Source organism: Gopherus flavomarginatus, chromosome 3, assembly GCF_025201925.1.
Source record: "Gopherus flavomarginatus isolate rGopFla2 chromosome 3, rGopFla2.mat.asm, whole genome shotgun sequence".
Classification (NCBI taxonomy): domain Eukaryota; kingdom Metazoa; phylum Chordata; order Testudines; family Testudinidae; genus Gopherus; species Gopherus flavomarginatus.
The window spans coordinates 30,138,643-30,427,000 of record NC_066619.1 but is presented as its reverse complement, the minus strand read 5'-3'; the positions used below and the strand labels follow the sequence as shown (position 1 = coordinate 30,427,000).

At 42.1% G+C, this 288,358-nt stretch overlaps 4 protein-coding genes across 6 annotated transcripts; 2 read left to right on the top strand and 2 right to left on the bottom strand.

Annotated features, from left to right (window-relative positions):
• Nucleotides 1-69,883: 69,883 nt before the first annotated feature.
• Nucleotides 69,884-81,686, bottom strand: FBXO4 (F-box protein 4). Its single transcript, XM_050947066.1, has 7 exons — nt 80,700-81,686; nt 78,444-78,679; nt 76,831-77,051; nt 75,541-75,616; nt 74,823-75,001; nt 71,384-71,559; nt 69,884-70,699 (listed from the first exon to the last, which is right to left on the bottom strand). The coding sequence occupies exons 1-7, from the start codon at nt 80,877-80,879 to the stop codon at nt 70,610-70,612; spliced, it is 1,158 nt and encodes a 385-aa protein (XP_050803023.1). The 5' UTR covers nt 80,880-81,686; the 3' UTR covers nt 69,884-70,609.
• Nucleotides 81,687-81,904: 218 nt separating this feature from the next.
• On the bottom strand, nt 81,905-87,527 carry RIMOC1 (RAB7A interacting MON1-CCZ1 complex subunit 1). Of its 3 annotated transcripts, none has more exons than XM_050947113.1 (6): nt 87,503-87,527; nt 86,708-86,814; nt 86,113-86,259; nt 85,487-85,618; nt 84,335-84,446; nt 81,905-82,301 (listed from the first exon to the last, which is right to left on the bottom strand). In XM_050947113.1, the coding sequence occupies exons 1-6, from the start codon at nt 87,510-87,512 to the stop codon at nt 82,015-82,017; spliced, it is 795 nt and encodes a 264-aa protein (XP_050803070.1). In that variant the 5' UTR covers nt 87,513-87,527; the 3' UTR covers nt 81,905-82,014. The 3 variants fall into 3 exon arrangements, with proteins under 3 accessions (XP_050803070.1, XP_050803071.1, XP_050803068.1); XM_050947114.1 differs by having other exon boundaries at nt 87,441-87,505; XM_050947111.1 differs by lacking the exon at nt 87,503-87,527 and adding an exon at nt 87,360-87,447.
• Nucleotides 87,528-90,793: 3,266 nt separating this feature from the next.
• On the top strand, nt 90,794-94,187 carry LOC127048033 (uncharacterized). The gene is made up of 2 exons (XM_050947143.1): nt 90,794-91,515; nt 91,736-94,187. The coding sequence occupies exons 1-2, from the start codon at nt 90,844-90,846 to the stop codon at nt 91,772-91,774; spliced, it is 711 nt and encodes a 236-aa protein (XP_050803100.1). The 5' UTR covers nt 90,794-90,843; the 3' UTR covers nt 91,775-94,187.
• A 29,218-nt stretch (nt 94,188-123,405) lies between these two features.
• On the top strand, nt 123,406-278,306 carry OXCT1 (3-oxoacid CoA-transferase 1). Its single transcript, XM_050947017.1, has 17 exons — nt 123,406-123,638; nt 125,452-125,560; nt 135,345-135,435; nt 161,942-162,077; nt 171,999-172,148; nt 178,093-178,199; nt 185,683-185,743; nt 210,891-210,998; nt 213,848-213,962; nt 214,472-214,566; nt 215,209-215,257; nt 223,143-223,215; nt 223,943-224,018; nt 243,475-243,564; nt 264,832-264,912; nt 267,205-267,306; nt 274,335-278,306. Exons 1-17 carry the CDS (start codon nt 123,531-123,533, stop codon nt 274,374-274,376), a joined length of 1,593 nt encoding a protein of 530 aa, XP_050802974.1. The 5' UTR covers nt 123,406-123,530; the 3' UTR covers nt 274,377-278,306.
• Nucleotides 278,307-288,358: the final 10,052 nt, after the last annotated feature.

The window sequence follows — 288,358 nt, the reverse complement described above, 5'->3', positions numbered from 1 at the left end:
GCATGGAAGATCTCCAGTTCAGTCCTGTGTAGGAAGCCCAGGCTCTCAGATAGGGCAGAGAAGAGAATAGTCCAGCATCCTAATTTTGGCAGATAGTAGGCTAACACAGGCCACCTGGCCTATGGTGGGGAGGCTGCCACCCCAGGGGTGGGGTGGCAGGGGGTAAAGGGACCCAGGCCCACTCAACTCCACCAGGTCGCAGCCCAGGGCCCTGACAGTAATGGAGTGTTCTGCCACTGGGTCAGCAGAGAATCCAGTGGCAAAACACTGACCATGTTTCAGGCAGCAATGCAGCCAGACTGGAGTCAGCTGTCCCTGGGCCACTTCCTCTCCTCCCCTCAGGGTGTACCTGGATCCATGGGTGTCCTCCATTTCCCTAGGGTACATAACCAGTGGCAGTCCCAATGAATCTTTGGTGTCTCGATCAGCTGGTGGCTCCAGTAACTCTGGTCAGTCCTCAGCTCAGTGGGGCTCCCATTTGGTCCCCAGACTCAGGACCGGGCAGAAGGCATCTGTCTCCTCTGGTGACTGCAGCCCAGCTAAACTCCAGGACCTGCCCTTTATATTTCCTATCCCACCCCTTAACTTCTGGTGGGAGGGGTGGGCATGCCCTGGCTCCGCCCACCTGGGCTCAGAGAGTGGTTCCTTCCCCTCTGACTCAGTGGGAGGTCTCTCCCCTTCACTACACTAAGGCTCAGGGCATAACCTGGTTAATTCAAGTACCCACCCTCACCCAGTTCCTAGGGATCAGGGCATAATCTTCTGTGGGTTTGCAGAGCCTTTTACCAGTGAAAGAACCTTATAAAGTAATTTTCTAACCTCTGTTTATTAACAGTTACCAAAAAAGAATGTGCATGCTAGGCATACAATGCTCACCACTTCCAACAAGGCAGATGAACTTTTCCTAGTGGACAGTCAGGATCAGGTTGTCTGGGGACTTAAGAGTTGTGTCCTAGAGTTAGGTTCCAAAGAACTTCCTTCTGGACCCCAGTTTACGTAGTTAAACTTTGAGTGCTGCTTAGCTGTACCTTCACCAATCGTAAATTAAAGCACTACACAACAGTGTTTTTCACCAGTCCTAGCCCATTACAAGACAATTCTTTACCCAATCAGACCCCACCACCGTAGTTGATTTAAATCTTACAAAATTAGTTATGCAACAAACAGAAACAATCAAAGAACCAGAGACCATTCAGTTAAACAACAGAGAAGTAGGGACCATAAAGGTAAAACAATAAAGTAGTATTGATTTCACAATCACAACCGTTGATAAATGATTCCTTGCCAGACAGAATTCAATCAAAAAAAGTTTTCTTTAAACATTTTAAGATCTATTAGGACTGGAGGGCCTTCTTCACAGCCCATATTACATTGTTTTAATGTAATTTAGCTGGAATATGAAGATGTGACTTTCTGCTTCTTAGCTTATGGCTGCAGCTGCTTAGCAAAGAAAAAGGCCTTAGACCTTGCTAGCACACTGACACACAGTGGAAGCAGTGGCCAGGGCCAGGAGCTGCAGCTGGGAGCAGAGGCCATGGTTGGGAGCATGGGGGCTGGAGTCAGGAGCCAGTCCAGGGCTGAGCTATGGTTGGGGCCAGGAGCTGAAGCCTCAGCTGGGGGCTGGAGACAGAGTGGAGCTGAGGGCAGAGCAGTGCTCCCTCCCCAGTCCTCTGGTGGGAGCTGATCTGACTTCTCTGCACTCCCTGAATGTTATTCCGTGTCCTAAGGGGCATGCTCCACAGTTTGGGGATGACTGAATTAGAACATTCATTTGGATGTTATGTGTTAATGAATTACTCATGTGGGCATGTGTTGGCTGCCCTGTTAAGCTAACTAAGAGAGATTGTAGAGACTATTCGATTTGATTTCCAGTTTTTTGGACAGTGCTTCTTCCTGTCATATCAAATTGCTTTGACTGCGCTGAGTGTCCTCAACTTAACCTACATCCAAACCTGTTTTTGTTGTTTCATTTTTGAGTGCATCACACTCAAATCATTGTGTTCCTGCTGTTGCTAACATCATTAATGAAACTGTTTTCCATTGAAACCCATGCTTCCTGTCTCTGCGAGCTTTTTCTTTAGTGACGAGCTCAGGCTTAATGAGGTTTTCTTGTAAGTTAATTCTAATAATAAATGCATGAACTGGGAGCAAGAAAGAAATGATGAGACACTGCAGTTTTTCCTGTGTTCTGGGCCTTCTTTTCAAAACAACATGTTCTCTTTCGAGTTTCCAAAATGTGGGTAGATGAAAGGCTAATATGCTTTGCACTTTAATAGAAGTAAATGCTAAAACAAAGGCAATTTCTCCTAGTTTATAGTTCTGCTGGTCATAATAGAGCCACATCACCGTGTGATTTTCTTTATCAAATTATGTTTAATTGTTAGACATAAGGCAGGGAAACTGGGCTAATACTGGACTCTGCACTTGAGAAGCTGATTTACATGTTCATCTTGAGACTCACAGAGACAATAAAATGAAAGATTCAGTTGCTGTTTTTCTCTCTCTCACCATGCCCACCACAAACAAGCAACTGGCTACAGAAAACAACAGAAGGCTATAACATAAGCTCTGCACACAGTCAAGGTGGGTGAGAAATGCCTTCCTTGGAAAAAAAAATCATTCCCATAAAGAAGGAGACAACCTTAGTGCGAGAGAATGCCATGTGCTGTACCCAGGCAATTTGCTGCATTTATCAAGTGTGTGTATAAAAGAGAGGAAAGAATAAAATACATAACATCTAAGGAGAGAATGTACCTGGAGCACAATGAAACAGTATCAGTGATATGTGATATCAGAAACTCATAACTAGACTTGGAAAAGCGTGAACTTGGACAAAACAATCCCCAAATGAGGGAGTACTTGCCATTCTGATCTTCTGCAACAAGATTGCTGAAGATAATAACAGCATTCTGGGGAACTTCTAGCCTGATTTGCCCACTCTGTAAGCAACAAGATATCATAGAAATGTGTGTCTGGCAGGGACCTCAAGAAATCATCAAGCCCGGCCCCCTGCACTGAGGCAGGATGAAGTAAACCTAGCCAATCCCTGACAGGTATTTGTTAAATCTGTTCTTAAAAACATACATTGATGGGGATTCCACAACCTCCCTTGGAAGCCTATTATAGATCTTAACTGCCCTTACAGTTAAAAAGGTTTTCCTAATCTCTAATTTAAATCTCCCCTGCTACAGATTAAACCCATTACTACTTCTCCTACCCCAGTGAACATGGAGAACAATAGCTCACAGACTCCAGAAACACCCCATGGCCCTATCCCTCTGTTGCCAAATGCACTAGGTGTGGGGCAGGCAGGCTCAGTTCAGCAGGATCCAAGTGTGGAGGGGCTTAGTGTGGGCAGATCCAGGTGTGGGGTGAGATGTTTCTGTGTGGGGCCATCTGGGTGTAGGCAGCTCAGTAAAAGATCTGGATGCATAGGGGCTCGCTGGGGGGTTCTGGGTGCAGGGGCAATGGGACTCTGAAAGGATCCAGGTGACAGTGGTTGGGCTCAGCGGGGGGCGGGGGGAGTTGTCTGAGTGTGAGGAGATGGGGCTTGGCTGGGGGGTCTGGGTGTGAGGGTTTAGGGGGGTCCAGGTACTGGTGAGTAGGGCTTGATGGGGGGTCCAGGTTCAGCTGGTTGGGGCACAGTGGGATGGGGATCTGGGTGTGGGGGGCTTGTCGGAGGAGTCCAGGTGTAGGGGGGTAGCGCTTATCAGGGTGAGGGTTTGATGGGCCTCCTTAATGGGGCAGGCCCAGCTGCTGCCGAGGGGATGCCACATGCCGGGATCCCGCTTCCCCCCCTTTCCCCTATCTCCTATTCTTCTCCATCCCACTCCCCTCACTCCCACATTCCCCTCCCCCTGCCCTAATCCACTCCCTCCCTTCTTTCCTCACTGTCTCTTCCCCTTACTCCCCTTTCCTCATTTCCCCACCCCTGCTTACCCAGTCCCACCATGGGAACTCACTATTCCACAGGAAGGCTCCCAGAACACAGAATGGGAGCACAACTGGCACTAGGAGGCTGCATTCAGCTGCGGAGTCAATGGAGCCCTACATGAGACGCAGCCTTTGAGCTGGCAGCTCTGCGTTTGCAGACATGAGGGGAGAAGGGGACAGTGGCATGTAACCCCACGTGCCCCCTCATGCTGTGTTTCTATTTGGGGGGCAAGCCCCCCCCAAAGAACCTGCACACTGATTCCTCTTATGAATCTACTGTAATTTTACATATCCCCTGCCAACATCTAACCCTCTGTTAAGATCACCTTTTGTTATGCTTACCTGTGGGCTTTTGTCACCTCCCCCTTTGGAACCTAGTTTAAAGCCCTCCTCACTAGCGTGGCAAGTCAGTGCATAAAGATCCTCTTCCCCTTCTTGGTCAGATGGACCCATTTGTTCTCAGAAGACCTTCTTCCTGGCACAGCATCTCATGATTGAGGAAGCCAAAACCCTCCTGTCAATACCATCTGGTCACCCATACAGTCCTCTCCAGGATGCCCGTGCCCCTGCCTGGGCCATTACTTTTAGCCAGGAGAACACAAACTATGCCCCAATTCCTTCATCCTCACTCCAGGAGCCCTGCAGTCACTGCTGAGTTGCTCGGGGTCCTACCTGGCAGTATCATTAATTCCCACAGGGATGAACAGTGTGGGGTGGTGGTCAGAGCGATAGATGAGCCTTAGCAATCTTTCTGGAAAGGAGACAGTGGTTGTTTATGCCCAAACCTGTGAGAAAGTAGGATCACAATAAGATTTTCTTTTAAAGTTAAGAAGATAAAGCACAGGCACAATTATAATAAATAAACAATAAAAATTACAGAAGTAGTAGCCCCTTAAGTGGTGACAGCTTCTAATTTGGGACACGTGGACTAGTTTCTTCTAATTTCAAACCCATTTGAATATGGAGGATAGGCAAATTTGATTAACTTAAACGTTATTGGGTTCAAGTTCCACCATGGAGAAAATGTAAAGAGTAAATAAAATTAATGAAAACATAAATACAATCTAGGGAACCCATTCGCCAAGCTTTTAATGATAGTCCTTCTGTCCCTGAATATTCAGTGCAAGCTTCCCTATTACTAGGAACACCTAGTTTGTTTTGTTTGTAAATGAATCACCCCAGCAAGGAGGAGACTTTAAATGTTTAAAGTGTGTGTGGGCAGGGTAGTCTATTATTATTAAACTACAGAGTCCAAGGGGAACTGAGGAGGAGAACTCACTGAATGAGTCACTGTGACAGATACTGCAACTGCAAGCAACATCTTTGGGGACCATCTTATACTAAGCCTGTGTATCACTGTACCAGGGATTGTATGCAACTCTGGTGGGTGGTTACACAGCTTCTCCAGGAAACACTCACCCTTCATTGTTTTTAAAGTCAATCCCATAGATTGTAAACACCTCCAGAGAGGTAACACCCCCTGGAGAGAATTGCATATCCTAATTCAAAAGGGGCTGTCCAAAGACCAACAGAAAAAGAAAAGGCTTTTAACATAAAAGGGGCCTTGCTTTGGGGGCTCTTTTCTGATCCAACAAATGGAGAGGACCTTCCATCCAAGGGAGCAACTCCAACCCTTGTGGGAAGACTGAAAAGACTTTGGACTACTAGGGTGACTGCTGGTATGTTTAAATTTGTTTGTTGTTTTGATTATGTTCTCTCTGTAATGCTTTTATCTTAAGAATAAAGGTGCTTGCTTAACAAGAGCCATGTGGTAACTTGTAACAGCTAGCAATACACTGTTCATAGCCCTTGGACAGAGAGTAAAGGAGAGGTGCTGGCTTTGAGACAGCCTGGCTTGCTTGGTATATCACAGTATAAGGCAGGGAGCTGTGCAGCCCTAAAACCCAGGAAGAAGAGAGAGGGACAAGGGTCCCTCCCTAGAGGCAGATGAAACCTGAGACTGGAGGAGGCACTCTTAGAAGTAGGGATACAGGAGTAGCTACCCTGAAACTGTGACGATATGGTGGCATAGGTGGGACCTGAACTCTCTTAAGTCATGCCCTGGAGTAGAGACACATTGCCAGTGCTCCTAGAACTATATTTTCTTACTCAAGTATTGGGGCAAAGTGCAAGCCAGAGCAGTCTCCAAGCTGCTGCAGCATGGCTCCCTATGCTGATCTAGTTTTGCTGACCAATGTATGTTGAGATGGGAAGTATCCATAGCTCTGCCCTTCTCCCTTTCGGAGAAGGTCATGCTATGTAGCTCTTGCAGTTGCCGTGTAAAACTGAGTAAATAATCGATTTCTCAGTTTGGTGTCCAGACCAAAATGTTAAAAAAAAAATGTGGTTCATTTCAAGCCAAAACTGATCTGTTTTGGCTTTGTTCATGGAACTGAAGAAATTGACACAATTTTGTTTTAATCCAGCAAAATGTTTTAATGGCATTTTGAAACAACTTTGCAAAGCTAAATGTTGATTCAAATGGAACAATGTGATTCTGAATCAAATTTTTTTTACAAAATTTCATTTCAAATGAAATGGTTCATTTCAGAAAGATGTCAAAATGGAACATTTCGTGAAAAAAAAATCAACCCTTTTGGCCTCACTTATTTGCCAGATTTGACCCGGATTCATAAATATTTTGGTGCCTTAAAAAATTACTATTCAAAAAATGTTGCCTAGCTTTATTGCCGTATTCAGAGAGCACAAGGACTCTGTCCATAACTAACTTCTGCACTGGGCAGCAAGGGGATGCGGAAGGTTTTCTTGGATTGTTTTTTCCCCCCTTGCCCCATTAATCCAGCAGATTATTAGTAATGAAAAAAGTCGAATCTTAAGTGCTCTTTGACAGGTTAGAGTCATGCAGTGTTTAGCTCACTTCTGAAGTCACAGTGTATTTCTCTTACTGAATAAACATAAACAAACCACTTCATGTTTTATTTTTCTGGTTAAGTTAAATGTGTTTACTTGTGTCTGAACTGAATTTAAGCATTGAAGCTAAATAGATTTAAACTCGGGAACATTTTGTTCTTGCTGAATTGCTGCAGGATTGCTGCAGCACACTAAACAACAGGAAATAATGTAAATAAAACAATCATTTGCATAAGTAAGGAAATTCTGTCATACAGTTGGTTTAGTTGGCATGACAGTAGAATTCTTAAGGACTTGCATTATGTTTTCCATCTTTTATCCCCTCTTACAAAAAAATAAGTTTCATCAAAGGAGAGGTGTGGTCACAGCATAGTTGCTGGAGTAATGATAGCGTGGGATAAATGGGAGCTGATTACATGATCTTGTGGAACTCACTTTAACCTTTCTGCCTCAGTTTCCCCATCTGCAAAATGGAGATACTCATTTTACATGGTGGTGTAAAGACTGATTAAATCTATTCTTGTAAATTCCTACTTAAATAATATTACCATCACTTCTTCAAGCAGAAAAGTTATTTATTATGTGTATCGTTGCAATGAGGCCCCACTTGGGGACTGGGTTCCTATTATCGTGCTAGGTCCTACAAACACAAAGGCAATCCCTGTACCAAGGAGTTTGCAATCCCTCATTTAATTCTAGTGAACACTAAGTAGCTGCCTTAATGCTAGGGTGAACAAGCCTACAGAAGTTCTGGTACTCACCGCAAGTTGCAATGAACCCAAACTAGATCCCGAATTCTCTCATGTGCTCTAGGCACCGAGTCCTGGAATACAGGGTGCCTCTGGGCTGGTAACTTGATCCAATGACACATACACCGCAACATAACATCATGATGCTCTGACTGCAATGTAAATTTTATCATATTGTGTCAGAATATTAAGGCATTATTGGGCTTCAAGCCTGAGCTCACAGAAATGTGCATTCACTTTGGCAGGTCAGAACACAACCAGTTTCCCCTGGCTCCACTTAATATGATGTATTTTATTAAACAGTTTCATGGAACCAAACAAGCCTAATGCTGCCCTCTGACACATGACCAATTCTCACTGAGGTGAGTGGAAACTGGGTGCAAATCTGAGTGAAGAATTGGTCCCACAGAGGCAACTTTTCAGGAATCAGTCATAGAATTGTAGGACTTACTCCTGCACTGGGCAGCAAGGGGATGGTGGAAGGGATATAGCCTTCTATAAATTAATTGGCAATAATTCCATAACTCTGTTCTCATTTTTTAACTTATTTTCCAAATCATACATTTTTATTACAAATAAAAAGATGCATTTATAAGATTTTCACCAAGGTTTCGTTAGATGTCACAAATGAAAAATACAATGCCTGTTCTAACTAGCTCTCTGTCTCCTCAGAGTTGTAGGATAAATACAGTAACGGTAATTGTCAACATGACCCTTTCTTTCTGCAAACAAACGATATCACTTTAATAGTTTCAAAAGTCGCAAAAAGTGCCAGATGGTGCACATCATTATACTGTGAAGATGACTCAAGTAATCTCTGTGACTAATGCACAGAACACGAAAAATGCTCTGAAACAACCTCACCGTTGGAACAAAGGCCATGCACTTAGGTCACCTCTCCCTCCACAAATAAATAAATACCATGATCCCAGGCGTAACGGAGACTCCTCCACTTCCCCTTAGTGCTAATTAATCTCCAGGAAGTGAGCTTCCCCTAGATCATTAATACTTATCTTTGCCTTGAGTCTCCATTGTATGCATCAGCTAACTCATTAAATTTTTTAAATGCTGCCCACTGCAGAAGAGAAGAAAACCAAAGTTATTTCTGAAATAACTTATACAGGAGATAAAGCTAATGCTATTTCTTGGATGATTTTGCTTAAAAAAAATGTTGATTGCAGTCTCCACTTCACTTGCTACACTAGATTAATTTCAGAGCATGATGTCTAGTGGTGTTCAAGATACCACATTGCTGCTGTCTTTTATTTGGAACATGCTCTGCTTTAGAGAGGTATTTTATAGCAAAATACTTATTTCAGAAGGGTCAGATTGCATGCACAGGAAGAGAACACAATAGTTAAAATCCAGTACTGTGGTGAACAAGCACAACAAGGCCATTTGCTTTGCTGTGGAAGTTGTTACTGTTTATTCCAGAGCTTAATTTTGATCCCATGTCTCCATAAACTCTTTCCAAACCAACTGTACTTGTTGGCCTGTCATAAACACTTATTTGGCCACTTCATAAAAGTTAATCAGCTGCAGCCATCATAGACATCATTCTAGAGTGTCAACCCTCTTTTTTCTTTATTGGTCTGATGTTCCCCAGAAATTTGAAGTACCCCAATTCCTATAGATTGTGCATAGTTCCTGTTATTCTCATTAGCATTGATGCAGACTGTATCCTGTGATTAAGACACATTAGAAATAGATGTGCCCCTAAAACATTTTTTGTGATTTTAAATTAATCCGTCCCTTCTGATGCAGTGTGGGAATAGAGAGAGACCCAGGAACAGGAATTTGAAAGAGTAAAGAGAATCAAAAGCAAGACACCAGTCCTAAAGTACTACAACCCAGCAGAGCAGCTAGAGCTACAGTATGATGCCCCGGAAAGAGGCCCAGGGGCAACACTGATGCAAACACAGCAGCCCACAGCATTTGCTAGTAGAGTCCTGAGAGACGCAGAAAGGGGATGTGATTGCATCAGCTCACCTTTGGGCATAAGCTGATGTGCAGTCTGAGCACCAGCCATTAGAAAGGCTGGTGAAAAAACCACTGCTGAGGGCATGCAAGTGAGTATATCTCATGTCATGGAGACTTCAGCACTTGATGTGAGGACAAGGTACTGTCCAGGAAAGTCACCACTGGTGGTAGATATAGTGAGCAGGGCACAGAACCATCTGTGTAGTACTCTGGTCGGTAAGAGTCTATCAATGTACTACAATACTTTGGTTCCAGGAAATCCAACACAGCAGTGGAGAGGCAGTAATATGAATCATACTCCACAGCTGGCCAGATTGCAAGGCACAAGTGCCACAGGAGGTTACCCTCTACCACCAGGTGAGGGGGAGGTGTGTGCGCAAGACAGGATTTTGTTTAAAGGAGACTGAGCAGTTATTCCGGCAGATTTAAGAGCTGATATGATGAGACAGATACGTTTCACATGTGAGCATAGAGACAAACTAGGCAGTGTGTTTACTGGTGAGACATGAATGTCCAGTTGAGAAAGGAACAGTGCAAGAGTATAGTGAGAGACAACAGGAAATTTTATCACAAAAATAAAAACAGACTCTGGGAAAAGACTGGAACAATCATGTTTAGTTTCCATGACAGGAACCATGTGGTCACAGTAGGTCACCTCCCAGAAACTGGAGTAGTAGACTGTCTAGAGAACACTTAGGCAAAAAATTGTGGTCAGGAAACTGACGGTACATTTTGCAAGGTATGTCTCACCAGACATTATGCTGAGACAATGGGCTACAGTACTTTGCAGCAGAATTCAAACTATTCAGCATCTAAAAGGAATTTGAGTACACTATGTCTTCCCCTGAGTACCCACAAAGCATCAGGAAGGCAAATTTGTCAGTAAAGACACACTCAAGAAAGTGATGGCAAAGGTAATAGACAGTAGCCCACCACAGGGACTGATGGGCCAGAGAATCAAAACTCTGCTTCCCATGAGTGGTAGTGTGTGGCAACCCAGCAGAGGAATGATGGACAGGACACAGAAGCAGTTAAGAGATTTCCAAGCCAGGCAGGCAGCCTGCTACAACAAATGAACCAAGGACCTGAGGCCACTACACACAGGGGAGCTGGTCTGGATCCTGCCATCAAATAGCCACAGAAATCAGTGGCAAAAGGCAACAGTTTGAGGTGCAATAAGAAACCGGTCATATGAGGTAGCTACAGGACAACGATGGAGATGAAACCAAAGTCAACTGTGGAATAGCGACAGACAGCTGGCAAAATGCACAGACAACCTTAATTCCGCCATTTCCTAATTTCAGTGTGCTTGATTTACAACCTTCATGATGTTCTTTTAACATAGTTTTGTGTGTGTGATTGTTGTAGTGCACACGATGTGCTAGGTGTTGTCAGAGGTGTTGTCAGATGCTACCGGTGTGGTGCTTTGCTGTCTCCTTCTTGGTATCACTCGGCTGTGTGCGTGTGCTCGCCCCGTGTGCTGCCCCAGCTCTGCAGATAGCTGATACAGTAGACCCGACGAGAACCCCCAATGACCACAGACTCTAGTAAGATGCAAAGTCACGTCTGCTAGGTTTATTGCGATCTCGGACACAATGGCAGTTCCCTGTAGGTTTCTTAGCCTAATTCAGGGCATACTACAAGAAAGTGTCTCTTGGCAATGGACCCGGCTCAGTCAGTGGCGGGACTTTCCACTGCCCCCTAGGCCGGACAAAGACACTGCCCCAGGGGTGTATTATACACAGGTACAAACAAGTTACACATCACTCCTGACGTATTGAGGTGCAACCCTTCTACGTAGCAAAGTACAACCCCTCTACCTAGTAAGGTGCCTCCTCTCACCTTGTACATGTTGGTTCGATCAAAACAACTCTATCCATCATTTTACCCTTTTGCCCATCATTGGGATGGGTCAGCCTGTTCCTTGTTATCTGTGTGGAATGTGCAATATGTGAATGTTCTGATATCTGGTGTTCAGTACCTTTTAGGTACGTATCTTCTTGCAGCATCAGCCCTTTCCTTGCCAGCTTCTGTGAGCAGGGCCTGCCTCTGGCTCACAGCTTCACTTTGCTTTATGTTAGCAAAGTCTTGACCATTACTTTAGTTCAGGCCTTAGGCCTCATACCAGGCCTCTGATACCAAGGTTTACATCTTAGGGCCTCCTCTTACTACACTAGGCACTGTTCAAACACAGATGAAGCCCTGGAGAGCATGTGCACTTGAAGATGACTGCCTGACTTCTTCCATACTGCAAGCTCACTGAGTAGTCATCCTATTTTAAAAGTACACTATCTTCATGCCCACTTTATAATAGCAATAACTTCCATCCACTAGAGTTTCCACAGAAGAGAACCATTTTTGGTTTGACTCAAGCTGCAACAAATTGGTTAAATCACAAAAGTCTTATTTGCCAAGTATTGGGACAGTCCCACATTCTACCTTCATTCCCAGACTCCTCCACTTGTCCTGGGCAGCTGGGAATGAAAACAGAGTCATATAGTACTATCACTGCCTCTGGTTTCTTGAGACCTACTATTTGAGCTGCTACTGTGTACGACAGAACCTTCAGTTCCTGAAAGAGAAGGACAGGGTCCCCAAAAAGATGATGGTGCTGCATTATACTGATATGGCTGGTTTAGTTAGGGTTGATCAGTCCATTGCCATCCTTGTGGTGGCACTATAGGGGCTATAAAGAAGGAATGTCTGCATGCATTCAGGGTCTCCTGATTTTAGCAGAGAAAGCTCCCTGCTGGACATGGTTGAAAAAGTGTGCCCTGGTGACAGTGATAACTAGTAGACATCATCAAGAGGTATGGCAGTCTGTGAGGAGATCTTGGTGCCAGGATGATATGTGCCAATGCTGAGTGTGAAAGACTCAGTAATAAGGACATTGCTGTGGGCAATATAGTCTTCTCCAGTGAAGAATCAGCAGGCTCTGTTAATGATTTCATAAATGGTACTGATGTCAATACCTGCTCCGATGCAGACACTGTCACTTCCATTGAAGCCAGCACCAATGGTGATGCCAGGTCATGCTTCTTTAGCACTTTGCTGGGAGTTGTGCCAGTGTTGGGTTGGGTGTGGTTCCCCCCCCCGGAGGGATTATGGTTAGACCTCTCCTTGTTAAAGGACGCGGATTGGTGTCTGGAACCAGGTCTGTCCTTCTGCCCAGAACTTCCCTGCCTTTGGGAAGCTGCGGTACCAGCTCTTGGGGCTGAATCTCTGCTTGACACCAGTCTTGTCAGCATTGATCCTGGGGAGTGCATGCCAGCTGGTAGGGACACAGGCAGAAGAGGACTGTAGCAGGTTAGGTATGTTTCAGAGGCCAGTCCTCTCTTTTCAGGGTTCCAGGTTACCCACGTGGTCTGCTTGAGGAGGTGAAGCTTGAGACAAGAGTCTCTACTTCTATGTCCTTGTGTGGAAAGACTGGTATATGGTACACTGACCCAGGATGTGACTTTCGCTGAGGCAGAATAAACAACAGGTCTGGACACTGGTGAGAGGGATTAAACTCTATCACAAGACTGGCATAGGTTAAAGGCTAAATGCTTTGAGTCAGAGACATTGGAATGGGGAGAGGGTGGGAAGAAGACGACAGGGGGCTATGGCCCTCCCACTTTTGAAAGTGGATAAGCCTGGCCCATCCATTTTTTGCCAAGGGCCCAGGCCCAGCCCCTGCTCCTCCTCTTTCCCCTGAGGACTGTCCCGCCTCCCCCCCAGCCAGGCTGGAAGCTGGAGCCCGGCCCAGGGAAGAGCAACCCTGGGCACCTGGGAAGCTGTGGGGAGCTGTGGACCCTCCGCCTGCTCCGGGTGGGGGCCAATGAACACAGGGACATGGGTGAGGAGGCTGCTCTCACTTCCCCCCCACGCCCTCAGGCAGGTAGAGGATCCATGGCTCCCTGGCCCAGCTCCCAGTTTGGCTTGGACCTCAGAAGGAAGAGCAGGGACATGGGTGGCTCGTGTCCCCCCCCTTTTAGGAAGAATCCATCTCCCCTGCTTTGAGTCCACCATTTGACACAGGAAGAGGCATCAAGCACTAAAGGGGAAAATGAGAAGTTATATTTTCCTTTGGAAAACATTCAAAATTGAAAATGTTTGTGAGATACCAATTAACAAGGATAAAGGAAGATAATTTTAGCTTTAACTTGGTACATCAAAAGTAAATGCTAAGAGGTAGTGGGCATACACCACTAGTTCCAACTCACTGCAAGGGGTGATAACAAGTAAGTGAGGGACAATTTCAGCCACTCTGCCCTTAATGCCCTCAGCTAGAGGACAAAAAGGCATGCAGGGCACAGGGGCAGCCCTAGTGGACACTGATGTTCAAAAAGTTCTGATCTCACATTCATGAGCCACATGAGCACAAAATGCATGAGCCACACTGACCCATACTTGAAGAAAAACTTTTAATTTCTGCTCTAATGTTTAAACAGATCTGCACACACTTCTTTTAGTCTATAAAGACTATCTTGCTAAAAGACGTAAGTAACTCCAATTATTATTCAAAAGCCTTTACCAAAATGTGTCTTGAAATGCACTTCAGGTTATTTTTCTTGATGTTCACAAATGAATCATCATTTAAGATCAGAGAGAGAGAGAGAGGAGGTGTACCAATCAGAAAATGCCAAGTCATTTGTTTATGCTGAGTAAAAAAATCAAAAAACAAAACTACTTAACTTGCTCAAAATATAGGGTGATCTTATGGAGCTCTACAAACCAGAAACATCTGCATAGAGAGACCTCTTTTTCCTGAATTTTTAAAGATTTCAAAGCTTAAAGCAAATCAAGATAAGGCATTATGTAAATATTTTAGCAAAGAGCAAATAAAATGGAAAAAAATCACAACCATAAATTGGAATTCATATTGAGAACCTATCTTAAAGTCCCTTTATTGAATATCGGTTTGTTCAGCTACAAAAAAAAAATCCCATGAGCTCCGATCAATCTTTTACTTGTTTGACATCCCTTTATTACATTTTTTAAAATGACCTACTTGGAACGTGCTCTCATCTTAGAAGTCTTACCTTCTAGTTTCCCAGAAAGAGTATACTTTGGCAAACAAAATGAAACCCTCATGTGCCTTTATACCAGAGTCACTATAAAAATTGGTATGTACATGTGCAATCTGCTATCATATGAAATAAATACTGGATGCTGCACATCTTTGAGCATGAAAGGAGAGAGCCAATTTTCTATAAAGTTCTGTAAGGCTGCACGAATAGCAGTTCACTAGGTGTGTGACGGTCAGAGGTGGGGAGTTTGAGGGGTGGCTCTGTACAGTGGATAACACAAATAAACACTGGGCTTATCCTAACTGAGGACAGCTGAAAATGTTTGTAGCTCACTACAGCATCTGAAAATACCAAATAGGCCACTGTAATCTAAAAGCTACTGTCTAATTTGCATGGTGAACCAGGTGAGATTGCCATGATTGAGCTGAATAAAGAGCTTGGGGCTCCATCCTGCACGGTGCTGAGCCCTCCAGGCCAATCCAGCAAAAAATGCATGCACCTTCTTCATTTTTAAATATGGGAGTAGTCCCACTGAAATCCAGGTGCTCCTGTGCTTAAAGTTAAGCAAGAGCTTAGTTGATTTGCTTAATTGGAGTAGAGGGCTCAGCACCTTGCAGGACAGCCCCTTTTGAAAGTAGGAAGCATATGAAGGAGGAGGAGGAAAGAGAAAAGAGAGCACTTAACCCAAATTTCAAAAAACAGCCTGTGACGAATAGGACCCTCCTTCTGGATGCCACCTGATGTGCTGAGGTTCCACTCCTGGGTTTCCCTTGCACTGGCTCTAAGGGGACAGGGGAACCTGAAATTCAGTAGATGGAGCCTTGAAATATTTAATTCCTTTATATTTCACCATGGCAACAAAACAAAACAAAACAAAACAAAAATCTGACAGAAAAAATAAGCCATGAAACTGCAGTTTTAATAATCTGGGGAAAGAGGACTAAGAAAAACTACAAAGAGATTTAGAAATGGACAGTGAAGAATTTGTTTAATTTCTTTTAATCTAGGACAGCTGATCTCTGAATTTGTCAAAGGCTTTTACAATAGAAAGTAAGTGTCTTTCTCTTCGTCATGTCCGTGGGGAGCTCTTCTCCATTATGCCTCACCTTACTGCAATACACAAAGTGGTCCAGAGCACTAACCTATACATGCTTTTTATTTTCAAAAAGTATCAGAAGAAACTAAGAATTGAAGAGAGGAGAGAGAGAGGCAGACTGATTGATCCTTAAGCAGCACTTAAATGTAAATGTTTTCGGTTTCAAAAATAAGTATCTGAGACTGAGAGGTAAGGAGTTTGAAGCCAGACGCAGCATTCTTTCTTGTGAATTTATTTTATATATGATCTGACTGATGAAAAGATTCTTGTGAGCTGAAGCAGAAGTGGAATGGTACTTTGAGGCATTTCCGCCCCGCTTGGAACCCAGACTGATAAAAGAGAAAAACAAGAGACTTCCCATCTTCAAGATGAGAACAAAACTTGGGGAAACTCAAGACTCCAACCAAAGTGATGGGGGAAAAGAGAGAGAGTCAATAGTTTAAATCTCTCTTGCTTTTTCTGTTTTTAAATCTTCTTTGTGTTGCTTTGGTTGGAATCTTGAGTTATCCAAGATCTGTTCTTACCTTGAAGGTGAGAGTCTCTCTGGTTTCTCTTTTATCCTGCTTGCTGATCCCACATTGTCCTGCAGTGTCTAGACCACAGCCATGCTCCTGTTAGAGAATTTGCTGCCACATCTGTTCTCACCATGCATATGCCCAGGCCAACTTCCATTTAGGTTTAATTTACCTATTCAGTGTTCCACTCACAGGTTGCATGTGTTTTGCAATGAGGCTGCTAACACTTTTATAGGTTGCTCAAGATTCAGCTTACTCATTAGCACTTTCCTACCTATAGTAGGATGTCATTAGCTAGAAGCTCTAAGTCTATGTCCTAACCAAGGAAAGACTTTTTTCCCCCTGTGTACACATACACACACACACACACACACACAAAACTGCCAGACTGGCTCAGATCCAAATTTAATCTAGTCCTGTATCCTACCTCCATCAGTGGCCAGCACCAGATTTGGTACCTCAGACAAGTCTCATCCTGATCTCTGATGGCTGGAGATTGGCGTAAGCCTTAAAGCATGAAGTTTACTATCCGTTCCAATATGTTTGTGTGCAGTTATAACAACTCTAGATATCCATAACAATTTCCAATCCCTTTAAGCATCTTCTTATGTTCTTGGCCTTGGTGGGTTCCTGTGTTCCACAGTTTATACATATGGTGACTGTTCTCAATTTTTTTTTAAAATAAGCCTAAAGGTAACATTGAAAATGATGCCACATACAGAACAGAAAATTCAACTTATATGGGGCTTTTTGGACTAACTCAGTTCAAGAGCAGAGTTTTGCAATATCTGTGACATCCCATAATGCTGCATTCTGGGACATCTGCATTCAATCCAGAAATAGTTAGAGGACTTAGCAGGAACTATTAAGAAATTGTTTACAGTCCTTTAGGCTTGTTAATGGGTTGCATAGGCCACCATAGCCCGATTCACAGCTGCATTCATTGACTTGACTGCATTAATTCTGCTTGAGTGCTTTCGGTTCAGGCTGCCCATACAGAGTGAAACTTTTAACACACCTCTAATAGATTCTCTCTCCATTATGATAGTACTTCCTCTGATCAGAACAATTTAACTTCTCATTTTGCAGAATAAATCAGGATTGCAGTGTTTGTTCTGCTAGAAAAAATGGAGAGAGGAAAAATATATGTACACATTACAACTTTAGGCAAATGTAAACTGCCTTGCAATTTTGTCATTTTTTTGTTGATAACATAACTGTCTTAGGCTGCCATTTGCAATATCACATTAATTACATATTTCCAGTAACCTGCTGTTAGCTTCATTCTTCCTTGACAACGGGGAAAGACATGCTTGGATGATTTCCTCTGAACTAAAATGTCATGTTATTTCACTGAAAAGTCAGATGAATAGGCTCTGGCAGAGAACTTCGTCAGGGAGCTACTCGATAAATTCTGCTGTGGCTCATTCGTACCCAGTAGAAAATGTTTTCTTTTTCATCTTGTGTGTTTCGACTCAGCTCTTATTACTTCATATTCAGCAGCTTCTACAGATTGTGACAAACAAAAATATTCCTTGCTACAAGAGCTCATCTTTAGGCCCATCTGCCCTGCAGAAAAAAGGGGGTCACAACCACGGGATTGGTGCCTGTAACAGCTGTAGAACACTTCAGGCCCATTTCTGCTCTCAGTTAAACTCATGTAAATAGAGAATGACTCTAATGAAATGAAACTGAGTTGTAACAGAGCAGAATCAGGCCCTTCTTTACTCTCACATGGCAAGTGCTTTTGGGGAAGAACTTTACTGGAGCAAGTCTTGGCTGTGCCCAGTCTGATTCCTTGTGGAGCCAACATGAACGACAGCTACAGATAGTTCAACTGCATAGCTGCAGCCAGTCCCACAATGCTTTCCAACCAGTTCTGCACTCTGCCTATTGATAAGTTTCCCTGTAGTTACTAATAGGTGAATATTTTTGCCAGGGACAACGTTCCAAAGAAGCCAGAGGTCTGAGGGGCCACTTAGGGTACACTGGACAGTCCTGTGTACATTCGGGTGGATGTAAGGTTATATCCATTTTCAAAAGGTGAGAGGGAGTAGAGTGGAGGGGCAAAGAAAAACGTGGGTGAAGTGGTTTTCACCTACTTAAAATGTAAGGAAATTCTTACACGTTGACAGTAGTTCCAGAACCAGGTAACCATGGTACCAGGTGTATTCAAGTACCGCACATGCAGAGATGGAGACTCCTGCCTGGCTCATGGCTGTGCAGAGAAACTGTCTCTACTCCACAGAGTCAGTGGGAGGCATGCAGGAAGGTCACAGACAGATCAGATCCAAATAAGGTGACCAGAAGTCCCGATTTTATAGGGACAGTCCCAATATTTGGGGCTTTGTCTTATACAGGCACTTATTACCCCTCACCCCCATCCCAATTCTTCACACTAGCTATCTGGTCACCCTACATCCAAAGGCCTAAACCAGGGGTGGGCAAACTTTTCGGCCCAAGAGCTACATCAGGGTTGTGCAACTGTATGGAGAGCCAGGTAGGGAAGGCGGTGTGTCCCCAAACAGCCTGGCCCCGCCCATCTGCCCCTCCCACTTCCTGCCCACTGACTGTCCCCCTCAGAACCCTCAATTCATCCAACCCCCCCCCGCTCTGTGTCCCCTGACCACCTCCTCCCAGGACCCCTGCCCTCTATCCAACCTCCCTGCTCCCTGTCCCGACTGCCCAGACCCCTATCCACACCCCTGCCCTTTGACAGCACCCCTGGGACTCCCATCCCCTATCCAACCACCCTCTGCTCCTCATCCCCTGACCACCAGCTCCTGGGACCTTCCACCCCTAACTGCCCCCCGGGATCCCACCCCCTTATCCAGCCCACCTGCTCCCTGTCCCCTGACTGCCCTCCCAACCCCTGTCCACATCTTCACCCCCGACAGGCCCCCCAGGACTCCCACTCCCAACCCTTCCTGTTCCCCATCCCCTGACAGCCCCTCCAGAACCTCTGCCCCATACAACCACCCCCTCCTCCCTGACTGCTCCCCAGGACTCCTGCTCCCTTACCCAACCCTCCCCTGCTCCCCACCTCCTTACCAGCAGGAGGAGCTTGCAGCTGTGATACCCGCACAGAGCCAGCTGTGCTCCCCACGCTGCCCAGCGGGAGCGGCAGGCCAGAGCGCGACCCATGCAGCAGCATGGCTGCGGGGGGGAGGGATGACAGCAGGGGGGTGCTGGGGACTAGACTTCCCAGCTGGGAGCTCAGGGGCCAGGCAGGATGGTCCCACAGGCCAGATATGGCCCACGGGCCGTAGTTTGCCCACATCTGGCCCAAACCAAAGCACATTGAGGTCAATGGGACCTGTTCCACTGTCTTCAGTGGGGTTTTAGATCATGCTTTCAGGGAGAGAAACACATACATCCCGCCCCACCCTACCCCACAAAGAATGTTTTTGTCACAAAAAGGTTTTTATCTAAAAATCATATATGTGTCAAGAATATTTAGGCAATACATTTGTTCATTATGCAAATTATGTTATCTAACATAGTTTTCATGAAGTGGTGCATGTATGTAGGGCTTGGCATATAGTAGCCAACAGATGTTGAACTTTGTGAGCCAAATTTTCAAAAGAGAGCATAAGTGCTAGCATAAATTCAATCCCAGGCACAAACATCACATTGCATGTGCAAAATGGGTGAGTATAAATCTGCTGTTTGATGGGTGCACACTTTTGAAATAGCTTTCTACAGCGTTTAGTATTGGAATCCTCCTATGGGGCCTAAACATGTGCATTCCCACAACTGTAACCAAGGAGTATGTGGATTGGTGGCGGAAGTGTCTACTTTATCTTGCAAAGCCTCTACTTCTACTCAAATTTCAAAACAAACTCTCCCCTCACAAAGCAACTATAAATAAACTCTTCCCACTTTTCTAAAGCCAATATTTACAATTTTAAAAAAGTCTAATCCAAAAGGAAAGAACATGTCACATATATGGTTGTGCTAGATCAGAAGCCTTACATCATGAAAACCAGCTATTCAATGAGAAACACATTCTTTATAGTAGAAGATAGCAACAAAACTTACACTTTGTTAGGGATCGTCTAGATAATACTTAGTCCTGCCATGAGTGCAGGGGACTGGACTAGATGGCCTCTCAAGGTCCCTTCCAGTCTTACAATTCTATGATTTTATTCCAACTCTGATTCAGGAATTCACAAAGGATAAATGGATTAGAATGTAACTATTTCTAGGTGTCTGATGGAGGAGGTCAAATTGACAAACAAGGCATCAGTATATTGAAAGGAAATAGGAGACAGAGGAAATAAAGCAAATTAATTATTTCTCCTGCAAGCTGCACGTGTTGAATTGTACTTTTGGAGATGCGGTATTATATCTATGCGTGGGCACATACTCACACTGGCACACTTCTACCCATATTTAAAGAACTGAGATTAATTTCCTCTAAATCCAGTTTTGAGAACCCTTCACTTTTAAAGGGCTCCTCCAGATCAGAGGAGAGGCACATTGGCAGGGTCATGTGCGGAAGCCTTTGTGGAAGCTGCCTCTTTGCTGGCAATTCATGGGGAGAAATGAAGGAATTCAGTTCCCAGTGTTGCCAATCTGGCCCTTTGAAAATTAAAAAAGAAAAGAAAAACACTAAACACACAATAACGTACACAAAACAAAGCCCTAAATGTAGCTGTCCATAGCAGGTACTACAGGCTCTGAAGACATTGATGACACTGCATCAATTTGACATTGAGATATTGAAATTGATGCTGATACAATTTATTCCTAATATTTTTTTCAGTAGCTAGTTATTTAAAAAGCCTTGGGGGAAGCTATTGCTCATCTGGGTGAAGGTGCCCATAGTGTGCATGATGCAGCTAACCTGTACAAAATTTCCAAACATATTAGCTAGCACTTCACTATAACTGAAATTAGAAAGTGTAGGGCTCAGAATGCTTTTGTTTCAACATAGTACCGGAGTACAGAGGGAAAAAAAAAGCCAGAGGTGAATTAACAATAGATTTTTGGATCTAGGTCTAGTGGTTTTTGATTATAAAGACAATGGGGACCATTGTGGTCATCTAATCTGTCCTTCTGTATAACACAGGGCATAGAACTTCCCCGAATTAATTCCTGTCTGAACAGGAGGGAGAGGGAACCAGAATGTAAAACAAGGACCTGTCTGTCCAGAAGGGAATAGAATGGACTTCTTGGATCCTCAGTTGGTGTAAATTTGCATAGATCTATCAATATCAATAAAACTTTCTTGATTTACAGAAACTGAGGATCTGGCTCATTGTGTCTCTCTGGGCTGGGATTCTGGAAGGAAGAGTCTGTCCATGGTGGTCTTATTAGTTGATCCCTGTTAAAAGGGATAAGACTTTTCAAAAATAGTAGGTTTAATTGGATAAAGTCATAGTTTTTTAGCAATGCCAGTCTAGGTACACATGAGGCAGCCCATCAGTTATGGCTTAAATGCCCTATTATCTTTGCAAACTAACAGCCTATATGGGGAATTAAAACAAAAAAATCTTCCTAGCTTCCCTGAAAAAAGGCTTGGTAATTGTATTCATGGAAATTGCTATGCATGATAGCAATAATAAGAGGAACAACATTATGGAGATGGCAGGTATAAATCTATCCACAAGGCAATGATGAGTGCAGAGAGCAAATTACCTTGAAAACAAATTAGTTTGTTCACACAATTATTTTCAATGAATGGTTTGCATCTCCTTTCATTTCAGTAATTGAAAAGCATGTTGCAATTTTGTGGATTATTTTCCCCCACAGAGCAAATTCAAGAAAGCAGAAGCAGACTGATAACCACTCTTCTTCTGCCTTTGATCACTTCCCTTCTATTTGTCACTGTTTCTTCCAACTTTCTCAATATTTAGGAGCAGACATGCTGCTGAAGTTCTGTAGAAAAGATGTGCTGCCACCTGTTTTTCAGTCTGTTTCAACAATGAATGTATTAGGCAACAGCTTAAGACTTTCATTACGTGTGTGTGTGTGTGTGTGTGTGTGTGTGTGTATTTGTACGAGAGAAAACATTTTCAAACTGTTACCGAAATATCGGGTCTGCCTAGCTGAGAGCCAATAACAGCCTGACAGGGATAAGGAAAAATGCTTTATTCTGCAGAAAAAAGGAGAGCCTTGTACCTTGGTACAAAAAAAACTCTACTCAATACAAAAATCAAGAATCTTTTATACACACTCACACACAGGCTTCGGTCGTGCTAGCATTTGATTGGTGGTTAACAAACCCTGCACTTCTGCAATCTGCTCAGCAAAAACCAGCTAAGAACCAGCTTCAACTGCCTCACAACTGATAAGGGGAGACAGTTCAAAAGTTCAGGGTACTGTGTCCATGAGGCTTCTGCTTCTCCCTACTGGCTGCTTGGAAGCTGTTGAGGGGGGCTACCAGTGACTTTTACAGTCCCCCCTTCGGGCCTGACAATCTGGGTTGTCAGATTATCAGGCCCGTTACGTAATTTGCGATCAAGATGGAGAGACAGATACGGGTCTTTAGTATGGGCAGCAGAGTCCCTAGTCACAGCATTACAGAGACATTTTGCACATTGCATTATTACCAAATAATACATAGGAAGAAAAGAGAAAAAATAATCCATTTGACAATTGTATGGAAAAGGCCAGTAAACCATGACCCAAGGTCTGGGAAGAGGTCCTCAAAACTAAAGGTGTGATCAAGGGACACAGCATGGAAAACAACAGCAGCATTCTTAATAGCTTGTAAATCCTTTTCAATTAAACCAGAGTGATTAACATAAAAACAGCATTTTTCCCCGATGCGAGCACAAGCCTCCCCTAATTCAGCATTCATGGCATCTAGCACACGTCTATTTTGCAAAGTCTCTTCTGCTACTTCATCAATCTCTCGTTGCAACTTTTGGAAAGCGTCTATTGATGCATTAGCTGTTTTTTCAAGCTCTGCAGAAATATTTACAACTGCTCTCTTGAGCTTAGCCACCCCCAACCCAGGAATGAGTGCATGGACAAAAGAGTGGAATCCTGTTTGTCTGACAACTAAGGGATTGGGGCACTGACTATAAATCAGTTAGGTATACCAGGTGGTCTAATTTCCCAAATGTCTCTGTGAATAATCCAGTCCCACATGCATCCTCCCCATGGATCCATCAGGATTCAGTATGTGGGAGCCCACACCCCCCTAACTGGTCCAAATGCTTGGAAGGAGCACTGTGAATGTCCACACTTCCACCCAGAAAGCGTCAAAGTATGTGCTACAGATCAGATGGCATTCCTGATGTGTCTGTAAGGGCAGCGGACCAAATCTGGTGCTCAAGATCACTCCGAATGGCCATCAGGAAATCCTGAATTTCTAAACATACTAGATCCCACTGCAATGCCTTCCCAGCCTCAGTGATATTCAATACCATCTTTCCTTGGTGTAGTGCTATATTACATCTGTTATTTAACTATCCTCGATATTTTCAAAAGGCATTAACATTAATAGCCTAGGAGGGGGTGTATTACAGGGTAATGGGGGAGATGGCAGGGGCAACAAGGTGCCTTTGGTACCTGTCATTTAAAATCCAATTAGGGAGAGCAATACATGCTGAAGGGTTTATCCAGAACACAGGGCACAGCCTGTAGAACAAACCCCAAAATCCAATCAATACCACATTCCCAAGCATGGGTTCCACAAATTTCTTCCTGCCAGTGTATAATTCTTTGTTTCTTCAGGATCAATTCTTAATATCCTTTCTAGTCAGGAATTCCTGGACTTTGGCAATTTCAGTGGAGTGAGTGTTCCTTCTTCTCCCCCGAAACAGTCGTGGTTCAGCATCTTATGGGGGAGAGGTTACCAGCAAATCACCCTGTAATGGTTTTGATTCTTCTAGAAAAATCCAGAGGCACAGTAGGTTTGTCAGTGGACAAGGGAGAGGTTACTAGCACTTCACCTTGTCCTTTTTCCCTGCTGTCCAGAAGGTACAGCGGAGCTAGAAGGAGAAATATGCTAATCATCAGTAGGAGAATCCTCTCGACATGGAGGGGTCTTTTTTCAGTGAGAATCATGGGTCCAAGCAGTCAGTCTTTGGCACTTCACAGCGGTGTTGGTAGTCAGCAGGACTTAATAAGGGCCTTTTCAGCATGGAGCCAAAGCAGTCTTTCGTTGGTGGACCTTTACATAGATCCAGTCTCCTGATTCCAAGGAGTGGCAGGACTGCTAAGGTCTTTGGGAGGGGCTTCTTTACTTGTGAGAAAAGAAACCTAATACATTTCATTAGTGCCTGGCAGTGTTTTGCAGATCTCATAGCTGTTTGAGCACATTCAAGCCCCCTCCCCTTTTTTTGGTTGTCAGCCAAGTCTTAGCTGTGAGGAGTGTTCTTGAATGGGGCCAGTCTTATCTTTAGTCTAAGCATGCTAGCTATTTTTTCCAGTTAATTCATTCTGTTCTTTTTTCTTCTTCCCTTCTTGGCTTCTTTTAACCTACAAAGGAAACTTTCACTCTTCACTCATACACCTTTTCCCAACAATGAACACATAAAACATTGCCATTATACAGTATATTAGCCTTATTATTTAATACATGTCACATATACCCTTCCACTAAAATAACTTTTTACAGAGCTTTGGAGCAACAAGCCAGGACAAGCACACACACTTTGAGGAGTTCACTCAATACAACCTCTAGTCCAATAGCTTCCCGCCATCCCCAGCCCTCTGGCTAGAAATCTGAGGTAGCCAGAAGGATCCCATGTACAATATGGGGAGTGGGTTAACTTTTCATGTCCTTGCTTCCAAAGAGTGTTGGTATGCAAATTTTAATAACAATTTTTTTAATTAACAATCTGGTCAATGAAGTTTCTTTTTCTTACTTAAGCAAATGTGTTAGACTTTAGTATATCACATTGTTCTCATTTATCCAAACACTTTGTATTCCAAGTTGAATAAAACAAGTATCTGCATTTAACTCTTCTGTTTGATTTTAAATTAGACTATCCTATGAAAATATTAAACAACAATTTTGGCCACAAGACAAACACCACAAAACAGAACATAGAACACAAAACATAATTCCTATTGTGCCAGTAAATGCATGGTACGTTAAATGCTGTTCAGCTGGCATCAGTTTTCTCTGATTATCTGAAAGACAAAAAAACAGAGGTCTACCCTCCTGGGCAGTCAATCATCGCTTAAAATATACAAATACCCTTGTTGATTTCAGGCAAAACAGAGGAATTACCCCATATTTTCTTGTATTTGTTTCATAGGCAGCCCAGGTTTCAGTGTCTTCTACCTTATCAGTTAGATAATTTGCATTAATACAGATGCTTTCTGGCTTGCTTTTGGATTCAAAGCTATCCACAGCTTAAAGATTCTTACCTTAAAAGGGACATAATTAACTTTACCAGAATTTTGATTGCTTTTTACTTTTAACTCCTGCATTCAAACACTGAAAGAAAACATCACTACTTATAGTGCCCCTTAGAGCCTAATAAAATTTCAGTTACATAGCACTGTATACATTCTTTAGCTAATTCAACTAAATAGTTCATAGCCAAATGATTGCAATCTAATAATTTCTTTGCCTGAATTTATTTACAAACATTTCAAAGACACCAAGAACTTTCCTCTTTGGCATTTTTACAAAGTTCAACTTCTGTTCCCTCCAGCAACTGCAGAGTTAACTTCTCACTTTTCCTTAAATCACTTGCTTGTCTCCCAACAGCCACTTTTATCAACTCAAATCACCATTTCAAGTATTGTCCTGGGTATTTGAAATCCCCATGCTTACACTTACTTACTCCTTCCTTCCACTATACCCTCAAAATATTCCAACCTGTTTTCCAATCTGTCTGTTGCCTGCCCACCTGGGCCCAATCCTGCTTTTCTCGCTGAACGGTCCCTTCCATGGGCACCAACTTGTTCCACTACCAGTTTAGCTAGGAGGGTGGGCTTCTCAACTAGCCCCCACCCCTCCTGGTCTCTTCCCTTAAACATTCCTACTCACAAGACTACCTGAGTCCTCCCTCGTGAGGCTTGCCACCTAGACAAAAACACATGGCCCATTGGCGTTTAACTATTCAATTTCCTCTTGACATTCCTTTCTGAACACTGGGTAAAGGCCATTTACTTAACATATAATCCAAAGGACTATCCTTAGAGGGTTTATCCAGAGACCCACCCATCTGTCTTCTGGCACTCAAAAAGAGAATGACACAGAGAGCAGAGGGAGTTACGGTCTAATCCAAGTTTTTCTACTTCTATACACTGACCGCTACAGGGGACGGGACAGAAGGATCTCAATTCGACCTCAGAGCTTCATCGCAAGCAATGGCTTCCACCTTGAGGAATTACGAACGAGAAGTTCAGTTCCGCCCACACACCTAACGCCCAAATGAACAGAGCAGAAAAACAACAGTAACCAGCTAAACAGAACAGAACCAGAACCAGATAGTGTTTCCTTATCCTATTAGGGCTCACCTTATCGGAGCACGAACTCCAGGGGCTGCGCTGAAGTGAGGAAGGGGGGCTAAACATCCCAGTGGCGCCGCTCCTAGTTCACCGCAGCCGTCCGGAGTCCGATGTCCGAGCTAGGAGAATCCCATCTGGGTCACCAGAAACTGTTACCGAAATATCGTGTCTGCCTAGCTGAGAGCCAATAACAGCCTGACAGGGATAAGGAAAAATGCTTTATTCTGCAGAAAAAAGGAGAGCCTTGTACCTTGGTACAAAAAAACTCTACTCAATACAAAAATCAAGAATCTTTTATACACACTCACACACAGGCTTCGGTTGTGCTAGCATTTGATTGGTGGTTAACAAACCCTGCACTACTGCAATCTGCTCAGCAAAAACCAGCTAAGAACCAGCTTCAACTGCCTCAAAACTGATAAGGGGAGACAGTTCAAAAGTTCAGGGTACTGTGTCTGTGAGGTTTCTGCTTCTCCCTACTGGCTGCTTGTAAGCTGCTAAGGGGGGCTACCAGTGACTTTCACACTACCAACTGGTGGATAGTATATTATTACTGTCCCTTTGGCCTGAGCAGTGAGTCAATACTCAAGGCTTTGCTGGGTTGTTGCCATTAGGTGGAGAAATCAATTTAATGAGTCAGGTATTTCTTTGGTGTAATCCCGTTTGTGTACACAGAATGTACACAAAGTCCCCTTTTCCTGAACACAGTACAAACAATAGGCAGTTTCTTTTTTCAGAAATCCTAGTCTGCCTCTCCAGTGAATACTGTGCCCAAAAAAGCAGGTATTGGTTATGCTCACCAGTGCTTCTCGAGCTCTGTCCTGGCTTTCTGCTCACTTTCCCGTGGCTCTCTGTCTGCTTTCTGCCTCTCAAAAGCCTAGACATACATAGCTACATCCAATTAATCCCTCAGCCCCTGTGTTTTCAATCAATCCCAAGGGAAAACCCTTGGCCCACGTGGCTAAGTTTCTGTTCATGTCAGTGACTGGGATGTGGGTGGTCATGCCTAGTGATTAGAACAGGCATCAGTAGCCAGGAATTGGAACCCAGAGTCACAACCAGAGTCAGAGGCCAGATGGCAGAGCCAAGGGTCAGGGCCATAGACAGAAGTCAAAGACAAGGGTCAGAACTGGGCTACCTGGAGCAGGTCCGGCTCTAGCCATTTCGCCACCCCAAGCACGGCGGCCTGCCGCGGGGGGCGCTCTGCCGCTTGCCAGTCCCATGGCTCTGGTGGACTTCCCGCAGGCGTCCCTGCAGAGGGTCCGCCAGTCCCTGCCGGCAACCAGCACAGCACCACCCGTGGCATGCCGCCCCAAGCACGCGCTTGGCGCGCTGGGGCCTGGAGCCGGCCCTGACCTGGAGTGGGCCAAGGCAGTAGCAAGGCTGGGACCAATCAAGTGCCGAAACTATCTCAGCCAGGGACAAACGCTTTGAGCAGTCCCTGAAATTCTGCTTCTGCTGCTGCTGGGCTTAGGAGCCAGCCTGTTGACTCTTCCAGCCAATCAGGTAGTGTCACCAATTTGGCAACCTACTACAGGCCAGCTGCACTCATTAACCTAGAGACTAGCTCTGCTGCAGGCCCTGCTTCCAGATAGCTCAGACCTTGCCAGGGCAGGGCCATGGCATCTATTGTTTCAACTCTCACTACACAAAGGCACAGTTAACTGCTCTTTCCATTCAGCCTGAATGAAGGGTGCCTTGTACACCCATCAGCTTTACCCAGGTCTGTGACTGATGGCAGCCATGAACACCTTCCAGCATAACATCATTTTATGAAGTTGTGAAGAATGGAAAGCTGGTGTATAACCTCTTTCACTCTTGCATGTTTTTCTGAAATACAATCCAAATGATACCAACATATAAAACATTTCATTTCTTCACTGTTAGGTTCTTATTGAAGAAAGGCCTGAACCAACACACTAGATCTAAAGATACCCGAGCACTGGGAAAATTCAGAACCAGAGCGGAACTTCACAGGTAACCCCTTTCTTTACAATGGGCTGACCTGAAATCTCAGCCCCACAACACTGGATCCCATTCTGAACTCTAAGGTGCTGGTCCCTTCTCTATGTCCTGCAACAATAGCTTAATGGCCATGTTCTGTGCTGTTTACACCACTGGTAACCTCACCAGGTTGCCCCATCAGACTGTACAGCATGGAATTTAGGATAGGATTTGGTGTCAGCCACACCTTTCAAAGGTGGTTGCATGCTGAACATCACATCCAAATTAAGTGGAAAGGAATAAGCAATAATGTAGATCCTCAGACCTAAGCTCATTTTAATAGAATTCTTACCCCACCCACCAATAGATGGCAGAGTTCACTTAGCGACATGTAACAGATTTGCAATCAATCGTACAATACCTGTTAGTCCCGTGAGTAAACATTAATGGTTCTTAAGTCAAGGAGCAGATTCTCTAACCCAGCCAAGCTCTGCTCAGACCAGAGTAGGGAACTGGGTGCTGCTCCATAATCCTCAGCCACCTGGCCCTGGAGCAAGTTAGAGCAGAACAAAAGGATCCTCATCTTACTCCACTGGCATAATATCCTTCAGGGTCATTTGAACAGTAGAGGATCGGGTGTCGCAGAACTCGGCACTCTCCCTGTCCTGAACACCTCCTCAGAATGCCCTGACACACAACCCTCTGCCCTCGTGCTAGAACTGGTAAGGCTCTGGGGGTGGCTGACACAGGAGGTAGCAGAGCTACTGCCTCCAGCTTCACATTGGTGAAGAGTTTCCCCTGCACGGGGGGAATTTGCCATTAGCTATTTCTGGGTTCTTTTTACACATGTAAGGACTAAAGGCCTTAGTGCACCAGAGAATCCAGCACTATAAGCAAAGCGATGGTATTAAATGTCATGTGAGGATAATTCACTTGGCTACTGTAGGAAGAGTTAGCAAAAGAACTTGTGTTATTTGCACACATGCTTAAAGGAATCTATGTTATTCAGATCTTGTTTTTTTCTGTTAGAAAGACAAATTACCAGGGTCCTACAGATTCAGGGACTGCTCTATATCAGGGTTGTGAACAGCAAGCTAAGTTTACATGGTTTTCATTGTTCTAGATGGCATCTACTTATTTTAAGCTTACGTTCCAACAAACAGCAGTACATCAAAGTGCACTACAGAACTTTGTAGATAATGGTGCTGGGTCCACATGACCTGTTAGTGCATGGCAAGCTATTGCACAGTACCGTCACTCCTCAACTTGTCATGCACTAAGTTCTATGTCCATTTCATTCTTATCTTCTTGAATTCACTGTCCCACCAACAACCTATTTTCCACTCCTTCTTCCCTTGCTGGTTACTAAGAAGATCAAGGAATTCTGATCCATTTGCTGTCCCCACCCCCACCGCCTCACCTGCGACCAGACTATATGAGAGAAATTCCTACAAGACAAAAGCTGCAAAAAGCCTCAGATGGCTCAGAAGCCACAGACTATACTGCTCCAACGCTAGGCTAAAGCAGCTTAATGCCTTTGCCTTTCTTTCTTTTCCTGTACAAGTAAGCAGTCTTAAAAGCAGTTTGTGAATAACATCACACAGTACTAACCTGGGGAAAACCACATCAGTCACAGTTCTTAATCATTATTGATGATAACTTGACATCATAGGAGTGTGCACAATATTTTGTTTTAATATAAATGCACAGGATTTCTTTGAGTTAATTTTTTTTTAATTACCCAGGACCAAATCCTTTGCTCTGTTCAATGCATGGATAAACAGGATTTATTCCAGAGTGATCCACATGGGACAGAATTCTCCTGCCCCAGACCTCAGAACACAGTGGGAGGTATTCCCCAACTGTTACTGAATGCTCAGCAGCAGCTTTGCCCACCTAGTGGCAGGGAAAGGTGGAGTTTGGCCAGTGGAGTTGTGCATGTGGTACAAAAAAATTCCCAGCAGACAATGCCCAAGTGTCTCTGGAACTGTATGGCTACAGGTGTGATTAAGAGAGAATTTATTGGAACTGGCATAGCAACCTGAGATAGATTTATGCTGATATAAACAGACTTCTTAGTACTCTTTGTGTGATCAGCAAACAGTCTTATGAAATCTGCTTAATAATTTCAGTCTGCATTGGCTTGTGCCTCCCTTTCAACTGGACAGAAGATAGAACAAGCTATCTTAGATGCATATATGCACCCATTATCGTAGTATCTGAGTGCCTCACAATCTAACACAGCTATCCTCCCAGCACCCTTGTGAGGCAGGGCACTGCTTATATCCTCATTTTACAAATGGGGAACTGAGGCACAGAGAGGCTAAGTGACTTGCCCAAGGTCACACAGCAAATCTGTGGCAGATCGTGGAATTGAATCCAGCCTAATTATTTAGCTCTTCAATGTTAGCATTAAATTATCAACAGAAAGGGGATATCTGGGCACCTTCTGTGATTAATTTGTGTGTTGTGCATGATAAAGATTCCAAATACTCAGAGACAATGTTTTGGTAAAAATTTAAGTGACCCACTATACTTATTCATGGTAGGGAAAGCCACTTTCAGCTCATAATGAAACTTTTCTACTTGCACTGAAGATATAAATTGAGGCAATGTGAACTACATTATAAATGCTCACATTATTCAGAACACTGAACAGATCAGCTGGTCTTCAAATTAAGAATAACCATGCAGCCAATCTTTGTCAGTTCAGATAGGGGGATTGGTTAGCTGTGAATAGTACAGTAGAGGTTTTTTCTGCTGCAGCAGCAGCATCCTAATTTGCTTTACTATCCAATTTTCCGAGCACCTTAATTAAACATCAGAAACCTTATATCATGTCCTGTGATGGGATGGATCACTGAAACCCCCTGGGAGCTGCCACCTGATGTGCCAGGACTACTACAACTCCTGCTTTCCCTGCCAGCTCGGGACCCCAGCACCCTGTCTTGCTGAGCCAGACACACCCATCTGATCCGGGGTGAAAGTAACTTAAATGACTTACCAGTACTCTGGAGTCCTGAGGAGGGGGAGGGGCCTCAACCGGAAGAGGTGGGGCCTTTACATCCCAGGGCTTTTAAATCAGGATTTAAAGGGCCGGGGCTCCGGCTGAAGCTGGGAGCACAGGGCCCTTTAAATCACCTCCAGAGCTATCAGCTGCAGAGGCGGTTGGGAGCTCTGGGGTTTGGGCAGGGGTGAAAGTAATTTACATTTCTTACTTGTATGGTCCAATCGCAAGCAACCCACCTCTCCTACATACATCCTGGATCCCGCCCATTGCATGACATACACATAGAAAATAAAGCTACGACTACTACTACCAGTACTGTCTGTAATAAAACTTTAATATTGGAATAAGCCTGAAAAAGTGAAACTCGCTGTCACATTTTTCTCCATGTCCTCTCTCCTCCTTCAGCCAGGCAGCGGACGGGGCTAGGCTCCGCGCTTCCCCCATGCCCTACTCCAGCATTTTCTCCGTCAGTAATCCCCCGGGCTGAACCGGGAGGGAACAGCTGAGTTTAAACTGTTTTTATGCAGGCAGCAGGAATTCTGGGCAGGCTTCTCCCTTAGCCAGTCCCCCTGCAAACTACAGGGGAGCGGCTGCAGCCTCTGCTGAGTAGGGGAGTGAGAGGAGAACATGGAGCCTAACCATGTCTGCTGTCTGGTTGGAGGAGGAGAGGGAGAGAAACAACAAAAAAACGTGACAGTGAGTTTTCTCTTTCCACGCTTCTATTAGCTCTGAGTTTAAGGTGTTTGTTATGCAGCCAAAAGAGGCGAAAGTAAGCCGGCACTGAATGCTCCACTTTCTTGCCCTTATGCTACTGCACCGTATCGGCCCGTACCAGATTACTTTCACCTCTGCGTCTGCTCCAACAATGATCCAGGGTCTGAATTACTTGTCCCAAAGCTCCAGGCTTCACTGAAAGTATCTAACAAAAGCATTCTTGTCTCTAACATCCAGATGCCCAACTCCCATTGGGGTCTAAACCCAATTAAATCTGTTTTATCCTGTATAAAGCTTATACAGGGTAAACTCATAAATTGTTCGTCCTCTATAACACTGATAGAGAGATATGTACAGCTGTTTGCCTCCCAAGTATTAATACATACCCTGGGTCAATTAATAAGTAAAAAGTGATTTTATTAAATACAGAAGTTGGATTTAAGTGGTTCCAAGCAGTAACAGACAGAACAAAGAAAGTCACCAAGCAAAATAAACTAAAACATGCAAATCGATGTTTAATCAAACTGAATACAGATAAGATCCTCACCAGTTCCAGAATGCTCCCTTTTACAGACTAATCTCCTTTTAGTCTGGGTCCAGCAATCGCTCACACCCCTTGCAGTCACTGCCCTTTGTTCTAGTTTCCTTCATGTATCCTGGGGGGTGGAGATGTTCTCTCTTTAGCCAGCTTGAAGACAAAATGGAGGGGTCTCCCATGGGCTTAAACAGATTTTCTCTTGTGTGTGGAGACTCCCTCCTCACTCCTATGCAAAGTCCAGCTACAAAATGGAGTTTTGGAGTCACATGGGCAAGTCACATGTCCATGCATGACTGAGTTCCTTACCAGCCAAGCCACATTCCTGGGAAAGCCCAGATGTGGACTGGTGTCTCCAAGTTCATTGTTGGCTTAAGTGTTTTCAGATTGGGCACTTACTGAGAATAGTCTTTTCTCAGGAAGCTGACCATCCGCTTCTCTACAGCCTACTTAGAATCAAACAAGTATACAGCCAATATTCATAACTTAAAATACAAAAATGATACATGCATACAAATAGGATTAATAGATTCAGTAGATCATAACCTTTACAGAGATATGTTACATGGCATATGTAATATAAAACACATTCTAATTGTTATATATATATAAATTGATGTGCCTATTTCTATAAAGCTTTATGGGAGGTACCGTCACAATGTCCTCAAGCTTTGTCACCATCCTAGCCAAACAACAGACACAAAGCAAAAGAATGCAGTGCAACTGGCAGAAAAGAGGGTCCATGAAAGAGCGCATTTGCTATATTTGGTTATTCCTGAAACAGGATTGCAATGGAAGATGAAGCATAGAATCAACACTGGACCAAACTGGGGAGGGTAACCGCCTCATCAGGGCCAGCTTGCCTTTAGATGGTGCCAGTCGTTGCAGCACCGGAGGCTTGTCTCTGACTGACAGGGGCTGAGGAGCCATCATGGCAGTAGATCCCTGGCAGCTTCAAAAGTTTCCAGGGCAGAGGGAAACTCCAACTCCTCCACCTGGGACTGCCTTTCAGGAGTGTTGCTGGGCGCTTCACTCGACGGTCCCCTTAACAGGACCAAAGTCAACAGTGTTGACTCCTGCCCTTCTGGTGCTAAGAGCTCCTGTATAGAACATAAAAACAGCTATACTGGGCCAGACCAACGGTCCATATAGCCCAGTATCCTGTCTTCTGACTGTAGCCAATGCCAGGTGCCCAGAGGGAATGAACAGAACAGGTAATCATCCAGTAAGCCAGCCCCTGTTGCCCACTCCCAGCTTCTGGCAAACAGAGGCTAATCCCTGCCCATTGTATCTAATAGCCATTGATGGACCTATTCTCCATGAATGTATCTAGTTCTTTTTTGAACGCTGTTATAGTCTTGGCCTTCACAGTATCTTTTTGCCACCCCAAGCACGGCAGGCAGGCTGCCTCCGGTGGTTTGCCTGCAGAGGGTCCGCTGGTCCCACGGCTTCAGCGAACCTCCTGCAGGCATGCCTGAGGGAGGTCCTCCGAAGCCGCGGGACCAGCAGACCCTCCGCAGGCACGCCTGCAGGAGGTCCACCGAAGCCGCCGGCCCAGCGGACCCTCCGCAGGCACGCCGCCGGAGGCAGCCTGCCTGCCACCCTCGCAGCGCCGGCAGAGCGCCCCCGCGGCTTGCCGCCCCAAGCACGCGCTTGGCGTGCTGGGGCCTGGAGCCGCCCCTGCATCGACAGAAGTTTTTCTGCCAGTTTAGGAACACTGCATCGCTGAATGAAGGGAGCTATGCCAACAGAAGCTCTCTTCTGTTAGAACAGCTGCATCTACACTGGGTATTAGGTTGGCATAGCTGTGTTGGCAAGGGGTGTGGTTTTTCACAGCCCTGACTGGTGTAGTTATGCTGATATGCATTTTAAGTATAGACCAAGCCTACACCAGCCCTTAGTAAAACCACTTGTCTAGTGATTAATGTGTTTTCATTCCAGTCATATCAAAAGACTGCAGGGGAACTGCACACCTAGAAGTTCCCCACAACGTCCAATGTGGGAGAAGGGAGCAACACACCTACACATCCTGACCAACCAACCAGCCATGTCAACTGGAATATTCCCTTGAGACGGAACCTAGGGAGAAGTTGATGAACTTAGCTCTCTCTCTTCTATGTTCTTCTTTTTTCCATCTTTTCTCTGTCTCCTTCCCAACCTTCTTAAATATTCCCTCCTAGTTAATAAATCTAATATATTGATCATCTTATCTGACTGTATGAAAAAGAATTTAAAAAAAAACCCTCTTGCTTTATATTTTGTTAGTTTTATTCAAGAAGAAAGAAAAACCCTTGTGTATCTACTTTGTAGTGAATCCATCTCTACAGGTCTGTGCTTCATACCATTTTACAGCAATAAATAATGCGACAAGAACTAGCACTCCATCCACTGGACAAAATTACTACATTGCTTTGTTATACATTATAGCCTTGTCTATCCTAGCGATATATAAGTGCAATCGCTGCTGGAGCTCTGCTAGTGCTGCCATTAAGGGAAACTTGGCATAGAATTCAGGCATATTTTTAATCCACCAGGAATAAATATGAAATAATAATAATAATTCAGCAGTTTAAATCCCTTTGTCTTTCTGCACTAGAATCTACCTTTAGTAGCTCTGGTGGAGCTGCACCGGTGTAGAAAAATGCTTTAAAACATTAAAAGGATAGGGAACCTCCTTCAGTTTAGTAACTGAGTGGCTTTGTTTTAAGCCATTTACGTTTCCTTTTGAGCACTATACAAATGAATGAAAATTATAGTCATCCCAGCACTGGGTATTCAGCACTGTGGCACTTATCAGATTGCTGGCAGTCCCACTTAAGTGCTGGGCCTGCTTTTGCAGTACATTGTAAAATACAAATGAAGCCTTTACAGCACAAAAGAGTACAATTTCCTCTCATTAGCAACCACTTTGCAGCATAGGTCTGTGCTGCAGTTAGTTTACTGGTTTCTCAAAGCTATTTCTGTGGCTCTCTCAGCTACAAGCTCATCCATTATCAAATTGTTACCCATAGATGTAGCATACCGTTTTCTGCATCATCATCTTATTTTCTGCTTTGGAAAAAAAAACCACCGCAGTAATTATTAGTTAATTTATTCCTTTCTGTATGCAACCAAATGGAAGGGAAATTATTCTGCAAAGCAGAAGATCAATAAAATTGTTTACTTTCACCTGTGAAGGAAAATATAACAAATTCCTACAGCATTTGTTATGGTATAATTAATTTTCAATGAAGAATTAATATTACATTTTAGTTTAATGGTAATTTTTCCAATCAAAAATTAATAGAAATGTAAGTTTTCTTTTGATATGAAAAGAAAAAATGATCAGTAAGTATAAGTTCTATTTTTTGCTAAAGTGGCCTGCAGCGCCTTCTAAATATGAAAAATGGTTTTATGGCATGGTTAAACATAAAACAAATTGCAATAACAGGATATTGCACTTTTTTATATGAGTAAATTCAAAAGAATACAAAGCGCACTCTTGGAAATGTATGGCTATGAGTATTTTTTTAAATTCCTTTAAGGATTAAATTGCAAGGGATTTGATAGCTCCAAGAGTAACACCACACAACATGCCCAAGGCCAACCGCCCTCCCCACTCATCTTCCTCCTGTGTGCATGCTTGCTTGCAGCCTCTACTTTGCTGCTGCTGGCAAACATCCTCCTGGAAGACCTGGGAAGAGCAAACTCATGAGTCCTGCCCAGAGAAGTGCATGCAAACAATTTCATCATGCTAGAGAATGAAACAGAGAGACTGTATATACAAAACAGAGAGATTGCATATACACTTACACACACACGTGTGTTGTCAAATGTACAAAATTAAGTGGAAAATATTTTCCTTTTATCTTTAGTAATCTTAGGGGGTTACTTGAAATATTAAGTACGAAATTTCAGACAGAAGTGTAATTTTCGAGTTGGTGGGCTTTCTTGATGCAAAGCATTTTAACAACATGTAAACTTCTCCTGGGTGGTTTCTCTCTTATTTTGAATACTCAGTCTAGAATTTTGGCTTTCACAGTTACCTTGGATCCCATCTTTTCTTACCTAGCCTTGAATGTTATTACATAGTTCTTCCACTTTGCTAAGAAGGACATCTTCCTTTATCTGTACAATAGTTTTATCTGTGTGCACAGAGAGATTAAAGGCTGGGGTCCTACAGATGGAATGAAGGAAGATGCAGTAAAATTTAAACACAGCCTAGATATACAGGTCAAGAGAGAGGACACAATCAAAGACAAAGGCAAGATTAACATACTTGAGTGGTGGGGAGGTGGATCCACAACAACAGAGAAAAGGGAGAACAGGAAGGGATGATATTTTGGCATGTTAAATTTAAGTTGATGGTGAGACATGCAGACACAGAAACAAAAGCTCAGATGCCTCTACTCTGCCAGAGATACCAGCCTTTCACTTGTTAAACTTTCGGTGCAAAGGTGCTTTTCTTTCTCCCATGCTACCCCTCAACATGTGTAAGGATAAAGCCTTTTCCTGGAGCCATATTGTAAGGTTTGAGGCCTTTTTCTGCAGCCATATTAGGAGAGCAGCAGCCATGAGCTAAAACAGGGTTGCCAAACCTTCCTGACTGACTGGGAGTCTACCGGAATTGGCAGCAATCTCCCGGTGACTATTCAAAGCAAACTGGGAGATTTTAATAGGCCGCTAAAAGTCCAGTCGGCAGTACAGCGGACCTAAGGAAGGCTCCCTACCTAGCCTATCTGGCTCCCAGGTGCAAGGGTGGCCAGGAGCTCGCTGCAAACTGCCCCTGTCCCGAGCGCCAACTCTACACTCCCGTTGGCTGGGAACCGCAGCCAATGGGTGCCTACAGGCAGGGGCAGCATGTGGAGCCACCTGTCCACCTCTGAACCTAGAAGCTGGAGGGACATGCCTGTTGCTTCCGGGAGCTGCCTGAGGTAAGCACCACCCAGCCAGCGCCCTCACCCGTCACCTCCTCCCACACCCCAACCCCCTCTCCTGGCCCTGAGCCCTCTCCCACCCCAAACTTCCTCCCAGAGCCCACACCCCTCCCACAGCCCAACCCCATGCCCCAGCCCTGATCCCCCTGCTGTACTCCAGACCCCTTGGTCCCAGGCCGGAGCCCCCTCCTGAACTCCAAACATCTCATCCCAGCTCCATCCTGGAGCCCGCACCCCCAGCCAGAGCCCTCACCTCCTCCCATACCCCGGCCCTAGCCTGGTGAAAGTGAGTGCAGATGCGGGAGAGCCAGTGATGGAGGGAGGGGGGATGGAGTGAGCAGAGGGTGGGGCCTCAGAGAAGGGGCAGGGAAGGGGGCAGGGCAAGAGTGTCTGGTTTTTTGTGATTAAAAAGTTGGCAACCCTACATAAGAAGCAGACAGCCACATCCTCACATTCCAGCTAAATTACATTAAAACAATGTAATATCAGGCTGTTAAAGAAGGCACTCCAGTCCTACTGGTACCCACCATCACCAGATAAAGAAACAAATCTTAAGATGGTTGAAGAAAACTTTGTTTGATAGCATTCTGTCTGGCAAGAAATCATTTATCAACAGTTGTGATTGTAAAATCTATACTTCTATTGTTTTGCCTTTATGGTCCCTACTTCTCTATTGTTTATCTGTAGGATCTCTGTGTGGTTTTTTGATTGTTTCTGTCTATTGCATAACTAATTTTGCAAGGTGTAAATCAATTAAGGTGGTGGGGTATGATTAGAGTGACCAGATCACAGGGATGAAACATCAGATGCAGGGGGGAGGAAACGGGGCGGGGGGGCGGAGCAAAAAAAAAAAGCAGTTTTGCAGGGGCCGGGGGCATTAGCTGGCCCCACTCGCCAGCTGGGCTGTGCTGCAGCGGCTCCTTCTCGGCCGAGCTGCTGGAGCGTAGCCAAGCAGGAGAGGTGCGGGGCTCCCCAGTAGCAGCGGGGAAGTTAATATGTTCGGGGGACCCTGACCGGCTCCTCGTCCCTGTCCCCGCGCAGCCCCCTCCGCCGCGTGTCTCTGGCGGGTAGCCCACGCCCCCAGGCTGCGCCACTCACCCTGGCTCTGCCTGCTCCGCGCTGCCCCTGGACCCACCGTGCTGCCCCTTGGGCTGCAGGGCTGGAGCAGCCTCCGTGCTGCATTGCAGCGCTCCCAGCCCCAGCCTGCCATCACCTGTGTGTCCAGGCTGCTGCACAGGGGCGTCTCCTCCCCAGGCCTGGCTTGGGATCCAATGGGGCAGTGAGGAGGCGGGGCCATGGGAGAGGATTTGGGGAGGGATCCAATGGGGGAAGAAGAGGGCAGAGTCGGGGCAGGGGAGGCGAGAGCCCCTCCAGGCTCCTTCTGTGCACGAGAGTGGAGGGCAAAATTGTTTGTTTGTCCAGTGTCCTGACCGAACGTTGGTCAGGACGCGGGACAAACAAACAAATATCAGGACAGTCCCAATAAAATCGGGACGTCTGATCACCCTAGGTATAATTGGTTAGAGAATTGTTTACTAATATTTTAGTAAAATGATCGGTTAAGGTATAGCTAAGCAGGACTCAAGTTTCACTATATGAATTGGGTCCAGAAGGAAGTTCTTTGGAACCAGTTCGGACACAGCCCCAACATCAGAGCTGCCAGACCTCAACACCCTGCCAATGACACTGTGCAGAAGCTGGAGTTCCCCAGATGACCTGATCCTGACTGGCCATTAGGAGAAGTTCATCTGCCTTATTGGGAGCAGTGAGCATTGTATGCTTAGTGTGTGCGTTCTGTTTTGGTGATTGTTAATAAATAGACGTTAAGTAGAATATTACTGTGTAAGGCTCTTTCACTGGTAAAAGACCCCGCAAACCCACGGAGTGTAACAGTATGCCCTGAGCCCACAGAAGGGTAAGGGTGGGTGCCACTAGAATGTGTGAGTAACAGAGAATTTTGTGCAGGTAACATATGGGAGGAGCTCCCCATAAACATCTGCAAAGCCAATTTGTTGTCTTACTTCAAATCACTCCTCAAAACTCTCCCACAAAAAATGACAACAGTTAGGCAGCTAGTGTGCTAAGACCATGCCTATCATGTTGACCATCATGGTCTCATTGTTTCTTTTTGCTCCCCAATGTGTCTGTCTGAATCCACCTGCTCTCTTGTCTTATACTTCAATTGTAAACTCTTTGGTGCAGGAATCGTCTTTTGTTCTGGGTTTGTACAGAATGTAGCACAATGGAGTCCTGAGTTCATGACTGGGGCTCCAAGGTACTACCTCAGTTCCAGTAAAATCAATAATAAAAAGGTCAGGCCTGGAGATTTCTGAGTAATCAGCACAGAGATGGTAATTGAAACCATGGGAGCAGATGAGATCACTTAGAGCAAGGATGTAAAGGGAAAGGAGATGGAAAGGGCTAAGGACAAAGTCCCAAGGGACACCCATGGAAAGTGGGATAAGGGAGAAGAACCCACCAAGAGGTGCTGAAGGACTGACCAGAGATACAGAAGTAGAACTAAAAAATAAATGGGGCATGAAAGCCATGGGGAGACAAGATTTCAAGAAGAAGAGTGCAACCAATGGTGTAAAGAGCAGCTGAGAATAAAGGTAGGGGCCCTGAGATTTGGCCATGAAAAGATCATCAGAGACCTTTGCTAGAATGCCTTTTAGTAGAGTGGAGAGGGTGGAAGCCTGATAGGAGGGGATACATCCAGGATTGAGTTGGAAGAAAAGTCGAGGCAATCAGCGCAGACAGTATGTTCAATGAGTCTGGAGATGAAAGGGAGAAGGAAGATGGTGTGGCAGTTGGAAATGAAAATGACTTACGAAAGGATTTTTTAGGAAAGCAGAGACTCTAGCGTGTTTGCATTGTGAGGGGAAAGAGCTTGCTGAGAGTGAGAAGTTAAGGAGAGATTGTGGAGCCAAAGCGGGTCACTAGGAGACATGGAATGTTTTCTCTAAGGAAGGAAGAGTGATTAGAAAAGGAAAGGTGACAAGAAGCCTACATGTCAGTGACAGGAGAGCAAGAGGAGAAAGTGAGGTGGGAGTGGTGGGACAGGTCCTGTTGGATCTCACCTTCAAAACCTTCTGTTTGAAAGGTCACAGTATCCTATAAGGAGACGCAGGAAGACACAAGATTAGAAGCTACATAACTGACTGCTTAATGTATCTAGGACTGAAAAACTGATAAAAACGTAACAATGTCATGTTAGTGACCCACCGGACAACTGGCCATGGACACTTTGTTCAATGAGGGAGGAGAACGCTGCAGCAGAGCGAGACAGGAAATGGCTTTCCTGTTCTATGAATGTTTTCAAGCATTCAGAAATTGTTCCCACTCCACATCAGGATGAAACTGAGAGTTGGAGGCAGGGTGGGGGGTGGGGAAAGGAGACAGACAGAGGCAGACAGACAATCAATAGCCTAGCGGTTAGGGCATTCATGTGAGTTGTAAGAAACCCAGGTTTGAATCCCTGCTCTGCAGAGACTTGAATTTGATTTAAAGCCCCTCAGAGACTCTGGGGTTGAACTTGAGCTGCTAAACTGAGTTAAAAACTGAATTGCCAAGTCTTTATTTCTGTTAATTCCACTTAGCTAATCCTACTTTTAAAAAAAACACATTTAAAAAAATCCATCTGCCTCCTCTTTGTCATTTTGAGCAGACATTCCATCATGGACCACAATGGAAGTTTCATCAAATCTGGTATGTTCCTCTGAACAGTTTCAGTTAGGTGAATCTTCATTTTCCAACAGAAAATTCTTTACCAGCTCTACTGTTCAGCTAGCCAGACTCAGCAAATAAAAGACCTTGCTCAATACACATGGGAGCTGGCAAACACAAAACTAGATAAACTGCAGTGCTCAGTCTCTGGCGGCGAAGTTAGATGGGAATGTATGTCTGCATAACAAACAAGCCTGGTCTATAAAATCAGCCTTCTAAGAAGCCAGTCTGAAAGTACTGCAGGCTACTGAGAAGCCATGTCAGAAATTACACCAGAGAAAAATATCAAACTAAATATTTTATTATTTCCAGAGGACAGTCAATCTTGTAAATAAGCACATTCTAACTAAGGAATTGAGTAGTCTCACTGAGTTTGCTCAGATGTTTAAATTAAGTATGCGAGAGTATGCAGGATCAGGGCTCATATCCAGATACCAAAATATCCAAGAACTCAGCATAGTAAACAAACGGAAATGCTGGCCTATCATATTTAGGGAAGAAATTTTATCTGATGTCTTCGATCTTTTTTAAGCTCTATTATATATAGAGAACTGTTATTGTATTCCATTGCTCAAACAACCTGATAACCCCAAAGTAGAGGTGGCAGTAGGACCTTTCATGTGACTTATATCCGGGAACAAGACAGGATATTTATAGGCATCCAGAAGAGAGCAGAATATTAACTTAGAGAGCTTCCAGTGTTTCTCTCTCACAAAGAAAAAATGAGGGGAATTAAATATAATAAAACAAGCCCTTTAGCAGAGATTATACAATCAGAAAGACTGTAACATGCTAAATTATGGATTACCCATATAAATAAACAATACACATTTTGTGACAAAAGTTCAGGTTTAACAACCTTAAAGAATAATATGGAGGACTTGATCACCCTTAGCGTGGATGATCCTGAAAAAAAAGTCATGGTCCTGCTCTTGTCCTCACTGGAATCCATGGGAATCGTTACATTGACTTCAGTGGGCTTTGGATCAGGCTCTTAGGGCCAGATTTTAAAGGCATTTTAGGGCACCACACTTGCATTGATTTCAATGGGAGTCAAGCACCTAAATACATTTAAAAATCTGGCAGTGACTGGCTGCAGTATGTCAAAGAATAGACAGAGGGGGAAATGAGAAGGCTTCAGGTATCCTTAGCTCATAGTTCACTTACAATATTCAGTGTATTAATGCTTTGGTGGTACAATATTGTTGTACCTTCCAAGGACTTGTGCTCAGATGACTTCATAGAGGTGTCAGGTGGAAGGTATCCATTCTCGGTGGGAGGTTCTGGCTATGGAACAAACTTCCAGAGGAGATTAGACAAAGATGGGACCTGACCATCTCTAGAAAATGCTGTAAATCTTCCTCGTTGAAAAAGTCTTTTCCCCAGGGTGTAACCCCCACGTTGGGGTATGCCATCTTCTGGAATACTGCACTGAGCCTCTAGGGGGCCCTACTGAAAGGAATACAACTAAGATGGCTACTGAGGAAGAGCCCTTTGATACCATGTCCTAGCACACATGGAGTCAAAGGTGGAGACAAAAGGAACTAGAAACCCCTTCTGAGGCCAATAGGGAGCCCTCTGCATGGGGCGATCTGGACAAGGAGTCCACTGGACCACTGACAAAGGCCCCTGCGAGTGGATAGCCTGACTCACAGGCAGAGTTTGCTAGTTTTCAGTATTGAGTCTGGAACGAGAGAGAGAATGCACAGCTCAGGGAGTCCCTGCTAAGCAATCTCTCCCCACAAAGGGAGTTCTTGCACTGTTGTGAGATCTAGCTCCATAGAGTGGGCCATTCCAGCACTGCAGTGACCAGCACTCAGCAGAAAGAGAACTGACCAGACACCAGCTATCAAGAGCCGGCTGAGACTTCCGCAGGATTCCAAACCAGGAAGCCAGCAAACCTGTTAGGAGTCAGGAAAGGACCATGCCTCACCCAGGGATGAACATAAGGGGACTTTTATTTAAGCGGGACAACACCACAGCACTTTTATTTAAGCGGGACATCACAGACTCTGTCTCTGGACACTCATCCTTTACCTATTATCTGTCTCATGAAGGTGCGAGGGAGCAAACTGGGTTTAGGAGGAATTGTGAGTTTTGGAAGGCAGAGTACTGGTTTGTTTACTGTTTGTTAATTATGAGATAACCTTAACCCTTTCCTTCCCCAGTTCCTATTTTCCTGTTCCCAGTAAAGTCCCCCATTCATTATACTGTTATTTTGGGTGTGTCAAGGTTTTTTCCCCCACTTTGAACTTTAAAGTACAAATGTGGGGACCTGCATGATCACTTCTAAGCTTAATTACTAGCTTAGATCTGGTAACACTGCCACCAGCCAGAAATTCAGTGTCTGGCGCACTCCCTGTCCCCCCTAAACTTTCCCCTCCCTGGGTTGCTTGAGAGTCTTCACCAATTCCCTGGTGAACACAGATCCAAACCCCTTGGATCTTAAAACAAGGAGGAATTAACCATCCCCCCTCCTTTCCCCACCAATCTCTGGTGAGTCCAGACCCAATCCCCTTGGATCTTAAAACAAGGAAAAATCAATCAGGTTCTTAAAAAAGAAAGCTTTTAATTAAAGAAAGGAAAGGTAAAAATCATCTCTGTAAAATCAGGATGGAAAATACTTTACAGGATAGTCAGATTCATATACCCCAGAGGAAACCCCCTCTAGCCTTAGATTCAACGTTACAGCAAACAGAGGTAAAAATCCTTCCAGCAAAAAGAAACATTTACAAGTTGAGAAAACAAACATAAGACTAACACGCCTTGCCTGGCTGATTACTTACAAGTTTGAAACATAAGAGACTGATTTAGAAAGATTTGGAGAGCCTGGATGTACGTCTGGTCCCTCTTAGTCCCAAGAGCGAACAACAACAAAAGCACAAACAAAAGACTTCCCTCCACCAAGATTTGAAAGTATCTTGTCCCCCTATTGGTCCTCTGGTCAGGTGTCAGCCAGGTTAACTGAGCTTCTTAACCCTTTACAGGTAAAAGAGACATTAACCCTTAACTATCTGTTTATGACAGGGTGTCATTCCCTTGCAGGCTTTGTTTTATATACTTTTAGTCTCTTGTACTGTGTGTTGTGCTCCTCAAAGGACAGCACCCCTGAGTGCGCAACAGTGAGGAATCACTTTGGGTGGAGGCACCAGATAAGCAGGACCCACCCAACCCTTGTGAAGAGGAGGGGGAGAAGTCACTGCAAATAATGGTGATAGAAAGCACCAGGGAGGGAAAAGAGGAGACTTGAGCCACACCTCAGGAGTGGATACAATAACAAGAAAGACACTCACAAAGAAATGACACCCATCTACATAAGCATCCCTATCCCCGCCAAAAAAAACTTGTTACATAAACAAATCAACATAGCAAATATATTTTCACCTTATGAATATACACATTATTGACACACACACTCCGAACAGAGACTTTTCCCAGAAAAGGGAGAAGAGTCTGAGACACTAACGAGTTCACTACAAACTTTTCTATTGCTATTTATTTTCTATGGATGGCACTCAGATACCACAGTAATGAATGGCAATATAAATCCTTAATATCCACAGACAGGCATTGTGAAGATGTTAACATTGATTTAAGTATATTGCCCAAAGTTTTAAAAGTAAACTGGGTGGTGTGGGGTGTTGGATGCTGAATTCGAGACACGTTAAAAGGGTCCTGATATTCAGAGTGGGTCCTCAGCACCTTCTGAAAGTTTGTTCCTCATGGTATCTCAAACTGGACTCCAAAAAATTGGAGCGTGCAAAATCACTCTTGAAAAAAATAGCTCCAGATACTTATTTTTATTTATTTCTATTTTAAACTCACTTTGAAATTATTGGCAATTTGTAAATTTAAAGAAGCTATTCTACAATATCGGGGCGTGGGGAGAAGATCCACCAAAGGAACCAAATAGTGTAAGCATGTACAGATTTTATATTGTCTTTTTTATAATTGATGAAATATGATTTAAACTGTAAGAGCCTCTGAAGGGGATCACTCACTGCAGGAACTTCCTAGTGGTCAGGGGAGGGTATAGAAAGTTTTCTTCTTACTGGTGCCCCTTGTTAACAGATACTCTGACCCTGAAGTGATCTGCCCCTTCTGTGATTCATGTCTTTGGCCAGGCCATGAGTTGTATCCACCCCTTTTGAGGGACACAGAGAGTCCAACAAAGGATAGCCTCATTGTCAGGCAAGGAGTTCCAGGACAATGTCCATGGTTTGTGACCCTCCAGGTAGTAGGGTCTTCCTAGTCCAGATTCCCCTGTTTCCAGGGTAGGCTTTTCACCTTGAGTAGGGTCCTGTGGGGGAGGCAGAGTTTTTGCAGCCCCAAAAGATGCAGCACTGCTGCTCCCTTGGATTGCTTCCTACCAGTCTCTTTACTCAAAAGGACAAAGCAAAAACATACAAACAAAATAAATCAAAGGTTAATTCGCAGCCCTTGCAGTTGTCCAGAAACCCCTTTCCCTCACCAGGTCAGATAGATTCTCAATAGTCAGGAGCCCCAGGCAGCTGGACTTCCTCCTAGTGCTCCCTCTGAGGTGTAGATCTGTACACCTCCCCTAGCTGCCTGGTGCTGAACTGCTCTGCTCTGTTCTGTTCTCTAAGCTTCTCTTGCAGCCCATTCATGCTTTGCAGGTATGTCGGCCGGGGCCCAAAGCAGCTGTTTAAACCCTTACTTTCCACTGCAGGGTTTGAACACCCCACCACAGTGCTATATAGGCATCTTTGTCTTTCTGGAGGAGTCTGCAGAAATTTCAGGGAACCTTCTTTCCAACTGGGCTGTTGATATTCCCTCACCAGGGATTTTCAACAACAGGAGTAAAGTTGATGGAAGTATTTCATTACATATTTATTTTAATGCAAAATTCAACTCAATTTTAATTATAATTATGGAGTCAGAACAGCATCTCCATGATTAACATCCTATTGTCTTATTTGGAAGCAAGAAGAGAAAGGAAGATAGAAGAAAGAGCATACATGAGCGGGTAATTTTCTTTCTACAGTCTGACTTTCAGATCTCTCTAATCTTGAAAAACACATCAAAGGAATTTTCCTTATTTGGTTTCTCAAAATTTCTGTATTTGTCATTTGCATTTCTTAGCTTTGCTAACAGTTCTGCTTTTTTTAGTTCAATCAACATTCTACTCAACTAAGCATGCTGATTTCAATGTGTTTGGATGCATTCATGTAATTCTTAGTACATATGCATATTAAACTGTGTTTTACATTCAAACCAAAGGCACGGATGTATCTGTTAACTAGCTACAGAACTTAACAAAGAAGTCACTGACCTGAAGCCACTGAATTTCACAAATAGCTTATTCACTGCTAAGCAATTGCTAAGTCTCACAGAAGAGTTCTGAGCAGCTGCTGGACACATATCCAGCTGCTTAGGAACCTGGTATAAGAATATTTCATAAAACCACAAGTTCTCTTTGGCTCAAAAAGAGAAAAGAGAGATTAATGACCAGCAACTTTTATTGTTTGAGAGTTGCCCTCAAGCTTTCACACTTGTGGGAGGTGGCACCCCTGGCCTTGCGCTGTGGAATTGCCTTAAAAAGCCAGTCTGTTGAGTGCATGAGAGAGGTCACACAAGAGTAACATCATCTCCCTACTCCCCTTCTCCCAACTGCCTCAGTTCCTTCACTGCTGATTCAGGGAGCAAACAAAATTTGCCTAAATGACCATCGGCTAGTGTGACATTATACCCCATATTCTTCATGGAAATATGCTTATGATATGGATATGGCATAACAGATATATTTTAAGCAAGATGGCTTTTGAAAGGTATCATTGGAAAGGTTATGATTTACTGAATGTGATTATGCAATTTGTATGCATGTATCATTTCTATATCTGGAGTTAGGGATATTAACTATGTAACAATTACAACTGTGTGTGTATTTGGGAGACACTCACAAGATAACAGGCCATCAGCCTTGATGCCCCATTAAGAAGAAACAATAAGAATTTGAAGCTACTAATCTTTCTCCTTCCTACTAGGTCAGCTGGTTCTGTCACCTGATACTAAACACTATCATGGACTTCCAGTAATTTGCCACTAAAAGGAGGGTGAATTCAAGACTGGGAAACAAAAGATTCCTGCCTTATGTAAATCTTAAGGTTGGGGAGTAAGGCAAACAGGACTCCTCTCTATTGCCTTCCTGCCCAAGAAAAAAGACTGCTGAAAGTATCTGACGAGACAAAGGAACTGAGAGGTGGGAAAGGCAAAGGCTGAGTCCAGACTAAGACAGGAGTCTAGTCTGTAAAGAGAAATAACTGGAACTCTAAGATACAGAAACTCTGCAACTTGCCTAAAACAACATTTAGGGTGAGAAATTATTTCTTGAAACTAGTCTTGAAGATCTTAAGCTTAGTATGCTTGTTTTGCTTTATTTCATAGAATCACAGAGCCACAGAATATCAGGGTTGGATAGGACCTCAGGAGGTCATCTAGTCCAACCCCCTACTCAGAGCAGGACCAATCCCCAACTAAATCATCCCAGCCAGGGCTTTGTCAAGACTGACCTTAAAAACCTCTAAGGAAGGAGATTCCATGATCTCCCTAGGTAACTCATTCCAGTGCTTCACCACCCTCCTAGTGAAAAAGTTTTTCCTAATATCCAACCTAAACCTCCCCCACTGCAACTTGAGACCATTACTCCTTGCTTGGTAATCGGCTTTGTTCTGTTTGCTATCTCTTATAATCACTTAGAATTTGCCTTTTATAAACTTTTTTTTGTTTATTATTAAACCTAGATTTGCAATTTCTAACTGGGGGGGGTGGGGATGGGAAGAAGTAGTGCACATCTTCTTCCACATTGAGGGAGGGGATGAATTTATGAACTTATAGACTCATAGACTCATAGACTCTAGGACTGGAAGGGACCTCGAGAGGTCATCGAGTCCAGTCCCCTGCCCTCATGGCAGGACCAAATACTGTCTAGACCATCCCTGATAGACATTTATCTAACCTACTCTTAAATATCTCCAGAGATGGAGATTCCACAACCTCCCTAGGCAATCTATTCCAGTGTTTAACTACCCTGACAGTTAGGAACTTTTTCCTAATGTCCAACCTAAATCTCCCTTGCTGCAGTTTAAGCCCATTGCTTCTTGTTCTATCATTGGAGGCTAAGGTGAACAAGTTTTCTCCCTCCTCCTGATGACACCCTTTTAGATACCTGAAAACTGCTATCATGTCCCCTCTCAGTCTTCTCTTCTCCAAACTAAACAAACCCAATTCCTTCAGCCTTCCTTCATAGGTCATGTTCTCAAGACCTTTAATCATTCTTGTTGCTCTTCTCTGGACCCTCTCCAATTTCTCCACATCTTTCTTGAAATGTGGTGCCCAGAACTGGACACAATACTCCAGTTGAGGCCTAACCAGCGCAGAGTAAAGCGGAAGAATGACTTCTCGTGTCTTGTTTACAACACACCTGTTAATGCATCCTAGAATCACGTTTGCTTTTTTTGCAACAGTATCACACTGATGACTCATATTAAGCTTGTGGTCCACTATGACCCCTAGATCTCTTTCTGCCATACTCCTTCCTAGACAGTCTCCTCCCATTCTGTATGTGTGAAACTGATTGTTCCTTCCTAAGTGGAGCACTTTGCATTTATCTTTATTGAACTTCATCCTGTTTACCTCAGACCATTTCTCCAACTTGTCCAGATCATTTTGAATTTTGACCCTGTCCTCCAAAGCAGTTGCAATCCCTCCCAGTTTGGTATCATCCGCAAACTTAATAAGCGTACTTTCTATGCCAACATCTAAATCGTTGATGAAGATATTGAACAGAACCGGTCCCAAAACAGAACCCTGCGGAACCCCACTTGTTATACCTTTCCAGCAGGATTGGGAGCCATTAACAACTACTCTCTGAGTACGGTTATCCAGCCAGTTATGCACCCACCTTATAGTAGCCCCATCTAAATTGTACTTTCCTAGCTTATCTATAAGAATATCATGCGAGACTGTATCAAATGCCTTACTGAAGTCTAGATATATCACATCCACCGCTTCTCCCTTATCCACAAGGCTCGTTATCCTATCAAAGAATGTTATCAGATTAGTTTGACATGATTTGTTCTTTACAAATCCATGCTGGCTATTCCCTATCACCTTACCACCTTCCAAGTGTTTGCAGATGATTTCTTTGATTACCTGCTCCATTATCTTCCCTGGCACAGAAGTTAAACTAACTGGTCTGTAGTTTCCTGGGTTGTTTTTATTTCCCTTTTTATAGATGGGCACTATATTTGCCCCCTTCCAGTCTTCTGGAATCTCCCCCGTCTCCCATGATTTCCCAAAGATAATAGCTAGAGGCTCAGATACCTCTTCTATTAACTCCTTCAGTATTCTAGGATGCATTTCATCAGGCCCTGGTGACTTGCAGGCATCTAACTTTTCTAAGTGATTTTTTACTTGCTCTTTGCTTATTTTCTCTTCTAAACCTACCCTCTTCCCGTAAGCATTCACTATACTAGACATTCCTTCAGACTTCTCAGTGAAGACCGAAACAAAGAAGTCATTAAGCATCTCTGCCATTTCCAAGTCTCCCGTTACTGTTACCCCCTCCTCATTGAGCAGTGGGCCTACCCTGTCCTTAGTCTTCCTCTTGCTTCGAATGTATTGATAAAAAGTCTTCTTGTTTCCCTTTATTCCCATAGCTAGTTTGAGTTCATTTTGTGCCTTTGCTTTTCTAATCTTGCCTCTGCATTCCTGTGTTATTTGCCTATATTCATCCTTCGTGATCTGCCCTAGTTTCCATTTTTTATATGACGCCTTTTTATTTTGTAGGTCACGCAAGATCTCAAGGGTAAGCCAAGGTGGTCTTTTGCCACATTTTCTATCTTTCCTAACCATTGGAATAACTTGCTTTTGGGCCCTTAATAGCGTCCCTTTGAAAAACTGCCAACTTTCCTCAGTTGTTTTTCCCCTCAGTCTTAATTCCCATGGGACCTTGCCTATCAGTTCTCTGAGCTTACCAAAATCTGCCTTCCTGAAGTCCATTGTCTCTATTCTGCTGTACTCCCTTCTACCCTTCCTTAGAATTGCAAATTCTATGATTTCATGATCACTTTCACCCAAGCTTCCTTCTACTTTCAAATTCTCAACAAGTTCCTCCCTATTTGTTAAAATCAAGTCTAGAACAGCTTCCCCCCTAGTAGCTTTTTCAACTTTCTGAAATAAAAAGTTGTCTGCAATGCAGTCCAGGAACTTATTGGATAGTCTGTGCCCCGCGGTGTTATTGTCCCAACATATATCTGGATAGTTGAAGTCCCCCATCACCACCAAATCTTGGGCTTTGGATGATTTTGTTAGTTGTTTGAAAAAAGCCTCATCCACCTCTTCCGCCTGATTAGGTGGCCTGTAGTAGACTCCCAGCACGACATCACCTGTGTTTTTTACCCCTTTTAGCCTAACCCAGAGACTCTCCACCCTTCCGTCTCCTATGTCCATCTCCACCTCAGTCCAAGTGTGTACATTTTTAATATATAAGGCAACACCTCCTCCCTTTTTCCCCTGTCTATCCTTCCTGAGCAAACTATACCCATCCACACCAACATTCCAGTCGTGTGTATTATCCCACCAAGTTTCAGTAATGCCAATAATGTCATAGTTGTATTTGTTTATTAGCACTTCCAGTTCTTCCTGCTTATTACCCATACTTCTTGCATTTGTATAAAGGCATCTAAGATACTGGTTTGATTTTGCCTCCCAGCTTTGCCCTTGACCCTCCTTCCTCTCTGCCATTATAGCCCGTGCTCCCTCCTGCTTCCAACCCATCTCCCAGGTCTTGTTCCCCACTTTCCTGTGGGCTTTGCTCACCTGTCCCCGTCGAACCTAGTTTAAAGCCCTCCTTATCAGGTTAGCCAGTCTGTGCGCGAATAAGGCCTTCCCTCTCTTCGAAAGGTGAACGCCATCTGTTCCTAGCAGTCCTTCCTCAAGTAGCATCCCGTGGTCGAGGAAGCCAAAGCCCTCCTGGCGACACCATCTTCGCAGCCAGGCATTCACCTCCACAATGCATCTGTCTCTGCCCAGACCCCTACCTTCAACAGGAAGAATCGAAGAGAATACCACCTGCGCTCCAAACTCCTTAACCCGTACTCCCAGAGCCCTGTAGTCACTCTTGATCTGCTCAGCATCACACCTCGCAGTATCATTTGTGCCCACATGGATGAGTAGCATGGGATAGTAGTCAGAAGGCCGGATAATCCTCGACAAAGCCTCTGTAACGTCTCGGATACGGGCCCCTGGCAGGCAGCATACCTCCCGGGATGAACGGTCAGGGCGACAGATGGGTGTCTCCGTCCCCCTCAGCAGAGAGTCTCCAACCACCACTACCCTACGTTTCTTATCAGTGGTGGCAGCAGACCTCCCAGCCTTAGGGGTACGAGGCTTCACCCCCTTAACTGTTAGTGGTGATTTCTTCTCTCCTGTATCTTTTACCACAACAGGAGGGTTCGCAGCAGTGGTGGAGCACTGCCCGCTGCTAGAAGTAACCAGCTGGCTGTGTCCACCCTGAGCCTCCTCCTCCACTGGTGTGTCAGGTACACCCTGAGGCATCTCCTCTTCCACTGCAGAGTCAGTAGTCCCGTCAACTGGGACAGCACCATCAGCTGTCTCCACATGGATACTGTCCAGGAATTGCTCATGGACATAGATGTTCCTCAGCCAGGCCACCTCCTCCTGTAGCTCTCCCACCTGCTGCCTGAGAGATTCCACCAGTAGGCACCTTTCACATTGGATGCCACCCCCAGCCTGGATATCAGTAAGTGGAAATTGCAAATTACAGTCTTTGCAAGCCCACACCAGAATCTGGGTAAAAGCATCCATGCTTTGGTGCTCTGTCTGGCTACAGGCGCAGGTGGAGGAGACAGAAGCAGTGCTGGCACAGGTGTTACGGGTCCTCCTCACCATTTTAAGCCTCCCTCTGTCAAAGTCTCAAATTCCTGTCTACAGCTCTCTGTCCGCTCCTCTTTGCTGTGAACAGAAAGGTTTTCGATGTGGCTCAGGTTATGGGTTCAAGGGACCAATGGGTCACAGATGAGACCGACAAGGGACCCCCCCTCCCTTCCTACTCCCCTTCCAAACTCCCTTGCAAAACTCCCTGTTAGCAGCTCCTGGTCGCTTGTGCGCAGCTTTATAAAGCCCTGGCCTGAGTGAATGCCCCGCCCACTGGTTAAGGCTCAGCCAATTACCAGAGGCTTCTAGCTTTCAAACCTTCCTAGTAGCTCCACCTCCAACTGCCAGCTACAGCACACGGTCCCCACAGATGCTGTCTGTGCTCCTCCTTCACCTGGAGAACTCCCTTGCAAAACTCCCTGTTAGCAGCTCCTGTTCGCTAAGCTCCCTGGTCGCTTGTGCGCAGCTTTATAAAGCCCTGGCCTGAGTGAATGCCCCGCCCACTGGTTAAGGCTCAGCCAATTACCAGAGGCTTCTAGCTTTCAAACCTTCCTAGTAGCTCCACCTCCAACTGCCAGCTACAGCACACGGTCCCCACAGATGCTGTCTGTGCTCCTCCTTCACCTGGAGAACTCCCTTGCAAAACTCCCTGTTAGCAGCTCCTGTTCGCTAAGCTCCCTGGTCGCTTGTGCGCAGCTTTATAAAGCCCTGGCCTGAGTGAATGCCCCGCCCACTGGTTAAGGCTTATGTTGTGTAGATTCCTCTACAGCGCAAGACAATATTATTTTGTGTGTACTTTTCAGAAGGGAGCTGCACTGGAGTGCTGGTCGATTTCCTATCTGAGTCTTCTAGAGAGCTGTTTGCAGACTGTGTGATTCTACAGCTGGTGCATCCCTACCCATGTGTGTGTGTGCTGCCAGAGGCCAGAGAGCCTAATTCAGCAAAACAGGGAGAGGGAGCCCAGGCTAGTGGAGCAGGCAGGCTCAGTGAAACCCCAGTACATCAGGTGACATCCCAGACGGGGTCTCTAACCCATCACAGTTTGATCTTCCCTCTGCCTAGCTTGTTTCTATTTTCTTGTAGTTATTTTGTGTAGAATAATATAGCACATATAGCATGCCCTTATCCCAGGAGCCTTTGGACCCTCAGTTCATATTAGCCCGCAAACCTTGTAAGGGCTTCAAGATACGTGCTTGCAGGCAGCCCAGCAAGCATACTGGAGACTGACACCACATCTAGTGCCTGTCTGGGTAAGATCTGCTCAGCGGGAAGTTTGTTGTGCTTTCACTCCCCACACTAGAAGGGAGAGAATTTTGAGGCCCCAGTCTCATCCTGGCTTCTTAATACCTACAGGCCCACTGAGGGTACTCAGACCAGCCGTTGGGCCATGATTGTCTGACACAACACAGGATTCAAGATGTATCTTGCTGCTGCAGCTTAAGCGCTGCGTTACATCATATCTCTTCATTCTTATCCTGGAAGCAAATTCCTTACCCAGCACCACTAGCACTGGCTAAATCAAAGTGACACTGAGGACCAAACTGACACTGCCTATTACAGTCTCAATAGCCTGGGTAATAACGCAGGACATGCTTACCTTGGTTCCTGCTCCTCATTAGGCACTATTACCCTAGACACTGACTCCAGACCTATCCTCCAGCACCAACATCTCTGCCTCGTTATCGCAAGTCCGTGCAGATGCCTACCAGAATGAAAGGAAGGAGAACAAGACCCATCAAATGGGCCGAAGCAGTAGAACGATGCCCACAAAGAAGAACATGTCCGATTCACAGAAATCCATTTTCTCTTTGGGTCTTCTATAGCATAGCATCTATTTGCTGTAGTATCTGAGAAACCAACAGTCTAATTGCTTTCTTAAAATACAACTTGCCCAATTATCTAACGGTTCCTTCATCTATAAACTTACTATGTCACTTACATGTAACAATTTATAACTTTGCTAGACACTAAAAATCATGGCGGAATAGACACTGGATTTATGGTTTATTACAATGATCTATAACTCACTAACCACATCTGCCCCAGCTGCCTTTCCTTCCCACTCCCTTCCTTTCTCCTCTATGATTGGAGGGGTGTTAATGGGCCACTACACCTCGAATGATGCCTTGCAATATGTGTTAACTAATTATGTTAAACAATCTGTTCCACCTTGTACTTAGCTGCGACACTCTGAGTACGTTTCCCAGTCATGGAGAAGAGCTCTCTGTAAACTCGAAAGCTTTTCTCTTGCCAAGAGCAGCTGGTCCAGTAAAACTGATTCCCTCACCTACTTTGTCTCGTGTAACAACGGTGACATCCAGTGGCTGGATGGGAAAGTCACAATTCCTTTGACTTGAGATGTGCAATGTTCCAGGCTTCATATTTCAGTCCTAACTCTTTCTGTATCACAGCCACAGGCAGTTCCAATGAAGGGATGTGATGAATTATATAGTCATTCCTATACCAATTTCTTCTTTATCCTGCAGCCTTTTTTATCTTTATTTTCTTTAAATGGAATGTGGTGTTCTTTTTCACTTGCTATTCTTAACTATTTTGTAACCATATCTCACTCCAGAGAGTCTAATTCAGCAGCGGGAGAAGTAATTCCTCTGTATGATTTATGAAGAACTTTGGAATCCTCTGTGCTGAGAGGCTGTATGGGCTCAATCCTCTGGTCTTATTCTAACTTATGGCAATGGGAACCAGTGTGGATAGTTCTCTGACAGCATCCACTCAATGTGCAGCAGCAGTCAAAAAAGTGAACATAATGTTGGAATCATTAACAAAGGGCTAGATAAGAAGACAGAAAATATCATATTGCCTCTGTATAAATCCATGGTATGCTCACATCTTGAATACTGTGTGCAGATGCGGTCGCCCCATCTCATAAAAGATGCATTGGAATTGGAAATGGTTCAGAAAAGGGCAAAAAAAATGATTAGAATGTGGAATGGTTTCTTTCCGAGGAGAGATTAATAAGACTGATACTTTTCAGCTTGGAAAAGAGACAACTAAGAGATATGATAGAGATCTATAAAGTCATGCCTGGTGTGGAGAAAGTAAATAAGGAAGTGTTATTTACTCCTTCTCATAACACATGAATTAGTGGTCACCAAATAAAATTAATAGGCAGTAGGTTTAAAACAAACAAAAAGAAGTATTTTTTCACACAACACACAATCAACTTGTGGAACTCCTTGCCAGAGGATGTTGTGAAGGCCAAGACTATAACGAGGTTCAAAAAAGAACTAGATAAATTCATGGAGTATAGTTCCATCAATGGCTATTAACCAGGATGGGATCCCTAACCTCTGTTTGCCAGAATCTGGGAATGGGTTACAAGGAATGGATCACTTGATGATTACCTGTTCTGTCTTTCCCTCTGGGCACCTGGCATTAGCCACTCTCAGAAGACAGGATACTGGACTTGATTGACCTTTGGTCTGACCCACTATGGCCATTGTTATGTTCTTATTTTCTTTGGCAATTAATGATTTTATTCTTGTATTAGTTTGGTTAATTTAAATTAAATACTTTTTTAAAAAACTGTTAAAAATAAATTTAAAAATATGATGATTGGCAATCTCTTGATTCAAGGATGATCTCTACCATGGATTTACATATGAGTCCTGAGATGACTCAGGAGTCCAAACCTGGAACCACAAATCCGCCCTCACTAGGTACAGACATTTTGTGGAAGGCCAGTGGCCTGCTGGGAGAAAGTTATTTCTTTTTCCTTCCTCCTCTCTCTATTTGCAGCTTCAAGAGCAAGGCGCTTCTCCTTGAAGCAGGCCACTGCCTGATGGAGGATATGGCACTATTGGGGTCAGTTGTTGGCTTGTTCTTCCCAGCTTGTGATGTCCACAACAGTTTTCTTAAGATATGCTTTCAGTGCATCTTTGTATTGTTTCCTCTGACCACCACAGAATCTCTGATCATGGGTGATTTGAGAGTAGAAGACATGTTTTGGGAGATGAGAGTCTGGCATCCTCACACAATGTCCAGCCCAGTGAAATTGGTGCATGAGGATCATTACTTCAATTCTGGTGACATTGCTTCAGTGAGGATGCTGGCGTTAGTGCGGCAATCTTGCCACTTGACGCAAAGGATCTTCTGGAGGCATTGTTGGTGATACCTCTCCAAACTCTTGAGGTGCTGTTGATAGGTCATCCAGGTTTTGCATCCATAGAAGAGTGTAGGAACAACAATTGTCTTATAGACCTGGATCTTGGTGTCCTGCCGTAGGTCACAGTCTGTGAAAATGCACTGGAGCAATTTCCCAAAAGAAACACTTGCATACTGGATCCTGTGCTGGATATCACTGTTGATTTTTGCATTTTGAGAAAGTTGGCTACCAAGGTAGCAAAAGTGCTCAACTGTCTCCAAAGTCTGAGCCTCAATGGTGATTTGTGATGGGTCATGTGCAAGGCCTGAAGCAGGTTGATAGATTACTTTAGTCTTCTCAATATTGAGTGAGAGTCCTAGGCTTTGGTAAGCTTGTGCAAGAAAATCCAGTATGGACTGAAGGTCATTCTCAGAGACTTTCAGTCCATACTGGTCTGGAGGTCCAATCCCCCAAGTTCTCAATGGTGGATCAGGCCGAAGAAGGTCCTCAGATCTCAACAGCTGTGAAAGCAGATGAAGGCTGCAGCAAGTGGAGATCTTCAGTCATCTCGGACTTTCCCTGCCACGGGGCCCCAGACCTCCAATTCGTCATGATCGTGTGGTTGCTGTAGGTGCACCAGCTTCCCGACATTAAAAGAAATCACATGCAGGCTTCTACCATGGGAAATAACATCTTTCCAACCTTCCAAGCTCTGTGGCGATGGACTAGTGGTGACAGGGACAGGATTAGTAAATCTGGCAGTCCCTAGCCATGAATCTGCATGTAGGTGGTGGTAGTTAGGTGGTCATCTGGCACCTGGACAGGGGTGCAATTTGGCACCTACTAACGAGGTCCCTTCCAACCCTAATAATCTATGATTCTATGATTCTAACTGAACAGTCCTCTTTAGGATCTCCTCTGTTCACCTCACTTGGGGAGAGGGCTAGAAAAGGCACCCTAAATCTAGACTGTGTCATACACTCCTGGCTGAATTATCGCTTCCAGTGGGATCACTCTGCCTGTGGTCGAAGCCATAAAAAGACAGTGACTTTTGCTACATGGAATGTTCACACTCTGGCGTATAACAAAGATAATGTACAGCCAGAAAGAAGAACTGCTATTGTTGCCAGGGAACTTATGAGATATAACATCGACATTGCAGCCCTGAGTGAGTCAAGGTGCACAGATGAAGGTCAACTGAGAGAAGAAGGCAGAGGCTAGATCTTTTTCGGGAAAGGAAAATCTGCAGAGGACAGGCTCATTTGTGGTATGAATTTTGCAATTAGGAATAAGTTTGTCAGTCAACTTACAGAATTTCCTGTAGGAATCAATGAAAGCCTTATGACTCTTCATCTTGAGCTCAGCAACAACCAGTCCTGCTGCTGTCCTCAGTGCTGTGGAAGTAGAGATGGAAATGAAGGGAATTTCAATGTAAATTGTGTAGTTTGTGAGCAAGTGTTAGGTTAGCTGTTGTCATGGTATAATTCCCCAGTCTGAACCTTAGAGTCCAAAAGATGGGGTACCAGTATGAATTCCTCTAAGCTTAATTACAAGCTTAGATCTGATAGGCTGCCACCACCCAAAAATATAGTATTTTGGGGCACTCTGGTCCCCCCAAAAACCTTCCCTGGGGGACCTCAAGACCCAAATTCCTTAAGTCTCACAACAAAGGGGAATAAACCATTTCCCCTCCCCCTCCTTTCTTCCTTCCAGATCTTTCCTGCTCTGGGTACACTAGGAGATCACCGTGATTCAAACTCCTTGAATCACAACACAGAGAAATCAGGTTTTTTCTCCTTCCTTTGCTCCCCTTCCCAGGCTTTCCCTCCCTGGGCTATTCTGGAGAGATAGACAAATTCAAGCTCCATGAAACTAAAACACAGAGGAAATTCACCTTTCCTCCCCCACTCCTCCTTCCCTTCTCCCACCAATTCCCTGGTGAGTACAGACTCAGTTCCTTTGAGCCTTAACAAGGGAAAAAAATTAATCAAGTCTTTTAAAAAGAAAAAGCTTTTAATAAAAAAAAAGTAAGAAATCTCTGTTAAATCAAGATGGAATATTACAGGGTCTTTCAGCTTATAAACACTAGATAGAAGTCTCCCCCCAGCACAAATACCAATCAAAATCCATCCAGTAAAATACACATTTGCAAATACAGAAACAATCAAAAGACTATAACCGCCTTTTCTACTTAATACTCACTATTCTGAATATATAAGAGACTGTAGCAGGAAGATTGGCAAGAAACCTGGTTGCATGTCTGGTTCCTTTCAGGACCCAGAGAGAACAAAACAAAACCCAAAAAACACAAACAAAGGCTTCCCTCCACCGAGATTTGAAAGTATCTTGTTTTCTGATTGGTCCTCTGATCAGGTGTTTCAGATCCACTGTTCGTTAACCCTTTACAGGTAAAAGAAACATTAACCCTTAACTATCTGTTTATGACAGCTGCAACCCTATTAATGCGAGATTTTAAGAAGCGAGGATTGTGTGAGGCGAATGGGAAAGATCTGTGTGAGAAGTTGTTGCAGTCTTGAGTTAGATAAGCGTGGAATGTAGACTATAGTTTAAATTGGTGAGAAAAATAAGGTATCAGGATAACCTATGTATAAACAAAATGCAGCTGTTGCCCATTATTGTTTGTAAAAAAGGTATAAATGCTTGCTGTAATTGTTATCTGGAGAGAGACCTGTTTAGCTCTCTCCCTCGTGCAATTGCTAGAGATAATAAAGTATCTGACTTGCTGCACCCAATCTAAGAGTGAGAACTCTGTTTTTCTCCGACAGTGCATATGCCCCAGTGCTTGAGGCTATCGAGGATGTCAAGTAACAATTCTATACAGGTCTTGACAGAGTCTTGACCAACATTTCAAAGGAGGACAAGATCATTCTGCTGGGAGATTTTAACACTAGAGTTGGGCGTGAGTCAGATCTCTGGAATATCACTATTGGAAAAGGAGTAGGAAAGGCTAACTCCAATGGCATCCTCCTCCTAAGCATATGCATAGAACGTGGCCTGGTCATCACGATCACCCTCCTTAGACATAGTTAGAAGTATAAGACCACCTGGAGATACCCTCACTCCAGTCATTGGGACCTTCTTGATTATGTTATTGTTAGAGCTCAAGATAGGAAGGATGTCCTCATTCTGAGGGCCATGCCTGGAACCCATGACTGTTGGACAGACCATCGCCTTGTTAGAGCTATCATGAATTTCCAGATCGCCTTAAGGCATTGCAAGCAGGCAAAATCAGTATGAAATAAATTCAATGTCAAGCCCCTTGAAGATACAGTGACTCAGGAGAAACTTCAGCAGTGTCTCTAAGAGAAGTTTGCTGCTACGCCTACAGCTGATGATAATGAAAATCCCTGAAAGGGATTAAAGACTGCCATTCTCTCAACATATGCTGAGTCAATTGGCTTTGTCACCCTCATCACCAAAATTGGTTTGATGAGAGTGATGCTGAGATTCAGGGCCTGCTTGTCCAGAAAAGGAAAGCTCATTGCATGTGGCAAAATGACATATCACACCAGCAGAAGAAAGAATCATACAAGCCACTGAAATTATGACAACCCACATGAAGGCCTAAACTGACTATAATCTATTAAAATTATTTAACTAAATAAAATATAATATGTCCAAATTAAGATGAGAAGAAATTCTAGAAGGCAATGGAGTGAACCTAGAAGTTATAACATATGAATGCAGTGCTCATTTGATGCCTCGTTTAGCCTGTGATTTAGGACTGTGGGAATAAAGGGGAATGTTGTTGAGGTTGTAGTGTATTTCTGTAACAATTGCTTTGCTTCAGCTTCACGCAATTTGTGAAGAAAATTGTGACAAAATAAATGGAACTATCACAGCAAAAGTAGTCAATATCGGACTAAAGATAAATGTAGAAAGGACATTGAATACACCAAAACCTATTTCTATAGCTGTGTACACTTGCTGATGCTGTTAGAATTTGGAAAGAATTTCAAGAAATGCTCAGAATGAAATGCCCAACAACAAAGCTAGATTGAATGCAGTGAAGAAGTGGATGGATCAGGCTCTTATTCTGTCTCATTTTCTTCTGTCTGCCAATATTCTCCATGCAAACTAATAGGGTAAATGACTGACTACTGAATTGAAAGATGCTGCTGTGACAGGGGCATCTAATTATCATTCATCATTCAGACCAACCATAATAAACTTCAGGTGAACTATTTAAGCAGAACACATTGCCACTGAAGTTTTAAAGAAAATAAAACCATTGAAATGGTGAAAATCACTGGCTAAACAACTGGAATCAGAGTTTGCTGAAGTGCTAAACCAGCGTTTGATAGTTGTACCTTCTTCTGAAGGAGCAGAAATAATACTTTCTTCATTTCAGTTTATTCCATTAGTTCAGTACAATGACTAGCTCATTCAAAGTTGAGAAACTAATTGGAAGTTGAAAAAGCTTGTTTTCCATTTCTAATCTATGAGTAAAAAAAAAAATTGTGTGAGATGATGAGATCTACTACTTCTAAAATCTTGTAGGACACGGTATCCAGAAGCAATCAATTCACTAACTACAGATACTTCCTTTGTTTAATAAAACAGTTGGCTTCAAATGCAAAACACATTTGGATAAACTCCCTCCCTCTCCCTTTTATTTATCCAACACATTTAAGGTAGTTGTCTTTAACTAATAAACCATTTTAAAATACTATTTTTGTGCAATTCCAATTTTCATCCAAATGCAGCTTCACACAAATCACAATTAAACAATTAATAATCTAGTAATTAAGAAATGTGTCATTCCTCATTTTCTAACAATTAAAACAAATAAGAATCTGAATAAATGTATATTGAACTATATAACTGCTTAAATAAATGTGAATAGAGATAATATAGCCTCCCCATTAGCAAAAAAAAGTACCAAATTTAGTGTAATGGCTATATTTAGTAGCAAATCAACTAAGGGCAGAGAAGAGAGGACCCAGAAGACTGGAGAAGGGCAAACATAGTACCTATCTTTAAAAAGGGGAGCAAGGAGGACCTGGGGAATTATAGACCAGTCAGCCTAATTTCAATATCTGGAAAGATACTGGAGCAAATTATTAAAGAATCTGTAAGCACCTAGAGGATAATAGTGTTATAAGGAATAATCAGTGTGGATTTGTTAAGAACCAATCATGCCAAATCATTTTACTACTTTGATAGGATTGCTGACATAATGGATGGAGGGGTGGGGATGGGAGACAATAGATAGATATGATATACCTGGATTCTAGTAAGGCTTTTGACACATTCTTGCATGACATTCCCATAAGCAAACTAGGGAAATATGATCTAGATGAAATTACTATAAGGTGGGTGCACAACTGGTTGAAAGACTATACTCATAGAGTAGTTATTAATGGTTTGCTGTCAAACTGGAAGGGTGTATCTAGTGGGGTCCCAATAGGGTCAGTCCTGGTTCTGGTACTATTTAATGACTTGGATAATGAAGTAGAGATTATGCTTATAAAATGTAAAGATGACACCAGGATGGGAGGGATTACAAGCACTTTGGAGCACAAGTTTAAAATTCAAAATGACCTTGACAAATTGGAGAATTGGTCTGAATTCAGCAAAATTAAATTCGATAAAGACAAGTGCCACCTATTTCATTTAGGAAGGAAAAATCAAACACACAACTACAAAATGGGGAATAACTGTCTAAATGGTAATACTGCTGAAAAGGAGCTGGGGTTACAGTTGAACATAAACTGAATGTGAGTTGTCAATGTGATGCAGCTGCAAAAAAGACTAATAGGATTCTGGGATGTAATAACAGGAGTGTTGTAAGTAAGACCCAGGAGGTAATTGTCCCACTTTACTCGTCACTGGTGAGGCTCCAGCTGGAGTACTGTGTCCCATCCTGGGTGCTACAATTTAGGAAAGATGTGGACAAATTGGAAAGTGTCCAGAGAACAACAAAAACTGATAAAAGGTTCAGAAAACCTGACCTATGAGGAAAAGTAAAAAAAAAAAAAAAAAAAAAAAAAAAAAAAAAAAAAAAAAAAAAAAAATTGGGCATGTTTAGATTTGAGAAAAGAAGACAGAGGCGGGACCTGATGATAGCCTTCCAATATGTTAAGGGCTATTATAAAGACGATGTGGATCAATTGTTCTTTATAGCCACTGAAGGTAGGACAAGCTGTAAAGGACTTAATCTGCAGGAAGAGAGATTTAGACTGGATATTAGGAAAAACTTTCTGAGTATAAGGATAGTTAAGCTCTGGAATAGATTTCCAAGGGAAGTCGTGGAGTCCCCATCATTGGAAGCTTTAAAAAATAAGTGTGACAAACACCTGTCAGGGATGGCCTAGGTTTACTTAGTCTGGCCAGAGCGCAGGCGGCTGGACTTGAAGACTTCTCAAAGTCCCTTCTGGCCCTACATATCTATGAAGCCCATAGTCTATACTACCGGCTGGATCGACGGGCACTGATCGAAGCAGGGGTCGATTTATCATGTCTAGTATAGATGCGATAAATTGACCACCGATTGCTCTAACATCAACTCTGGTACTCCACCTCAATGAGAAGGGCAAGGGGAATCGACGGGAGAGGATCTCCCATCAACACACCGCAGTGAAGACACTGCGGTAAATAGATCTAAATATGTCAACTTCAGCTACATTATTCATGTAGCTGAAGTTGCGTAACTTAGATCGAATCCCCCGCCCCCTCCATAATGTAGATCAGCCCTAAGATTCCATGTTTTAATGGTTGTATCACTCAATGAACCTTTCTTTAGGAAAATAATTAAAGTGCAAATGCAAAATAAGATTAAAATTTATTATATAAATCCAGGTTACCTGCTTGCTGATTTAAATCATTATTAATATCACTTTCATTTAACTCAATCCACACTGATAGGCACTACTCTCGTGTGCAAAAGAAGTAGGAATTGGCCCTATGTGCGCTTACAAAATAAAAATACAAACCTGGCAGCAACAATGTGAACTCTTCCATGCTCTGTCATGTCAGTGGACATAACTCTGACATTGAGGATTACACAATAGTCATGACAGGTCATTTCCTCCTAAGGGCCAGCTCTTGTTCCCACAGAAGTCTGTCAAAACTCCCCATGACTCCCACTTGTCTTGAATTATGGAGTGTTATTGGAGGAGCGTGTTGCCTTGATCGGGATGAGATCTGGCCTGAAGTTAAACCTAAAGATGAAAGACAATTTCCTACTAATATCAGCTGAGTTATCCATTCCTCCTAGGTCCTTGTAACCATATTATAAACTTTCAGGGCCCTCATGCGCAGAGCTTTGAACTGCTACCTTGTCTTCGGACACAGTTGCAAGAACATTACCCAATCACACAGCACTGAGATCTGCTGCCCAAGCTTTCTGGCCCTTCCTTGCCACCTGCCTCGCCCCCTTTGCTTTTTTCTCATCCTTCCTTCCACTTAAAGCGACAGTGTTCATAGTAAAAAAAACAACCATGTAACACTGTTTTACTGCTCTGTAATTAGACAACAAGGTCAGGGCTTTGACCACATCTCTAAGCCCTGCAGTGCTGAGAACATACTCAGTGCTTGATACATAATAGCAACACTACACAATTGAATTCCGAACTAGTGAAAGATGTGAGCATGACATCAGTAAAAGTAAAATGTTTCTTTGCCCATAGAAAAGGCATAATCTGGGCTTCCCTACACCGATCTACTGACATTCCTCATTGCTGATGATGGAGTCCAGGTGGAGGGATCATGGGGTCGTTCATTTTCCATAGCATTTGATTCCTTCACATTCCTGCTGAGACTACCAAGAAGGGGGCCAATTGTGATGGTGGATTTTGTAACATGGACACATCTCCAGCAGGAATTGGACTGATGTCAGCTCATCTCACCAAGGATAAATTGCTATCATATGAATGACTCTGACTCATTCCAGACCCATGCCACATTTATGCCTTCAGCTGTTACGTGTGTCTGACTATCAGTCATCTATACAGAGGGTTTTTTAATCCTTAGTCAGACTATTCATAGGGAAGGGGAAAAGTTATACTTAGATGTCATTTAGGAGTCCCATGTGCAGTTCAGTATTTCTGTGTTCACCACTGGTGAAACTGTATAAAAAGAAGAAAAAAATAGGCTCTTATCTTGAATTCCTCCCTGGCTTCCAGAAACACACACATTTTTTTTTCCAGACAGAAAGACTTCTACTTCTTTGCAAGTTTGCTAATTCTTTATAAAAATAGGAAAATCAAAAGGAGTATGTCAAAAATGTTCATTTAAATTGACTCATCTTATTTCACATTCGTCCCCCTCCCCAAATCCCTCTAAAACTTTCCCACTGTTTGTAGAACATGATGCCATTAGGCTGCTGACCCTCCCTTAAATACTTAAGAAAACCAGGCAGTTATAAACAGCCACCGACTAATCAATGTGCTTAACAAAGAAAATAATAGTTGGGCACATCTATATTGGGAAAATGTTCCACCAAAGAGAACAACACTGGAAGAGCTAGTGTAGCTAGGGCACAGATTTTTTTTACCACCATGCTGTCTAAATCCACGGGCTTAGATGACAGTGATAAAATCACCTGTTCTCTGTCTACAGCACTCTATTACTAACTCTGGCTGAGCTGAATGGGTGCTGAAAGACGTCTACAATAGGAAAATTTGGAAGCAAGACCCTTAGATCTGCTTGCTAAACAAGAAACTGTCATTTGAGGAGAAACACCGCTTTACGTAATGTAACAAAGCAAACTGGTTGTACTTAAATGCCAGGAATTGGTTTCCCAGCTCAAAAAACCACCACACCCCTCACTCTTGAGACTGTTTGTTATTTGCTTGTTCTACTAGAGAAATTCTCAATGCAGGGGTAGAGACTTGGAAGTGAATCCACAAAACATATTTCGGAGAGTAGGGAGATAAGGGGTACAAACTTTGTCTACAGAATCAAGCTTTCTTTAAAAAGAAGCTTGCGGCCATTCTGGTTGTGGTGAAAACCAACCACTTGTAAATAGCTACAGAAATTAGGTTTATTGAATATTTAGCACATAATCAATATTTATGCAGAAGATATGTCAAAATGTCAAAAATAATGATTTTTTTTCAATGTGCAGCTCTGGGTACTGAATAGAAATGCTGACTTTGGCCATGTATGGCACAATAAACTTGCACAATGTTTCACATGGTGGGTGAGGTAATATCTTTTATTGGACCAACGTCTGTTGGTGAGAGAGACAAGCTTTTGAGCTTACAGATCCTGAAGAAGAGCTCTGTGCAAGTTCAAAAGCTTGTCCCTCTCACCAACAGAAGCTTTTACCCATCCTTTCTCTCTAATATCCTGGGACCAACATGGCTACAGCACTGTATATTATATTTCACAGCATTTTAGGGACTAGAACAGTGGAAAATACTTTGGGTAGATTTTGGGTCATGGGTGAAGCTTCAGAACCTCTGGCCCTGGACACTGTCCCACAAGTACTAATGATCATTCATGTATTTATCAGTGACAGCTCCACCTTTAGAACAGCTGGAAATCCTCACCCCATTTGTGCTCAGTGAGCCCACTTCAATAGGGCCAGGATTTCACCCTTGGAGCTCTGTTCTGCCTTAGATAAACTATAAAATGTAATCCAATAAATGTATCTCAATCCCTTTTCCATGCGATAGCTGATAATTTAGCAGCAGAGTGCTTCCACTTTCCAGATGTGGGATTTAATCAGGCCCCTGCTTGTGTAGTACAAACGATAGCTTTAAAACTGCAGAACTCAGTGGAGCAACTGCATTTATTGACCAACCCACAATACACGCCTGGCACTTACTACAGCATTCATAATTAAATGAGCATATGTGAAGCTAAGAAGGAGGTACATTGCTCACTCTAAACCAGTAGTATTTGAAACAAAAGTAAGAAGTACTAGGTGAGGTGACTTTTAGCTCTAATCTTCCTCCATGCTTTTTTCTAACATGGTTTACCATTGTTTTTTGATACATTGTGCATATTGCAGTTGCTCCATGTTCTCTAAACTCACAAAAAGGGTATTCCCCATAGTACCTTCATTACTTTCTTTTCTTTAAAAAAATCACTGAGTAACAAATATCCATATTAAATCACACCTTTGAGAGTAACATGTAGAAACCAAGATCACAGCCAACAGGAAAATGTTAGGAAAGAGAATAGTAAGAAAAAAATCAGTTATTTTGATTTAATGCAGAAAAGCTAACATGTGGCCTAATTAACTAAAATAGTATGACTGGGCCTTGAAATAAATGTTCTTCTGTTCCTTCTCACCAGAAGGAAAGTCTAGTTTTTGAAACATTGTCATTGAGTTTGAGATGTTTGCAAACACCAACAGTCATTGGAGCCCAGGCATATAACCAACTGTTTCTATGTATTAAACACGAGTATGGTAAGTGAGTTGATTATGTAAAGCAGCTGTTACTATTACACATCCCTTAAATAAAAACATAATACAAGACAATATGAAGAACTTTTTTTTTCAAATTCTCTCCCCATTGTTTATGTTACCTTCTGAAAAAATTGAAAGAAAAAAATGCCCTGTATCTATTTTCTCCTTTTTCTAACTGAAACTTGTTACCTTCCCACCCTCTTGAAACTAGCATCATTGCTTTGGTCTATGCCCATATTTCTGCACCAATAAGTTTAACGATTGAACCATGGAACAGGTATTTTTTGTTAACTGTTACTGGACAGCATAGATGTTTATGGTGTCCACACAAATAAGAAAGATCTGCCACCTTTAAAAAAAAATTATTACACATTTTTGAGGAGAGAACAGAGTGCTATTACAATAGTGATCACTGCATAAATGAATCCTCTTTCCAAACATATGAAATGGTAAGAGCTGCAGTGATACCAGAGACAGTTGCATTCTCCCGCTACAGACCAGAGTGGCTATTAGACTATAGTAGCATTTTTTTTATTATTTTACAACCAGCAGTTCACATGAAGCCATATTACAAAGTATCGAGATCCATACGTATTTAAGGTATTTATCCAAAATATTGATTGCATTATACATGGGTTTTATCTCTTCTGTTCTGTAGAGTATCCTACAAGAGAACTATATATATATATACATATATATATAGTTCTCTTGTAAGATACTCTACAGAACACGCACACAATTAATATATACAAGCACTCAATTAAAAAAATAAAAGCTAGAATAGGCATAGCGGAGCTCCCAGGGTTAATCTTAGAACTTTAAATTGTCCTTTATGAGCACTGATCCAACAAAAGTTAGGAGGCCTTGGCTACCTGAGGGAATAGAAATAGGAAATGTTTTTGAATTTCCTTTATTTCTACCTCTGGCCTAAATATCAACCACTGGAAAAAAATTTAAAAAGGAACTTTGCAAATGGAATGTTTTGAAATAGATATTTTGCAGGAATGAGACCAATTCAACCTTCCATTCAGTGATAGTAGGAGTAAGGACCTCTCATAAACATATAGCTAAGGGTTAATGTTCTTTTACCTGGAAAGGAGTAACTTGAAACACCTGACCAGAGGACCAATCAGGAAACAAGACTTTTTCAAATCTGGGTGGAGGGAAGTTTGTGTCTGAGTTCTTTGTCTTTGGTCTTGTGCCTCTCTCTCTCTCTCGGCTATGAGAGGATTTCTGTTTCCTGCCTTTCTAATCTTCTGTTTCCCAGTTGTAAGTACAAAAGATCAGATAGTGATTTATATGTTTTTTTTTATTTACATGTGTGTAGTTGCTGGAGTGTTTTGAATTGTATTCTTTTTGAATAAGGCTGTTTATTCATATTTCTTTTAAGCAATTGACCCTGTATTTGTCACCTTAATACAGAGAGACCATTTTTATGTATTTTTCTTTCTTTTTACATATAGCTTTCTTTTAAGACCTGTTGGAGTTTTTCTTTAGTGGGGAACTCCAGGGAATTGAGTCTGTGCTCACCAGGGAATTGGTGGGAGGAAGAAGTCAGGGGGAAATCTGTGTGTGTTAGATTTACTAGCCTGACTTTGTATTCCCTCTGGGTGAAGAGGGAAGTACTTGTGTTTCCAGGGCTGGAAACCTGGAGGGTGGCGTCCCTCTGTTTAGATTCACGGAGCTTGCTTCTGTGTATCTCTCCAGGAACTCAGGGAGGGAACACCTGGAGGAGGGAAGGGAAATGGTTTATTCCCCTTTGTTGTGAGACTCAAGGAATTTGGGTCTTGGGGTCCCCAGGGAAGGTTTTTTGGGGGACCAGAGTGCCCCAAAACACTCTAATTTTTTGGGTGGTGGCAGCTTTACCAGGTCCAAGCTGGTAACTAAGCTTGGAGGTTTTCATGCTAACCCCCATATTTTGGACGCTAAGGTCCAAATCTGGGAATAGGTTATGACAGGACCACTTGTAAAGTCCCCTGTATTTTGATAGGAGGAATGATGAAGTTATTCTGGAACACTTGCTGTGCATGCTCAGGCACCTAAACATCATTATATTTTGTCTTCACTGGCCTCACTCTGGACAGTTCTGCTTGAGGACCCATGCCTCCCAAATGTTGAGTGCCCTCATCTCTTGCAGAGATCTTAATAGTACAACTAAGTGGCACTAGCTTAATTTTATACTAATTTTATATAGAACTTTCACAACAAATATATCTATGTCAAAGATAGACAAGGTGTCTATGTTACGCCTATGAATACAGAATTATAACACTATAATGAACACTATGGGCTTCCACCACATTAGGTACTTGTATGACCCTCACCACTGTAGTATCCAAGTGCCATGGATGGAGGTAAAGCAGAGACGACTGGCTCCATGAAAACTGCCTGTCTTCCTGCTCTGATCCCATAGTAGCCCCTCTTGCAGCCAGCTCTGGGAGCTACTCACACATACAGGGCTGCAGGCTCAAGTTTCTCTTTACTCCCACAGCCCTTAGTTCCATGAAAACACATCAGGCCCAGCTCCCCAGAACGGCCCTTTGATCTATGTATGGCCCATGCCACCATCCTCAGAGCTGCAAGTACTTTTCTGGTTAGTAGGAAGGTTTTACTGAGATAAGTGAGAGAAAAAAAAATATAGAGTAAAAGAACCAAGAAGATTAAAAAATAAATACCCAGAGAACCAACAAAAGCCAAGGAAAAGTTTGTAGGTATCCATCCAATAATTCATTGGAAAGCAACAAAGAGAGAGCGGGAACTACTAGCTTGAAGTAGGGGAAAGAGCCCATTTAGTTCCCTAGCACACTGCAATATGTAAACTTTAATTCCAATTCTAGGAATATTTTTTCCATTTTATAAAAATATTTCAGCTCCACAGAAAGTGCAAAACATTTATATTTCATATATTTACTAGCTGCCAAAGTATTTGTATGAAGGTTTGCCAGTTGAGAGAGCCTAGTAGATAATGTCAGGATGTTCTAATGAAGAAATAGGACATTTGTTCCCATGGTGACAGATGGATGTGAAATTCAAGATAATATTACTGCAGCAGCAAGCAGACACAGCTAAGCTTTATTAATGTCATGAAGAACACATAGGAAAAACGTCAATCAAATGTTCATTTTTAAAAATTTTGATCTAAGCTTTATGATTCCCCTTTATGTTTACCTCTTTTCCCTAAACAATGGTGCTAGAGAGAATTATTTTTTCCTTTTCGGGAGCTAGTCTGGGATCAGTGTCTGGAACAAATATCAAATATGATGTGCCCCTTTTGGGAGACCTGACACAGTAGGTGATCAGTTATGTGCACATTGTGGTACAAGGCATGTCTCTTCTCTTGTTGGCCATTTAAGGAATACACACTATATAGGAGATGGCTGCCTATGTCATCAGGGATCTCCATGTAGTATGCTTCATAAATCTGGCATGACGTACACCTACGTGAGAGGGTTGTTCTGGCATTAAGCTAATCAGGGATAAATCTTTGCAGAATGTTTTATATTATAGAATATGCTGAGAATGAAAAGCATGATAAAGGCCCCAAATTAAAAAAAAAAAGTCAAACCCCTTTCTTTGTCAAATGTTGATATCCAGTCAAACTTGCTTTCAGTTATAATTCAAGTCTATATTTGGAAGAATGTTGATTATTAAAATATTTGCAATCACAGAGGGCTGCCTTTTAAATCTCTTATCGGTCAGTACAACATCAGGGCGAAATGTTCACTTCATACTCTTTGCAAATGACAAAGTCTATATACTATGACTAAGCAAGTTTGATCATTGCGCATTTTTACATTCAACTTCTCCCAGTATCCACTGAATTCCATTTAACAGTCCACTTAAAGTAGCAGCTACAGTGTCTTGCACCTGTAAAACCAACAGTGGTAGATGTTAATGTGGTATATGGATATACATATTGGGTGTATAGATACTAGATTAACATTCCATATTTGTTCTTAAAAATACAAGTATTGTCAAATATGCCTGTTTTATCACTGGCTTCCGGGTCCCTTAAACAGACCATATTTCTTAGAGTAAATTAGGGGAAAGGAAACAGTATTGTTCAGAGGACGAATAAAGAGAGCCATTAGGAAAACTGTACATTATTGATTTCCTACAGAGTTCTCTCTTAATCCTCCCTCAGCTGTTTTGTGACATCTTGCTTCCTTAACAGTATCAGCTGGAATCACAGGTTATTTGAAATTCCTTTTTATAAAACTCTTGGGGGAACAAAGTTTCAAACTTTAGATTCAACATAGATTATGAATTCTATAATTTATAGTATATTTTCATTCAAATTATGTAGCTTTCTAAATAACAGTGGTATGTTTTAAAAATACACAAAGCTTTCCAACATTATCCTTATGAAGGCAAAGGAAAATATTTTATCTAAAATCTGTATTTAGGCTTTTATGCCTGGCAGTTCTCTTTTAACTACAGTGTGCCAATAACATTTAATTTAAAGTCCACTTCAAACATTACTACTCACTCATGAGACAATATAAAGAGGATGAGTAAAAAGAAAACAAATATTTTAAGAAGTGAAGATACCATCCATGGTTGGCTTAGCAGATTTAATTGCAGTTGATGTGCCATGTGAACACAGGGGATTCTTTTAATGCCAACTTCAGAGGTGCAGGATAAAATCAGTACAGGTCTGTTTGGAGGCCCAAGAGTTGGATCTATCATTGCCAAAATACGAGCAAATTCATCTTGACGGTCATGTTCTAGAAAACAGTTTGAAATATGAGTATTAGACTATATATAAAAACCCCACTACATATAATCAATCTCATCTTTATCACATTTTCTTCTATCTTGGTTCTTAGGAGGATACACATCATTGTAGTTACTGGACTACCTTCCAAGCGACAATAACCAAAGTCACAATAGGCTATTTTCCTAACTTCCACAGAGACAGTTGGGGCAGTGAGTTGCCCCACCTTCCTCTTCCTTCCATCTCTCCCTTCCTGATCTGACTTTTTCCTCCTTTTAAAAGGCAATTATTATGAAGACAATCTAGCATGGCTGAAGGCTGAAGAAACAAAACATAAACAGACCTTCAGTATTAAAAAGATATTCAAGACATGTTTCTTCATTATAGTTCTACATCTTCTGCAAATAAAATTAGATGCTAGAAACAATCCTAAATGTTTAAATACTCCCAACTGAAACACATTTTAAAAATCAACAGGTAATCTGTTTGATTCAACTTCTCATTAATGGACTGGTAAATCAAAACACACACCATTGTTTAAGGGGGGAGGGATAGCTCAGGGGTTTGAGCATTGGCCTACTAAACCCAGGGTTGTGAGTTCAATCCCTGAGGGGGCCATTAAGGGAACTGGGGTAAAAATCTGGGGATTGGTCCTGCTTGGAGCAGGGGGTTGGACTAGATGACCTCCTGAGGTCCCTTCCAACCCTAATAGTCTATGATTCTAAGACTAGGTCAAAGAAGGAGAGTTATACCATCATTATATGAAAATAAGCAAGGAAAGAACTTTAGATAGCAGAACTCTGTTTCAGTGCAGTGCTAGACGTATGATAAACTAATGAGATATTTCAGTGCGTACATTAGGAGACACTGGAGAGTCTTTACCAACCATTTGATAAAGGACAGGCTCCTTAAAGAGAAGAAACAACCCAAATGAACTCTGGGATAAAATGAAGACTATCATACTCAAAGCCATCTAAGCACACATTCTGAAAAGTCAGAGTTGGACCACACCATGGTTAATGGAGAAGATGTTTGAGACAATGAAAAAATGACAGGATGAAAGACTGGATTGGAAACTGAAGAACACTGGAGAGAATACAAGGAACTGAGCACATAGAGTCAAAGGCACACTAGACAAAAGTGAATATATCAGGGCAAAATGTGAGGAATTTGAGAATAATAAAGAGACTAATAATATAAAAAGGTATATTCACAGTGGTCAGATTTCTTTATAAAAAGTTTTCCCCATGACCAAGCATTATAAAAGATCATGATGGCACAGTTCTTACTGAAGGTGATTCCGATTACAGTGCCAACCTGTATGTCTCATCAGAGCCACTTACAATGCAGGATGACAGAAAAGAGAGTATGGAGCCAGAGGCATCAATCCTCTGAGAAGAAATGGTGCATGTTGTTATGAAAATGAAATTTGGAAAAGAAGCAGTGGTAAATAATGTACCAGCAGAATTACTAAAAGTAATTGGTGACCATGGTATTGTTCTCAGGGGGAAAATTGGCAATGATGTATGGGTGACTTGAAATTGGTGGGAAGACTGGACGAAAGGAATCGTTCTGCCTTTACAAAGAAAGGGGATATAACAGAGTGCACTAACTATCAAACCATCTCCCCGATTTCACACACAATTAAAGAATTGCTCTGCGTAATTCAGGATTGCGTGCAGCAATTGACAGAAGCAGAAGTAGCATCACAACAAGCTGGTTTCAGAGAGAGGCGAGGTACATGTGATCAAATTGCAAATATCCGTCATATAATGAAAGATGTAGGGAGTATAATCTCTCATTGATAATACGTTTCGTAGAGTACTCCAAAGCATCTCACTGAAGTCACTGTGAGTCTCCACTGTTCACAACAGACTATGGTGTGAACAGCAGGGGGCAACAGCAAGTGGTTTTCCATTGGGGAGAGTCTGAGACATGAGTGTATTCTGTCCCCAGGTCTTTTCAATGTATATGCAGAATTTATCATGAGACAAGCCCTGGAAAATTTTGATAAGGTGGAAGGAACTGGGACTTCCATTGCTGGACACTTCTTTGGTGAAACCAATCGATGCAATGCAATAAATGTTGGCGTCTGTAAAAACAGTTAGTGAGGAACATGGACTATTCCTTAATGTGGCAAAAAGGAAATTCACGTACGTTGACATGATCAATAACAACAGGATGCAAGCAAACATCATGATCAGCAGTGAAGCTGTAGAGGCAATAGTTGAATTTAATTATCTGGGATCATACATATTCAACCAAGGAGGCTACTCCAAAGAAATCTGAAGACAACTAGGGAAGGCTTCCTCAGCAAGGCCTCCCTTATGAAACTGTGGAAAAAACATGGTATCTCAAAATGTATTACTGTTAGATTGCTGAAAAGCTTAATTTTTTCCATAGCAACTTATAGATATGAATCTTGGAAAACTAATACAGCTGACAAGAAGAAAAAAGAAGAGATGTGGTGCTGGAAAAGACTCTTGCATATCCCCTGGATGGAGAAGACAATGCATGCTTAGGTTAGAAATATTACTGGAGAGAACTGGATTCTGCTCTTGGAAATCAACTGGTGCAAACATACACTTTGGTCACATTTGGCATAGAAATGGAAATATCCTTGAGAAAGTTATCATGGAAGGAATGGTGGTGGGTCACCGTAGTAGACAATGACCAATGAGCAGAAGGACAGATGGTGTGTGGCAGATCACAGGGAAGTCTGCTGCTGTGTGCACAAAGTTAGTGATGGATCACAAAGGCTTCCAAAAAATTCTGCTATGATGTCACTAGTATTCAGACATGAATAAGATGACTTTACTTAGTCTCCTTAAACAAGAAAGCCATTAACAAAACTGAAGCTTTCCATTTGACATTTTTAAATGCCCATCTCATTTGCTCTGATCTTTACCTCAGATTATTAAGAATCCATACCAAAAAATTATTTACACCAAAGGAATAACTGACCACACCCTGCTTTTATACTGTAGCAAAACTGCATACAACCTGCTTAGTAGTGTCCTTGTAAAATTAATTTTCTCAAGTTATATAGCAGATTCAGTAGTCAATCATTAGTAAGAATTGTCCTGAAACCACAATGACTTCATTTGGACCATAATTCTTACTCATATTGATTAGTATCCTTCTCTGCAGTTCTGAAGGTGAATAATAAGATCAGAATTTGGCCTTCAAAGTATATATGTATTCTCATGTACTAGCAGCATCTCAATCATCCACAAAACATGAGTCAACATAGTTAAAATAAACATTCCTTACTTTTATGAGCTTCCGCATTAGCAACATAGATGAATCCATCAACTACTTCGCACACCTTTTTAACTTGAGCAATTACATTGTACTGTACTGCTTGTTGATTCCCCCCTCTGCTGTTTTCTTGGTAAAACATCTTATTGACTGTAACAGTTTGCTCTGTTCTTGCTCTCTTCCTTTCCATGCTGAAAAATACGAAAACACCCTAAATATTTAACAAAATTATCCAGACTAATTTGGAAGGAGAATGGAAAAGGGGAGGGTACTCCACAAAGAGGGGAGAGGGGAATGGCCAAAACATGCAGAACAGTTTCATCCCTGAAACAACTTTTTATAATTTGCATGCATAGTTAACCAGTTTTGCAAGATCCATACTAACATGCACAAATGGGTAGGTTCATGCTTATAAATTTCAAGAATAAAGTTAGACAAACAAAAAGGAAAGGCACTGTTCTTTATGCATTACACACACACACATACTCATGCTGATCAAAGATTCTTTGGGCCAGGTTTAAAAAACTAGGCCTACCTTCTGCCACACAATTTGTGAGTGGCAGCAGCAATTGATGTAATTTACAGGAGATGTCCATCCACCTGATTCCCAGAAACAATCAAGTACTGTGATATCCAAATTACATTAGTGGTTGAGACCAGGAAAAAAAGCTGAAATAACTGAGAACATGCAGCTTTTTTTTTCCTCCTCCCCTCAGAGAACAAGCCTTACCTGGTAGTTGAATACAATGTCAGAATATTGAAAATTCGATGGCTATTAAATTGAAAACTGACTCCTGATCCAATCCCTACAAGAGGAACAAAATGAATTTAGGATATAAAAATATTCAGTTGCTGAAGACAGCTAAAGCCAGAGGCTTAAAAATCCATAGGGATTATAAATTGGACACATTTAATCAAGTGTGTCTCTATATTACAAAAAATATATATTCATTGCATCAGAATGTGACTTTAGACACACACTAAATTGATCACATTGAGATGCTGGTAATTTAATTCAGTATTGCTATAAAAAATTGGATCGCACTCGGAATTATTTCAAGTACCTAAATAAGTTATTTAAAATTTGTACTGCAGAAGCATTTAGACCCCAATCAGGATCAAGCTCTACTGTGCTTCCTGTTCTTAAATCACATATTAAGTTCTATCCAAAATGCCTTACACCTTATTTAAAAGAAGATGCAGCAAGTGTGACATATGACAGCAGGAAAACAGCACTAAAAATGCATATTTGCATATGCCGCCTGTGACCACAACTTCATTATTCCAATTCAGTTATGAATAAATCAATCTCAGTGGCTCCGAATCAAATAATTTTTGAGTTTTTTAACTCTGGTTTAGAGTGAGGGGAAACTGCAGATATTTAGAACTGTATTTTATGTAAAATACTGTTGATTAATCATTTAACAACTTCCTACATTTTCCTAGCTCACTGTTCTTTTTAATAAAGGCATTTTATTACCAATCTCATATATAACTTAGATTTAAGTAGGATATTATAGTAGGAAATGGGGTCCTTCATCCACTTTTCCTTTTTTTGTATAAAGTGTAGGCAATCAAGCAAAAGTAATTTAGAAAAAAGGACATAGTATTAATGTAAGCTAAAGAAAATTGAACTCAAGACTAATCCATGATCAACAGCATGTTTGATTTTAAGTTCTGGTCCAAAACCCCAGGATAAATTCTTGACTGACACACAGACACAGACAAACACCATTAATTTCAATGTGAGTTTTCCCACTGACTTCAATGTAGAAAGATTTTACCCCAAATGTTTATTGTTCTACAAAGGCATTTTATTCCTTTAATCAGCCATAGAGAGGAAAAAAATTCGGTTTTAGTATAAATTCATAGATCCTAAGGCCAAAAGGGGTCTTTGCAATCATCTAGTCTGATCTCCTGTATAATACAGTCTATAAAACTAATATTCATTTTAAAGGGAGGTACAAAAAGCACCTTTTCTCTTGTAGAACATGTTTTTAAAGGAACAACTGACTATTACCATGGATTTGTCTTTGAGGTAAGCCAGCTACAGGCAAAATTTCTGGGCAAGTCATCATTCTTCGCACCAAAGATTCATCCAACTCTTCTAAACCTGGTCCAAAAAGGGCAAAGCGAGGTTCTGCTTGCGTGATCAGTGATTGTACAAGGAAGGTAGTCAGAGCTCCGTATGTGGGACGGCTTGATTTCAAGTGTCTACTCGGAGGACAGCTCTTTTTGTATCTGGGTAAAATAGATATAATTAGAAATTAAACACAAAATACAGAGGAGATATTAATTACTGTCAACCAAATTATATCCCAAATGTATTTTACTTGTGACTTGTAGGTTGCTGATTCATATCAATGAGTGACAGAGTTGTTAACTGATAGTTGTTATGTAGCCTATGTAAATAAATCAGAAGTGAGAATCAGAATTCTCGGTTCAGTGAGAAACGTTTTTGTGGTTAAAGCACTGGATTGGTACTCAGAAGAGCAGGGGGATGCAAGTGCCAGAGGATGGGGAGCACCAGAAGAGAGGGTGGGTGGACAGCTGCAGAGGCGGGGGATAGGGGAATGTACATAGATGTGCAGGGGGAAGAGGGCAGAAGCAAGGAGTTGAACAATAGCAGAGTGGGAGAGAGGCAGGAGCCAGGAGGTGGATAAAAGAAAGGAGAACAAGAACAGGCTAGGAGTATGCCGATATAAGGGTCTGTGCCCTCTTGAACACAGAACCTAGAATTGATCCTGGGAATCCTGAGCATCTACATTCCTGTTGTCAGCAAATTGTGAAAGCACAGCACTGGCAAAGCATGTGTCTCATTCCTCTCTAGTGGCTGATCCACATATTGGAGAACACCAACTATTGCCAATATTGTTCCATGTAACAGATTTTTTCTCCACTTTTTTTAAATTGGGAAGTTGTATCCAAAAAAAAAAAAAAGCTACGTTAAAAGAACATTGAAGTTCCAAAGTCAAGATGCAAAAGTTAGGAAATGCCAAAATTAAGGTTGCCTCGACAACCTTAATTCAGTCCCTTTGTGCATATGCATTATTATGCTTATTACGTGAATTATTTTTTTCCAAAGGACCTCTGGTTTATTTGATGAGTGTTTGACTTTGCAACATTGATATTCTTTTAATGTAGTTGACTGAATGTATAGATAGATTTTTCATGCAATTTATTGTGCCTGAGTCTGTCAGATAAGACTTTAAAAACCAAAATCTCATTTGCTCTATATAGTACTTTTGGTAAGAGTAGGCGTCTGCTTGTCTTCTGGACAAAAATGTTTCCACCTCCTCCCCCACCACGCTTTTTGTGTGGCTGGTTCTCTAACTCCCATTCTGAAGTGACTGCATTTCTGTGGCATTGCATGTGTATCATTTGCAAAATGCTTTGAAATCCTTTGGAATTAAATAGGAATGTACTAATATTGCAAATAGAAAGAACTGAGAGAATTATTACATAATTAGAAACTTCCTTTCAAGGAACCAGAAATGCATTTTATCTGTAAAATCACTTCAAAAGTCAAGTAATATTTTCCTGCAATTAGACCAGCAGAGTTGTGGTTTTAAAATCTGGATTTGGGGTGAGTTATGCTGCTTTATACACATTGGAGAAACGTAAAATACTTACATTGTCATGTAGTCATACAGTGCATTATCATTTAACTCAGAAAATGACTTCTTAAAGATTTCCACATCTGGAAGTGATTTCCAGTCAACAGAAGACCAAGAAGGGAGATCCCGCAAGAGAAAATATCGCCACAACAATGGATCCCGCACAGTTAAACTCCAGTACTGATTTGTGCTTCCCAAATGGCACAGGTCTTGAGGTGAGAGAAATGACATAATGTATAACTGCACATCAATCTGAAAACATTAAAAAAAGCAGTTTTAATGACTGAGGACCTCACTAATGCAAATAGAAGAGCTTAGGAGGGAAAAATAAAAGCAAAAGTAATATTACTTCACATGCAAAAGTATAAACATGAAACAGGTCACTACATTATTAAGTCAAAAAGGGACCATGCTTGACTTCCTGCATAACACAGGCCATAGTTTCGCCACAATTCCTGCATCTAGTCCAACAATTTGTGGCTGAATAAGAGCATAGTTTTTAGAAATATGTTAAATCTGGATTTAGACTCCAAATGATCCATTACCCTCATTGTTAAAAAATGTGCACTTTCTCTTCAGGTTGAATTTTAATGATTTCAGTTTCCAGCCACTGAATCTTGTTATGCCTTCATCTGCTATAATAAGTGTTTCTCAAATTTGGTCACTGTGGCTGCATGAGGCCACCAGAGAGTTTCCCTGTGGCCACAACAGGCTCCTAGGCGGTGACTGGGGGCGGAGGGGGAAGCATAGACCCTTTTCCTCCCTCCCTGTTGCTCCTGGATGTGCCACCCTGCACCATCTCTGGAGACAGGTGGGGAGCAAGCTGAAGGAGCAAGGTGAGTTCTCTATCTGAGGGGGGAAGAGTGGCTTAGTTGGGCTCATGATTTAGCCCTGGGGTGGGGATATAGGGAGCCTGGCTGCACACCATCTGCTGCAGCCATGGGCCTTCAGGTGCAAACACCCAGCTCTAACCACAGAGTTTCATGCCCTGATCCCCAGCTCTGGCCCCTCAGCCCTGGCCTTGTCACAAGTCTTCAGGCTCCAACTCCTGGCTGCGCAGCCGCAGGCTCCGATCCCCGGCTCTTGCCACACAGCACCAACCCCAGGGGCAGCCGCAGGCCTCAGGTGCGGATCCCTGGCAGCACACTCTGATCCCCAGCTGTGGTCGCTGACCCTGGGCACCAACCCTGGGCTCCAGTGGTTGCCAGCCCCGGGTGCAGACTCCCAGCCCTGGGTGCTGGCCCTGGGTTCAGATCCCCGGCCTTGGGCTCCGGCGGTTTGCTGGCTCTGGATGCTGACCCCTAGCCCTGGCCACATAGCAGCAGATGTGGACCCCAAGTGCCAACCCCAGCAGTGGCTGGTGGTCTGAGGGGCCAACTCCGGCCCCACACTCTTACTCCGAGCCCTGGTTGCTGACCCCAGATGCTGCTCCTGGATGTCAACCCTGGGCTCTTGCAGGTGCTGGCCACACGTGCCAATCCCCAGCCTTGATCACAAGGCAGTGGGCACTAACCCCGGACGGTGCTGGCCCTAGATGCTAATGCCAACCCCAGTTGTGTGGCAGTGGGCATGGACCCCAAGTGCTGACCCTGGGTCCCAACCCGTGCCCCCGGTCTCACAGCAGCAGGTGCTGGCTCTGGGTGCTGACCCCCCGATCCTCAGCCCTGGCCGCACAACAGCGGATGCCAGCCCAACCCCAGGTGCCGACCCTCAGCCCCATCCACGCAGTGGTGGGCCCCCCTCCACATCCATAGCCTCTGGCCTCCCCCAGCCCCACATCCATCCTCCCTGCCCCCCTTAATTTGCCAGGACTTGCTGTGAAAAGTGATATTAACAAACATAGAAATATTACTTTTCACAGCATTATATTTATTACTGACTCTGCAAAAGAGCCATACATAAATTACAGTGAGTTGGACATGTATACGTGCATATTTATTTGTTTTTCCTAAAGTTATTAAGTGTTTTAGGAAAACGTGTGAGTACGGCCACTAGCAAGAGTTGGTGGCCACATTGTGAGGCCACCAAAAAATGAGTTGGGAACCCCTGTGAAAAAAAGCCTTTTAGTATCAGCCAGAGCCCCCGGTGGTGATTTCTGAGGGTAAGCCAGAATAACATGATCGTGCCTTTGATTTATGGGAGCACCCAAGTGCTGCCAACAGGCTGGGAACCGGATGGCTGGAGTGGTCCGGAGAGGAGAACACGGGTTGGGCGGGTTAGAGTCGTGGGGAGGCAGATGGCTGGTCCGGGCGGCAGGAACCGGGTCACTCACCGGCAGCGCCTGCAGGGCGCAAACCTCTTCGCAAGCCTCCTGGATGCCACTGCTCGACCGCTCTGTGGCCGCGGCCGCCGCCTGCCCCGGCCCCTGGGCCCGCCTGTCCCGGAGGAGGCGGAGGCTGCTGCGCAGGACGGACTCCAGGCGGCCCCAGTGCCCGGCGTTGCCCGCTGCCATTGCCTCGCCCACCGGCTGCGGCCGAGCGAGCCCCCGGGGCGCTGCTCGCTCTCGGCAGGTGGTGCCAGGCCCTGGAGATCCCGGCCTCCAGCTCGCTGGGTGACTGTCCGGCCTGCAGGGAGCGGGAGTGGAGAGGGGAGCGCTACCGGGTCACCGAAAACCCCCGCCTCGCCCCGGCCGCCTCCCAGCTGCGGTGCCGGGCTGCTTCGCACGGCGCCCCAGGCAGAGGCCACCCGCTGCCAGGGGCCCCACGCGCCCCTGCCGTCCAGGGCAGGAGGAAACTCGGGACCTCCCGCGGTAGCACAGCAGCCAGCCCCGGGCTCAGCCTAGCCGCTGCAGCGTGTCTGATCCCGTCCTTCGCGGCAGCCCACGGAACGATAATTGGAGTCCAGCCGCAGCTCAGCTGCGCGCGTCCTTGGCGCAACGGGGAAAGCTGCTCCGCTGTTAACATGGGCCTGAGACTTGGAGCAGCTGGATAAGGCAGCCCTACAGCAGGAAAGGCTGGAACTGAGCTCAGGGCTTCTTTAGAAACAACCTCAGACCTGCTCCCCAGGACTAGACAGGGCTTTTACCTACGCTCTGTACGAGGAGAGGGACATTTAGATTTTAACCACAGTACCTAAAGCCATAATAGACTCTCACTTTCACTGTTCACCTCTGATGTAATAGTGAGTCACCGCTGTACACATGACAAAAATCCGCACCATAAACAACAGTTTTCTCCACTATCATAGTTATCCATGACTGAAGAGCAGCTGTGTTCTCCTCAGCACTTTATACAACCAGCAGTTCTATGACACACACACACACTCTACTCCACCATTCAGCACCGAGAGAGTGTGTATGCCGCATGCCATGCACCCACCCTCTTACGAATTTAATACTGAGAAGGCAGGCAGTTGGCCTGATTGGAGGCTCACTAGACTGTAAATTGTTTTTAACCAAATAAATAGTAATTCTAAACAGCAGCTTTCAGAATTGTAGGTGTAACATTTCCAATAGCACAAGAAAAACAGTCATATTACTGAGTTTTGAATAGTGTTTTGGCTCAGTTTAATGTTGACCTTTCTACTTGTGTTCTTCATATATTGCAACTTTCTTGTAAAGAATGGATAACAGCAATGGGTTCATTAAGCTAGCTCTGGAATTTCTTGAAGTAGTCCAAGATTAGTTTTGCATTTGCTGTATTCCAGTCTTGTCCTTTCAAGAGTCCCTCACACAGAGCTACATATTTCATTAACATCTTTTCTCCTACATCTCGGAAATCCAGCACTGCACTATGTAAGCTGCAATACAGTTCAGTATTAGATTCAGAATTTATTTCATGGGTTCCAGGCTTTTCTTCTCCACAGTGCTTCAGTCCCCAGTAACACATTTCTCCAATATACATCATGGCCAGAACATGGGTATCACTAAATATACCTGTAAAAACAGTTTAGAATTCAAGATACCAGGTGACATGACACACCTATTTCCCCCCCTCCTTATTCTGTTTAACAAATTAATAATCATTAACTTAGTGCTTTTCAACAGATCAAGAATTTTACAAAAGGCAGTAAATATAATTATCCTCATTTTACGGAAGAATATAAGAAAGCACAGAGAAGTGAAGTAATTTGCGCAAGGTCACCCAGTAGGCCAGTGGCAAAGCCGCAAAAAGACTCCAAGTTTAAGTTCTAATTCATTACTTTGTCCACTCTGTCTTCCAGTAGAAGAGGGGGTTTTAATACTGACTTTGCTATGTACAATTTTCAGACAAATAGTGTTTATTGCAATGGTTTATAAAAATACATAATGTCACTACGGAGGCAAAGGATTTTTAAAAATATAGTAGGTAAACAAACTTTTCTGCACTTCCTCAGCAGCACCGTGTTTAAAAAGCAGCTCCCCAGTAGTATTAGTAGCCTTGGTATTTGGACAGTGCCATACTGTAGATATCCATGGCGTTTTATGAAGAAAAAACATTACTAAAGAAGCGAAGAGACAATTGACTATAAGTCCTATTAACTCTTCTTACTTTATAAAAAGTGAATTGTATACTTATGACAAGGCTAGATTAAAAGCCCCGGTGATTGTCTTAATCCCAACTCCAAAACACTTCCTATTTGAATTTGTTTAATTCATTTAACCAGTGGGTGCTTCAATTTTCATAATTTATATAAATGTACAGTGCCACCTCAAAAGAATTTGTTGAATAGTGACTCTGTATTTTTTAAACATTTGACTAAAATGTTATATACAGATGGTGCTTTTTTGAGTGTGTGTGGGAGGGGTGAAGCTAAACACAGTTTTTTTTAAAAAACAGGAGTACTTGTGGCACCATAGAGGCTAACACATTTATTTGAGCATAAGATTTCGTGGGCTACAGCCCACTTCATCAGATGCATGCAGTGGAAAATATAGTAGGAAGATATATATGAGTGTGTGTGTGTGTGTATGTATTTTTTTATATATTATATATACACATACACATACATACATACACACACACACACACACACACTCACATATATACACACACACACACACAACACATGAAACAACGGGTGTTGCCATACACACACTAACGAGAGTGATCAGTTAAGGTGAACAATTACCAGCAGTACAGAATTTTTTTTTTTTTATAGTGGATATATAACTTCCTACTGTATTTTCCACTGCATGCATCCGATGAAGTGGGTTTTAGCCCACGAAAGCTTATGCTCAAATAAATTTGTTCACCTCTAAGGTGCCACAAGTACTCCTGTTCTTTTTGCGGATACAGACTAACACAGCTCCTACTCTGAAATCACCTTTTTTAAAGTACTTTAAGATCCTCAGATAAAAAGCATTAATAACAATAGTGATATATATAGCCGTAGAACAGGTACAGCATAGGCAGTGACAGTAAAAATGTCGCAACTCTACCTAATGTGACTCAACCCAGTTCTGGAAGTACGATCTCTAGCACTGTGAACACAGTTAATCGACTATGTCCATTTAATCCTAGGCATGACTGCAGAGACTGCCAGCAAGGTACCACTTAGTACCAATTATGGTGAGTTTTGTGCTGCTGACACTTGCCTACTGAGAACTGGACAGATCATAAAACATACTGGCACCAAACTGTCTTCAGATGCTAATAACTTTCGGGCACTGATGATCTGCACCAGAATTTGAACCAATGACCTAGATGTCAAAGGCTTTGTACCCCATAACTAGATCATTCAGCTATCCATTTTCCTGAGATGAATTTATAGTTTAGCTAATTGTCTTATTCTCTCTTCCCTTCCCACCCCACCTCCCCCATCCACAATTCAGAATAGGAAAAGAGGACAATTTGTTGGGTCCACTAGTCTTGCCTGTTTCTATGATCTTTTGTTCTTAAAAGGGGACAAAATTTGAATGTGAGTCATGTTCAAAATATGTGGTAGAGGATCTTATAAAGGACAGGGAACAGGAGAAGAACAATTTACCTTCACTGAGCAGTCTAGCTGTGTCTGTATCCTGAAATGAGACATCATTTAGCCAAGGAGAGTATCTAAACCTTAGCATCTTCAGTAAGTAATGGATTCCATCATTAAGACACTGAATATAAATTACACAGAAAATACAGAAGTGTTAGGACAGCATCCAACAAATTAGATCAACTGCAATGTAATCAATTCTAGTCAGAATTATTTTAAATTAAGTATTTCCCAAAAACTTATGTGAAGGAAAAACAATAAGATGAATATAATTTAAAGGCAAAAGTAATTTTTTAATTTACGGAGAGTCACAAATCCATGAAATTAACTTTTTTCATCTTCCTGTGTTCAGATATGCAACATAAACCATATTAGATTGATATATTCATGATTTTAGGTAAGTACTTTAAAATTGCTATTTTAGGGAGATTAAATTAATTTGAGCTGAAATTTTAAATATAATGTACTAATTGGTAACATAACAGAAGTATTTTCAGGTAACTTTTCAAATGGCTGCTGAACAGATAAAATAATTTATTTAAAACTTTTGAAGTAGACAGTGTCAAAAGGGTAAAATTTTCAAAAGTGCTTAAGTGATTTAGGAGCCTAAATCCTATTTTTAAGTGCAATATATGCATTTGTCCTTAAATCTCAAAAAAAATCAATAGGATTTAGTATCCTAAGGGTCCATCTACATGGAAAAGATATCATTATAAATTAAAGTTTAAATTTCAACAATACAGTTATTACATTTAAGAGCGCCTTTTTTATATTTAAAAAAAAGAAAAAGAAAAACATTTGGAAGTGATTCAAGAAAACTGAAAAAAATATCCACAAGGGGGTTTATATCAGTATAACTATAGCAGCATAACTGGTTAAATTTTCCCATGTAGACAAGTCCTAAGTCACTTAGGTGCTTCTGAAAATTTTACTCCAAGCTTCCAACTGTGATCCAAACTGAGCCAGTCCAATGACAGAAGAGAAAACTGTGAATAGATTTAAACATCTAATATATTTCGTGGCTGTTGTGATTTTGTCAACAACTCCAATCTACCTCAAAGCAAACAGCTTGTCTGAGGATCACAGTTATCCCATGATCACCAGCTTGTTAGAATTACAACAAATTTTAAAATGTCTGCTTGTGAAGAAAAGGGGCTTTACCTTTTTAAACAAGTCAGTGTTTTCTGTTAGCCAGCATCCTCTCTCTTTTACAGTGTGACAATACATGTAGAGTAGAGCTCCTCGTCTCCAGGACAGACATTCTAACAATTCTGCACCAAGAACACCAATTAGCTGAAATAAAATTCAAAAGCTGAACCAAAACTGTTGTTTTAGCCCCAGGAAGTCAAAGAAATACATGAGAACTGCAAAGGGCACAGAGTTTATTGTTTTTAGGTTAGGCAGCCAAAAAGGTCTCTTGAAACTAAGTGAGTTCTGGATTGAACTACAACTAGCAAGAACCACCACTGTGAGAGTCTAGTGAGCTGTTCTAAAAACAGTCTATGGACCATCATTCAAGAATCAGTGCTTATACACAAAAAGAACAGGAGTACTTGTAGCACCTTAGAGACTAGTATCTGTACGAATTTTTTCATGAAGTTGATGGGTTTCCACTCCATAGGGCTAAATGCAGTGTCTTGCATAATAGATAGATAAGAATCAGAACCTTTTTGAAGAGATCTCAGAATATTTTGTGGTTTACCCATCAAAATTAAAAATAAGTGTCATTCTCTATTAAAACCCCCAACCACTTGAAATAAGGTCATTTGCCATAATTCAGTACTCACATCTTGATGCACGTTGCTTTCTTTAACTAGAATCTCTGGATCTGAAAGAATACTGATAAGTTCTTTAACTCTCTGTGAGGAAGAATCTTCTGGAAAATCTTCATCTGCAAGTTGGTTCTCCTCAAAATATGTGATGTCTAAGACTGTCTATAAAGAGGGAAGACACATAAGGCATAAAAACATACAATAAAACAAAACATTGAACAAATTCATTAAACATTATATATAGTAAAATATGAGCTTGTTAATGTTATGATTTTAAAGTTAATTATTTTGTAACAACATTTAATTTAGAAAAACTCACTCCAGAGTTCACAAATCACAAAGTTAAAATTCTTACAATAATTTCAGTCTACATAATAGACACAGGAATCAATGTTGTCCTCATCTAACACTGGTGCAACTCCCATTAATTCTGGCTTGTCTCTGATCCAAAGCATAAGGTGACCTGAATTTTCAGAAAATGCTTGCAACTACCGCAAAATACACTACAGGTATCTAAGAACATTGAGGAATCTTTTCATGCTATGCCACCTTTTCTTTAATTTTAATTATAAATCTGTTTCTTAAAGCATATCTCATTTAAATACCATACCTGTGTATAAAGCTGCAGAAGATTTGAAGGATTTACAGTTTCTTTATCTTCTTTACAAAGATCTTTCAGCTTCTCCAGAGAAATAGCACCCTTTACTAAAAAAGCATCTGTAAGAGGGTGGGGGAAAAAGACCTTAGAAAGACAGAAAAACGTCTGGCAATAACCTACAATCAGCCTCAGTGTCTTTCAGCAGCCTGGCTTGCCTGACTTTATCATTACACGTTTGCATCCATCATGACAATATCTGCAGTGACAGAAACACTGGCTCAGTACAGGGAAAACCTACCCTCTAAAACGTTTAGTTTTAGTTCCCTCAAACAGCTGAGTAGTAAAATCCTGAAACAAGCCAGAGGCGCGCTTTTCTGAGAGTGGACTGCTTTTGTACCAAAGTTTGAACCCCCAATTTTTTACGTTCACAGTCTGATGCTTTACGAAAAGGCTACAGACTAAAATCCTGCTGTTACTGGAAAGAGTCTCTGGCCTAGATGGGCCCGTGCCACAGTGACAGCAGGCGGAGGCTCGGAGGGAACATGAGGAACCCGATACAGCGCTCTCGCTAGGCTGCCCCACGGACGGAGCTGCCGTCTCTGCAGGGCTCGGCTGTACATGGGACCGGAGGCCGAGCGCCGTCACATCAGCTGCCCCCGCTCACCATCGCCGCCCGCTCCTCTCAGCCGTTCCAGCCTCCGCCCCAACCCCGCCAGCCGCTGTCGCAGCGCAACCACCGGCGCACCAGCCATTACAGCTACCGCCACAACCACCTCCACGATCACGTGACTCGACCCGCCTTCTCACCTGACCTCATCGCCGACCCCGCCGCCAAAATCACGTGACACGGGGGACGGCCCAGCGGGGACAACGCATGCGCTGTCATGGGGGTGACGCGACCAGCCAACTAAGCGCTCGGGGGAACAGTCTCTGCGCATGTGCCATAGGGAGCGCGTATGTCACGACGTCACTTTCAGTCCTTTCCCCTTTGCGAGACTCTTTGGTCGCTCTCTGGGCAGGGCGCCGCCCCCTGCGTGAACGGGGTTTAACCCCTTGTTCTCTGCCCTGCCCCTCTTTCTTACCCACGGCAGGACTGGTCGTTCTCCCGCCCCCTCCCCCAGCAGCTGGGGTGGCGTCAGGTCGTTGCTAGGTGCGTCCCGTGTTCCCCCCCAAAAGGGGCTGGCCCTGGGAGGTAGGGTTTAGGCTTGGGCCAGGGCTGGGGCGGGTGTGAGTGGCAGAGCCATACCCAGCTTGGTAGAATTGTCTCGTTTCTCGGGGGTCAAAGGCAAAATGTTTCATAGTAAAACACATGAGTCCAAAGGGGGCAGCTGATGTCTCAGAGGTGGCACAGCAGCTGGGTCACGTTTGGAAAGTTTTTATTCACTAGAGGAGATTGAATGTAAACAAACAAAAATCCTACAGAGAGGAACAGGGATGCTGAGGAGGTGGGTGAATATCTTCCACTGACTCCTATAATCCACACTTAAATGCTGCTCTCCTTCCCACTGTGCAGCTTCAAGGCCTTTGAGGAGCATCTCCACTAGAATCAGTTAATTGTTTATAAATCAGGATGCAGTCCAGACTTGATGTAAAATAGTTCTTGGCATTAAAATAATCGTAAGCAACGTTGACTTAACCTGAAGGCAGAATGACTAAAAGGCAGAATATTTCAGATTTTAAGCTGAGCATTGCCCCAATTCCAACTGCTTCACTGCTGATTCCGAGGGATAAAATTTTAATATTGGGGCCCACTTGATAAAACTGAAAATTAAATAAAAATAAATCTACATGTATACTTGTTTAGGATACATGCTGTTGCTTTTCCATATCTTGGTTCCTATCCAACCTGAATTACTACCTGCAGGTGATGACCCTCAGAAGCTTTGCAGAGGCTGCCCCCAACAACAAGATGCTAGCACACCTTAGATTGTTACCATCATGTTTCATTGGTATAACTGTATTTCTAAAAAAACCCAGCAAGAACGAGGAGTCCTTGTGTCACCTTAGACACTAACAAGTTTATTTGGGCACAAGCTTTCATGGGCTAAAACACACCTCATCAGATGCATAGAGTGAAAAATACAGTAAGCAGTATATATATTACAGCACATAAAAAGATGGGAGTTGCTGTACCAAGGGGGGGGGGGCAGTGCTAAAGAGCCAATTCAGTCAAAGTGGAAGTGGCCTATTCTCAACAGTTGACAAGAAGGGGTGAATATCAACAATGGGGAAATTACTTTTTGTAGTGACCCAGCCACTCCCAGTCTTTATTCAGGCCTAATTTGATGCTGTCCAGTTTGCAAATTAATTCCAGTTCTGCAGTTTCTCATTGAAGTCTGTTTTTGAATTTTTTTTGTTGTGCCTTTAACTATAAGATAAGTATCCTAACATAAATTGATTTAGTATAAGGAGATAAGGGACCATAGCATTCTATCCTTTCCTTCTAAATTGTATTAGCAAGATCAGTTTCCAGATGGAATTGGAGACTTTGGTCCTCTGGAAGGAGAATACCAGCTCTAAAAAGGGAGTCCTAGAAGGTACCCTGAAAATATCAAAACTCACAGTCCCTCATTACAAGGGATGCCCCTTATTTTTTATCTATGTACAAAAAGATTGGGAGTTGCTGAATGCTGCAAAAACATCAAGAAATACCCCCAGCAAATGTGAGTGTTGCTTATTAATTATTATTAAGAATAGTAATATTGGAGGAGGGGTGAGGTGGGGGTGCTAAGAAAACAGTCCCTTATTTTTTAAATACAATGTTGGCAACCCTTGCTGGGGCGGAGGTAGACTGAACTAGAGTAAGAAAATGCAGACCCTATTTCATTTGCTTGTTCAGCTGATTTACAACTCCCTACTCTGAAGCAGCATCTGTATCCTATAGGAGTTACCTAGCCCAGAAGGCAATGGATATCCTCTTACTGAGTTTTCTGTAAACCGTTGCTACTTTAGAATGAAATTTGCAAGAATCAGCTTTTGGAAGCACAGTTTTCCCTTTGGAGTATAGCAAAGCTTCTAGGAAGGTGGGACTGTCACTACACAGAATGTTCAGGGAGAAAATGTCACTTTTTATATCTGAAGTGGATTATCTTTTAAAGAAATTTTTTTTTTTAAATTTGGGGTTTAGAATTTACATGAACAAGATAATGCACAGATTTATATTTTATGTCTAATATGGGATGAACTGAGTGTTCTGTCTTTTTTATTTAAAGTCACGTTTCAAGGAACAATTGAACTAAAACCATCATTTTACCTTGGCATCAGAAAGGTCTACTTTCTAGAGTCTACTAATATGTTTATTTTATCAACCAATCAGTGCTCCATTAGGATATTTTTTTTACAAAGCAGAAATGTGATTTATTCTTATCTTACAATCAGAAAACAGGCACTCCTCTCACAGACACCTGAGAAACCAGACACTCCGCTCCCAGACACCTTTTTCTTTTTTTTTTTACTGTTAATCATGTACAGTATCTGCTTTGCTTACAAATTCTCAAGTAGAGCAAGGATTGGTTTTAAATTCAAAACAAAACAAAAAAGCAAAATCTACAAGAAAACCCCTGTTAAGCCACTTTTGGAGGCCTGGGTACTTTGAAGTAACATTCAATATTTTAGTTGTGTATGTATTGACATTTATCTTTTTTATGTTAAGGAAGAACATTGGTCTGTTTTATAAATAGGTTTTTAAATTATTTCCTCCCCAAAGTAAGGCCTGGTTATTCCATCTATAAACCACATCCAGAATACTAGTGGAGGTCAGCATTTAAGAAACATGTATATTAATACCAGAATTTTCATGACATCATAGCCATACGTGAGACCAGAGAATATTGTCTTTGGAATGAAATATAATAGTTTGTGTCTTGTACCTTTAAGGCACCCCTCCATTATTCTGCTGAGGGAGCTCTTCAGGACCCCTTTCTGAGAATGGGTAGTCAGATTTGGAAAGGGGAGAAGAGAGCACCTGTTTAGGTGGTAAGAGATCTGCTCCCATTTCTGGTTTAGATCTTGGTTGTTTGTGCCCACATTGGTTGATTTTAACCCCAAACTGTGACTGTATTGTCTCAACCTTTCTGTTTACAGCAGAGCAGAGCGGACAGGGAGCTGTAGACGGGAATTTGAGAGAGTTTGACAGAGGGAGGCTTACAATGGTGAGGAGGACCCGCAACACCTGTGCCAGCACTGCTTCTGTCTCCTCCACCTGCGCCTGTAGCCAGACAGAGTACCAAAGCATGGATGCTTTTACCCAGATTCTGGTGTGGGCTTGCAAAGACTGTAATTTGCTATTTCCACTTACTGATATCCAGGCTGGGGGTGGCATCCAATGTGAAAGGTGCCTACTGGTGGAATCTCTCAGGCAGCAGGTGGGAGAGCTACAGGAGAAGGTGGCTAGGCTGAGGAACATCCATATCCATGAGCAATTCCTGGACAGTATCCATGTGGAGACAGCTGATGGTGCTGTCCCAGTTGACAGGACTACCGACACTCCAGTGGAGGAAGAGATGCCTCAGGGTGTATCTGACACACCAGTGGAGGAGGAGGCTCAGGGTGGACACAGCCAGCTGGTTACTTCTAGCAGCAGGCAGTGCTCCACCGCTGCTGCAAACCCTCCTGCTGTGGTAAAAGATAACCATTATGCTCTTCTTGATACAGGAGAGAAGAAATCACCCCCAACAGTTAAGGGGGTGAAGCCTCGTACCCCTAAGGCTGGGAGGTCTGCTGCCACCACTGATAAGAAATGTAGGGTAGTGGTGGTTGGAGACTCTCTGCTGAGGGGGACGGAGACACCCATCTGTCGCCCTGACCGTTCATCCCGGGAGGTATGCTGCCTGCCAGGGGCCCGTATCCGAGATGTTACAGAGGCATTGTCGAGGATTATCCGGCCTTCTGACTACTACCTCATGCTACTCATCCATGTGGGCACAAATGATACTGCGAGGTGTGACACTGAGCAGATCAAGAGTGACTACAGGGCTCTGGGAGTACGGGTTAAGGAGTTTGGAGCGCAGTTGGTATTCTCTTTGATTCTTCTTGTTGAAGGTAGGGGTCCGGGCAGAGACAGATGCATCGTGGAGGTGAATGCCTGGCTGCGAAGATGGTGTCGCCAGGAGGGCTTTGGCTTCCTCGACCACGGGATGCTATTTGAGGAAGGACTGCTAGGAACAGATGGCGTTCGCCTTTCGAAGAGGGGAAAGGCCTTATTTGCGCACAGACTGGCTAACCTAGTAAGGAGGGCTTTAAACTAGGTTCGACGGGGACAGGTGAGCAAAGCCCACAGGTAAGTGGGGAACAAGACCTGGGAGATGGGTTGGAAACAGGAGGGAGCACGGGCTATAATGGCAGAGAGGAAGGAGGGTCAGGGCAAAGCCGGGAGGCAAGATCAAACCAGTATCTTAGATGCCTATATACAAATGCAAGAAGTATGGGTAATAAGCAGGAAGAACTGGAAGTGCTAATAAATAAATACAACTATGACATTATTGGCATTACTGAAACTTGGTGGGATAATACACACGACTGGAATGTTGGTGTGGATGGGTATAGTTTGCTCAGGAAGGATAGACAGGGGAAAAAGGGAGGAGGTGTTGCCTTATATATTAAAAATGTACACACTTGGACTGAGGTGGAGATGGACATAGGAGACGGAAGGGTGGAGAGTCTCTGGGTTAGGCTAAAAGGGGTAAAAAACACGGGTGACGTCGTGCTGGGAGTCTACTACAGGCCACCTAATCAGGCGGAAGAGGTGGATGAGGCTTTTTTTCAAACAACTAACAAAATCATCCAAAGCCCAAGATTTGGTGGTGATGGGGGACTTCAACTATCCAGATATATGTTGGGAAAATAACACCGCGGGGCACAGACTATCCAATAAGTTCCTGGACTGCATTGCAGACAACTTTTTATTTCAGAAAGTTGAAAAAGCTACTAGGGGGGAAGCTGTTCTAGACTTGATTTTAACAAATAGGGAGGAACTTGTTGAGAATTTGAAAGTAGAAGGAAGCTTGGGTGAAAGTGATCATGAAATCATAGAATTTGCAATTCTAAGGAAGGGTAGAAGGGAGTACAGCAGAATAGAGACAATGGATTTCAGGAAGGCGGATTTTGGTAAGCTCAGAGAGCTGATAGGCAAGGTCCCATGGGAATTAAGACTGAGGGGAAAAACAACTGAGGAAAGTTGGCAGTTTTTCAAAGGGACGCTATTAAGGGCCCAAAAGCAAGTTATTCCGATGGTTAGGAAAGATAGAAAATGTGGCAAAAGACCACCTTGGCTTACCCTTGAGATCTTGCGTGACCTACAAAATAAAAAGGTGTCATATAAAAAATGGAAACTAGGTCAGATCACGAAGGATTAATATAGGCAAATAACACAGGAATGCAGAGGCAAGATTAGAAAAGCAAAGGCACAAAATGAACTCAAACTAGCTATGGGAATAAAGGGAAACAAGAAGACTTTTTATCAATACATTAGAAGCAAGAGGAAGACTAAGGACAGGGTAGGCCCACTGCTCAATGAGGAGGGGGAAACAGTAACGGGAGACTTGGAAATGGCAGAGATGCTTAATGACTTCTTTGTTTCGGTCTTCACTGAGAAGTCTGAAGGAATGTCTAGTGTAGTGAATGCTTACGGGAAGAGGGTAGGTTTAGAAGAGAAAATAAGGAAAGAGCAAGTAAAAAATCACTTAGAAAAGTTAGATGCCTGCAAGTCACCAGGGCCTGATGAAATGCATCCTAGAATACTCAAGGAGTTAATAGAAGAGGTATCTGAGCCTCTAGCTATTATCTTTGGGAAATCATGGGAGACGGGGGAGATTCCAGAAGACTGGAAGGGGGCAAATATAGTGCCCATCTATAAAAAGGGAAATAAAAACAACCCAGGAAACTACAGACCAGTTAGTTTAACTTCTGTGCCAGGGAAGATAATGGAGCAGGTAATCAAAGAAATCATCTGCAAACACTTGGAAGGTGGTAAGGTGATAGGGAATAGCCAGCATGGATTTGTAAAGAACAAATCGTGTCAAACTAATCTGATAGCGTTCTTTGATAGGATAACGAGCCTTGTGGATAAGGGAGAAGCGGTGGATGTGATATACCTAGACTTTAGTAAGGCATTTGATACAGTCTCGCATGATATTCTTATAGATAAACTAGGAAAGTACAATTTAGATGGGGCTACTATAAGGTGGGTGCATAACTGGCTGGATAACCGTACTCAGAGAGTAGTTGTTAATGGCTTCCAATCCTGCTGGAAAGGTATAACAAGTGGGGTTCCGCAGGGGTCTGTTTTGGGACCGGTTCTGTTCAATATCTTCATCAACGATTTAGATGTTGGCATAGAAAGTACGCTTATTAAGTTTGCGGACGATACCAAACTGGGAGGGATTGCAACTGCTTTGGAGGACAGGGTCAAAATTCAAAATGATCTGGACAAATTGGAGAAATGGTCTGAGGTAAACAGGATGAAGTTCAATAAAGATAAATGCAAAGTGCTCCACTTAGGAAGGAACAATCACACATACAGAATGGGAAGAGACTGTCTAGGAAGGAGTATGGCAGAAAGAGATCTAGGGGTCATAGTGGACCACAAGCTTAATATGAGTCAACAGTGTGATACTGTTGCAAAAAAAGCAAACATGATTCTGGGATGCATTAACAGGTGTGTTGTAAACAAGACACGAGAAGTCATTCTTCCGCTTTACTCTGCGCTGGTTAGGCCTCAACTGGAGTATTGTGTCCAGTTCTGGGCACCGCATTTCAAGAAAGATGTGGAGAAATTGGAGAGGGTCCAGAGAAGAGCAACAAGAATGATTAAAGGTCTTGAGAACATGACCTATGAAGGAAGGCTGAAGGAATTGGGTTTGTTTAGTTTGGAAAAGAGAAGACTGAGAGGGGACATGATAGCAGTTTTCAGGTATCTAAAAGGGTGTCATCAGGAGGAGGGAGAAAACTTGTTCACCTTAGCCTCCAATGATAGAACAAGAAGCAATGGGCTTAAACTGCAGCAAGGGAGATTTAGGTTGGACATTAGGAAAAAGTTCCTAACTGTCAGGGTAGCTAAACACTGGAATAGATTGCCTAGGGAAGCTGTGGAATCTCCATCTCTGGAGATATTTAAGAGTAGGTTAGATAAATGTCTATTAGGGATGGTCTAGACAGTATTTGGTCCTGCCATGAGGGCAGGGGACTGGACTCGATGACCTCTCGAGGTCCCTTCCAGTCCTAGAGTCTATGAGTCTATGAGTATCTTCCTCACTGATCAGTGAACGCTATCAACTCTTAACAGTGAATGAGATTACATCCAACGTTCCAGTGCTTCATTTGTGCCAGGGTTAAGCCCTGGCACCTCTAGGCTTGGCACTTCTAGACCCAGGGCTGCCCAGAGGGGGGCGCAAGTGGGGCAATTTGCCCCAGGCCCCAGACCCTGCGGGGGCCCCCACGAGAATATAGTATTCTATAGTATTGCAAGTTTTTTTTATGGAAGGGCCCCCCAAAATTGCTTTGCCCGAGGCCCCCAGAATCCTCTAGGCAGCCTTGTCTAGCCTCAGAACCTCTGGGTTTGCTGCATCTGTTTTAAATATAAAAAAAAATTGCTTGAGCACCAGCACCTCTTTCATTAGAAAGTAAGCACGGCATCTAGCCTTTCAGAATGCATATGGTAGTAATAAACATAGTTATTACCCACAGCCAACATTTGTTTTGCCTTGTCTGACAAAGAGAACTGTACCTTTGCTTAGCCTGCAAGCCTGATTTTTGAGCACCTTGTCAGCCTCTCAAACATTCTGGCCTGTTTGTGTTGTGCCTTCTCTGAAAACTTGACACACGCTCACACAGCCATGTGTATTGCGACTTTATATAAACCCTTACTTACTATGTCACAATGAAACCTGGCCTAAATGACCACTCAAGGGACTAACAATGATCAGCTTTGATGGAAAGGGTAGTCTGGTAAAGATGAGACAAAATTGTATTTGCTATTCTGCACATGGGGCGAAATGGATTTGTGCCCATTTTTATTATATAAAAAGAGAGCTTGAAAGGTTTTCATTTAATTGCAGTGGGGTAGTTTTGTTGGTTTTTTCATATTAAAAGTTCAAGTCTTGTCTACCCTGTTTTCCTGAAGGCCTGTATGGATAACTGGGAAACTAGTAGGCTTATGACATAATAAATATAAAGCAAGTGATTTCTGGTTAATTGACAAGGGAAGTGATTTTAATCAAATTGCTAAAATTTTTGATTTGTTTGATTTTGCTTAATCCTATTTAATTCAAATTGTCTACAAACATTTGGAAGAAAATATGTTGGTTAAAGACCTACCACAACTGCTCAATAATTTCAAGGCTTGGAAAGCTCACAGTCCAAACACTGTGAGTACTCCAAGCAATCCTTTGATAAAACCAGAGAAAACCTGACTTCCTGATATTTCTAAGGCTTTTTATTAAAGGTGGAAAAAAGAGCTCATTTAAGATGGTTTCATAAAGAAGGAGATTGTTTGTTTAATAATAGTTGTGTCCTATGCAGGTGTTACTGTTTGTGGGTATTAGATGACAGTTGTCTGGCTAGTATTTCCTGTTTACAAAACTGAGGATATAAATAGGGCTAAATAGGGCAAGAACTGCACAGTGGCTTTATTTTTTTATTTTTATTTTTTTTAAGACTGGCTGTTTTTCTGAATAGGTGGAAGAAAACACATATACCAGCATGTAAGTACCTGCCATTGAGATTATAACAAGTCAGCTTTTTTTCTGCCATCAAAGAAGAGCCAAAAATATGGCATTGCCACAATCGTATATTCCTGTCTCTCTTTACTTAGGGAGACTTTGGCCTAGTCTGTAAACTGAAAGGATTTCACAACCAAATCATGTACTAAAGAGTGGGCTTGTTTAGATTAGTTTTATACGCCAAAAGGGGACACTGGAAGTTGATTAGGAAAAGGAGGAACTGTCTATGCTCATAAAATTACTTCTCTCCGGTTTACTTTTTAATTGGGTTAGTTCCTTATTGACATGTTTGGCTTTTTGCTCTGTTGAATCAGAAAAATGGGAGTTAGGAAATATTTGGAATGTGAGTGTGATGCCGGCAAACCAGGTGCCAGCTCAGGTCAGATCCCCAGACCAATTCACTTGTGTGTTAGTATAGATCAAAGAGTTAAATATATGTGTGTATTCAGATGTTTAAGCATAATTAAAACTAGTGTAATGTAACTTGTATTATTTTCACTTATCTGTTCCTGTTATAATGTAACAGCAAATATTTACATGATGTATACCAGGTTGACTAAATAACCCATCAAATAAATCTTGTGGAATGCTAATGAAAGACTTCAGGGCTTTAACAGAAAAGGCTAATTCCAAAGCAAATGGCCATTGTGGTGATGACCTGAGGTCAGAGACTCAAAGTGGATTCCTCTCTCATCCTCATCAAAGGAAAAGCCCATGTGGGTAGAGAGACTATCAGCTTGCTTTCTATGTGAAGATAGTATAAATATGGATTCCAAGACAGATCCTTTATGAAATGGTGGCCAGTACGTCCCTCAGCGTGTGGTGCTTCCAGCAGCTCCCATTGGCCTGGAGCAGCGAACCACGGCCACTGGGAGCAGCGATCGGCAGAACCTGCAGACGCGGCAGGTAAACAAACCAGCCCGGCCCACCAGGGGCTTTCCCTGCACAAGCGACAGAACAAGTTTGAGTACCACTGGTCTAGAGGATGAGCCCAGACAAAAGACTTTCACTTATCACTTAAAGTCAGATACTCTATGTTTCTATGAAACTTTTGGGTTTTGTGGCTTTTCTGTCTGTGTCTCTGTTAAATATAATAACAAATATGGATGTGATTGCAAAACACTGTCTATGTTGTCTCTATATATCTGGTAGAGATTTAAAAACAATTCATAAACTTTACAAATTACTGTAATGGGTCCATAAAAATAGTACCTGGCCTTTACCCAAAGAAGAACATTAAGGCCTAGACTTTCAGAATTGTGAATAAGCAGTTCTATGCTCACAAATGCATGAGTATAATCATCACTCATAATTATTGTGATTGCACACACAAACCTGATAATTTAGCGCACAACTGTAAACATGCTCTTTTGCATATGCAGTTATGAAACTTGGGCCAATCTAATTGAGTCACATAGGCCATCAATATAATTGTCAATGAATTATGAGATGCAACAACCACAAAAAAGGATAAATTTTTATTTTAAGGGAAACTGTATGAGAACTGCACTCAGCTGTTACATATTGTAGGTAGAAAACAAAGAAACAAGTCTGAGTCAATGGGTCAAAGAGTCCATGTTTCTAGTACACTGGGGATCATTCAGGATTTCCACAATCCATCCCTTCTATGAGAACTGCATGTTGGAGGTCTCTTACCTACTATCAAGACAGTTGAGAGTGCCCTTTTGAGTGTTTCTAAGCTGTAAGTAAACAAGACTATAATGACAGATTTCAGAGTAGAAGCCGTGTTAGTCTGTATCCGCAAAAAGAACAAGAGTACCTGTGGCACCTTAGAGACTAACAAATTTATTTCAGCATAAGCTTTCGTAGGCTACAGCTCACTTCTTTGGATGCATAGAATGGAACACACAGACAGAAGCTATTTATACATACAGAGAACATGAAAAGGTGGAAGTATGCATACCAACTTCTACCTTTTCATGTTCTCTGTATGTATAAATAGCTTCTGTCTGTGTGGGCTGGTCCACACTACGGGGGGGAAATCGATCTTAGATACGCAACTGAAGTCGAATATCTAAGATCGGATTACTCACCCGTCCACACCGCGCGGGATCGATGTTCGCGGCTCTCCCTGTGGATTCCGGAAATCCGTTGGGGTTGATGGAGTTCCGGAATCGATATAAGCGCGCTCGGGGATCGATGTATCGCGTCTAGATGAGACGCGATATATCGATCCCCGAGCAATCGATTTTAACCCGCCGATACGGCGGGTAGTCTGGACGTAGCCTAAGTTCCATTCTGTGCATCCGAAGAAGTGAGCTATAGCCTACGAAAGTTTATGTTGAAATAAATTTGTTACTCTCTAAGGTGCCACAAGTACTCCTGTTTTTTTTGAAGACTATAATGATTCATCAGACAAACAGTTCATGCCACGGATAATTCTTCAACCATGGTGCATAATGGCTGAGGTGTCAATCCCTGACTATGCCTGGCATTTGGAAGTCAAGCTTTCAGTTACAGCATGTGATAAAAGAAAGAGAGAGAAGGGAAGATTTAAGAATGCTAATCTTACTTTATGACTGAAGAATCTCTGAGTCCTGTGGAGTAAAAGTAGTGAATAACTTGCAAGCTGTATGTAATTCTGAAAGCATTTCCCCCAGATGATTTGTGGCGTAAACACAATACAGCTGTTAAGCTCTGTATTTGACTCACTGATTGGACACTTTCAAAACAATGATCTAGAACTATGCACCATTGTGACAGGAAAGCTGGCTGGCAGCATCTTCACGTACTGTTAGAATTTTCAATTATAAGGGAATCTGAGAGGCCCTCTGCACCTTAGGTGAGAATGGTCAAGTCAGACTTGTCAATTATTGCAAGTTGAATGTAAGGACTATCAGAGGTGCTTATATTAAACTTGGTACAGAAGAATCAATTTATTCTCTAAATGGAGCCCAACGGCTTTCAATCGTTGTCCTAAAATGGATACGGTCAGACTGCAAGGGAGAAAGATAAACTGAACTATTCTTGTCTGCCCTTGGGGTTTTGAGAGTTCAGCAAATTGCTACAGAGTGTCACCAATGCATCTAGCACATTCCAGCATTTAATAGAGAAATGCCTGGAGACGTGCATTTCAGTGAAACACTCTTATACCAGGCTACTGGCTTATCTTTTCCAAAACTTTATTGAAATACAACAGCAGACTATTGAAGGTCTTAAATAAACTGAAAGTGTATAGCTTGAAACTGTCTCCAGAAGAATCAGATCTATGCCTATTATGGGTCCTGATGGGATATAGTTACTGGATAGATAAGATCAGTGCCATGAAAGAATAGCCATCGGCTATAAATGTACAGAACTGAAATGCTGCTTAGGTTTCACAGGCTGCCATCACCATTTTAGTGAGGGTATATCAAAGATAACCTGACCATTAAACCAGTCGACAGAGGGCTATCTTTCACCAGAAATGGAGGGAAAGAACTACAAGAGGCCTCAAGAGGTAGCCCCAAGTGCCTGTAACAGGCCTCTTAAAAAGAGATGGACAAAGGAATAGCTGGAAGGTTTTGAAGGCCTAACAGAAATTAACCACAAGACTTGTCTTGGTACCTGCTAATCCAAAACTGCCATATATCCTCTACTGGAATACTTGCAGGATGGGAAGTAGCTCTCTATTGAGAGAGAGATGGACAACTATGAGTTATGGCATAGGTGAGCAAGGGATTAATGAAAAGTGAAAACATTATCTTGATTATTAGCTAGAATCATTCTCTTTAAAATGGGCTGTTGTGGGAAATTTCACAATTATTTATATAGTAGTCAATTTAGTATCGTCACTGGCAATAACCCTTCAATATATATGCTTACCACTGCAAAATGAGATAGGACAGGACATTATTGGCCAGCTGCCTTATCAATTTATATTTTTCAGATCAAGTGTAGAGCAGGGAACATTAACTGAGATATCAATGGTATTTCAAGGCAACCTTGAGAGTCCTTAGCTGAGGACTATCATCATTAGCCAAAAGAACAGAGGACGGATTAATTTAGGCAGTGTTTCCACAGTGGAATTAAAAATTGTCACATTTTCAAAGGGTGTTATAAGCACTCTGTCAACATCTTGCTATGGGATTTTTGCCATTTGAGAGAGTTACAATGTCTGCTGCTTTCCTTGTTGTCTCAGTTGTAATGAGTCCTTCAGCTATACCCAATGGTATTGTTTTTTGGTCATGGTCTGTTCCAGGCATGACTCCTAAACACTTTCATCAAGGTCACAGGGAAGACTCATCTGTAAACAGTCATTCAGCTTCCAAAAACAGAAAGATTGCCTATTGCAAAGTAAGGCAATTCTGAGAGAGTGGACCAGACTAGAGATAATAGGCAGAATACTTTATGGATAGTACACAGTTCAGGGTACAATGCACTACCAATTAATTCTGCCAGTGATTTGCATATCAAATATGTTCAGTTTACAAGTAAAAAGATGGTATTTCTGGCTGCCGGCTTTGCAAACTAAGATATAGTAGTCAAGCTAGTTTCCTTCCTTCTCACACTCATTTTTCATTAAGCTTCTGCAGTCTAGATCATGCATTGAACATTACTTGTGCAGCCTCATTTTCTTGAGTGGATTTACAGAGGTATAGCGGACTTGTAAACAATTCTATTGTCATTGTACAAGAAGGAATATAATCTAACTCAGTCTTTTGTAGCTGTGTTGAAACAAACAGTAAATAATTTTGGTCACCAAAGTAAGTAGTGTGACTTTGAATAGAGTACATACAAGGAGCAGACCTGTTGAGCAAGAAGTTGCTATTTTAATTTTTCAGAGTAGAACTTGAATAATGATCACTACAATTACATTATTGCATTTGAAATAAAACTGACATACCCACTGGGGGAAAATGTAACTATAAACACACAATGCCATTTATGAATGTTTGGATTATTGAACATTTTGTCCTAAAGTTTAATAGTCTTCAGATCAAAGTCTGAGGATGATTGGCATGATGTTATAGTTTTTGTGTACCTTCCAAAAGCCACATTTCTCATAAATGTCTTCAGATCATAATCCATGTGCAAACATCTGTAATTAGTGACCAAGTCATGTAATAATTAACATATGACTATGGTTTGGATTTGGAAAGTGAAGAGAGAAAATACAGTACTCATAGACTCATAGACTTTAGGGTCAGAAGGGACCAATATGATCATCTAGTCTGACCTCCTGCACAAAGCAGGCCACAGAACCCTACCCATCCACTTCTATAACAAACCCCTAACCTATGTCCGAGTTACTGAAGTCTTCAAATTGTGGTTTGAAGACCTCAAGCTGCAGAGAATCCATCAGCAAGTGACTCATGCCCCACGCTGCAGAGGAAGGCGAAAAACCTCCAGGGCCTCTGCCAATCTGCCCCGGAGGAAAATTCCTTCCCGACCCCAAATATGGCGATCAGCTAAACCCTGAGCATGTGGGCAAGACTCACCAGCCAGCACTCATAAAAGAATTCTCTGCAGTAACTCAGATCCCATCCCATCCAACATCCCATCACAGACCACTGTGCATACTTATCTGCTGATAATCAAAGATCAATTGCCAAAATTAAGCTATCCCATCATACCATCCCTTCCATAAACTTATCAAGCTTAGTCTTAAAGCCAGGTATGTCTTTTGCCCCCACTACTCCCCTTGGAAGGCTGTTCCAGAACTTAACTACTCTAATGGTTAGAAACCTTCGTCTAATTTCAAGTCTAAACTTCCTAGTGTTCAGTTTATATCCATTTGTTCTTGTGTCTACATTGATACTAAGCTTAAATAATTCCTCTCCCTCCCTAATATTAATCCCTCTGATATATTTATAAAGAGCAAGCATAGCCCCCCTCAGCCTTCTTTTGGCTAGGCTAAACAAGCCAAGCTCTTTGAGTCTCCTTTCGTAAGGCAGGTTTTCCATTCCTCGGATCATCCTAGCAGGCCATCTCTGAACCTATTCCAGTTTGAATTCATCCTTCTTAAACATGGGAGACCAGAACTGCACACAGTATTCCAGATGAGGTCTCACCAGTGCCTTATATAACGGTACTAAAACCTCCTTATCTTTGCTGGAAATATCTTGCCTGATGCATCCTAAAACCGCATTAGCTTTTTTAATGGCCATATCACATTGGTGGCTCATAGTCATCCTGTGATCAACCAATACTCCAAGGTCCTTCTCCTCCTCTGTTGCTTCCAACTGATGTGTCCCCAATGTATATCTAAAATTCTTATTATTAATCCCTAAGTGCATGACCTTGCACTTGTCATTATTAAATTTCATCCTATTACTATTACTCCAGTTTACAAGGTCATCCAGATCTTCCTGTATGATATCCCAGTCCTTCTCTGCGTTAGAAATACCCCCCAGCTTTGTGTCATCTGCAAACTTTATTAGCACATTCCTGCTTTTTGTGCCAAGGTCCATAATAAAAAGGTTAAATAAGATTGGTCCCAAAACTGATCCTTGAGGAACTCCACTAGTAACCTCCTTCCAGCCTGACAGTTCACCCTTCAGTACGACCCGTTGGAGTCTCCCCTTTAACCAGTTCCTTATCCACCTTTCAATTTTCATATTGATCCCCATCTTCTCCAATTTAACTAATAATTCCCCATGTGGAACCGTGTCAAATGCCTTACTGAAATCGAGGTAAATTAGATCTACTGCATTTCCTTTGTCTAAATAATCTGTCACCTTCTCAAAGAAGGAGATCATGTTGATTTGGCACGATCTACCTTTAGTAAAACCATGTTGTAACTTGTCCCAATTACCATTGACCTCAATGTTCTTAACTACTTTCTCCTTCAAAATTTTTTCCAAGACCTTACATACTACAGATGTCAAACTAACAGGCCTATAGTTACTCGGATCACCTTTTTTCCCTTTCTTAAAGATAGGAACTATGTTAACAATTCTCCAGTCGTACGGTACAACCCCTGAGTTTACCGATTCATTAAAAATTCTTGCTAATGGGCTTGCAATTTCATGTGCCAGTTCCTTTAATATTCTTGGATGAAGATTATCTAGGCCCTCCGATTTTGTCCCATTAAGCTGTTCAAGTTTGGCTTCTACCAAGTACTAGAGTTAAAACAGCATTTGAGTTAGTGAAGTGTTCATGTTAGCATCCTGGATAACATTTTAAAAATGTTTATAGATTTCCTGTTGGGAAAATTACTGCCTTCTCCCCCTGCCCTGGGAGGAGACAATGCCCACAGAATAATGCAATTAAGCATGTGAGGGTTTATTAATCAGAAATTAAACATGAATCTATGAAAGTCACATAAATCCAAATGTCAGGTCTCCAACAGTACAAGTTTGGCCCCAATGGGCTTCTTGCTAGCTAATAGGATTTGGGTCAGAGCCTATAGTGGAAAACATGGGAATGGATGCTCAGTGCTGTTGCTCTAGTTCAGGGATCTCAAACTCGAATCACCACGAGGGCCACATGAGGACTAGTATATTGGCCCAAGGGCCGCATCACTAACACCTTTTCATATAAAGGTACAACAGCCCCGCCCCCGGCCCTATCCCCACTCCACCCCTTCCATGAGGCCCTACCTCCATTCCAATCCCTTCCCCAAAGTCCCCACCCCGCCTCGCCTCTTCTCTGCCTCCTCCCTGGATTATGCAGCTCCCCGCTTCTTCCCCCTCCCTCCTGGAAAGTGCTAAGCCCCGCCAAACAGCTGTTTGGTGGCGGGAAGTGCTTGGAGGTAGGCAGAGGAGTGGGAACGTGGTGTGCTGGGAGGGAGCGGAGCTTGTCAGGTCGCGGGCCATGTGTTTGAGATGCCTGCTCTAGTTGTTGCCAGTATAAACTCCTTTTCACAGAGCTCCTTTTTGTTGAATCCTTTTTTGTTTCATTAATGATGTGGCTGATGCTGTTGATTCCTTGCAGTGTTTAACTGAGGCTCGCCAGAGGCACCTAGAGATCCCAAAACTGCAGGGAAACCTCAGTATTAAGAAGCCTCAGCAGGTTAAACAGGTTGTTGTCTTCACAGTTTTTTGGAGGCTGTGAGGGGCCCTGCTTTGATATTTTCAGGGTCCCTCAATAGTTGTTGACTGTAGGCAGTGGAGTCTGTTTTCAGTTCATCTGTGTTATAAAGGGCACTAAAATATCACACTTCATTGTGTTCTGCATAGGAGTTTCTGTTTCACAGATGTTTCTGTTTTACCAGGTAATCCTATTAACTGGTTTGATGCTGAAGAAAAGGTAGGGAATTGCACATAACTGTAAACTCTGAGTTGTCCTTAAGTATCTTCTTTAGATTTCCAGAAAATTATGGTGCTACAATCGCTGAAACAGGTAGTGGCCACAGAGGAATCAGACGTTTACTAGAACTGAACCAAGGGATCCCTGAGTGGGCACACGCAGTTATTATTTATATTGTTATCACAATATATAGAGGCTCAACCTGGTTGGGGCTCATCGTACTGTACAACTGGCCCTGCCCCTGAAAGCTGACAGCTTAAAAATTCTAGCCAAAATTGCCAACAAGCAGCCCAGATCTGTGACTGGTTTCAGGGTATTGAGGTCTGTATTTGATGCTCTCCATTTCTGCATCCATGCAGCCACATGTCTTGGAAGCAGGTCACCTGGCCCAAGCACAGGGCTGTACAGGCTTACTGCCTTCCTCCTCCAAAGACAGAAAATGTGAAACAGTGGATGCAGTGCCCCGGGAGATTAAGTGTATCTCTTGGAGCTCAGATTTCATAGAATTTTTTAGCAGAAGGCCCTGTGCTCATCCATGTGAACTGAATATTGAAGGTTTATATTCACATAACCCACATCAGTTGACCCTTTTAGGGTCCATTCATTTGTAGTATCTGTGGGCATAGGGGAGTCAGATTTGGTTTCTCATTTTGTTTTTTGAGCACCATTCATCCTGGCCGGTGATGATGTACATGTGGGTGGTGTTTGTTTGCATTGGTTGGGTTTTGCATGTTTTCTTTTGCCTTTTTTAACCATGTACACAAAATAAAAATAGTATGCAGGAAGCTGATTGCATGCATATTAAATCTGAATATAGAGAGAGATAGCAGGAGGAAAACACCACCAGTGTATCAACCTTTCTGGATTTTGAGGATGGCAAGATACTATATAATAAGCAATGTGGGGCAAACCATACTCTCATTTTTACCTATGCAACCCCCTCTGAAATCAGTGGGATGTCTGTTGTTCAGGTGGAATTGAAAAAAGCAGGAAATCATCATAGTATCTTGTGGGCGTTCCCTCTCTCCATTAAATGAATTTCAATGTCCAATACTGGACATAAACTATTGCTACCTACAAAATGATTACTGGGTTTGCCTAAACAGTCACAATAGTACCAGTTTGCTTGGTAAGGAACTTAGTGTATGAAATGCATGACTATTGCCTTGTAAAGAACTGGAGTTTAAAATGCAATTCTCTCTATTCCCTGCTGAGGCATGTTTGGAAGTACCCTACTTAGCTATTTGATGTGAATGTTACATTACAGAGTCTAGAAAAGCCTGTTTTTGTAGCCCTACCAGCCATGATCTGGCATGCAGTATTTTTCCTTTTAAGGGCATCTGTTTTAATAGTGTTGTTGTTGGATAGGTTCGTTCAAGCCTTTCCTGGGGTATCTCTTACTATTCACATAGATCATGATCAGTTTGCATGGTAAAATATCATCTGTCTCTTCTCTATTTGGACAAAGGGACGATGCTTTCCTGTCTTGTGGCATTCTGAAGGGTTTGGCGAAAACCCAAGAGTAAGAGATTCACAGCAGATTAAACAAGTTCTCTTACTTCCTGAATCAGAAGTAAGAGCAGTCTCAGTAGGTTCCAAACTACACACAACTATGGCACTGTTGCAGCTGGCATATGTAGAAATCAGCTGATTAGGCTATTTGTTTCTTTAAGGAAATATTCCAAATGTTAAGAAATAATAAATTCCTTCTTATCCTTATTCCAAGATTAGTTGGAACAATCTGTCTTTGTTGAAGGTTGTTAACTTCCATCAACACAGCCTAGGCTAGTGAAATTTACCAAACAAATTAATTTTGCTTTTTCTCTATTAAAGCACTATCTGTAGAGTTTCCTAAGGTTGTGGTATGTAATATACTGCATGTTGTTTAATCAAAATTGGCTGTTGCCATAGTTGATAGGTGCAATATAACTATACGTTGTAATGATGTAGGCATTAGATCAAGGTACAGTATATGCAGTGGTCACATTTAAAAAAAAATCTACTTTTAACCACAATTACACCAGGCAGTAACTGTGGTTAAATGTTAAAATGTTAATGGCACTGACAGTAGATGCAGTAGAGCAGGAGTGGCCAACCTGTGGCTCTGGAGCCACATGCGGCTCTTCAGAAGTTAATATGCAGCTCCTTGTATAGGCACTGACTCCGGCGGGGTGGAGCTACAGGTGCCAACTTTCCAATGTGCCAGGGGATGGTGGTGATGATGAAAATGTCTCACTGCTCAACCCCTGGCTCTTCCACAGGCCCTGCTCCCACTCCACCCCTTCCCACCCCCTCCCCTGAGCCTGCCATGCCCTTGCTCCTCCCACCCCAGCCTGCTGCATGCCACAAAACAGCTGATTGGGAGGTGTGGGGAGTGAGGGGGAGATTCTGATCAGCAGGGCTGCAGGTGGGTGGGAGGCACTGGGAGCAGGGGGGTGGGGAGGAGCCGATAGAGAGGCTGCTGACATATTACTGTGGCTCTTTGGCAATGTACATTGGTAAATTCTGGCACCTTCTCAGGCTCAGGTTGGCCACCCCTGCAATAGAGCTTAACTGGAAGAATTACTGCAACAATTTCCTACCTATAAATTTTACCTTATATAAGATTTTTATATATAGTTTGTATAAAATCTGTGGCTCTTGGATTTTCTCTATGTAGTTTCTCAGCCTCGCTGATAGGCTGTTCAGTATCTGGCATGGCACTGAAAAACTTTGGTCCTTTATTCAGTTGTATGGCAGCAGGTTCCCATAGACATCATACCCCTAAAAAAGGAGGGCACTGGAAATTAGAGTATCAAAAAACAATGAAATGTGCTGTCTTTTCATATGGATCTGCTCATTGTGTTATACCACCATAGTTTCTCTATTAAATGAGCAGAGACAAGTTCCTAATTCTACTGAGATACTTTTATCATAATGAAAAGTCTCAGTGTCTTGCTAATTGTTCAAAAATCATTTGATTTTCAAGATCAATTCAGGAATTTACCTTCTGAATCTTGTCAACTGAAATTAAGATATGCTCCTAGCTAAATCACATTTATGGAAATATTTTCATGCTGTACAAAAGGGGAGCAGCCCTGGTTCATTCCTTTGCTGCAGCTGCTTTATCCTGTTCCCAGAAGTGCAAAGTAGCTAGAAAGCTAGCTCAATCTGCTCAATCAGAATCCCCAGGGACTGGTTCTAGCCCCCTCAACTCACATTGGCTGGCACCATGGCTAAACTGCTGCAATTCTCCAGTGACTTCATAACTGTTGGAAAGTTACTATAGGCAGCCAGGTGTAATTTACACCAGCCCACAGGCCAGCCAAGGACTGGGGAGCTGCAAAGGTGGCACAAAGCCACTGCTCTCTCCCGCTCATCCCTCCTTACCTCTGGGTCTACTCTGCAAGCAGCTTGTCCAGAGCAGAGACTATGATCTAATGCTGAATTTAAATATGTTAACAAATTCTGCAAGAAGAATTTGGGCTTTACTGGGTTAATATACTGAAAAAGGTTTAACTGGATTGCACTAGCTGCACCTCATCTCCACTGGAAAAAAATGTGTGGGATTGTATTCTTGGCTTGCTAGAGTCTTTATTTATAGGCTTTTTTAATATGTAGGGTAATTCTATTATTTTAACTCAACAGCATCTTAAAACAATTGGATGGGGTGGGGGTGGCGAAGAAATGAGTTACTGAGCCAAATTAGTTTATAGCATTTCTCCACTGACCTCCAGGGGAGTTACACCAGAGATGAATTTGGTTCATTGTGATGACTGAATTTGCAGGGATTTAAATTTGCATTTACTGAAATGCTCTTGATACAGATTGATTTTCTTTTATCAGTGTTGTTGCTTTGCCTGTTTTGAAACAAGTCCAACTGCTGTAATAAATGGAAAGACAGGTTGTCTAGTTTCATTGTAGCGGCATTGTATGCTCCTATCTACTTGGCTGAACAGATATTTTGTAACTTGTACTTATATCAGTACTCCAAAGACAATCATAATAGTGAATGCTGTTGTCACAAACTGTTTGTTAGAGAACCACCACCATGATTTCTACCAGCAATGAAAGGTCCTATAATTAAAGAGCAGGTGCTTTACAAAATGCATGCACAAATAGGGACATAGAGAAACTAGTGAAACTCTAGTATCAGAGGGGTAGCTGTATTAGTCTGGATCTGTAAAAGCAGCAAAGAGTCCTGTGGCACCTTATAGACTAACAGACGTATTGGAGCATGAGCTTTCATGGGTAAATACCCACTTCGTCGTATACATGTAGTGGAAATTTCCAGGAGCAGGTATATATATGCAAGCAAGAAGCAGGCTAGAGATAACAAGGTTAGTTCAATCAGGGAGGATGAGACCCTATTCTGGCACTTGAGGTGTGAAAACCAAGGGAGGAGAAACCGCTTTTGTAGTTGGCTAGCTATTCAGTCTTTGTTTAATCCTGAGCTGATGGTGTCAAATTTGCAGATGAACTAGTGAGACTCTGATATTAAAAATAGATTGATAGTTCAGTTTTATCTTGCTTCATTAATTAACATCCATGATAAGAGCAAAGGAGCAACCCGTATTTAGGAGCAGGACTTGAACGAAACCAGTTATTTCCAATGTGCTATTCAGGGGAACCAGTGAGACCTGAACTGCACGAAACAGTAGATTTTCAAACTGTCACAGAATGTTCAATATAAAGTCTAATGAAGCACACTTACAATATCAACATTTTGTCTATGTGAATCTATAATGACAGAGGACTAAGACCTCACCAGACATCAGTGAAAACTGCCGTGGCAGCTCTTCAGATGACTTGTGTTGGGATACATCATGCTGGAGACTCAGACCCAAATTCTCAGCTGTGCAAGGGAGCCAGCGCAGGTCCCTGATTCTTGGGCTGGCTGTACATTGACTCTAGTTTAGAGCTGGTCTTCTCTAAAATATGTCAGCTGGTTATGGCCCCTATCCATGCCCTTTGGCCACATCCCTTCTTTACTCTCTCTGTTCTCAGTACACCTCCTATGCCAGGGTATGCAGACAGGGTGGTGTAGAACATGGCTATGCCTGCTGGGACTTCCTGTTCCAGAAGAATGCTCAGCTAGGGAGATCTGGTGGTGCTGTGGTTCTTTGCACCATTGTAGCAGTGCAAAGGGGACAGAGTGAGCCAGATAGTCTGAACTTTAGTTTTTCTGCAAAAAGAACTAAATATGTAAGAAAAGTAAACTTCAAGGGGAAACAAATATGACCTTCCAGTTTTTTCTTAACTTTTTGAAATTGTCAATACTTTTAAAATGTCAAATGTGTAGAAATGGCACTTGTGTAGAATTTGTCTAACTGAAACCTGAAAGCAGTTTATCGTGACATGCAATATAACAATTGTTCAGCAATTCACAGTTATTGACACAAGAGGCTAGGCAATACATTACCATTGAGTTGGCACTGCCCAAACCTTTGACTTGCATTCAGAACTAAACATAATCCTGCATTCTGGAGTCTAGAAATGACTTCAACTCTTTTTATAGTGTTGTACTAATTTTTTATGACCTTATTTGCATCTTTTGGATCTATACAAATCCTTCATTTGTTTGGTTTTATTGTAGCGACTATAGTGCTAACCCTGGCAGCTGGCTTCTGTGTTTGCTCAATAACACTGAATTTTGCCAGCTTTTAACTTATTTCTGAGTGAATGGGACTGTACCTGGTGTATGTATTTTTGGTGTCACACTGACCAAAGACATAAGAACAGATTTAAAAATTTTATTAAAGTAAATGTTTGAAATGAAATATACACAGGTTGAGAGGGAAGATACTGTACATCTGGGGTCAGGCTTGGGTTATGGGGGGTTACAGATATCGTTTGCAAGGAGAAAAGATACATACATATCGCATAACCGGCATAGACCCAGATTGGGGTGCAAGGGTTTTTAAAGTGTCAGTGGATAAGTGGGCTTGGGTACGCCACCCATGGAATGAATAAGGAGTCCAAGTCAGTATCGGTGGAGCAGATAGGTACATGGGTGGGGTGCGTCCCATAACCTTACTGCATCCGAATCTGTTAAACACTTGATCACATCTTTACATAATTAGTTTTGCATCTTGTTAAGTAGCCAAGTCATACACCCATTTTTGTCATATGCATTTGTAGATGGATCTTCAGTTTAGCACACATGCAACTTCCTATTCACAGTTTCAAACTCTTCTGAAGGGTATTTGTCATTATCTAGACCAGTGGTTCTCAACCAGGGGTCCGGGGCCTTCTAGGTGGCCACGAGCAGGTTTCAGGGGGCCCACCAAGCATGGGTGGCATTAGACTCGCTAGGGCCCAGGGCAGAAAGCAGAAGTCCCACCACACTTAGCTTCACAGTACCCCCTATTATGTGAGGGGTCCCAGGCAATTGCTTTCCTTGCTACCCCCTAACACTGGCCCTGGTTTTTATATGCAGAAAAACAGTTGCTGTGGCACACTTGGGCCATGGAGTTTTTTATAGCATGTTGAGGGAGCCTCAAAAAGAAAAGCTTGAGAACCTCTGATCTAGACATCTCATGATGGCTTTGCTAGATGGACTTGTTTGAGCTAGTTTAAACAAACTTAGTTTTTTAATTTTAACATCAAATGATTGTTATTCATTTTGTATGCGCTTGCTCTGATTACTTTGCACTCAGTTTTATTGTCTATTTTGGGACTCACATTTTGTTAATTTATTTGTGCCACAAACCAATCTGTCGTGGAACCTTGTAAATTTATTAACAGACTCTAACAAAACTAACTCTGCTTTTGCATCATCATCAGAACTTTGTCCAGCAGCAGTATACATGTGAATGTCTTTTGATTTTGTGTTTCTGCAATTTGTATTGAATGGGGCACATTTATGCAAAATAGCTGTTTTTATTGTATCATGACACTGCAAATCATGTACTGGATACATTTGTGCCATGTTATGATTGACCCTGCATTTATTTCAAACAGATCTGGTTTCGGCCATTTGTTTTCTCTTGTATTTTAGCTTCACATCTTTTGGTATGCATTTTTAATTAGATCAACTTCAGTTCTTACACTGCTTGTCAACCACTTAATTTAGCAAGCACAATTTTTACTAGTCCTGCAAATATCCACTGTTCTTTAAAAGTAACCTCAATTTCTTGTTATACTATCAATCTGTTAAATATTCAGATTCACATGACTTATCTTTATTACTTAGATCTGTAATGTAATGGTCAGTGTAACATCCAGCAGTTTATTTTTTATAAGGAAAATTTACCTTCCATAAATATCTTGTGTAGGTCACAGTAGTCTCAAAAATTTTAATGACTTTGTACAGCAGTTTCCAGTCCTTTACATGCTCCCACAGGAATTTATTTGTAGATTTCCAGTGCCTGCAACATGCAGTAGTGTGTAAGATTTCATCCTCTCCTGATTTCTCTGTAATATCAATTTTTTTTGGGGGGGGGGGAGGGGAAATAGGGAAGCTCTGCAATCATTTTCTCCAGTTTTCTACCAAATTGCCTACTAAACCAAAGGGATTCACATGGATTCATTTTCTCCAAGGACTGATGATATGATGTCACAAGAAAACAATATCCTATTAGTTAAATAGTTACTCACTATATACCTCTCAAATATGTTTGTAGCTAAGTGCAGTGCATGACTGTATATTTCAGGCACCCATAAGCCAATGAATCTACCACTGTCCAAACCATGCTTCAAGAATTGAATTTGCTTGTCAAATTCAGGTGGACCTGGAAAAATGGTTTCAGAATGATACAGTTCTAGTTCTTTCAGGACTAGATAAAATGTTATACATTTTTCTAGAAATAAATGGCACGTAGAGTACAGGTGCTACACTCTCAGCTAGCATAGGTACAAATAGCAATGAAGAAGGAAGGACACTGCTTGGGTGAGTAGAATATAGACACATCAGAATCTTAAGAAATATACCCCCCCACAATTCTCTATATGTTTGAGCAGTGCATCCCATTTCTACAGTACCATTTTTATCAATAGTGTCCCACTGTCAGAGCCCTTTCCTCTATGCAGTGGGGAAAGGCTCTAGTAGGCAGAGGGCAGCAGGGAGCTGACAGAGCTTTTCCTCACTGCAGTTAAGCATAGAGAAAGCATGTGATTTGAGTCTTCCTGTAAGGTAAAGCAGTGCTGCTATATGGACAATACTTGTGTAACTAACTCTCTATGGATTTGTGACAGAATTACTCTGGAGGGCAATTTTATGAACGTGTACCACTGTAGGCACTTTGACATACTGCTGTCTTTGACAAATTTCCCTTAGTAGTGTAACTGAGTTAGCTTTATGCCACATAATATAAACTCTTCAGTTAAGGTTTGATTACGTGCGATAACTAGTAAGTGTAATGATTAACCTAAAGCATCTCTAAAATAGTTACCTTACTCACATTAACTGTAGCTAGTGACTTCTATTTGGCCTCAGAGTTTCATAATTCAGCTACTATTCACTCGCAAAGGTTGTTAAATGTGAATAATGTTTGACTTTCATGCTACTAATGTCACAGTAGCTGGTCATAGTTTAAACGTGATCCTATTTTCCTTTTCTTAAAATGGGGTACATGTTCCAGAGAATTATTGAGATTGGTCTGTAGTATATAGTCATTGATTTATCTAGTAGAACCTCATACGGTGGCTGGCTAGCAGTAGCATTTACTGTTTGGGGATTTTTACAATTACCAATTCAGCCTCACAACACTCCTCTGAAGAATTAAATATTATCTCTGTTATATTTGTGGGAAACAGATGCAAAGCAAGGTTAAGAACTTGCCCAAGGGCACAAAGTCAGGCCATTATAGAGCTGCAGTTGAACTGGAGTTCCTGTGTCACAGACTCTCATGTGCTTTATTCAATAGATCGCAATGCCCCTCTTCAGTACTCCATGGTGCTGTGCCCATATTATGCATTCATTGAATGCTGGTGCAATACTTAGTTTGCATAAGGGAAACTGAGAAAACAGCAGGAGCAGAACTGAGACAAGAGCTTGTTGACATGGGGAACCAATTAATCCAGATATCCTTCATCATAGAGTTTAAGGCCAGAAGGGACTACCAGATCATCTTGTCTAACCTCCTGTATACCACCTCACCAACACCCCCAACAACCACACACACAGCCCAAAACCCACAATTAAATCAAAGTATTATAGCCCCTAGGAGACTGGACTGTTATATGTCACAAAACTGAGGAGAGCGAGAAAAAGAGAGAGATCACTTGCTAGAGTAGCAGTTTGGTAAAGAGTAGGCAGTAGTGGAAGATACAGCTAAAATTTATTTGGGTTAAGAACCAGTAGGGGTGACAGCCCAAGCTTGTTAGATGTAGGGCATCTGGGGGCAAGGAATAGTAGACAGTGGTGAAAAGGTCACATATTTGCTTAGGGCTAACTTTTGATGGGAGAGCAAGTTGGGGTCAGGTTCAATAGAGCGGGAATGACTCTGTAGCTCAGTTCAGGTTGCCAACTTTCTAATTGCACAAAACCTAACATACCTTCCATGCCCCTTCTCTGAGGCCCTACCCCCACTCGCTCCATCCCTCCATCACTCGCTCTACCCTACCCCCACTCACTTTAACTGGGCTGGGGCAGGGGTTGGGGAGAGGGCTGTGGCAGGGGTGCAGGCTCTGGGATGGGGCTGGGGTTGAGGGGTTTGGGGTGCACGGTTCCCAGCCAATGGAAGCCGGGGAGCATCCCTGACTGCCCATGTGGCTAGGGGCGCAAAGACCTGGCAGCCGCTTCCAGGACCCATGTGGACCTTGGGCAGGCAGAGAGCCTGCCTTAGCCCTCGGCCCTCCTGCACCACCGACCGGACTTTTAACGGCCTGGTTGGCATGCCAGGGTCCCTTTTCGACCAGGCGTTCCAGTCAAAAACTGGACACCTGGCAGCCCTAAGCCCAGTGGTTAGAGCCACCACCTGGGAGGTCGGGGGAGACCTTGGGTCCAGACCCCTGCACCAACCATTCTTTCACTATTTATTCACAACAGAACAGTTTCAATGGGAGAGGCTCAGGAAGCCCCACATCAGAATATCCCATAGCTGAGGGGCTAGAGAACTCTCCTGAAACGTGGGAGTCCCCTGCTGAAATATTTTTCCCCCTCTGATAGAGATAGGGGAATTAAATCCAGTGTCCCACATCACAGGCAAGTGCTCTAACCACTGGGTCAAAAATTACAAGGTGGGCAACTCCTCCTTCAACCAGATACTTGAAAGGGACCCAATCCAGCAGGTCCTTCAAAGCACACTTACAGGATGAGGCCTCACACGCAGTTTAGGCAGCCAAATGCCTGTCTTCCTTCTGGTTCATGGATTGTTCTGGGGCTTAGTCAGGAGATAGGCATCTGGACTACTAGAGAGAGGCAGCAGTGTACATGCCAAGAGGCTGAAACACAGGCCCTCAGGGAACTTTTACTCTGAAAAACGTGAGTTTTGTGGGTTGCAGTGGAGCCAAAACTGGGACGTAGATGCCTAAAATAGAGTTGTATATATGCATCTAAGAGTGAACTAGAACTCTATTAACTAAGGGCTTGCTCCTGAGACATTCTGAGCACTCTTGTGAGGTGCTTCTGCTGCAGGCTTCAGTGGGAGTTGAGGGAGCTCATCAACTTGCAGGATAGAGGCCACAGTACACAGGAGTACTCTGAGAAATCATGATTAGTTAATGGACCTAATCATAACATGCCAAATTGCTTACAACCTAACTGGTTTTGAGGAAAGTGAAAGAAAAATCAAAATATCTGCTAAACTGAGCCCATTCCTCTCATTTTTCACATTTGTAAACTTTTTTAAAGCCCATACTGAATTTTACTATGTTTTAAAAATATTGCTCCTAAACTGAGGGTTTGTATTCTAACTTTAATGCTTGGGCAGACCTTTGATCTATGGTATAGGGTGGGTTATAATATCAAAACTAGTAAACTTTAATTACTGAGTTATACTGGTGGCATCCACTTAGCTGATGCTGTGTAAGGGTGTGAGCTTATGTTTATACTAGTTGATTGGCTTCACTTGTTGCTGTTACAGATTAAACAGTTTTATGCATTTGTTCAAAGTTTCAAACAGAGCATTTGAAAATAAACAAAAAAGCTAAGAAGAGAGAGTTCATTTGAAGTCCAGTATTGCCAGATGAAGTGATGAAATGTGACTTATTTTTATTCTGAGAAAAGTAAAGTCCCTATTCTTAAGCAACTTAGCTTGATATATTTTTTGCATGAGTGAAAGAGCCATACTTACTAGCTCTTGTGTAAATCAATGTTCTGCTAGTAATATATAGAAGTTTAAGTTCCACCTTGTCAGGGACATAGGATGAAGGACATTTTTTTTCATGCCACACTGACTTCAACAAGATTTCACAGGGTGTAAAAAATGGTTACTTTGAGATGTGTTGAACACATATACATTCCACTGCAGGTATATGTGTGCCCAGTGCACTTGAATCAGAGATTTTTAGCAATATCACTAGGGAGCACATGCACCCCTGCTCTCCTTGTGCTGTCAGGTGATGGCATAAAACAGACACGTCCACTGCTTCTCTCTCTTCTCCTTCACATCTCTGTATATAATGTCAGAAGTAACAGGGAAGGTGGGAGAGCCAGGGAACATATATGTGCACAACACATCTCAAAGAACAACTCCCCCCCACCTTCCAGTGATTGTGCATATATACATGCCTTTACAGGTGACTTACCAGCAGTTCCCTTCCCTTACAGGTGGAGGGACTTTGGATCATGTGACACTGACTTGCCAAAGTTGGCATAATCACAAGAGCCTTGAGTGATGGCATAATGACTGGAAAAGCTATGTAGAAATGACCATTTGGCTGCTATTAGGATATTGCTCAGAAAGGTTGATGAAGTAGACTGATCCCTCGTGGAGCGAGACATTATTCTCAGCGGAGGACATACTTTTAGCAAGATGGTAGCAGAGTGTAATGAAGTCAGAAATCCAGTGTGAGATTTGCTGAACTGATACTGATTGACCCTTAATTCTTTCAGTGTATGCTACAAAAAGCCTGGAAGAAGTTCTGAAGGAACTAGCATGGTCTGGATAGTACACAAAAATCTATGAACATCCAAGGTATGAAGTTTTTCTTTAGCTTTGGAAGAATGTAGTTTAAGGAAAAATACCAGAAGATTAATAGTTTGGTTCAGATGGAAATCTGACACTAATTTAGGCATAAACTTAGGGTTTGGTCTAAGGGAAACCTTGTCTTTATGGAAGACTGTGAAAGGAGGGTCAGCCAGGAGAGCTTGAAGTCCTGAAGCCCTCCTTGAGGAAGTCACTGCCCCAGAAATGCTGTCTTCATAGACAATAAAGGTAGAGAAGTTGTAGCAATGGGTTCACAGGTGGAGATGTCAGGATACCAATGAAGTGATTGGTGTTGGCCTAACAGGTTGGAGAGTTGGTGATGGTGCTGAGTACACCAGTAGTGCCGATGACTCTAAATGATCCTATGGTATGGAGGGAGCCCATGATGCTGATCATGTTGATAGAGCTGAAAACACTGGAGGTCCCTTAAATGAAGCCAACTGCAGTGAAGGAGAGTCTGAGAGGGGAAGGCAGAGAATATACATTGCCAACAAGAGCACTTGTGGAGTAAAGGACACCACAACAGGTAAGTTCATTGGTGCCAGTGGAGCTGAAATAGACTGGATCAGCTGGAAAGGAGACGAGGGACCCACTAAGGGTGAAGATACTGGTCTCAAAAGCGCGAAGGGAGCCAGAGTTGATGGTGCTGCCTCAGACAGAGCTGGTGAATGTTTAGATTTGTGATGTCTCAAACTGGTATCTGAAGATTACTAGAAGATTTTTTAGGAGATGTCCAAGACTTCACAGACTTGCTATCACTGGAAAGCTTGGAGTGCTTCAAAGAGGCTGATGATGAGGGTAATGACTGACATTGCTTACCAGCTGTGTGCCTCAAATGAGGGGCAGCTGGAGGACACTTCTCATCAGTTCTGAATCTGCTGCTTCATGGTCAGGCTCAGTCCTGATGCAGGATGCATCACTTCTTTTATGAAGTGAACTTTGAGGTGGACATCCCTCTGTTTTTTAGTCCTGGTGGGGAAAAAGGTACAAATAGAGCATTATCCTTCACATGGCCCTCAGCAAGACAAACCAAGCAGCTCTTATGCCTATCTGTGACAGGGATAGCAGCCTTGCCTGTGGCACACTGCTTAAAGCCCAGGGATTTTTTCATAATATCCTCCAGGTAACTACTAAAACCATAAGTAACTACACTGCACTAAATATGATAATTGTGTAGACTAAGGAGTTTTGAAATACTGGCTAACCGAAGCAAATGTTATCAGGAGCACCAACTCTCACTATGCACTGTGAGAAAAATGAAGAGGAGGCTGCAGACCACTCCGTTTACATACCTTTGCCACGGAACATGAGGAGACAGGGGTGCATGCACAATGTAATGGTGCTGCTGGCAAAAGTCTCCAACTTGAGTGCATTGGGCTTACATACACCTGCAGTGGAATATGTATGTGCACAATCACTGGAAGAAGAACTAGCAGGATCCAGTTTCCATTGAAGGCAGAGGGAAGATGTGATTTTGGATCAGGCCCTTAGTGTCTGGGTCTTTTCTTAATGGAATGTTTTTCTAAACTTCAATGCACAATTTGTACTGAAATTGTACTGAATTTGGATTGCCACTATGCAATCAATGTACAATTCTAGTCAGAGACTTTGTCAGCATTTCCAGACATTTTGACCTCTTTAGAGGTGGAGACATGGAAAGCACCTGGAAATTCCTGTGGAACTACTGATATCTCCTAGGCTGTCACATTATCAATACTGAAGTTTGCAGTGTAGAATGAGATCAAAATCAAGAGTAGCTGTAGAAGTGGGGAAGAAAAATGACTACTTTAAATATTTTAGTTTACGCAGAACTTAAATTTTGCTATTTCTACTGCCAAAGAATGATAAATTATGTTGTTTGACTCTTTCCTATCCTATAGACATCCAGATTTTTAGAACTATGCACAAAAATACATCTGGCGTGTGTTTGTGAAATTACCATAAGTATGTGCGTATCTGCAATATTGTACATGCAAATGACCAGTTACCTATTTAGCTGGACATTTGAACTTGTATGTTTAAAAATGTGGTCCTAATATTCTTTGCACTACTTGTAGCCGCCTGAATTTATTTTTGCCTGTTGTCTGAAAAATGCCAGCATGGTGTATGATTAAAATGTTGATGCTGGTTAACACTGTGATATCAAGCTTCTCCGCTAACTGTTTTTTATAATTCAGTTTTTCTTATGAGCCTCTCTTTATACCTGACAGGAAACAATTAAGTTCTGCCCACCTACTTTTTAATGCAGAAATATAGGCTTATTAGGCGAAATTCACCCCTGTACAGAAGACCACCACAAAGCCCGAGACACAAGTTAAATCTCACTGAAGTCCCGTTGAGGATGAAGTCTTAATAGTCCGCATGGTAGCTGCAGTAGGGAGGAATTTTACCTACGATGTATATGGTGCTTTGCAGAATAGGTGACAGTGAATTCTGTGCCTTCCACTTACAATGTAGTTTTACATAATTTCTCAAGTGGTATTTGAAATAGGAAAACAATAGCTAAATCTTTCAAAGATTTCTCACATCCAGCAACACTTCAAAGGAGTCAGATCACTTACTTTTTACTCTTCTAAGTGGAGATATTACTAGTCACTGGCTTCACAATAGAAAGCATTCTTTAATACAGCCTTTAGTAAAGAGCTTTTCATGCTGCAGTGGGTGTGCTGGCCTGCTGTTTGATTAATAGTGAATAGTGCTTTCAAGAATGAGTTTTAGCTTGTCTTGACAAACTGCATACGGTATGTTCATAGCAAGCATATACACCCATCTCTGTCCATGTGTCTCACAATCAAGACTTGAGTAACAATCACCACAGAGATTTGACCCCATACAAATTCCTCACCTCTCTAATCTGGTGAGTGTGCAGGGGTAAAGAGAGTGTATTAATGTGCAACTAGTAGAGATTGGGCTAAGCCCAGTTTTTCAGTCAATTTGGCCAAGTAACATTTTGCATTAATTTAAACTAAACTTTTTAGAAGTAGGCAAAACATTACATCTTTTAAAACAGTATTACCTAGCTCTGATATAGCACTTTTCATCTACAGCAGGGGAGGGCAAATTACAGCTGGCGGGCTGGATCTGGCCCATTAGGGCTTTCAATCTGGCCTGCGGGATTGCCGGTACTGTGGCACAGCAGGGCTAAGGCAGGCTCCCTGGCCCCATGCCGCTCCCGGAAGTGGCTGGCACCATGTCCCTGTGGCCCCTGGGGAAGGGAGAGGCAGAGGGTTCCATGCACTGCCCTTGCCTGCAGGCACCTCCTTCCACAGTGCCCATTGTCTGGGAATGGGGAACCACACCAATGGGAGGTTCAGGGGTGATACCCATAGGCGAGGGCAGCATGCGGCAGAGCCACCTGCCCCATCCCAGCCCACCCCCAGGAGCCACTGCCGGACATGCTGGCTACTTCCAGGAGTGGTGCGGGGGCACAGCAGGCACGGAGCCTGCCTTAGCCCCGCCGTGCACTGCTGCTGCCCTGGAGCCGCTCGAGGTAAATGGCGCCAGAGCACTCCAAACTCTTCCTGCACCCCAACCCCCTGCCCTGAGCCTCCTGCTATGCCCTGAGCTCTCTCCTGCACTCCGCATCCCTCCCTCCTGCACTCTGCATCCCTTCTGCAAACTCTTGCCCTGAGCCCCTTCCTGTACACCACACCCCCTCCCACACGCTGCACCCCAACCCCCCTGCCCCAGCCCTACATGGCCCTGCATGTAATCTCCCCACCCAGATATGGCCCTCAAGCGAAACAGTTTTCCCACCCGTTTTAGAGGCCCTGGGCATGATTTTCACAGATGCTGAGCACCCACAACTCCTATTAACCATAGTTTCAATTTTGAGTGCTCAGAACTTCTGAAAATCAGACACGTTGATGAAATGTACGTGTAGATTTTAAGTGTCACTTCTGTAACAGCCAGTACAAACAGAGGGAGAAAGACGTGCCCTACATAGTTTTATTTATGTTACAATAATACCTACAGGTCCTGACTGAGCTGATGACCAATTGTGCTAGGTACTATATAGATAACCATGATGGTTGATAATAATTTGCACTACTGTTGTGCTGGGCACTGCACATATACACATAATAAAAGATGCTTCCTGCCCTGAGGAGCTTATGATTTAAATAGATAAGATGGACAAAATGTGGGATAAAGGAATGATGAGCATGTTATAAAGGATAGGTAAGTTGCCTAATTTTTAGTCCTGAGCTTCAGCTACTAAATAATACTACGTATTTGTCATGCTGTCATTTATGTAGTAAACTTCTTAACCTTTAAAAGATGAGATGCTGGGCTTGGAGCTAACTTTTCAAAGGAGAGCACAATACCTTTTGTACTCCCAAGACTCTCTTTAAGTATGAACATTTGACAAATGTATCTCATGTGCCTTTTTTTCCACTTATAATCATCCAGTTTGCACACACATGACGTCATGGGTACAGTAAGCTGCTGGGGTGAAGACCGTCTTTTTGTTCGGTGTTTGTACAGCACCTCACACAGTGGGGTCTTGGTCCATGACTGGGGCCAGGAGGTGCTCCAGTAATACAAACAATAAACAACATTCACTTTATACTCCTTTAAAAATTGACTCATTAGGTCAAAATTATTCTATTTACATCTACATATAGTTCAATAAAGCATGCTGAGAAGTCTTTGGTTTCCAGTGGTTTGGAACTGGAACCAAGTGGGTGACACTGTTCAGAACAGTGGTGTAATGAAAAATCTGTGAGGGGATTTTCTACTTTCATGTGCACTAACCTCCATCATATTATTTGCAGAAAACATATATAATGGTGGAGGGATGCTTTGTATTTTTCTTCTTTCAGCAACAGAAATGCCAGCAGCAAAAGCATTGTATCAGGTGATCATTTAAACAAGCTATCATCTGTGCTAGTGATGTTCCACCCAGCTGAAGTATTTAAAAGCCTGGTAGTGACCATGTGGTACAAGGGTAGAGGCTAAGCTGAGGAGTACTGAAATTTAACCCTTTTAAATCCTAACATTTTATATTACAATATTTTAGATTTTTTTAAAATTATATTTGTATGCAAGCAGGTATACATAATAGAAATATTATATACATAAATAGCAGTCCAGAAGAAAAGGGAAACAAGTATGAGTTTAAACATGGCAAATGTGAAACCTTGTTCAAAGTTTCAGATGAGAAATGTACAAGAACAGTTGTCTCTCTTGAGGGATAATTCAAAGCTGAATCCCCTCTCTAGAATGTGGGCAGCAATTGTAACAGAAAGAAACATTACAATATTTATTTATTGTAACATTCACTGTAGAAAACATGGCTTTTGTTTCATGTTTGCCATCTGGGGGTTTGCTTTCAATATTTCATTTTGTGACTCTCTTCCTGAAGATGTTCTCTCTCCCCATTTGTTTTCCTATTTTTTTTAAAGAGCTAAAAGCTAAAATATTCGTAAGCACTATCTACCCAACATCAAGATAAGTGTTTGATATCTGTGCTGGGTTAGCATGGGTAAGGCTGGTTGTTTGTCAGATTGTCATGGAACCTGAGAATATTGGATGCTAAAAATGAACCTGTGCAGAATTCATCCATTGCAGAGGCAATAGCAGGGATGAGGAACTGCACAGTGTATGGTCTGAACATATTCAGAAGTGAGGCTGAAGCAGAAACAGCTCACACAATCAGGTAATTCGCTTCCAGTGGCATCCCCTGTCATCCTGCTTCAGATGTCAAAGTAGCTCCCAGGCCACCATTGATTTATTTTTAGAGAATTTGTAGTTATCAACAGTAGGTTAGGAAAAGAAGGGCATTGTCTTTTTTTCCAATACCTCAGCAACATGGGGCACTTTTACATTGGTAGACTTCATCAGCTTACTCCAAAATATTACCAGTAGGTCCCTTAGGGCCAGGTCTAGCCATCATTTAGGCACATGAGTAATTCCAGGGAATTTAGTTGGACTTCGTGCAGGAATAAAGTTACTAGAGAACTGTTTCCAGAATTGGGGCCTTTCTCCTTAGGGCTTTTCTATCGTTTGGAATTCTGTCAGATCGCCCGCCCCTTGCCAATGCTGAGTGTCTGGGAAACAACAGCTGGCTCTGGAGGGCCAGGAAAGGAAACTAGCCACCGACTAGCCCTAGTTCTGATGGTCAGACAATCCCTTGCATGCTGGGGCTAAAGGCTGCCCCTCAGTAAAGTAAGATTTCATAGGCGAGCAGGATCAGGGGAGCTGCTGGGTGGGGGAGGGGAACTTAATGCCCTATGTCCAGTTCTATGCCCTTGGCTTCAGCTGTCATCATGTAATTACACTGCCCATGGGGCAGCTCTAACCCAGCGGTGCTTCCGCTGCTGACCCGTGTGGTCCCCCCTGCCCTGCTCCCGACTCCAGTGCCAGGCTGCGAGATTGTTCCTGCAGCGCGTTTCAGAGCCCCGGAAGGGAGGCTGGGTGCCCCGCGCCCTGCGAGGGTGACCAGATGTCCCGATTTTATAGGGACAGTCCCGATTTTGGGGCCTTTTTCTTATATAGGCTCCTATTACCCACCACCCCATCTCGATTTTTCACATTCGCTGTCTGGTCACCCTACGCCCTGCCCAGGCTGGTGGGTGCTGGACTGAGCCCCGCCCAGGGCGCCCCCGATCATCCCTCACCCCAGTGCTCGCGCCTGCCCCGCAAGGGTTACAAGCCAGACGTCAAGGGCAGTCAGGGCCGAGCCCCTGCCCCACCCGCTCCCATGTGATTGCAACGCCCGCTGCAGTCGCCTCGCGGTCCCGCCCCGCTCCGTCCCGCACCGCCTGGGCACCCGCAGCCTCCGCCCCAGCGCTACTCTGCTCGGCCGAGGGCAGCTCCCTGCCTGTCCCGCCCCGCGCGCTGCGAAGCCCGAAGATGGCGGCTTACAAACTCCTCCGCAGGCTGAGCCCCGGCATCTCCCCTCCCGCCGCTCGGGGGGCTCGCGGGGGGAGCGCCCCGGCGCTGCTGGCAGCCCAAGCCAAGGTAAGGGGGGGGCCCCGAGCGAGCCCCGGTCGTGCTGGCTTCCTACAGCACGAGCGCGTCCCACTGACCGAGGCGCCCTGCAGCGACCTTGCGACTTGCCTTAATCGATGGCCTGTTTCCCCGCTTTCCGCCTCGCTGCGTGCCTGCGGGCCCCGGCCGCCGCCGCCGCCGCCTCCCTCCCTCCCCCGCGGTTACACTGTAGCTGCTGTCAGATTCGGCTACAAAATGCCACGTTTGTTTCGCCTCCGCCCGGCGTGAAAAGTGGGATCTGGAGAGTCCTTCAGCCCATCCAGACGGCGGCGAGTGGGGTTGACCTTGGGGAGGGAAATACCTGACTTTAGGATCCTGCCCGCTTTACTTTTCACAGCCAGAATTCAGGCCTTCCCGTTTCTTCATCAGATCCGTTCGGGCGTTAATTGGGTGCCTGTTTTGGTATGTAAACGTGCACAATGCAAACCAAGGATTTATAAGATCTGCTTGGGAAGATGCAGAGTCCTCCCTCCACCTGGGTCTCTATATTGTATCAGAAAAGAACGGAAAACTCGTGGAGTCATCAGGGCATTATGATTTGCTAGTTGTTCAGGACTTGTGCCCTTGGCTTTGGATAAGACAATTTGTGACTTTTAATACAGCTGTGAACAAATTCTTGGATATTTCCTCAGCCCCAGAATGGCCTCTTCTGCTGCCAGAGGCTTCTTACTAAGCAATATGGATGAAAACACTATTCTCTTTAAATAGCTAGCTGAAACGTTCACCGTGCCCTTTGGTAGCTTTTAAATTACTCATAAATGGTGTGCTGCACACAACAGGACGTGAAGGCTGGGCTCTGGTCTTGGGGTCTGTTAGAAAAGTAAAAAGGCAACAAAGTTTTCTGGGGCTAGAATTCTGGAACTAGGGCCGATCTCCTGCAAGCTTGGAACTTGGATTTGGAGCTTTGCATATAGTGACCTTGCAAGATGGGGCCTGTAGTTCATACTTTGAAATCTTTTTTCAACATTTGGGAATATTGATGAATTTGTAAGATTTATTCATCAATGTAAAATATGCTATTCATTGTATTGCTTTAACATTTTCACAGGTTGACCTGTAATCTTACCCCCACATGGTTCTGTACAGTGCAAACAACATATGATGATTCTATGTAACAATTCACATCCCACACTTAACAACTGAAAACGTAATTAATTTCACCTTGACAAGGCTTCCTAAGATAAGGCTTTATATTTACAGATCTCCTTTTATATAAGTGTGTGTACAGACATGCTTACACCAAACAATATGGGTGAAATGAGAAGCATATTCCTGCTGTACTATTTAGAGCTGCAACCCCATAATTAATTTTAGTGCCAGACACTTTAAAATCAGTACATTGGGTTAAGTGAGTTGCATTTACAATCTGTTGTTGGAAGTAATGAACGAATACTGATATTTAACTATGGACATACTTATAAAATACACTGACATCTGTAGACAAGATTATTTTATGAGGCTATTTTTTGTTTAAAGAGACACCTAAGTGGAATCAATATTGCATATAAACATAGTAGTATAATATAGATGTCATGAACACCAGGCGAAGCAGAGCAGCCAGAGTTGATCTTTTGGAGTTCCAGGAAGGACACTGGTTCACAAAAAGGTGTTGGAGCTCAATCCCCCTTCCCTCCAAACACTGAAAGACTTTTTGCATCTACTAAGTTTGGAGTTTGAATTGCACAGTCTCCCTTCTACACAGTTCATGCGATATTCCCCATGTTAACGCTGTCATACAAACTGTTTTGTTCATGCATGCTGATTTCCTTTAATGTTGTTCCAGATTTGTGGCTGCTATTTCTCTACCAGCAGTCATCGCAACACCAAATTCTATACTGATGCTGTGGAAGCAGTAAAAGACATACCTGATGGGGCAACTATACTTGTTGGTGGTAAGTATTAATTAATGAGAAAACCTCTCATTTTCTGAGTAGAACACTCCTAACCGTTTTTTTAAAATAGTCAATTAAAAAATTGAAGTTGAAACACCTTTTAAATATCATGTACTGAGGAAAATATTTGTTTTTTTAATATAGCATTTCCTGTTCTCCTATTGATGATTATGAGGGTCTTTTCAGTAAGGAAAAAACTGACTTAGTCTCCGCAGTAAAACGGGGTATGAGGGGGGGAACAGAAAATTCCCCCTCCACAACTAACCATCAGTAACAGAAAACTTAGATGTTACTTAGAGTGGAATGTTTTCAGGTGGATAGCCTTTTCAGATTGCTAATATCCTTTTAAATGGTGAGACAAAAATTTGCAGTTTGTTAAAATTCAATATGGATTTTGGTGAAAAGTGGAAGATGGGGAAAAATTAGGGGCAGGGGAATGCAGAGCTCTTGCCACCTGTTTGGCATACATCTTCAGGCACCTCTGCAGGTGTCTATATATCAATGAACTGGCTGATGTCACCAACTTACTACCCTATTTCATCTCTGCCCACCCTCCCAACAGAGCTTAACATGTTGATTTATCTCCTAGACAGAAAGATGAGAAATGCTAACAGTGGGTGGGGAATGGGCGCTGATTGCCCCTGACATGGGGGAGAGGGAGAATGGGTGAGCTTGGTATCGGCGAGGGAGATGGAAGGCAAACGGAGCCTCTGGCATGAGGTGGAAGATGGGAATGGGGAAGAACACAGAACTCATAGCAAAAGGGAATAGGGAACCCTATTATGGAAGGAGGAGATAAAGGGGGAATGATGGTGTGCACAGATCCCTGATATAGCACAACCAAAGGCCATGTCTACATTAAAAATGTTGGTTGATGCAAGTTACATTGGCATAAAGCTGCTGCAATTAGTATTTCGCTTGTGTATGTGCACACTTAGCTCCTTGCAGCGGCACTGCACGTATTCATAGGGAGTTCTTGTGTCAATGCATAGTGTAGGGCACCAAGGATAGGTATCCCAGGGTGCAGCCCATCACCCTCCAGCACACTGTCTTTCATGAAGTTTTGTCAATGCCTGGTAGGGCAGAAGTGAGTTGCAACGGGGATGACTGGGAGCATAGGGTCAACTTCCCAGCATGCAGCTCTCCATCCCACAATGGCATCTTAATTTTCAAGCTTTTTTAAAATCCCATGAACCCGCATGGTGGTCCTTGCTTTCTGCCATCGCAATGCAGAACTATGCAGTCTCCATGCTTCTGTCAGTTGTCATAACCGTTAGAGGTAAAGGAAGCCCAACTCTTCAGTATTTGCTGAGCTGCAAGAAGAACCAAATGGGTAGAGGGGAAGATGACAATTCTTTGAAGGATAGAGTGCTGTGTGACATAGTGAGAATCAACTGAAGGCTGCTGGTGGCATTCACAGCACAGCTGCAGAGGTGGAGTACCACTCCTGGGCCCAAGCAATGAGCACTGACTGGTGGGATCGCATCAAAATGCTGGCTTGGGATGATCAGCAATGGCTGCAAAACTTTCGAATGTGCAAGGCCACATTCCTGGATCTATGCACTGAGCTCACTCTAGAGCAAGGAACACCAAAGTGACAGCTGCACTGACAGTGGAGAAGCGAGCACACTGTGGAAACTTGCAATGCTGGATTGCTATTGATCAGAGGGAAATAATTTTGGAGTTGGAAAATCCAGTGGGGGTGGGGGCTGTTTTATGCAAGCATGCAGAGCTGTTAATTGTCTCCTGCTATGCAGAGCTCTGACTCTCAACAACATGCAGTACATTGTGAATGGGTTTGCAGCAATAGAGTTCCCAAACTGCGGTAGAGCAATAGACAGCACGCATCTCCCTATTTGGCACCAGACCACCTTGCCACTGAGAACATCAACAGAAAGGGCTACTTTTCTATGGTTATGCAAGCATTGGTGGATCGCCAGGATGCTTCACCAACATCAGTGTTGACTGGTCAGGGAAGGTACATAGTGTTTGCATGGAGACAGGACTCAAAAAGCTGCAAACAAGGACTTTATTTTCCTGATAGGTGATGTTGAAATGCCAGTAGTGACCCTGGGGAATCCAGCCTATCCTGGCTCCCCACGCTTATGAAGCTGTACACTGGCCATCTCCACTGTACCAAGGAAAGATTCAATTACAGGCTCAGCAGGTGCAAAATGACAGTTGAATGCGCTTTTGGTAGATGCAAGGGATGTTGGTGTTTAATCACAAGAATGGATTTGGGGCAGGGAGGGGGGTAATATCCCAATAGTTAAAGCTGTCTGTTGTCTTGCATAATATCTGTGAAGCAAAGGAGAAAAGTTGCTACCAGGGTGGAGGTGGAGTGACTGTCTGCTGAGTTTGAACAGCCAGACACAAGAGCTATTAGAAGAACTCAGCACTGAGCTATCTGGTTCAAGGAGGATTTGAAAGAGCGCTCCTACAGTTGAGTCACAGTAATGCATTGTGATGGACTGTTCTCCACCTGGCCCTGCAGTTTCAAGGCCTGTTTGAAATTGTGGGTGCTTGTCACACATCTATGAATATAACACTGCCAATGCACCTGTTCATTCTGTGGTGCTTCCTGTATATTTGATTATTACACTGTCACTGGTGCTATGAGTAGGTCACACCGCACAGTAGCAAGTATGTAGGTGCTTTCAGAATAAAGATGCATTATTTCCCAAATAATAAAACTTTATTCAGTAACAAAGTCAGTGCAAAGAAAAATCTCTGCAATTTAAAATCAAATACATTTAAAAGTTAAGAAATTAATGCAACAGAACTTAAAAAGGGAAAGAACATTCATATCTATTTTACCTACACATGCAGCAACTGTGGCATTCACAGGTCAGTGTATGTGATGCTGTAGTTGTCCATAATGTTCCCCAGGTGGAGTGGTAAGGGGTGAGATACAGCCCCTGATGCCATGTGAAATGTTGCGGGAGTTGTCTGTGGACAGCAAAGGGAGGCAAGCCTGTGATATTGAACCTGTAGGCTCACAAGAGTCTGCAGGATCTGTATATGCCACCAATATCTGCTCTTTCCTTCTCCAGGCTGTCTGCACTGTTCACCCTCCAGGTCCTTTGCTCACGGTCTGACACAGCACTGGCTTGCAGGATCTCATTGAACATATTGTCCTGAATTGTCTGTTCTCTCCTCATCTGGCTCAGGCATTGTGTGTGTGTGTGTGTGTGTGTGGGGAGGACCCCCCACAATGCCTCAAATGAGTAAGCTGCAGATTAAAACTGAGCTGCCTTTGTCAATATAGTCACAATGAGTACTTCCTTCCCTTGCTCCTCTAAAATTTTAAGCAGGATGTGCTTATTTGCACTTCTGCTTCAGAGTGATTGTGCACAGTGCCACTCACAGCCCCAGCCATGGCCCTCCAAGGTGAGAGAAATGAGGAGAGCGTTTCTTGGTTGCATGGAACTATGATTAGAGCAATGGCAATGAATACTGGCACCATTTCCACAGGTGGTGATGATTTTTAGCTTGTATCTCACTCTTCAGGGTAATAAAGGCACAGCAAATACAGCTGCTGCTGGTGTCCTAAAGCTGCCCAGGCCTGTGTGCTGCCATCCTGTGTACTGCAAAGGTACCTGCCACTGTGTATTGCTGACTGGCATGGGAAAGTGTCATACCACAGAGGAAGAAATAAGGCTGCTATCCCTAGAAATCTTCAGGAGAGGACTGCAGAGTATCTCCATGAAGGTTTCATTGAGATCTCTCAGGAGGATTCAAGGGACATCCCTGTGTTCATAGACAAACTGTTCTCCATGCCTCCTCACCCCAAACTGTACGGGGGAGTGAAAAGCAGATAAACAATTCTACCTCTTTATTGTACTGCTACCTCTTCTAGTACGAGTAAATTAATGAAAAGTTGGTATCAGTGCCTTGTTAAATTGGGGGTGCCACCAGTATGTCATTGTAATAAGAAATACCATCACATGTTTATCTGCTGTCAAGTATCAGAGGGGTAGCCGTGTTAGTCTGGATCTGTAAAAAGTGATAGTACTCTTTGTTGATGTTTACCTGAGGTTCCTTCCCCTGCAACAGGCTCACTTGTGCTTGACTGCTGGGACTGACTGAACTGTCATGGAGTCTCAAACAGGTCCTGGCTTGCAACTGGGCGGTCCAGTTATGCCACGTCCCCCATCCTCCTCTTTCGCTTTCTCCTCCTCCTCCTTGCTGTTCATGCCAGGGGCCTGTGGCTTGGGCTCCTTGGAAATATTCACAGTGGTGTGCAGAGTGGTGGTGAGGTGTCTGCCAAGTATGGCATGCAGCTCTGTGCAAAAGCCTAGAGCTGGCCCTGGCAGTAGCAGGGCATCGTGCACAGGGGGCGCCCTGGGGCTGCTGCGGTTCACGCTGCGGGGGAGCAGCACCTGCATCTTGTGGCTGGGCCGAGCAGGTTTCAAGTGGGGGACACTCGGGCTGGGGGTTGCCCTGCAGTGCACACGGAGCTGCCTGCAGGTGCCGCAGGGCGGCTGTCCCCCAGCGCTGCAGCTGGGGCTGGGCAAAGTGGCCCGAGCCACCCAGGGACTGTGGCAGAGCGGCCAGAAGCAGCAGCAGCAGTGGGACCATACAGGTCGGGGTGCTGTCATGCGAGGCCCGCGTCCCACTCTCTGGGGCTCACTCCTTCTGGGGATACCCTGCCCCAGCTCCTCAGCCCCTTGCCGGGGCAGTCCCCCAGCTCTGCATGCATGGGTCCCGGCTGGTCCTGGAGGTGGGAGCCCTGGCTGAAGGGAGGGACCCTGGGCTGAGGCGTGGCCTGGGAGCCCCGCTGCTTACCCTGACCCTGCCAGCGCTGGACCAGCTGGAGGCAAGGGGGGAGTGGGTGGAGTCAGCACTGCTCGGGGAAGCCCAGGGCTGGGACAGCAGGGGGTACGGGGGAGAGCCCAGTGCTGAGGAGGCAGGGGGTGCAGGTGGGGGAGGGCACTGGTGGCAGGGGTGGGGGTGAGAGCCCAGAGCTGGGATTGAGGGCAGCCAAATATTTTTTGTTTGGGGCAGCAAAAAACCTAGAGCCGGCACTGTTTGCAGCTCAGCACTGGATTGACTGTTCATCTTCTGATATGCCTGACTGAGGGCTTGGCTACACTTGAGAGTTGCAGCGCTGTAAACCCACCACCAGCGCTGCAACTTACTCACCATCCACACGTGGAAGGCACATACAGCACTGCATCTCCCTGGCTGCAGCGCTGGCCGTACTCCTGCTCTGCCTGGGGTATAAGGATTGCAGCACTGGTGACGCAGCGCTGCTCCACAGGTGTGGCCACCAAAAGCGCTGTAACTGGCCTCCGAGGTATTCGGAGGTATCCCAGAATGCCTGTTCAGCCACTCTTCCGGTTTGTTGTGAACTCTGGACTCCCGGAGCTGCTTATCTTAAAAAACAAACGCAGCTCCTGTTTGCTCGAGCACAGGCAGGCAAGGGAATTTCTTTGGAATGTTCACAGTTTGCTTGAGGAGAGAAGCAACACGGTGGGGGGGGAGGGGGGTAGTCCATTTTGGAGCAGCTGCTTATCTGGTCTGAAGGCTATTTAGGAGTGCATAATTTGCATTTAGTGAATAAGAGAAGGGTGGGGGAAGGGGTCGAAACTTTTAAAATGATTGAAGGTTGTTGTTGTCTATCTTCAAGTCCTTAGAACTTGCAAGGCAGGGAGCTGACACAGTGTCAGCTCCAAAAATCCACTCTCTCTTCTGTCTCCCCCATGCTCCCTGTCACACTCCACCCCACCCCCCTCTTTTGAAAAGTACATTGCAGCCACTTGAACGCTGGGATAGCTGCCCATAAAGCACCACTCCAACACCACTGCAAATGTGGCCACAGTGCAGTGCTGGTAGCTGTCAGTGTGGCCATGCTGCAGCGCTTTCCCTACACAGCTGTACGAAGACAGCTGTAACTCCCAGTGCTGCACACCTGCAAGTGTAGCCAAGGCCACAGTTCTTTGGCTTTCACACGGTACTGCTACTGATCACAGTTGCCAACTTTAATGCGGTAAATAAGCACTCTGACTTTCACAATAAGCCAAAAATCAAGCTAATCCCATTTCAAAACAAGCCCATCCCTAAGAACCCCAACATCCTATGTGACTAGATTTTTCTCCTGCCCCAGCATGCAGTCTGGGACTGTGGTGGGTCTGCTGTGCACCCTGACTCTTTTCCCCACGCCTCCTTACTTCTGCTTGCCCCTTGCCCCTGCTTGCTGGGAGCCTATTTAAAAAAGGAGGAGGGGGGGAAAAAGCTACTAGCCAACAAGCAACTCACAAGCCAATTAAGCCAAAACCAAGCCCAATTTCTGTTTTGTCCCTGCCACCCCTCATTGGCTTGGCATGTCTGCTGCTGATCCCTGTTGTACCTTGTGTCCCACATCCCCTGTGTGATCTGCTTGTAATGTTCATGTTTCTACGGCTGATCAATAGCTGTGCTTGCATAGCCTCTTCCCACAGGCCTAGGAGAGCCAGAATTTCCTGTCTTCTCCAAGCAAGAGCCCATCTGGACTGTGTAGACAGCATGGTCAACTGGGCAGTTGAACTCAGCAATGGAGAGCTGCTAGGTGTGCTCACCGAGCAAGACAGGAAAAGACATTTCAAAAATTTGTGTGGCTTTAAAGGGAAGGGAGGCCTTCCGGTCTCTGTGACCCCTGGGCAGTGGAGTTAAAATTGTGACCAGAGCAGTCAGTGTCAGGCATTGTGGGACAGCTGCTGGAGGACTGTTAACATCGACAAAAGTAACCAGTGTTTTTGCTCATGCTGCATCAACCTCAGTACATCGACTATGGCTCAGTGCTTCTTGGGGAGCTGATATGTTGCTGTAATGGGGCATTTACATCAGTGGGAGACGCATTTAAAAGTAGACCTATGCACAACTAGATTGACGCAAGGCATCTTGCATCAGCCAAACTTTGTAATGTAGACAAGGTTTGAGTTACTAATGTGCTTAGGAAAGTTTTTTTACCAAACCACATGCACACACCCACAAAAGCTTTGACATTCCCTAATGGAAAAATGCTGCAAAGGTTAAAATGTTATTTAGTATGACTGATCTAGGTTATATTTGTGCTACAAAAACAACAAGGAGTTTGGTGGCACATTTATTTATGCATAAGCTTTCGTGTCTCCATTCATTTGAAGAAGTGAGGTTTTTTTTACCCAAGAAACCATATGCCCAAATAAATCTGTTAGTCTTTAAGGTGCCACTGGACCCCTCATTGTTTTTGGTGGATACAAACTAACACGGCTACCCACTGATATTTGTGCTACAGTTTCCTTTTACTGGCCAATTGGCAACACTTTATTATCTACATTATAAAAGTGTCCTGTATGTGTCCTAGTCAGAAGTTAAAATATGTAATTTTTGCTGTGAAATATCAATATATTTTGTAAGCAACTGGATTTTTTTTAAAGATATCCTATAATTTCATTTAAAAAATGTATCGTATGGGCTTTCTTGATAGTTACCACAAATTCATAGCTTTAAGGCTGAAGGGAAATACACACTTATTGCAGAGGCTTTTTTTATTTACGTGAGGAAGTATTAAAATACAGACCCGTTTTACGTGCAAATCTGGTTAACGCGCAGTAGCAGCATGCCTCCCAGTGCTACCTATTTAACACGCGGTATAGGAACATGCTGTGTAGTGCTACAGATTTGCTCACTAACTCACTGACATAGAAATCGACAGGAAGCGTGGAGCAGAAATGTGTTGTACATCTTTATTGCCGACAGAAGGGAAGGGGCAGCAACGTTAAAGCGCTGTTGCGGCAAAGGACCGTGCAGTGCTTTAAGGTCACCAGGGGTGGGGCAAAGGGAGCAGCTGCCCTGGGGCTGGCGATTTAAAAGGGCCCGGGGTTCCGGAAGCCGCTGACGCAGCAGCGGCGTCCGGAGCCCTGGGCCCTTTAAATTGCCACAGGAACCCTGGGCAGCATGGACCAGGCAGCCTGGAAGGGCTGGCTGGGGCATGCTGACCCCCTAGCCACACCCCTTCTGTCCGAGGCCCCGCCCCTTCCAGGGGCCAGAGCCACCCCCACCCCATACTGGTAAGTGTACCGAGTTACTTTCACCCCTGTGTTGTAGTAGTAATGTTTTTATTAGATTACACATTTGAATTTATATTCTTGCAAAGCGCCATTAACAGGCCTGCAGTATTTGGGATGCTGTGAATACATATGTAATCCTAGATAATAATACATGTGTGTATATTGTGATAGACCCAGGCCAGTTGGGAACAGCAGAGCTGTCAAAGGGAGATACACTGGCCACTGGATAAGCAGTTTTCTGTTCCTTGAGTGACCAGAGCAGGGGCTGCTCCAGGCTAATTAGAACACCTGACTCCAATTAACCTGCTAAGAGTCGGGTGAGGCTGTTAAGCACCTGACTCTAATGAAGGCCCCTCTGATGTTATGAAAGGGCTCATTCCAGTCAGGCCAAGGGAAGACAGGGAGCCAGAGGAGAGGAAGTGCGTGCGAGGTACTGGGAGCAAGAAGCGTGCAAGAAGCTGAGAGTGAGTAGGCACACTGCTGGAGGACTGAGAAGTACAAGCATTATCAGACACCAGGAGGAAGGTCCGGTGGTGAGGACAAAGAAGGTGTTGAGAGGAGGCCATGGGGAAATGGCCCAGGGAGTTTTAGCTGTCACGCAACTGTACCAGGAGATACTCCAGACAGCTGCAGTCCACAGGGCCCCGGTCTGGAACCCAGAGTAGCGGGTGGGCCCGGGTTCCCCCCAAACCTCTTAACTCCTGATCAAACACAGGAGGAATTGACCTGGACTGTGGCCCCTACCAGAGGAGAAGGTCTCTGGGCTGTTTTCCAGCCCACAGGGTGAATCTGTGAGGCGAGCAAATCTGCCAGTAAGCACAGAACCCACCAAGGTAGAGGAGGAATTTTGTCACAATATATAGATATCTTAAGATATTTCAGCATAGCCCTCTTAACTCGTGGTCGACTCCCAACATCTGCGCATAAATGGGTTTATACGGTAGTTTTTGTTCCAAACAGAGATCATAATTCTTGTCTTGCAGAGTTTACAATTAAAAAAAAAACCAACACATGGGTCCAATACAAATATACAAATGTCCAAACACAAAGATGGGCAGTTGCCATTTAGCAAATACAGAAGACCATGTGCTCTTCTTAGCTGGAATGTTTTATGGAGTAGCTGGGTTTTTACAAGTTGCTGAAGGGGGTTTTTAAGGCAAAAGAGGGGCTGCCCCAGGTCTATGGGACTGCATAAAAGTAGACACAAAGATGAGAATACAGAAAGATAGAATTCTGATCGCAGTTACTCTAGTTCTACAGATTAGTAGCAGAGATCTGAATTTGAGTCTTCAGGACTGAAGCTGGACGGGATTGAAGTAGGGAATGTATAGCAGAGGAAATGAAGGCAGAGATGTAGGTGGAGGCAAGCTACAGGTTGTGTGAAACTGAAGAGGAGACGCTTAAACTTAATATTGCAGAGGCGGGGAAGCCACAGTAGAGATCCAGTATGGAGATAAATATAGCCAACATAATGGGAAGGGAAGATGGCTTTTGGATGGACTGAAAGGAAAGGAGATTTTACCCTCCCAAACCAACAGTCATAGTAATGGCAATAGCGTGATTAAAGTCCTATTCCCTGTTCTGAGAAATATTTTCTCCCAGTGTTGAGCTGCTTATTCACCTATAACCAGATTATTCTCTTCTGTGCAGAATGTATGTGATTTTTATCGTCTGCTACACAGATTTATTTCTTATGATGACATTGTTCCTTCTAGAATGCTTGTTACATTCTTTGTATTTGTTTTACATAGGTTTTGGATTGTGTGGAATTCCAGAGAACCTCATAGGAGGCTTACTGAAGACTGGAGTAAAAGGGCTAACTGCAGTCAGTAACAATGCAGGGTAGGTGTTCAGACACCCTTGGAATATTATATATAAAGAATTAATAAACCTGCTTACATAAATTATATTTTAACAGAGCTGTGATAAGTCTTGCACTGGAAATGAGGTTATTTTTTCCCTAGGAAGAGCCATCCTTGTGACTTAACATTCTATGGCCAAAATCATCCCAAGGATGATGTGAGGTGAATGTGCTTTGAGCTGCCAAGATCTTGTTTTGATTTGGACAAATTCCCATGGCTGCTCATTAAGCTATTTTTGGAACAGTTATTTGGGCATGACTATAGCAATACAGTAGACTTCCAAGCTTTGTCATAGAGAGCTGTTGTTACTGCTGTGGCACATAGTGAGTTATTTATTCTATTGAATGCCACCACAAAACCTGGTTATACATATTTTGGCTAAACTGTTTTAAAAGCCATAATTTCAACTCTAGTTCCTTTTTTAAGTCATAGGGAATTTTTGAACACTCCGTTTGTTACTCACAAAGTAACTTTGTTACAACAAAAGACTGCAGAAGGGATCCTCCTCAGTGAGGCTTGAGTTATGTCTGCTCTGCAATAAAAACCTGCAGCACCAAGTCTCAGAGGCCAGGTCAGCTGACTTGGTCTTGGGCTGTGGGTCTAAAAATTGCAATGTTAACTTTTGGGCTGGGGCTGAAGCCTGGGCAATGAGAGCCTCCCCATCATAGTGTGTCACAGCTGGGTTCCAGCCCAAGCCCAAACGTTAACACTGCAGTCTTGTAGTCCCACAACCTGAGATCCGCAAGCCCGAGCTAGCTGACCCAGGCCAGCTGCAATCATGCTGTGGGTCTCTTATGGCAATGTAGACACCCTTGTATGTCTTCTAAAAAAAAATGCTTAACAGTTTAAGAAATTCATGTAAGTGAGAGGAGAGAATGACTCCTGAGTACGGATATTGTCCCTCAGCCTTAGCACAATTTATGTTGGGTATTTTTAGAACTCTTTGATGATGATTTCCAGAGCACTTAACAATCTTTTTATATAGGTATAATTTCACCCACTGAAGTGCATCTACTTCTGAGGTGGAACGTAATAGCTATTTAACAGTGCATGGCAGTACTGTTAGGATAGAGAGTGAAACTGCAGGGAGGATGCCAATGTGCAGAGTGTATTTAATTATATTTGAATTTGCCCAGCCCACTGGGGCTAACACGCCATCTCCTCTGCAGTGTCTCAAGGGATGGTTAGTAACCCAAAGTGGTGATAACTTTTGTTTAATAACTCATCTGATAAAATGGCACTGTCAGCAACTTAGGCCTGGTCTACACGGGGGCGGGGAATCGATCTAAGTTACACAACATAGCTGAAGTTGACATACTTAGATCTACTCACTGCGATGTGTCAACTGCTGCTGCTCCCCCATCAACTCTGCCTGCGTCTCTCGCAGTGCTGGAGTACAGGAGTCAACGGGAGAGCGCTCGGGGGTCAATATCGACCCCTGCTGGGTTGATCGCTGCCCACCGATCCAGTGAGTAGTATAGACGTACCCATAGTATCTCCAAAGAACAATATTTTGTTATTGACTTAGAGGGAAGAATGTGAAATCATGAATACATCTTATAGCATTTGTGCTTTTTCATGGGAGTTTTCCCACGACTTGCTGACTTGACCTAAACTTACTTTTCTTGTGAAATCTGTGATCACAGTCCAAGGCGTTGTGTTTACAGGTCATTATTGTAGTGTAGGCTTGTTTCTTAAATTCTTTGTTTCACCATTTTCCCTCTCCCCGACCTCTTTTTTGGCACAGTGTCACTTTTAATGTCAAGCAAACAAAGTAATGCCAGCATGCTATCATTTCTGCAGACTTGTACTTACTTTGTTTCTTCTATACTCTGAATTCACGCCAAGGCAATGAAAAATATCACATTGTTTCAGGATTAACTGGATTAATATTGGTGCTTCCTATGGACCATTTCCTCAGAAAGGAAGTTTGTGGGATCCTATCCCCATCTTCCAGGGGAAGGGTGAGATGAATCAGGGACCTTGCATCTTGTTGGTTGAGGGCAGTGAGGGAACATAGGAGTGTAGATAGAAAAGAAGACTTGAAAAGTCCTTTCCCCTGCAAGTGAGTTAACATTATTTTGCCAGAGGGGGTTAATGTGAGTTAAGAATAGAATGTCATTCCAAGTATTTTCCACACCAGTGCAGACATTAACATATTAAAAATAAATAAATAAAAGCTGTTTGAAAAATGACTGTCCCCTTCCTGTAAGGTTTCCTGTTTGTATAAAAGGTTCAGAATATTAATGTATAACACTTGAGTTCTCATTTAACAACTTTTTAGCCATTTTTTAATAAATCAATCTTCTGAGTGAAAATATAAGATGAAGTTGGATGCTTCCTTGAATTAAACTACATAATGTAGCTGGGTGCAACTTGATAGCGTGAAAGACCGGATCCAAGCTTTTACTCTTTAACTTTCTTTCCTCTAACTTTACAAGTGCAGTTTAAACATTAACAAAGTTTCTTTTAATCTGCTGCTCTATTGACAGTGTAACTGAATGATAAGATAATGCGGATCCATTCATCATTAAAACACTTTTAGCCTTTATCATTGCCATATTTGAGTGAGATTGTTGAAAGTGTGACTTTATAAACTGAAAGTACTTTTTTTCACAACAAAACACCTGTTAGTATCTGTCTTCACATTTTTACATTTATTCTGATGTAGGTAATTCCAGAATTCCACTGTTCCCTTTTAGCAGTGAGTGTGAGAATTCGTTAATGTTTAGGAGACACTGTGTAGTTTAGGCTAATTTGACAAAGTCCATTGCACTTCTATTTCCTCAGAAAGCTTCCTGCTTCTGATATAAGGTCTTTTGGCTCTTGATGGAAACCTTTTGCAAATATTTCACCTTTCCACCCTCCTGTTTAATCTCGTTGTACTTCTCTCCATTGCCCTCTCATCTCGCCCCTCTTCCTTTCCCTTCTTTGAAATATGCCTCCATACTGACATTTTCTTAACTTTTCTTATTCTTTGCTTTTAATGAAAGGTGATATGTTTTTGAGGATCGAGATTGGGTCTGTGTATAAATGTCCATACTTCTTGTTAGGTTGAAATCCAACACTTAATGTTACTTTCATATGTCATTTGGACCACATCATACCCTCAGTTATACCTGTGCAACTTCACAAATTTGATTTTAGATTGATTTGAATAGAAGGAATTGAGATAGAATTTGGCTCTGTGGGCCAAATACTAATTTCATGGTGGAATGAAGCAAAGGAAGGGAAAAGAGGCCTGAAACCATTTAAAGGAGAGGAGCGGGATAGTGCTTCCTCACTTGCCGTTCCCAAATGAGCAGAACATCATCATATAGCTGAATAATTGATTTTTTTGCTGTGGGGTGGACCTGAGGAGCAGCCATTTTGTTCCATGCCCCCAGGGGAGTTCTAGTCAGGAGTTAACTGAGCTCCAAACAACATTAACTCTTCTTTGTAACTTCTGCTGGCTGGAGTCCCGGAAAGAGCTTGGCTGTCAATGGGAACCCAGGACCATATTCAGCTCCCATTGAAACGAGGCTTTCCACTGACGCTAATGGGAGTCAGATAGGGTCCCTAGAGAGCAGTGTGATGGGGCATGCTTTCCTTAGGAATGCCCAGAAATCCATGATGCTGCAGATTCTTGGGCTTTGAATGGTTTGAAGACTGTATCTCTGTCCCGTTCTGTAGGGCTACAAACAGCCACTGTCCCTGAAGGAAGAATGCAGTTGTAATCCCGTAACACTCCTTGCCAAGATCATAAAACATTTTCCCCACCTTTTTCTGTAGGACATGAACATGTAACCCTGTATATTTTGTTTAAACAGGCTGCGTCTGTTTTAGGACAATGATATAACTGATCAAATTTGAATTACTGCATATTGAAAGACTTGCATTCAGGATGAATTTTAGGCTTGTGATCCTCCACCTATAGTGCATGTTACATCTGAGGAAGATGAAAATTGAAAACAATTATTACACATGCACTGGCTTATTTTGACTCCAGTATTAATAGTAAGCCATGCCTACTTTTAATATTTTTTTCTAATAGTATCACAGGCCATTTGCATAAAAATGCGTCCTGAAATCCTAAGGAAGAGGCTATCAACAGAGGACAGTTAATTTTCAAAATGTGTCACTATTTAGCCACATAAAACCTTGACAAAGTCCTTTCACCAAAACAAGAGGGATCTCTTCCAGCTAATGAGACTGCTGACCACTGTTTACTGGTATAAAGTCCGAGAAAGTTAGACATTTCAGCCAGCCAAGCCATCACATTAGACAACTTTTGTGAATGAGTAGGTCTGTTAGAAGAAGTACATTGTCTGTCTGTTCCTTTGAACTATTTGGGAGACCCCCAAGGCTATAATTCTGTAATCTTTTAAGTAAGTGTAATGTTTACTCGTATGAGTAAAGTTACTTTTGTCCTGAAGTGTCTGCAGACCTCACTCCAGTCCCTGTTTTTCATTAATTGTGCCTCAGAATTACCTGGGATCTGGGTCTAGGGTAGCCCCTCCCTTTAGGCTGGCAATAGAAGCCTTTAGCCCACTTATGCCTGGATTCTCAGTAGGTGAAGAGTCTGCAGAACTGAAGCCCGTGTTAACACAGAACACCAAGCAACTATCCTCTTAAAGCACGGTCATCCTTCTGTAATTGCAGCTGCTTTTAAAAACTCTATAGAATTTTAATTGAGTCTAATCCTTTTATAGGTTTTGGAACGATTCTATAGAATTATATAGCAGAGAGATACTCCTAAATACCATATGAAGGCTTTAAAAAAAACATTCAGCCAGTTTAATTTCTTCTTTTCGTAATGCCAGTTTCATAAAGGGTCTGTTTCTGCTACCCTTACTCAGTTTGAGGAGTTCCGTTCATTTCAACAATTAATTTCAGTGGTTCTACTTGTGAAGTAAGGAGCTACTTGAAATCAGGGCTGCAGCTCTAGGCCTAAAATGACTAAGTCGTCATGATTCATATGGTGGAAAAGGAAAAGTGGAAAAAATAATTTTAGTTAAACCAAGTCACAGGATCAAGGTCTCCTTGATATCTCTGTGCCTTCTCAGTGGGCCAAATTCATGCCTGTTGTAACTCCACTGAAATCATCAGTTATACCAGGGAGAAATGTGGCCTGATGTCCAACATCACAAACCATTTTTTTCCTGACAACACTAGTTTCCATTGGTGGCTGTTGAATATACATTATCTTATTTTCAAGGACATGATTTTGGGCTCTGGAAGTTCTGTGTATTATTTATTGTGAAATATTATTGAAGACTTCTAGTTTACTACTTAAACTTCCTAATCCCCTGAGATGATCTTCTAAAAAGAGATTGGTGACATACTGTCAGATTACTACTGATTCAAACTGTCTGCTTATAGGCATGACCATCTTGTTACCCACGTTGCATTCCATCGTTTGTGTGCTTTCTGCAGGAATCTTTTTGATTTTGGAGGTAAACTTGCTCTAGTATGTTGAACCGTAACATTGTGGTAAGCATTTGACCTGCTTGTTATAACAGCAGGCTTGGGGCTGAATGGAGTAGGCAAAAATGCTACAGAAGTGGGAAAAGGTTATTGAATGTAATGGGAAAGTATTTATTATGGGCTTTAATTACTGTTGCTGAGAGCCCAGGTAGATAAGCCATCTGTTACTATGTTGTATTCTAATTTAGATTTCAAGCTTGTTTGGTCTGGGACTATGTTTACAATTGTACTTTATACAGCACCAAACACACTGTCAGCTCTTAACAAATAACTCATTTATAGTGGAATGAAAACATTAGTGATATACATTACATTATATTTACTAAAATAGATTTTGCTTTCCTATTTTATCTGCCATGTAGCTTCTGTGGATGCCTGGGACCTGAAGTTAAGTTAGTGGCGAAAAAAAATGTTAATACAGAGTTACTGTTGCTTGGTGATATGTTGTCCTATTGCAGAATGTTGTTGAACTGAACAAAACTCAATCTGCTGAAAACCAGGAAAGAAACAGTTAATGTTACCTATGCGGCCTTGTCTCTCTCCTCTCCCAGCAATACATGAGTACTCTTGACTCTGCCAGCCTACACTGTTGCAGAAAAATATAAGCTTTTCACCTCCTTCTACAACCAGTTCATTCTTACCCAGAGGATTCCATCTAACAATACTGACGGACAAAAAGGCAGGGAGGTGATTGCTCATGTTGTCTTCCCTCTATTTCCCTGGAGTTGGCAGTAGCTTCTGTCCAGTCGATGAGCCGTGTCTCTGAGAAACAGTGAAGTGTCAGAGCTTATAATGTTTGTGCCATACTGTGTACATTTTCTGGTCAACCATGAACCCTCCACTTTCCCAATTAGTGTTCTTCCAGCACTTAACAGCTTTCCTATTGACTTTGTAGCAATTATACAGATGCTCAGCCAAATCAGAGAAAACTATCACACCTCCTGGATACAAATCTCTTACAATGTATGAGAGCTGATTTGGAGGGTGTATGAGGTGCACTCCAGGTTTAAGGCCCAGATTTTTTCCATCTAGTGAATCACCACATCCTCAAACATGATGCCAATGCAGGCCATCTCCCTCCACCCAGATCGGCTGGTAGCCAGCAATCCCCATGTTGTGTTCTGCTTTTTGTCCTGCAAACTCCTGCAACCATGTGATCTAGGAGTTGCCCAGAATCCACCTGTTGGCAACCCTTGCAACATGCACATTTCTTTATCCTCAGCAGCCAAGTTACTTGTGTGGTCAGTTCCAAATCTTTGCACTGTGTATCTTTGGACACACCACATTAATTTGGGTACTTTGTGCTCTCGGGGCACTCCCCCCGCCTCCTCCCTCCAGTCCCCCAGTAATCTTTCTAGACTACGCAAACGTAGAAGTGAACATGTTCCTAAATACGGTTCCCAATTTGGGTCCCCCAACTACCTTACGTAAAACTTTGAGGCAGTCAAGCCATTTTTTCTCACATTACATGAATTGTTTGATATCTAGTTCTGTGCAAAAGAACAAAAACTCCTAGAAACTTTTTTGAAAAATAGTCCCCCTCCCCCCCCCCCCGGCCTTTGGGGCTTATATGTCCACAACCCTTAGCTCCAATGACTGCCCCCATTTGGGGCATTAGCCCTACCCTGCACCTCCTGAGACAAACCAATCCCCCTGAGGCACACCAAATTTCAGAGGAATCTGATTAAGCATATCAATTTTAGAGGGTTTACAGGGACCAGCCTTTAAAGAGAAATCATGATGCAACCTTAACTATAGTGGTGCTGCTGTGCCCAAAATCAACAACAAGGTAAGAGACATTCCCTACCCCACAGAGCTCACAGTGAATTGGTGGATGGGCAGAGTTTGGTGCATTGGCAGAGCTGAGGGGAGTTAGGGTGTAGTGTTGGGGTGCTCCAGTAGAGCTGGGGGTGCAATGCTTCCTTCACCTGAGCTCCCAACCCTTCTCCCCTTCCCCATAACTCCTGCACTCCTCCACTCCCTTTATCCCTGCTGGAAAGCATTCTCATGTTTGTGTTTTTTCTCCAAATGCTTTGATTATATTCCCCCAAATAAAATTGCCACATATCACTCACAAATTGTAGCAACCACCAGTCATTCGGTTCAAAGCTCCATTTGTTTGAGGTGGGGGGTTGTCATTAACTTTTCTTTGTTAATTGAAGGATGAGTTCACAGCCATCAATCTCAATGAGATCTGTGGTTTCATCCATTCATTAATACCTCTCAGTTTAACAGTACAAGGCAATGGAAAGAGACCGTTTCGGAGGAAGGGGCACAGGACTGCAACTTAAGAACTCCTCAATTAAATTTTGGATCACAAACGCTACCCCATGCCACCATGAGACACACCAAATTTCAAAGCAGTCTGATTTACTGTTTGGATTTTAGAGCATTAAAGCAGAGTCAAGTTTTAAAGCATATAAAATGGTGAGAATGGAAGCCCTCTAGCCATTTTGTCTTAAATACCATTCTCAGTTTGGGTCCACCAAAGATTTAGTGGGGGTCCTGTGCTGTCTTGGGTAAATCTCAACAGATGGAGACCATTTCTGACCCATATAACATCAGTAGTTTGAGTTCTGGCTCTGTGTGCAAAAAAGAACAAAAAACCAAACACCAACCTAGAAACTTTTTGAAAAATGGTTTTTTTTCGGGATTGATCTCTGCAACCCTTGCAGTTCCAAATGACCCCAAATTTGTGTGTCTAACCCTACCCTTCACTCTGCTGAGGCACACCAACTTTCATAGCAGTCTAACCAAGCATCTTGATTTTAGAGGACTTAAAATTGTTCACCTTTAAACAGGAGTTGTGACCTTAGTTAACTGTAGTGGTCCTGACATGCCACTATAATTTGGGTCATATTTTCTGATGTGCCACAGACTTCCTCTGTGAAGTAACTTATCCAGTGTCCCAGATACTTGTCTTAATTTCCTCATTCATTTATTTATTTATTTATTTATGGTAGGTGCTTTCTGAACACACAAGAAGTGGAAACGTTTGCATGTTTTTAACATTTCAGAAATACTCTGTAAAACTGAGAGAACCCTTGCATCCAATATGTCTCAGAAGTGTTGAGAGGCTTTAATTCATTTTGCTTTTACAGACACATCATTAGACAAGGAATTTATAATTTAAATAGAGAAAATAACAGCTGAGGGAGGGGAAAAGGGCTGTCGTGTTGAGTCTGATTTCTACTCTGTGTGAGAGAGAGAGAGAGAGGAGGGTGCCGCTTCTGTGTCACATATACAGATATGTGTATGCATACATAGACAGAATATATGAAGTTAACTACATTGCCCCTCCAGGAAGTGAAGTTACAAACTTAACTTGCCCTGCACTGAGTTGCATTAGGCAAACCTTACTCTTAGTAAGTTGCCAAAATAATAATGGCAATAAATTAAATCCATAAAATATCATCAGTTAAGTTGTTTGGTCTATATGTTTTTAACTTGTAAGGTTCTTTATTATTACTGTTTATTACAGTTTACTGAGCTAACACTTTGTAAACTGTAGCCCCAGAAAAAGACTGCGTAACTCATGTTTCCAATTTTATCATAGGAGTTATTTCAGGATTTTGGCAGGACGCATTGTCCTAACGTCACTAAAGTATGGAGCCAGTAAGAAATCAAATACAGCATTGAGCAGCTTGACTTCCAGATTTTGACTGCAGATGACGAGTGGAAATACAGGAGTTGATCTAAGCTTAACTGTAGTACCGTATCAGTATATTGTCACTCTAACACCATGCAACAGAAGTTAACCTTAGCCTTCAGTCACCCTCATATTTCATTCACTAGGCCTTTGAAGTATGTTGCATATACTGCAGATTCAAACATGATTAGTACAAGTTCTGCAAATATCTTCATCAGTAGGAAAATATGGTATATGAAGGGACACGAAATGAAAGAGGAGAATGAACCTCTTCATTTGTTGTAAGTAGATATGTTGACTAGTATTTCACAGTGGAGAGTAAAATGGGAGGAGGCTGACTGGCTTTTCTGCTAGCCGAAAGGCAATGAAGCACAACTGTGGAACTTAGCATAAGTCTGAGCAGCTTTAGCCTTCTGAGTCTAAAAAATGTGTGTTCAATACATTTCATAAGGTATTTTGCATATAAGTAAAGTACATAAGACTGAATTTACCTTTTTTATTATTTATTTTTAAAGTTCATTTCATAGTAGCAGTAAGAGTGTGCACTTCCATGTGGGATTCTTTTCAGAGGGTTTGTCACTTGCCCTTTTCAAACTTCAAGAGCACTGTTTGCCTTTTATTGGTCACCCTCAGAAACAGGATACTGGATTTGATGGTCCAATGTCTTGATGGGCAAGTGTTCATAGGTGGCCGGTGACAACAGGGTTTAGTCTTAAGTGCTTAAATTCCTTTTCAAAATGAGATTTAGGCTCCTAAATCAGTTAGGCATTGCAACGCTGAGTGCAGCAACACCTAAATAGCTTTAACAATTTGGGCCTAAGCGTCTGATTCATCTCCCAATAAAATCAATGGGACTTCAATGGGAGTTGGATTGAGCCCTGACTGCTTTTCCACTTCTCGTGTCACCACCAGAGCTGTCAGAGCATTTTACATTGGAGGCAGCAGCTTGCGTAGGCGTATCGTGCCCCTTCTGTCCCATTACCATAATTCTCTCCAAAATGTTTGAGAGAATTAGCTTGCCCTGTCTTCAGGCACCAGGTGCTGACATGATTTCTCTGCTCTTACTATATGACAGGAAGAACTTTAATTTCAGTGCTGAATTACATTTCTGCTGGAAGCGTTAAGAAGAAATTTCCTATGGCTGCCCCCTTCATCAAACAGAAGAAGGGGGACAGAGGAAGGAGAAAACAAGAAATGAGTTGTCATAATAAAGATTATAATAACAGCTCCCTCCAGCCACAAATCTTAGTGACCCAGTGTTTTAGGATGGAGGTTTAAATGAGAAAGCAAAAAATGGAAGGTGTGCATGAACAGACCTTGTGGCTATTGCATAGAAGAGGGTCTTTGAAGAAATTAAGTCACAGGGCAATTATAGGAAACCCTTGCCCAAGGGTTAAAATAAAGTATCCAAAGCCATCAGTGTCAGGGACCAAACAAAAATTACCACACAGTGAAAGCAAAATTTTATATTAACTGAAAATAGGAGTCCATGGCAATGTGACACATAATTAACAGCATCTGCTGTAGACTGACCAACTGAGGTATTATGCCTCTTGGCAACATAGCAAATGCTTAGTGTCATGTGTATTGAAGAAATGGGGCTATATGACCTAGAATACAAATGATCACCCCCTTTAAAACAAATATAAACTGTTTTGGACGTAAGGGAAAGAAACTACTTCAAAAATAATTAAACAGCTTGCGTGAAAGTGAAACATTTTTAATGTGAATCAGCATTCCCAGACCTTCATGGCTATGGGCTTTTGTTTGGCAGAGACTGTCCTGAGGTAAATGGAGAGCGAGAACGTGTGCACACTTTGATCCTGCAGCAAGAGATGTAAAAGCCTGCTTGATGATGATATGCTTCAGTAGCTGCTTCTGAGGCAGCCAGAACTGGGATTGCAGCACTTGGTAATATGAGGCAAAAATCTCACTAATCATTACAAATCTGCCATTGACCCTCTATTAGCCACTGTTCTGAAGTGTGTGTGCTCTGTCAGCATTCTTTTACTGCCTGCAGAAGTTCCTTATCTCTCAGGAAGCAGGTGAGAGAGCTACAGGAGAGTTGGCCAGGCTGAAAAGCATCCTTGCACACGAGGAATTCATTGAGAGTATATTCACATGGAGACATTCAAGGCTGAGGAAGCTGACTACGACTGCTGTCATGCCACCGGGGGAGGAGGATATGACTCTGTCACAGGGAGGACACTGACTGTTAGTTACTTCCGGAAGCAGGTAGTGCTTCACCCCTACTCCCACCCACCCACCATAGTGATGAAGAAACCTTATGCTGCCCTGCCATTGAGCTATGAGGAACGGCTCCCAAGGTGGAGAAGGAGAAGCTCTGTACCCCCAAGACTGGGGAAATCTCAGCTCTCATTTCCAGGAGGAAACATAGGGTAGTGGTGGCGGACTCTCTTCTGAAGGGGATGGTGGCACCCATCTGTTGCCCTGACATGGCATCCTGGGAGGTATGCTGCCTGCCAGGGCCCATATACAGGAAGTTTTGGAGAGATTGTCAAGGACCATCTGGCTGTCTGACTACTACCCCATGCTACTCATCCATGTGGGCACTAATGATACTGTAAGATATGACCCTGAGCAGATCAGAAATGACTACAGGACTCTGGAAGTAAGGGTGATGGTGTTGGGAGTGCAGGTGGTGGTCTCTTCGATCTTTCAGGTCAAGGGGAGGGGCCCAGGAAGAAACAGCTGCATCCTGGCGGTGAATGCCTGGCTGTGAGGGTGGTGTCGCCAGGAGGGCTTGGCTTCCCTCACTATGGATGCTGTCCCAGGAAGAAGGACTCCTCAGCAGAGATGGGGCCCACCTATCAAGAAAGGGGAAGAGCATATTTGGATACAGACTGGCTAACCTAGTGAGGAAGCCTTTTAAACTAGGCCCAATGGGGGCATGAGACAAAAGCCCACAGGTAGTCAAAAACATGAACACCTTGAAGAAAGGTTGGAATTTGGGGGGACCATGGGCCATTATAGCGGGGATGAGGGAGGAGACAAAAGAGAACATAGGGGAAAAATCAAATCCGTATCTTGGCTGTATATCAGTGCGAGAAGTATGGCAAGTAGGCAGGAAGAACTAGAAATGCTAGTTAATAAACACAACTGTGACATAATCGGCATCACAGATAATACACATGACTGAAATATTGGTATAGAAGGGCGCAGCTTTTTCAGGACAGACAGGCAGGGAGAAAAGGGAGCAGGTGTTGCCTTAGTTTTAATATATATGTATACTTGGACTGAGGTTGAGATGGAAATAGGGGACAGATTTGTTGAAAGTCTCTGGCTAAGGATAAAAGGAGTGAAAAACAAGGGTGATGTCTGTACTAGATTCCCGCATGACTACCTAACCAGGAAGAAGAGGTGGATCAGGCTAACAAAATCATCCAAAGCACAGGACTTGGTGGTGATGGGGAATTTCAGTTACCCAGACATCTGTTGGGAAAATAATACAGCAGGCACAGATTATCCAAAAAGTTCTTGGAATGTATTCACCAAAAAAGTTAGTAGCAATTTGACATCTGACATAATGAATGCCAGTGAAAATGAGGTAGGATTGGAAGCTAAAATAGGAAAAGAACCAATTAAAAATTACTTAGACAAGTAAGATGTCTTCAAGTCACTAGGGCCTGATGAAATACATCCTGGAGTACTCAAGGAGCTGGCAGAGGAGGTATCAGAGCCATTAGTGATTATTTTTGAAAAGTCCTGGAAGACGGGATTTATTCCAGAGGACTGGCAAAGGGCAAATATAGTGCCCATCTATAAAAAGGGAAATAAGGACAACCTGGGGAATTTCAGACCAGTCAGCTTAACTTCAGTACCCTGAAAGATAATGAAGCGAATAATTAAGCAACCAGTTTGCAAACACCTAGAAGATAAGATGATAAATAACAGTATGGCTTTGTCACGAACAAATTGTGTCAAGCATAATAGCTTTCTTTGACAGGGTAACATGCCTTGTGGATGGAGGAAGCAGTAGATGTGGCATACGTTGACTTTTGATAGTCTCACACCTTCTCATAAACAAACTGGGGAATTACAACTTAGATGGAGCTACTCTAAGGTGGGTGCATAACTGGTTGGAAAACTGTTCCAAGAGAGTAAACATCAGTGGTTCACAGTCAAGCTGGAATGGCATATCGAGTGGGGCCCCCCGGGATCTGTTCTGGGTCTGTTTCTGTTCAATATCTTCATCAATGATTTAGATAATGGCATAGAGAGTACACTTATAAAGTTTGTGGATGATACCAAGTTGGGAGGAGTTGCAAGTGCTTTGGAGGATAGGATTAAAATTCAAAATGATCTGGACAAACTGGAGAAATGACTTGAAGTAAAAAGGATGAAATTTAATATGGACAAATGCAAAGTATTCCACTTAAGAAGGACCAATCAAAATGGGAAATGACTGCCTAGGAAGGAGTACTGTGGAAAAGGATCTGGAGGTCATAGTGGATCACAAGCTAAATATGAGTGAACAGTGTAATATTATTGCAGAAAAAGCAAACATCAGTCTGGGATGTATTAGCAAGAATGTTATAAGCAAGACACAAGAAATAATTCTTCCACTCTACTCTGTGCTGATTAAGCCCAGAAGTGCAGGAAGCTCCCAAAAAATGGTGGGACAACTGATGCCGAAAGGGTGACCCAGCCCCCACACAGCTTCCTTCCCCCAAAGCCCCGTCCAGTGCTCGCTCCACTCCCTCTCCCCCCCACTCACCCTTAAAGAAAAAAGGATGGACCCCTCTGTTCTGTTGCCCCTGATTAGGCCTCAACTGGAGTATTGTGTCCAGTTCTTGGTGCCACATTTCAGGTAAGGTGAACAAATTGGACAACATCCAGAGAAGAGCAACAAAAATGATTAAAAGTATGGAAAACATGGCCTGTGAGGGAAGATTGAAAAAATTGGATTTGTTTAGTCTGTAGAAGAGAAGATGGGGGTGGGAGAGATGATAATTTTCAGATGCATAAAAGATTGTTACAAGAAGGAGGGAGCAACATTGTTCTTGTTACCTCTGAGGACAGGACAAGAAGCAATGGCTTTAAATTTTAGCAAGGTTTGACTTCAGGAAAAATGTCCTCACTGTCAGGGTAGTTAGGCACTGGTATAAATTGCCTAGGGAGGTTGTGAAATCTCCATCACTGGAGATTTTTGAGAGCAGGTTAGACAACACCTGTCAGGGATGGTCTAGACTCTAGATTATACTTAGTCCTGCCTTGAGTGCAGGGGACTGGACTAGAAGACCTCTTGAAGTCCTTTCCAGTCCTACGATTTTATGATTATCTTTCCCTTTCCTTAAGATTCCTAACATTCTGTTTGCTTTTTTGACTGCCTGTGAACATTGAGTGGATGTTTTCTAGGAACTATCCATGATGACCCCAACATCTCTCTCTTGAGTGGTAACAGCTAATGTAGACCCCATTATTTTGTATGCATAGTTAGGATTATGTTTTCCAATGTTTATCACTTTGTATTTATTTTCATTGAATTTGCATCTGTCATTTTGTTGCCCAGTCACCCAGTTCTATGAGATTCCTTTGTAACTCTGTAAGAATGTTTTGGACTTAACTACCTTGAGTAAATTTGTATCATCTGCAAACTTTGCCACCTCACTATTTACCCCTTTTTCCAGATCATTCCTGAATATATTGAACAACACTGCTCCCAGTACAGATCCCAGGGGGACACCACTATGCAGCTCTTTCATTATGATAAAGGACCATTTATTCCTGTCCTTTGTTTCCTGTCTTTTAACCAGTTACTGATCCATGAGAGGACCTTCCCTCTTATTCCATGACTGCTTACTTTGTTTATGAATCATTGGTAAGGGACCTTGTCAAAGGCTTTCTGAAAGTCTAAGTACACTGTATTAACTGGATCATCCTTGTCCGCATGTTGATTGATACCCTCAAAGAATTCTAATGGATTGGCAAGGCATGATTTCCCTTTACAACAGCTGTGACTCTTCCCCAGCAGAATACGTTAATCGGTGTGTCTAATAGTTCTGTTCTTTACTAGTGAAGACTAGCCCTGGGAAAGCACTGCAGGTTTGGGCTGGTCTGCATTGGAAATTTACGCTGGCATAGCTGTGTCCCAGGGGTGTGCAAAATCCACATCCCTGAGAAAAGTAGTTCAGCAAGCCTAACCCCTGGTGTAGACAGCACTATATTGAGGGAAGAATTCTGTTGATCTAATTACTGCCTCTTGGGGAGGTGGATTACTTATGCTAAATGGGGGAACCCCTGCCGTTGGCATAGGTAGTGTCTACACTTGAAGCGCTGTAGCGATTTCTCTGCAGCTGTGCCTCTGTAGCATTTCAAGTGTAAACAAACCTTTGGAGTATCACAGTTTTGCTTCCTGGGCTCCTTCCCCTTCTGAGCAGTATCCTGTGGCAGCCCCATATGTGTGTAGGATACATTGCAGTGCAATTGCACTGGCTGCTGTGTTAGGAGGAGCAGGGCTGAAGCTACGGCTGCGCTCAGTCATTGCTCCTTCCGTCTACCTGCACAGAAGGGGCCTGGAGCGGCTCTGCAGAGCCTGCTTCCCTTTACTGCAGTGCAACCATGCTGTGAGTAGCTGGTGATAAAGAGTAAGGAAGCACTATATGCCCTTGAGAAATTGTGCAAGCTAGGACATAATTTGGCCCTAAAATTTGAAGTCAGTACAGTATAGCTCTGCCACTGACTTGCTCTCTGGCTTTGAGCAAGTCACTGTTTCTGCCTCAGTTTCCCTATTTGTAAAATAGGGTCGATTCTATATGAGGGTTGTCATAAACAGATAGCTAAGGGTTAATGTCTCTTCCACCTGAAGCACCTGACCAGAGGACCAATCAGGAAACCGGATTTTTTCAACTCTGGGTGGAGGGAAGTTTGTGTCTGAGTCTTTTGTCTGTCTGCCTGCTTTCTCTGAGCTTTGGAGAAGCAGTTTCTACTTTCTAGTCTTCTGTTTCTAAGTGTAAGGACAAAGAGATCAGATAGTAAGTTCTATGGTTTCTTTTCTTTGGTATTTGCATGAATATAAGTGCTGGAGTGCTTTGATTTGTATTCTTTTTGAATAAGGCTGTTTATTCAATATTCTTTTAAGCAATTGACCCTGTATTGTATCATCTTAATACAGAGAGCCCATTTGTATGTATTTTTTTTCTTTCTTTTTTTATATAAAGCTTTCTTTTAAGACCTGTTGGAGTTTTTCTTTACTTCAGGGAATTGGTGGGAGGAAGAAATCAAGGGGAGATCTGTGTGTTGGATTGCTAGCCTGATTTTGCATTCCCTCTGGGGGAATAGGAAAGTACTTTTGTTTCCAGGACTGGGAACAGAGAGGGGGGAAGGGAAAAAGGATTATTTCCCTTTGTTGTGAGACTCAAGGGATTTGGGTCTTGGGGTCCCCAGGGAAGGTTTTTCAGGGGGACCAGAGTGCCCCAAAACACTCTAATTTTTTGGGTGGTGGCAGCAAGTACCAGGTCCAAGCTGGTAACTAAGCTTGGAGGTTTTCATGCTAACCCCCATATTTTGGACACTAAGGTCCAAATCTGGGACTAAGGTTATGATATGGTGTAGCAGCGGGTGGGATCTAGACAGAATCCAGAAGCCAGTAGAAATATTATATTTTTCTTTTCTCTGCTAAGGGCTTTTTAGCAGAGAGAGACAGTTTGGTTTTAAAAGGGAACTAGAGAGAAATTTTTTTTTCTGCTCTCTCTGGCAGTTTGTGGCTTGCATGTTAAGCAAGAAGCCATTACCAGACTGTTAAGGGTCTTTTGTCATGCAATAGCCCTCCCATTAGGAGGCAAGTTCCAGCACTATATGCATGCAAATAAAGTGGTTTTTCAGGTTTACTTAACATTGAAGATTAGCTAAAGGCAGACTTGCTAGGCAGACTTCAGGAGGCAACAGAGCCTGCAGTGCAGAAGATAAACACCGGAGGGCACCCCAACACAAGAAAACAGGAATCATGACTTCTAAGGCAAAAACTGAGGCCGAAGAGCAATTCAGAGAAGCTGAACACAGGCGACAACTGGAAATAAAACAAAAAGAGATGGAGATGAAAGAAAAGGAAGAAAGCATCAAACTGGCAGCCTTCCAAAGAGAACAGGCAGCCCAAGAGGCAGCACACAAAAGAAAACTAGAAGAAGAAGAGGTGGCCTACCGAAGGAAACAAGCAGAAGAAGAGGCGGCCCACCGCCGAGACATGGAAAAACACCAAAAAGAAATGGAAAAACACCAAAAAGAAATGGAAAAACAACAAAAAGAGAATGAAGAGAAGGAAAAACAGAGAAAACATGAACTGGAGTTGGCCAAAGCTGGGCTGCATGTGCCAGCCAACCCTAACAACCCGGCGCCAATTATTGCTCCACAGCACAGGAAATTTCCCACCTACAAGGCAGGTGATGACACCGAGGCCTTCTTGGAAAATTTTGAAAGAGCCTGTCTTGGGTACAGCATGCCCGAAGACCAGTACATGGTAGAATTGAGGTCACAGCTCAGTGGACCTTTAGCAGAGGTGGCAGCTGAAATGCCTAAGCAGCAAATGAATGACTATAAACTTTTTCAAACCAAGGCCAGATACAGGATGGGGATAACCCCAGATCATGCCCGTCGGCGCTTCAGAACCCAAAAGTGGAAACCAGAGGTGTCATTTCCCAAACACGCCTACTACATTGCAAAAAACTATGAGGCCTGGATAACAGGAAACAACATTCAAACCTTGGAAGAACTGCACCTCCTCATACAAATGGAGCAGTTCTTGGATGGTGTTCCTGAAGACATCACACGGTACATACAAGATGGAAATCCCAAAGATATCGCTGAGGCGGGGGAGATTGGAGCCAAATGGATGGAACTAGCAGAAAGCAAGAAAGCTACTGTCAAGGGGAACGATTACCCCAGGGGGCACACAGACCATAAACCCTACAACCGAGGACAGCCAAAGACCCCACATACCCCCCCAAGTAAAGCCACAGATACCCTACCCTTCAACCTCACCAGTCTCCAGTAACTCGCCTCAGCCCAGTGACCCATCAGATGGAAGATGCTTTAAGTGTAATGAACTGGGACATATCAAGGCCAACTGTCCCAAGAACACCATGCGAGTGCAATTCATTACACCACCATCACCCCAAAGATCCCCAGGCCCGGATGCCTCTCAAATACCCTTGGAGCAAAGGGAAAATTTGAGAGTGGGCGGAAAGAAGGTTACTGCGTGGAGAGACACGGGGGCACAAGTGTCAGCTATCCAGCAATCCTTCGTTGACCCCAAATTCATCAACCCAAAGGCCAAAGTTACAATTTACCCCTTCATGTCACAAGCTGTAGACTTGCCTACAGCTCAACTGCCTGTCCAGTACAAAGGCTGGTCAGGAATGTGGACTTTTGCAGTCTATGACAATTATCCTATCCCCATGCTACTGGGGGAAGACTTGGCCAACCAGGTGAGGCGGGCCAAGAGAGTGGGAATGGTTACACGTAGCCAAACCAGGCAAGCTTCCAGACCCATTCCTGTTCCTGAGCCGTCCACAGAGGCCCCGTCTGTGTTACCAGAGACCCAGACAGAGGTAGTGGACCCGGATTCCATGCCAACCACTGAAACAGCCACAGCACCTCCAGTCCCAGGCCCGGAACTGGAACAGCAACCAGCACCAGCAAGTGCAACTACATCTTCAAACTCAACGCCAGAGGGCGCCAGCGAGCCAAAACTGGCAGACGCAACAGACAGCCATACCCAAAAGGCTCAGCCAGAGCCTGAAATACCCTCAGGTGCACCAGCGGAGAGCGGTTCACCAGCAACGGAAACAACCCCATCACCTACATCGCTTCCAGAGGGACCAAGCCCAAGTCCACAGTCTGAGGAAGAACTGGTGACCCCAGCCTCAAGGGAACAGTTCCAGACTGAGCAGGAAGCAGATGACAGCCTTCAGAAAGCTTGGGCGGCGGCACGGAGCACCCCACCACCTCTCAGCTCTTCTAATCGATCCCGGTTTGTTATAGACCAAGGACTTTTATACAAGGAAATTCTTTCTGGTGGACACCGGGAAGAATGGCAGCCGCAAAAACAGTTGGTGGTTCCAACTAAGTACCGGGGGAAGCTCTTAAGCTTAGCCCATGATCATCCCAGTGGCCATGCTGGGGTGAACAGAACCAAGGACCGGTTGGGGAAGTCTTTCCACTGGGAGGGGATGGGCAAGGATGTTGCCAAGTATGTCCGGTCTTGTGAGGTATGCCAAAGAGTGGGAAAGCCTCAAGACCAGGTCAAGGCCCCTCTCCAGCCACTCCCCATAATTGAGGTCCCATTTCAGCGAGTAGCTGTGGATATTCTGGGCCCTTTCCCAAAAAAGACGCCCAGAGGAAAGCAGTACGTACTGACTTTAGTGGACTTTGCTACCCGATGGCCAGAAGCAGTAGCTCTAGGCAACACCAGGGCTAACACTGTGTGCCTGGCCCTAACAGACATCTTTGCCAGGGTAGGTTGGCCCTCCGACATCCTTACAGATTCAGGGTCTAATTTCCTGGCAGGGACCATGGAAAAACTGTGGGAAACTCATGGGGTGAATCACTTGGTTGCCACCCCGTACCACCATCAAACCAATGGCCTAGTGGAAAGGTTCAATGGAACTTTGGGGGCCATGATACGAAAATTCATCAACAAATTCTCCAATAATTGGGACCTAGTGTTGCAGCAGTTGCTTTTTGCCTACAGGGCTGTACCACATCCCAGTTTAGGGTTTTCACCATTTGAACTTGTGTATGGTCACGAGGTTAAGGGGCCATTACAGTTGGTGAAGCAGCAATGGGAGGGGTTTACGCCTTCTCCAGGAACTAACATTCTGGACTTTGTAAGCAACCTACAAAGCACCCTCCGACACTCTTTAGCCCTTGCTAGAGAGAACCTAAAGGATGCTCAAGAAGAGCAAAAGGCCTGGTATGACAGACATGCCAGAGAACGTTCCTTCAAGGTAGGAGACCAGGTTATGGTCTTGAAGGCGCAACAGGCCCATAAGATGGAAGCATCATGGGAAGGGCCATTCACGGTCCAAGAGCGCCTGGGAGCTGTAAACTACCTCATAGCATTTCCCAATTCCTCCCTAAAGCCTAAAGTGTACCATGTTAATTCTCTCAAGCCTTTTTGTTCCAGAGACTTACAGGTTTGTCAGTTTACAGTCCAGGGAGATGATGCTGAGTGGCCTGACGGTGTCTACTACGACGGGAAAAAAGACGGTGGCGTGGAAGAGGTGAACCTCTCAACCACCCTGGAACGTCTGCAGCGGCGACAAATCAAGGAGCTGTGCACTAGCTTCGCCCCATTGTTCTCAGCCACCCCAGGACGGACTGAACGGGCATACCACTCCATTGATACAGGTAATGCTCACCCAATCAGAACCCCACCCTACCGGGTGTCTCCTCATGCCCAAGCTGCTATAGAACGGGAGATCCAGAACATGCTACAGATGGGTATAATCCGCCCATCTACCAGTGCATGGGCATCTCCAGTGGTTCTGGTACCCAAACCAGATGGGGAAATACGCTTTTGCGTGGACTACCGTAAGCTAAATGCGGTAACTCGTCCGGACAACTATCCAATGCCACGCACCGATGAGCTATTGGAGAAGTTGGGGCGTGCCCAGTTCATCTCTACAATAGACTTAACCAAGGGGTACTGGCAAGTACCGCTAGATGAACCTGCCAAGGAGAGGTCAGCATTCGTCACCCATGCGGGGGTGTATGAATTCAATGTCCTTCCTTTCGGCCTTCGAAATGCACCCGCCACCTTCCAGAGGCTGGTAGATGGTCTACTAGCTGGACTGGGAGAATTTGCAGTTGCCTACCTCGATGATGTGGCCATTTTTTCAGACTCCTGGCCCGAACACCTACTACACCTGGAAAAGGTCTTTAAGTGCATCAGGCAGGCAGGACTAACTGTTAAGGCCAAAAAGTGTCAAATAGGCCAAAACAGAGTGACTTACCTGGGGCACCAGGTGGGTCGAGGAACCATAAACCCCCTACAGACCAAGGTGGATGCTATCCAAAAGTGGCCTGTCCCACGGTCCAAGAAGCAGGTCCAATCCTTCTTAGGCTTGGCCGGATACTACAGGCGATTTGTACCCCACTACAGCCAAATCGCTGCCCCACTGACCGACCTGACCAAAAAGACCCAGCCAAATGCAGTTAAGTGGACTGATGAGTGTCAAAAGGCCTTTACCCAACTTAAGGCAACGCTCATGTCTGACCCTGTGCTCAGGGCCCCGGATTTTGACAAGCCATTCCTAGTAACCACAGATGCATCTGAGCGTGGTATAGGAGCAGTGCTCATGCAGGAAGCAACAGATCACAACTTCCATCCTGTCGTGTTTCTCAGTAAGAAACTGTCTGAGAGGGAAAGTCACTGGTCAGTCAGTGAAAAGGAATGCTATGCCATTGTGTACGCCCTGGAAAAGCTACACCCATATGTTTGGGGACGGCGGTTCCAACTACAAACTGACCATGCTGCACTAAAGTGGCTTCATACTGCCAAGGGGAACAACAAGAAACTTCTTCGTTGGAGTTTAGCTCTCCAAGATTTTGATTTTGAAATTCAACACATCACAGGAGCTTCTAACAAAGTAGCTGATGCACTCTCCCGTGAGAGTTTCCCAGAATTCAGTAGTTAAAAAGTGTTCTTAAAATGTAGAAGTCTGTTAGTTATATACTTAGTAGTATATGTAAAGGTGCATGTGTTGTAGTAATCTGTTTATTTTAAAGTTCTAGAAGGAAATCGCCGCCAGTGAGCTTCCCCACTGTCTGCAATTTGGGGGGCGTGTCATAAACAGATAGCTAAGGGTTAATGTCTCTTCCACCTGAAGCACCTGACCAGAGGACCAATCAGGAAACCGGATTTTTTCAACTCTGGGTGGAGGGAAGTTTGTGTCTGAGTCTTTTGTCTGTGTGCCTGCTTTCTCTGAGCTTTGGAGAAGCAGTTTCTACTTTCTAGTCTTCTGTTTCTAAGTGTAAGGACAAAGAGATCAGATAGTAAGTTCTATGGTTTCTTTTCTTTGGTATTTGCATGAATATAAGTGCTGGAGTGCTTTGATTTGTATTCTTTTTGAATAAGGCTGTTTATTCAATATTCTTTTAAGCAATTGACCCTGTATTGTATCATCTTAATACAGAGAGCCCATTTGTATGTATTTTTTTTTCTTTCTTTTTTTATATAAAGCTTTCTTTTAAGACCTGTTGGAGTTTTTCTTTACTTCAGGGAATTGGTGGGAGGAAGAAATCAAGGGGAGATCTGTGTGTTGGATTGCTAGCCTGATTTTGCATTCCCTCTGGGGGAATAGGAAAGTACTTTTGTTTCCAGGACTGGGAACAGAGAGGGGGGAAGGGAAAAAGGATTATTTCCCTTTGTTGTGAGACTCAAGGGATTTGGGTCTTGGGGTCCCCAGGGAAGGTTTTTCAGGGGGACCAGAGTGCCCCAAAACACTCTAATTTTTTGGGTGGTGGCAGCAAGTACCAGGTCCAAGCTGGTAACTAAGCTTGGAGGTTTTCATGCTAACCCCCATATTTTGGACGCTAAGGTCCAAATCTGGGACTAAGGTTATGATAACCCTGTTGTGGATTAATGAGGCCACATGTGCCCAACTCTGTGACAGTGTGAAGTGTGATATAAATGCTTGCTACTAAATTTGTCAGAATAAATTAATGAAGTGCATCTCATGGTAAATGTTCCCTCTAATTTTTGACAGGTCGTGTGTAAAAAATGTCTTCTGTGCAAATTTTTGTGCGCACGGTGTTTCGCCGTGTACGTGGTGTTTACGATCTTTGCGCGCGCACGCACACACACAGAGGGAACAGTGCTCGTGGTACAATCTTGATTTTTTTCATTTTTTATTTTTAAAAGTTAATACAAAGTTATATCTATAATTGTTCAGGTTGTTTTATATACAGAAAAATGGCATAATGCAAGTGTGATGGGGTTCAGTCACAGAGACCCCCTTTGGACTCCTCACCTGATGTGCTGAATTTACCTCTGAGCCTGTTTTCCCTGCCAGCTTGGGACTTCAGAACCCTGCCTTGTTGAGCCAGACATGCTAGCCTGCTGCAACACTGACCCAGGTCTTGTCTACACCACCAAAGCTGTAGACTTTAACCAAAAACTGCTCAGCAGCTCATCTATGCCCAGCTCCCAATGAGATTCAGACCCCAAATAAATCTGTTTTACTCTGTATAAAGCTTATACAGGGTAGACTCCTAAATTGTCTGCCCTCTATAACACTGATAGAGAGACATGCACAACTGTTTGTTCCCCCAGTTATTAATCACTTTGGGTTAATAAACAAAAGTGAATTTATTATGCATAAAAATTAGGATTTAAGTGGTTCCAAGTAATAACAGACAGAACAAACTCAGTTACGAAGCAAAATAAAACAAAGCACAGAAGTCTAAGCCTAATACATTAAAAAACTGATTTCAGGTAAATCTCACCCTCAGAGATGTTCCAATTAGCGTCTTTCACAGACTAGATTCCTTCCTGGGCCCAATCCTTTCACCTGGTACAGTCCTTGTTAGTTCCAGCAGCCATCTTAGGAGAAAAGCAAGGGCTTTCTCATAACTCCTTTGTTCTGTTCCACCCCCTTTTATAGCTTTGGCACAAGGCAGAAATCTTGTCTCTTTGGGTCCCCACCCCTCCTTCTAAATGGAAAAGCATCAGGCTTAAGATGGATTCCAGTATCATGTGACATGGTCACATGTCACTGTAAGACCCTCTCCATTCTTCCAGGGCTGGTCTGCATGTACCCCAGAAGGTTTGCAAGTAAAGAGCCATTTACAGCCAATTGTCCTAGACAATGGGAGCCATCAAGATTCTAAACCACCATTGATAGCCCACACTTTGCATAATTACAGTAGGACCTCGGAGTTGTACTTCATATTTCTAGCTTCAGATACAAGAATGATACATTCATACAAATAGGATGAATATATTCAGTAGGTAATGATTGTAATGATACTCTACAAGAGACCTTTTGCATAAAGCATATTCCAGTTACATCGTATTTACACTCATAAGCATATTTCCATAAAACATTATGGAGTACAACGTCACAGCAAGATTAATCAGTTTTATAATTATACAAATTACAACAAGTGTTGATTTAAATTTCAGAAGTCAATAAATAAGAGATGGCATTTACTCTTTAAAATTCAAAAATGAAAATCCCGTGTTTGTTAACCCACTGCTGATTCTGGCTCCTTAATATGATGTCCAGGTGACAACATTAATGAGGCCAGTTATGTATCTTCTTTGATAAGATACCTAATACTCCACAGTATTAAGAGATGATAAAGCCTGGTTTGGTCAGGCTCTGGTGTTACTTCTTTTGATTAATGTTATCTGAACTAGCAAAACAAGTGAGTCCCTCTTGATCTCTTCATTTAGTCTAGCATCATAACTCTAAGCATGTTTTTTCTTTTCTGAGCTCAGAAAGCTGCAGCATATATTTTGTAAAGCAGACATTTGATTTTTGTCGTTCATCAGAACATCTTCCTTGCATCCATTTTGACCTCTTTGCAGATGGTCATTAGCTAAACCTGGCTTTTGGGATGTTTACAACAATAATTTCTCTAATGTGAAGGGAGGAGAAGGGGAAGAAATGGAAGGGAGAGAAATCCAACATATGCCTCCTAATGGCATTATTGATGTAGAGATAATTGACTTTTAATGTCAGCCAGAGAATGAATTAGACTAACTCGGTGATAGGGACTGGTATAGGTTTCTGTAGCTGAAAACAAATAATTTGTTTAAATTTTCAAGACAACAGGTATGCCAGTGGCAAAGTTAAGTCCAGAATAAATTGTGGCTGTTTTAATCAGTGCCTTTGAAATGGTCCCCTATTTTTTTACATTATATAATTGCCCGTGTCACTGAAGGACAAAGAAAGATTGTTTTATGAGAGGATTAAAAGAATTCTACTTTCTGTCTAAGATAATGGATAATTCCAATTGGTTTTCCCTAAGTTGCATTTGAGTTAAAAATGTATCATATACTGGTGGTTTCCATGAGGCTCTGCATATTGCAAACTTGCATACTCAGCTATAGTGTGCTGTGTATCTGGATTTGTCCCATCAAAAGTTTTTTTTTTTATAGGTTTTCTCTATCTCTTATCCTGAAATCTGAGGGCATACAGCAAATATTGTCCATTGTTAGCTTACAGGGAGGTACCTTGTTACAAATGTGCAGTAAACAACCACTGAAATTCTAATGCTGTCTTTATGAGCAGCTGCGGAAAGAACTTCTTATAACTTGCTTCTTTGTGGGAAGAAGGGGTGCTGGGTCTTGGAGAGCTTTGAGGCTTAGGGAAAGTTTGGGCCTCATTCATGTGCAATAGTCTGTCCATGACCTACAGAGAGCCCTGTTTAAAGTCAGTGGGGTGGGTGGAGCAGTTTGCTGCTATACAGTGCAGGATTGGGGCCGTGAGGGTAAGCTTCCTTCGGCTATTTTCTGTCTGTATTGCCAATTTTCTAAATTAAATCTTAATCTTGTGTCTGTAAGACTGAAACCTCTTCCTTCTGTCAGCTCACTCTGTAATGGAAGTCTCATCACATACCCTTGTCCCACCAGTAGAGAGGGTGAAATGGCAGCAGCTGTAGAGGATGCAATGGAAATAGTGACATCGGGAACGTTAGCATGATTATATACTTCTATGGCAAAAATAGCATATGCTGGTTCTAAATGCAAATCACAACATAAACTGGCAGAGTGACTCACTGAAGAAAACCTCGGTTGCAGCCCTATCTTTTCCTCAAGGAGTAGTGGGTTTCACAAGAAAGTAAAATGTTTACTATAATCAGAAAATAAAATAGGAAAAACACCCCTGTTTGGAGTACAGCCCACCCTACGACCTTGGTCTCGGAGACCTGCCTCTCCCCTGTTTCTTATTGTCCTTTCCTTGAGCATCTGTGCAAGGGGAAATCCAAAATGATCTGAAATTAACTCTTTATTCACCAGAGACCTGGTTGTGCCCTTTAGTGTCTATTTATTTATTGGTGAGACAACAATTGAAGCAGAAGTTTTCTAAGGTTATTTCATTGTTAAGCTGTCATTTGTAGCTAGTGTTTACTTTACTTAGTGTTCTCACCCTGAGGGTGATGTCTGATCACAAGGTGCCAGTGACTCCTCAATTCTAATTCTAATTCTGGAACAGACATTTACTTCCTCTAAAAACTGGGTCTTGCTCCTCTGCCTCCATTTCTTCATCTGTAAAATAGGAAGAATAATATTTCTTCTCTTACAAGTACCTTGTTAATTCGTTAATGTTTATAAAGTGTTTTGAAGATGGAACAGTGCTCTGTATTTTGGATTTTGACTATTATTGGTGTTTTTTCTGCACAGTGTTGACAATTTTGGACTTGGTCTTTTGCTTCACACTAAGCAGATAAAACGGATGGTATCATCCTATGTTGGAGAAAACGCAGAATTTGAACGACAGTACTTATCTGGAGAGTTGGAAGTTGAGCTTACACCTCAGGTAAGCTGGTTTCCATAAGGGGATCAGTCAGTTTGCCTTTTTGGTCTGTAATAATGGATGATTCTCATCTTGTTTTCCTTTTAAGGTGTCTTTTCTCTTGTTTTACAACACTAATATTTTCCATAGAGGTAGGTGTGTATTGTAAACACACATGGCAGTTGTTCTCCACCTGTGAACTGCTGGTGATCTGTTGTGAAATGACTGATCATGCAGTGTAAACTTTTCTTGTTACCACTTGGTGATAAATCACCTTAAAAAGCTTCTTAATAAGAAATTAAATATTATTTGTATTGTTCACTGTTTGTTTCTAGAAGTGCCTGCAGTCGGCTAGGTAAACATACAAGAGGGAACAGGTCTTGCGCAGGAGAACTTACATTCTTAAAAACACAAAATGACAAGTTGAGCAGCATGGAGAGTAAGAGTCAGCTTTGGGGAGTGAGTTGGGATTGAGGGCTAGTGGAACAGACTATGGCAGGAGAAGGGGGCCAAAAGTTGAGAGTAAACGTGAGTGAAGTGGAGAGAGTAGATGGCTGAGTCTGTGGAAGTAATTGGGGAAAGAACTGGGAAGCGAGGACATAGAGTGAGAAATAAAGTCAGGGACATTGAAGTATTGGGGTCATGGAAGGGTCAGGGGAAGGTAATGGGTGTAGGGCAACGTTGAAAAGATGAAATGGTAGTTAGAGGGTGGGAAAATTTAAAATATTGAGAGAGCCAAGAAAGAGCAGTGTGTTGAGATGACATGGTTGAGTGAATGGCTATTTTGGCATTGATCCAGGGTTGAAAGTCAAACTAGAAGTTGAGTGCTAAGGGGTCAAATGAAGTAATCAAAGATGAGGGTAAGAGACCATGAAAAGAAGAGAAGATCCAGATGTCAAAATCAGAAAAGAAGGTGTTTTGTGGAGGAGTTATGTACAGGGATATTATGCAAACATGAATGGGTGGAAAGATGATCCAGAAGACTCTCTCTATAGATGTGGTTCATGATATGAAAAGAGAGAACCCCTGAGTTGGGGTATTTGGTCCGTCTTTGTTTATTAGATTAGAAGTAAATATGTAACTTCTGCTATCTAGTGGAAAGGAGTTAAAATTGGATTTTTAAGTAACACTGTGTGAAACTTAAAACATTCATAACAAGTTAGTTGAATTCAGTCGTGCTTTTGTGTTAAATTTCACTGTGCATATATTGTGTTAGAACTTAATGCTTACAAGTTAGCTCTTCAGCCCAACCCAGCTATAGCAGTTCTTGCACTAAAGGATAATCAGAGATGTTGGGTACAAACGTAACTTAGAATGTGAGTATCAATAAGACCCTGTATAGATCTAATACAGTAACTTCTCACTTAGCGGGAGCGGGAAAGAATCCGTTGATTATCCTTCATGTGGGAGCGAATGACACGGCTAGTTACTCGCTGGACTGTATCAAGGAGGACTATGCCAGACTGGGGAAGAGGCTTAAAGACATCGAGGCTCAGGTGATCTTCAGTGGGATTCTGCCGGTTCCTAAAGTGGGGCGACGAAGGAGTGACAAGATTATGGCGATCAACAGATGGCTCAGGGAGTGGTGTTATAAGGAGGGCTTTGGGATGTACGGTCACTGGGAAGCGTTTACGGATAGACGACTGTTCGCTCAGGATGGACTTCATCTCAGCAAGGAGGGAAATAGAATTCTAGGATGGAGGCTCGCCGACCTCATCAAGAGGGCTTTAAACTAGGAAGTTGGGGGAGATGGTTGGGAGATGTTCGGGAGATCTCCACGCCAGAATATAACCTGGAGAGGGAAGTAAACAAAGTGAGCGGGGATGCCCTTGCGACCCCAAGATTTGATCCAAGGAGGAATAGTGGAGTAGAAACCAGAGTAACGGGTGATGCTGGTGGTAGAAAGTTTGTGCACGATGGGGGAAAGAATGTCACTGACGCCAAACGCCGAAAATTAAAAGGTCTGTACACTAATGCGAGGAGCCTAGGTAACAAGATGGAGGAACTGGAGTTACTAGTGCGGGAAGTGAAGCCGGATATTATAGGGATTACCGAAACCTGGTGGAATAATACTCATGACTGGAGCACGGGTATTGAAGGCTATGTGCTGTTTAGAAAAGACAGGAAGAAAGGCAAAGGTGGTGGAGTAGCCTTGTACATCAATGATGAAATTAAATGTAGCGAAATAAGAAGCGATGGAATGGACAAGACAGAGTCCGTCTGGGCAAAAATCACACAGGGTAAAAAAGCAACTAGAGCATCCCCTGAGAGAGTGCTTGGGGTGTGCTACAGACCGCCGGGATCGGATTGGGATATGGATAGAGACCTCTTTAATGTCTTTAATGAAGTAAACACAAAGGGGAAATGTGTGATTATGGGGGACTTCAACTTCCCGGATATAGACTGGAGGACGAGTTCTTGCAAGAATAATAGGGGTCAGATTTTTCTAGATGTGATAGCGGATGGATTTCTTCATCAAGTAGTTGAAGCACCTACCAGAGGGGATGCCATTTTAGATTTGGTGTTGGTGAGCAGTGAGGACCTCGTAGAAGAAATGGTGGTAGGGGACAACCTTGGTTCGAGTGATCATGAGCTGATTCAGTTCAAACTAGGTGGAAGGATAAACAAATGTAGATCTGGGATTAGGGTTTTTGACTTCTCGAGGGCTAATTTTAAAGAGTTAAGGAAATTAGTTAGGGAAGTGGATTGGATGGAGGAATTAGTGGATTTAAATGTGGAGGAGGCCTGGAATTACTTTAAGTCGCAGCTGCGGAGACTGTCGGAAGCCTGCATCCCGAGAAAGGGGAAAAAAACCATGGGCAGGAGTTGTAGGCCAAACTGGATGAGCAAACAACTCAGAGAGGGGATTAGACAAAAGCAGAAAGCTTACAGGGAGTGGAAGGAAGGCAGGATCAGTAAGGAAAGCTACCTTGCTGAGGTCAGAACATGTAGGGATAAAGTGAGGAAGGCTAAAAGCCGCATTGAACTGGAACTTGCAAAGGGAATCAAAACCAATAGTAAAAGGTTCTACAGCCACATAAATAAGAAGAAAACAAAGAAAGAAGAAGTGGGGCCGCTATACACTGAGGATGGAATGGAGGTTAAGGATAACCTAGGCATGGCCCAACATCTAAACAAGTACTTTGCCTCAGTTTTTAATAAGACTAGTGAGGAACCTTGCGATGATGGAGGGATGATAAACGGGAATGTGGATATGGAAGTGGATATTACCGCAACTGAGGTAGAGGCCGTACTTGAACAGCTCGATGGGACGAAGTCGGAGGGCCCGGACAATCTCCATCCGAGGATATTAAAGGAACTGGCGCATGAAATTGCGAGCCCGTTAGCGAGAATTTTTAAGCAATCGATAAACTCGGGGGTTGTGCCGTATGACTGGAGGATTGCTAATGTAGTTCCTATTTTTAAGAAAGGGAATAAGAGTGATCCGGGTAATTATAGGCCTGTTAGCTTGACGTCTGTAGTATGTAAGGTCTTGGAAAAAATTTTAAGGGAGAAAGTAGTTAAGGACATAGAGGTCAATGGTAATTGTGACGAATTGCAACACGGATTTACTAAAGGTAGATCGTGCCAAACCAATCTGATCTCCTTCTTTGAGAAGGTGACGGATTACTTGGATAAAGGAAATGCGGTAGATATAATTTACCTAGATTTCAGTAAGGCGTTCGACACGGTTCCGCACGGGGAGCTGTTAGTTAAATTGGAAAAGCTGGGAGTGAATATGAAAGTTGTAAGGTGGATAAGGAACTGGTTTAAGGGGAGACTCCAGAGGGTCGTATTGAAAGGTGAACTGTCGGGCTGGAAGGAGGTCACCAGTGGAGTCCCTCAAGGATCGGTTTTGGGACCGATCTTATTTAACCTTTTTATTACTGACCTTGGCACAAAGAGCGGGAATGTGCTAATAAAGTTTGCGGATGACACGAAGCTGGGGGGTATTGCTAACACGGAGAAGGACAGGGATACTATTCAGGAAGATCTGAACCACCTTGTAAACTGGAGTGATAGAAATAGGATGAAATACAACAGTGAAAAGTGCAAGGTCATGCATTTAGGAATTAATAATAAGAATTTTGGATATACGTTGGGGGCGCATCAGTTGGAAGCGACGGAGGAGGAGAAGGACCTTGGGGTACTGGTTGATAGCAGGATGACTATGAGTCGCCAATGTGATACGGCTGTTAAAAAAGCAAATGCGATTTTGGGATGCATCAGGCGGGGTATTTCCTGCAAAGACAAGGAGGTGTTAGTACCGTTATATAAGGCGTTGGTGAGACCCCATCTGGAATACTGTGTGCAGTTCTGGTGTCCCATGTTCAAGAAGGATGAATTCAAACTGGAACAGGTTCAGAGACGGGCTACGAGGATGATCCGAGGAATGGAAAAACTGCCTTATGAAAGGAGACTCAAAGAGCTTGGCTTGTTTAGCCTGGCCAAAAGAAGGCTGAGGGGGGATATGCTCGCTGTATATAAATATATCAAGGGGGTTAACGTTAGGGAGGGAGAGGAATTATTTAAGTTTAGTACTAATGTAGGCACGAGGACGAATGGGTATAAACTGGATATTAGGAAGTTTAGACTTGAATTAGACGAAGGTTTCTGACCATTAGGGGAGTGAAGTTCTGGAATAGCCTTCCGAGGGAAGTAGTAGGGGCAAAAGACTTTCCTGGCTTTAAGACAAAGCTTGATAAGTATATGGAGGGGATGTCATGATAGGATCGTTAATTTGGGCAATTGATCTTGAATTACCACCAGACAGGTCTGCTCAATGGTCTGCGGGGAGATGTTGGATGCGATGGGTACTGAGTTGCTGCAGAGAATTCCTTCTTGGGTGCTGGCTGGTGACTCTTGCCCACATGCTCAGGGTTTAGCTGATCGCCATATTTGGGGTCGGGAAGGAATTTTCCTCCAGGGCGGATTGGCAGGTGCCCTGGAGGTTTTTCGCCTTCCCCTGCAGCGTGGGGCACGGGTCGCTTGCTGGTGGTTTCCCTGCAGCTTGAGGTCTTCAAACCATTTTTGAGGATTTCAATAACTCGGTCCTGGGATAGGGGTTGTTATAAAATTGGATGGGTGGGGTTCTGTGGCCTGCCTTGTGCAGGAGGTCAGACTAGATGATCAGATTGGTCCCTTCTGACCTATGAGTCTATAACATTGTAGTTCTGTTCCTGAAAAATGCAACTTTAAGTGAAACAATGTTAAATGAATCCAATTGTCCCATAAGATTTCATGTAAATGGGGTGGGGGGCGTTAGGTTCCAAGGAAACTTTTTAGGGCAGACAAAAGGCATTATATACTGTACAGTACTGTACTGTGGTTAGGAAGTGCCCCTGGCTTACCCCGCACAGGCATGGCTCGCTGCAGGCAAGGGCGCTAGGAAGCACCTTTGCAGCAGCAGCTTCCCCGGAGAACAGGCTCAGATTTTGCAGGGAATGCTCCAGGCCCACCTCTTCCTGTCCTCACTCCACTCCAGGCCCACCTCTTCCTGTCCTTACTCTACCTCCTCCCCGGAGCACGCCACATCCCCTCTTCCCCCCAAGTCCTAAGCGCTGCTGAACAGCTGTTTGGTGGTGATTAGGACTCTCTGGGAGGGAAGGAGAGAAGCAGAGAAGTGTAACTTGTGCAATGCTCCCTTGTAAAATCGCTGCTCTTCCACAGAATCTTACAAGCAGGCAGCCAAAGGACTTTATAAGGGAGCATTGCGCAACTTTAAATGAGCATGTTCGTAATTGAGCAGGACGTAACACTGAAACAACGTTAAGTGGGACAATGTTAAATGAGGAGTTACTGTATTGTAGAACTGACTGCATAATTCTAAAACATGCGGCTAGTCACTAAAACATATGCTGTGTTATTTCAAAGGATAAGACATAACACATGGAATGAAGGGTGTTATTAATTAAGGCTGCAATAGGCCCTCTAACTATGTGTTCCCCAGGTACATATAGAGTGCGCAGTTGCTCTTGGCTCTATGCTACTGAGAATGCTGCTTGTCTGAACACTAGAGATGGAGAAGCATCCAGCATTCCTTTCTACCCGACTGGCTGGCCCAGAAAAGCTCTGGCTATTGCCACTTCCTCAGCTACCAAAGTTAGTTTATCCTCTATGTTGAATACCTCCCACCCAAACTCTCAAGCAGTCCACTTTCCCCTTCTCACTTTGTGACCAGTACCGCCAACCTGAAGAGCTAACAAACTTCTCAAATGTGAGAGTTGTGTGATACTGGGTATACCAGATGCAAGTTTTTAACAGTAACAGGTTCATTAACACTGGAACAACTTGCCAAGGGATGTAGTGGATTTTGCATCACATGAAATATTTAAATTAAGATTGTATGTCTTTCTAAAAGAGATGTTGTAGTTCAACCTCAAATTACTGGGCTTGATACAGGAATTACGGGGAGAAATTCAATGTCTGCTTTGATACCGGAGGTCAGACTAAGTGATCACAACAATGATCCATTCTTGCTTTAAAATCTGTAAGTCTATTAATATAATTTGGTAGAGATGATAGGGAAAGAAGGATACATTTCTCTGGCAAGTTACTTTTAAAACAAACTAACTGAAAACAATTGTTTGTAGCTGATACAGGCTTTTGAATGCTAGTAGTTCTGGTAGAGGTAGAGTAGCTGCAAAGTGGAAAAGAGGTAGATAAAGGTACGTATTAAATGCAATAGATTGTATGGATATCACTGTCATGCTGCCTGGAGTGCCACCCTCAGGGCAGACTGTCAAAAAGCCAGGCAGTCACTCCAAGTTGGTTGTATGTTCTATAATTAGATTTCACCAACCCAATAACAAATGTAAACTCCTGAAGCACACTATAACAGTCTTACTGTGGAGTCATAGGCAGTCCCCTGGGGCATTCCAATCTATGTTGTCACCCATGCAAGCTGGACTTGGTTGCTACACACCAAAAATCATATCACATTCAGGTTGCTTCCAGTCCCAAGAGACAGTCACTTACCTCAGGTCAATTTGTACCTCAAATCTCTCACCAAAGACAATGCTTGTAGCCAATCCTGTAATAAACTAACTAAAAATGTATTAACTAGGAAAAGGAAATGAAAGAGTTACTTACAAGTTAAAGCAAGCAAACATATATACACAAATGACTTATTCAGTGGTTCTGAAAGGTGGCATAACTCCAGCACTGTAAGATTTCAAACAGCCAAAGAGGTGAAAAATTTTCTTGTTCAGTATCTTTATTTCCTTCTTTCAGAATTCAAACTCATGGGATGATCTCTTTTGCACATAACTTCTTCATGTGCGCGAAGGAACAGTTAACAAAGTCTTTGCATTGTGATGTCCCACAATGGCCCATTTAGTTTTGATAGCCTTCTTAATGAGCAGGTGACAGGCTGACAGTTTAAAGTCAAACATTTATTACAATTATAAAGCAAATACTTTATCACATGCTTTAAGGTAATATTTAAGATATTATAAGTGAGATTATGGAAAGCTTGTAAGTTGCTGCATGCATTAAAGTTTAAACACTAAATACTTTGTTGTAAGTATAAGTAGGAGGGAGAAACAGTAACAGGAAACTTGGAAATGGCAGAGATGCTTAATGACTTCTTTGTTTCCGTCTTCACTGAGAAGTCTGAAGGAATGTCTAACATAGTGAATGCTTATGGGAAGGGGGTAGGTTTAGAAGATAAAATAAAAAAGAGCAAGTTAAAAATCACTTAGAAAAGTTAGATGCCTGCAAGTCACCAGGGCCTGATGAAATGCATCCTAGAATACTCAAGGAGTTAATAGAGGAGGTATCTGAGCCTCTAGCTATTATCTTTGGAAAGTCATGGGAGATGGGAGAGATTCCAGAAGCCTGGAAAAGGGCAAATATAGTGCCCATCTATAAAAAGGGAAATAAAAACAACCCAGGAAACTACAGACCAGTTAGTTTAACTTCTGTGCCAGAGAAGATAATGGAGCAAGTAATTAAAGAAATCATCTGCAAACACTTGGAAGGTGGTAAGATGATAGGGAATAGCCAGCATGGATTTGTAAAGAGCAAATCGTGTCAAACCAATCTGATAGCTTTCTTTGATAGGATAACGAGTCATGTGGATAAGGGAGAAGCAGTGGATGTGGTATACCTAGACTTTAGTAAGGCATTTGATACAGTCTCGCATGATATCCTTATCGATGAACTAGGCAAATACAGTTTAGATGGGGCTACTATAAGGTGGGTGCATAACTGGCTGGATAACCGTACTCAGAGAGTAGTTATTAATGGCTCCCAATCCTACTGGAAAGGTATAACAAGTGGGGTTCCGCAGGGGTCTGTTTTGGGACTGGCTCTGTTCAATATCTTCATCAACGACTTAGATGTTGGCATAGAAAGTACGCTTATTAAGTTTGCAGACGATACCAAACTGGGAGGGATTGCAACTGCTCTGGAGGACACGGTCAAAATGATCTGGACAAATTGGAGAAATGGTCTGAGGTAAACCGGATGAAGTTCAATAAAGACAAATGCAAAGTGCTCCACTTAGGAAAGAACAATCAGTTTCACACATACAGAATGGGAAGAGACTGTCTAGGAAAGAGTGTGGCAGAAAGAGATCTAGGGGTCATAGTGGACCACAAGCTAAATATGAGTCAACAGTGTGATACTGTTGCAAAAAAAGCAAATGTGATTCTGGGATGCATTAACAGGTGTGTTGTAAACAAGACACGAGAAGTCATTCTTCCGCTCTACTCTGTGCTGGTTAGGCCTCAGCTGGAGTATTGTGTCCAGTTCTGGGCACCGCATTTCAAGAAAGATGTGGAGAAATTGGAGAGGGTCCAGAGAAGAGCAACAAGAATGATTAAAGGTCTTGAGAACATGACCTATGACGGAAGGCTGAAAGAATTGGGTTTGTTTAGTTTGGAAAAGAGAAGACTGAGAGGAGACATGATAGCAGTTTTCAGGTATCTAAAAGGGTGTCATCAGGAGGAGAGAGAAAACTTGTTCATCTTAGCCTCTAATGGTAGAACAAGAAGCAATGGGCTTAAACTGCAGCAGGGGAGCTTTAGGTTGGACATTAGGAAAAAGTTCCTAACTGTCAGGGTAGTTAAACACTGGAATAAATTGCCTAGGGAGGTTGTGGAATCTCCATCTCTGGAGATATTTAAGAGTAGGTTAGATAAATGTCTGTCAGGGATGGTCTAGACAATATTTGGTCCTGCCATGAGGGCAGGGGCCTGGACTCGATGACCTCTCGAGGTCCCTTCCAGGCCTAGAGTCTATGAATCTATAAGTACAATACCCATCTTAACCATACTACAAGTGAAACAACTGGTTTCCAGCAATGAACCGGTCTGTGCTTAGTTGAAGCCAAAAGCCTTGAGAAGAGCTGGCACTTGGCTTGCCAGCCTCACAATCACCACTGCTTATTTGGCACTCAAGAAGAGAACCCAGGCTTTACTGACTCCCAGCCTCCTGCTGAAACCAATAGGAATTGCTGCCTCAGTTTTGAATATTGCATCCATTGTTATGTTTCCCTAGAGACTTCAGAGCACGAGAACTAGAAATTAGACAAATATGTAGGTTGGTAAAAAAGGCTGTTTCTACTAATGCTGATAGCCAAGTGGGGAATAGGAAGAGAACAAAGAGTGCATGAATTTGAGTAATATATCCGTAAACAAGCTAGAGAAAAGGGGGTTATAAAATACGGAGACAAGAAGTTGAATACTGAGTGAATGGTGGAGTTCAGCTACGGTGTGCTATTTAGTAACTGATGGCCAAGAGGAAGGGTTTCATTGTCAAATAACAAGAGGGGGAAATAGACTATTTTTCAATGTTTCTAATAAGATCAAAAGGAAAAATCCCAAGATACAGGAACAACCCCCCCACACACACAAAAATGTCTCTTATTGAAGTGGATGTTCTTACAGGAAAATCAAATCCAAGTCATCATTGTTTGCTTCTGAACTTGTTCTCCTCCAGGGTACACTTGCTGAGCGAGTCCGTGCAGGAGGGGCAGGCATTCCAGCATTTTTCACAAGCACAGGCTATGGAACATTGGTACAAGAAGGAGGAGCACCTATCAAATACAACAAAGATGGCAGCATTGCCATTGCCAGTCAGCCAAGAGAGGTAAGATGCCATTCTGTTGTACTAAAACCTTCAGGTTTAGAATCTGAATTCCTTGCTGATTCACAGGATAAACAGCAATGTAACCTCTTCTGAGACCATCTGAATCTTGAGGTTACAGATTAATAATTATGTGAATTCAGAAGGGTCAGGAAGTTGACTTGTTAAAGAGAAGGCTGCTCTCTTAGCATGAACGCATTCAGAAACCGCTCTGAGGGCAGGTCTACACGTAAAACGTTGTATTGGTGTAGCTGCACTGCTGTAGCACTTAAATGAAGATGCTTCTTCGTCGATGGGAGAGCTTCTCCTATTGGCGTAGTTAATCCACTTCCATGAGAGGCAGTAGCTATGTTGATGGGAGAAGCTCTCCCTCTGACATAGTGCTGTCTACACCAGGTCGGTATAACTTGTCCCTCGGGAGTGTGGATTTTTTTTTTTCCCCTGAGCGATGTAGTTATACTAATATAAATCTGTTGTGTAGACCTGATCTTGGGTACTAATAGCTGAAATGTGGTTTGGTATAAGGCTTTGAAATTAAAAAGATGCGGAAAAAGGCACTGTTTTAAATTGAGAAATGAGTCTCTCATATGGAAATCAAAGGGACAGAATCTGGAGAACGGGAACATATGTGTATAACTCAACATTATCCATTAGTTTATTATATATAATATAATTTCTAATGAATGTTCTCTCAACTGCTGAAGATCAGTATTGCACCACAGCGAAGGTTAACTTCATCATCATTAGGGCTAAAGCAATGCTTTTTTCCAAATATTCTCTACTGTTTGTCGATAGCTATTTTTAAAATAATTTCCTAATTGTCCAAACAACTTTCCTTTTCTTCTTGTACAAGAAGATCGATTTTATAGTAATAATTCTATATCTGAAGACACTGAGTAATCATCAACTTAATCTACATTTTATACTGAACTTGTCACTGTGGTTTTTTTAACATCTAATTTAATCTTTCTCCTCCATTTATTAAATGGCACTTTCTCTCTAGCATATCTATTTTCTCTTGACATATTTTTAGAAGCCCTTCATATCCTCATTTGTGGTTTGTGTTTTTTTTGCAAGAATCAACTCATTCTCCTGCTTCCCTCCATGTTTCCCCAAACCCTTCCCACAAAACAATCTAACTATTCTTGTTTGGTTGCCTCCCTCCATGTCAATTTTCAGTATAGATTTCATTTTATTAAGTAGCTCCTCGTAAAGCCCTATAACTGAACCTTTGGCTCCTTGAGGTTTTTTCTTTTTCAGAAGAATTGTTCTTTGTTATGCTCTTGTAAGTATTTTTAGATGCTCCAGCCTTCTTCCACTGTTGTGAGAAATTACATTTCTCATGTCTATTCTGGGATTTATGTCCTCACTGTCTGCAGATGAATGATAATCAATAATATTGACACCACAGTTCTTGAGACAGATGGTGGTGGTTTTCATCCCTGCTCTTTCTTGCATAGTTCAGTCTTCCTTTTTTCCTAATGGTTTTTAAAGAAACATGATGGTTAAGGTTTGGATCACTTGGCAAAGAGGTTAGAAAAAGGTTATTATATAACTAAAAACTTGCTGCAATTCAACGAAGGTCCATTGTGATAATTGAGTCTGACTTCCTGTATAACACAGGCCATAACACTTGCCCAAAATAATTCCTAGAGCAGATCTTTTAGAAACGCATCAAATCTTGATTTAAAAATTGTCAGTGGTGGAAAATCCACAATGGACCTTGGTAAATTTGTTCCAATGGTGAGTGACCCTCACTGTCAAAACATGTACACCTTATTTCCAGTCTGAACTTGTCTAGCTTCAATTTCCAGCCCCTGGGTCATATTATACCTTTCTCTATTAGACTGAAGAGCCCATGATTAAATATTTGTTCCCAAGTAGACAATTATTGACTATAATAACGCTTAACCTTCTCTTTGTTAAAATAAATAGATTGGGCTTTTTGGGTTAATCACTTTAAAGCATGTTTCCTAATCCTTTAATCATCCTTGTGTGTTTCTATGAACCGTCTCCAATTGACCATGTCTGTCTTGTCACCAGAACTAGACAGTATTTCAGCAGTTGTCACATCAGTGCCAAATACGCTTCTACTCAGGATTCCCCTGTTTACACATCCCAGGATTGCATTAGCTCTTTTGGCCACAGAGGAACATTGAGAGCCCCCCACGCCCAGCACAGAGTCCTCCCCATTCTGTAGGTGTGACCTGCACTCCTTATTCCTAGATGTATACATTTACATTTAGCTGTATTAAAATGCATATTGTTTGCTTGTGCCCAGTTTATCAAGTAATCCAGATCGCTCTGAATCAGTGACTTGTTCTTTTCATTATTTACCATTCCCTCAATTTTTATTTCATCTACAAGCTTGATCAGTGATGACTTTGTTTTCTTCCAGGTCATTGATAAAAATGTTAAATAGACTAGGGCCAAGAACTGATCTCTGCAGGTCCTCACTGGAAACACACCTGCTTGATGATGATTCACCATTTACTATTTGAGATGTATCCATTAGCCAATTTTTAATCCATTTACTGTGTTCCATGTTCATTTGATATCATCCTAGTTTTTTAATTAAAATGTTATGTGGTACCTATGTGGCCTTACAGTATTACATTTATCAGCCAAACTTGTAATTGCATCCAAAAAAAGATATCAAGTTAGTTGACAAGATACGTTTTCCATTAACTCAGATTCATTGGCATTAATTATAGTACCCTCTTTAATTATTAATCGAGTCCCTTTTCAGCTGCTCCATTATCTTGCCCAGAAGGTCAGTTTGGCAGGCCTTTAATTGCCCATGTCATCCTGTTTAGTCTCTTTAAAAACTGGCACAACTTTAGCTTTCTTCCAATTGTCTGGAACTTCCCCAGGGCTCCAAGACTGATTAATTGAAAATCAACATGTAATGGTGAAGTGAGCTCCTCAACCAGCTCTTAAAAAAAAATTGTATGCAAGTTATCAGGGCCTGCTGATTTTAAAATGTCTAACGTCAATAGCAGCTGTTTAAAATCCTCTTATGATACTAGTGGAATGGAAAGAGTGTTCTCACCTTTGATGAGCCCTATATCATCTGTTTTTCCCCAAGTACAGAACAGAATTATTTACTGAAAACTTCTGTTTTTTTGCATTTTTATTGACCATTCTACCATTTACATCTAGTAACGGACCAATATCATTGCGAGGATTTTTTTTTTTTTGTTCCGAATATATTTAAAAAACACCTCCTTATTGTCCTTAGCTCTGCTGGCCATAGAGTTCTCCTTTTGTCCTTTTGGGTTCTGTTATCAGTTTTCTACAATTCCTAGCTTCTGATTTATATTTATTACTATCAACTTCCCCTTTCTATTTTTTTTATAGCTTCATTCACTTTCCCTCTAAACCAGGTCAGATTTTTAACCTATCTTCTTCCTCAATTGTAAAATTCTGGCTTTTTGGGCTTCTTGTGAAGTGTTGTTAAATGATTCCCAATTCTCATTCACATTTTTTTGATTAAATTCTTCCTCCCAACTGATTTGGCTCATAATTGTTTTCAGCTTTGTGAACTGGCCCTATTAATACACCAAGTGTGTGTTTATATATATATATTGCTATCACCGTTTACCTCTCAATGGATGTGCACAATTTCTATTAATCTTAATTGGGTTGGGGATTAGGGGAGAGAAGATACTTTTACTCATTTCAATAAGACATTAATAGGAAACCTCAATATTTAAAGGAATTCAGAGGGTAGGAAAGTTGAGCTGATCAAAACTGTAAGCATAAAAGGCAGTATGATTAAAAACCAAGTTGCAAAGGAAGTTCTTAAACTATAATTTGCCTTTTCATTTGAAGGCTTATGAAGTTTGAATCTAAAATACACCAAAATTGCTTTAGACATATTTAATAAAATAAATTGTTTTGTTTATAGCTAGGGCATTTCTCTGTTAACATTACAGTAATTACAATATCTGTTTGAGCTGTTCCTGAATCAACATGTTTTTCAATTAGATTATAAGGTTGTTTTTTTTTACTGTCACAGCAAAGCAGACCTATCACAGAAGCTTCAGTTTAAGAACTAATGAAAATATTAGTGTTCAGAAAGAATATAAAACTGATTAGGAGGCTGGAGGGATTATTCTTTCCTTATAAATTAAATGAACTAGATTATGTATCTTGGCTAAGTGACAACAAAGGAATAAGAGAGATTCACTTGAAATTTATTCATGTCTGTGAAGTTTTAGTTAAAATTAAATATGGACTTCTTTGATCTGATTGGTGTCGCTGAGTGCCAGTGTAATTAAATACACCAAAAAAATAACATTTTTGTTTGTGTTTTTACAAACTTAAAAGCAATCCAGTCTATTAACCCAGGCCTCAGAGTGAGATTTTTTTTTTTAAGCTTAATAATTGAGGTCAGAGGAAGTCTATTGACTTTCCTGTTGTTGCACTGTCAGCAGCTATGTAACACACTGCAGAGGAACTCAATCCTAAACCAATATTAAGTCTGTAGGTAGAAAACTGGTTAGCACCCCCCTTTATTCAGGTTATGTAGCCATTCAGGATTCGTTGACCTGGCATAGAGAATGGTAAGGGAGCTTCACCGTCAACTAGTTTAGACTCCTCTCCCTCATATAGATTTATGCCGTTCTCCAGTGGTCATTCAATCCATGCAGTAGGATTAGAATCCAGGATCATCTTGGTCTCCTTGATTCTTTTTGCTAACCATTAGAGAGCACAGCTCTCTCTTTTTTTTTTTTTTAAGTGCAAGATTTAGGTGTAAATTGCATTCAATAATAATTAATACCTGACTCTTATATAGTGCTTTTATAATTTAAAACTGCATGGAGCTTGGCTTGCTCTTTTATTTCAGTTTGGTTTGGTTTTGAATTTGATAATGCGCAAGAAACTGTTAAAAATTTTGATCACTGAATTTTTTTCATCTATATACTCTAACACAGTTCAGCATGGATAATCCAGATTCTGCTTCTAAGGCCCATGACCTTTGCTGTTGGACCTCAGTAATGGATAATTAAAAAACTAAACATGCTGATGGATGACGTACCCATACTGCCTGTCCTCTGGTGACTAACCTGATTTCCACTGACAGCCTGTTCTGTCTAGGTTCCTGATCCCTATACAACAGTTTTGCTTTGAGCATCAGTAAACAATCATGAAGAGAACAGAGTTGTGTTTTATAAAATCTAGGGATAATTTTACTGGACTGTCATAGCCGGACTTCAGTTTCTGCCTTAATGAACATCCCATGTTTTGCTTTGCTTCGCTTCATTTAAGTTTTAAGAGCCCTGTTAGGGCATAATTTAGGAAAATTATTTGCTTGACAAGTATAGAAACTAACTTTGTAGCTAATTACAAGTTGCATCTAATTTAATGGAGCTATTAAAATAGTTGGTTCTTGGTCCATTTATGAGTTAAATTTTCAAATTACCCAGCACCAAAAGATGATAATTTCAGAGAACAATGGGTAAAATTCACCCCTGTACCAAATGACTGCATGAGGGCTATGTATCACTTAGACCCTCAAAACTGGATTTAAGAGGCACATAGACCTTGGGCGGGTCCTCTGCATCTGGATGAATTTCACTCAGTGTGAATACAAACTGTAAATATCACTGCTGCAGCACTAAGGAACTGTTATTTTGTGTGAGCTGCTGGAAGTATAGCATAATGCTTGCTGAATTCCAGTAGGTGGTGCAGTGGGAACAGCTACTGAATTACAGTTTTATTTTTCCCTTACCAGGGAAGCGATAGCAACTATAAATTATAGTTATTGCCTCCCCATGCTCCTCTATTATTACCCACTTGAGCTATAAGACATAACTACACATAGACGCAAAAGAAGGTTTAAATTGAATTGTCTGTAAAATAAATCACACAAAATAACTATTATATAAGAAGTCTGTTTGCTGATGCCTGCATCTCAGCAGTGCACTATTGTTCCCTACAGGTGAGGGAGTTTGACGGTCGTCACTATATTATGGAGAAGTCAATTACAGGTGATTTTGCACTTGTGAAGGCATGGAAGGCTGATCGTGCAGGAAACGTTATCTTCAGGTATGGGCTGTTTGCCAGTGGAGGAGGATCCTAAAATAGTTTGGAACAATATGAAAGGGAAATGGAATCCTGTCTCCTGTTTGATGGCAAATGAATATCTTACTGACTTCACTTTTATTCATTTTGCTTTGCCCTACTGTCAAATTATAATTCTATAAAAGGTCAAAAATAATTGCGTATATTAATAGTTTTCAAGAATACAAGAACAGCTGTAAAATAAAAAAAGTGATAAAAATATGGCATGGCTGATAAAAGCCACTAACAGTTCCTGGAAAACATAGTAGCTTTCTGTACAGACTGAAACTTTTGAATAAAGGTGTCAGATTTAAAAAAAAAAAAATTAAGGACAGTATATTGGGTAGGGTCACAGGTGACAACAAGAGCCAGCTACATTTAGTCTGCAGTCCAACCAGTAAACTTAATTCTGACCTGTTGAAGTCTGTGGTTCAATTCCTATTGACTTCACTGGTGAAGGATCAGACACTTTATGCCATTATATATCATCCTTTGTGATGGAAACACTCATGGGTATGTCTGGTTATGAGTTATGTCCAGGTCCCCTTAAAGAACTGTGCAACACAACTTTAGCCACAGTCTGAGACCAAGGTATGACTAGACAGCTGTATTGCTCCTGTGGTTTCTCTTCCATTTAAACAGGAGAGATTTGCTTATGTTTAACACATTTTGTTTGTTTGTTTGTTTTTTGCTGCTAACAGAAGAAGAGGTAAGTGTTGTGCTAGCTGAGCGCACTTTCTTACAGTAAACTGGAAAGTCAAGTAATCCACCCCTTTTAAATATTAGAGGAAATAAGGAGTGCAAAAAATCCCAAGTGTTTACAAAGTCAGATTCCAAAAGGAAACGTGCAGTTGTTGGTCTGTCTTAAAAATCATGGTATTTAAATCAGTGGCATTGTTTTTTGCCTGCCTTGTGATTTATGAGCCTCTAGGAGGAAGCTTCCCTCCCTCTCCCACTTCCAAATGAGTGATTGTTTCTGGTTGAGCATTGAACTTTAAATGTGCACACACAAAGAGATGTAGGCGACCTTGTTGGCTGTTCACTTACCTTCTCCTGCCCCCTGGGGTGTGGGCATTGGGAGCTGTCATTCTATCTCTTCTACCTGTCCCTCCATGCACCACACAGCCTCCAATCCCATATCTTTCCCCTAGCATTTGCTTGCCCCCCACATTTTCCCTCTTTCTCTACAATCACATACCTGTCCCATTCTCCGTCTCTTTTCCACATTCTGCTGCATCATATCGGTCTCCCTCTTGCTACTCACTTCCCATTGTATGTTCCTTTTTCCCTCCTGCTCCCTGCACCTTACTTCTATACCTCCCACATTCCTGAAGCACCATTAATATCAGGAATACTTCACTTGGAGAGGAGATCTGAAAGCTCTGCTTCCCCATTTGACAGCAACTGAGGAGAGGAGGAAACATCTCTGGTTTAGGAAATGGTATCAGGCCTGGGTACCTCCAGCCAAGATTTGATCTTCTTTGCTCCTTTCTGCAAATTTCCAACTAGCAGATTGCCAGATCAAGTAACCTAATTGTAAACTAATGGTCTCCATCAGCCTGAGAGTAGAGAGCAGTCCTACTACAGATACTCTGATTTTTTTATCCCGAGGCCTGCCAGGAACTCCTCAAAGGGAAAATTGCAATAGACTAGAGTAGACTTATTTTACCTACTGTGTGGCCTGATGCTCCATTCTGACATGTTTTCAGTACCAAGAGGGTCCATTCCACCAACATTATTGCCCTGAGATTTATGACCTCCACTAAATGAACTGAACTATTTCTGATATTGACTGTGACTCAGTGGCTACAGGAGCAGTTTGCTTGCTGGGATTTGCCACATTTTAACAGTGGATCCCCTATGCCTTTGCCACCTTTCTGCCACCCATCTAGGCTGTTGCTCACCTTCAGGCTAAGGGCAGAAGTGAAAGTGTTCTTCTTTTGCACTCTGAAGGATGGATTAAGGTATATTTAATAGATTTTAAGGCCAGAAAGGACCAGTGTGATCTTCTAATCTGACTTCCTGCATATAAACTGTAATTTACCAACTGATTCCTGCGTTTAGCCCAACAATGTATGGCTGAACTGCAGCATGTCTTCCAGGAAGAAGGATTGAGACAGGATTGCTGAACAAAGTCTTGTTTTGTAGTCTGCAGCATTTTTGTTTAATGCAGCAAATTGTCTCCAAACGTACTGAGCAGACTAAGTTCTAGACAGTCTTTGCCTAGCAAGCCTGGTCTCCCTAATAGATACCAATGTCAATTACAGTGCAACATTACCAAGATAATGACCAAAATATTCTAATGTCTTAAAGAGGACCAACTAATCCAAGATTTGGATCTGATTAAACCAGGGGAGTGTAAATTACTCCTTCCTCTGCCAGCTATGACAAGGATGCACACAGGAGAATTTCATTTCATTGGTTTGGGGTAGATGTGCCCTCTGGTTAGCAAGGAAAACGTCAGTTCTCACTAGTGCATCCCAGGAACTCTGCTAGTTGGAGCTTCCTTAGAGAGCTGCTATATGAGTGGATATTCCAGGTGCTCCGGTTATGCTCCCTGTTCATAGAATATCAGGGTTGGAAAGGACCTCAGGAGGTCATCTAGTCCAACCCCCTGCTCAAAGCAGGACCAGTCATCAACTAAATCATCCCAGCCAGGGCTTCATCAGGCGTGACCTTAAAAACCTCTAAGGAGGGAGATTCCACCACCTCCCTAGGTAACCCATTCCAGTGTTTCTCCACCCTCCTAGTGAAAATGTTTTTTCTAATATCCAACCTAAACCTCCCGCACTACAACTTGAGACCATTACTCCTTGTTCTGTCATCTGCTACCACTGAAAACAGTTTCGATCCATCCTCTTTGGAATCCCCTTTCAGGTAGTTGAAAGCAGCTATCAAATCCCCCCTCATTCTTCTCTTCCACAGACTAAATAATCCCAGTGCCCTCTGTGCCACCAACCCTACCTTCTCTACGCTATCATCCTCGCTTCCTCTGTTCTACCAGCCCCACCTCCTGTCTTCACAAGCCCTTCTGCATTTAAGCCACCAACCTAGCCAATACCACTCAGTTTTGGTTTTGTTCTGGCCCTTGCTGGTCCTCCCCGTAAACATGGAGCTGCTATGCGTTGCGCCAGCACAAGGACCCATTTTTCAGGGAGCTCTGCTACTTGTGAATTTAGCCTATGGCATGACTTTAAACACCATTGTGTACAGATTGGATGCAAGTTATTTAGGGCCTTTATAAGCTACATGCAACTGGTTTCACTACCTTTTGCCTTCATGATGATTGCTCTTGACATGCACTGAGGCATCTTAGATTTCAAAACTGGGAGAATGGACTTGTTGATTTGGCTGGCATGTGTTTGCCTGTTGAGTCTGCTTGTTATCTAGATGACCTTAACAGCTATGCTCTACCCTGGACATTTTAAAATGTTTGCTTTAGATATATGGACAATAAACAAGGATGAGGGAGGAAGATGCTTCCACTACTAACATCCTTTGTGAAGCTTTGTGTCTGACATAAGTTTAAGGAAGTTGGCAGTTCAGGAAGGTTAAAAAATAGTGTATGATCTGGGTCCGTGCCTATAACAGTAAGCCTCTAGAGAATGTTACCTTAAGGCCCTTCTGCATCTTCAGAGATTGTAATATGTCACTCACAAGGAGCCTCTAACCTAGAGTTGGAAAGATTAGATTTTTGTTGGGAAGCATGGATTTCACTGTACACACTCGCACAAACTTAAAAAAAAATTCCCAGTGATAACTGAAATTTACAGATCAATAAAATAAGAACAATTTTCCTTGAGAACTTATTTTAGAGTTTGATTTAAATATATTAACTTTGTCTATTTTGGTACATGAGGCTGACAATTTTTAATGGTTATCAAGCTTTAACTTTTTGAATCTCAGTATCTTCTATTGTTAAATAATTGTCTGCCCTCTCAATTTTCTGCAACTGTGAAAAATTAAATTGATAAAAATAAAAAAAGTATAAAATAAACATTGATGTTATCTGTCGTAATTATATATAAAATCGAAATCTGCCAATCCAACCCATAACTCAAATTGATATGATCAGTGAGTCTCCCCACTATAGATATGCAAATGAACGTGTACTGCAGAAACCGTTGTCTGAAAAAGAATGTTATCAATTCAGTTTTTAAAGCTCATTTGTGCACTCCTATATATATATGTGTGTATTTCCACACAACTAGTGAAAATCGGACACTATGCATGTGTATGCAAGTGCAGTAACTGAATTTACAAGCTACATAGCAGCTGGGGATATGAGGCTGAGTGTTCAAGCCCATAGGCAACACCTGACTTTGTTAGCTTTTAACACACTGCAGCTATTTATGTGACTGTATTAGTATTTGTGTGAATGTATTTTTTTTCCCCACAGTGATATTGGAAAACTTTTGATTTCTTGGAGTGAAACCTTTGAATTGCATCTAATTTTTACATGACAGATACCATTTTCAAATTTCTCTTTAGCTTTTTATTTTTTGTGACAAGACTCCCCAAATTCAATGTACATTTTAGCACATAAACATTTTCCCTGCTAAATGTGATACCTCGATATTAAAACTAAGATGCTTTTTATTGTCTGTCCATGTCTGTGCTTAATATTGCTTGTTGTTTGTTTACCTGGAAACTTTGCTCCCATTTTAAGTTCATGGCAAAACTCCCATTGACTTCAGTAAGACCACCTGGACGACAATACACTTAATACTTGAGATGCATTTGTTGTGTGTTGCTATTCAAGATTTGTTTATAATAAAGCTTTCATACAGAAGGTTAACAGAAAATTGAACTGTTTACATTAGTCAGATTCTAATGAAATTAGATCAAATAATCAACAAGAATGCCTATGTTATCAGACTGCTATTGATGTAATGCTATTATGTAAAAATATTACTTTCCAGATCAGATTTTGAAAACAAAAAAACATTAAAATTCTGGCAAAATCAAATTTAAGTTTTTCCCTTAATTTCACTATTTAAAAATGTTACCACTTCACCATTATCAGACATGATTATTTTTAGCATACTTAACAGGATAAGTTTGGCAAAGACTGAAATAGCAAGCCTAATAAAAGGAATTTTTCTTGCAACATAAATGTTATCCTTCTAAGCTGGGTGGGTCTAAGTATATCTAGAAAAATATGGGTTAGTTTACTGGCATCACAAACCTTTCTTTGGTCTCCAAACTATTGGCATCAATCTCTCCCAATAACAAGGAGACTCAGAGGTTACTATCAGTGCTATTCAAATGGTTAGAACCAGATAGAAGCACTGATACTGGAATGCTGTTCAGAATCTGGAAACATTAAATAAAATTAATGGGGAATCAAACTACATCACTAGAAAATCCTTGGAAACCCAAGGATCTCAATGGTATTTTGCATTGGAAAGTTATTGTAAAACCTCAGTTTTTCAATGGATCAATGAGTGAACCTTTTGAAAGATGACTTTTGGTCTAATTCTGATTTCAGGTTGCTATAAATCTGGAGTAATGCCATTGAAATCAGTAGTTTCACAGGTGTAAAAACTTACATAAATGAGATTGTATATTGTATGCAGTGTTGTAGCCATGTTGGTCCCAGTATATTAGAGACAGGGTGGCTGAGGTAATATCTTTGATTGGACCAGCGTCTTTGATTAGAGCTTATCTCTCTCACGAACAGAAGTTGGTCCAGTAAAAGATATAAATGAGTTTGGCAACTTCCTTAAGCCTTGTCTACACTTACAGCGGTATGTAGAGTACGTTAGTTACGCAGTTACACTCATTTCGGTGTGTAGATTTCACTGCCTTGGCAAAAAGCTCTGGCATTGGGAAGGCACCAGAGAGAGGCTCCAGCAGCTGGAGAGTGGTGTAGACATGGGAGGCATTGCGTGGGCATGTAGAGAGCCACGTAGGATGTATACCCAAGGGTTCAGGAACATAGGGCACTCTATTCACCTAAACTATGCCTCACTGCCTATGCTACTATTGGTACCCTTGCTAGCTGAGCATGCAGTGTCTGTACTCTACATGGTGCTGTCAGATGCTGTGAGATGAAATATCTTTTTTTCTCCTTTAGTCTCTTCCAGAGATTTTATAGTTGCTGGTTAATGTTAATACAGAGATGGAAATTGTTCTGTTTGGCCTTGGACTGTTAAATTGTTTTCACTCCATCTTAGTACTACACTAGAAACCAGAAAGAAACTGTCGTGCTTGCTACATCTAGGCATTTGGCACAACATAAACCAGGAGGGGACAGTGGAAGCCCAAAGTTCAGCATGATAAAAGCAAGTGATGTGCACGAAACAATAGGGTGAAGAGACAAGGAGTAAAGACTTAGAAGTTAAGGCTGGCCAGAAAACAACTCAATTTTTGCCAGACATTGCAAGGTTTCGAAATTTGTTTTCATTTCAGTGTGGAACAAAAGCAAGAACTTTCAAAAATGAGAGAGAGAAAGAAAGAGAGAGACAGAGAAACTCCAGAGTAGCCAATAGCTTGGTATTTAGGGCTCTCAGCTAGGACCTGAAACACTCAGTCAAGTTCCTGCTCTGAACTGGACAGAGCAGGGACTTTGAACCTGGGTCTGACATGTACACTGGGCTAAAGAGAAGGAGACTGACTGACTCTTTCTGTTTCTGATTTCCATTCTGGACCTGAGAAACTTTCTTGATGAAATGTTCACTGAAACACTTTGGTTTTGATGGAAAAAAGTTTCTGCAGAATTTTATTGACTGCATTGGAAAGTAGAATGTACTTGGTATTATAGCCCAAAATTTTGCAAAGGAAGTGTTGTTTTCTGAAAAGTAACATCTCAGGTGGAGGTGGCACAATAGATTTTTCTTTCTTTCTGGTAAGATCTGGGTTCGAGTTCTGATAAAGTCATAAGGGAAAGTGTTTGATTTCTTTGTCTTACTCCCTAGATGCCATTTTTCCACGTTACAAAAATAATACATAGGGAAATTTGTCACAGCTGGCAGGCTTGGTTTGAGAAAGTCCCAGGATTAGCATGGCAGAGATTCCCATGTGCCACATAAGTGATGTTTTGAAGTCATGCGTGGGACCTTAGTGGTTTTATAGGCTTCCTGCTGGTCCTCTGCACAGGAGTGAATTTCATCCAACAGGCATTAGTGCAACCAGGGGGAATATTGCACAGAGCATACTGCTGTTGACTCTGAACAATTAAATAAGTGAGTTTATCAATTGAATATTTAATTGCAAAAACTAACGTGGCCATTAAATGTCATGGAAAGCTGTAAAGAACATGTGATTTATCAAAATGTAACATTTTCATATGCTTTTTATAAAATGCTGTTATGGTTTTCTCCCCTCTTCTGCTAGCAATTTTATCCACAGCTGTCTGAAAGAAAACAGTTATTTTACAGGAACATGTTGTAATAGCCTAATTCTGAAATGGATATGCTTATAATTTTACTCTTACTGTTGATTATTTTCTCTTTTTCTGTGATAGGAAAACTGCAAGAAACTTCAACCAACCTATGTGCAAAGCTGCCAAAACAACTGTAGTAGAGGTAAGCATGAGCAATGTTTTCTGTGTAACTGTTGCTTATTCCAGAGTAAAATCATTATATTGTCAGGTAATTCTAAAGCTAAACTAAGAAATGTCACTTGATTATATACATTAATTTACAAAGCAATGGGTCAAAGAAAGCTTCACTGTTACATTGTAACTACTGTTTTGTAATGTAAGATTTGATATGTGCCGTATGCATTTCTGCCTTCACTGCTAGGAAAACTTTTCTGATCACTCTAGAACATATGTGCATAACCTACTGACCAAGACCCATTGCAGGTTCAAGCTTGCCACCACTGCTGGAATATGATGTCCAGCTCTAGTGCCCACAATTTGAGAAGGATGTGGATAAATTTGGAGAGAGTTCGGAGAAGACCCATGTGAATGATTGAAGGATTGGAAAACATGCCTTATAGTGATTTGAGCTCTTTCAGTCTATCGATTTAGCTTAACAAACAAAAGGTTGAAGGGGTGATTTGATAACAGTCTCTAAATATCTACATGGGGAACAAATATTTAATAATGAACTGTTCAATCTAGTAAAGAAAGGCATAATACAATCCAATGGCTGGAAGTTGAAGCTAGATAAATTCAGACTGGAAATGAGGCATACATTTTCAATGGTGCAAGTAAGTAACCATCGGAACAATTTACCAAGAGTCATGGTGAATTCACCATCACTGACAATTTTAAAATCAAGATTGGATGTTTTTCTAAAAGAAATACTTTAGGAATTATTTCTGGGAAGCTTTATAGCCTGTGTTGTATGGGAGGTGTGACTAGCTGATCACAATAGAACCTTCTAGCCCTGCAATCTATAAATCTGTGCATGTAAGACAAGTGGGCAATGGCTAATATAACCTTGCTTTTTGGCCCTGATCTTACATTTTAGAACCACCTGTGTGAAGTCACATTGACTTCAGAAGGAAATGCTTGCAAACGGATCTGATGCAGAATCTGGGCCTGTCTGCTCAGCTGATACAGTAATTTGAAAAACTCAGGAACCAATGATTGCACGTACATCAAAACTTTCATAATCTATATTTCGCTAAACCACATAGTCTGCAGAAAAAATAGTGATCTTTTCCTACCTCTCAGCAAAGGTGTAATTGTGGATGCTATGGTGTAAGCTCTACGTGACTAAGGTTTCATTACTTTTACAAGCTAAAATGCAGTATGCTTACTAGTCTGCTATAAAGTATTGTTGTAATTCAAATTAATCAATAACTGACAAAATAAGTGAAGAGATTTCTTTTGTGATACATTTTCTTTCTGTTCTGCTTGCTAATTTGCAGTGGAATCCAAAGTTCATTAAATGCAAATTAAGACAAACATACCCACCTTTGTTCAAGATTGGTCTGTTTCACCAAGTTGGTGCTACGTGAGTTTGAACATGCATTTTTCATAGAATCATAGACTTTAAGGTCATGAAGGGACCATCATGATCATCTAGGCTGACCTCTTGCACAATGCAGGCCACAGTATCTCACCCACCCACTCCGGTATCAAACCTGTGTCTGAGCCGTTGAAGTCCTCAAATCATGGTTTAAAGACTTGAAGGTGCAGAGAACCCTCCAGCAAGTGACCTGTGCCCCATGCTGCAGAGGAAGGCAAAAAGACCCCAGAGCTTCTGCCAATCTGCCCTGGAGGAAAATTCCTTCCCGACTCCAAATATGGCGATCAGCTAAACCCTGAGCATGTGGGCAAGACTCACCAGCCAGACACCCAGGAAAGAATTCTCTGTTGTAACTCAGATCCCATCCCATCTAACATCCCATTACAAGCCATTGGGCATATTTACAGCTAGTAGTCAAAGATGAATTAATTGCCAGAATTAGGCTATCCCATTATACCATCCCCTCCATAAACTTATCAAGCTTAGTCTTGAAGCCAGATATGTCTTTTGCCAGCACCACTCCCCTTAGAAGGCTGTTCCAGAACTTCACTCCTCCGATGGTTAGAAACTTTTGTCTAACATCATAAAACTTTAAAACTTTGCACGTAATGCTGATATACACATTTTACCATGATATTACTAATCAGCAAGTCATGAGTTCTCAAATGATACCTCAGAAGGCATACTTTGCACAAAGATTATTGTGATCGTGTGGAGGGTGTGAATACAGGGGAGCATCATGGCACACTGTATTTGCACCACTCTGGATTTTTGCAAAGATTTGTGCCTGTCTGAACATTTCTGGAAAGTAAATTTTGCAACTGGAACTGAAACTTTTTTGTTTTGTGATCTTGCAGTTCAATCAAAGCAAACAATATTCGGTCACTTGCCAGTCATACTGCTTGATTATTGAGTATTCACAGTGCACAGTTTATGAACAGCACAGAACAAAAATTGTTTTCACAAAGTTTTTCAATTTCAAAATTGAAGCTGGATGTAGCAATGAATTCTTCAGTCCCTTCTAGCCTACTCTGTCTCTGCCTATTATGCATTGGTATTTAGAGAGTGGCTGTGGAGCAGAGACTTTTCTTCTATTTTCACATTGCATCCTCTCTTTCTGCTTCCAGGAAAATTTCTCTGCCCACAGATGAAGGGGCAGAATTTTCTTCTCAACAAACAGATACCATATGAATTTCTCACTGCTGTAATTCCATTTAAGACTAGTTGTTATATTTGTCATAAACTATAGCTGCCTTGGGTCCTTCAACACTTGCACTGCCATCAACTACTGATAGTGCTCTATGCAAGATGGCACATCTGCATTGTTTTTCAGCAATTTTACAGAAGAATAAATAGGAGGGTGGGAAGGACTCCACTGTCATAACCAAAGTCATAACAATTAGATACTTTGTCTCCTCTGTGCATCCAGACATGTGATGCCAGAATTCAGTCTTCTGACTCATAATCACCAAAGAGCAGTGCACGTGTCTGTGACAGAAATCAGTTGCACGTCTCTGTGTATTTATGGATTCATTTTTGAGTACCTGGGATTTTTTTCATTAATACAGACTATACATTTATATAAGTTTATACAATTCTTTGTCTATGGTGCTGTAGATAATTTTTAGCTTCTTCCCCTCTGTATTTATATGTTTGACTTCTTTTATCCACTTTTCAGACAAACTCGCATTTTATTGAGGTATAATTAGGGATGGGTGTCATATTCCTTTGCACTTCCTAGGAGCGTGAATACTATCATACTACTGGAAATGCTCTTCTCAGGGTATTTCCACCCTGGCCAAAAGAAGGAAATGTGTGAGGAATCAGTCAGTCAATGCATATGAGAACCTGTCTTTGCAAGATTTCGCACTGAGTTTTGAAGACTTCAGGGAGCATTGCACATGAATATGTGAAAGCAGAATTTATTCCTTAATATGTACGTTCTTCTGCCATCCAGTTGAAGGTAGTGGGAGTTTTGACATTGACTTCAACTAAAGTAGGAACAGACCCTTAATTATTTTTTTTAAATTCAGAGGAGAGGGAATTTGGCAGCAGTATAGGGGGAAAAAACCCATAGGTATTGTTTAATCCTGAAGAGATGTAAATAATTAAACCATCTATTGTCAGAGAGGATTTTGGAGAAGAGAACCAAGATTATCACTGATATAAACTGCTGGTAACGTACTCAACCTAGAGGTATTGACTTTAGAGCCCTTGGGGCATATTTTCAGATATTGTCCTTCAGCATTGTTTTTTGCAAAAAATATCCTCTGGCCAACTTCAATCTTTTCATTTCAGTTTCTTTACTGGATCAGAAATGTCTTAAATGTAAGTTCCTGCTAGGGAAATACACAAGGTATTTACTGGCTTGAACAAATTTCTTCTGAACAGTTTGGTGTAAAACAGTATCCGTGGATAAAACCTAATACCATGTGTGATTATGGGGATCTTTGCTTAGACACATCCTCATCAGTCCTACACAGAAAGTTAGACTGCATGATTTCAAATTCAACTTGCACATGACCAGTACTGAAGGTCATAGAAAGGTATTAAGTAAACTACATAATTTATATAGATCATATGAACATTAAACTATAGCAGAGAAAAATCATTAAATGATCAAAGTTTTGGCAATATCAGTTCCTTCTGGTTTGTTCCCCCTCCCCCCACATGAAACTAAAACACCAGAGGAGTTAAAGCTTATTCTGTTCTCTTTCAATTTGTTTCTATGCTTACACCTAAAGTATTACATTCTGTATTTAAAATTTTCTTCTCATTATGTTCACATGTAAATACTCACTCTAACAATGTAATTACGTCTATAGCTCTGTGTGTGGATCTATTCCCCACTCGGAGAACCTCACTAACTCTGAGAAAGGGAACATTTTAAAATGTTTCCTCTACTAGAGTTAGGAAATATTTTACTAAAAAAATGAAGTTACTGTGCCAAGTTTGGAGGCTAAATTTAATCTTTAAAGTGTGAAACTGGGTTTTAGACCTTCTTTAAGTGCAGTTCACAATACTGTGCAGCCTTAATTTAGAATTGCCATTCATCCTTCCATAACTCTGTGTGTGTGTGTGTGTGTGTGTGTGTGTGTGTGTGTGTGTGTGTGTGTGTGTGTGTGTGTGCGCGCACGCGTGCATGCACAATAATACTAAGGTCCGATAGCACATTTCATCAGTAGATCTCAAAGAACTTTATGAGGGAGGTCAGGATCATTTCCCCAGTTTTATAGATCTAGAGAGTCGCATAGCTTAGTGGGCATCTAAAAGGCAAATGATGGTGTTACATCCAGGTCAAGTCCCTCTAGCAGATCATCACCAGGCTGTTCTAATGGGACCCAACCTTTGGATCCTGCTGGGTCTGGGCAGAATCCAGGCACTGTCTCTGCCTCTAGGTCTCCAGGGCACACTCCCACTCCTCTGAATCCTCACCACTCCTGAGAGTCTTTCCCCAACTCCTCCAGCCCTCTCTCTCTGTTTCTGGCTATGAAATGGTTCCCCTTGCTCAGAGGGCATATCTCCTTTTAAAAAACAGGCTGAGACACTTTCCTCTCTCTTTCCTTCTGGTGATTTTCCCATGCTCCAACACCTCTGTGGGTTTTTCTGTGCAAAGTGTCATTAAAAGACAATGGTTGATCGGTAGCAACCTCATTGTTTTACCAGTGTAGAGCTATTCAGTTGTTGATGACCCTGTTTCAACTTCCCAAATGGTATCTGTTCGCTGTGTGCCATGTCCTTGCTACAAATGGATGATGTAAATTCCAGTCGTATTGTTGACATAGATATATTCCCCAAACTGTCTTGGATGGAATTCCAAACTCTGGGGACTCATGTTAGTGTTGGTTATAAAGTTATGGGCAATACCAAATTTTGAGGAAGACTTTTTGACTATAACTATTATTTTTCCTATTCTTACACCGTCTGACTTGCCTCCTTTCATCTCTCATAGGGCCTATCCTTATTTTCCCTTCTTCATATGCCTCTGTGATAGGAACTTGCTGTATTGTTGAAAGGGAATGGAGTAGCAGGGGTTTGGCATTCTAGCTTTTTTCCTCAACTATGAGAATATAAATTTACTTTTATGAAGGTAGATTGTGGCGCAATCAGAGTACTATTGGATGGAAGCTCTTGGCTGTTGTGTTACCAGACAGCAAATGGGAAAGGAAAGTCAAGATGTGGTTAGGCATGGAGCATTTTTGTGAGAGCGAGCTTATCTTAGAACTAACTCTCTTGCAGTGCCATAGAAGTAGGTCAAGGGGCAGATTGAGCCAAATGAAGGAAGACTGGCAGGGAGAAAAGAGCTATTGGGCTGAAGACCTGGCTCTTGTAGTTGGACTCCATCAGGATCCAGCTCCCTCAGCTGGATCCTGATGTTCAAGGTAGTTTCCACAGGAAAAAGTCTGGGATCCTGTCACCCACTCACGTGCATGGAAATATCTATCCTTTGCACATCAATAAAATGGCTGTATTCACAAACAAAACTTGTCTTTACCTGAAGGATGTTTTGAAACCAAGACCCCTGACTTGTCTGAGCTTCCCTTTCCTTTTTTTTTTTTCTTCATATACCTTTTGAGGGTCAACTTTTCAAAGGTTCACCCTGGCAGCAAGTGGAGGAGTAGAGTTGTGTGCATAGTTAAAAGCACTTTCCCCACAGTGTATTGACTTCTTGAAACCAATGTTAGTCGATTGTGTTCGGCAGCATGCATTCAAGGTAAAATGCTTCTATGCAAGAATTCCTACTCTTCTGCAGCAATTTGTGCCTTCTGTCCTGAGAATATCAGCTAGAGTGGAGTGGAAGTAGTCAGCTGTCAAAACTATGAATGTTCCCAATCAAGCCCTAAGCCATCTGAAACTCACATTGTTACAAAATCTAATTCCCCACAAGGTTTACTGGAAACAGAATTCAGTCTTTAACGTGTTCACAAAGTTTGTGAGTGAAACTTGGCCAATTTGTGGCTTGTCAAACCTAGAGCTGGTGAGATAATTTTGGAAATTGCAATGGAAAACTAGGAAATTTTTAATGAAACTTCTTGGTTGTTAGTGTTAGGCAAAAAGATTCTTTTCCCAAAGAATCAGGCAAGCACAGACAATACTGAAGGGGGTTTATTTACGGTACCGGGAAGACTGACAAGCAGCTTCAAAGATATGGTGCTATAGTGGCCAGTTATATACATTCTCTTATCAATTTATTTGCATTTATCTGTATATACAGAGACAGACATTGTTACAAGTCAAGAGAGAACCCTGAACAAAGATAAAAATAAGAACAGTACATACATATAGAGGTCATCCTAATTGTATCAAACTTCTACGACTACCTTGCGGGGGAAGGAGGCGGGGTGGGGGTAGGGATGAGTGCTTACAAATATCCAGTGGGCTGTAAAGGGAGGGTTTATTCTGTACTAAGAACTAAGTTACTGGGCAGGCACTGACCATATAAGCTTATCAATTGTTCACAATTGTCAGAGCCATTTGTGCTACTGAAATATGCCTGCTTGCTTGTCTGGACCTGATCCTGTTTTCCTCGCTGAACTGTTTATTTCCATGGTCACAAGCTTTGTTCTTTCTTACTGATAAACTGAACTAAGTTATCATGTATTGACAGAAACTATGTCCTTGCTTCTCAACAGTTTCGGTCTTTTCTGCTGACTGAATTTTAACTCCCTTCCTCACATTAGGTTTTTTGTTTTGGGGTTGATAAATTCCTTTGCCATAATAATGTGACATTCATGCTTTTGATGCAGTATCTGTTGAAACTACATGGACTTTGCCTTAGAGATTTTCACTTGTGAGTTTGATATTAAACAAAACATCTTCACCTGTTTCTGTGCCATACCCTTGTATATCAGCAGTTGTGGGCTGATTGATTATAATAACTATGCCATATGTACATGTGTATTATGAGAGAGAAGATTGGGGTTTGTCCTGTGAGTTTGTTAACTGAGCTAGGGTTCTAAGCTGTACTTTTTAGGAGGATTGTGGCAATATGGCCTTTCCTATCCAAACACACAGCCAAAACTCTCTTGTCCAAACTCTCTTTTCTCATGTCTCAGTTACTGCAACATTCTGTTTTCTGGCCTTGACAAATGCAATCTTGCCTTGCTCATATGCATTGAGAATACTGCTGCAAAGTTCATACTTCCAGCCTGTAGCTTTGACCATATCATCTCTCTTTGAATCCCTCCTTTGGCTCTCCCTTCTCTATGATATCAAATGTAAGATGTTGTCTTCACTTTCAAGACCTTTTTGCAGCTTATCTCCACCCTATCTCTGTTCACCTTGCCTATCACCTCTCTCATTTACTATTGAGATGTCAGTTCCTGCCTTTGATTGACTCACAATATCAGCCTCTGTCCTCCATGTATTAAATTTTCAAACTATCACTTTGTGCTTTCCCCTGTGCTGGCCCTCATGCTTTGGAGGAACTCCGTGTAAACATCCGCAAAGCTCTCTCTGATTTCAGATTCCTCCTCAGAGCTCTTTGTTTGCCAGGATGTCTACGGTGGCTGTGCTGGTGCTGTGCAAAGACCATAGCCTATCATGCTGACTATTATTGTCTCATCATTTCCTCCCTCGTCTTTAAACAACTGTTGTCTCTTGTTTTATACTAGATTGTAAGGTCCTTGAGGCAGGAACAATCTTTTTGTTCTGTGTTTGTACAGCACCTCCCACAGTGGGGTTCTGGCTCATGACTGAGGCTCCTTGCCACTGTGGTAATATGAATAATAAGAGTGTTTGAATTAGAAGCCTCAGAGTGTTAAAATGCACTGAGGTTGGAAACTTCTCACATTTAGTTATCATTATAAATACTGGGCCAGACTCTCAGCTGGTGTAAATTAGAATAGCTCCACTGAAGTCAGTAGACATCTGCCTGTTTACACCACCAGAGGATCTGGCCCACATTCTCCAATTCCCGTTTTCTCTTCTAGCTTTTAATGTTTTTATATGAAGTTTTTGTTTTAGTGCTTCCAGGCCAAAATTTTCTTCTCTTCTAAGGAGGTTCTTGGTGCTTCTGAAAATTGGGCAGGTTCCCAAATATTGATGTAGGAGCCTAATTTTAGGCTTCCACTCTTGAAAACCTTGCTATTATTATTATTATTATTATTATTTATTATTTGATCTTAAAGGTTAATTGTAATATAAAGATTGTAATGTTAGTTGACAGTGCCAGTAAAGTTTATCAGGAATGAGTTGGCAGCAAAGGATTTATATGCACAGATATGATATCAATATTTTCTTCTCTACGTGTTCAGATTATCCCTGCCCTGAAGGGATAACTATATTGTTTCTTTCTTTTTATAATACTCGGCACAATGGGGCCCCAATCCATACTAGGGCCTTCACTATCATAATATAAATAATAATAGATGGTGTATTTAAAATGTTTATAAACTAGCTGTCTGAATATCTAAGATCAGAGTACTCAATTCTTTTTGTTTGTTTTGTGGCAGAATTGCTAAATATAGCTTCCAGAGTAAACAGCATTTCCATCTAAAACATCACAATACAAAAAAGGTAGTGTTCTTCTTATAAAAATGCATTAAATAAAAATCATTAAACCCTGCATAGTTTCTCCGGTTGCTTAGGAACAACAATCCACCTACGTCAGTGAGCTCTATTATCTCAGGTACAGTGAACCACATTGCACTGAGAGACAGAAACAAACTGATTGAAGTAAGTCATTTATATCATATTGTCTGTGCCAAACCATGGCATTGCTTTTATTGATAATAGTGAGAGATGAAAAAATTATTTTATGACCCAGTACTGCAAAAAGCTTATGCACAAATATAACTATTCTCACATGAGTAGACTCACTTCCTAGAATCAAAATTCCTGGCCCCTAGTGCCATGTTCCTAAAGCCTAAATTACCATGTAATGAATAAAGTAAATCTATCTACAGATTAAAACAATTGAACTTTAGAATCATAAATTTTTCAGAGCGACCTTATTTAACATGCTTCTAATCTGCAGTGGCAGGGTGGGGGGAAGTAGTGAAATTCAGGGTTTTTTGTTGTTTGGTATAATCGAACAGTCTCTCTTTAAAGGTAACCTTTAAATACAGGAGTCCAATTTAGCACTTCACAGCTGGGGCACTGAATGTTTTGATATGAAGTGGTTAAAATTCATAGTGAATCAAATCCTTTCTGGCTATCTCTCAGTGAGACTCATTTGTGTGTGACGTGACAATGGAGTTCAAAGTTTTTGTTTTGTTTCTCCATGTGTGTTTTGATTTTTTTTAATTGATTCCTTTTGAACCGAGTATGAGCTTTCTGAGCATTAAGCTCCAGATGTTTAATTTTGGGATCCATATGCAGATTTAGTGAACACAGTCTTCTAAGGAAAAAGAGCCCTGAGAGTCCTATAGTGTACTTCCCAAGATCTAATATGGTTCTGAAAAAGTAGTTACACAGGAAAGTTTTGGGTGATCAATACACACTGGTCAAAACAATTCTGCACTCCAAAATATGGCGTGCATAATGATGACAAGTCTATAATTATTAATTATTTATAAAGCTAATTTCAGTTGTTCTTGGGAATTGAACTGACATCTCATTTACACAATTGACTTTATATCGTATATATTACCATAATCTACCAATGCTGTGTATGAGCCAAAAGACCTGGTGGTTTTTATAGGAAGACACTGAAAATGGGAAAGATTTTTAAAATGTTTGTAATTCACCATTTCGTTATTTGTGCGAACATGTACATATGAAGCGATGACTGTTACAAACAAGCAGGGCAGGGGGAGCAAGATGCAGTAGTCAGTAGTCCACCAGTCTCTGCATCATAAAACCACATATTACGAAGAACTATTGTCCAGGAAGAAATGTACAAGGTGCTTTCAGGGATCACTCATTCCTAGCGTTTCTTAACCTATTTTGGTTTAAATCAGCTCCCTTCTGTTAAAGTAATGAGGGGACAAGTTAAATGATAACTTTTGTATTTTCCAGTGCAGTTTCCCAGTATAAATTGAGAAAGGTGCGGCATTCAGGGTTGAAATCCTACAGACCATTTGTCCATAGTGTGGACTACTGCATTTGGGCATGAAACAAAACAAACAAAATCTCAGATGGGCAGAATATTAAGGTTTGAAAAGCAGCAGCCAAGTAACTATTTTATGAGACGTTGCATAGCATTTTAAAATATATAAGCACTTATCTCATTTACGTTTTAATCTTTCTGTCTCTCCACCTTCACCTAAAAATGTTTTGAAAATCTAATTACTGAGTGAGGAAAATGACAGTTTAGGAAGGAATAGAGGATTCGAATATTAAGGACATCTTGGCTTTGTATCATGGATTTCTGAAGTGAGACTATTTACTGCTGTTGTAGGAGACTGTAGAAACACAGTAATATTCCCAGATGAAAGGAGGCCATTCACTTTCCTCTTTTATCCACCCCACTGGATGGACATTTTGTACATTATTTTCAAATAAATACTATCTACCACTATATTTCCCAAGCCCACATTGAGTGTGTCTGTGAGAAATCTGCACCTTCCAAATGTGAAATTGTGCTTTTTTCAATCCTGGATATGTTTCTCTGAATCAAATATTGGGTTGCTTTGTTCACTTTCTATGATTAAATCACTGAGAGACATCCACTTTACAAGAAGTTGTTTAACAATTCATTGACCCAAGAACAATCAAGCCATATCCCAGTTTTTTGTTTTGTTTTTGTTTTTTAGCCGGGCTAACATACAATAGCTTAAATGTATTGGCTATCATTCCTTTATTTTATTTTATTGAAGAAATGAAAAGCAAAGACTAGAGGTAGGGGTTTCTTTGTTTGCTTTGTTTTGTTTTTTTTAGTGGCATGTTACAAATGCTCTGTCTCTGACAGGTGTAATTTGCACACCTACATTTTCAATTTTTGTAGTATGTTTAGTACACACAGAATCTGGAAACAGCAACTGATCTTTTCAGACTTGGGTGCCTAATGCTAGACTCTCAAAGTGGCTGATTTTTCAGAGGTCCTGAGCACCAAGAGATCCAAATGAAGTGACAAGCACAGCAGGTACTTAGGTGTTTAAATGATTCATAGATTCGTAGACTCTAGGACTGGAAGGGACCTTGAGAGGTCATCGAGTCCAGGCCCCTGCCTCATGGCAGGACCAAATACTGTCTAGACCATCCCTGATAGACATTTATCTAACCTACTCTTAAATATCTCCAGAGATGGAGATTCCACAACCTCCCTAGGCAATTTATTCCAGTGTTTAACTACCCTGACAGTTAGGAACTTTTTCCTAATGTCCAACCTAAATCTCCCTTGCTGCAGTTTAAGCCCATTGCTTCTTGTTCTATCATTAGAGGCTAAGGTGAACAAGTTTTCTCCCTCCTCCTGATGACACCCTTTTAGATACCTGAAAACTGCTATCATGTCCCCTCTCAGTCTTCTCTTTTCCAAACTAAATAAACCCAATTCTTTCAGCCTTCCTTCATAGGTCATGTTCTCAAGACCTTTAATCATTCTTGTTGCTCTTCTCTGGACCCTCTCCAGTTTCTCCACATCTTTCTTGAAATGCGGTGCCCAGAACTGGACACAATGCTCCAGTTGAGGCCTAACCAGCGCAGAGTAGAGCGGAAGAATGACTTCTCGTGTCTTGTTTACAACACACCTGTTAATGCATCCCAGAATCACGTTTGCTTTTTTTGCAACAGTATCAGACTGTTGACTCATATTTAGCTTGTGGTCCACTATGACCCCTAGATCTCTTTCTGCCATACTCCTTCCTAGACAGTCTCTTCCCATTCTGTATGTGTGAAACTGATTGTTCCTTCCTTAGTACTCTAAACTTCATACTAAAATAATTGCAGGTACAAAATTAAGCCCACAATAATTTACTCCAACAGAACTGATGGCATGAAAAAATTGGAGGCCTGATTAGGATAGGCTGAAAATTTGGCCTTTTGTATTGTATTTGATGACTTTCTGTCAGTCCTAGCCCCTGCAAACTGAAGAAAGACATCAACTGGCCAGTAGTTCTACCTGCTACTTTCACATCTATTAAAATGAACCTGTTCACATTTCTCCCTTCTGCTTGGCTCTGTCATTCCCATTCACTGAGGTGTGCTAATGAGCAACCCACCAACTATAGACTACATGACAATTTTTTACTTTCTTCAATAACCTACTGTCTAGAAAAAACTTACCAACTGAGACAAGTAGCAGACTCTTGACACTATAGGATTTGTAATAATTTTTTGCACTGAGGTGAGATGTACTCTGGAGAGAATCATACTGTGGCTAGCTAAAGACTGTTAAGAGCTGTGGAAAAAAATCTGAAACCTTAGACAGACTGATCAAACTGGAGAGGAAAAGACTCCACAATAAATACCTTGAATATCAGCTGGTTTGTGGGGAGAGGTTTGTGTTTTGTGCCAGAAGTAGATTAGGCTGGGCTCTCTTGTACCCACATTCTTGCTACTGGAGACATATTTAAATGAACAGCACTAGCACGTGCCTATGAAAGGAGATTCGCAGTGGTGTTGTAGCCAGGTCACTCCCAGGATATTAGAAAGCCAAGGTGGAGGAGGTAGTTTATTGGGTCAACTTCTGTTGGTGAGAGAGATGCACTTTTGAGCTGCACAGAGCTCTTCTTCGGGCCCTGAAGGTGGATTTGGGCCAACTGACTTCCATCTACTTTAGATGCATGCCAGCACGCTGACAGTAAAGGGGAGACATATGACGTTAGCTGCTCTCCTCGTCTAGACTTTCCAGACTACAATAAAAGCAAAAGGTGCTGAAAGAAACTAAAGATTTCTGTAGGAGCTACATTTCTTTTTTAGTAATTTAGACTGAGAGAGCAGTGATACCTGCAATATATATATTGTATCATACTTTTTTTTTTTTTTTAAAAGGCAGTCTAGCAGATGTACTTAGCAGTACTAAATCCTGACAGCAAGAGCATGGTTTGCTTCAGCTGTTATTTCCCATAGAACTAAAATAGAGACAAAGTAGAAAAACTTTAGAGTTCTTACTTATTATATCACTTGTTGAATGTCGTGTTCTAAAGATATTTTTTCACATTTACTGCAGGCGAAAGGGATGCAGAGTTTCTCTATTAGATTCAAGTAAACAAAACTTCCTTCTTTAAATAGAAAGATATTTTAAAGTCAGTTTCAGCGCTGGCTACTGTGTTTTTGTGCTGTGAGCTTATCACAACACCTGACTCCTGTCATTTTTCCCTATGGGTTGTTGTTGCTTTCCTCCTCCTCCTCCTCTGACGACATGCAGGAAACAGAATTTTGATGCATTATGAACTTTCCATTTTCTTAATATTTGCTAGTAATATTCCATTGTTACTATTTGATTCATCAGTTCAGTCATGAACCCGGAGAAACTGTTTCAGCCTTTCTTTCCCTCACTCCACCCCAATTTGTTTATTTTCTTTTAAGCTCCCACCTTGAAAAATAATTCCGGCTATCTTCTTTCCTACTGTGCATGTCAGTGGAAGAATGTTTGTTTTAATATAAAATATTACTTTTAAGAACGTAGTAAGACCATTCATTTGATCAATGATGTATCGGCTGTATGAGCTATTCAATTTCTGAAAAATGCAAATATTGATAGATTTTAAATAATACATCACCATATAAATGAAGAAGACGAGTGACTAACACACAGAAATCACCATACAGCATTCATATGTATTCTGTCTCTTTCAGTAAAAGTTGGCAAATGCCTGAGTTTTTTTTCTTCTGAAAGGTTTAAAATCAGTAACATTACAATTACCATGTCAGATTTCAGAAGTTCATCATAGTTAGGTCACTAATTGGTTGTATTTCTTGAATCAGCTGGAGCTTTCCTTTGAGGGCTTCCAAAGCAGCCTAGGAGACTGAGGTTTTGTGAAAAATCTCAGCCTCTTCCTGTAGTGTTTCTAAACATTTGTTTAATGTCAAGAAATGAAGTCATCGACTTATAGGACTGGAAGGGACCTTGAGAGGTCATCTGGTCCAGTCCCCTGACCTCATGTCAGGACTAAGTATTATCTAGGGCATCCCTGACAGGTGTTTGTCTAACACGCTCTTAAAAATCTCCAATGATGGAGATTTCACAGCGTCCCTAGACAATTTATTCCAGTTGCTTAACCAGCCTCACAGAAAATTTTTCCTAATGTCCAATCTAAACTGCCCTTGCTGCAATTTAAGCCCATTGCTTCTTGTCCTGTCCTCAGAGGTTAAGGAGAACAATTTTTCTCCATACTTCTTGTAACAACCTTTGATGCACTTTAGAACTGTTTTTGTGTCCCTTCTCAGTCTTCTCTTCTCCAGACTAAACAAAACCAATTTTTTTCAATCTTCCCCCATAGGTCATGTTTTCTAGACCTTTAATCATTTTTGTTCCTCTTCTCTGGATGTTTTCCACTTTTTTTTATTTCTGAAATGTGGCGCCTAGATCCAGACACAATACTCTAGTTGAGGCCTAATCAGCATGGACTAGAGCGGAAGAATGACTTCTCGTGTCTTGCTTTCAACACTCCTGCTAATATATCCCACGCACCCTGAGTATCAGGCATACGCTGTCCTTGGTCTTTCTCTTGCTTCTAATGTATTTGTAGAATGATGCCTAAACTCTCATCTTTGGTTAAATCATGTCTCTTTTTAATGTATGGCCTGTGCAAAGGTGATAAAATTTCAGTCCATTTTGATTTGTCTTTTCCATGATTTCAGTTAGGAGAAATGTTGCTTTCACTGAGCTAAAAGCTCATTTTTCCCAATATTTGTGATAATTTAAGTGCTTGATGCATTTTAATCATTAGCAGCTTCATTTATTTTACAGTCTAATCAGCTCAAAGTCCTCTGATTTTAGTATAGTTTGAAAATTAATAGTGAGGCAGAGTTCTTTTTTACAACATAGAACTTTATTTGCAAGTTAAAGGCTATTTCTCCAGTGGGATCTACGTTAATGAGCAGCCGTATTTAGGAGTATAAGGAGTTGAAATATGTGGCTGTGTTCCGATAACTTACTCAGGAGATGTTCATAGCGTCACTTACAGAGGCGTCTTCTTGCAGAGAAGATTAATGCTTCTTCTTTTTCCTTGGATTCTATTTCAACATTGGTTTTCTGTGTCTGGGTTTATTTTCAAAATAACTACTTGATGCAACCTAAAAAGTAATTTTTCAAACTTGTTTGCTCTATAATTAGCAAGAAATGGCCTATTCTATTCCAATTTCCAGTGACAGGATTAATGTCCAACTGAGTTTCCTAAGAAAAATGTCTCAAAATAACACATTTTCACAGTGTGTATTGAGTACATGTTTTAAATCATAACTGATTACACCCAGACTAGGTTCATCTGTGATTTGTATCCATAAAGCTCGGTTTTTGAAAGATTATAAAGTAATCATTCTTTTTTATTGCTGGAGTACAACTCCATATCACTTGAGGGTTTGTTGCTTATGGTCTATAAGTAGAATTGGTCTATTACTGAATTTTGTAACAATCTCTCATAGATTTATGGAACTGAAAGATAATTTTGGAGTAGAAAAAACATAATTAAACCCAGACAAAAAAAGTAAGTTAAGCAAGAAACACAATAATTATCTTTTATCATTTTGTTTTCTGGAACATATTTGAACATACTTAGGACCCATTCCTATAGTGTTTACACAGGTAATTCAATTGATTTAAAGGAGTAACTTATCTGTGCTAATCACTAATAGTGAAAATTTTCTGATTTTTTGTTCATAATGTAGTTTTGCAAATGTGAGAAAAAACTTAAACTTCAGCTTATATATAATACATGTTATTTTATTATGTGGTTATAGGCAGAGCTGATAGCAGCACCTGTGGTTTCTTGATTTTTAGGTTACTAATCTTTTCCATTATAAGACCACTTTTCAGTTGTTTATAATTTTGCCAAACTGTAATGGCTCAGACTGAAATATTCCATGCTTGGAGTAGGCCTCAGGCTGATTTTTTGTTTTACAAAACAGTTTTAGCAAAAACAGTTCAGCCGTTTCCAAGAATGAGTTTAGAATTTTGTCCACGTTAAATTCATAGGACTATTTAATGCCTTCATACTTTGAATCAGGGACTTGAAATGTAGCAGTGAAGCTGGCTTGGTATCAGGGATGTGCCGCAATTTGGACAAGTAATAAAGTCCTGAAAATTACAGTTCCCACATGCTTGGTATAGAGCTGTCTGTAGCTGGCAGCTAAGTTATCCAGACATATGTCTGCACTGAACAGGCTACATTCACGCAAAGCTCTTACTTACTAACTTGACTGCATGTGGGCCATTTGCACAAAGCAGCTGAGTATATACTGTCCTGTAGCTGCAGGGACTGAACAAAACTTTCCCTGCAGTTGCTCCTCCTGGCTGCCAGGAGTTGCTTTGGCACCAGGCATGAAATGTGAAGGCAGGTAATTTGTCTCTGCTGTGCTCTCTGTGCTCTCCTGGGCTGGCACCCATACATCATGGAGAAGGAAGTAGTCTGACTGGAATGCTCAGAAATAGTGGAGGGGAAACTGAGGCCTGTCTACACTTGAAGCACTTTGCCAGGAATACCAGTATACTATACCATCAAAATGCTGCCAGTGTAGACAAAACTATCCTGATAAAGTTGCACATTGTACCGATATGTAAAAGCTCCCTGCATTCGTGAAACAAGCTAAAGCAGTAAAAGAGCAACTTTGTCAGGATAGCTGTGTCTACACTAGGGGCTTATGCTAGCACAACTAATTCAGTCAGCCATCACTTTACACCCCAGCCAATGTAGCTATACCAGCAGGAGTCTATAGTGTGGACCTGGTCTGAGGTAGCAGCTGGGGAGGAAGGGAGACGAAAAGACTGAGACAGGAGCTATGGAGTAGTGGCGGAGGAGGCTGGGACAGGGATAGCTTGAGGGAATAAGGGCAGAAAGGATTGGTCTTATCAGGGACTCAAGGGAAAGAGTTTTTAACCACTGGAGAATACTCCTGTGCAGAACCTAGAATTGAACTCTGAAGTCCTCAGTCTCAACATTCCTCTCATGGCTAGCTGTGAAACCCACTGACACCTTTGACAGGGTAACAAGCCTTGTGGATAGGGGGAAGTGGTAGATGTGGTATATCTTGACTTCAGTAAGGGTTTTGATACTGCCTCGCATGACCTTTTCAAAAACAAATTAAGGAAATACAACCTGGATGGAGCTACTATAAGGTGAAAAACAGGTTGCAAATCATTCCCAGAGAGTTATCAGTGGTTCACACTCATGTTGGTAGGGCATAACGAGTGGGTTCCCACAGGGATTGATTCTGGGTCTGGTTCTGTTCAATATCTTCATCAATGATTTAGATAATGGCATAGAGAGTCCATTTATAAAGCTTGCAGGAGATACCAAGCTGGGAGAGGTTGCAAGTGCAAACCGGATAAATGATGTAAAGTAAATAGGATGAAGTTCAGTAAGGACAAATGCAAAGTACTCCACTTAGGAAGGACCAGTCAGTTGCACACGTACAAAATGGAAAATGACTGCCTAGGAAGGAGTACTGTGGAAAAGGATCTGGGGGTCAGAGTGGATCACAAGCATATAGGAGTCAACAGTGTAATGCTATTGCAAAAAAAGCAAACATCATTCTGGGAGGTATTAGCAGGAGTATTGTAAGCAAGACACAAGAAGTAATTCTTCCGCTCTACTCTGTGCTGATTAGGCCTTAACTGGAGTATTGTGTCTAGTTCTGGGTGCCACATTTCAGGAAAGATGTGGACAAATTAGAGAAAGTCCAGAGAAGAGCAACAAAAACGATTATAGGTCTAGAAACATGACCTATGAGAGAAGATAGAAAAAATCGGGTTTGTTTAGTCTGGAGAAAAGAAGACTGAGAGCGGACATAACAGTTTTCAAACATATGAAATGTTGTTACAAAGAGGAGGGAGAAAAATTGTTCTCCTTAACCTCTGAGGATAGGACAAGAAGCGATGTGCTTAAATTGCAGCAAGGGCAGTTTAGGTTGGACATTAGGAATAACTGCCTAACTGTCAGAGTGGTTTAGCACTGGAATAAATTGCCTAGGGAGGTTGTGGAATCTCCATCATTGAGGATTTTTAGGAGCAGGTTGGACAAACCCTGTCAGGGATGGTCTAGACAATATTTAGTCCTGCCTTGAGTGCAGGGGACTGGTCTAGGTGACCTCTCGAGGATCCTTCCAGTTCTATGATTCTGTGATCATGTCTCTTCACTTTTCCCACTCAGTGGCTCATCCATGTAGACAATAACAACATATCACTGCAACCTGTTACTCAGGTCAAGTGGTAAAGGGCTGTGCTATAGATCTAAAGCTCACAGTCTTTCTGCTGATGAGCCATATGGTGATCAATATGGTATCATATGACATGACACGTCATATTGTTCTGTTGGCTTTTTTAAAAATTCAGGATACTGCATCCAAAAAATGACATTAAGAGAAGATTAGAAGTCACAAAGTTGGAACACCCAAGTAGAATGAGTCAGGGTTCTTGTGGAACAAAACCGTATGTAGTCATATGATTAAAGACTATATCATAATGTATCATAGTGTTATACAGGGGACCTTAATTCTGGCATTTCCAACTTCTGAGTGTTTGACTTTGCAACCTTAATATTCTTTTAATGTTTAGTTATTGTTTTGTTTTGTATACATTGAAAGCTACTTTAAATAATCACCCAAGGAGCCAACCAAAATCTGTAGCTATATGAAGTTTGAAGCTTTATCAGAAGCTAATGAAGTTGGAACAGAATTATATGAATTACATTTGTCTGTATTCTGTGGTGGTCTCTTGAGATCGAAAGTCGGCTAATAAAGGTGAACATGTATCTGTTTCACTGCACTTTTCACATACACATATTCACATAGCAACAGTTTTATTTCTTATGGAGTTAAGGTATGCACCAACTAGCATGTGATGCTGAGCCAAATATTTAAGTGATGATTACTTTTGGTGTTTGTTTGTTTTTGCTTTTGCTTTTTTGGTGTTTGTTTATTTTTAAACACCCTTCTCATTCCGGCCAGCCATGGACCGACTGACTGTCACTGGCTTGAATGGGAGTTTGGCAGGAGTCAGAATTAAATGCTTTACAATTCAGGATTTTTTTTAGAATGTTACTACTAGTCCTGTCTTCTCGTAGAGCAAGTTGAAGAAATGCTTTAATGAGACTGTCTCTTTACATTCTAAAGTTTTTATTTTATTCTTTATGCTACTGTTGGGTTTTTTGGGTTTTTTTACGCCTGGCCAAGTGTAACATCTTATGCTACTTAGGCCCCTCATGGTCTTTTTGTATCTTTTCTGTGATTTAATTGAAAGATTTCAGGGTAGTCTTTAAACAAACCAAAACCACAATTTAGAGTAAAAAGTGGATTTAATAAGACCAGTATTTTAAAAATGCCTGGGTTGCTTTTGTGTTAAGCATTTAAGCAAACAAACAAAAAAACAAACCAACAACCTGCTCTGGTTTCTGCTGCAAATGAGTGTGTTTATGGGTGGTGTTTTTTTGAACTCCAACTTTTGAAAAAGCTTTGCACATCTTGAACCCACTAATTAGACAGCAAGATTAGGATACAGTGGGCATACTCAGTTTTGAAGGCTGTTTTTTATAAAATGACTTGGAGTGAGTGGATGTTGCTTGTAAAATTGGGTTGCCAGTTTACAGTGAAATATCTTATTCAGTGCCTTACAAACTTCAGCAGTGTCAGGACTACACATCCCAGTGTTCCCTTCAGCTATAGTGTATCTCCATCACTGGAGGCCTGCAGAAATTCTGGGGTTGCTGTGGCTACACTTTCAGGGGAAGAACTGAAATTCCCTTGTTAAAAACTGAAATAAAGTAACAAAAATACAATTGAACATGTCGAAGAAAATAATACTCTGGCTTTAGTTAATGTTGTGATTTGTCCCACAACCATTACTGAGTCACTTCAGGAAACAGACTTTATAACCTTGGGCACACATGCAGTTAAACAGAATTTAGCATTTTGCCATTAGTTGTGAACAATGGGTAATCTTGCTGCTTTAGTGATTAACTCAAAAATATTGGGATTTAAAAATGTTAATCATGATTAATCACACTGTTAAACCATAGAATACCAATTGAAATTTATTAACTATTTTTGGACTTTTTTTACATTTTCAAATATATTAAGTTAATATATGATTTGGTGATATGCTGGGTCATCCTCCAAGACTGCTATAATATGAAATACATGGGAGAATGTGGGTAAAACAGAGCAAAAAACATACTATTCTCCCTCAAGGAGTTCAGTCAAAATTTAATTAACATGTTATTATTTTAACGAGCGTCATCAGCTTGCAAGCATATCCTCTGGAATGGTCGCTGAAGCATGAAGGGGCATAAAAATGTTTAGCATATCTGGCATGTAAATGCCTTGCAATGCTGGCTATAAAAGTGCCATGCGAACACCTGTTCTCACTTTCAGGTGACATTGTAAATAAGAAGCCGGCAGCATTATCTCATGTAAATGTAAACAAACTTGTTTATCTTCGCAATTGGCTGAACAAGAAGTGGGACTGAGTGGACTTGTGGGCTCTAAAGTTTTACATTGTTTTATTTTTGTATCCTGTTATTTTTTGTACATAATTTTACATTTGTAAGTTCAACTTCCATGATAGAGATTGCATTACTGTACTTGTATGAGGTGAATTGAAAAATACTGGTTTTTTTTGTTTTTTTAACGACAAATAATTGCAATCAAAAATACAGTGACCACTGTACACTTTGTATTCTGTGTGGTAATTGAAATCAATATATGTAAAAATTTAGAAAACATCCAAAAATATCTAAATAAATGGTATTCTATTATTATTTCAGTGCAATTAATCACAATTAATCGTGATTGTTTTAATCGCTTGACAGCCCTATTAATTTTTTTCAAATACAACAAATATAACGAAATACCAGATTCATCATAACACACAAAGTAAATGGACACAACATATCTATCTTTAGGGCAATGTGAATCATAGGCCTCTAAAAAGGCAGCCCAAATTGTTTTGAATTTTTTGGGCACTTCCTTTCTGTGAAATGCCAGTCATTTATTATTGGCATGGTCAGCCATAACACTGAGCCTCGAATCAATATTTGGTGGGGATCACCTTTTCCATTTTTGCAGAATTATTTTTTTAAAGACCAAAGTTGCACATGGGAACTACGCCTCTTTGTTACCAGGTAATCTCTAGGTATCAGGAATATATATCCAAAAATTAAACTTACATGGGAGGACTCCAAGTTAGTATCCAATACAAAATTGGTCCCTTGACCCGTATCATACCAGGAATTGTTGATACAGGAACAGTCATAAATCGTATGAGATAATGTAGCACCAAGGGAGTTAATTTCCAACAGTGGTCAGCATTTATGAGGCCCATTAGTGTTAGCCTGTGCGGAGACAAGTATATTTGAAAAAAAAAAGTCTTTTGATAAATAAGCCATAGCCTCACGTCTATAGTACTTTTTTTAACATAAGATACAATTATACTCCATTGGGTCAGAGATAGCTGTGTATCCAAATCTCTGTTTCAAGCAACTTTAAATTTATCAATCTTTGGCAGAGTTTTTTGGCCTAGCAAATCATAAAAGGATACCATCTGGTTGAGTAAATGCCAGAAATGTCCTCCAAAATAATAATTTTTTTGAGGTTCTGGAGCTTCCAATATACTCAGTCCAAATATATTAGTGAGTAAATGCTTTAACTGGAGATACATTCATGCTTTGGAGAAGGGCAAGACAAATTGTTGCTGAAGATCTACAGATGGCTTAAATTTGTGATTGTTAGTTAGCTGTGACACAGTCATCATTCCTCTGTCCACTAAACCCTCCACATCATGGTTTTGCCACCGAGTTTAAGGATGGGATTGCTCCATAGGACTGCCTCTGCCTGGAAGAATCAATGGAAGCAGAACTTTCTAGCCAAGTTTTAACCAAGCTTGTCTCTCAGCTTTTATTGTGGGCACTCTGGCGCCATCAAATCTATAATAATTTGATCCTACAGTGCCTGAAAGGGAGACAGATTATTCCAATTCTTGTTCAGTCTGAACCCAGGCAGGGGTCTGTGTGGTCATATCTAACAGGCACAAAGATGCCTGTTTAACAGAAAGGAGATGATATAATGTCCCAATTTTAGGGTCTTTAAACCACAAATTGAAGGCTTCCTAAAATGGATCAAGCCCATCTGCCATCTTCAGGATTGGAGTTACTCCTCAGATTTTACTGTATAGCTAAGATTGATAACCTCTTAGCTTCCTGTGATTTCTAATACCTGATGAAGTAAAGCCTTAAAATAAACTGTAGTATCATATTAGCCTGCTCTGAGATGGCACGATGGCATGGTGGTTGAAAAACTGGCAGCTAGTCTATATTTGTGCTGTCATTGCTTGCACTAATGGGAAGTTTTAAGAAAATGGCTAATGTAGATATGTGAGGGCTAGACTCACAAAGAAACACAAGCATGGGCATGAATCTATGGATGAATCAATTTGAAGAAATGTCTTCTTTGATCTTAAGTTCTTCAGGGCAAATATGTGCATTTTATTGTCTACTAGCGACATATTTATGGCAATACATACATAAAATAAATGATGTTTGATGATGCTTGTGCTGCATCAAAAGAAATATGGGATAAAAATAAATGCCAAATAATAAGGGGGTGGGGGGGAGGAAAGAGATAACAATAGATGGTATATCTAGAGAAATCACTTTATTTTCAGTCTTCTGAGGAAGAAGAATACAATGGATCACATTCTCTGTTGGCATAACTCCATTGAAGTCAAGAGAGTTATGCCAACAAAAAAATTTGGTTCAATAATTCTAACCTTTAATAAGAGGAAATAAAAGCAGCCCTTTTATAATAGAGTTTGAATCAATAGCGATTAATATTTCTTGGGCCTGCTTTTTCACCTAGTAAGTAAAGACAAATACTAGTTAGAAAAAATGGAACTTAGATTCTAGATGGTAGCAGACGATCTGTTTTATGTATAGTTACACTGAACTCTCTGTGCAATTCTCCTCTGCTTTTCCTCCTTTCTGATTTTGTTCCAGGATTCTTACAGCAGCTGCTGTTCTGACAGAGAATCTTCATCTGTGTTCGTCAGGACTTTTCCACCTTATCCTATTTTTGATCGCAGAGGTATTCTGCCATCTCATAATATAGATGACAATGTGACCAATCATTTAGCAGAATAATGCATGGATTCTGTTGCACCATTTTGTTCCTGATAAAATCTTTTTATTTTTCAAACAGTAAATTGACTTGGCCCCACCCTACCTTATAGAACTTTTCTTCCTCTTCTCCTATCATTGCTCCCTCTAAATGTCTTGCACTGGTCACTTCACACAGTTTTGCTACTGTTTGTGCCAGAACCTTTTTCCCCTAGAGCTCTTGCTATATAAACAGTCTTATGTTTTCCTGTCTCATCAGGCCTTTGAAAAGAATTAAAGATCATCTGAAAACATACCTTCCTTCCCTTGTCTATACCTTTTTATTTTCTCTTTCCCTTTGCTACTTTTTATTATTAGCTTGTTTAGCCTTTTATTGGCACCCCATAAGGAATATTAGGGTAAAGGTTGTATGGCAGATGCCATATGAAATTTATTATTGATGAGATTTTACAGAGACAACAGATAGAGCACTTGGATTTGTTTTCATCTGAGAACTATGCATGCTAACCTGGATTTAAAGTACTTTAATGTTTCTTCATTTGTGATGACTGTGCTCTGAGATTTATTCATCATAGAGATTGGGTAAATGGTGTAACTCCCTTGATATATCCTGTTGCATAAGCCTTTATTGTTTAGGAATCCTTAGGCTTATTTTAGATATCTTCATATTGAGTTTAATGTTGCTATTGTAACGTGTTCTCGGGAGACTAGCTCTGATATGATTTCATTTCCTTTTGAATACAGAATATCTAGTATCACGAACATTGCATTATTTGACATTATAACGTGCCTGTATACATGCATTGAAAACGCTATGCAAATGTAACTGACTGAGAACACTGAATATAATGAATGTGAGATAATCTCTCCCTGAAATTCTATGAATAATTGTAGTGACAATTAGATTACTTAAGAATTCAAATTAAGGTATGAAAATGTGCTCCAGAGAGGCCATGTTTAAAGTACTTGGAGTAGACAGATATAAATTTTGTGCCAAAGGTACATTTGATCAATTCAACTACTTTCTTAGAACTTGAAATTTAACTTTTCTTTAACTACAGCATGTCATAGTAAATATTCAGACTTGTTTTGTACAGCCATGCATTCTGGTGACTTCCTACAGAACAACACATCTTGAAGTACTTTCAAAGTGGTCTGAACCTGATCTCCAGATTTATATACCTAAAATTGTACATTTTCATTTTGTACCCTTTTTGCTATCAAAATTTTGTTTTTCTCCATTTTGTGCTTATTATTTTGTATGTGCAAAGAATTCTCATGTGAGTGTGCAGGAGATATTTGTATGTGCAAACTGGGCAGCTAGAAATATAATTATTCAGAAATGCATGTGGAAATATCCTATACACAAAAATGTTGGAGTTCCCTCCGTGTGTAAGAGGTAGGCATACAATTTTAGACACACTTATTTTGAGGCCATTCCACTATTTTGGCCCACTCTCTGCCTCTTCTTAGGTAGATTTGAGCTGCTCTACTTTGAGTATCTGGAAGTTTCATTGCTAAATCTCTCATAAATCTTTCATGTCTTGAGAGAATATAGTGGTTCAATAACGTATATTCACTCTTCCTTTTCTTCTCTGCAGGTAGAAGAAATTGTTGATATAGGATCATTTGCCCCGGAAGATATTCACATTCCAAAGATCTATGTCCATCGTCTCATAAAGGGAGAGAAATATGAAAAGAGAATTGAAGTAAGTAGTTTGTCGTCTTAGCCACTATGTGTGTTGACCCAGAGTAAATTTTATAAATTGCAGAATTTCTGCTCGACCATAAACTGTAGCCATGATAAAATATTATGAGATGGATTCTCTACTGTGTCAAGTTCCAGCTTGTGCAGGAGATGGGGGTGGAGGAGGGAATGGTTATAAATCCCCAGTTGTCAAGCTTCAGTAACTGGTTCCAATCACGGCATAAGTGAGAGGAGCCCCTGGGCTTGCCTAATTTAGGGTTGCTGGTTATGGTCCCTAAGGAACCTTATACCAGCTTAAAATTTGAGTCGTGGCTCTCCACCCTACCCCATGGACAGTAGTTGGCATAGGAGCCAGCTCCGCCAGCTTTACTGCAGGTGAGAGTTAACTCCCACTGAGAGGTTTGGCAGCTAGAGCCAGTTCCAGCCCCTTAGTGCTATGCAGTGGTACAGACTGGACCCAGGAGAGAGAATATGGCCCTATATTCATATTTATGTGGCAGAGTATCCTGGAGGTGTGTTTTGTTTTTGTTTTTGTTTTTAACAGAAACTGTTACTTAATTGCATTCCTCTACAGAACTGGAAGGCCTTTAATTGTCAGTATCTGTTTACAAAATTACAAAATTAATGAACATGTTGGTAGCATTTTAGCTGACCATGAAGAAAGCAGCTATTTCATTGCTACACTTAGAACCAAGCTGGAGGAAATTGTCCCTGCTTTGGTTCTGTGATGTCCCTCCCAGGAGCAATGTCTCTGGGTTCAACTTTGTGGCATGACAGCTCTCTGGAAGAACACTTAGCAATGTCATGGGCCAGCAACCTTGCAGTATGTTTTGACACACCTGTAATATTTCTTTGCAGTCAGAAATAACATTTTTGGCTATATTTGCTGGTTATTTTGGTGGGAGTGGGAAATATGAAGGGAAAAAAGCCTACGTTGACTTCTGCCCATTTTTGTTAGTAGACGATTGTTCTCCTGAGACTGTTTTGCTATAAATCAAATTTCTGTGACCACTATAAAATCACAAAGGCCTGGAAGGCCGTAAGGCCCTTTACTTGAGTAAATTCTCTCTGGGGTAAACCTCCGTGTGCACCTCAAGCAGGATGATAAATCACAGCTTGCTTTGCCACCAGTATATTCTGCACAAACGTGGTCTGTCACTAGCTATCTGATTGGAGTCAGATGTGTCAAAGCTCTTAGGCTATGGACACTTTGTATTAGACAGCAGTTAATACCCCGTTCCTTCCTTTTAAGACAAGGTCTATTACATCCACTCACAAGTGTTTGTCTTTCTCTAAATGGATTGATTTTGCTTTGATTAAAATGCTGTTGTCATTTCAGTTTGGCTTCAGGGGCTTGCCCCTTCTTTCCAGTGTAGCACCTACATACAAATACTGCTTGGCTTTCTTCGCTGATTTGCCCGCTTCAGTGGGGTTCCTCCTAGGACCAGGAGTTTAAGCCAGAACTTTAACAACAAAACCTCATGTCATACCACTTACCTCATTTTTTTTATCACCTTTTAAAAAGTTTTTATATGATACACAGTAGAATTGCAGCAGGGATAGATTTGGTCCATTGAGTTTTATAATCCTAGCAGTGATGCATCTCATCAAATAGAAATATAGCAATGAAATTGCAAAGTTATTAATTTACTGTCTTACACAGAGCCTATAAAATAAAATTTGAGGCATGGCACTCCACCCTACCCCTTCTATATCATGGTCCCTCCTCGTCCCAACATGCCACCTTGACTGGCAGTGTGGACAGTGGTTGGTGTAGGAGCTGGCTTTGCCAGCCTTACTTACTACATTTTGACCATAAATTGGATCAGGCATATTACTCCAGTGGCGTGTCTGGAAAGGATTCCCATATAAACCAGATTTAGAGTGCTGGGAAAAGGGAAGTATGTTGTTATTCTAATCATGTTACAGAAATGATAGTCATACTCCTATACCATTTTTGTTGGTGGGGGGGGAGGGCAGGAGGAAGGAGAGGAATAAATAGAAGCTAGGTTGTCATACATTTACTGTCTTTAGATGTTTGCTCCTTCCTAATTGGATTCAGACCTGACCCCTCTAGCAGGAATGCCCTTGGTGTACCATGCATTCCTTTTTCCAGGGAAGAATCCTCCAACAAAAGGCAGGAGCCAATCTGTGAACACTTTCATTTTCTGCACTAAGTGAAATAATGAGTTTGGGATTCAAAGACAGCAATGAAATGCTCCACATTGTAGGGGAAGCAGCCATGGGTTAAAAAGAAAGCTTCTTTAAAATGAAATTAAATTACAGTACATTCAAAATAAATGTTTTAATTTAAACATGGATTTTATTTAACAACTATGTTCCCACTAAAGGACTCTGTTCCATCAGGGAAAATCCCTTCTGCCCACACAAACCTACTGTCTTGAAATATGGAAAAAGGTAAAGGAAAAAATTGCAGAAAATATATTTTTGACAGACACTTTCTCAAAAGAATAGTGCTGTTCTTGACAGCAAACCATCCCTTGTGGAAAGAGGCTTATAGAATTTAAAGCCATTATAACTTTTATAGAATAGTAAAGCCAAGCTATCAAATTCCATTGCAGAGATAATATTGTCTAATAAGTTCTGTAGGCTATTGAAAAAATGCATATAGAAAGGATTTCATTCGTCCTTAAATTCAATTTTTTTGGTTTTTGTTTGTTGTTGGTTTTTTTTGCAGTACTTCCTGTAGACCCCAACTGATTTCATCCCTATAATATTCTAAAAGACTTTTGTATAAAGTCTCACTAAGCCCATGAGCCTGACTTTCATGTCTGGCAGAACAGGAATTTTAACACCACAGTTTGTTTTTGACAATGTCTTACTTTGTAGCGATTATCCATCCGAAAGCCTGAAGACTCAAAAGCCAAACAAAAGAAGGAAGGAGACAGTGTGCGAGAGAGGATCATCAGACGAGCAGCTTTAGAGTTTGAAGACGGCATGTACGGTATCCTCCAACTATATTGTAGGTTAAAGAAATGGGATTTGCTGTGATAAAACAGAAGTCGCAGCTGTTACTCCTGGCACAAGTTTGTTACCATCTTCACTGTCCACTACAGCACGTGTGGTTCTGTCATTATATTAACATCCTATTGAAATAGATGGAATGTTAAGCCATGGAGTAGGAGATGTTCTACCTGGATATGTCTGGAATGTTCATTGGCAGTCAAGTGATTAATTGATATTTCTTGAATACTGTAAGCACCATCTGTATTAAATGAAGCTTGCTTGGACAGTTATATTAATGGGTTAACATCTGGAAGGCAACTGAGCAGTCCAAATGACAAAATAATTCAGCATAACTTTTGAGACATATATATGAAAAGCTGAACAGTTTGTGTAAAAAAAAAAAAAAAAAAAAAAGGGGGGGGTCTGATCACAGCACAAATATAATTTTGTTAATTTACTCATTTACGGTAATTATATTCTAGTTGTACCTTAACCAATTTGCTTCAGCTAATCTGGGTATAGGAATTCCACTGTTGGCCAGCAACTTCATCAGTCCAGATATTTCAGTTCACCTGCAGAGTGAAAATGGAGTCCTGGGCTTGGTAAGTAGTCAGTGAAGGCTTATGTAATGCACTTAAATTGATTTGTTGTTTTTTCCACAAGCTGTTTATACTTTGAGCTCAAAGAGCTGCCAAGTTGCAAGGGGCTGAGCATTCTTGCTTAAGCCCAGGAAGGTATTTAAAGCATATACTTACTTGAGAGAGATGTCAGTAGTCTCATTGGAGTTATGGGACTGATTACAGACTTAAAGCTAAGCATGTACCTTTGTAAAGGGCTTTGCTAGATTGGTGCCAGAATGCTCAGCACCTTGCAGGATCAAGCTCTAAAGAGGTTTTTAGTTGTGACATCAGACATAATTTTAAACTAACATAATATGTATGCATATTTTACTAGTGATGTTTTGTTAAACTGAACCTGGATGCCTGTGATTTTAAGAAATTCTGTAACTTCAAGGAAAACTATATACATTTAATAATAGCCTTCAGCAATGTCGTTACCATACATTTTCTGTTCATGGACTAGTGTACGTTTCAGTGCACATGCTAAATAAAAGTGGTGTACGACACAGAAAAATCCAAATGTATGATGTATTTATTTTGAGTCACAAACATTAGAATTAATAAAGGAAAATATTGTATTATTCTGGATCGTCAATAAATATTGAGACTGTGTTTTGTTATCAGGGTCCTTATCCACTTGAAAATGAGGTAGATCCAGACCTGATTAATGCAGGTAAAATCATCAATATACTTAACTTCTGGAAATTGTTCATAACTGATTTAACATACTTTGTTTGATTCAATACTAAATCCAGAACACTGGTGCAATGTTACTTGTAAATATTTTTGTTTTACCTTTTTTAGTACTGACATATTTGCAGTGACTGAGTTTCAATCATTAGTGACAATTAATATGCTAGCTAGTCAGCATATGTATCATCACTGCTTTCTAGTAGTAACGGTTAAAGGAGGCTGTTTTTTAACTCAAGCAGTGAAGTCTTGTGTTTTACTTTTTTGAAGCAAAAGATTCTTAGACCTGTTCCCTAATTCAGCATGTAGACTTGCACTGTGATGTCTATACGCACATGCATTTGTTCCCACTGTATTTCATGGGATTCTGGAAGTGCTGGAAATTGGCCCCATTGACTCATGTCCCAGGTCCCAGCCACGTTTGGCAAAACTGCTGGACTTCAATCACTGTGTGTTTAATATCTTCACTTCTCACTATTGAGAGATTATATCTTTGGAGCAACAACTTAAGCAACTTTTCGGAGATCTCACTTGAATATTCGAAGTAGACACTCTCAATGTTCCCTCTAATTTTTTCCATCCATATGTGGAATGAATTTTGCTATGTGCACCATATCAAGGTAATGTGCGGATGTGCACCACCAGTAGAAACAAAAAACCTAGGTGTAATATATGTTTTTAAAAAGTTACCATAGGGATAATTATTCCAGCCGGGACAGGTTAGGCATTTTAGAACTTACTACTCAAAGAATTAAATTTAAGCAACAAGAGAGAAATAAAAATTATGAAATACATAGACGAGTCAAAAAACTAAAACAACACACTTTTTGAAAGAAGTATCAAGTAACAACAACAATAATACAAGTAAGTGTTGGGAGGTGAGTGTGATAACATAAGAACGGCCATATTGGCTCAGACCAAAGGCCCATCTAGCCCAGTATCCTGTCTTCTCACAGTGGCCAATGCCAGGTGCCCGAGAAAGAATGAACAGAACAGGTAATCACCAAGTGATCGATTCCCCGTCGCCCATTCCAAGCTTCTGGCAAACAGAGGGAAGGGACACCATCCCTGTCGATCCTGGCTGATAGCCATTGACCTATCCTCCATGAACTTATCTAGTTCTTTTTTGAATCCTGTTATAGTCTTGGGCTTCACAACATTATCTGTCAAGGAGTTCCACAGGTTGACTGTGCATTGTGTGAAAAAATACTTCCTTTTGTTTGTTTTAAACCTGGTGCCTATTAATTTCATTTGGTGACCCCTAGTTCTTGGGTTAGGAGGAGGAGTAAATAACACTTCCTTATTTACTTTCTCTACAACAGTCATGGTTTTATAGACATCTATCATATCCCCCCTTAGATGTCTCTTTTCCAAGCTGAAAATTCCCAGTCTTATTAATCTCTCCTCATATGGCAGCCATTCCATACCCCTAATCATTTTTGTTGCCCTTTTCTGAACCTTTTCCAATTCCATTATACTGTATCTATTTTGAGATAGGGTGACCACATCTGCATGCAATATTCAAGATGTGGGCATACTATGGACTTATATAGAGGCAATATGATATTTTGTTGTATTATCTATCCCTTTCTTAATGATTCCAAACATTCTGTTCACTTTTTTAACTGCTGTTGCACATTGAGTGGACATTTTCAGAGACCAATCCACAATGACTCCCTAGATTTGTGGATTCTAGGGCTGGAAGGGACCTCGAGAGGTCATCGCGTCCAGTCCCCTGCCCTCATGACAGGACCAAATGCTGTCTAGACCATCCCTGATAGACATTTATCTAACCTACTTTTAAATATTCCCAGAGATGGAGATTCCACAACCTCCCCCGGCTGTTTATTCCAGTGTTTAACCACCCTAACAGTTAGAACTTTTTCCTAATGTCCAACCTAAACCTCCCTTGCTGCAGTTTAAGCCCATTGCTTCTTGTTCTGTTCTTCTCTTTCTTGAGTGGTAACAGCCAATTTAGTTGGGATTATGTTTTCCAGTATGCATTACTTTGCATTTATCAACATTGAATATCATCTGCCATTTTGTTGCCTAGTCACCCAGGTTTGAGAGATCCTTTTGTAGCTGTTTGCAATCTGCCTTGGACTTAACAATCTTGAGCAATTTTGTATCATCTGCAATTTTTGCCACTTCACTGTTTACCCCTTTTTCCGGATCATTTATGAATATGTTGAATAGGACTGGGCTCAGTACCAGACCCCTGGGGCACACCACTATTTACCTCTCTCCATTCTGAAAATTGACCATTTATTCTTAGCCTTTGTTTCCCATCTTTTAACTAGTTACAAATCCATGAGAGGACCTTCTCTCTTATCCCATGACAGCTTACTTTGCTTAAGAGCCTTTGGTGAGGGACTTTGTCAAAGGCTTTCTGAAAATCTAAGTACACTATATACACTGGATCCCCCTTGTCCACATGCTTGTGGGCCCCCTCAAAGAATTCTAGTAGGTTGGTGAGGCATGATTTCCCTTTACAAAAATCATATCTACTCTTCCCCAACAAATTATGTTCATCTATGTGTCTGACAATTCTGTTCTTTACTATAGTTTCAACCAGTTTGCCCGGCACTGAAGTCAGGCTTTCTGTCCTATAATCACCGGGATCACCTTTGGAGCCCTTTTTAAAAATTGGTGTCACATTAGCTATCCTCTAGTCCAGGGGTGTGCAAACTTTTTGCCCGAGGGCCATATTGGGGTTGCAAAACTGTATGGAGGGCCGGGTAGGGAAGGCTGTGCCTCCCCAAACAGTCTGGCTCCCGCCACCATCCGACCACTCCCACCTCCTGCCTGCCTCCCACCCCAGAATTCCCGACCCATCCAACCCCCCCTGCTCCTTGTCCCATAACCGCTCCCTCCTGGGACCCCCTGACCCTAACTACCCCTGGGACTCCACCCCTTGTCCAGCTCTCCTGCTCCCAGTGCCCTGACTGCTCTGACCCCTATCCATACCCCTGCCCCGACGTCCCCCCTGGAACTCCCAAACTTATCCAACCCTCCCCCGTCCCCTGACTGTCCCCGCATAACCTCTGCCCCATCCAACCGCCCCCTGCTCCCTATTCCCTGACTGTCCCCCTGGGAGCCAGACATGCTGCCTCACTACTCGGCAGGAACGCGCAGCCTCGCCACCCAGAGCGCTGCCCCCTCGATGGCATGGCTGCGGGAGAGGGGCTGGGGGGCTAGCCTCCTGGGCTGGACAGGATGGTCCCATGGGCCAGATGTGGCCCACGAGCTGTAGTTTGCCCACGTCTGCTCTAATCATTTGATTCAGAAGCTGATTTAAATGCAAGGTTACAGACTACAGTTAGTAGTTCTGCAGTTTCACATTTGAGTTCCTTCAGAACTCTAGGGTGAATACCATCTGGTCCTGGTGACTTATTACTCTTTAGTTTATCAGTTTGTTCCAAAACCTCCTGTAAAGACACCTCAATCTGGGACAGTTCCTCAGATTCATCACCTAAAAAAAATGGCTCCAGTCTGGGACTCTCGCTCACATCCTCAGCCATGAAGATGGATGCAAAGAATTCATTTAGTTTCTCCACAATGGCCTTATCATCCTTGAGTGCTCCTTGGTATCTCGATCATTCAGTGGCCCAAGTGGTTGTTCAGCAGGCTTCCTGCTTCTGATGTACTTTTAAAAAAAATTTTCTATTACTTTTTGAATCTTTGACTAGCTGTTCTTCAAATTCTTTTTTGGCCTTCCTAATTATAATATTACACTTCATTTGCCAGATTTTGTGCTTCTTTCTATCTTCCTCACTAGGATTTCACTTCCACTTTTTAAAGGATGATAGACTGTGTGTGTGCGAGAGAGAGAGATTGAGAGAGAGAGAGATGCACGCTGCCTCTTTAAGTACACTGTCCTTTTAAGTAGATTGGTACTCACAGGGCCAGGTTTAGGCCGATTCGCCCGATTCCTGCCGCGCCTAAGAGGGCCCCGCGCTTTAGGCGCCTTTTAAATTTTTTTTACTTACCCCTGGCTGCGGTCTGCTCCGGGGTCTTCCATGTCCCCACTCCCCTGACCAAAGCACCGGCGTGAGCGCAGCTGCCCCACAGCCCCGCTCTCTCAGCTGGAGCTCTGACCAGAGCGCCGCAAGCCCCGCGGCCCCGCTCTCCCGGCTGGAGCTTCGGCCAGAGCGCGACAAGCCCCGCAGCCCCGGCTGGTGCTCTGGCCAGAGCGCGACAAGCCCTGCGGCCCCGGCTGGAGCTCTGGCCGGAGCGCGACAAGCCCTGCGGCCCCGGCTGGAGCTCTGGCCGGAGCGCGACAAGCCCCGCAGCCCCGGCTGGTGCTCTGGCCGGAGCCCAGTAAGTCCCGTGGCCCCTGCTGGAGCTCTGGGCCCTTTAAATAGCCCCCAGAGCCCTAGGGTTGGAGGGGGCTCTGTGGGCTATTTAAAGGGCCAGGGCTCCAGCTGCCTCTGCCACCCCGGTCCTTTTAATAGCCGCCAGAGCCCCGCCACCCCCATGCATTCCCCAGGGCTCCCACGGCTATTTAAAAGGTCCGGGGCGGGGTAGAAGCAGGGGAGCCTGCGGCCCTTTAAATAGCCCCCAGAGCCCTGGGATAGCGGGGGGCTTGGGGGCTATTTAAAGGGCTGGGGCTCCAGCTGCCTCTGCTGCACCCCCTGCCCTGCCCGCACCAGCCCCGTCCCCCGCTGGCTGCAGCCAGCTCTGCACCCCCTGCCCACAGCCAGCCCCTACCAAACCCCCTGCCCTATCTCCAGCCAACCCCTGCCACACACCCCTGCCCGCACCAGTCCTGCACTGCCCGCCCTGCCCTGTCTCCAGCCAACCCCTGCTGCACGCCCCTGCCTGAAGCCAACCAGTCCCATACCCCTGTCTCCAGCCCTGCCAACCCCTGCTGCACCCCCCTGTGGCCCTGCCTAAAGCCAGCCCGCCCCACGCTCCCCTGTCTCCAGCCAGCCCCGCACCCCTTGCCCTGCCTGCAGCCAGACCCTACCTCCAGTCAGCCCCTGTCCTGCCTCGAACCAAACCCATGTCCACTGCTGCCCTGCAGTTCCCAGGCTGTAACCTGCACACCTGCTTCAATGAGGGGGGCAGGAAGCAGCAGGGACCCACACGTGCACACCCCCAGGGAGTGGCGTGGACCTACATATGTGAAACGGCAGTCATTAATAACCAATCAACAGCATATATGATGCAATGTACATAATATACAATTTTATTATTTATATAGTTATGGAAAGTAAATAATACATGGAAGAAATGGAAGGCTTTTTTTTACACTTTTTTCTTTTTAAGTCATCCCTGCCAGGGCCCCGCTGAAAGTGTTCAAATTGGGCCCCACACTTCCTAAAGCCGGCCCTGGGTACTCAGCAGTCTGAAGACTCCCTGTTCAGACACAGCAACAACTGCCAGCAAGCTCCCTCCCTCCTGAGCCATGTTGTGTCCGTCCTCCCCGCTCTGTGGAAATGGGGCTACAGGGGAGGGGGATATCCTGACATCAGCGCTCCCTCCTTCTTCCTTCTGCTTCCCCACTCTGCACAGCAAGCAGGAGGCTCCTGGAAGCCGCAGGCCAGGGGCTTCAAGACAATGGGCAGGAGCAATCCAGCAATATGGGGAGGGACACCTGAAGTGCGCAGCACTTGATAGCTTGCTGGGCGGCCACTCAGCCGTGCAGCTTAAAAGGAATTTAGGATACCTCCCCCTGTAATTCATCCATTTCAGATTCAGACAACTCCCCATCTTTTGGCAGGAGAAAATGGTCACACAGCTTTGAAATGGGAAAACTAGTTGGTTGGTTGGTTTTTTGGTTTGTTTTTTTAGTTTGTATTGTGAAACTAAAATTATACAAGTACTTGCAGTTAATCCAATTCAGTTTAAACACAGGCCTTGCTTCTGCATTGGGAGCACCTAGTGCAGAGACCCAGAGCCATACAGACTCCCATTAGCATTAACAGGACTCTGCATGGCCACAGGCCAACACTAGTGGATCCTAGTGCAGGATCAGGTATATACATCTGGTATTTTAGAAAGGGCTTTTCATAATAACATGGATCTCCTCTTTAGCAGATCATGTTAGCTAGTACAGCTAAACTGAATATCCAAATGAGATGAAGCACTGACATATAATCAAATTTATAATTTAATTTTGCTGTACACTCCAGCAACTGCTCACTGACTTGTAAAAATATTTGCTGCCTAACTTAACTAATTGATTCTGTTATCACCGTGTTGTTTTTCCCACTTTGAACAGTGCCATCTCTGCAATATTACTCATGTATTATTTCAGCACCTAACAAAGTTTCACCAACAGCTGGCTGTGGAAATATTTTTATATGGGGGATATTTTCCAAGGCACAAATAGAAGTTCAGTGCCTACCTTTGAAAATCTGTGTGTGTGTGTGCGCGTGCACAAGTTGAGTCTTGAGATTAATGTAATATATTTTTTAAATTAAACGGGGTAAAAATTGTTCTTTAATAATAATTTATACTAAATTGGCAGTGATCATCTGATATTTGAAATGTTCCGGGGTAAGCAACCTCTGGCATGCGTGCCGAAGGCCGCACGCGAGCTGATTTTCACTGGCACTCACACTGCCTAGGTCCTGGCCACTGGTTCAGGGGGCTCTGCATTTTAATTTAATTTTAAATGAAGCTTCTTAAACATTTTAAAAACCTTGTTTATTTTACATACAACAATAGTTTAGTTATATATTATAGACTTATAGAAAGAGACCTTCTAAAAATGTTAAAATGTATTACTGGCACATGAAACCTTAAATTAAAGTGAATAAATGAAGACTCGGGACAGCACTTCTGAAAGGTTGTCGACCCATGAAGTATTCTTTCAAAAATGTGGTAGAACTTGCAAGATGAAAAATGGTATTGGATATTTATATGGGTATCATAGTTATCATAATTAATTATAACAAATTTTTCAAGGGATATTAAACCTCATGCTTCAGGTTTTAAACCAATCTCTAACTATTAAAGATACCTCCTAGATAAGACAGGAAACACAGTACTGCTTGTGCCTCACCAGAAGTGGTGCTGGGAGGCAGAAAAGGGGTCCAGTGCTAGGTCTAGGGTTAGGTCCTTCAGGTCTTCCATGTCATTTGTCACGTGGATGCTGGATAAGGTTTTATGTGCTCCACTCACAGGACCACAAACATTTATTTTCTTGTAGATGTACCTTGGAGACGAGAGTGAACCAACTCTGTCACGCATTGAAAGGACATTTCCACCAGCGTCAATTCCCAGTCTGGCCGCCTCTTTTTTGTAACATTTTCTGTCTTCTCCAGACACTTTCTTTCTGCTAAAAATTGCCCCACACTTTTCCCACAATGAATGAAATGAATAAATGAAAAGCTAAGTCCAGTGGGGGTTTTCATGACCATAACACGAGATTCCACTGCCTATACCTTTTGAATGGGGTCATTATCTGATCATCTATAAAATACTTCCTGCCACTCTCACTACCCAGTGACATATTCTGATTGATTTGGTATCGGTATGACTCAGGTGCCAGTCTAAGGCCATGTCTACACTACACTTACAGTGGCACAGCTGTACGGATACAGCTGTGCCACTGTAAGATCGCTCGTGTAACCACTCTATGCAGATGGGAGAGCTCTCCCATTAACATAATAAAACCACCTAAACGAACAGTGGTAGTTATGTCAGTGGGAGAAGCTCTCCCTCATTCATGGCCTAATTCAGCCCCTGACCAACTCCCTCAAGTCATTCTTACAGAGTAACCTCCCGCTCCCATAATTCCAAAAAGCTTACACCAGTAAAGATTGACAGAGTCTGAAGTTTGACATGACGAAGATCCCTTCCTATTGGATTTTCCTAAACACCAGTTCTGTAAATATAACAGCCCATTTCTTTTACAGGTAAAGAGACAGTCACCGTTCTTCCAGGTTCCTCCTATTTCTCTAGTGATGAATCATTTGCAATGATTAGAGGGTATGTAACAGAACTCCTAATCTGTTAAAATGCTGAACTGAATAGGTTGTCTCACTAACTAAACTCGTTAGTAATGCTCTGAAATGTGATTAGCATTTAACAACCTGTAAAACTATTGTGGATGTTTAGTGGCAACTTACAGAAGGATTAGGTCAGGCTACTGGAAACTGAAATATTCAACTGACTGTGACTGTATATAAACACATTCGTAGCTGTGTTTTAAACAGCTACGTTTTAGTCATTTTCTGAGGAATCTAATCTGTACTTGCACACTGTATATCTCTTTACTCAGCTTGTCTGCAATCCTGATTCTGCCTCTCTGATGGAAATTCACCATCTGCACCTGTTTTTTGTTTGTTTTTTTTCGGAGAGGAGGTTGGATACAAACAAACACTAAACCATAATGGCTCTGAAAAGATAATCAGTGCACACAAATATGTGAAGGAGTGCATTTAAAAATGTGAGTTCAGAGCTGATTTACTGTGAATGCAATTAACCAAAACCAGACAGAAATAATCATATTTTTGAGGCTCAGAAGGCAGAGGGAAATCCAGATCAGTGCTTATGTGTAGGGGGGGAAACGTGCTTGTGTAAGTGACAAACTGCTCAAGTTCCTCTGTTGTATACTGCCATTTTTAGGAGCTTTATATTGATATATATTAACTTGTTTGGATTTGTGAGCTATTATTTCCACACAGTATGCTAATTGCACACTATCTTTTACCAGAGGTCATGTCGATTTGACAATGCTTGGAGCAATGCAGGTGTCTAAGTATGGTGATCTGGCCAACTGGATGATACCTGTAAGTAAACACTTGTACCATGAGTGCACTTACTTTAGAATAATACAAATATATTTTTCCTAGCTTCTTTCATAACAACTGTGTTTCGAAACTGCAGTTTCTAAACTGATAGCAGAGAGGGAGAGTTTGAGACAAGGGAGAATAGATTTTAAATGAACAGTTGCAGGTGCCTAACTTTAGTTGGTTAGTTATTTTTAATAAGTGTTCAAAAACTGGAGATTGAAGGAGCTTTGGAGACATTTGGTAGTGGAACCATTGCACCAGGCATACAATTTTTGTTCAACATCTTGAGTTCATGGAGACTTTCAGTGTAAAGATGTGTTCTGTTTCTTTAAATCTGTGGCAAGAAGACAGGCATAAAGGAAAGAATTTAGTTAAAAACTGGGCTGTGAGGCAGAGAAAAGGAGAGAATGCTTACAGCTTTAAGGTCGATATTGTTTTCCTTCAATATCACCAGCTCCAAGCATTCAAAAATCCTGAGTCAGGCCTCCAAAATTAAGTTTGTATTGAAAAGAATGAGATTTTTGGGGTCTTTTTATTTTCCTCTTAGTTTCTGATCTGTTAGCGTTCCCATTTTCAAACTTCTTTGAGTTTCCTGCAGTTTAGAGATTTGTTGCATACATTTTCAGTAGCTCTCACAGCATCAATACCAGTAGGGAGCAAAGCGTGTCAAACTAAAGAGAGATGATATAGGGCTTGAAGTTGGTAGGAGAGAAGACAACCCTACAACCAACAGTCAAAGCAGATTCCTCTTGTAGGGAAACTGGAGATTCTAAGATGTTCCTGGCTGAAAAAATAAGAAAGTTGGACATGTTTTGAGAAGGGGCTATGAGGAGCATAAGGAGTTTTACAGCAGTATATATTAAGGTTACTGCTTCTGACTCCATACAAGTGAAGCCAAAATATTACGTTCTAGTGATTGTGCTGTGATTATTTTAAACTCATTGTCTTTTTCTAATAGTTATTCACCTGTCATGTGAGGGACGAATGTTACTAGTTAGATAGTTTCAGAACTCATTGGTAAAACCCCTTGAGCAAAGATGGGCCCAACTACCAATTTCGCCTTCATTTACGGTTACTTATTCATACACTTTTTTTTCTTGAATTTGATGCCATTGTCAATAAGAGCTATGGATTTTCACAGCTAAAATGTTGAAATTCTAATCCATGAGGGGGAAACATGAGTTTGATTTCCAGTGATACCATATGGATAAAAAGAATAGCTTTCAGGGCATGATGAAATTTTTGCAGGCAGAAAACCCTTTCATTATTGTGAAAAAATAGTTAAGAATTAATATCCCCTCTCTGTGAACTTGTAACTTGTGATGTTTCACTCATGGTTGGGCATCTTTTATCCTTAACCTAGTTTAGGGAACCCAGAGGATGCTCAGTATGCTGTTGGGCCAGTACCTCTCATGTTTGGACCTTAATATTTACATTAGGTCAACTGTGCATTTCTTAATATGCTAATTAGTACTAGATCTTTATGTAACTTGCCATTGAACTTAATTTGGAACATATTGTATTTTTATGTGTCTTGCGTTACAAAAATCCAAAATAAATAATAAACTCAGCCTCTTTTGGAAAGGAGAAGAATACTGTAAAAAAAGGGAAAGAATCAAAGTATATTTTTAGTCCCTGATATGGTCTCTGATCTGCACCAAGATGAGATTAATATGAGGTCACCAAATATGTTTATGAAAAGAGTCAAAGAGTTAATGTACTGAAGCCCAATGTAGTTAAAATTAGAGTATGGGTGATTTATTTATTACAGCTATGTTTTAGAGAGTTCAGATTTCCTTTTAAAATAAGTTTTTAGTATCTAAATCTTATACCAGTTAGCTGGGCAAATGATTATCAGTCTGATACACAGTCCTTAGGAGACTTGCATTTACAGTAAGATATCTTTCCCTTTATGTCATCGTACGAACCACTTTTATTTTCTCTTAATATTGAATTAATACAGTTCTGCCAGAAGACCTCATCTTCTTTGTTTTGTAGAGGATGCGACTATTCATTACATAATGCAGAATGAACTAACTATTTACCTACTGGTTTGCAAAAATGATTTTGAATCATTGCATTCTGGATCACAAAATGTGTTTAAATGACACACGTAAACATTTTTCATTCTAAATTTCTGGGGTTTAAACCTAACTTGTATTACTTATAGAAATAATTTTCCTCAGTGGAGATTATTGAAAAAAATGTTTGTTACACACACTAGGGATTTTTCTTGTCTTGGGAGAGACATGCTCAACTGAATTTTTGAAGGTTTTGTTTGTTTTTGTTTTAAGTGTAATTGTCAACAAAAAACAGTCCTCAAATGGGAGATTGCATGGCTCATATATATTTGAATGGGACATGCACTAAAAGTGTAGTACATAGAAATGATAGCAATATATGTACAGTGTTTCCACTTCAAACTACAGTTTCTGTTGACTTTCAAATGAAGTCCTTAATCCTACATTAGATTCCAGTGCCATTCTGTGACATTGTGCAGAGTCACATTAGAACTCCCTGAGTTCAGAGGTCTGCACTTGCAAATCCTGATGAAGGGTCATATTTCAAATATTTTTACTAGTGTGTGCCACCTCAGTGGTGGTGGTATTGTTGTTTTTATTATTGTGCTAAAAGTCTGTATCAGCTTCTAGTCTGTCAGCAGATGTCTGTCCAAACATTTCTCAATGCTCTAAAGCATATTTGGATTTGATCACTCAAACAATTGCCACATAGGAAGGATTCTTTTCTCTTTGCTCACTTACACTAGTCTTGTAATGGTACAAGGAGACCAACAATGTCTCCAGCTATAGTGCTTTTGCTGCAGGTGCAATTTAAGGGGTTTGATTTTAATCTGGACATCTTTAGGGTTTGAGTCCTTAGCCAAATTAAGTCTAAGCATTAGTCTATATTAGACTAATGTTCTTTATTTCATAGAAGCATAGATAATTAGGACTGGAAGGGACCTCAGGAGATCATCTAGTCCAATCCCCTGCTCAAAGCAGGACCAATCCCCAAATGGCCCCCTCAAGCCTTTCAAGTGGACAGTCAGTATACTAACATATCTGTGGATTGTGGGCGTGTCCTTCAAGTTAGAGGTCCCCTCACTCTCTGAAATTCACTTCTTCCCCAATCCTTTGGACCAAAAAAGGCTGAGTTTAATGCTCATATGCACTGCAAGACCTTTGTTTACTCAAGATTTCTCTGAGAGGATTGCTGGATAGGAGTTTGAAGTGGTTGTTTAGAAAGTGTTGTTTGTTTGCCTTATTATTTTTATAGTAAATATGTCTTGGAGTTGAAAAGAGGAACATTTCATAAATGGAAAAATAAATAAAGATAAACTGCTCCCTGCTGTACAAAGTTCTGGTTAACCCATGCAAAAAATGGGTACATCCCCTCTGAAAAACTGGCATTGTTCAATTACACTATCAAATATTGCAGTAGTAGCCATGACTGAAGAAGTTAAACAAAAAGTAGACATTTAATTGTTTCTCAGTCCTATTCTACCTTCTGTTTTAAATAAGACAATATGTCATCATTATTAGGTGACTTCACTGAGCTTTATATATCCTTTTTTGTTGCAAGATTTATGTTGGATAATATACAGATACGTTTTTATTGCAAGAAGCGAACAATCAAGGGAACTTACATTTTATTGCATCATTTTTCACTTAACTTTCTATTTTCATAGCTTCATCATTTTTATATGCCATAAGTCTCTGTTTGGTGGTATTTCCATCAGTTGGAGGCAAGTAATAATCCTGAGCCTTCAAGTTTTGAATAAGTAACATAGTGAAACTATTCTTGCTCTCTCTAAATAGGTTGATATCACCCAAGCACTGGTGCTTATATATGTATTTGCACACATTCATAATGAGGACGTCAATTGGGAAGGATTATTAAAATAATTGTAGCCCTCTCCTCTTTCCCTTCTTCATTAACTTTTAATGGAGGTGGGACTCCCATGAAAGTTTTGTGGTAAGAAGAGTAGTATGTCATTCTAAGCACACTACAAAATGCAAGACTCAGGGTCCTGGTCTACTCATGGGAAGAACGGGAGCTTGTTCCTAACCACAGGTTCTTGATGACAGGCCGACTCCATAAAGCATGAAGGTTTATATCCTTTGCATGCAAACATTCATTTCATTCTCCCCTCAGGGCCACTGACTATATTTGCTTGCCTCTTAAGGTTCCACCTCAGCCCTTCCTCAAGCTTTTTCAGCTCACACTATCCCAGGCTCCTTTCCTAGCACCTCAGAGATGGGACCTTCCCTGAGGTCTTTGCTCAGACCCGGTCACTGCAACCTTCCCAGCACTTGCTTCTCACTGACAAAAATGTAATGCCTTTATATCACTGCCTTGGTGGCAGTCTTACAACCCTTTTTGCCTTGAACACAAGCCTCAGAATTGCATTAATCTGGGAGGAAGCCAGGCACAGGTGGGCACCTACCTTTCTTTAAAGCTTACTCTGGGACACAATCCCCTCTTTGTTCACTTTGTTTAATTGTGTTTTTTTCTTTTGTATTCCACAAACGGAAATGTCTCTCCCTCTAAGGAGCTCAGGGTAACATTTTCAAAAGTTCCTAGACCGCTTAGGGCTTAAATTTCACTGAAACTCATTGCCTTCTCAGTAGAAGGTGGGCAGATCACCAGTCACAAATGTTAACCTTTTGTGTTTATATTTTCTGTTAAAATAATAAAGAAATGACTGAAGTATGTCTCCTTTCACTTTGTCTCCATAATGTTTTTACCTGTGCCAGTGTATCTTTTTCAATTGTCTATTTCAGTTTCTGTTTTCCTCACTCTTAATCTTCTTGTGCCCAGTATATTTTTCCCCCATCCCTCCCCTTTCTTTTCCAATGCTTTAATCTCATTCCTTCTTCTTAACCTTTTTTTTTGCCTGTCTCTGTCTCCCCTCCAGAAATTATCTGTCTCTTCCACTGCCCAGCACTGCATGGCATTCTGTCCATCTCCTCCAACAACCCAGCACCCACTTGTGTGTGTGTGTGTGTGTGTGTCCCTGACTCTTTCTCATCCAGTGTACCTATCAGTCTAGGAGTATGTTGCTGCAAAAACTTTGTGTGTTCCATTTCCTACAACCTGGAAAAGAGAGATCCATGATGGGTGTTATGTCCCTGTGGGTGCAGATGTCTGTGCCTGCCCCTCTCCTAGCTACAGAAAAGAAAGGGATTGAGAGAGAACCTAGGAGTTGAAATTTTCTCCCGTTCTAATAGAATCATGGTTGCTCTTATCCTATCCCTACACTGCTTCTTCTCCTTCCCATCCCTATGGCATATAAGCTCCAGGCCACCTTACCTTCATTGCTGGCCCCTATACATACCTGATCTGTGCTTGATAGTAGAGCCCAAGGGTAGGGAGATAGGGAGAGAGATACACATGCCAACACCTCTTGTTGCAGCTTGTGTGAGAAGTACCATAACACTGTAAAAGTGCTGATGATGGTTGCTCCTTTCAAGTCCATGATCAGTGCTGGGCTCAAGACAACAGGACTGCCCGATACACCTTTGTCAGTGACATTCGGCAGAGAAAGCTTCACTACCTTGCTCCATCAGTGAACACCAACCCTGACTAGATGGGACCACCATTAGAGGTCAGACTTTAGCTCCGTCTCCCTCTGTTGACTGTAAACCACACTGCAAATTGTTTTGGTGATGTGCAAGGCTGTCTAAAGGTACTAGACCATGGCCACCAATTTATTTTACACATACCATTGTCAATCAGGGTTGTTCTAAAATGTATCTTAGAGGTGAACAGAAGTGAGTCCCACTCTCAGTTCCTTCACCCATGGGAATTTTCATGAGGTGAGACTTGCTACACAAAATACCTCATCTTGAAGATAATGGAGATATACAGTGGTTTCCGTTAAAAGTTGACATTTACCAGTAGTTGCAACACTATGCTATTTGTGCTATCATACTGTGATAATAGTTGGTAAATATTGACTTTTTTTATTAAAGACCACGGTAGAATGTTTTAAAATAATGACACATTACATTTCTGCAGTATCTCTAATTCTCTATTTTTCTCAGTTCCCTATATAGTGAAGTAAAGTTTTGGAGTAAACTATAGCACCTTTCACAAAAAAGTAGCAGGGGATCTGATAATGCCTACCAGTGTGGTTTCTTTGACTAATGGTGCTTTTGCATTGCTAAAATAGCTCCAAGCCATTAAACATCAAGTTTTAAGAGAGGAGAGAAAAAAAGATTAAAAGTGATGGATTATGCCTTCAAAGGATTCATTAATATTAATATAATAAATACTGGTGCTGCCTGTATAGTGTAACAGCAAATAAACCATTGAACCAGTGAGAGATGCCCTGTGGCTAAAGGTTCATGAATCTCAAGGAGTAAATTTTGTAAAACTTCTGTCGGTTCCATGTCAATAGAAAAAAAATTCCTCCCAACTTTTGCCTGCTGTATTACCATCACTACTGTGAAGGGAATATGCTCTATTTTACATAATGGTTCTAATTTAATAAAATACCTTTTTGGAAGATCCGTACTACATAAGAACAACAGAATATGGCTAATAAATATGCAGAATACTGTGTCCCAGTTGTACACCTTATCAACTGGTACTTTAAGTAAACATGCAAATAATTAGATGCAATGCATTTAAAAAGTGGTGTGTTTCCTTTTGTGTAGCACCACACAAGTTCTGGAGATAGAATACTAGGTGTTCTAACCATCAAAGATATCTGTATGTGCAGCTGTCTTCCCTATAGTCAACTTTAAACAATTACAACTCATGACAAAGAGAATTAACTCTCTCTCTGCATATTCTTCTGCCGTAATCAAAGTCAGATGTTGTGGTAGCTGTTCAGTTAGACGGTCGGATTTGGAGGACACGGCTCGTGTAAATGAACACATTAACACACACAAAAACATACACGATAGCTATTCATTTTCAATTGTGCTTATAGCTCCTTTCACTCCCAAAGATCACAAAGTGCTTCACAAGCTGTAGGCAATTCCAAGCTATCTTGTGCAAGTGTACGTGGTAGGGAAAGAGAAAAGGCAGAAAGAACCTTTTATTCTCTGGACTCCCCCTGCACAAAAGCAGGCCAAGATACAAACCTAGTACGTTGATGTAGCTGACAAGGCTTGGAGTTGTAATAAAGATCAGAGCAATATCAAAAGTCACTTTCATTTTTTAAAAACTGATTTTAATCTGAAACATTTGGATTGAAGTTTTCAAAAGTGACTGATGATTTTGGATGCCTCCATTTTTAGGCTCTCAACTTAAGGCACCTGAAAGGAGCCTGATTTTCAGAAAGCTGAGTGCACATTTTGAAAATCAGGCCTGTCTGTGGGGTCTCAAGTTGGGCACCCAACAGCTAAGGCACCTAAAAATGAGTCACGCTTGGAAAAAATTGGCTTGGAATTTTAGCAATATCAGCCTAAGATCTTAATGCTGTACATCGAATCCCAGCTCTAACTTGGAGCAACCTCAGGAATGACAGGATGAAAGGGTTAATAATGAAATCCATCTAATGAAAAGAAAACCAGAGTACAAAAATACTGACCCTTACCGAAGATTAACTTTGCAGGGAAGCTAGGAAGAAGGTCAGTTCTAATTTAATAACATTTTATTTTAATTTGCTATCTGTAGAGGTCAGTATAACCTAGGACATTAGGAATAATGCTGTACATGAAGTGGTGATTTTTCACCCAGTCTTAAATGACATTTGTGAACAGCTTTCAGTGAGGATCCTTTTTTGAGACCAGTTTTCAGTGCATTAGAAAAACAACATAGCTGTTGCATTTGCACCTGACGCAAAGCTAACTCAAGTCAGTGGAGAGACTCCGATTTATTTCAGTGAGGTTTGGATGAGTCCTTGAGTGAGCTGATACACTAATAGTAAACAATAGAAAATCCCTCCTTTGGCTTTCCCAGTATGTTGTAGTTTCTCCGTGTTTGTCTCTTAGATCCTCTTAGATCCTAAGTGAAATGACTTATGCACATGCTTCACTTTTAAGCATGTATGTAGTCCCACTGCCTTTACCAGGACTGCTCAGATCTTTGTAGGATCATAGATTCATAGATTCTAGGGTCAGAAGGGACCAATGTGATCATCTAGTCTGACCCCCTGCACAAAGCAGGCCACAGAACCCTACCCATCCACTTCTATAACAAACCCCTAACCTATGCCTGAGTTATTGAAGTCTTCAAATTGTGGTTTGAAGACCTCAAGCTGCAGAGAATCCACCAGCAAGTGACTCATGCCCCACGCTGCAGGGGAAGGCGAATAACCTCCAGGGCCTCTGCCAGTCTGCCCTGGAGGAAAATTCCTTCCCGACCCCAAATATGGCGATCAGCTAAACCCTGAGCATGTGGGCAAGACTCACCAGCCAGCACTCATAAAAGAATTCTCTGCAGTAACTCAGATCCCATCCCATCCAACATCCCATCACCAACCACTGGGCATACTTATCTGGTGATAATCAAAGATCAGTTGCCAAAATTAGGCTCTCCCATCATACTATCCCTTCCGTAAACTTATCAAGCTTAGTCTTAAAGCCAGATATGTCTTTTGCCCCCACTACTCCCCTTGGAAGGCTGTTCCAGGACTTCACTCCTCTAATGGTTAGAAACCTTCGTCTAATTTCAAGTCTAAACTTCCTAGTGTCCAGTTTATACCCATTCGTTCTCATATCTACATTGGTACTAAGCTTAAATAATTCCTCTCCCTCCCTAATATTAATCCCTCTGATATATTTATAAAGAGCAAGCATATCCCCCCTCAGCCTTCTTTTGGCTAGATTAAACAAGCCAAGCTCTTTGAGTCTCCTTTCATATGACAGGTTTTCCATTCCTCGGATCATCCTAGTAGCCCGTCTCTGAACCTGTTCCAGTTTTAATTCATCCTTCTTAAACATTAGAGACCAGACCTGCACACAGTATTCCAGGTGGGGTCTCACCAGCGCCTTATATAACGGTACTAACACCTCCTTATCTTTGCTAGAAATACCTCGCCTGATGCATCCTAAAACCGCATTAGCTTTTTTAACGGCCATATCACATTGGCTGCTCATAGTCATCCTGTGATCTACCAATACCTCAAGGTCCTTCTCCTCCTCTGTTGCTTCCAACTGATGCATCCCCAATCTATATCTAAAGTTCTTATTATTAATCCCTAAGTGCATGACCTTGCACTTTTCACTATTAAATTTCATCCTATTACTATTACTCCAGTTTACAAGGTCGTCCAGATCTTCCTGTATGATATCCCGGTCCTTCTCCGTGTTAGCAATACCCCCCAACTTTGTCATCCGTGAACTTTATTAGCACATTCCCGCTTTTTGTGCCAAGGTCGGTAATAAAAAGGTTAAATAAGATTGATCCCAGAACCGATCCTTGAGGAACTCCACTAGTAACCTCCTTCCAGCCTGACAGTTCACCCTTCAGTACGCCCCATTGTACTAACCAGTTCCTTATCCACGTAACGTAACCAGTTCCTTATCCACCTTTCAATTCTCATATTGATCAGGAGCTTAGATTGTAAACTTTCAGAGCAGGAACTGACTTCATTTTCAGTCAGTGTCCAAACCACTACCAGCATACAAGAAAAGTCATAATACAGTTACTTAGGCCAGTCTAAAATACAGACCTATGTCGATATAGCTACATCGCTCGGGGGTGTGAAAAATCCACACCCCTGAGTGACATAGTTATACTGATCTTCACCACCACCATCTGTGAATATCAAACATTGCACATTTATTACTTGCTTCCAAATTATACATGAAGATGCAAGACATTCTATGAGAAGCATACTTCTTTTTTCATCATTATTGTAGGTAATGGAATGATTACCTACTGCTGCAAGTTAAGCAACTAAGTGCCATATAAACAGAAAATATTCAGGCTGATTAAGTTTATTGGATTTGTACATCTCTGAATGTTCATTGGAGCTGTGCTGCTAATTCCAAGTGCATTTTGAGCAGCTACCCCAGATTGCATGGAAACAAATTAGGCATGTAGCTGGAAAATATGGTGGGGGTAGATCTGTTAACTCAAGACTGGGGAACCTGCAGTTACCTGGATTCTCATGATTATCTGAGTGCTACAGTTTCCAAGTGATGACATTATTTAAATGATAGGCAAGGGCATTAACTTACTTGCAGATATCTGCTTTCTAATTGAAGCATGTAATATAGATCAGCTTTCTAGTTCCACCTGCCTCACTCCCAACAAATACACACCTGGAAATCCTGCAGAGCCCTTGTAGCACATAATTACTGCCATAAAGTGGCTACTGCAGGGTAAAAGGAAGAATAGAGCATGTTGTGTTAACTCCATTTCTCCTACCACTGCATGTGAGGCTTTTCTGTCCTATTTTATTTTGATTTGCTCTTCTTCACACCTCATAGCATAGGGGGAGTATAGGGCTCATAATCGGAGTTATGGGTGCTCTCCTAGACCTTTTTTTACTGGGGGAAATGAGAAATCTGACTTGCACAGCTTCCTACAATGAGCAGCTTTTTCAGACTAAAAATATTCACTGCCTATTTCAAAGACCAGAAGATATGTCAAAAAATCCTTGATCCCTGGGTTAGTTCTAAAATGGAATGGCACTTGCAACCTTAACTGTGGAGCCATAATCACTGGGTGAGCATGGATGTTATGTATGCAGTTCTTGGAATTAATATTTAATAATCACTGCACAACGTGCACTACATTTTGGTGGGGCCATGTACAGCTAAATGGAAAACTTAACTTGATGCTCTCTAGCCCTATCATAGTAATTTATATCTGCATAGAGTGCGTGCATTTTTATGCTGCACAGCTTTAAGAGATTGGTGTAAGACAAGTACTGTAGCTCTTGAGATGCACTTTCAGTGCATTCATTTGAATTTCACTTTGTGGTTTTAATTCAGTGCCAACAGTCATTTTGAATTAGTTTTATGGAAAAATAACTTCATAAACATTGACTAACTTTCCCTTAGGCATATGTCATATTTTAAATTACTTCTCTGTTATAGAAAACAAATATTTAACATCCCCACAGTCATTTTTAAGCATACTAAATTTTAGGAAAAAGATATTTGGTGAAATTTTCAAAAGTTCATAAATTACTTAGGAGCCTAAATCCCATTTCAGAAGTGTCTAAATCCCATTGAAAGGCTCTTTTGAAAATTATATCCATGGTCTTTTAATTCCATGTTTTGTTGTGGAAGTTCAATGGGAAACGGTGTTTAGCATTTTTGAAAATCAGACCACCTATTTAATGGCTAAATATGTATCTAGAAATTGAATTTATACAGTTTTTTAAAATATCTTTGCCATGTGTATATCTAATAGCAGGTATATACGCATTTATTGCATTCAAGGACTTTAACTGTTTGCTTCTGCGTTATTTCTTTCACCCACTCAACTGCCACAAAGATACCATTAATGATTTCCTCGTATTCCTTGCTAATGTTCCTTCAGTTAGTCTCTCTGAGTAAAATCTAATCTAGCTGTCAGAGATGGCAATATAATTACAATAATTCTGTAATTGTGCCATTTGAGGCCCTGTAGTCACTGAAAAAAAATGACAGAGCAAGTATATTCTAGAGTAATTCATCTTCAAGCTCTATACAGTAAAATCTTTCCTCCACTGGAGAAATGGAAAATAAAATACTGGAAGAAGAGTGATTTTTCTTTTTTGGAAGTAAGCTACTGTAAGCACAGTTTCCCTTGTGAACAGAGCATATTGATGTGCAGTGTTATACTTACACTATTTATATAGGCACATAATTGTTTTCTTTACAAAACATTCTGGATTCTCTGAGATCTTTTCTTTATAATTGTAATTCAGGGCTTCCCTGGGGTTTGGTGATATACTGATTTTTTTTTTTTAAAACATGTAAAACAGATTATATTTTCTTATTGTTCCTTGTTGTATAATCTCTTTACATGTGCTATGCATCTCACTTGAATCCTTCACATGCACGAGTGGTGATAGCAGCCTTATGGAGGATGTAGGGGCCTCCAAGGCTAATGTAGGTTGGTGATCCATGAGTACCACTGAGGCTCACTGAGTAGACAGGCAGAGCAGAAAACTCTCTGCACAGGTTTCAAGTTCACCTTTTGAGTGCGCCACAAGCCCCATTCCTTGTGGCCCTGAGCCTCCTGGCAGAGATAGCACCATAGTGGAGTTATGTTAGTCCAATCACCATTACCCTCATTCACGATTTTCTGCAAGATCTTAGCAAGGAGGCTGGAAATAGTAACTGATTCCCATATCTGCCCCTCCCCTGTCCCATCCAACATGTCCCACTAGGCCAGCTGAGTCCACACCAGGATCTCCTTCAAGTGTAGAGATAGGAAGATAGGGGAGTCATGCTGACTCTACTCCTCTCCGTCTGGTTGGTTTTGTGAGGTTTTCCTTAACTCTATGCCATGAAGGCAAAGGAAGCATCTGACTCTTGGAAATTAATCAGCATTAATGTTGAATTCCCATTTCTTTCTGCATCCTAGGCTGTTTGTTCAAGATCCTTCCAGATAGTCACTTAAAAGGTCAACTTGAACTGCGGACGCTACTAAGTAGTTAAATCAGTCTCTCTGGTTATTTGATGGCTACATGCATCCGTAGGCGGAGATAGTGTGAACATTGTGGTTTCGCTGATACAGCTTAAAAGTAACAGCATTCATAACGGCATGCAAGAATTTCTGAAGCAACCCTTTTATTAATTAATAGAGTGAAGCATATGGTTTCTCCTCACTAGTTGACGAAGGAAAGGCAGACTCATATCGATTTAATATATCCTCATAGCGTCCTGCTGACTGATGTGATAAGCAGAGGTGCTGGAACAATTTTTACAGGGGGGTACTGAAAGACATTAAATTAAACTGTAAACCCTGTAAATAATGGAAACCACTTCAAACCAAAACCAGGGGATGCTGCCGCATGCCCAGCACTCCTAGTTCCAGCACCTATGGTGATAAACTACTTACAGTGTGCTTAAACCTGAGACATATGACTAGCAGTGAGCATGGACTAAGGAATTGGTCTCAGTTTCCTCTTGTGGTGTGTGTTCAGAAACCCTCATTTCTTGATCACGCAGGGAATTATTAGAGCTGTTCCTTCATTTGCTTAATAACCCCTATACCCCAGGTCTTTCCACTGGATCCCTCTGGAGTCTTTATTTCTGTGACTAGCACAGGATTTTGCTCTGCACCATGTGGGTGTTCTTAGAAAGCCTCTTTGGGTAGGTGCAAGCCACCGTGAACCTCAGAGGGAGCAAAAAAAATGCCGGGCATTTTTACAATATGCATACAGTGTCCGTGACTTCCCAAGTTATCTTTGAATTCAGCCTGAACTGCTGAAAAGGTGGCAGGAGGGAGGGAAAATTCATTCCACCCCTGTGCAGTATTTGTAGCTGTTATGCTGGCACAAAGGAGAAGGAAAGCAACAGTAAGCCTCTTCCTACCCCAACGTTTGTAAGTATTCCTAGTTTAGGGAAGGCGCAGAGCTGATTTGAAAAACTTGCCTCCTAATCGCAACTCTGATAGTGTTCTTCTTACAATGCATGGTGTTCGGGAGGATTTGAACCAGTGCACTAAAATGAATCTTTCCTCTGGATTCCCAAACAAGTTCCATTAATGTACTTAGAAGCTTACAAAGCTCATTTAAAGAGAAACAGCACCCAAAAAAATACAAACCCTGACTCATTACAAGCTTGTGGGAGTGTGTGAGGGGGGGGAGGGGTTTAGGGTGTATTTCTATCAGTTGCCAATTTTAAAATAATTTTGGTTTTTCCAAGGAGTTGACTAAAGCAGTTAGTATCTCTACTTACTGCAGGTTATTTAATTACAACATTTCTGTTAAGAGTGTTTAGTCAAGTTGCAGAGAGTGACCTATTGTACGTACTGCAGTTTATCCTATTTAAGAGAAAATTAGATAGAAATTAACACTGTAACTTCTGTTAAGTGAAACAGTGTAGTTCTGCCTCTCAACCCAATGCCTCCTTTCATGCCCACTGCTATCAGCCCTAATTAGCTTTTAGCAGAAATTTCATGTAACTGTTGGCTGCTGTTGCAGGCAGTTTCCAGGAAGAGTAAATATTTATTTTTAAGACAGGCTTCATTTTGCGCACGAGGCGCTCATATCATTTAAGGAACAATCTGGTTTATGTTGACTGCAATTAAATCTAGCGTTGAGCTTTAAAAGTAACAGAAATCCCTTGTAAATGTGCAGTGATAGTAGGAGGTATAACTGGGGACCCTAGAGCTCTGTTTTCATTAGAACGATTTGCTCATTTGCCTTTCGTCTGAGGGCCCATTTTCAGCATAAAGGAACAAAAGTGACTTTCTGAGAAATCATGGTTTTGGGAGCCCTTAACCCTCCTTTGCACATACAGACTGGCATGATGCCATCTGACACTAGTAGGGACCACAGAGAGGAAATTCACAACCTGATTTCCCCACTCCTATTGGCAGCAACATTTTTCTGGCTCAAGCAGCGATGTTCAATTTAGTAATATGAAGTTATTACCCTTGTCGAGTACACAACAGCTTCAAATAGCTGCGTGATGTTTTTTCAACCAGTTTCTATTCAGACTCTTTAGAATACAACTGCTCTTATCCTCCCCACATGACTAGTATGTGGGGAAAAGCCAACCAACAGGAGTTCTGCACATGGATGGAGGGCAGTAGAATTGTCCTTAGGCAACATACGCTTCTGAAAATCCAATTTAAACATTAAGCTGCTCAAGAGCTTGAGGTTAGCACATGCTTTTAAGTGCCTTGCTGGATCAGGCCCTTAAACTGGTGAATGAAGGGAAGAAAAGAAATCCCCAGTTGCACCATTGATAAAATAGAGCAAAGACTTGATGCAAGGGGCTCAACTTAAATTCCCTCCACATACGTGGAGGGATGCAGTATCCTCCTGCCAGGCCATAGAGGAGAATATCTTCAGCTACTGTCATAAACAGATAGCTAAGGGTTAATGTCTCTTTCACCTGAAGCACCTGACCAGAGGACCAATCAGGAAACCGGATTTTTTCAACTCTGGGTGGAGGGAAGTTTGTGTCTGAGTCTTTGTTTTCTGTCTGCCTGCTTTCTCTGAGCTTTGGAGAAGTAGTTCTGCTTTCTAATCTTCTGTTTCCAAGTTGTGAGTACCAAAGAGTTTGTTTCTTTTGTATTTACATGAATATAGTGGCTGGAGTGCTTTGATTTGTATTCTTTTTGAATAAGGCTGTTTATTCAATATTCTTTTAAGCAATTGACCCTGTATTTGTCACCTTAATGCAGAGAGACTATTTGTATGTATTTTTCTTTCTTTCTTATATAAAGCTTTCTTTTAAGACCTGTTGAAGTTTTCTTTACTGGGAAACTTCAGGGAAATTGAGTCTGTACTCACCAGGGAATTGGTGGGAGGAAGAAGTCAGAGGGAGGTCTGTGTGTGTTGGATTTGTTCGCCTGACTTTGCATACCCTCTGGGTTGGAGGGGGGAAGGGAGATTGACTCGGTGATTCTGGTTTCCAGGACTGGGAACGGAGAGGGGGAGTCACTCTGTTTGGATTCGCAGAGCTCGTGTCTGTGTGTCTCTCCAGGAGCACCTGGAGGGGGGAAGGGGAAAAGGATTATTTCCCTTTGTTGTGAGACTCAAGGGATTTGGGTCTTGGGGTCCCCAGGGAAGGTTTTTCAGGGGGACCAGAGTGCCCCAAAACACTCTAATCTTTTGGGTGGTGGCAGCAAGTACCAGGTCCAAGCTGGTAACTAAGCTTGGAGGTTTTCATGCTAACCCCCATATTTTGGACGCTAAGGTCCAAATCTGGGACTAAAGTTATGACAGCTACAGACTTGCCATAGTGCACCATCAGCATCCTTTCTCACTGAGTCCTAGTCTACATGGCTCACCAGATAACTAAAGGAAGCAAAACCACCCAGGGCCCCCATAAGGGGGCTTCAACATCAGCATGGGGGCATGTTAATGACTAGGTTGGCATAATCCCTGATCGCTCAACCAGGGAAGTTTTGCAGGGTTAATGAGGAAACAGTGCCACATCTTTAGCTATCCCTACACCATGCCCTAGATAAGAGTCCGTGCAAGGTTGCTGAGAAGACAATTCAACCTCTGCAGAACTCTGTATTTCTGGGTTTCCAGGGAAAAGTTTGGGTAGTGCTCTCAATTAGTGTCCAGTGTACAAATCTGAGTGGCTGACAGAGAAGCGCTCACCCAATGTAAATGTTGATACTCCTTTTAGGATTGCAGTTTCAAACAAATTTTTTGTTATGTATCATTAAAGCAAAGTCTCCCAAGTTATTTTTTATCTTTATTTTAGAGAAGGCTCAAAATGTTTCTTATAATTACTGAAGATGCTAATCATAATCAAGTGCTAGTAAGTTATTTACATTTTGAATAGAAATCTCTTGATTTAATACAAATTATTAATATTGCCAATGAACATATTTTAAGTGATTTAATGTAGGAAGAAAGAGCTGGGGAAGCTTTGACAGTTGTTTTTTACCTTGCAAAAAAAGCAGAAAAATGCCATTTTCCATGGATATTTGTTTCTCTGTGGTAAAGAAATTTCCATTGAAGTTGCTGGCCAAACTGGTAATGGAATAAGCTTTTTTCTGAATGATCTGATACACTGTATGCTTTATGTCATGGATCATAGTTATGCTCTGAATTGCCTTATTGACGTATGGGACAGCAGGAAATAAATGGAAAAGAGAGAATTATCAGGGAAAATTTTACATTTGAAAGTTTCCCATGTGGATGTCTCTTTCCAGGTTGTTTGGCATAACACTGTTATGTTTTCCATATAAAAAAAGAACATGTATTTCACTAAGGATTACTTATTTTCGATTAAAGAAAACAGCCAATCAAAGGAAGAACAGTGATAAAACCTTCATGACAGCAGTCTCTTCTCACTTCCTTAGACCCTTACTCTCAAATTGCCTGACAGTCTTACCTACAGCACACAGGTAGGCAGAGATTGACATGCCATTTAATTTAATGATGCAGCACACAGAAAACCATAGCTAAATATACACCACAAGCACTTTATATCCAATACAGCATTTGGTACAAACTGATTATATAGGCTCATCATATGGTGAGGATAATAATCTTTTCTTCTACTCATATCTCAGGACAATGTAAACAGAAGCCTCTAGAGTTAGACATTTTAAAATCAGCAGCTCCAGATAACTTTCATCTAAGAGGTCTAAAAGAGCTTGTTCAGGAGCTCGCTGGAACATTAATGGTGATTTTTAAGAAGTCTTGGAGCACTGAGAAAGTTCCAGAAGACTAGAAGAAAGCTAATGTGCCAATTTTTAGAAAAGGTAAAGCCTTGGTCATTATAGGCTCGTCAGCATGACATAGATCCTGGGCAAGATAATGGAGCTGCTGATATGGGACTCGATTAATAAAGAACTAAAGGAGGGTAAAGGAATTCATGCAAATCAGCATGGATTTACGGAAAAATAGATCCTGTCAAACTAATTTGATATCTTTTTTGAGATTACAAGTTTTATTAATGAAGGTAATAGTGTTGACATAATATATTAAGACTTCTGGAAGGTGTTTGACTTGGTACTGCACGACATCTTAATTTTTAAAAGCTAGAACAATATGAAATTAACATGGCACACATTAAATGGATTAAAAACTGGCTAACTGAATGTAATTGCAAATGGAGAGTCATAATCAAGTGGGTCTGTTTCCAGTGGGGTCCTACACAAATTGGTTCTTTGCCCTGGGCTATTTAACATTTTTTGTCAATGACCTGGAAGAAAACATAACATCGTTTCTGATAAAGTTTACAATGACACACAAATTGGGGGTGTTGTAAATAATGAAGAGAACAGATCACTGATTTAGAGCAATCTGGATCCCTTGGTTAACTGGGCAAAAGTAAACAATGTATGTTTTAATGTGCTTAAATGTAAATGTATACATTTAGGAACAAAGAATGTAGCTGATCCTTACATGATGAGGGACTCTATTCTGGAAAAGAGTGACTCTGAAAAAGATTAGGGAGTCACGGTGATAATCAGCTGAAAATGAATTCCCAATATGTTGCTCTGACCAAAAGAGCTAATGTGATCCCAGAATGCATAAACGGGAATCTTGAATAGGAGTAAAGAGGATATTTTACCTCTGTATTTGGCACTGGTGTGACCACTACTGGAATACTGTGTCCAGTTCTAGTGCCCACAATTCAAGAAGGATGTTGGTTAATTGGAGAGGGTTCAGAGAAGAGCCATGAGAATGATTAAAGGATTAGAAAACATGCCTTTTAATGATAAACTGTAGGAGCTCAATGTATTTAGCATAAGAAAGAGAAGGTTAAGGGGTGACTTGATTACATTTTGTAAGTATCTACATGGGAAACACATTTTAATAATGGGTTCTACAATCTATCAGAGAAGGTATATCATGATCCAATGGCTGGAAGGTGAAGCTAGACAAATTCAGACTGGGAATAAGGTGTAAAATTTTAATAGTGAGAGTAATTAACCATTGGAACAATTTACCGAGGGTTGTGGTTGATTCTCCATCACTGACAATTTTTAAATCAAGATTGCCTGTTTTTCTAAAAGATATGCTCTAGGAATTATTTTGGGGAAGTTGTGTGGCCTGAGTCACAGGAGATCAGACTAGATGATCACAGTGGTTTCTTCTGGCTTATGAATTTATATTACACTTTAAAAGGAATAATGCATTTCATAAAAGTAGGAAACATTGCATGGCTGAGGAACAAAGAGAAATCAATATTGATCAATATTTATTTACCTATTTCCAAAACAACATAACAAAGAGTTCTGGTGTGAAATAGAGACAGCAGCTTGAGCTGGCATGGTGCTAAACTCATGGTTTTCAAATCAGTACAAGCACAGCTCTTCTTGTTGCTAATTTTTAGCCAACAAAATTTTCTTCTGCCAAAAGAAAAAGAAACTTCCAGCACGTCCCTGCGGCCCGCCACTTCCCACAGCTCTCAATGGCCAGGAAAGGTGGACCCTAGTCACTGGGAGCTGTGGGGGACTGTTCCTGTGGATGGTCAACATCATCAAAATGTTTTACAGCCTGCAATCAGCTTATCCTGATGGGCCGCAGTTGCTCACCACTGGCTTAAGTCGGTTGCTGAATTGGAGCCTATCTCCTCTCTCTTCAGTTGAGTTACACCAAAAATGACATTGACCATGTGTTCTGATTCATGATTTTCTTCCTAACCACATTAGATAGTACAGTCAATTCTTAGCATGGGGCAGCAGAATGTAACTGGCTGTATGTTTCCTTACAACAGTGTTCTGTCAATGGCAATGATAACGATATATGGTGTGGGGGGGGGGTTCATAGAAAATTGGCAAGCATGCTAGTCTTTCTGAAATGATTTCATTTCAGCGTAGCGAAATGTTTGCCTAATTTTAAACTGATTCCTCTTGTAGTAAATATATCAAGGCATTTGACTCTGCTTTTCAAATTCCATTTTAGGGTAAGATGGTGAAAGGAATGGGTGGTGCTATGGACTTGGTGTCTAGTGCACAAACCAAAGTGGTCGTCACCATGGAGCACTCAGCCAAGGTAAAGCTTTTATCTCTTCCTTCTAGATGTTCAGCTCTAAATCAATATTTTGCACTGTAACAAAAAGTTACTTTATCTTTCCTGTGGAGATTCTTGAGAATGTTGCTGTTAGTTGAAATAGAAGTACTTAACGAGTGTTTAGGACACTTCTTTCTTTCTTGGGTACAAATCTTTTGACTTAAAAAATTTAGTAATTTTAAATCACATACATTCTTGAGTGATTTTATGTAATTTTAATGTTTGTGCAAAGTGCTGGATCTACAGCAGATGCTATCGATGGTACTTGTTCTTCACCTTACAGCCGACTGGAAAAATGAAGTTTCACTGTGAGGAAAAGAAATTTGCCATTGAAATGGCTGTCCAAATTAATAATGACAGCTCAATGAAAGAAACCTTATCTGCATGATTTCATACAGTCTGGTTTTTATTGCTGCATCAGAAATACAAAGTTAAAAACTTTCATTTTTGGTAAACAGTGAATGCTGAGACTCTAGAATAAACAATCCAGGGGTCTAAGTGGCAATCCCTGCACTGTGGGAAACATTACAATATTGATTGGACACTTTGATTGCATAGAAAAGTAGTATGTTGTTTTTTAACTGCTAAAATACTAAAAAACTACCTTTTAAAATTGACAGTTGAACTAAACTTGTAGATGCTGGTAGAATATAGAAAGAAAAAACAAAAACCAAAGTATAGTAAAACAAAGGGATTTTTCCCCATCCTCTAATGTATTCTGGGAGGGTTTTCTTTATCTCCTTTGTCAGAAGCATCAGGGATGACCGGAGATGGGGCGTTGAACGGTCTGGGCCAAGGTTCTGAGGTGGCATTGAGCATTCTCTCACTCAGGTGCCTTCCTGGCTAGTTCTTTTTCAAATGCTAACTGATCATCATATGCACAGTCAGAAAAGAATTTTTCCAAAATTAGATTGGCAGTGACCTTGGTTTTTCACCTTCCTTTGCAATGGGTGAGTCCAGGTCACTTGCCAGGACTGTCTGGGTATATCTCGCGTAATCATTTCCCTTCCATTGCAGAGGCCTTGAGCACTGGTGCACTATGGTCCCTCCTATTATCTGCCAATGTCACATTATTGTCTAGTCTTCTGTGGACTCTAATACTATGGTCTAATTTCTGTTGTTGGATTTAGTACACAGATGCTGGGGGGTGGGGGGCGGAGATCAGATTAGATGATCTGATGGACCCTTCAGGCATTAAACTCTATGACAAAATAACAATGGTAGTTGGTTTGGAAAATGGTTTATAGAATCTTTCACTGGTTTCATTTACTACGGTCTTTCACTGGTTCATATGTGATGAAAGACCGTAGTAAATGAAAACCACCATCACCACATAGCAGTTCAGGGGTTATGTGAAATGAATTGGTGCACTCACTCCATCACTAGGGGTTGTTCCTCAGAAGATGGTTGAAGTAGATTGCTGAAGCATTGTGGGGGAAGTTTACAGCCATTGCCCATGTTGCCTCTGTTCTTTGCATAAAGGATAGTTGACAATCTGGCACCTCAAGCACTAATTAAAAGAAAAATAAATTGTATCAAACCCTGCAAACTTTACAGCGTTATTATATGAATTCTAAAGGCATTATAGTATAAAATAAGCAGCTGAATTGTGGATCAGCATTCACGTCACACTCCCCGTCCGTACACAGCCTTGGCTGGGGAAGCTAATGATCCAACCAGTGGACCAAATTTGGCGATGAATCCTGGTCCTGTGCCACCTGAGGCACGTTGCACATATGCTAAGATGATTATCTCTATTCAAGTCAAAGGGGATAAAGGCCAAATCTTCTGCTCGTATAAATTGGTGCTCCTCCCTTGAAGTCAACAGAGCTGTGTAAATTTGGGCCAAACTCTCCCAGTTGCCTTTACCTGTGAACACTTCACATATGACAGTTCTGTGCTGGGAGTGTTTGTAATATTGAATGTTACATTAGTAGCATGTGTGATGGGTTCCCCCCAGGGTGCCACCTGGAACTGGGTATCACTGAGCCCCCGACCCACCAACCTGTGCTCCCTCTCACATTGTACTGCTGTGACAAACTGTAAAGACCTCCAGCCTGCACTTTCACCAGCATTCATACAGGTAGGGACACACTCAGCTTCCGTTACATGCAGGCTCTCTAACCACCAGTTTCCAGGCCTGGGACCCCAGAGCAGTGTCCTGCACTGGTCAAATCTGGCCAGTATATGGGTTTAATACCCAGACTGCCTCTCCCTCAATGTGAAGAGAACATACACACTTGTGGTGACCAAAAAGAGATTTTCCCCAAGCACTCCAGTCAAAGCTCACTGATTTAGATTAGATTAAAACAAAAACAAGTTTATTAACTGCAAAAGATAGATTTTTAAGTGCTTATAAGGGATAGCAAACAGCTCAAAGCAGATTATCTAGCAAATAAACCCAGCAAATAAACAAAAAATACAAACAAAGCTTAATATACTAAATAGATTGGATATGAATTAGCAGATTCTCACCATAAGAGATGATACAAGCAAGCTGCAGATTCTTAAGGGCAAGCTGCATTTGCTTTCCAGCTTGGAATCCCCAAGTGTTACATACACAGGCTAGAAATCCCTGTAGCCTGGGTCCAACACTTCCCCCAGTTCAGTCTTTGTTCCTCAGGTGTTTCCAGGAGTCTTCTTGTGTAGGAAGTGAAGAACCCCAGATGATATCACTCCTTGCTTTATGTAGCTTTTATATATGGTGGGAATCCTTTGTTCCAAAGCTTGGTTCCCAGTCCAGTCTATTGAAAAATGATGACATCCCAAGATGGAGTCCAACATCATGTGTCCTGTTCACATGTCCTTGTAGAGTCATAGCAGCTATTACTTACAGGCTGTCTGTAGCATTCTCAGGCCTTGGCTACACTGGCGCTTTACAGCGCTGCAAACTTCTCACTCAGGAGTGTGAAAAAAATACCCCCTTGAGTGCTGCAAGATACAGCGCTGTAAAGCGTCAGTGTAAACAGTGCCACAGCGCTGGAAGTGCTGCTCCCAGCGCAGCAAGCTAAACCCCATGAGGAGGTGGAGTACCTGTAGTGCTGGGAGAGCTCTCTGCCAGCGCTGGCACTGAGATGGCAGCGCTTTGAAGTTTCAAGTGTAGCCATACCCTCAGAAAGGCTCACTAGGTGGGAGATAAGCTTCTCTTAAGGACTATTGTTCTTTCTAATGGCCCATTACCCTTTACAACTAGCTATTTAGACTGAAAGCATCTCGTATAGTGGGCATTACCCAGGTGTAGCTACATTTGAAGAAAAGATACATAGTATTTATAACTTCAGATACAAAAAGAATACATGCATGCAAATAGGATAATCATATTCAGCAAATTATAACCTTTCAATAACATCTCACGTGACCCGTCTTGCATAAAATGCATCATAATTATGCTATAACCATATTGTAATAATATCACTATGAAGAATATGTGATGCAGTGTCACAGCATGTATTTAGGGGATTAATTAAGCTTATATTAATTTACCAAATCCAAAGTTTCTTCTTGCATTTTTAATGGATTGTCTATTCATTTATATATTTTGCTAGGGAAGATTTCTAAAATAATAGATTCCTGGCACTCATATTAAGGTGTTGCTCTTTCTCACTGTACCAGCAAAACAGGCTCAATACAGAAATTACCCATGTGAGTTTTCACTTTGTAAACTAACGAAAAGTACGTTGCATAAGATAGTAATCTTGCATATTAAAGTACTTCATATCGATTTTGTTCTAAAATAACTGTCATCTTAGAAATGTTGTTTTATGGGGGGGCAAAAAAGATGATTTTGTACATTCTGCATGGAGCCAGTGAAGAGGCTCAGTGTTTGAAATCTGTAAACTTGCTAATGAGTGCTATATATGAGACCACCTAATTGGTATTTTACAGGACCCCATGATTATTGCTAATGTCACATTTAAGTGTCTGGTACATATTTTGAAGAGAATTGTGGTGCATAAATATCAAGCAAATGAAATAAAATAAGCACTGGTAGTTTTGAAAACAATATTTATAGTGCAAAAGAATACTTCAGCTTCACAGTGAAAATTATATCAAGTATTAGCAAACAGAAATCTTGTTTTATCTTAGAAAGTGTTATAAATGTTTTATACTGTGCTGCACTGCTTTGCAATAGACCATTAATAGAGAAGGGTCATACTCAGACTTGGTTTGGTACTTGCCTTCATGAATTTCCTTGTGATACTTTAAGGCTGCCTGAGAAAACTTCTCTTTACACTCAATTGATGTCAATGAGACGGCTCATGCATTTAAATTGAAAACAGTTGCGGGTACAGATCTGAGTGGAGCACTCAGAAACTTGCAGAATCAAACCCTTAGATTATAAACTCTTCAGAACAGGGACAGTCTCTTACTATGTGTTTATATGTTGCTTAGGATAATGGGGTATCAGTCTTGGCTGGGCCTTTGGGGAACTACGATAAAACTATTCCTGTTAATAAGCAGAAAGATTTTTTAAAGTCTAAATACAGAAGCAAAACATTCTTCCCTTGAGAGGACTCTAGAGTCCAATGCCCCTCTCCCCGATCATTCCTATCAGGGTGTTTTGAAAAAGACTTACAGACCACACACTCTGCACAGATATGGCCCTACCAGAGGCAAAAAAGGCACTTACTCTGTCCCTCATTCAGTGGAATTGCTGTACCGCAGAATGGGCGGGTTTTTAAACCTCAAGATTTTCATTCCGCCATAGACCTGATTGCCCCAGATTCTGAGGCAGCTGAGTAACAAAAGTCTAACTCGATCTACGTTATTAGTATTATGTTGCCTGTGGGCTAGCAACAAATGTGTGTGTTTGGCAAAATTAGGAAAACCTAAGTACAGTAACCTCACTAACACCTATGTAGCAATAGAGAGACTACAGGAGCAGGGAGAACACTGAAGTTGTTCTGTCTCACTGCCATGCAGGGCCGGCCCCAGGCACCAGCATTCTGCAAGGGGCGGCAGTCCCTGTTTTGCCCCCAAGCAGCACACCAAATTGCCGCTGCGGAGGGCGGGGGCAATCCATGTGCCCTTAGAGCGGCAGGCGCGTTTCCGCAGTGAGGGCAATTTGGTGGCAGCTTCTATGTTTAGCTGCCCAGGGTGGCTTCAGCTAAACATAGAAGTTGCCGCTGAATTGCCGCCACTGTGGAAACGCGCCTGCTGGCCTAAAGGCACATGAACTGCCCCCGCTGTCCGTGGTGGCAATTCAGCGCCCTGCTTGGGGCAGTGAAAACTGTAGAGCCAGCCCTGCTGCCATGGACAGTAAGATGGAACTGAGTGGCAGCTGGGATCGCTCCTCCCTCAGAAACAGGAAGACACAAAGGCATGCAAGATGCATGCATGGCCCCAGTGGACACTACTGGTAAAGATTCTGCTTTCCAGTGCACGCATACCAGGAGTGGGCTTCACATGTACAGATACTCAAAGAAGAATCCTCTTAGGGAAGTAGACCAGATAATCTAATTAGTCTTTTTTTCTCCTAAAATCTCTGTTTCTACAACTATAGCCAACCTTTTGTATCTCTGGGATAGCAGAAACCAAAACTTAGTTATGGTCTCGTCTATGTTTTTATTAGGGATTTTGTAACTAGGTCTATAAAAATCAGGAATGCCCTAGAGAATTTGTATAGCAGTAAATAGGAAAGTTAAGTAAATGTAATTTAAAAAAAAAAAATCAAAAAAAAAAAAAAAACCCTTGCGTTCAGGGATTACTTTTCAGCCATGTATAATGGTTCAACAAGACTTCTATATTTTTAAATAGAAGTTTCATGTTTTAACTGAAACAGTGAACTTAAGATGCAGACTTTCAAAAAACAGCCCTACATTGACTGAATAATGTGTTTGTGCATGTGCAAATATATAATGAAAGTGCAAAAATGCATTTGCATGAGCAAAAATCTCGTGTGTGTGCAAATACCCATTTGCATGTGCACATGCATATTCTTCAGTCTCAACTTTTATACAAATGTGCAGATACTGGCCCTGAACTCTCATACCTAACCTCCAGAAGTCAGGACAGTCAGCTCAGGCTGACATTGCATACACAACTCATCCATGTTTATATGTTTAAAATAGTATAAGCAAGATCTCTTTTTGTAAAATTCTTGGGACTGATATACTGCTTTAGCCAATGGGAGTGCTGAAATCTGAGGAGAATGAAAACACAAGAATTGTGCTATTATGAATTGTGGGGTTTTATTTATTCATTCTTAGGTGCATGCAGCGCTGATCTTATGGATCAGCAATGTAGGTGACCGCCCAGGGCGCCATAGTCACGGGGTGCACTATGGTCAAGAAGTTGCAGAAGGGCAATGAGCTCCTAAGTAATGATTATTAGTAAAGCCCACTCAGGAGGCAGGGAGAGGGGATAAAGGAGGCTGTGGTGTTATACCAATATAATAAGATCAGCAGGATTTCATTAAGAGGGATAAGACAAAGATGCCACATTTATTGTAAATATAATAATAAAGCAAAAGATAAAAGTAAACAACGTTGTTTACTTATTTCTATTACTACTTATTTTTTATATATATATATACACACACACACACAATTATTCATTCACACAATTATTCATTCAGGTTCTATATAGGTGTTATAGTTACCATCCTAGAAGTTGCTCATACCAAGTTACTGGCCAGGTATCTTGGTCATGAGGATGGAGCAGAGTCTGTGTCAGATGCACCTGATGCTCCTGGAGGTTGGCAGCAGAACCAGGGACTCGAAATCCTTAGTTTTTAGAATCCATTTTAATAGGAATTAATTCCTATGTTAGTCTATGGGAATCATTTCATCCTGCTGTTGTTGGCTCAGTTAGCAGATGGCACATTCCTGGTGGCTCCACACTGTCTAAAGTGGCACATTCCTTCCAGGTGTTTGGGGTGAATCCCAGTTTACCTTCTGGGGGTTGTCTGGTGGTCCACTTGACACATTTTTCGGCCGATGGATCCTTTCCAGGCTGGCACCTCCTTAACCATTCACGTACATCAAACGTTCATCAACATACATTCCATATCTTAACCATATTTTAATTTACTGTCTCCACCACTTTTGGGGTGTGTGTTAATTCCTATGAGATTCCCAGCCCTGTAATCACAGAGGGTGGGAGTCTGTTTGTTTATATCAATTACAGCTTAAGGCTAGCATAGTCTTTACTTCAAGAACAAAGTCAATTAACTTGTTTGTAAGTTTTACATAGTAATAGAGTATCCTTCACAGGACTGATACAATCAGTGTTTTCTGCAGACAGGAGCCCACAAGCCCCAACAGAAGAACTAAAAGACCTCTGCACTTGGTGAAACTAGGGGGATCACTGTCACTTGATGGAATCATTGTTAGTACCTTCTTTAATATTCCTACATAATCTCCCTTTTGACACTAAGATATGTATGTAATCGTTAGTGTCACTTTCTTTTTAACCTGTTTAAGAGAAGGTACTGTGAGGCAACATGCGTTTGTGATTTCAATTTAGCATACATTTTTTTTATTTGAAAACACATGCCACACATACCAATTATACAAATACAATTTAATATCAAGACTACTATTAAGGGATGTAGCATTACTGATAGGATGCCAGTGGTAGTCGGGAACCATCCAGAGAATATATTATACCAGTGGTAGACTGTAATTTGTTTCTCTGTGGTGGCAATTCGTAACATGTCCCCATTGGCATGTATAATATGAATAGTCCGATTTTCTACTTGGTTATCTGTCTGTTTTAAAAATTGATCACTTCTTTGCTTTTAAATAGGCTATCAGTAAGGTCTTATCATCTAATTTCAAGGTCAATCGAGAAGTCGACCAGCTCAGCTGTTAGTGTTAGCTGGGACTTTTTTGGCCATGGTAAACAGTAAGGGCTTGTCTACATCACAAAGTTGCAGCGCTGGTGAGGGGGTTACAGCGCTGCAACTTAGGAGGTGTACACATCTGCAGGGCACCACCAGCGCTGCAACTCCCTGTTTGCAGCGCTGGCCGTACTCCCGTTTTGTCTCGGGTGTAGAGGATCCAGCGCTGGTGATCCAGCGCTGGTAATCAAGTATAGACACTTACCAGCGCTTTTCTTGACCTCCGTGGGATAAGCAGGTATCCCAGCATACCTGAGGAAGCCTCTGGTAATCAAGCTGGTCTCCTTCCCCGGCTTGCTCTCGTGTTCCCCGAACCCCGAGCAAGCAGGTCTCCTTCCCTGCGGTTTGCAGGGGGGTTCGGGGAACGCGAGAGCAAACCGCGGCGAAGCTGGTCTCCTTCCCCGGTTTGCTCTCGCGTTCCCCGAACAAGCAGGTCTCCTTCCCTACGGTTTGCAGGGTGGTTCGGGGAACGCGAGAGCAAACCGCGGCGAAGCTGGTCTCCTTTCCCGGTTTGCTCTCTCGTTCCCCGAACCCCCGAGCAAGCAGGTCTCCTTCCCTGCGGTTTGCTGGGTGGTTCGGGGAACGCGAGAGCAAACCGGGAAAGGAGACCAGCTTCGCCGCGGTTTGCTCTCGCGTTCCCCGAACAAGCAGGTCTCCTTCCCTGCGGTTTGCAGGGGGGTTCGGGGAACGCGAGAGCAAACCGCGGCGAAGCTGGTCTCCTTTCCCGGTTTGCTCTCGCGTTCCCCGAACCCCCTTTGAAGCCGCCGAACAGCGCTGCAGTGTGGCCACATCTAACACCACTTGCAGCGCTGGTTGCTGTAAGTGTGGCCACTCTGCAGCGCTGGCCCTATACAGCTGTACTAATACAGCTGTAACAACCAGCGCTGCAAAATTGTAGATGTAGACATACCCTAAGTGTGATTTTTAGTAAAAACAGTACTGACATTCATCTACTGTGGGGCTGCTAACACTCTGTCCCTTGATCTATGATCATTACAGTAGTTGTTGTCATGGTAGGGCACAAGTGATCTGTTGCAAACAGACCAAACAATTATAACCAGGTGAATATAACTAAAACCATTACAATTGACTAAACACGAGATATAACCTAAACACAATTATAGTTATAATAATTGGGAATACAATAAAACATAACCATTACAATAATTGGATACATTGACACATAAGATGAGGCCCAAGTTTGATGCTGCAATAGCCATCAAACAATAAAAGTTACTGAGGTCAGGACCTCCTTAAGCACACACAACAAATAAAATTTTGTAGGAGGACCACAGTTGTCATGCAAGGTTAAGCTGATTTGGACTTAAACTAACATTTAGTTGCTAAAATGTTGCAGAATTCCCTATTTTTAACAGTTGTACTTGAGAAGTTTTGGGGGACCTGAAAGATGGGGCCCTGCAATTATGGGCCAAGGTCTTACAGGTTATGAGGGCCCAAGAACTACCCTTTAGGGCTTGGGGAAGTAGAACCAGAGTGCATAGAGGAAAGTGTGGAATTAACAATACAAGCAAATGTAAACCTGATGCACTGGGGACCAAAGTCTTTTGGACACAAGTGGTTGATAAGTTGGATGGACATGAGGGAAGTAGAGAGAGAAAAAGACATTTGCCCTGTCTAGTGTAGTATTTTTTTTTCTGGACCCAATGCTAGCACAGGACACCACTAGAGACAGACACAGAACATGCAACACGGAACATGCAACACAGACTTTGTCGCGACACTATAACCATGGTATTTTATAACTCTTCAGCTAGTACTAGCTCTCCTGATGTTCTGGTTTTAGAGCCTGAAAGATAGAAGCTTAGAAATAAATTAGCACAGTGCTTCCACATGGCAGACCCTGCTTAGTCTCTGCCACAGTGTGTTTGGTACTTGAGGCTGCACAAATGCTAATTAAATGGTGCAAAAAAAAATTTTCATTTTAAAATTCCCAGCCACTTCGCCATGGCTTGGAGGTCTGAGGCAGACGCAGGCACTGCCGTTACTGTTGCAATGGCATTCTGGCCTTGGGAGGAGAAATCTACCCAAATATCCCCCTTTCCAATCTCCAGAGGGGTCCCAAAAGTCTGCCCCTTCTGGGGTTTTAAATGTTTCTTTTTCTGATGTTACTGCTGTTGTAAGATTTGAGAGTGCTGTTTAACTCTTTGTATCCAACCTTAAGGGCACTTAACAGAGTTTGGGTACTACATACATTTTTATTTCTCTGCTTTTGCAGCAGAGACTTGTAAATCTTGGTGCAGTTTTTTATTTTTGCATTTAGCCAATTGAAGGAATACCTTATTACAGGTTTCCCATAGAAGCCAAACTGCGGCTGCTTCCTTTTTCATTGGAGTTGAGGGTTTATATATCAATAAGTACCTAGCCAATTTGTTTGTTTGTTTTTTAAGGATATCTTTAGACAGTGTTTTTTTTTAAAACATTTTTCCCAACAGTTGTGAACAACAACCAACCACAACAAAACCAAACTGATAAATATTAAGCACTATAACCCCTAATTCCTAAAAGAGCAGCTTACAACGGTTGTTCCACATATTTTCTTCCCACGTTTCCTGGGGGTCCCAAGCTTCGTTTTCCCAATGTGCCATTACTTTCCAATTTTCTACCCCTTTTTCCAATTGAGATAGTTGTTCTTTTAGAGAGATTTTCGTCTCTTTACAGGCTGCTAGGCGGAGGTAGCTGTCATTACAAGCCTCCCACAGCAGCCAGATCCCTGCAGCGTCTCTTTTTGCTGCATTTGGGGGTTTACATATGAGGATATATTGGGCCAATCTATCCTCTAGATCCGAAATAGAGCAAGCATCTGCGAGGGCTTGTTCAGTCCAAGGACTGTGCCCATATCTCTGAAGGATTTGTTTAAAGGGTGGTGGTGTTTTTTTTTTTTTTTTTTACAAAAGGTGAGGTTGGAGCTCCTTCAAACTGCATTCCTCCCTCTGAGGCCTGGTCTACACTACGTGTTTAAACCGATTTTAGCAGCGTTAAACCGATTTAACGCTGTACCCGTCCACACTACGAGGCCCTTTATATCGATATAAAGGGCTCTTTAAATCGGTTTCTGTACTCCTCCCCAACGAGAGGAGTAGCCCTAAAATCGGTATTACCATATCGGATTAGGGTTAGTGTGGCCGCATATTGACTGTATTGGCCTCCAGGCGGTATCCCACAGTGCACCACTGTGACTGCTCTGGACAGCAATCCGAACTCGGATGCAGTGGCCAGGTAAACAGGAAAAGTCCCGCGAACTTTTGAATTTCATTTCCTGTTTGCCCAGCGTGGAGCTGTGATCAGCACGGGTGGCAATGCAGTCCCATATCCAAAAAGAGCTCCAGCATGGACCGTACGGGAGATACTGGATCCTGATCGGTGTATGGGGAGACAAATCTGTTCTATCAGAGCTCCATTACAGAAGACGAAATGCCAAAGCGTTTGAAAAAAATCTCCAGGCTACACAGTGCTGCGTGAAAAGCATAACGGAAAGCCAAAGAATCAAATGGACGCTCATGGAGGGAGGGAGGGGGTACTGAGGACTCCAGCTATCCCACAGTCCACAGCAGTCTCTGAAAAATATTTACATTCTTGACTGAGCTCCCAGTGCCTGTAGGTTCAAACACATTGTCTGGCGTGGTTCAGGGTATAGCTCGTCAATTTACTCCCTCTCTCCCACATGAAAGAAAAGGGAAAGAAATCGTTTCTTGACTTCTTTCAGTGTCACCCTATGTCTACTGAATGCTGCTGGTAGACGCGATGCTGCGGCAGGGAAGAGCAATATCCTCTCCTCTCCCCTCCCTGGTGGCAGATGGTGCAGTAGGACTGCTAGCCGTCCTTGTCATCAGCCCGTGAGTGCCCCTGGCTGGCCTCAGGTGAGGCTGGCTGGGAGCGCCTGGGTAAAAATAGGAATGATTCCCGGTCATTCTCAGTAGATGGTACAGAACGGCTGGTAACCGTCCTCATCATAGCAACTGGGGGCTGAGCTCCATGAGCCCCTTCCCTTTCCTATGTAAAGAAAAGATTCTGTACTGCCTGGACTATCATAGCAGCGGTATGCTGGGCTCCTCTCCCTCACACCGCTTAATGTCTTGCCTGGACTATCATAGCACTGAGAGGCTTCCTCCCCCTCATTTTATCTCACTAACAAGTCACTGTTTCTTATTCCTGCGTTCTTTATAACTTCATGACACAAATGGGGGGGACACTGCCACGGTAGCCCAGGAAGGTTGGGGGAGGAGGGAAGCAACGGGTGGGGTTGTTGCAGGGGCACCCCCCGTGAATGGCAAGTAGCTCATCATTTCTGTGGGATCTGACGCGGAGCGGCTGTGCTCTCTGATACACTGGTTCTCTAGTACACTTGCCCCATATTCTAGGCAGGACTGACTCTATTTTTAGAAACCATAAAGGAGGGATTGACTCGGGGAGTCATTCCCAGTTTTGCCTTTGCGCCCCCGGCCAACCTCAGCCAGTGGCACCCATGATAGCAGCAGACAGTACAGAACGACAGATAACCGTCATCTTACTGCCAATTTACAATGGCAGCAGACGGTACAGAACGACTCATAACCGTGTCTATCATGCAAAAGCAAACGAATGCTGCTGTGTAGCGCTGCAGTAATGCCTCTGTTAGCGGCATCCAGTACACATACGGTGACAGTAAAAAAAAAAAAAAAAAAAAAAAAAGGCTGAACGGGCTCCATGGTTGCCGTGCTATGGCATCTGCCAGGGCAATCCAGGGAAAAAGGGCACAAAATGATTGTCTGCCGTTGTTTTCCCGGAGGAAGGAATGAGTGACGACATTTACCCAGAACCACCCGCGACAATGATTTTTGCCCCATCAGGCACTGGGATCTCAACCCAGAATTCCAAGGGGCGGGGGAGACTGCGGGAACTATGGGATAGCTACAGAATAGCTATCCACAGTGCAACGCTCCAGAAATTGATGCTAGCCTCGGACCATGGACGCACACCGCCGAATTAATGTGCGTAGTGTGGCCGCGTGCACTCGACTTTATACAATCTGTTTTACAAAACCGGTTTATGTAAAATCGGAATAATCCCGTAGTGTAGACGTACCCTGAGATTGTTCTTCCTTGTTTTTACTTAAACATTTTTAGCACATGTATAGTTTCCTTCATCACCCCTGAACCCTTGCAGCGAGTGACACAGCCTAAATTATTATATCCTGCTACCCCTGATCTCATTGAGCGAGCAGCTGTACCTTGCCCTATAGGCTTTTGTTACCTCTGATTTCTCAGTGAACACTTTGGGTATGATTAATTGTAGCTTAAAGTTTCTATGAGCTCTTTTATGAAGCCTTTACCCTCTGGAGGTCAGTAGGCTTTGGTTAACCAAAAATAGAACCTCTCTATTATAGAGCCAGCTGTGCGCACACTAATGTTTACAATACCTGAGGCCTCTCTACCAATAATCCCCTTTTTGATATTCTCCACCAAAATGTTATACCAATATAATAAAAACCAGCAGGATCTGATTGAGATAGATAAGGCAAAGATGCCACATTTATGGTATAATAATAAAGCAAAAGATAAAAGCAAACAATGTTGTTTTAACTACTTATTCCTATCACTACTTATTTTTTATACACACACACACACAATTATTCATTCAGGTTCTGTATAGGTGTTATAGTTACCATCCTAGAAGTTGCTCATGCCAAGTTACTGGCCAGGTATTTTGGTCATGAGGATGGAGCCAAGTCTGTGTCAGATGCACCTGATGCTCCTGGAGGTTGGCAGCAGAACCAGGGACTTAAAATCCTCAGTTTTTTAGAGTCCATTTTTAGAAGAATTAATTCCTATGTTAGTCTATGGGAACCGTTTCATCCTGCTGTTGTTGGCTCAGTTAGCAAATGGCACATTCCTGGTGGCTCCACACTGTCTGAAGTGGCACATTCCTTCCAGGTGTTTGGAGTGAATCTCAGTTTACCCTCCAGGGGTTGTCTGGTTGTCCACTTGACATATTTTTCGGCCGATGAATCCTTTCCAGGCTGGCACCTCCTTAACCATTCACGTACATCAAACATTCATCAACATACATTCCATATCTTAACCATATTTTAATTTACTGTCTCCACCACTTTTGGGGTGTGTGTTAATTCCTATGAGATTCCCGGCCCTGTAATCACAAAGGGTGAAAGTCTGTTTGTTTACATTGTATCAATTACAGCTTAAGGCTAGCGTAGTCTTTACTTCAAGAACAAAGTCAATTAACTTGTTTGTAAGTTTTACATAGTAATAAAGTATCTTTCACAGGACAGATACAATCAGTGTTTTCTGCAAACAAAAGCCCACAAGCCTCAACAGAAGAACTAAAAAACCTCTGCACTTGGTAAAACTGAGGGGAGGGGGATCACTGTCACTTGAGGGAATCACTGTTAGTACCTTCTTTAATATTCCTACAGTGGAGTGGGAGCCAGGTGCTCACACACGACCCCTCTCCGCCCTCCTGGCAACACGGCACCTGCAGTGCTACTGCCCCTGCACTTGCTGGTGCTCTGCCTGCTGAGTGGTCGCCCGCTGTTTGGGAAGCCTGGGCAGGGAACAGGCTACCTGGGCTCACTTCACTGATCTGCCCCACCCAAAGAACGAGCTCTTCCTCAGGGAAGGTGTCTTGGGGGCAGGCAGCAAGCTCCCCCAGGGCGTCATTTTCCCTAAGGCTGGCCCTGGTGCATGTATGTATAATTTTGGCTTTTAGGTACAAGAAATGTCATATGTGCATTTCTTCTGGGGAGCCTGGTTTGGAAATCCCTGAATTATTTATTTTGTCTCTGCTTTCTGTGGGAAGGTATCACCAAAAGTAAAGTACGTTCTTCATTTTTTAGCAAATATGTGGTCTCAGAGGCTGATGTTAGTGGGCTACCACTCCAGATCTTTCTTTATCTTTTCTGAGAAAAGACGTTAAGACTGACACCAAAAACCTTTATTTTCATTGATTGTTGTCTATAATTATCATCTTCTCTTTGAATGGTTTATTGTACTGTATAATGGAAATGTATGGTAGATGTGCAGCTCATATAACATACTATGTGATTATCTACTTGTCATTTTTTGAGACTGGCAGGAATAATGGCATTCCCACAAACTAATTTATTTTTAAATTGAGAATTTTGCTCTCCCTGGAGAGCTTACGTTTTAGAAGCTTGTCCCTCTCTTTTGGTTCTTAATACTGCTCGTTCTTGCTGCTCCAAGAGTGAAGAAATTGCAAATATATAAATCTAAAACTCAAAAATAGAAAGCTGCTGTTATGACTTTTAGGGTATGGCTACATCTGGAATTTCAAAGCGCTGCCCCGGCAGCGTTGCGGGAGCGCTGCCGCGGCAGCGCTTTGAAGTGTGAGTGTAGTCAGAGCAGCAGCGCTGGGAGAGAGCTCTCCCAGCGCTGCATGTAAACCACATCCCTTACGGGTGTAGCGTGCAGCGCTCGGAGCCGCGCTCCCAGCGCTGCTGCCCTGATTACACTGACGCTTTACAGCGCTGTATCTTGCAGCGCCCAGGGGGGTGTTTTTTCACACCCCAGTTGCAGCGCTGTAAAGTGTGAGTGTAGCCAAGGCCTTAGATGCTCTGTCAAAAACCACAAACGCACACAACCCTCACCAGTAACACCACTTCTGAAGCAAGTAGCATTCCTTTGGGATAGCTATTTCTGCCAGAGCAGATTTTCTGTTCATCCTACTTATTCCTATGCCGAAAAGAGTTTCTCTCTGAGAGCAAATTGTTGTTTCATCTGCATCTAACAAGTACTTCAAACTCGTTAGAGAAGTGCTCCTTCATCCCTCTCAGAACCCAACATTCCTACCAACTGAAACAAATATATGAATACCCATTAGCCATCCTCTTGGAAAAGAGGATTTTATTACAAACCTGCACTGATAAGAAGTCGATGGTTTAGAGACAGTCAAAGACATCTCTGGTTTGTATGTTGTCTGTTCAGATTACAGCGTCTTCAGAGCAGATATCTCTGTGGGTATGTCTACATCTACAATTTTGCAGCGCTGGTTGTTACAGCTGTATTAGTACAGCTGTATAGGGCCAGCGCTGCAGAGTGGCCACACTTACAGCAACCAGCGCTGCAAGTGGTGTTAGATGTGGCCACACTGCAGCGCTGTTGGGCGGCTTCAAGGGGGGTTCGGGGAACGCGAGAGCAAACCGGGGAAGGAGACCAGCTTCGCCACGGTTTGCTCTCGCGTTCCCCGAACCCCCCTGCAAACCGCAGGGAAGGAGACCTGCTTGCACGGGGGTTCGGGGAACGCGAGAGCAAACCGGGGAAAGAGACCAGCTTCGCCGCGGTTTGCTCTCGCGTTCCCCGAACCCCCCTGCAAACCACAGGGAAGGAGACCTGCTTGCACGGGGGTTCGGGGAACGCGAGAGCAAACCGGGGAAGGAGACCTGCTTGATTACCAGAGGCTTTCTCAGGTATGCTGGGATACCTGCTTATTCCACGGAGGTCAAGAAAAGCGCTGGTAAGTGTCTACACTTGATTACCAGCGCTGGATCACCAGCGCTGGATCCTCTACACCCGAGACAAAACGGGAGTACGGCCAGCGCTGCAAACAGGGAGTTGCAGCGCTGGTGATGCCCTGCAGATGTGTACACCTCCTAAGTTGCAGCGCTGTAACCCCCTCACCAGCGCTGCAACTTTGTGATGTAGACAAGCCCTGTGTCTTACCTTGTTGCTCTGCAAATAAACAACAGTAATAAGATAATTCACTGAAAGGGTTAGGATCTGATGATGGATTAACAGAAATCAAGATGTAAGACATTGAAGTGTAGCGAAAGGCTACAGAGGAGAGAGGAATGACATCTAGCTGCAGCTGAAAGGAATGATTGACATTAGAACCTCCAAGGCTTCTGAAATGTCTGTGAATGCCAATAGTGGAGGAAAAAACAGAAGAAATACCACATGTGGGAAAAGCTAGAGGGTGAAGGAACTAGATACCAGCCAAGGTCACTGCAGTGTCAAGAATTGTCAACGTAACTTCAGCATTGGCAAAGAATATTGAATTTGGGCATTGTCAGGCTTCATAAACACCAAAGTAGTTTTCTTCACACTTACCCGTACCATAACTTCAGTGCTGTTTGAACTCTCTGTGATAAGTGCAAGTTTAGGATGAATAGGATGTCATCTCAGTTCTGCCACACCACTTATTCTGGAGATTTTGGAAACCATCATTTTGTATTGTGGTATAAGTCAGGATGATCCAGTTATTTTTCAGTTGAAGCTATCATTTTTAGTTCTATAGTCTCTTCCATTTCTGTTTGAAAGAAGAAGTGGCAAACATTTAATACTGGAAATCAGACTAAGAGTTCACATCTGGGTCTGAACTTTCCCAAAATTCAAGGGTATTTAGATGCAGTGTGTGGTGGTTTTGGCTTATCATTGCCTTGCTAATATCTTTTACTCCTCCGCACGTTCTATGGTTGATACATTTTGATAGCCCTGATAATGAATTTAGCCCAGTCTTGAAACTTTTTATCTTATAACCAGTTTAATTTTTTTTTACATCTTCAGCTACAGTGATGACTCACAAAACCTCCAGGTTGTTATGATACACTTGTAAATTCTCAGAAAATTTGTTCTGTACTCAGGAGTAAGTGCTGTACTTCTGAAGACAATATGCTGTATTTTTCATACAAAGAGATAGTTCAGGGATTCAAAGTGCAAGATAGAACTCAATGTTAATTATGAAGGTGCAACCAGCACTTCCATTGTTCATTTGTATGTCTTCCTTTAAACTTTGAAAAGTGCTTGAATGCTAGCGGTTTTCTACTTGTGGGCTCTGATTTACAGTATCAGGGCATATATTTAAAAGATTGAGAACATTGTTTTACTGTTTCATTAGGTCAGGGGTGGGCAAACTTTTTGGCCCGAGGACCACATCTGGGTGGGGAAATGGGGTCAAGGTAGAGGGTTGGGATGCGGGAGGGGGCTCAGGGCAGGGGGTTGGGGTGCTGGAGGAGGTGCGGCATGGGGCTCAAGGCAGAGGATCAGGGGGTTCAGGGCAGGAGGTTGGGATGAAGGGTGCAGGAGGGGTTCAGGCTGTGGGCTCCGGCCCGGCGCCACTTACCACATGCATCTCCAGGGTGGCAGCAGCGCACAGTAGGGCTAAGGCAGATTCCTTGCCTGCCCTGGCCCTGTGCCACTCCCAGAAGAATGTCTGGCAGTGGCTCCGTGAGGTGGGGTGGGGTGGGGCAGTCAGCTCCGCTGCATGCTGCCCTCACCTGTGGGTACCACCCCCGAAGCTCCCATGGGCCACTGTTCCCGGCCAATGGGAGCTGCGGGTTGCGGTGCCTGCAAGCAAGGGCAGTGCACGGAGCCCTGTGCCCGTCGTCCTCTCCCAGAGGCTGCAGGGATGTGTGTTGGCCGCTTCCAGGAGCGGCGTGGGGCCAGGGCAGGCATGGAGCCTGCTTTAGCCCCACTGCACCATAGGGCTGGCAATCCCGTGGGCCAGACTGAAAGCTCTGATGGGCTGGATCCAGCCTGCAGGCCATAGTTTGCCCTCCACTGGATTAGGTAGTAACTGCTGTCAGCAATTCTTTTATCTTTTTTTTCAAGTGAGTTTTTTGCTTGTAAAGACGAGGAAGGCAATACTGCTAGAGAGTGGTGTTTTATCTATCCACCAAACAGGCACAGAACATACAGTGTTAGGCAGTTTGGCAATACATGAACTACCCCTGCCTAGGAGTAATAAAAATCAAGTTAGATCAACAACTGAATGGGTATGAGGACTCTTTTTTGCTTAGAATGGTTAAAAAAATGTATATAGCAATGTTGTAATGGTGCCTTTGTGAAGTTAGAGTTAGATGGAGACGTCCAGTGCAGACCACTGAACAAAGAGATCGTAACTGATCACAATCACAATCACTGTTGGCTGGGGGTTCAACTGACACAGGTGATCGAGAGCTGAAAAGCTCATCCCATTACCCTGTGTCATCCGCTTCCCCATTGTGAACAGTTCTAATTTTGATGCGTCATGGTAGATTAATGATGTTTTCACTCTCAAATAACAAAGTATGTTACTTCAAAAACAATTTTTAGCACAGGTTGAACCAGATTTAGGATTTCTCCCTCCTTCCATACACACATACACATACTTACATGCCTCTTTTACCCTATGAACACCTCTTAAACACAGACAGTAACAGATCCCACAGTCCCATTTGAGTTCTCAATCTGGTGTGGCCCTGCAGATATGGGTGGAGGGGTGTGGGTGCCAAAAGCCAGCTCAGATAATAAGCAGCAATAAAATAATCTTCAGCTGAACTCTTCAAGAAGCTGAAATGCATCTGCTCTCAGGGTCACTGAGGCTCTCTTCAAGCTATCACCTCTGCAAGCCTGTACATTTCAGTCTCCACAGGATACCAAGAGGAGATATTACATGACCTTAAAGGTGTACTTGCTGTGTTACGGAAATCTTTTAAAATAGTGCAGATCAATCTTGGCTGTTATGAGAACAGAATGCCAGAAGGTCCTTGAGAAAGGTACAACATAAGTTGATCATTTGAAAGTAATGCTGTCTGTCTCAAGTCATTATTTTCATTAAGACTGAGCCAGTTTTATCTGAGTAGTTGTCTTGATACCAGATGTGGATCTTGCTGATATAATTAGAATGAAGCAATAGTTCCTCACAGAAAAAATTTCTTTCACAACCCACAGATTGCTCATTTTGTCAGCATCCAGGAATTGACTTTGCTGAGGTATGGCTGCTCAAGCTATACTAGACTTAAAGAGAACTGACAGTGGTAAAACTCAGAAAATTCATCAGAGAGGTCAGCTGATTAATTTAGACTTGCAGCACTCTAGATCTTCTTTGAAATTTATAAAAGTAAACTGATAATTTGACATAAAATGACAGGAGTATATTACCAGAGTGTACGCTTACTGCTATATCTGTAAAATACTTACAACTAGTAATCAAAGGGCAATGATCTGTCCGTTTTATGTTCATTCAGAGCAGTTTCTGTCTACATTCATTTAATAGGAAGTCTCATAGTTCAGCTAACACATAGTATCACTGAAGGAAATTAAATAGATTCCTTTTGATAATATTTACAGGCTGAGAGAGAAATCATGTGGATTTTGTATGATACAGTTGTGTCCAGCTGGTATCATTTCTTGATTTTGCTGTGTGTAGCCCCAGGGAAAGGAGTGGGTGCTAAGTGAGCATGAGGTCTCTTTGGGTACAGGGGCTGAACTTGGTAATATGAATAGCTACTTCTGGCTGTGGGTATAGCCTCCTAAGGGCAGGAATCAGTGTGTGCGTCAGATTCTCTGTAAGTACTGTGCATTGATAAGCATGTCAGAGAAATATCATGCCCTCAATGACCTTCTTTAATTATTTTCCGCAATAGGGCTGATTCTGGAAGCCAATAGGATGGGTGGGAGATGGGAATTTCTCTTTGGTTTGCCCTTACGAGTTGGGGTGAAAAATGCCATAGCAGAAGTACGTGGCAGAATGACACTTTCACAAAGAAAATTCATGCATCCCTGGTTGGTTTAGTCTGGAGATCGCCGCCAAATCCTGAGTAAATGGGGATATACAGTCACATTACTATAGAGACCTCTGAATCACTGGGAGAGTGAAATGGGAACTAAGAATTTCTCCATAACTGGTGGATATACTTGCAAATTTTCATCCTTCCAATAAAACAGAGACTGTAGAAATAAAGAGCTGCAGCTACGAGGCTTGCTGAGCCTGGGTTTCCTATTTGTGGTGGCTTGAATTCTCAAAAATGAGTCAGTGAGCTGGTTCCCTGCAGCGTGTACAAAGGAATGGGTATGGAAGGTTCCCTATGGTTTCCGTGAACTCCCAAGTGAGTAACCACTATTTGGGCTTTCACCTGAATAATAAAGAGCTAGATTGTGCTTTTAGGCATAGCCCTAAGCAAGACAAGCTCTATGAATTGCACTACCCCAGGAGGCATGGTTCTCCAGAGAGATTTCTTTGAGGCATAGTTCCCTCCCTGCCTTCCCCTTATTGCAGCAGCCAATTATGACAGCCCCAGACCAGCTCAGCTGTGTTAATTGGCTAAGGCTCCACCCCTTCCCCACCCTTCTGCTCCAGGAGAAGGGAAGCAGTAAGTAGAAATACACTGGGCATGGGGTCTGTGTAGCCCACACAAGGATGTAAAGTTCTTATTCCCTCTTACTCCTCCGCATGATCCAAGATGTGCTCTAGCACAAAGTGTTTGGGATCAGGTATAATCTGCCATAGGAAAGGACTCCAGTTTTAGAAGTCTCAGTACAGTGTGTGTTTCATGCATGCAGGGTGCTTATGCCTGTGATGCTTCAGGTGTCTTATTTTCTTGTCCTTATCTGAATTCTGAATAAGACGTATTGGTTCTTGAAAGCTAATGTTTGTCTGTCTATTGTTAAATGCAGGGCAACGTCCACAAAATTATGGAAAAATGTAATTTGCCACTTACTGGGAAACAATGTGTAAATCGTATCATTACGGAGAAGGTAAAGTACATTTCTTTAGTCCTTTTCCAGTCTTTTTTTCCCCCGTAGAAAGTGCCACCAAATCATATTTAAATTTACTGTAGTGCAAGCATGAATGATATGCAGCATCACTTAACGATGAAAAGGATAGATCCCATTGGAGGTGGATTCAAGAGTTTGGGTGGGTCTCAGTTTACCTTTGAAAAGTGTGGTTCTTTAGCACCCAAACATACTGGGCCACGTTTTCAAACACATTCTGGTTTCAAATGCCTGTGATAGAATTATGAATAGTGTCCGCTATCAGTCTCTCATGGGACTACTTGTAAAGTAAATGACTGCTCAGTGTGAGTAAGGGAGACAGAACTGAGCCCCAAACAGTCAGTTTGCTGCACAAAGTAGTTCAGTGGACCTTTCCAATAGAGGTTGAGGAAATTAAGTTATTGCTGCAACCACCTTTATTTTATTATAAGTGCTTACATTTTGAGGGCTAAAAGTATGATAAGAGGGCTCCCAAAGAGATTACCAAGTAGTGTGCTTCAAAAGCAGTCATGTTAGATGCCATTTTCCCGCAGTAGCATATTACTGTTATCTTAAATAAATCTTTTTCCGCAAGGTAGAGCAAAACAAATGAAAGGTGAAACTTATTTATAGTCTGGCTCTGGTAACAGGCTACATACAAATGTATAGTTGAAAAGGAAAGTTGAACAAAGATTGGGAAAAAGCAAGTAACCTATAGAAATTTTTATAAGACCCAGCCCTGGTCAGATCCTCCTATGTACATATATGCACCTAGCATATATTCCTATAAGAAATGGCTCTTATGTATATACCAGACTATCACTTAAAATCAATTGGAAACTCTAACCATCTCCAAACCAACATCCTAAAGTACAGGCGAGTCTCATCTTACGTGCGTTTAACATGCGCAAATTCAGCTTTGCGCAGTTGGCAGAAACAGAAAAAAAAACAATTTAAATACTGTTCCTGTAGTGCGGGCGATTCCGCCAGCCATTACACTCAATGTAATTTTGACTATGCGCATTTTTCACTTTACGCGCTGACAGCGGAACATAACCCCAGCATAAGATGAGACGCGCCTGCAGGTTTTTCTTACCCCAGTTTCTGTTTTCAGATTTAGGGATGTAAATCTCGTAAATCAAATGTATAGCCTGATATGTCCCAGGGAAGGATAATTAAGTGTTCAGTCTGAGCTTCAGTCCACTCCTGTGTCAGATCTGTGACTTCTCTTTGATTCCAGGTTAAACCATCACCTTTTTCAACTGACTTTCTCTGGGAAAAGGTCTAGATATATTATGAGTTTTACTGGCTACTAGCATGCAACCTGCAGTGTGCGGCACGGGTTGCTTGCTGGTGGTTTCTCTGCAGCTTGAGGTCTTCAAACCATTTTTGAGGATTTCAATAACTCGGTCCTGGGATAGGAGTTGTTATAAAATTGGATGGGTGGGGTTCTGTGGCCTGCCTTGTGCAGGAGGTCAGACTAGATGATCAGATTGGTCCCTTCTGACCTATGAGTCTATGAGTCTATAACCTGTATAACTCTATCTGACAGGCACCCATTAAATCCCACATTACCTGTATTTTGCATTTGTGGAAATACAGAAACAGCCTTTATTATTTATTTATTAATTTATTATTAAATGTGCTGTGAGCTGTTGAAGTGCAAAGCAGTAGCCAGTGTGCCAGAAAAAGCTTCAAAAGGTGCTGGCCTTGCTCATTTACACAGGCTTTGCCACTTTATCCCCGGATGTTCTGTGTAAAACAAACAAACAAAAAAACCGTCTGCTTTATTGGCAGCCCTGGTCTGAAAATAATCAAATTGGACAAAACTGGATGGTGCAATTGACAGAGGAGAAAATCGCCCATGGACCCATCAAACAATCAAACGTATTTCACTTCTGACCCTAACCTAAAAAACAAAGAAAGCAAGCAATCCCCTCTTCCACCACCAATTGTCACCTCCCAGGCAAGCATAAAATCCAGCCGGAATTGCCCGGTAAGATGTAGGTCCCATCTCTACCAATTTGTCTAAGAGGGCTGAATTCATCCAAAGAATAACAGATACCTACTTTCACAATATTAACTGCCCTGTTACACTGATATTGAATATTACACTGATATTTACTGGACAGTTATACATGAGAAAATTGACACATGTAGATAACAGCATAATTTGTTACCATTTCAATGGAAATGTACATATTTCAGCTCACCATTTTTTATTGTATGAATAGTCATTTCCTTATTATCCCTTCTTACACTAAAAATGACTCATATTTTATTTGAATCTGACAGGCTGTGTTTGATGTGGACAAAGAAAAGGGACTGACCCTGATTGAAATCTGGGAAGGACTGTCATTGGATGAAATCAAGAAAAGCACTGGCTGTGACTTTACAGTAAGTCATTATATGAACAAATGTAGTCACCATCTTAACAGATAAGCAAAGCACATAAAACCTTTTTCTTTGTAATCCAATAGCTTTCACCTTTCAACGTGTGTGTGTGTGTGACTGTCGGGGCAAAGGGTGGTACTGAAGTTTAGATCATGGATGCTTGCCATGAGAGCAGGGAGGGAAGTTGTAGGTTGACTAAAGTGAGAGCAAATGAAGGTGTTAGGCCTGGGATTGGGGACTGGATGAGACAGGTAGAAGAACTGGAGAGGGGAACTGGATTGGCAAGGACAATTGGGGAGTGAAACTGAGCTAATGCATTGAAGGGGATAGGTCAGCTTCACTAGGATGGTGGGTGAATATTTGAGCCTGTTCAATGGTGTAAAAATAAGCTCACCCAGCCCCCTTTTGTGTACTGATTTTTCTTACTATATTTTCCAACACACAGTTTAAAATTGCCCTGTGTGTGAAACGTTCTCTCTGTACTAATTCATAAGGCTGCTACCCTCTCATCCTTCAAATCGCTTCTCAAGAATCTCACTTCTTCAGTGGTGCATACGTGAAATTGGCCAATTAAAGATGGAAAGACTTGAGGGGCAGTGGGGTATAACTAATGATGAATATTTAATAAAACAGATGCTGTATATGGTGCATATAACAATTGTACATGTTTTGAATATATTCTTGTGACAAAAGTAATCTGTCCGCTTATTAGTAGTAGAGCCTACAGGTCCTTCCACCCCTGTGCTATGCTGTGGCCCCTTTATGGGCTGGTACTCAAGGATCTAGAAGAATGATAAAGACAGTTATGGGAAGAGAGAAGCGGTCCAGGGAACAGTCTGTGTTTGGGGACAACCTGTGCTGCTCTTCCTTAAGGGACAAGAACAAGAGCTTTTGTAGAAAGGGTGGGGCAGGGCTCCCTTCTCTCCCAACCAACCCTCACCAGCTCTGGGAAAGGGGGCTGTGTATGTGCTGCCTCTTCTCTCAGAGCCTGGAGACACCAGCAGTGGAAGGTTGATACTTGCTGACCTCTCACAGTCCAGGTAGAAAAGGGACAAAGGGGTCTACTGGCGGAGAAGCTGATTGAAAGCCACAGTTGGCCTGAGGTAAAGATCACAGTGCAACAAGGGTCTTCTGTGCCAAGGAGGGAGAAGTTTGACAGAAAGTCCCCCTCCCCAACTCCAAAGAGGAAGGCTAGGAAGACCCCTGAACATAAGGGAAGAATCTATAGACCAAAAAGGCCAGGACTAAAAATATCAAGTCCTGAACGTAAAAGGGAGCTCTTTGAGGGAAGTTGTATAAGTTAAATAAATTAGATCAGTGGTTCTCAAACTTTTGTACTGGTGAGCCCTTTCACTTAGCAAGCCTCTGAGTGCAACCACCCCCCCTTTACAAATTAAAAACACTTTTTTATATATGTAGCACCATTATAAATGCTAGAGGCAAAGTGGGACATGGGGTGGAGGCTGACAGCTCATGACCGCCCTATGTAATAACCTCACGACTCCCAGTTTGAGAATCCCTGAATCCCAGGGGAAGGGAAATATTGTTTAAAGATTGTGGAGGCAAGTAATTGATTTCTGAACCCCACTAAAGGGAGCTGAGGAAAGTGTGCCTACAGGACACTGCTGTGCCACAAGGGGATGCTCTGGGGTAGCATCCTGCCACTATCCTCCTTCCACACCGACAATATGGTGCTTGTCATTTTATTTGGTAAAGCCTTTCGGGACAGGGAAAGTGAGGACAGATGCCGTCCTTCAGGTGAGGGTGGTACCTAGTACACTGTGCATTCTGTACTACTAAAATACAAAATAATAAAGAAAAAATGACTCCAGTGCTACAGTGGGATACACTAATGTGGACAACAACCCCTTGTGGAGTCCTTGCCAGATGGGGCTGAGAATTGTAAGATTGCAGGCCAGATATTTTGACTTCATAAGCTTCAGTATCTGCATCTGTAGGAATACATTCTGCTATACAGCACCAAAGTATTGTGTGTTAGTTTTATTGTTCTGCATTTTTTTAAAGCAGGTATGAGGCAGGCCACTTCTAAAAATAGAATTCCTCCCAATTAGCTGAATCTATTTTTAATGTTGAAATGACCTGCAACTGGCAGAGTATAATACATGGCTATAAAAACAACTTGGCTGCATAATTCATTGTCCACATAACACCTTACTGAAGTTACTCTATTAACCTTGTGTTTTAAAATGTCTCTTTTAAAACAACCATCTGTATTCAGCAGTACTTTACACAAAATAACTGGTTTTGATCATCCTTCCAGTAATGATTTAAGGAAAGGGATTGATTTTTTGCATACTTTGATAATGTCAGGATTTATTTTTCTTCAGTCACAGAGAGCCTCTCATGCAATCAGTAAAGTCAATGCTAAAGCATATAAAATTGACTTTTTAGATTCATCTATTTTTGCATTCATTACCCACTCTGCTTTAATCTTGCAAGTTTAAAAAGGGGGTTATGCCACAAAGTATTTAATGTATTTTTATGGGCCATTTGTGATGGGCATTTAAAGAGCTAATGGCTGAAGCTACTGTAGTAGCACATGTGGCAGTCATTCATAATGACAACTGATAGTCATTGGGCCAGGGGAAGAGAGTGAGAATGACTGTATAGCCTGGTGGCTAGGGTGCTCATTAAGGCAGACCCAAGTTTATGTATCACAGTCATTGGAGTGGGTCTTAAGCATTGGGGGAAAAAAAACAAAACCACCCCAACGCATGGCAGAGAGACTCAGAGCCTGGGTCAACTGACTCTCGCTCACAGGGATCATGCTGTGGGGCTAAAAATTCCCACGCAGGCTAGAGTTCTAGGCCCTTTGTTGGAGGGCTCCAGCCCAGGTGGGAATGTCAATATTGCTATTTTTAGCCCCATAATTTGAGCCCAAATCAATTGACTTGGGGTGAGAAACTCACAGCCATGGTTTTTTCTTGTTGTTGTTTTGCAATGTTGATACAGCCTACTTAATAGTTTATACAAACTGGAACAGCTTCAAGAGGAGAGATTGAGAGAGAGTCACTCCAGAATATCCCATAACCCCGTGGCTTGGGGCATTGTCTTCAACTTGGGAGACCTTTCTCCTCAGGCAGAGGATGGACTTGAACCTTGGGTCTCCCATATATTAGGTGAGGGTCCTACCCACTGGCCTAAAGGTTATAAGGGAGGGGCCTTGCCCCCCTCCTCTCCACCCAGTGTTTTGTAAACTTAGTCCACTTTTGTCAAAATGTCTAATATTGAAACAAAATATCGGGTTGGGTCAAAATGAAACATTTCATTTCAATGCTACTGAAACATTTTGGGTTTTGGGGTTCAGTCGAAACTATTCAGAGAACTTTACACAAATCTGTGAATAGTTTCCAGTTGACTGACACTGCGTTTTTCAGCAAATAGTTTATTCATCGAAAACATTTCACCTAGCTCAAGCCCTGAACTCTGTGGTAGAATAATACCTGAAGAGCTGTGTTGTGAATGCTTTTCCTTATACACCAAAATGCTGTTATTTAAATCAGAGCAATAACAATGACTTTACTCCCTTGGTATTCTACTGTTAATTGAATTGTCTCGTTAGACTGACCACCGACTTAGTAAGGCAACTCCCATCTTTTCATGTCCTGTGTATACATATAGATCTTCTCCTGTTCTACCCCACAAAAGCTTATGCCCAAATAAATGTGTTAGTCTCTAAGGTGCCACAAGGACTCCTCGTTGTTGTTTTTTAATGACTTTAATAACATTGTGCCGATAGGAATGAAAAGAAGAATTCTCTCATCTTATATCTTTGTCTGCGAAGGAGTACAATTTTGAATAGAACTAAAGAAAATAGATTATGGAATTGAACATTTCTGTTGATAGTGTTTTTCAATGGCTTCAGAAAATGTTAGCTAAAATAACTATCTTTTGGGGTTGTTACAATTTAAGGTTTAATGTATGACTGCACAATTTGTACTTAATTTTATACTGAGCCATACAGGGTGCTGCCCATAATGCAAATGCTTTTGGATCCATACTGCTGCTTGTAAGAAAAATATACAAGGAAAGCCATTGAGAAATATTACGGTTTCTTTGAGAGAGATTTGGCTGTACATTGTTATTTTCACAGCCGGTTTACGTGCTTGAAAAAGCCTCTCCTAAAGGACATCCACAGCAGCTACATGCCAAGGGACAAGTGATTTAGAGTCACCAATCTTTATTAGGAACGTGGCATTGTATCAAAAATAAACAATTCACCCTGGATTTCACTAGGCTGTGAAGACAATGTATTGGCTTATCTTGTACACTTAAATCACATCTGCTACCGCCTGGCTTGTAGATCAGCTTGGCAGAGTAATCTCTTTTGGCTTGTACTAGTTTATAGCTTTGATGAGACCATGAGAGAACAGAATAAGGAAACATTCTTTCGTAGATGTATTTCATTATAAAAATAGATAAGGCAAGTCTGTCGACATAAAAATTCAGGTTCTTGTTTTTTTCTTGTGAAAGCTCAATTTTTTCCTGTGAAAGCTCAAAAAGACATTAAAAGCTAACATGGAGCTCAAAACAGTGGCTTTCAGACCAAGAAAGAAATGCACGTTTGACTATCAAGTAGCTGTTACTTAGACAGTTCAGTATCTTTTTAACCAAAGTTCAAGCCAGTGAATGAAAAATAATGCGAAGTATGGGATATCAACTTCTCTGTGGTTTTATTTCATAGAGATGCATTTCCTTTTTATAAAAACAATGGATTGTTTATATGATGGAGAATGTTTTAAATGCAAAGCGTGTTTTCTCTCCTTGTCACCCCTCTCCCACCCTGGAACTTACATTGACAAAGGGAGTTTAGTACAAAGAGGCTAGAATATGCTGTTTATCTAATGCCTTTATCTGCAAGTAAAGTAATTTCCAGGTAATATGATATAGTGACTGTTTAGGCATATAATGAATGGCTGCCCAACCATACAATCAACTCACATCACACCCTTGGAGGTGGGAAGGAGAAAGTTTTGGCTGAGGACACAAGGTCCTCAGCCAAAATGCCCTGGGATTTTTCATGTCCAAGCAAAGTAGACTTCTGAGATACACCACAGATAGAAAGACACACTCTGTAACCTAGGTATTTATCTGCCTCAAAGGGCTATAGAACTGAGTGGATCCCATCGGGATTTAGATGCATGGGGAGTCTATGCATTGTAAACTTGATGATTCCCTGATTTTAAACCATAAACCATCCTCGGGCTGCTCAAGCATTTTTCTGCTTATTTAATTTTATTTATTCATAGCAAGCAGTTATATTTAGGCCTGATTCTGAAAAGTGTTAAGAATATGCAACCCCATTGACTTGCAGTGGATCAGACCCTTGGAGGGAGTGGATGCTGGGCACACAAGGGACAGCTGTAGTGTCAGATGTACAAAGACAAATGAGAGATTTAACGTAATGTGCTCATTCAAATATAACACATTCCAAGCCACACTGGTACTGAAAACCATGACAACAGACAGACAATATCCACTCACTGTAATTGGATTTTGTCACTGTTGCCAAAAAATACGGGGCTAGAGTCTGCCATTCTCACTCATGTTCAATAGTTCCTTACTCCTCAAGTATTTTTATTTATTTCAGTGGGAACCACTCATGGAGTGAAGTACAGCTCGAGGCTGGCAGAATTGCTAAATACAGTGCATATGCATTTTCAAATGTGAAAATGTGAGCCGCCTGGAACCAGTACCAAGGTGTCCATACACTGAGGGAGTTTCTCCCACTGCTCAATGCACAAACTTGTAGCAATTTATTATCACACTTTACACTGAGCTTTGAAAAATCAATGTACAGTGTCTCATTCCACCAAGATGTTTCATTAACATTCAGCACAATAAATACACTCTGCATGAACCAAGCCTGGTTTATCAGCTGCTACTTCCACAAGAGACTGCATGTAAATGATGATTTATTGTGGTTCAAGGAAGAATAATTCAAGAAATTAAACTGGGCGTTATCTGTAGGAAATAAAGACTTGCACCTCTAAAAGCAACAGGCCACTAATGGTTGCAAAGACATAATGTGTGAACATGTTCAGCCATGTGAAATGGGTGGGATAAGGCGGTAGAAGAAATGCAGTGGGTGAGATTTTATGGAGACCAATTAATTCTCTAGACTTGAGGTACTGGAGGTATTCTCTTTCATCCTAGGCAGCTGATGTCATCCAGGTTGTCTTTGCTCTTCATAGGGCTGGGAGCAGAAAGTGATCCCTTCCTGGGGCTATCCAGCAGTGTCCCTCTGTCTCTGTACTCAGGGCTTAGTTTTAGCCATACTAATTTGGATCAGTCATTTGTGCATCATTTCAGCTCTCCACCCCCAGCAAATTTCCTCCCCTTCCTTCCCATCCCACACACTCATTCTTTTTTTCATCAGCTCTCCCTCTTGGGTTATTTTTCTGTTGCCCATTCTGTTTTGCTAGGATGGCTGCTCTGTCTCGGTCTATATTCTAATTTGGTTTTAAATTTTATACAGTACCATATATGCTGGGAATGAATGACAGAAAACAGTCAAATAAAAATATCCATGTGACGGAATAAGTTGGGGAGTGGAGGGTAAGAAAGTGTAAATAACCTTGCACTGTATTAATGCTAGCTGAAAATATTCTGTCTTTCCTGACTACATCCCATTCAAACTGGCTGCACAGCCACGGATACCATTTCTGTTAAACCCAATCTTTGAATTGTTCTACATGGGCCTACAACAGGACACTTCTGTTTTGTCAGGTGTTTGAGGCGGATTGATGGACAAGCTGAGCTATTTTAGGATAATGAGGTTTATTAGCTAAGGATTCCTTGGCAGTCTTGTGTTAATATTATAATGGCAGTGCAATAACCACTGGATGATCTCTACTGTGTTTATAGATTAAAAGCAAGTCGGTAATGGGGTCTCTGCTGCTGCAGTGTTTCATAGTTGGAAATCAAGGGATGGGGGCATGCTTACAATAACCTAGTTTGCACTGTTGCGTGTTTGCCAACTTATTTTTTTTCTCTCTCCTTTTTTCTAGGTTTCACCAAATCTCATCCCGATGAAGCAGATTTCAACCTGAAAAGCAAGCTGATCTGGACTTGCCAGAGTTCGTGTTTCCAAACAGGAGCTCAGTGAAGGGAAATCAGTGTCTGTTTTGCAATTATACTTTTTTTAAAGGGCTTTTAAAGTAGTTTCCTAGTAGTTAGACTCCAGTTGTGATAGCTGGGTATAGCTGTTTCTCGCATGACATTGCAGTCCAGTTTTAATAACAAGGTGAATTTAATACCTAATTTTTTGATAACCTCATACTACAACCATGATTGTTAATAAGCGTTGGCTCAAGGAAATGCCTTGTAGAAGTAGTCTTATTGCCGAGGACTACATTTTTTTTAAAAGTACAGACCTGTTGTGCGAACAGACAATGTGCATGCCAACTTCCAACTGCCTGTGCATTTGCTAAATTTTTATCAACAAATTAACCACTGGAAGTGGAAATGCTGCAAATGTCATGGTCATTCTAATGCATGGTGAGGCGTTTGTTGACTTTCTTCTGGGGGATGATTGCTGAGCTTGTAGCAAACATGTAGACCCACAGATATACATCTGACACATTGGCTGCCACTTCTCTTTTGCGAAAACTTGGGTCCTCAACCTGTTACCAATAAGTCAATGGCAAAACTCCCATTGAAATCAGGGGAAGCAATTGGGCCCTTAACCTTGAATGTGTGATCATTTCCCATGGTGCTATGTACTGGTGTTAACAAGGAGAGGATACACCTTCTAGAGTATGACTCTGGTCCCTTCAATTTGAATGATGAAACCCATAAATGTGTAACCCAGAAAGGGGCTACTTTGGGATGGAAACACAAAGGGTCTCTTCCCTCAAACAGGCAAGTTGATGGCCTTTCAAAGGGATATGGGCCTGGGTTACAGAGAGGAAAGATGTGTGGACAGATATAATGCTGGGTTGTGGGGAGAAGGGTTTAGTGACCATGGAAGAGTCAAGGAAAGGAGCTCCTTTTCTGAACTGACATTTTATCAACTGTTCAAATTCGGATTGAGGAAAGTTTTAAAGTGATAAGCTCCCTGTTTATCAGCTCTTTCCCCAGGTCTTGCTGATCCAGAGAGCAAGTAGTGTTTCAGGACCCTCATGCATAGAAGCGACTGTCAAGATGAAATGCAGTTTCCTTTCCCTGGGTTTCCTATCCTCCCCACTTGATAAGGCTTTTCCCTTACCCACTCAATTACAAAGAGAACTATTGTTTTTCTATATAGTATAACTCTGACAACACAGGTCCTTCCTTCGCAGGCCAGTACAGTGTAATTCCATTACATGGGACCCCAATTCACAAAAGTCCACGTTAACCAAAGTCTAGTACTAGCGCCAGATGCAGTGGCTTCCTTCCCAATTTTTCTAAATATTTTGGAAGTTCCCAAAATGATTTGGTTAAATGAGGTCCTGTCATACCTGTGACATCAGCTGTAAGAGTCAGCTGTATGCCAGGAAGCCAGGCAAAAGAAAACGATACATAATATAAGCAACCCAGGCAGAGGGAGAAAGGAAAAACCGAACTTGAGACAGATGAGGGAGCCTCCCACTTCATAAAGTGCTATTTGCTTCATGTTGTGAGAAGAGCAGGGGGATGTTCTGAACACAGCAATGGGGGCCAGAAATAGTCCTCTCATGTCCTAGCTCCTCAGTATCCTGGGGCTCCTGTCCTTCATTTTTCTCACTTTAATGGGGAATAATAGTCCTTCACAGGGTTCTTGTAAAAGTAGGCCTGATCTACACACACATTTGTACTGGTATAACTAATTGGATTAGGGGTGTGAATGTGTATTGCTATACTGATACAGCCCCTACTGTGGATGCAGTGATACCTGTATAAATGTGCATTAGACCAAAATAGCATCTCCTCCTTTCCCTAAAGGAATAAGCTATACTAGCATAAGTACCAGTATAACTGTGTGCACACTGGGGGGTTGTACGCCTTTAACTATACCAGTATATAACTTGGGGGTATAGCCAAGGCCTACAAGTGAATATCAGAAGGAGAAAGCTGTTGCATAAGTGGCAGTGTTAATACAAATGGAGTTTTGTCTGATATTTAATTTATTTGAAATGACACTGGCAAAAGCACTCCAGAATAGCTGCAAGCACCAATCCTGCACTGACCCTAGTTTCCAGCCAGCTCTAAGATCAGGAGGTTTCCTATATTATAAGCTCTGGGAAAAGATGTCAATTAGCGGTTTGACCATTTCCACCCATTTGGAGTAAAACCAAAAAAATCAGATATAAGAAGTTATTCCCAGGGGTTTTGTATAGCTAGATTTCTATGGGATTGCTCAGTAATGGCTCTGCTATAATGGAAACTAATGCACTGTGGGTTCACATAAAACAATTCTGGGTTGATGATCGAGCAGCTAAGTAACCTGAGCTAATCCACAAAGACCCTTCATGGATAGTGTTTGCTGTTGAGAGAGTATAGAGTCCTGGGGATGTAGAAAGTAAAAAGTGCATATCATTATCTCTGTTACCGAGGATCAGTTAAGAGCCACATTTGATGGAATGGATGGGATCATAAATGGGTTCCTGCTAGCAATTACTCTTGGATTTACTAAAGAACACTCAGTGTGTATATTGTTTTTCAAAGGCAATATTATGTAAGGAAGGGATTTACCACTCCTTTAATATTTTTAATTTGTCTATAAAGAAAACTGTATGTTTAAATAAAGGAGGAGAAATCTTTAAGAAAATCTAGAGAATTGAATGTTATCTAATGGGATTAACCATATTAAATTAAGCTCAATAACAATTAATTTGGTGGAGACTATCTAAAGTTTTCCTCAGAGCATATTTACCACAACTGTGGTATCTGATAGGTGTGAGAGAGCAGCAGCAAATATATATTACTTCTCCCCCTAAGATCCTTCATTCAGATGCGCTTATAGTCTCTGATTATCATTAGACTTGATGTTCGAAAGAGAGGAAGGGTGTAATAGTAACTAGAAGTTCAATATCTCAAAACCCTAAGCAAAGGACTGGGAGCCAAGAACTCGAGTTCTAATCTTCGCTTTTCTGATTGTTCACTTGTAGCCTTGGAAAAGTCACACACATGCTCTGCTTCAGTTTGCCTAACTGAAAAGAGAGATATACCTTGTGAGGATTAATTAGCTAAAGTCTGTACAGCAAGTAATATTTTTCCTTGAGGGAAAATTCAACACTTGATCAACAGTATAAAAGAGCAGTTGGGGACTGCCACACGTGAAGAATGTTTTGGACCTGATTCTCCTCACGCTTGTATGAGTGGTCACTCAGGAGAATTTGAGTAAATAGAGTTACACTAGCAAGCGGAGATAAGAGTTGAATCAGGACTTATCAACATACAACTATAGTGTAAATATCTGTCTGCCATGCTATCTGTATTTGCCTCAGTAACTTGATACTATGGGAGGGTATTTATATTCTTAGACAAATGTCAAGTGACCCCCATAAGCCAACTGTATTAATTCTGTGGTCATGTTTTGGAAAGATTTGTATTATGATGAGTGCAAATGTATAAACTTGATTTTCATAGCAGCCAAAGCCATTCTTGTTAGTCAGCCGACAGCTTTCCTGTTAAAGAGCAGAAGCAAGTCTGGTTCATAGTTGAAATGTACAAACTAGGTAGTAGTTGTGACGATAGGTTCTCCTTTCTCTCCTCCGTGGCAACATGAGGCCAGGAAGCATGAGGAAAGTCCAATGGGACATCAATGAGATCATTACCTGGACGGCAGCATTTCATAAGACAGAGATAAAATAATGCCCTTGAGTTGAAGAAGGTGGTGATTCTGTCATATCACTATGACTTATTTCTCTAATTGTTTAAACCAATACATGATTTTGTCCCTTTTGAGAAGAAAAATGTGAAAAGGGGATATAAATGGCTATTGTACTGTAAACTATATGTCAAAGTCCTTTACGTGTACTTGCAAAACAATCAATACAAATTAAAAGATTTTAAAAGGGCTGATCATGTATATTGCTAGTGCTCTTTAGAATGAAGCATCCTAAGAATGGTCTGTTAGAAACATATGAGAATCAGCAGACTTTGTGTTGGCATATTGAATGTGCTATAATAATGATGGTGCACCTTAATACACAAAATTTATGTGATATTAGCTGGAGATAGAGGAGCTTTGATAAACAAGAGGAATAGAAAATCGGAGAGCAACAACTGAGCCCAACTCACTGGTCATAGTGCTTTCCATGGTATCTCCTCTTATTTACATTGCTTGTTTGGCCAGTCTGAATGACAGCTCATAAAAGCATCCCCAGTAAATGCATTTTTCAAGTGACTTGCAGTTCACACTGGTCAAATGTGAGTATAAGGAAAAGGAGATGCCCGGGAGGGAGGAGACCATGAGCCCACCTGCATGTAGCAATGTATCAGTAGTCACTTTGTGTGAGCTGGACACCTTAGTGGACTGATTTGTCCCTCTGGAATGAAGAAGATTGCACAAAAGGTGGGAGACAAGCTTTTTATATTTAGTAATACAAGGACTGAAGCTCCGATATTAATGTGCATCTGTAGCCTGAAAATGTTTTAAGGCATCATTCCTGCCTAAGAGGTTAAATTCTAGTGTCTGCCTGGAGAATGATCAATCATGGTGATTGCTGAAATGATGGAAATGCTACCTGTACCTGATAGATTTTTAAACGTCATTCGCAGGCATATATGTCATTGTGTCCTTTTACCACAGTATCACAACCACCACAACAAAAAAGCTGGATGAAAAGCAGGAAGAAAAATGCTCAGACTTTGAGCAGAAGAGATGTTTGCTCAGAAATAAGAGCCCTCAACAATTTCTGTGCATGGCCATGCTCCAGCATTCCCTCTTCCAGTCCATGAATTGAGGTAAAGGTTAGGTATCAGAAATACGCACGTAAGCTACAGTCTTGAACCCTGAAAATCTACCTGTCCTACTGAGTAAATTTCATTGAGTGTGGCAGGGAAGGTGCAGTTGTGTGCACAAAGGCACAGCCCAGGAGACAAAGGGCTAAATGGCTTTAAATCACCTTTAAACTTCCTGATTCTTGGCTATTCCTGGCACCTTTGTGCCCGCCAGCATATCTTACACAGCTCCTGAAGGGTAGCACCATATGGCTTCTATGGCCAGCAGCACCTCTTTGACTTTCTCAGTATTATGAACTCTAGCCCCACCCACACCCATCTTTGACACTGTTCTGTAGCCCAAGGGCTCACCTCTCAGCATGCCTCATACCTTGCACAGGACTTGATAGGTCCTGTACAAGGCAGCTTTATTAAGCTGGGCCTTAAAACCTCTAAGGATAGAGATTCCACCACCTCCCTAGGTAACCCATTCCAGTGTTTCACTACCCTCATTGAACCTCATCGGATTTCTTTTGGCCCAATCCTCCAATTGGTCTAGGTCACTCTGGACCCTATCCCTACCCTGCAGCATATTTACCTCTCCCCCCAGCTTAGTGTCATCTGCAGACTTGCTGAGGGTACAATTCATCCCATCATGCAGATCATTAATAAAGATGTTGTACAAAACCGGCCCGAGGACCGACCCCTGAGGCACTCCACTTGATACCGGCTGCTAACTAGACATTGAGCTGTTGATCAGTACGCATTGAGCCTGACAATCTAGCAAACTTCCTATCCACCATATAGTCCATTTATCCAATCCATACTACTTTAACTTGCTGGCAAGAATACTGTGAGAGACCATATCAAAAGCTTTGTACAGTGAGGGGCAACCAGTGCCTATACTCTTTAGATGATGAGTGAATCAAGACTTTAATTTGTTCTGCATTGTCCTTGTGCTGCATAAACACTTGGATAATCTAAAAGCAATCTTCAATTATGGGCAATTAGCACATTCTCACAGATCTGTCCAAGAATAATGAAAAGCTCAGCAAGCAAGTCAATAGACATCCTTAGAAATATAAAAATGAGTAAAAATGAAGCAGTTCAGCTTGTCAGTCATTCCTGTCTAGGTTAATCTAAAGAACACAAGAAGAACAAAACCCATCAAACCTGTGTTCTCCTTTCCCCGATTGCCTGCTCAGTGAAACAACACCTCTTCTGGCCTAATGTCCTGTGAGAGTAGAGAAGTAGACAGTTCCTTTTCTTATGCAACTGGCTTCAGGCTCCTCCAAACTTCAATAGTCTGCTACCTCCTTGGGTTCAGAAAAAGGCAGAAAGGTCAGTGAGAGTGTGTTTGACTGCCTGGCTCAGTGAGTAGCCACAGCACAAGGGCAGAGAGGAGGCAGAGGGGAATTGTCTGTGCCCAAGGGGGAGAGAGCTACAAGGGATAGCACAAGAAACAGCCACCTCAGGAAGATAGGTAAGTTGTCTTGCACTAAGGCTGCTACAGAACACAGCAAGAGCTGCACCCCATTACCATCAGGTTTTGTTTCAGGTTGGCTCAGAATTCCTGAAACGTAAAATGGCTGTCTTTGAAAGTGCCACAACCTGGGGGGGAAGGAAATTTTGCTAAGCTTTTGGCTCTATGGAAAATACTTCTAATGTTTCCCTCTTCTGTAGAATGATATTCGATAATTTCTCTGCTCTTGTATCGATTAATACTGACTTCTTTAGACCCTTCTCCTCCTCCCACAGCCTGAAACTAAAAGCCAGCCCCATAAATCCACTAGCAATAAACCGGAAAGATGGTGAAATCTGTCTGCAACAGCATATTCCAGTCTTCATTAAGGGGCAATTCTACATCTTTAGGACACATTAACTGCTGTTGTGAGGGAAAGAGATTACAGATCCATTTAAAAACAACAGGGACTTGCAAAATCCAGTTTATAATTTGCAACACACTTCCCCTGCAGTAATGACCATGCACATCCAGGTCAGCAGCTTGAAAGGAAATACTGCAAACTGATTTGGGTGGATAGCTGCAAAAATAATCTGATTTGGAAAATCTTTACATGTTGAGGAGGAGATAATTCTGGCAATTATCTGTAATATCTTCAGTTGAACAGTGCTGGGTAGACACTTCGGGGAATCATCAGTGTGTTTATTTCAAAATTGCGAAGGGTGGTGACTCTAACAATTATCTGAATCATCAGCTTTATAAACCTTTAGCTAACAGGTTATTTGATTCTTTACAAAATAACCAATTTGAGAAGACAGCCACTATCACCCAGAGATCTTGTTTCTATGGGGATTTTAATTGCTCAGCAGTTCATTTTAATGCCTGCTCTGAGATGATAGAATCATTCAATGATCAGAAAACAGCTAACGTAGGCAACACAAAGAATGAAGCCTTTGAACAAAGGGGTACATTGGAAAACCGCAGGTAGGTGACTGATGGCTCCACCTTCCCTCTTTCTGTACATTATTACACTGGAAAGAGACTTTCTCCCAGGAATGCCACCTCTAGAATTTTTCATGGTCTCCACATTTCTAATGTATGCTGTAGTGTTGGTGCCAGCCAGAATCAAAGGCTTAAAAAACAGAAAATTAATACAAGAAATTATATTTCAATATAGAGACATGACCCAAAGTTCAGATGACACAGCATCATCATCAGTTACAAAAACCATTCTTTTTTCAGCATTTGACGGATATTGACTTGTAACAGGTGGCATGCCCTGTGGGCTGGAGAGCCTGGGGCTAAACCAATCCTTATTACAGAATGAATGCCACCTACATGGAATCAGACAATTCCCTGTTAAGAGCAGAAGCGGGGCAGGGAGTGTAGGGACTTGCAATTATAGCTATGCTGGTGGACAGTAAAGGTGTGGGAGTGAAAGACTCCTGTAGGACCATGATATCAGGGAGCTTGGAGGGCAAAGGCCACTGAGGAGGCTCAGGGGGGCTACCTTGCCTGTGTTTGTGACTGGATGTCTGAGCCTCACTGAGGGAGAACTGGGAGGACTGGTTGGGAGAGAAGAAAAAGGCCTGGAGTTCAGAGAAAATGCCAGAGCTAAGTAGGGACTTTTTCTTTGTGTTGTTAGAATGGACTTTAGTTTGGGACTCTGGGTAGTTGGAAGCTGGTTCTGGTATTCAGCTAGCCCCCAGCAGGGGCATCGTTAACCAGAGAAAGCCTCTGTGACTTCTTTAAAGAGGCAAGAAGAGAGGAAAAGCAAAGGTGAGGAGCCTGCAGAGACACCCCAGGCCAGGAAGGGGGACTCAATAAGTAGCAGTCGTGTTACAGGGATTAAAATCTAATTTTTAATAAATGATTAAATCCCTGATTAAACAGCCTATTCCTCTTCAACAGGGCACTTCAGCAGATGCTAGCATCCATTGACTATAATGGAATTTAAACACTGTTTAAAGTTGTGTGTGTGATTATTGCTCCTGCATTCTCTAAGCATAAAATCTCCAATTTTGTTCTTGTTGGTAACATTGCTTTAAGACAGCGTTAAAATTCCTTCTTCACAGAAAACCCCATTCATTCTGAAAGCTTGTTGGAATTGTCAAGCTCATTTTTTAAATGTAATTGACTCTTTAAAAAAAAAGTTAATGAATATATTTAGATGTTTTTTCTGAATTCTCTGCATTTCAATTAATATTTTGCTTTATCATTTTTAAGTTTTCTTGGGTTTTGGTGTTTGTTTGTAATTGCCAAGTTTGATTGGTTGGTTTAGTTACATAGGATTTCTTGAAAACAAGCATTTTTTTTACTTCAAAATAAAACATTTTAGAAAACTTCAGTTTTAAAAAAGATGCAGAAGTTCTGCAGAATGTTTAGATGGGTCCATTTTGAAAAGGATTGCAGTATTCAAAAAGTAATCTTCTTTTTCTTCAACCAGCTCATCTATTCTTTTAAAAAAGAGGTATAAAATAGAGAGAGAATCATGAGCATACAAACTGTAGTGTGTTAAAAGGGAAAGCACCATGTGCAGATGATCAGCAGAGAACCACAGACACAAGGTTCCAGGCTACATAAAAACTACTGGTTGGGTTCAATACCTCCTGGTATTGAGTGATTTTGACATGTGGATACAAACAACAAAGCACCCTTGCAACTACAAAATAAATACACAATGGAAAAATCATCTGAATGAGTGACTGTGCTTCCTGATGGGCAGGAGATAACACCTTCTGTACGAATCCAAAATCTAGCATTAGATGTAGTGTTTTTATTTCTGGTTTGGTGAGTTACATAGATTCAGAACAAACATTTTACAGTAAAAGAGAAAAAAAATTAAGCATTAACTTATAGCAGGGGATTTAGAGCTTTTGACATGGTCTCCCACAGTATTCTTGCCAGCAAGTTAAAGAAGTATGGATTGGATGAATGGACTATAAGGTGGCTAGAAAGTTGGCTAGATCATTGGGCTCAACGGTATTGATCAATAATGTCTAGCTGGCAGCCGGTATCAAGTGGAGTAGCCCAAGGGTCAGTCCTGGAGCCAGTTTTGTTCAACATCTTTATTAATGATCTGGATGATGGGGTGGATTTCACTGTCAGCAAGTTTGCGGATGACACTAAACTGGAGGGAGAGGTAGATATGCTAGAGGGTAGGTGTACAAGAGTTTGCCGGGGCTCGACCCCCTCTGGGTGGTGGGGAGCCACACTGGCTCACTAACCGCAGTTGACAATTGGGGAATTAGTCTGTCCGCAGGGTCTTCCTTGGCAGCCCCTGCGGTACTGGAACGAACACCGTAAGCCCATGCCCTGGGTCAAGGTGGGGCAGTGCAGAGTCAGGAGCTCAGGCCCTCAGACAGGGCTGAGCAACAATAGTAGGCCTCAAGCCTACAAAGGCCTGGGAGAGGGGGAGACTGGCACCCACAAGCTGGGTGGCAGGAGGGAAGCAAGCCCTCCCACTCCACTGTGTCCCAGCCTGGGGCCCTAGCAGTGGCAGAAGACCCGCTGCTTAGTCAGTGGGGAGCCTGGTCACAACACACCGACACGGGCTCTGGCAATGCTGCAGCCAGACTAAGGTCAGCTGCCCCCAGGCTACTTCCAGACTCCCCATCGGGTAGTACCTGGGTGGTGTTCTCTGGGGGGTCCAACACCATAGGTTCCTCGGTGAGTGGCAGGCCCGGCAACTTCTCCCGGTAACAGGCAGAGGGTAAGTTCAGCAACTCCTCCGGGTAGCGGGCGCAGGGTCAGTTTGGCCAGTCCTGGCGGCTGCCATGGGCCGTGGTGTTTTCCCAGTCACAGGCTAGACTGGAGACGTCTGGCCTCTCCAGCAGTTCCCGCTTCACTGAGCTCTGAGGGCGAGCCTTTATACTTCCGGGTCGCTGCTTGAACCTCTGAGGGGCAGGCTCAGAGCTCCCTACCTCCATCCACCCTGGCCTCCGGATGGGCTCTTCCCCTCCAGGGCAGCGGGGAACCACACTGCCTCATTACAGTAATGATAGGGTCCAGAGTGACCTAGACAAATTGGAGAATTGGGCCAAAAGAAATCTGGCTGGGATGATTTAGTTGGTGTTGGTCCTGCTTTGAGTAGGGGGTTGGACTAGATGACCACCTGAGGTCCCTTCCAACCCTGATATTCTATGATTCTATGTTGAGGTTCAACAAGGACAAGTGCAGAGTCCTTCACGTAGGACGAAAGAATCCCATGCGCTGTTACAGGCTGGAGATGGACTGACAAAGCAGCAGTTCTGTAGTAAAGGACCTGGCGATTACAGTGGACGAGAAGCTGGATGTGAGTCAACAGTGTGTCCTTGTTTCCAAGAAGGCTAATAGCATATTGGGCTGCATTAATAGAAGCATTGCCAGCAGATCAAGGTAAGTGATTATTCCCCTCTATTTGGCACTGGTGAGGCCACATCTGGAGTATTACATCCAGTTTTGGCCCACTACAGAAAGGATGTGGACACATTGGAGAGAGTCCAGTGTAGGGCAATGAAAATGATTAGGGGCTGGGGCACATGACTTACAAGGAGAGGCTGAGGGAACTGGAGTTATTTAATCTGAAGAAGAAAAGAGTGAGGAGGGATTTGATAGCAGCCTTCAACTATCTGAAGGCGAGTTCCAAAGAAGATGGAGCTAGGCTGTTCTCAGTGGTGGCAGATGACAGAACAAGGAACAATGGTCTCAAGTTGTAGTGGGGGAGGTCTACGTTGGATATTAGATTGAATGGGTTACCTAGGGAGCTGATGGAATCTCCATCCTTAGAGGTTTTTAAGGTCTGGCTTGACAAAGCCCTGGCTGGGATGATTTCATTGGGGTTGGTCCTGCTTTAAGCAGGGGTTGGACTAGATGACCTCCTTGAGGTCTCTTCCAACTCTAATCTTCTATGATTCTCAAACTTTTGTACTGGTGACCCCTTTCACATAGCAAGTCCCTGAGTGCGGCCCGCCTTTTAAATTAAGAACACTTTTTAATATATTTAACACCAGTATAAATGTTGGATGCAAAGCGGGGTTTGGGTTGGAGGCTGGCAGCTTGTGACCCCCCATGTAATAACCTTGTGAGCACCTGAGGGGTCCCAACTCCCTAGTCTGAGAACCCGATATAGAGATTATAAATGAGATTAATGCATGCAGCAGCTTAAAGGCATTCCATGAAGTCTTATAACACTAATGTCTATTTTAACTACACTAACCCACAGGTAAGCCAGACTAGTTTCCAGCTGTGCATTTGTCAGTGTCCAGTGAGACCTGGGGTCTTGGCATGACCTGGCACCTGGTCTGCCGGTGTCACAGTGATGATGGGCAAGAGTTGGCTCATTTTGAAGATGTAGGGAAGACTGTGGGATCAGTCAGCTTTTTTTCTTTTTCTTTTTTCTTTTTTTTTTTTTTTGGCAGGAGATGGTGTGGGTATGAGTTAGACTTTTAGGGAAATGGTGCGGTCAGGAGGAAATAGGAAGGTGGAAATGGTGGCAAACATAGGTGCTGGACCTAGGGGTGGTGGGGATGCTCTCACGCCCCATGGCTTGAAATGATTTCATCATATACAGGGTTTACAGTTTGGTTCAATGACTCTCAGCACCCCCACTATCCAAATTGTTCCAGCTCCCCTCATGGCAAAATGTTTCCCAGGCTTCAGGAAAAAATACTAAAGCCAGCTCTGCCTTGCGTTTTTAACTGGGGAAATGTTGAGAAGCCACAAAGTCTGTTCTAGCCACATGGCTTCTATTATCAAGCGATAAACTACTCAGAGATGTCCAGATGAAACATGTACGAAGTGCCATTTTGAAAAATGTGCTATCTGTGAAGTGTGCCCCCAAAATAGAGGCAAATCCATGGAATCCTGGCCCCACTGAAGTCAATGGGAGTGTTGCCATTGACTTTAATAGGGCTAGGATTTCACTCAATGTGAATAAACAAGTCCAGATCAAAAGGGCAAACACATGGCAATTGATAGTTATGGCCAATCAGAATCTGTGGAATTAACAGCCCTTGTCTGCAATTCCTTTTAACGCAGAACACTAACTCCAGATTGAAAAAATAAAGAAGCTGTTCCATGAGAAATAGACGTTGTCAAACAATAATGCTAAAGGTGCAGTCGTTTCTGTGCTGTAGATCATCATGTCAACATATAATTGGATACTGTGTAGAACTGTGAGAACATGATAAATATTTGACATTTTTATCATTTTCTTTTAGGCCATTTCATAACCTGCAATTACATTTTTTTCATTAAAACTCAATGAGATGTTGAATTTCACCTGTTTCGGGATATGACATGTATTAGTTTTTGATGCAAATAGATGTTCTAATGAAAGAAATTTTTAAATGTTAGAAATAGCTGTGGGGTTTGCTCAAAAGTAAGAAGATTGATTTATCTGAAACACAGTTCTGAATATATTGCCCACCACTTATGCATTGTAACATGATGTGACACTAGATGACCATCAACATATTTACACATGGGACAGCAACATGTCTTTAATCCTGTGTGTTTGTGGGCAAGGACAGGTTGTGCTAAAACAAAAGTAAAATGACCAGATACCTAGGTTTAATTGTGGTTAATAAGCAAACTTCTAATAAAGTAAACATATAAGGAGAAAGTGGCTTCACCTTGAGCTTTTTGTATCTTATTCAGTACAGTTTATAGCTTCTCACCAGTGCCTGAGAACTCTACAGAGCTCAAGCAAAGCAAATACAGTAGCATTCTCTCATCTGCGTAATTACCAAGAGCCAGATAATGGAAAACACGTTCTAAAATGTTAATTGCTGTTGAAGCTATAGAAGGCAGAAATGAATACAGCTTGATTTTCATTAGCTGTATTGAACCTGTAAGGTGGAGAATTACAAGATAACTTGGTTTGCTGAGTAAATCAGTTCTAATAGTCTCTACTGTTTACCCATTCTGCTTATGAAATTATTTTTATTACGTGTATTCTAGCAGAGCCCAGTGGTCCCAAGTGAGATCAGACCCCTTTGTGCAAGGCACTATACAATAATAATACAAGCAGTCTGGGTAAACAGCAAAGATTACTGGAACTGATTATTCAACAAGCCAAATTATTGTGTTATTCACATACACATAAGAGACTACTTCTGCCCGCAACTTTGACACTCTATAGACAAGACAAAAGGTGGGAGAGAGGGTGACTTCTTATCCCCATTTTGAAAATGGGGAATTGAGACACAGAGTGATTGTGACTTACCTGAGCTGATACAGGGTACATCTACAGTGCAGCTGGCAGTGAGCCTCCCAACCCAGGTAGACAGACTCATGCAAGCACGCTAAAAATAGTTCTGTGGCTTTTGTGGCTACACCATTTGAGCTCAAGCATAGGGAGTTGAGTGGGCTTGAGCTTGGGTAGCTAGCCTGATTTGCAGCCAGAGCCACCACGTCTACACAGCTATTTTTAGCGCACTAGCACAAGTCTGTTTACCTTTACCTGGGCTGTGGGAGGCTCATGCCCAGCTGCACCATAGACGTACCCACCAAGAGTCTGTGTTAGTGCCAGATCTCTTGAGTTGCACTCCAGGGTATGACAATGAGGATACCCTGGGCAGCCATCGATTTTTTTTTTTTTTTTTTACTATATGATAATGTAGTGAAATATAGAACATCAGTCTTCTAGTATGGGGAATTTAAACATAAAATGAAGCGATGGTGGGGATGCTATCCAGAGCACAGGACTCTATTTTTATAAAAGACACCAACTGATTAAAAATA

Coding starts and splice junctions, on each gene's coding strand:
- FBXO4 (XM_050947066.1), bottom strand. CDS start 80,879: ATGGCAGCGGGCAACGCCGGGCACTGGGGCCGCCTGGAGTCCGTCCTG. Junction 78,680..80,699: donor GCGCCCTGCAGGCGCTGCCG/GTGAGTGACCCG, acceptor TAATGTTTTCAG/ATTGATGTGCAGTTATACAT. Junction 75,002..75,540: donor ACATTGTATTCAACTACCAG/GTAAGGCTTGTT, acceptor CGTATTTTTCAG/CATGGAAAGGAAGAGAGCAA.
- RIMOC1 (XM_050947111.1), bottom strand. CDS start 87,447: ATGGCTGGTGCGCCGGTGGTTGCGCTGCGACAGCGGCTGGCGGGGTTG. Junction 86,260..86,707: donor TTCTGCAGCTTTATACACAG/GTATGGTATTTA, acceptor CCCTCTTTATAG/ACAGTCTTAGACATCACATA. Junction 84,447..85,486: donor ACACTGACTTGTTTAAAAAG/GTAAAGCCCCTT, acceptor ATTTATATTCAG/TGTCTTAATGATGGAATCCA.
- LOC127048033 (XM_050947143.1), top strand. CDS start 90,844: ATGGTGAGGAGGACCCGCAACACCTGTGCCAGCACTGCTTCTGTCTCC. Junction 91,516..91,735: donor CTGACCGTTCATCCCGGGAG/GTATGCTGCCTG, acceptor TTCTTGTTGAAG/GTAGGGGTCCGGGCAGAGAC.
- OXCT1 (XM_050947017.1), top strand. CDS start 123,531: ATGGCGGCTTACAAACTCCTCCGCAGGCTGAGCCCCGGCATCTCCCCT. Junction 125,561..135,344: donor GGCAACTATACTTGTTGGTG/GTAAGTATTAAT, acceptor TGTTTTACATAG/GTTTTGGATTGTGTGGAATT. Junction 224,019..243,474: donor TGGCCAACTGGATGATACCT/GTAAGTAAACAC, acceptor ATTCCATTTTAG/GGTAAGATGGTGAAAGGAAT.